The sequence below is a fragment of the Homo sapiens genome, chromosome 17, assembly GCF_000001405.40.
Source record: "Homo sapiens chromosome 17, GRCh38.p14 Primary Assembly".
Taxonomy (NCBI): Eukaryota; Metazoa; Chordata; class Mammalia; order Primates; family Hominidae; genus Homo; species Homo sapiens.
The window spans coordinates 44,754,468-44,959,033 of record NC_000017.11 but is presented as its reverse complement, the minus strand read 5'-3'; the positions used below and the strand labels follow the sequence as shown (position 1 = coordinate 44,959,033).

Genomic DNA, 204,566 nt, shown 5'->3' with positions numbered 1-204,566 from the left:
AGAAAGGAACATCCTTTGGACTAAAGGCTGGTTAACCTAGGTCTACGCACTTGACCTCTGTGCCTCGGTTTCCTCATCAATAAACGTAGGAGACCTACCTCACTTGATTGAGGATTCGTGAGGTTTATTGTTATGTGCTCAGTAAACATAGCTTTTATTATTTATCTATAACTTGCAAAATGCTTCCAAGTATGTCATCTCAAGTTTTCCAAACAGCCCTGGAAGGTTGGACCTAGATTTTATTCTTGCAGGGAGGTTAAATATCTTGCTTACATAGTTTCTAAGTTCTGTGATTGCACTTGAAAATCCAAGACATGGCCACGCACGGTGGCTCACACTTGTAATCCCAGCACTTTGGGAGGCCGAGGTGGGAGGATCACCCAAGGTCAGGAGTTTGAGACCAGCCTAGCCAACATGGTGAAACCCTGTCTCTACTAAAAATACAAAAATTAGTTAGGCGTGGTGGCAGGCACCTGTAATCCCAGCTACTTGGGAGGCTGAGGCAGGAGAATAACTGGAATCCTGGAGGTGGAGGCTGCAGTGAGCTGAGATCACGCCATTGCACTCCAGCCTAGGCAACAGAGCAAGACTCCATCTCAAAAAAAGGAAAAAAGAAAGAAAGAAAATCCAAGACATACCAAGTCCCCTTACTCCACCACTGCCATCCTCACTTCCTATAACTGGAGGCCATGTCACACAGGGCATTTCTAGATAACAATAGCTAATATTGAGAGAGCACCCATTATATGTCAGGTACTACGTAAGAACTTTATAAATATTATCTCATGGATATGTGTGCAGGGGTGGGCAGTAGATCTACAGGAAATTATCTCATGCCCTTTAAAATTATGCTGTTATTTTATCCATTTTAGGTGAGGAAACTGAGGCTCAGAGAGGTTAAGCAACTTGCCAAGATCACAGAGCTAAAAACAGGCAAATGCCAGTATTTGAACCAAAGATAATGCTCTTACCTGGTACACCATATTTCAGAGTTGGGATCTCCAAAGCAGATCTGAGGATGGCACCGGGGCAGCCTGAGCCCAGCCCTTCCACTTCCACCCCAACCCTGCAGACGCCTGATGTATTTACAAGCATCTGCCCTGGGCGGCAGCCATGGAGTGAGCCTCTTGGAGAATCCCAAGGCTCTACATTGAGGAAAGGTCCCATCTGGCTTCCCCTCCCCAGTCTAGCTCAGCTGGAGAGACAGGAAGGAGGGGTGGCCTCCCTCCTGGCCAGGCCTCATGTATAGACCCTTGTCATGGCTGGCAGACTTGAATGACTTTCTTTATCCTCCCTTCTCTTCCCTACTTCCCCCACTGCCAGCTGTGGCCATTTAATAAAATTAGCTTAATGCTTGTTCCTTCCCTGTGGGGTCTGGAGATTGAAATCTGCGGGTCCCCACAAACCCAATAAAACCCCTGGCAGGTCTGGCTAGAATGAGAGTCTTGGTGGGAAGAGTGATTAGATTAGAAGGCACTCCTCTGGCCCCCCAGTGCTGCCCACAGCCCCGGGTTCTCTAATGGCCATTTGGGCCTGGAATTATCCAGCCACCACACCTGAGGGCCTCCCCACCTTTCCCAGAGGCCACTGGGACTGATCTATGACCTCTGTTACAAGAAAAGCCATGTTAATCTTTTCTGTAGTGCGTGCAGGCTGACTGGCTGGCTGGCCTGGTTTCTTTTCTTTCTGGTAACTTGACAATCCTCATGTCATTCTGAGAGATGGGGCTAACATCTCCATTTTGTAGGTGAAGAAATCAGTCTGAAGAAGATTCGTGACTTGCCCACGGTCATGCAGTAACGCTGTGGCACAGCTGGGGCTGGACTGAAGCCAAGGACTTTTTTGACCTTTGAAGGGCACCAGGAGTGTCCTGCAGTGCCAGCTTGCCTGCTGCTTGTCACTCAAGCCACATCCTAGTTGCAGGGGAACCTTCTAGGGAAATGCTCCCCATCAAACAGGGGCTCCTCAAGGGCAAATCTATTTTTTTCCTCAGACTTGGGACACCTGAGGGCAAAGACTATGTCTCCATCATCAGGTTGGGAAGCTTCCTAAAGGTAAGAGGCATATCTTCTCCATCAGACTAGGGGGCCTCAAAGACAAAGATTGTGTTTTCTCTTCAAATCGTCAGCTCCTTGAGGGTGGGGTGTGTATCTCCACCCAGACCAGGGATCTGGGGATTCCTAGATGCAAAGACCGGCTTCCACGAGTGGTTCTGAGGGGTAGATACTGTGCTTTTCCTTTTCTTTCTTTCTTTTTTTTTTTTTTTTTGATAGAGTCTTGCTCTGTCACCCAGGCTGGAGTGCAGTGGCACGATCTCGGCCCACTGCAACCTCCACCTCCAGGGTTCAAGCGATTCTCCTGCCTTAACCTCCCAAGTAGCTGGGACTACATGCATGCACCACCATGCCTGGCTAATTCTTGTATTTTTAGTAGAGACAAGATATCATCATGTTGGCCAGGCTGGTCTCGAACTCTTGGCCTCAAGTGAGCTGCCCATCTCGGCCTCCCAAAGTGCTGGGATTACAGGCATGAGCCACTGCGCCTGGCCGATACTATGCTTCTTCTATTAAACTAGGACTTTCTGAGAAAGGGACAGTCTCCACCCCCGGACTGGGGGCTGCCTGAAGGAGAGATTGTCTTCTTACCTAACTGTGAGCTCTCTGAGAGCAGAGGCTGTGTCTGTTTTTTCTACTGGGGCTCCCTGAAAGCAGGGCATTTGTCTCCCCCTTCCTCGGTCAGGGTTCTTTTCTGGCACAAGAACATTCCAGGGGGCAGGGCTGTGTGGGTGGTGGGAAGGAGCTGGACAGGCAGAACGGCATGTCCACTCTGGAGGAGAAGCAACAAATCTCCCCAGGCTGCCTCCCCTTTAGGAAGATGTGTGATTAATTAATGAATAATGTCCCTGCCAGGAGGGTTGTAAGGATGGAGGTGCCCCTGGAGCTCTCCCACACGAGAAATGGCAGGCCATCCTGTGTGGAGGCAGCCACCAGCCCTAGGAGCTGGTGCTGCCCTGGTTTCTAAGGTTATGGGGACCAGAGGGGGCAGCGGGCCCACTGCTGGGGGCTGCCCTAATTGGATGACTTTGCAGGAAGGCCAGGCAGGTGTGCCCGGCTCTCCATTTCAGCTTGCTATAGACACATCTGCCATGGTGAGGTCTAAGGGTTAATTGCCTCCCGCGTCACTCCTGGTAACCAATATTTCATTTACTGCTTGGAGGGGAGCTGCCCAGAGAATCAATCCTGGACAAGCATCCAGGAGACAGGGGAACTGGGGAGACCCAGGAGCTGTTTCCTAGAGGAGCTCTGAGCATCAGAGGAGGAGGCAGGAGGTGGAGACCCAGAGAAGGCGGCCAATTGCTCAAAGCTGCTCTGGGTCTCATCTGAGTTCTGCTGACCCTGACAATAGTTCCAGGACCCCCAAGGGCTAGAAGAAAGTTCCAGAGGTCCAGAGGCCGCACTACCCCAGCTAGCTGTGTTGTTGCCCATGCCCTGGTTCCTTCTGCATTTATTTATGTGGATGCCCCCCAGACAAAACTGTAGCAGGTTAGATGCTGTTAATAAGGTTATTTTCACACATGATGACAGTATATTTGAAAAGTGGAACTGAAGGTGTGAGTTCCTCACTCCCTTCTAGGTAATAAACCTTAAAATCCTACTAATGAGGTGATAATAAAGTGGAAGTGAAAAGTCTACACATGTTTGGAACTGGAAGGGATTGGAAGGGATACTGAGAGGGGGCAGCTGGGGGCTGGAGAAAGGGGCCAGAGGGCTACCTACCCCATGCTCTCCATTCATTTGTGCCATCTGCCAAAATTGAGAATCAATGCCACAGAATGGCCACTCCCGTTATGCAGCTCAGAAACACTAAGACCCAGAGAGGAAGCCAAAGTTGACTGGGTTGGTTCAGGGCAGAGCTAGAAAAGGAGACAGCAGGACCCAGTGGACACGCAGGAAATGAAGACAGAAGAACTGGGTTCGGCCGGGTGCAGTGGCTCACGCCTGTAATCCCAGCACTTTGGGAGGCCAAGGCGGGTGGATCACTTGAGGTCAGGAGTTCGAGACAAGCCTGGCCAACATGGTGAAACCCTGTCTCTACTAAAAATACATAAATTAGCTGGGCGTGGTGGTGCACACCTGTAATTCCAGCTACTCCGGAGGCTGAGGCAGAGGAATTGCTTGAACCCGGAGTGGGGTGGTGGTTGCAGTGAGCCAAGTTCATGCCACTGTACTCCAGCCTGGGCAACAGAGCAAAAAAAAAAAAAAAAAAAAAAAAAAAAAAAAAAAGGCAGGGCACACAGTGGCTTGCACCTGTAATCCCAGCACTTTGGGAGGCCGAGAAGGGTGGATCACCTGAGGTCAGGAGTTCAAGACTAGCCTGGCCAACATGGTGAAACCCCGTCTCTACTAAAAATACGAAAAATTAGCCGGGCATGGTGATGGTTGCCTGTAATCCCAGCTACTTGGGAGGCTGAGGCAGGAGAATTGTTTGAACCTGGGAGACAGAGATTGCAGTGAGCCGAGATCGTGCCATTGCACTCCAGCCTGGGCAACAAGAGCGAAACTCTGTCTCAAAAAAAAAAGAAAAAGAAAGAAAAGAAAAGAAAAAGAAAGAAAAGAAAGAATAAGAAATGAAGAAAGAAATAACCCAGATTGGGAATGATTATATGTGGGATTTTAGAAAGAAAGAAAGCTAAGTGTGGTGGCTCACGCCTGTAATTCCAGCACTTCATGAGACTCAGGCAGGAGGATCACTTAAAGCCAGGAATTTGAGACCAGCCTGGGTGGCAAAGCAAGACCTTGTCTCTACAAAAAAGTTATTTAAATTAGCGGCATGGTGGCGCAAGCCTGTATTCTCAGCTCCTCAGGAGTCTGAGGTGAGAGGATCACTAGAGTCCAGGAGTTCGAGGCTGCAGTGAGCTATGATAGTGCCGTTGCACCCCAACCTGGATGACAGCTAGACTCTGTTTAAAATAAAAATAAAAAAGAAAGAAAGAAACTACCCAGAGAGCAGCTTCTTCAGGGGATGGGGCTCCTGCCTATTCCCAGATGATGAAAGTAAAATTTGAGGGCTCCTTCCCAGGCCTTCAAGGCACAGGCCTTTGCTCCTTCAGTGGTAAGCACTGGCCTGGACTAGGAAAACTGCCTGGGCTAGGATAGTTACAGACCTCTCCCTGCCTCACCAGAGCCAGATATGTGTCTGCTAGGCCCTTGCCTACTCTGTTGCCTGCAGAATGCCTGCTCATTCTTTTTGTTGTTGTTGTTGTTGTTGTTGTTGTTGAGATGGAGTCTCGCTCTGTCACCCAGGCTGGAGTGCAATGGCGCAATCTCAGCTCACTGCAACCTCCACCTCCTGGGATCAAGTGATTCTCCTGCCTCAGCCTCATGAGTAGCTGGGATTACAGGTGCCTGCCACCACGCCCAGCTAATTTTTATATTTTTAGTAGAGACGGGGTTTCACCAGGTTAGCCAGGCTGGTCTCAAACTCCTGACCTCAGATAATCCACCCGCCTCGGCCTCCCAAAGTGCGCCACCGTGCCCGGCCATGCTTGCTCATTCTTTAAAGCCCAGGCAGATTGGCTGCTCTTTCATGAAGCTTTTCTGCACTCCCGCAGCAGGTCTCTCTCCAAAGGCTCCAAAGCCTCCAAGGCTGGACTGAGCATCTTCCAAGTAGGGCTGTCTCACTCAGTACTGTAACACTGTGCCAGCCGCATAATAGCCATTCTACCGTAAGAGCAGTTGTTTCACCATCTCTCACTCTCCTTAAACTTTCACCTTTCTCTGCTGTGATGGATGCTGCGGTGCACTGCCCAGGTCTCCTTCAGAACTGAAGGATCTTGTCCCCGAACTCCAGAGACTGCTGCCAGCAGATGGCTCTTAGCTACCAGCCCCCTTTCAGGATTTCCCCTGCTGATGTGAGCTGCCTTCCTCAATGTCCTGCCCCTTTCTCAGAGCAGCCTGCTTCCCATAACTGATCAGCATGGGTTTTATCTGCCTGGCCCTCCACCCCCTACTCAGGGCAGCTCTGAAGTGTCTTCCCCGCTTCAGAGTTCCCAGTTCAACTTCTCCCTCTGCCCAATCCTGTTTCCTTCTCTTCCACAGGTATTAATTTGGCCAGGTGCAGTGGCTCATGCCTGTAATCTCAACTTTGGGAGGCCAAGGTGGGAGGATTGCTTGAGCCCAGGAGTTTGAGACCAGCCTCTGAGACATAGTGAGACCCCTGTCTCAAAACAAAACAAAACAAAACAAAACAAAACAAAAACTAGCCAGGCATGATGGTGTGTGCCTGTGGTCCCAGCTATTCAGGAGGCTGAGATGGGAGGATCACTTGGGCCTGGGAGTTCAAGGCTACAGTGAGCAATTGCCACTGCACTCCAGTCTGGGCGACAGAGCAAGACCCTGGCACAAAACAAAACACAGGTGTTAATTCCAAGAGCACGCTCCAATAAACTTCCTGCACCCTGATCTCTGTCCCAGGGTCTCTCTACAGAGGACTCAACCTGTGAGACCTACCCCAGTCTCATTCATTCACTGATTCTTTTAGCCAATATCTATTGAGTACCTGCAGATAGATAGATCTGCAGGCCCAGCAGCAAGGGCAGGAGATAGAGTGTAAAAGGTGCCTACCCAATGGGTGATCACATGTCCTACCCCACAGAGAAGCCAGAAGTCACAAGAGACAGCCTCACCCCATCAACTTTCCACCATAAAATCACAAACTTCCCTGAACCTGCGCCCTTCCTCTTCACCTTTCTTGCTTTCATGGAAGATGCTCTGTCTGCATCCTATGCCCTCCCACCGGCGTGACCAGCTTGTCCTTGTTTGTCCAGGACTGTCCCAGTTTAAAACTGAAAGTCCTATGAAACCCCTAAGTCCCAGCCAGATGAATTGGGATGGTTGAAAAAGATTGGCAAAAGTCTCCAGCCTTTTTCAGGACTTCACTTAATTGATAACCACACCTCTTGATATATATATACACACACACATATATACATATATACATATATATACGTATATATACATATATACATATATACGTATATATACATATATACATATATATACGTATATATACATATATACATATATATATATATATATATATATATAGAGAGAGAGAGAGAGAGAGAGAGAGAGAGAGAGAGAGAGACATGGTATTGTTCTGTTGCCCAGGCTGGAGTGCAGTGGCATGATTATAGCTTACTGAACCCTCCAATTCCTGGGCTCAGATGATCCTCCTGCCTCAGCCTCCCAAGTAGCTGGGACTGCAGGGCATGTGCCACCACACTAGGCTAATTTTTCTTCTTTTTTTTAATTTCTTTTTTAGAGATAGGGGTCTCACTATATTGCCTAGGCTGGTCTCTGTCTCCTGGCCTCAAGCAAGCCTCCTGCCTTGGCCTCCCAAAGTGCTGGAATTATAGCCATGAACCACCACACTCAGCCCAGCTGCTCATTGTATATTGGCTCCTTCCCATCATCATTTAAAACTCTACTATCCTTAAAACTCCTCCCTTGAGGCCGGGCGCAGTGGCTCACACCTGTAATCCCAGCACTCTGGGAGGCCAAGGTGGGTGGATCACCTGAGGTCAGAAGTTCAAGACCAGCCTGACCAACATGGAGAAAACCCCGTCTCTACTAAAAATACAAAATTAGCCGGGCAGGATGGTGCATGCCTGTAATCCCAGCTACTCAGGAGGCTGAGGCAGGAGAATCGCTTGAACCCGGGAGGCAGAGGTTGCAGCAAGCCGAGATCATGCCATTGCACTCCAGCCTAGGCAACAAGAGCGAAACTCTGTCTCAAAAAAAAAAAAAAAAAAAAATCCTCCCTTGACCCTACACCCCTCTTACAGCTACTACATTTCTCTGCTCCCCTTGATAGCTAAATTACCTTAAAAGTTGTTACAAAGTCCTCATATCCCACTGTCATCTGGCTGTTGTCACTCCTCTGAAGCTGCTCCTGTCAAGGGCACCCTAGGCCAGGCATAGTGGCTCATGTCTGTAATCCCAGCACTTTGGGAGGCAGAGGTGGGCATATGGCTTGCACTCAGGAGTTTAAGACCAGCCTGGGCAACATGGTGAAACCCCCATCTTTCAAAAAAAAAAAAAAATTAGCCGGGAATGGTGGTGTGCACCTATGGTCCCAGCTACTTGGGAAGCTCAAGTGGGAGAATCACTTGAGTCCAGGAGGTGGAGATTGCAGTGAGCTGAGATCATACCACTGCACTCTAGCCTGGGTGACAGAGCAAGACCCTGTCTCAAAAAAAAAAAAAAAAAGGCCACCCATGACCTCTTGTTAAACCAAGTGGATACTTGATTCAAGGACCTTCTAAAACTGGCCTATATCCAAAGTAGACCAGGCGCGGTGGCTCATGTCTGTAATCCCAGCACTTTGGGAGGCTGAGGCGGGCAGATCACGAGGTCAGGAGTTCAAGACCACCCTGGCCAATATGGTGAAACCCCGTCTCTGCTAAAACTACAAAAATTAGCAGGGCATGGTGGTCTGTACCTGTAGTCTCACCTATTTGGGAGGCTGAGGCAGGAGAATCGCTTGAACTCAGGAGGCGGAGGTTGCAGTGAGCTGAAATCGCGCCACTGCACTCCAGCTTGGATGAAAGGGCGAGACTCCGTTTCAAAACAAAACAAACCAAAACGGGCCAGGTGCAGTGGCTCACGCCTGTAATCCCGGCACTTTGGGAGGCCGAAGCGGGCAGATCAGGAGGTCAGGAGATTGAGACCATCCTGGCTAACACAGTGAAACCCCGCCTCTACTAAAAATACAAAAAATTAGCCGGGCGTGGTGGCACACGCCTGTAGTCCCAGCTACTCAGGAGGCTGAGGCAGGAGAACAGGAGAATCGCTTGAACCTGGGAGGTAGATGTTGCAGTGAGTCGAGATCACACCACTGCACTCCAGCCTGGGCGACAGAGCGAGACTCTGTCTAAAAAAAAAAAAAATTAATTAAAAAAAAAAAAGTAGCTAATGCCACACCGTGGTGCAAAGGCTCTGCAATGATAAGGGTACAGCAAAGGCTCTGCAATGATAAGGGTACAGGTGGGAGGATGGGAGGATGTGCCTTTCCTCTGCTTCCTTTGAGCACCTGGGGTCGGTGGTCTCAGAAGTCACAGGTAGTGAGATGTCCACACACTTCCTAAGAAGACAGAGCCTGCTGCCTTTCACACCCCAATCACATCAGCCTAGAATCACCTTCTGCCTCCACACAAGAAAAAAATTTTGCACCCAGTCCTCAGGTTAGGGTTCTAGGCCTTGAAATTCTTGTTGGGCTAATTCCAAACCAATCTCATCCCTTATCAGCATCTGCAGTGTAGGGCCCGGAAAATTTCCATTTGTGTTCACTAAGGTGGGCCTGGTCAGGCCCTACCAAGACCTCTCAGCACTATTCGCCAAGGTTGACCCTCTCACCTGTGAGATTGTCTTCCCTTGTCTTCTGAGATCCAAGGAACAGCCTCACCTGCCAGGCAAGCTCCCAATCTCCCTACAGCCCTCAGCTAGCATGCCACTCCCCAGCCCTGCTTCCCCCTGCATGTTCTCATTATAGTCTATGTCTCACATCATTGTTCCTACTTAATTGTCTAATTTCTCCCATAGGCTGCAAGCTCCACGAGGCTAGGAGGAGGGTGTTGATTACTGAGCAGCCTATTCTCTGAGCCCACCTGTCTCATATTAGTAAGTAGTTGTTAAATAAATGAATATGAGAACACCCATTACCATTTTATTGAATGTCAGCAAGGGGCTTTACCTACTTTTTTTCTAATCTTTGTAACAAGCTAAGTATTCTTTCATTCCCTGTTTTATAACTCCAAAAACTGAGGCTCTGAGAGACTTGGTGACTTACCCAAGATTATCCAGCAAGTAAGTGTCCCCTGTCCCCTGCCTGCAGCAGGGCTGGACTCTGCCCCTTGCCTTGTCCTGGCTCACCTAACCTCCAGTTAATTGTGTGGACCAGAAGAGGACCAGGGCAAGACCTGGCTTATAGGACACAAGAGGCTCCCCTGATGGCTCTTGGGGAGCCAAAACCTCTGTTAAAATACACATCCCAGTAAGGGAGGAAGAGACCCTTATGCTGTAAGCCATCCTTCATTTTTTGTTTTTATTTATCATGAGTTGTGGAGATGGCAAGAGTACTCCAAATTTCTTGTAGTTTTACAATGACCAGCACCTCCACATAATTTTCTGGTTTTAACCTCACCAAACCAGCAATGCTATTCTATTGTATAGGGGTCAGTTGGGGTCCAGGGAGGTGAATGAGTTTGGGCCAAGTCAACTAGGTATTAAATAGTAACCCTTATCCTGATGGCAAGTCTGATGAGGGAGTTTTGCCTCACCCTTCTCTTACATGCCGCAAACCTGCTCATAGTCCCAGTGTGGGAACAGATGTACTGAAGATTTCCTAAAAGTAATGAGCACCTGGCTCTTTGCAGCCTTCACCTATTTGGTTCTAATTAAATGTATAAAGGTTATCCCTTACATATGCTGGGGACGTTGGAAGGCTTTCATACCTACGCTCTCCTAGGTGAGTAGGAAGGGCAGGATATCGGCCCCATTTTATAGATGAGGAAACTGACACTCAGAGAGCTGAAGTGCCTCGCAGTCTCAGCACTAGTTAGTGACTGAGCCACAACTGGAAACTCTTCAACTCCCACAACCTCAGGTGTTGGAAATCAGCATGAGGTGGGCCCACCAGAATCCAAGCAGCGGGCAGCGGTGTACTATGGAGGCAGTGCACCCCACCGCTGCCGCAAGGGGCCGACCCTCATGCGCAATCGTCAGGCATCATGCTTCTGACACTGTCAAAGCCAAGCGGATGGAATTGCCATTCTTGGCGTCCGCCGGCTTTGCCACATCAAGGCTGTCCTTTAAGTTCATCTTGGGATGGTCCTGCAGCGGAAAGAGACGCTGGACAGAGGTTGACAATCCCCTCTTGACAAACGGATGTGAATTTAGCCTACAGAAAAAACAGGTTTAAACACCTGTTGGATGTCTGGTTGCTGTAACTGGTGCTAAGCCTAGACCCGGGGACCACAGAGACTGGCTGTGGCCCCACGTATCCCAACCCTGCGTTGGCTTCTGCCCGCTACTCTCGTGTGCCCAACCCCGGAGACACCGCCTGGGAAACTGCAGCCGACAGGAAGAGGAAGTGAGCAAGCCCACTGTGAACGGCTCTCGCAACACTTTGTTACTTAGGAAACAGCCAATCAGCGATACGGACGCTGACCAATAGGAAGCACGGTCCGGCCCGCCCGGCTAATTTGAACGCAAGGCGCCGGGTGGAGGTTGGCGCGGGTAGGGGAGGGTGTGGGGCGCTCTCTCCCGGTGTGGGTACTGCTGTCTGTGGTGTGGCTGTGGGACCCGTGAGCAAGCAGCGACGCCAGCGGCGGAGAACCGACGAAAGGTAAGTCCTGGCCCACGGCGGAACCGACCGCGCGAACGCCTGCTCTCAGGTCTCGGACGCGCAGACCCAGCTGCTCCGGGCGGGAGGCCTGTGCCAGGCCTCTTTTGTGCTGGACGTCAAGGTGCGGCGCGGAGAACGAGCTTTGCTGCCGCCCCGGCAGGCTCTGTCTGCATGGACCCCTTTAAACTGGGCGGGAAGCGGAGCGCTTCCTTACACACCCGTACGGGTGGTCAGGACCCCTCCGCTCATCTATGCTGGACCTAGACTGGGCCTGCACATCTGCCACCGGGGCCTGGCCCTCTGTACGTCGGCCCCGTGAAAGGTCCTCCTGCTCGCGAGTGAGGAAGAATTGGGCTCTTCTGCACGCTACAACTAAAGGCCTGGGACTCCCTGCATGTCAGTGAGGAGTATGTAAGCCCCCCTCCACCCATCTACTGAACTGATTGCAGAGCTGCACGTGCCGGTGGCTCTGGCACGCAGTAAAATTTTTTTTTTTTTTTTTTTTTTTTTTTTTGGAGATGGAGTCTCTCTCTCTCTGTCTCCCAGGCTGGAGTGCAATGGCGCGATCTTGGCTCACTGCAACCTCCGCCTCCCGGGTTCAAGCGATTCTCCTACCTCAGCCTTCCGAGTAGCTGGGATTAAAGGCGCCCACCACCACATTCAGCTAATTTTTGTATTTTTAGTAGAGACAGGGTTGGCCGGGCTGGTCTCGAACTTCTGACTCAGGCGATCCGCCGCTTCGGCCTCCCAAAGTGCTGGGATTACAGATGTGAGCCACTGCGCCTGGCCAAATGTTTGATTGAATGAAGGAACAAGTGAAAGAACATTTATATGACAGAAGACCAGGCCTTTGTTACTGCTCCTAGGATGCATCTCCCCTTAGCTTTGACCTTTTAGGGAACTGAAGTGACATGGAAAAGATTAAGCCTGGTCTGTGCCACAGAACTTAAGGGATTTTACTGAAGACACTGGTTCCTCCATCGTCATGGGAAAATGCCATATGTCATATAATTCTAACAGTGATACTAATATCTATTGAGCACTTACCGGGTTTGAATGAACTCATTTAATCTTCACAAATATATGGGGTAGATACTAATATTATTTACAATGTACAGGTTGGAAAACTGAGGCTCAGAGAAGTTAAGCCTAGTTTAGAGGAGAACATCTCAATGTTATATTGCTTTCTCCAATCTTCTCCCTATTCTATTTCTTCCCCAGTCACTGCATCCCATGCTTCAAGTACAAAGGTATCCAGTCATTCTCTGCCCATTTCATTATTGAATTTCCCTACCTCTAGAGAGTTATTTTAAGATGTTGGTCTTTATATTATCTAACCGAATTCCATTTATACCTTTTTAAAAAAGTATACATGTATACTGTTGCAAAAAAATAAAATAGAAGTTAAAAAAAGTATCCATGTAGCATATTTTATAAATTTATAAATTGTTTTTCTACCTGGCCACAAAACAAATCTAAACAATTATCAGAGTATTGTATAAAACATAATCTTTTTACATAAGCAATTACGTTATAAATACCACATTTACAATTTTTTTTTTTTTTTGGAAGTAGAGACAAGTTCTCCCTATGTTGCCCAGGCTGGTCTTGAACTCCTGACCTCAAGCTATTCTCCTACCTCAGCTTCCCAAAGCCCTAGAATTACAGGCATGAGCCACTGTGCCCAGCCCATGTTTGGATTTTTTTTTTTTTTTTTTTTTCTGAGACAGAATTTCCCTCGTTGCCCAGGCTGGAGTGCAATGGTACCACCTCAGCTCCCTGCAACCTCCGCCTCCAAGATTCAAGCGATTCTCCTGCCTCAGCCTCCGGAGTAGCTGGCATTACAGGCACCCGCCACCACACCCGGCTAATTTTTTGTATTTTTAGTCGGGATGGGGTTTCACCGTGTTGGCCAGGCTGGTCTCAAACTCCTGACGTCAGGTGATCCACCCACCTCGGTCTCCCAAAGTACTGAGATTACAGGCGTGAGCCACCATGCCCGGCCTGAAATTTTTTAAAAATACACTTAAGTAGGTCAAATAGGAAATCATAATTGTAATTAAAAGATAATTAACATGAAGCGATTATAAAAATACTATTTATAAAACTTGTGGGATGCAGTTAAAGCGATACTTAGAGGGCAACTTATAGTCTTAAATGCTTATATTAGAACATTTTGTTTAAGAAGCTGAAAGTTAATGAGGCAAATATCCAACTTTAATAAGACAGAACAGCAGAGAACATATGTAGAATATAAAAGAAGATAAGACTGGGCATGGTGGCTCACGCCTGTAATCCCAGCAGTTTGGGAAACCAAGGCGGGTGGACAGCTTGAGCCCAGGAGTTCAAGACCAGCCTGGGCAATATGGTGAAACCCCATCTCTATAAAAAAATTTAAAATTGGGGGGTGTGGTGGCGTGTGCCTGTGATTCCCAGCTACTCAGGAGACTGAGGTGGGAGGATCTTTTGAGCCTTAGGAGGTTGAGGCTGCAGTGACCCATGATCGCGCCACTGCACTCTACCCTAGGCATCAGAGTGAAACTGTCTCAATAAATAAATAAGCTAAAAGCAGAATCAATGAAATAGAGTTTTATCATATAATAGGATTATTTTAGTCAAATGCTGTATCTTAGAAAAGAATAATAATTTTAAAAACCTCTGGCAATATTGATGGAGAAATAAATAAAACATACAAAAAAGACCTTAGGAGCAAAAATAGGGACATACTTCAGTTACAGAGATTAAAAGAAAGAGAAACGGCAATGGAACATTCTTTTTGACAATGCCCTTGGAAAATTTTCTAGGAAAAAACAACTTGCCAAAACTGACTCAAGAAGTTATGGAAATTTTGACTAGATCTAGGACTATTCCATTGAGGAATTCAATTTTCCATAGAGGAAACTGAGTTAGTTTAAAATGTATCTTCACAGGCATGAAAAACCTATACCAAATTCCACCAGAAACTTACAGGCAATTGAAAAAGATGATTCTACTTTACACAAACCGTCCCTATAAAAAAGAGAAAACATATTGGGTCTATTTTACGATATCAAAAATAACACAAAGAAAATTACAAGTCGGGCCAAGCGCGGTGGCTCACGCCTGTAATCCCAGCACCAGCACTTTGGGAGGCCAAGGCAGTAGATCACCTGAGGTCATGAGTATGAGACCAGCCTGACCGACATGGTGAAACCCCATCTCTACTAAAAATACAAAAAATAGCCGGGCATGGTGGCAGGCACCTGTAGTCCCAGCTACTCAGGAGACTGAGGCAGGAGAATCGCTTGGACCGGGGACTCGGAGGTTGCAGTGAGCTGAGACCACGCCATTGCACTCCAGGCTGCTGGGCAACAAGAGCAAAACTCCATCTCAAAAAAGAAAAAAAAAAAATTACAAGTCAATCTGTTTCGTTAATGTAGTTGCAAAGATCTTACTAAAATATTAGCAATCAGAAACCAGTTATGTATTTAAAAACTAGATTATGACCAAGTTGAATTTATCCCAAGAATGCAAGAATGGTTTAACATTGGAAAATCTATTAATATAATTTACACATTTAGAGATTTAAAGAGCAAACATATCCCATTAGGCACAGAAATACAATTCAATAGGAGCCGGTGTGGTGGCTCACTCCTACAATCCCAGCACTTTGGGAGGCTGAGGTGGGAGGATCACTTGAGCCCAGGAGTTGGAGATCTGCCTGGGCGGCATAGTGAGACATCATTTCTACAAAAAAATTAAAAATTAGCCAGGGATGGTGGCACACCTGTGGTCCCAGCTACTGGGGAGGTAGGTGACATGATGAAGTGGGAAGATGGCTCGAGCCCAGGAGTTCGAGGCTGCTGTGAGTGGTGATCCCACCACTGCATTCCAGCCTGGGCAACAACATGAGACCTGGTCTAAAAAAATAAAAAAGGAAAAGGAAAAGAAAATAGAATTCAATAAAGTTCAATATCCATTCATGACTTTTAAATATATATAGGTAAACTAGAAATGGAGACAAATTTCCTTAAACCAACAAAGTGTGAAATAGTAGAAGGATTCTTTATAAAATCAGGAAAGGGGCAAGGATACTCACTATTACTGCTTTTATTCAATATTGTGCTGGAGGTCCTAACCAGAAATGTAAGACAAGAAAAATAAATAAAAATAAAATAAGATTAGAAAGAAACTAACAACGCTATCATCAATTACAGCCTTATGATTGTCTATTTAAAAAAACAAAAGAGGCCAGGCGCGGTGGCTCACACCTGTAATCCCAGCACTTTGGGAGGCCGAGGCGGGTGGATCACAAAGTCAGGAGATCGAGACCATCCTGGCTAACACGGTGAAACCCCGCCTCTACTAAAAAATACAAAAAATTAGTCGGGCGTGGTGGCGGGCGCCTGTAGTCCCAGCTACTTGGGAGGCTGAGGCAGGAGAATGGCATGAACCCAGGAGGCGGAGCTTGCAGTGAGCCGAGATGGCGCCACTGCACTCCAGCCTGGTCGACAGAGCGAGACTCTCCCTCAAAAAAAAAACAAAAAAAACACAATTTCTTCCTCTGCATGACCACAACATGTAGGAAGAACCAGTGGATCGGGGGTGCTGTTCTTTTGTGGGTACCAAGGTGAGGGGGAGATGGGAGCTACCCAAGCCCAATTGCAGGGCAGAACAGCCTAAGGATGGGGTAGTGCCCCTGGTGACAGAAGGTCAAGTTCTAGCCTTGCTACTTCACATTTGGGAGACAAGTTCCTGTGCCTCCTGTTCCTTTTGTACAGTAGGGATATGACAATTGTTGTGAAAGTTAAACACCATTTGTAAAGCACTTAGCATAGTGTCTAATTCATAGTAAGCACTAAGTAAATGTTAGCTGTAATAATAATTATTTTTAGATTTTTGGATTCAGACTCTGCTCTTCTCTGGCCCTTATTTATTCATAGGACAAATTCAGCATCTGCTGCATGCTGGGCCGGGTGCCCAGGCACCTGGGGTACACAGACTATGTCAGAAGAAGGTCCTCCTCTTGGAGTTTAAGGACAAAAAAACAAGTGTATTAGGGTTGTGAAGGAGAGATGAAGGGGGCTACAGCATCGCCTGTAAAAATAGGACGTCCAGGGGCTGGGCTTCTTCCCCTACCCCCTCACCCCTACTACGTTCCTCAGCTTCCAGAGTCTGCAGGTAGATTCCCTCAAGTCCTCTGAAATTCTTCTCCAGGGACTTGTGAGGAGCTTGGGCTCACTGGACCTGTCTCTACTAGGGTGGGCAGAGCAGGCTCTCCCCAAAACAACAGAATCTTGGCTTCCCAGCCCCAGCCTGGCAGAGCACTAGCCTCTGGGTTTTAATGAGCTGCCCTGGGTTAGAAACAGGACGTGACTGTGGCTGGCTGAGAATCCTGAAGATCTTATTAAAGAATCATCTCCCTTGTACTTTGGGCTGAAATGCTCTTTCCAACCAAGGATCAAAGCAAACTTGACACACATTCTCTCATTAATCTCCCCATCCCCTGGGGCGGGAGCAGATCGGTAGCTGTTTTCTCTGGTTCTCAAAGAGGGAAGCTGATGCGACATTGACCTGGTGTGGCTTGTGGAAAGACCTCCCCCTTGGTCAGATGCTGAACAGGGACCAGGACCCAGGCATCCTAGCGGCGGCTATGCCAAGTGTCATCCACACTTTGTGCCCCACGCCCCCAGCACCATCTCAGCAAGAAGGAAAACATCTCATTAGGCAAACAGACTCAGCCACACTGGCCCTCAGGAGGCGGGAGGAGAGAACTGTAAAGGTTATGAGCACTCCTTTGCCAGTGCCCTTTTTAATTTCCTGCTTAGAATGTTAGGCTGCTCTGTGGCTCCTCCTCAGCTAAAGCCCTCCCCATGGGGAGCAGGGACTGCTGGGAAATGTGGACCCAGGCACCCTCTGCCTTCCCTTCCCCGGGTGCCAAAGTGGGGTTTCCTGGGGGTAGGTCTGCAAGAGTAGGAGACAGGAACCCTCTCTGTTGAAAATTAGGTACAGCTGGGTGCAGTGGCTCACGCCTGTAATCCCAGCACTTTGGGAGGCCAAGGCAGGCGGATCACCTGAGGTCAGGGGTGCGAGACCAGCCTGGCCAACATGGTGAAACCTCATCTCTACTAAAAATACAAAAATTACCTGGCCGTAATGGTGGGCGCCTGTAATCCCAGCTACTGGGGAGGCTGAGGCAGAAGAATTCCTTGAACCTGGGAGGCCGAGGTTGCAGTGAGCCAAGATCGTGCCACTGCACTCTAGTCTGGGCGACAGAGCGAGACTCTGTCTCAAAAAAAAAAAAAAAAGAAAAAGAAAATTAGGTACAGTCCATATATTTGAAAGTGTAGAATACAGAACGCTAATTCCATAAAAGGAATTATAATTATTATACAAACATAAGGGACTATTACAATGATGTGATCATTGTAGCATAATATATAATATCACTATAAGGCAGTATAGCCCGATGTGTAGTCAGACTGCCTGGATTGGAATGGGGCTCCATCACTCACTAGCATTGAGACCTTGGGCAAATTGCTTAACCCTCTCTGTCTCAATTTCTTCATTGAAAAATGAGTATAATAATAGTATCCATCTTGTGAGATTGCAATGGGGATAAAAGGAGATGATATGCATAAGGTGCTTTGAACAGTTCCTGATGCAGTGAGCACTTAGCTAATATGCTTACTATGGCAATCTGATTGCTGGGACAGGAATAGAATTACATACATGTAAAAGGATTATGGTTGGTTGATATCTTTTTCTTGTTTTATATGGGGACGAAGTTAAGAAGTTTAGGGATGAGGGGACAGGAGTTTCAAATCAGCTCAGTTCTGTCTCATTCCCCAAGGAAAACCTTAGCTGTTTGCTAGAGTGTCAGGTAGAAACCCCACTTTTCTTTGCTGAATGACCTTGGCATTTGTGACCCACCAGTGGAAGCTAGTCTTTACCTGGAAGGCATCCATCTATTCATAACGCCCAGGAACAGCCCCTGTTCCTCACCCCTGTCAATATATCCCCAGAGTTGGGCTGAACTTTTCCAGGCTGCATTCCAAAATTCCATCCCTACCCTTGGTACGCTGCATTCCAAAAATTCCATCCCTACCTTTGGTACGCTGTTTCGAAAGAGAAATGAAAAACCAGGGAGAGAGGTCTGGGGATGATATAAGAGTGAATGAGTAAATATATGTTTGGAATTATTACCAGGTCAACATTAGGAAATCTGTTGAGTCACCCTCTACATTAATAGATTAAAGGAGAAATATGTGTGATCACTTCAACAAGTGCCAAAAAGCATTTGATAAAATTCAACACCCATTCCTACCTTCCTAATGGGCAGTGGAGGTGGGGAGCTAAACATAGAAGAGCTAAAAATAGAAAGTAACTCTCATTATTTGCAAACGATATCATCATTTAATTGAAAGACTTAAGATAATCAATGACAATCTATTAGAACCAATAAGGGAGTTCAGCAATGTGGCCAGATACAAGATCTGCATGCAGAAATCAGTAGCTTTCCTATCTTCTGGAAAGAAGGAGTTTGAAAATGTGATTTTAAAAGGAGTGGGTGGGCGCAGTGGCTCACGCCTGTAATCCCAACACTTTGGGAGGCCAAGGCGGGTGGATCGCTTGAGGTCAGGAGTTGGAGACCCCACCTCTACTAAAAATACAAAAATTAGCTGGGCGTGGTGGCACACGCCTGTAATCCCAGCTGCTCAGGAGGCTGAGGCAAGAGAACCTGGGAGGCGGAGGTTGCAGTGAGCCAAGATCGTGCCACTGCACTCCAGCCTGGGCGATAGCGAGACTCAGTCTAAAAAAAAAATAAAAATAAAATAAGGAGCCTATTCATAATATAGCAAAGATCATGTAATAACTAGTAATAAACCTATCAAGAAATATATAATACCCATGTGAAGAAAATTATAAAATTTTACTAAAGACTGTAAAGGTGTGAATAAATGGAAAGAGATATCAGTTCCTAGGTGGGAACACTTGATATTGTAAAGATGCCAATTTTCCTCATATTAATCTATAAATTCAAAATAATCCAAATTAAAATCTTAGCAGGATTTTTCATAGAAGTTCATAAGCTGATTCTAAAATCATATGTAAGACAAGATACCTAAAAATAGCCAAGAAAAAGAGCAATGAGGTGATATATGATAAAACCACAGTAATTACAACAGTGAGGTACTGGAAAAGGAATGGACATAACGAAACAGAAGAGAAAGTCCAGAAACAAATTCATGTTTCTTTTTTTTTTTTTTTTTTTTTTTTTTGAGATGGAGTCTCTGTCACCCAGGCTGGAGTACAATGGTGCGATCTCAGCTCACTGCAACCTCCGCCTCCCAAGTTCAAGCGGTTCTCCTACCTCAGCCTTCCGAGTAGCTGCGATTACAGGCGCCCGCCACCGTGCCCGACTAATTTTTGTATTTTTAGTAGAGACAGGGTTTCACCATGTTGGCCAGGCTGGTCTCAAACTCCTGACCTCAGGTGATCTGCCCACCTCGGCCTCCCAAAGTGCTAGGATTACAGGCATGAGCCACCGCACCCGGCACAAATTCATGTTCCTTTTTTTTTAATTAATTAATTTTTTTTTTTGAGATGGAGTTTCACTCTTGTTGCCCAGGCTGGAGTGCAGTGGTACGATCTCAGCTCACCGCAACCTCTACCTCCCAGGTTCAAGCCATTCTCCTGCCTCAGCCTCCCAAGTAGCTGGGACTACAGGCACGTGCCACCACACCCGCCTAATTTTGTATTTTCAGTAGAGACGGGGTTTCTTCATGTTAGTCAAGCTGGTCTCGAACTGCCAACCTCAGATGATCCGCCCACCTTGGTCTCCCAAAGTGCTGGGATTACAGGCATGAGCCACCACACCCAGCCACAAATTCATGTTTCTATGAGACTTTAGTTATGTTAAATTTGGCATTTCAAATTGGTGGAGGAAGAATGCACTATTCGATAAATGACCTTGGGGATAATTGCTTACCAATTAGAAAGAAAAGATATTTAGAAACTTCCTCACACAGTTCACACACACAAAAAAAATTCCATCTCCATGACAACCTAAATGTAAGAAAGAAAAAATATTAGATAGAAATATAAGAAGAGGATTTATTACCTTGGAGAAGAAATGTCTTCTTAAGTATGACATAAAAGCTATAAAAGAAAAGATTGACATGTCTGACTATTTAAGTGTTAAAAACTTCACTATGGCCAGGGTAGAATTTTTTCCAGGAATGCATGGTTGGTTTGATATCAGGAATAATATCTAATAAATTACCATAGCAACAAAATAAGGGAGAAAAAAGCACATAAATATATTGGGAGGGCCAGGTGCAGTGGCTCACACCTGTAATCCTAGCACTTTGGGAGGCCAAGGTGGGCAGATCACCTGAGGTCAGGAGTTTGAGACCAGCCTGGCCAACATGGCAAAACCCCGTCTCTACTAAAAACACAAAAATTAGCTGGGCGCACCGGCGGGCACCTGTAATCCCAGCTACTGGGGAGGCTGAGGCAGGAGAATTGCTTGAACCTGGGAGGCAGAGGTTGTAGTGAGCTGAGATCGCACCATTGCACTCCAGCCTAGGCAACAAGAGTGAAACTCCATCTCAAAAAAAATATATATGTGTGTGTGTGTGTGTGTGTGTGTGTGTGTGTGTGTGTGTATGGAGATGCTGAAAGAGCATTGATAAAATTCTAGACTTTCCTAACAATAACCCCAAGTAAAACAAGAATAGAAGAAATTGCTAATGTTATAAAGACTACTTGTATAAAACTAATGTCTAAATAGGGAAGCACTAAAGCCATTTCCTTTAGAATCAGAAACAAAACAAGAATGCACATTATCATCATTATTATTCAACATTGTTTTAGAAATTCTAGAGACTGCAATAGACAAGAAATGAAATATTGGGTATGAATATGGAGAAGAAAAGGTAAAAATTTTTTCCTCTTCTGATACATAATTGTATACTTAGAAAACCCAATAAGTTCTAATAAAAATAAATGAAATTAATAAGAGAGTTTGGGGATGGTAGATATCGTGTGAATATCTAAAATTAGTTGTGTTCCTCCATACTAGTAATTATCAGCTGGAAATGTAAATGGGGAAAAGTGTTCCATCCACGGGAGCAATTAAGTACATAAAATACCTGAGAAATATATTAAAAGGACAATTACAGAACTAACTGAAGAGATAGAAAACTATAAAATCTTATTGAGGGACATAAAAAATATCTGAACAAAAAGAAAGGCAGTAGCCACAATCTTGCCTGAAAGAGTTTAATACACTTGGCTGCTAAAGGCTTATGTAAAGTAAAAAAATAAAATAAAAGGCTCAGTATAATAAATACGTAAATGTAATACAATTCAAACTGTAGCCCCAGTAGGGTTTTTGAGGGAGGAGAGGGCTCTAGGTTGGGGGTAGAATTGATAAAATTTTCTTAAAATCAAGTAGCACAATAAATGCCTGAAAATAGCCAAGAAAGCTATAGAAAAGAAAGAGTAATGAAGAGGTTCTTGCCTTACTAGCTGGAAAGCATACTGTAAAGTAATATGGAAACAGTGTGGCACTGGCCCAAGAATAGACAGAGATACATGAGGGTTATGAAAGGTAAGAAAAAAAAAAAAAGAATAGACAAATGGATTTGTGGAACATACTAGAAAGCCCAGTAAGAGGCCTCTAACAATATAGTCATTTGAGGCCTGGCGCGGTGGCTCATGCCTGTAATCCCAACACTTTGGGAGGCTGAGGTGGGCGAATCATGAGGTCAGGAGTTCGAGACCAGCCTGACCAACATGGTGAAACCCCATCTCTACTAAAAATACAAAAAAAAATTAGCCAGGCATGGTGGCACACACCTGTAATCCCAGCTACTCAGGAGGCTGAGGCAGGGGAATCGCTTGAACCTGGGAGGTGGAGGTTGCAATGAGCCGAGATCATGCCATTGCACTCTAGCCTGGGCGACAGAGCAAGAGTCCGTCTCAAAAAAAAAAAAAAAAAAAAAAAAAAAAAAAAATATATATATATATATATATATATATAGAGAGAGAGAGAGAGAGAGAGAGAGAGAGAGAGAGAGAGAGAGTCATTTGAGTATGACAAAGATGGTATTTCAAGTGAGAAAGAGATATAATTGGTTTCAGCACCAATATTTTTACTCTCTTGAGGCATAAAACAGAGACCAGTCATTGGGAGTGGGTGGAGGGGACCTTGGAGTACTGAGGGGGCACCTGGTCAGGCCTGGGGTGGGATTGGTCCTCAGCTCCACCATGTCTCACCCAGGTGTCACCACAGTGATGGCAGTGGAGGACAGCACGCTGCAAGTAGTGGTACGGGTGCGGCCCCCCACCCCTCGGGAGCTGGACAGTCAGCGGCGGCCAGTGGTTCAGGTGGTGGACGAGCGGGTGCTGGTGTTTAACCCTGAGGAGCCCGATGGAGGGTTCCCTGGCCTGAAATGGGGTGGCACCCATGATGGCCCCAAGAAGAAGGGCAAAGACCTGACGTTTGTCTTTGACCGGGTCTTTGGCGAGGCGGCCACCCAACAGGACGTGTTCCAGCACACCACGCACAGCGTCCTGGACAGCTTCCTCCAGGGCTACAACTGCTCAGGTGAGAACCTCAGCCCTGCCTGGCAGTGGCCTGGCCTCCCTGCCTCCTCCTAAGGGAAGGGTTTCATGTGTCTTCTGGCATGTGCCCGCCTCCCCCAAGCTGGGCACGATTTACTAAGGAGTTTTGTACAATGTCCCATCATGCTCTGTGGGACACTCATTCATTCATTCAGTCTATGGGGGAGGCACTCTACTGGGCCCAGGACTGCAACAGCAAATCAGACAGGACAGTTCCTGTCCACTTGGTGCTTACAGTCTAGAGGGGAGAAGACACCACTCACAGATCACACCCACAGTGTGTGGGGATAAACCAGGGTAAGTGGTAAGAGGGAGATAACTGTGAGCCTTCAACACCAAAAGCTGCCTCACCTACAGAAGGAAGGCATAGCCCGCACCCATAGTGGAGATCAGGTCATCCCAAATCCACTGGCCTATGGGGGAACAGAACAAACACACAGAGAACTCCAGCCCTGCAGCGGGAACATGGAGGGTGTGATTAGTGGGATTAATGGACCAGGGAACACAGGAGGAAAAGGAAAGGGGCTTGAGGGAGGAGGGAAGGGCTGAGCTGGGTGGCAAGGCACTGGGGTCCTCCTCCTTACTATGTCCTCTGCAGTGTTTGCCTACGGGGCCACCGGGGCTGGGAAGACACACACCATGCTGGGAAGGGAGGGGGACCCCGGCATCATGTACCTGACCACCGTGGAACTGTACAGGCGCCTGGAGGCCCGCCAGCAGGAGAAGCACTTCGAGGTGCTCATCAGCTACCAGGAGGTCGGCTGCCCCTGCCCTGGGCCTTGTTCTCACAACCACCCGGGGGGAAGTGAGCCCATGGGGTGGAGTGAGCTGGTGTGGGACAGGGTGGCAGGAAATGGAGAGCTGGCACCCCTCAAGGAGATAGATACTGCTCAGTGAGATGCTGCACTAGAGACACCCGCCTGTTCACCCTGCTGTGGTCATGTAACACAGTCCTGGGAAGCGCCACTTCTGTGGGTGTCTCAGATACATCCCGGCCTCAGCTCCCCTGTCCAGCCGCTAGGGAGAGGTTTCCTGATGGGCCGCTCTCCCTCAGGCCTCTTCCTTTCTTCCTTTCTCAGGTGTATAATGAACAGATCCATGACCTCCTGGAGCCCAAGGGGCCCCTTGCCATCCGCGAGGACCCCGACAAGGGGGTGGTGGTGCAAGGACTTTCTTTCCACCAGGTGTGGGATTGGGCTCGGGTAGGATGATCGGCCCCATGGGTCCTTGGGGTTCCCTCACAAAACTGTTTGGGGATGCCCTGGGTCCTGTGATGGTGGTAGCAGTGGTGGTGGTAGCAAGGGGGTGATGTAGATTCTGAAGAGCAGCCCTTCCTGTTAGGGGAAAAGTCCTGATCCGGGAACCCACAGCCCCGTTCCTGGGCTTCTCCTCTGTAGCCAGCCTCAGCCGAGCAGCTGCTGGAGATACTGACCAGGGGGAACCGTAACCGCACGCAGCACCCCACTGATGCCAACGCGACTTCCTCCCGCTCCCATGCCATCTTCCAGGTGAGGTCATGGGTCAGAGCCTGAAACCAGTGCCCCTGATGCCCATCTCCCCCTCACCCCTGCCATCTGCCTTCAGATCTTTGTGAAGCAGCAGGACCGGGTTCCAGGACTGACCCAGGCTGTCCAGGTGGCCAAGATGAGCCTGATTGACCTGGCTGGCTCAGAGCGGGCATCCAGCACCCATGCGAAGGGGGAGCGGCTGCGGGAGGGGGCCAACATCAACCGCTCTCTGCTGGCGCTCATCAACGTCCTCAATGCCTTGGCCGATGCAAAGGTAAAGCAGCACAGGCCAGTATTCTCCCCAGGATAGCAACTGAGCACCTGAACCCAGGGCCAAAGGCCACAGGGCCCCATCCTGGGTCAGTGCCATCAGTCGCCTCACCCCACACCTGCTTACTGCCCCCCAGGGCCGCAAGACCCATGTGCCCTACCGGGACAGCAAACTGACCCGCCTGCTCAAAGACTCCCTCGGGGGCAACTGCCGCACAGTGATGATCGCTGCCATCAGCCCCTCCAGCCTGACCTACGAGGACACGTACAACACCCTCAAATATGCCGACCGGGCCAAGGAGATCAGGCTCTCGGTGCGTGCCAGCCAGGGCCGGCTTGGGCGTGGGGCAGCTCCAGCCGGGGAGCAGGAAAGGGTGGGACCCAGGCAGCTCCAATAGATCCCTGGGCCAAGTGTCCCCAAGGCAGAGGAAGGAAGTTCCTCTGGCCTGGACATGGTGGCTCATGCCTGTAATCCCAGCACTTTGGGAGACCAAGGTGGGCAGATCACCAGAGGTCAGGAGTTCGAGACCAGCCTGGGCAGCATGATGAAACCCCATCTCTACTAAAAATACAAAAATCTGCTGGGCATGGTGGTGGGCACCTGTAATCCCAGCTACTCTGGAGGCTGAGGCAGAAGAATCGCTTGAACCCAGGAGATGAAGGTTGCAGTGAGCTGAGATAATGCCACTGCACTCCAGCCTGGGCGACAGAGCTAGACTCTGTCTCAAAAAAAAAAAAAAGAAGTTCCTCTGTCTTCAGAGAGTCTTTGTGATAGAAGCGACACAGTCCCCATCCCTGGGTGGGAAGCCACCAGCTGAGAGGGGCAAGATGTTCTCCAAAACCAAGGGAGACGGCAGGAGGGTGGCCTCTCATTGGCCAGTGGTCTAGTTCAGACTTGTTTTTAGCAGTGGGAGCATATTTTCAGCAAAACATAAACACCAATATATGCTTTCTGCCACATCTGCTTGACCCCTCTCTTCCTCCCTCCCCCCAGGGAGCCCTGGCTCTCCTGGGACCACTGCAAGAACACCCTAACCCTGGCAAGAAGGTCTTAGTCGTGGAGTCAGGGGTCTTCTGCCCCTCGCTGTGGTCTCAGGCATGATACTGACCTTCTCTGCTGTGTCTCCCCACTTGCGAGGGTGGGTCATGGGGACGTGGGAGAGACCTAGTGCAGTGCCTGGCCATCGGCGGTGGCTGATAAAAGCTGCTTTGAATGAACAAATAAATCTCTCTCCTGTTCCCCATCTCAGCTGAAGAGCAATGTGACCAGCCTGGACTGTCACATCAGCCAGTATGCTACCATCTGCCAACAGCTCCAGGCTGAGGTGAGGAGCCCGCCTTGGGGGCAGGCTGGAGGGCCGACAGCCAGAGGCAGGAGCTTGAGGGTGTGGCGGGGGCTCTGTCTGCCCCTCCCCTCCTGTGCTTAGCTGGGGCTCTCAGGGGCTGGGCTGCTTCTGTTCCAGGTAGCCGCTCTGAGGAAGAAGCTCCAAGTGTATGAGGGGGGAGGCCAGCCCCCACCACAGGACCTCCCAGGATCTCCCAAGTCGGGACCACCACCAGAACAGTGAGTTCCACTGCCCATTCCCGCCCCCACCCTGCAGCTCAGCCAGGATGGGGAGCCAGGCCCTCTTCTCCAGTTTCTGGAGGACTAGGACTCCTTGCTTCTGCTCCAATCCCTAGGGTTAAGGGTTTGCACCCAGTGCCTGCCCAGCAACTGACTGTCACCTAGAGTGCTGTGTCCAATGAGTAAATGGCACCCCAGCCCGTAAGAGCAGGGCCTACTATTCGAGAGAAGGTGAACTTAGGGGTGTGTGTCATTGTCTCTCAAACCAGAAAATCCCTGACTCCTCCTACCCTCAGCTACTGCCCATTTGTCACCTAAGCATCTGTCCCTTATGGACTCTATACGACCTGGGTGCCACAGAGATCCCACCCGCTCCCTGCTCTCCCACCTGGCCCACATCCTGCCTCTCAAACCCTCCTTTCCCGCTTAGCCTTCCCAGCTCCCCCTTGCCACCCCACCCTCCCAGCCAGCCCTGCACCCCAGAGCTCCCTGCAGGGCCTAGAGCCCTTCAAGAGGAGAGTCTGGGGATGGAGGCCCAGGTGGAGAGGGCCATGGAAGGGAACTCTTCAGACCAGGAGCAGTCCCCAGAGGATGAGGATGAAGGCCCAGCTGAGGAGGTAGGACTTGGGGGTGTGAGGCCTGGGTATCGGGAGGGCTTGGAGCTGGTGGGATATTGGAAAAATTGCCTCTCCCTGACTCAGAGTCCCTTTAGTCCCGTCTCTATGTGGATGTCTTGCACCTTAGTCATTAGGAGGATTTCAGATTCTGTGCAGGAAGAAGAAATACTCTTATCAGATCCTTGTGTGTTTGGAAGTGACCAGGACCTGGTCATTCTAGGAGCTGTCATTTCCACTCTTGTAGGAGGGAAGGATTTTAGAAGCTGTTTATAAAGATGAGGAGGCCATCCTGGCCCCTCTACCTGTGCCTTTTCCTTCCTCTTTAGGTTCCAACCCAGATGCCAGAGCAGAACCCCACACATGCACTGCCAGAGTCCCCTCGCCTGACCCTGCAGCCCAAGCCAGTCGTGGGCCACTTCTCAGCACGGGAACTGGATGGGGACCGTTCTAAGCAGTAGGTATCTTCTTGCTGTATTCTGGAATCAAGGTGGGAAGCAATGGGCTCAGCCTCCCTGGGTGTGGGAATTGGTGTTAAGCACATCACAAAAGCCCTGTCTCTTCATCAGCACTGTCCTTTACCTGGTTTCACCTCCTTGTTGTTATCGTCACCTACTTGATTAACTTATCACCTCTATGTATTCCTCTACATAGCTGGCTGCCTAGCAGGAGAGGGAAGCAAAATGCCAGAGTACATCCAGGCAGCCAGCAGACCCTGGGTCAGGGCAGGGCGGCTGGGGCTTACGCTTTGCTTTCCAGTCTGAGGCCAGGCTGCCCCTCCACAGCAAGGAGGGGACAGCCAAGGGAAGCTGAACGTCAGGCTGGGGAAGGGACAGCCTTCCTGAGCCAGTGTTTTTCATGTATCTTCATCAACAGATTGATTGCGGCTATTTTTTCTCAGAAGTAAATACAAACCACTAATCAAAGCCAAAGAAAAATGGATTTTGGACCATTCTTTCTATGCTTCATAGAAAGATGCTGCTAATATTTTTCTCCTTGGCCCCTAGTTCCTAAATCCCCTGCCACTTAGCTCTGTTACTGCCATCCCGCTCTTCCCTCCCCAGCACGCTTCATGCTAGGCAGTGTATTTAAAGCTTCTGGACAGAAGGGCCTGTTTAATTTTATTTCTTGTTGGGGAGTGTCTGTTCCCGACTCAGCAAAAATGCTGCAGTCTGAATAATCGGCAGCTCATTATCTGTCTCCTGCTTATCAGGTCCTGCCCAGGGCCCTGGAGAGGCAAGGATGCTCTGGTGCGACATCCCCCTGATCTCCCAGGGAACAACCATGAGCTCCTACCGATGACCCAGGGCCCCTCTGCTAGGGGTCCCCTGTTATAAGGAGAGAGGACACCAGGGTCCTTATTTCTGCCCTGGCTTTGTGGTCTCCAACAAATTGCTTCAACCTTGGCCTTGACTGGGGATCATAGCCCCCGGTCTCCCTACTTCTTGGGGATGAAGTACTAATAAAATGTGACAAATCTCCATGTTTGGAAACGTCCTAACAGCCAGATCGTTGAAAATAATTTCCCTTTGATTTTAGAATTTAGAATCTTGGACCACTAGGTACTGAGTAGATCTTAGATTTTCCAGTTCAGTGGTTTTTCAGATTTTTTTTTATTGTTTTTAGCTACAAAATACTTTCTTCAAATGAAATCTTATGCTGAAGTCTAATGCATAGAACAGTCAAAACAGAGTTACTCTGTCTGATGGGTTTTTGAAACCTAATTTGAAAACTCCAGATTTAGACCAGCTCCCCATTTGTCAGATGGGGCACTGAAGCCTTTGTCCAGGCTCACATAGCAAGAGGGACGGGGCCAGAGCCTGGATATTTCCCCCAAACGCCCATGCTTCGCAATTGTCTAATCTTCCTTGTAATGTGTGGCCCGTGCAGATATAGAATGAGTTTCCTCTGTGTCCATTTTAATTTATATCCTGCCTTTTTTCAAAAAGGCCTTGAGGCTGCTTTATAAAATGAGTTTGTGTTCCCTCAGCACACCCTGACTGAGGGCAGTGGAGGGGGCTTCAGAGATGTCCAGGCCAGTAGAACTACCTGAGGATAAACCATTTTCCATGGATAATTCCCACTGAGATAATTGTGTTTATTCTTTTATCATAGGTGTGCCTTACAGAAAGAAAATATGCTTTATTAGAATCTAAATTTACAACATCAATAATCTCATTACCTTCATCATTTCCTTCAAGTAGCCCCCCAGTGCCTGTGAAATACGCCTTGATTCACACATACTTTTTCAGGATCCCAGTCATTAAATAGAAAGCATAGACGGAATGCGTTTTTGAGGGCCTTCTTAGAACCACAATGAACATAGCCTATCTTACATAATCTCCTCTTATCCTAACCAGCAAGATGGTATTATTTCCATTTTACAGGAAACAATAGTTAGCTAGACCTACAGTGCTTATTACATGTCAGGTATTCTTTAAACATTTTGTCTGTAAAGTAACTCATTCAGTCTTTCCAATAACCCTATGAGGTGGGGGCATTTGTTATCCCCATTCTAAGGTTGTGGAGACTGAGGTTAACCAGTGCATCCAAGATCACACAGCTGGGAGGTATTGGAGCCAGGATGTGAGTGGGAAACTGGCAGTCTGACTTGAGCTGGGCTCTTAACTGCCCCTTTGCACTGCCCTTAGGGTAGATGAACTCATGATTGCAGCTCTAGTAGGTGGCAGAGCCAAGAGAAGACTCAGACCTTCTGAGTCCAGGGCCACCTAGTGCCATTTCCCTACTTCTCAGATCACTGTCTTTGTCATGGGGCGTGTTTAGTGGGTGACACCTCCCACCATTACCCGTGGCCATCCTGGTCGGCCTTGGCCTTCAGCAATAGCAGAGCAGGAGCTGTGGCTGAGAGGGTGGTGAGTCTGGCTAGCCTGTCTGGGGTGAGGCAGGAGGGAGCCAGGGGACCAGTTCAGACTCCTCAACCACAGCTGGAGTGATGAGGACAGGTGCATGGCATAGAGGCTCCTGGTCAGGCTGAGTCTGAGCAGGGCTGGGAATCCCCTTTCTTCTGTTCCAGGTTGGCCCTAAAGGTGCTGTGCGTTGCCCAGCGGCAGTACTCCCTGCTCCAAGCAGCCAACCTCCTGACGCCCGACATGATCACAGAGTTTGAGACCCTACAGCAGCTGGTGCAAGAGGAAAAAATTGAGCCTGGGGCAGAGGCCTTGAGGACTTCAGGCCTGGCCAGGGGGGCACCTCTGGCTCAGGAGCTGTGTTCAGAGTCAAGTGAGTCTCATCCTGCTCTCCCCTGCCTGTCTTCAAGGTGCTGTCTTCAAGGCCCCACTGGGGCCAAGGGGTGTCCAGGGGCCTCAGTTGCTGGGTTTTGCTGCTGTAGGAGGCTGGGCCCCTGGGATCCTAGACTTCTGCACACAGAGAGGCCCCAGGAGACCTGAGGGGTTATGGGCTCCTTCATGTCTCCAGTGTCTGGCTCCCCAAGTTCTACAAACTCTCCTTCCTTCTGTGCAGTCCCTGTGCCGTCTCCTCTCTGCCCAGAGCCTCCAGGATACACTGGCCCTGTGACCCGGACTATGGCGAGGCGACTGAGTGGCCCCCTGCACACCCTGGGAATCCCGCCTGGACCCAACTGCACCCCAGCCCAGGGGTCCCGATGGCCCATGGAGAAGAAGAGGAGGAGACCAAGCGCCTTGGAGGCAGACAGTCCCATGGCCCCAAAGCGGGGCACCAAGCGCCAGCGCCAGTCCTTCCTGCCCTGCCTAAGGAGAGGGTCTCTGCCTGACACCCAACCTTCACAGGGGCCCAGCACCCCCAAAGGAGAAAGGGCCTCCTCCCCCTGCCATTCCCCTCGCGTTTGCCCAGCCACAGTCATCAAAAGCCGGGTGCCCCTGGGCCCTTCCGCCATGCAGAACTGCTCCACCCCGCTGGCTCTGCCCACTCGAGACCTCAATGCCACCTTTGATCTCTCTGAGGAGCCTCCCTCAAAGCCCAGTTTCCATGAATGCATTGGCTGGGACAAAATACCCCAGGAGCTGAGCAGGCTGGACCAGCCCTTCATCCCCAGGTGGGTCTCCCAGTCTCGCTCCACCCCTCCTGTCAGTGGTCAGTGGTCAGCAAGGGACTTCTTGGTGCTGCTGAGAAGTATGGAGGACAGCCTTGGAGCTGGGACGGTTCCTATCTGTTCCACTTTGGTTGTGATCCGCTTTGCTCCCCAGGCCCAACAGCTGCCAGGGAGGTGTCACTTCTCCTGGGGCCCCTGCCTGGTCTGTCCATGCTGCAAAGCCACCCACTCTGTGCTGGTTTGTAGCATGCTCATGAGTAGCTAATGGGACCCCAACTTGGAAAGAGTCAGCAGGGAACAAGAATGTACTAGGGGAACCCAACACTTCTGTTCCTCTCTTTACTTGGGCTCTTTGGCCTGGGCTGCATTCTATGTTCCACTGGGAAATACCTCTTTCTGCCACTTCTACTCCAGATTTTGGCCTCCGGCCCAGCATCTGGAACAGGAAAGGGGGTCCTTAGAAAACTCAGTTCAGTATTTTCCAGTGAGAAGACGAAGCTGTCACTCCCCCTTTCCACACACATGGCAGAGGAGGGGAACAGCAGCCTGCTCAAGACAGTCCAAGGCCAAGAACCAGTGGCAGACTGACCTGCACCTGTGGGGCAGAGGCTGGCAGGCTCTGCCCACCCACGCACCCGCCCATTCCATAGCCCGAGAAGCAGCTCTCGGTAACAAGCGCAGAGCTGGGCAGGTGGAAGGGTGAAATTGTTTGAACTCCAGTTCCCCGGGTGCACCAGAAACTGGCATCTGGATGTCCTCCCAGAGCAGGCCTGTCACTCAGCTGTCAGCCAGGCAGAGAGAGGAATCCACCTCTTTGTAGAAGAAACCTCAGAGGTCATCTTGTCCAACCACCCTCCCCCATGCCCGAGCTGGGGGCTGGAGGGAGGAAGTGGCTGGCCTTGCTTCCGGTTCCCTGCTGATCAGCCTCCTTCCCTGTCCTCCCTCCCCAGGGCACCTGTGCCCCTGTTCACCATGAAGGGCCCCAAGCCAACATCTTCCCTCCCTGGGACCTCTGCCTGCAAGAAGAAGCGCGTTGCGAGGTGAGGTTTGGGAGGTGTCAGCTGTCTGGGAGAAGGAGCTCGCTCTCACCAGGGCAGTAGACACCTGGGCCGACTCTGGGCCCCCAGTGTCTCTGTCTCTACACCCCCGGAGCAAGCAGCTGAGGTCCTGTGAGCAGGGCCCGCATCTAGTTCTCCTATTGAGGTTTCCTTGGCCCTTGCTATCCCAGGATCACCCCAGAGCTGATCCATGAGGGAGGCTCTCAGCACCCATTTATCCATGAGGGAGATGTTGCACACCATTAATCCAGCAAAGGGACTCTCCATCCTCACTGCTACTTCCCTCTTGTGTCCCCAACCCTACACACTGCCTCTCCCACCCTTAGATCCAGCTCTGGAAGCTCCTGCTGGTGCCCAGCAGCCTTTGCTCTCAGGGCTTAGTGTCAAGTACTTATATGCCCCACTTCAATGCACACCCATAGTCCAGAGACAGGGCCGTAACCTTCCACCTTCCCTCCTTTCCTCCCTCAGTTCCTCAGTCTCCCATGGCCGCAGCCGCATCGCCCGCCTCCCCAGCAGCACTTTGAAGAGGCCAGCTGGGCCCCTTGTACTCCCAGGTGACTGGCACTAGGGACAGGGATAGCCTGGGCCATGGAGGCCGATGAAGACAAGAAGGAGGAGGGGACGGGGAGCTGAGACCCAGAAGAAAGGAGGGCCTAGGGTATTGCCAAGCATCTCAGGGATGCTGCTGATGAGACAGGTGGGAGGTGGGCTGGAGGACGGGGACAGAGCGTCACTTTCCTTCCTCGCTGCACTCCCCGCCACCCATCCAACTGGCCTGCAGAGCTGCCCTTGAGTCCCCTGTGCCCTAGCAACCGGAGGAATGGAAAGGACCTCATCAGGGTGGGGAGAGCACTCTCAGCAGGGAACGGCGTCACCAAGGTGTCCTGACCGCCAGAATGTCCTGACCACCAAGGTGTCCTAACCTACCGGCCCCTCTGCTGGATACCCCTCTTGGACCTGTAGCCACCTGCACCAGGAGCTGGACCTGCCTTCCTTACCTGGGAGCAATTAGTGCCAACACACCTTTGCTGTATTAACATCCCTCCCCAGACATCCATCCTGCTACTCACCCTCTGTTAATCTCCTGTTACACTCAGCTTCTTGGCATGTACATATTCATTTGTGAGTGTTAATGTGCTGCTGTTTTTTGTTTTTTGGTGGTTTTTGTTTTTTGTTTTTTTTGTTTTGAGATGGAGTCTTACTCTGTCGCCCAGGCTGGAGTGCAGTGGTACGATCTTGGCTCACTGCAACCTCCGCCTCCTGGGTTCAAGTAATTCTCCTGCCTCAGCTTTCCAAGTAGCTGGGATTACAGGCACCCATCACCACACCCAGCTAATTTTCGTCTTTTTAATAGAGAGGGGGTTTTTCCATGTTGGCCAGGCTGGTCTTGAACTCCTGACCTCAGGTGATCCGCCTGCCTCAGCTTCCCAAAGTGCTGAGATTACAGGCATGAGCTACCACGCCTGGCCCGTGTTGCTGTTTTAAAGGTGCTGCCATGTTCCCCCATCTTTTTTTTTTTTGAGATGGAGTCTCGCTCTGTCGCCCAGGCTGGAGTGCAGTGGTGGCGATCTTGGCTCACTGCAAGCTCCGCCTCCCAGGTTCACACCATTCTCCTGCCTCAGCCTCCCAAGTAGCTGGGACTACAGGCGCCCACCACCACGCCTGGCTAATTTTTTGTATTTTTAGTAGAGATGGGGTTTCACCGTGTTAGCCAGGCTGGTCTCGATCTGACCTCATGATCCACCCGCCTCGGCCTCCCAAAGTGCTGGGATTACAGGCGTGAGCCACTGCGCCCGGCCTCCCCTCTCATTTATGATGCCCTCTGTGCAGGCAGACGGCTCTTGGGCTCTTTTCCCCACCTGTCTCTAACACAGGCCCCACGGTGATGGCCACAGGCAGTAGAGGAGGAATGAGGATGGGTTGGGGAGCGGGGAGTCGCGGCTTGGCTCTTCCTGGTTTCTGAGAGGGACATCTTCATCCCTACTCCCCTTGGTCCCCAACCACAGTCCTGGTGAAGATGTGGATGATAATGGTGCCTTGATTTCCAAATGAAGACAGCTTTATTGCTTAACTCTATTGTACATAGGATACACGTTCAGTGTAAAATAAAGTGTAAAGGGGAATTCAGGCTTAATGCTGCACCTAGATATAAATGCTAATGATACTTGGGTTTATAGCCTTCTGATCCTTTATTTCTGCATATATATATAGATATATACATATATTTTTGGTATAACAATAAACCGTCTCCATCCTTGGTGTGTGTGTCTCTCTGTACACCTAGATAGGATAGCAACACCTTCCCTTTCTCACCTTGCTACTCTTAAGACCTCAGGAAACTTCTGAGTATATACAGAAAACAGTTCTCACTCTGCCTCCTCCTGGAGCCTGAGGTCTGAGCCCGGCTCTTCACTTCACAGCCCAATACGCCCTAAAGGGCCTCCTCTTCTCCGTGGGTTTGGGAGTAATTGCACCTGGAGGTCTGTTCCACCCTTCTACGGCCTTGGCGGTGGGTTGCTAGGAGTTCTGCCTTCTTAGTGGCCCCCAGGTCTTAGGTGAGGCTCCAAGCTAATCCCCACAGGCTTAAGTCCAGTGCAGTCTGCTGCCAACACCCGTCCACCTGGCTCGTGACTTCCATCTCCACTTCCTTGGATTGGGCGACAGTGCCACATAAGTTTCCCTCCGTTCTCCCCATGAAGACATGGTTGGCTGAATGAATTAATAGTGTAAACAAAATTACAGGAGTCTGTGTTTAACCTGCTTCTGAAAACAAACATGTTAAAGGTATTTAGAGCATTGTGAGTAGCATGTAAATAAATGCTGCTAATTTCAAGTGAGTCCTGGCTGTTCTCGGGGAGCAGCCTCTACCGGGTCAGCCCCTCAGCTCTGAGCCCTTTTTGTTTTGGTTTTGTTTTGTTTTGAGACAGAGTCTCACTGCAACTCCCAGGCTGTAGTGCAATGGTGCAATCTTGGCTCACTGCAAGCTCTGCTTCCTGGGTTCAAGCGATTCTCCTGCCTCAGCCTCCCAAAATGCCGGGACTACAGATCTGGGCCACCACACCTGGCTAATTTTTGTATTTTTAGTAGAGACAGTGTTTCACCATGTTGGTCAGGCTGGTCTCGAATTCCTGACCTAAAGTGATCCACCCACCTTGGCCTCCCAAGATGCTAGGACTACAGGCGTGAGCCACCGTGCCTGGCCTCTGAGCCCTTTTTGGAGTAGAGGAAAGAACAGCCAGAAGCATCGAGCACCCACTGGCTGCCAGGCCCTTCACTGAGCTGCGCCACCTCATAAGGGAGATAATGATAGGCTCCGAAAGGGTCACAAAACTTGCCCAGAGTTAGATTCAAGCGTTCTGGATCTGAGGTCTGCTTCTCTGCATCACACCAAGCTGCTTTCCTCCAGAAGTGAACAATGTCTGTTCACTTCCAGAGGGAAGTGAAAAGGACAGACATTTCATGTGCTTGGGGTTCCCTCCTTTCCAATTAGTCTTAATGAAGTTTTCCCCCACTGTGTACCATGATTTCCAGAGAGGCAGTCACAGATTCACATCATCGTAGCCCCCAGTGCCCTGGCATGGTGCCTTGACCTCAGGAGGCCTCACTGAGTGTTGGTTGGATTCAAATTGAATAACATCCCCCATTTCCTGGGGCCTTCACATATATTATCTTATTTGATCATCACCATCACCCCTGCAAGTGCAGAGGCAGCAGGCACAGGGCAAGGCAGCTGGTAATGAGGGCCAGGAGGGCAACCTTCACCCAATAGGGTCCGTTGCATGAGGGAGAATTTTGCCTGGGCCGGGGGCAGCTCAAGTGGAAGAGGTCACTCTTGACAAGAATGTTCTACAGCCGGTCATTCACTCGGCAAACACTTGTGGCTCCGTGGTGCAAAATGTGCTCCCAGGTAACCCATTAAATTCACAACGACTCTGTGCCGATGGAGTCAAACACATGGGGCTCCTGCCCTCAATCACAGGAGGTCGGGCTGAGAGTGCTCACTCGCGGTGTGGTGTCCCCACGCCAGGAGGCAATTTGTCTGGTCTGAGCTTTGAGCTTCGCAGGGAGCTGGCAGGGGATCCAGGGGGCAGCAAGCTGACAGCCAGCTCCCAGCTGACCTCCGTGGGTGGCAATGAGACTCAGATTGGATTGTTCTTACATAAACAGAGTCATCCACGAAACGCGGCGATCGATGGCTCCCCATCTGCTGAGGGCCCAGCCTGGTCTAACGCCCCCCGCTCCCTGCCTCATCCTGCCTCTTCCACCTCAAAGGCCTGGAAAAGCCTCTCACTCCACCTCTATGAGTTTAGAAATCCTCATGCCCCAGGCCTTTTATGCCCACCTCCTTGCTTGACTCAGTACCCACAGCTCACGCCTGGGCCCCCACCCTGGGGTACAAATCCTGCCCAGTTCAGAGAATCAGGCTCAGTGCCAGGGGCTGAAAACAGAACAAGACATGGTCCCTCCATGCACGGAATCAGGATGGCACCTGTTCCTATCACCTGAGTGTAAGTCCAAATCTCCATCGGTGTTGGTATCTGCCAAGGAGAAGGGGTTGGGTTTTCTCTCTGGGTACCCCTTACACACGGTCATCAGCTTGGCCCACAAAGGGGACTTCGTCACCACCTGGGGAGCCTCCGTGGTGGCTACTAACTCAGGAGTCCTGCCTCCCAGACCCCCAGATTCTCCCAGGAATGTCCCCTTGGCTCTTGGTCATGTCTGGGGGATCCTGGCTCCCAGCTAGAATTTGGTTCACGGTCATCTTCCCTTCTTCCATGGTTCTTTGTGAAGAAGGATCCAGGAGGGCTTGAGATAAAGAATGTGAGGGCCAGCGTGGTGGCTCACACCTGTAATCCCAGCACTTTGAGAGGCTGAGGCGGGCGGATCACCTGAGGTCAGGAGCTCAAGACCAGCCTAGCCAACATGGTAAAACCCCATCTCTACTAAAAATACAAAAATTTAGCTGGGCATGGTGTAATCCCCGCTACTCGGGAGGCTGAGGCAGGAGAATCACTTGAACCCGGGAGGCAGAAGCTGCAGTGAGCTGAGATCATGCCACTGCACTCCAACCTGGGCGACGGAGTGAGACTCCGTCTCAAAAAAAAAAACAAAAACAAAAACAAAAAGAATGTGGGGCAGGGGAATCACCCCAGGGGCCTAGAGATGGTGGCTGTGTTTTCCAGCTCACCCTGAGGGCTTCCCACAGCTCGCATGCAGCCCTCCTGCCTCCGTTCTCCGGTTCATCCTGTCCATTTGGAGGACTAATAGGCTGGAAATAACAGGCCACCCGCCAGTCCGCTCCTCCCACCAGGGCCACATCTGGTCCTCGCCTTTCACCCTCCAGAGGGAGCCAATCAGGGAGGCAGAGGGGAGTGGGGAACAGAGCAGATCAGGGAAAGCAATTAAAAAGCTGCTCTCGGGGTTACAGGCTGGGACGCGGGGGGCAGGCTACAGTGGGCCCTGGCTGGGGTGGGGAGAAGCAAGGAAGAACGGGCCTGAGCTTATTAACCCCAGTGCAGCAGCCTGGGGTCTGTGAAGGTTAGTGAACCAATGCTGAGAAGGCCAGGGAAGAGCAAGGGGAAGGGACTTGGGGTTCAGCCAGGAACCTTTCTGCAGCCACAGGAGTCAGTTCTAGACAGCAGAGCCTGGCTGGGCACAGGCTGAGGATGGGGGTAAGGAATGGGCCCTACTCTGAGGCAACCCCCTCTCCAATGGAATGGGAGACAGTTCCTGCCCTCAAGGAGCTCCCATCTGACAATGAGCCATGGGTTCTAGCATTGGGGAGCCCCTATCCAAGGGAAGAGGATGACTCCTGTCCTGTGGGTGCTTTAGCCTGGGGTTGGGGGAAACACTGTCCTTAGAGAGACCCCAGTTTGCTGGGAAGACATAGGTCCTAGCATCAGGAAGTCCCCATCTGTTGGGGGAAAGGCATGGCCCCTCTCCTTGTAAAGCTTCAGGCTGAGATGCAAATGAGACCCACACCCAAGCAGGGGTGACACACAGAGCTTTTCAAACGGGATAGAGTTGTGGGGCTCAAGTCTAGGGATGGGGAGGGGTGAGGATGGAGAAAACAGCACCCACTGGGGGAGTCAGAGAGCCAAGAAAGCAGGTGGGAAAGCAGTCTCAGTACTCTGAGTCTCCAGGGCCGGCGGAGATAACTTGCCTGTGTCCCCTGGGAGATGAAGCCACCAACAACTCGTGGTCTGAGGGTAGACAGTGCTGGCTCTCCCCCATGCTTCACTAGCTGCTGCTCTCTGTCCTGTCCACACTGCCAAGTAACTGCCCTTGGGGGAGGGATGTCCACATACTCCCAAAGGAGTTAACAGGATACAGAAGCCCTTTCAGAGGTCCCAGCTCCTGCCCCTCCGCCAACCCCATCGCAGATCCGCTAACATGTCGATAGGTAAAGCTCCTGGTAGGTGTTATGAAATGGAAGCTCTAATTTGTCAAGCACCTGCTGTGTTCAGCTTTCACTGATTTTATTCTTACAACTACCTGGGGAGCAGGCATGGTTGAATCCCCATTTTACAGACGTGGAAATGAAGACTCAGGCAAGGTTCTTAAAGTCATCAAAGACTGCACAGCTACTGAGTGGCCAAGGCTTTGCTCCCTCTCCTTGAGGACAGTGCTATAGCAGTCAGAGTCAAGTCTAGAGAACAAAGCGGGTGATGCCCCTGGGTGAAACAAATTTGGGTTTTAGAAAACTCCGCCTACAGCTTTCTCCCTGCCTCTAAACTGCGGTGGCTGTGGCGGCTCACACCTGACCAGCTGAGCACCACCATCTAGTGGCCACCAGGCTCAGTTCCCTTCCTCGGGACAGGCCATGGATGAACAGACTTGCTGGTCACCAAGGCTCAGCCAGAGAGACTGTGTTCTCTTCACCCAGCTTGCTGACCACCACGCTGTGCCAGGCACTGGGCCAGGGCCAAGGGCCCAAGCAGAACCAGCGGGCAGCAGTCATGTGGCAAAACTGCCGTTTGAATTAGAGGCTGGCCTATTTGGCAAACACCAGGCACCCTGTGTGTGGGTTGATGCCACATGTGGGGCTGGTCTGTCCCAGGAGGCATCTGGGCTTTACCCTGTAAGCAGAAGGTCATCTAGCAGATTCTGATGTGAGGGAGGGGCTCAGGAAGGTCATCTTGTCCTCACCTCAGCTTGAAGCAGGCACAGCTTGGCTGTAGGCTCCTTGAAAGGGCATCCAGACTTCTCTCTCCATGGCTGGTATTATCCTGCTGTGCAGTCTAGAAGGCAGTCTAGGGTTTGGCCAGAGGCTTTAGAAGTTGGGGCCTTCCATTTGGGGAAGCAGGAGAGGAGGCACCCCAGAGAATGGGGCCTGAGCCAGGCTAGGAGGATGGGGGGTTTGGGTGGAGGCTGGACGGGCTGAGGGCCTACCCTTCTCTGTTTGCTGTGTCTGCCTGCAGCAGATGCAAATCAGAGTGTGGTTTAGAACAGAGAGAGGACAGTCACAGCGGCTCACATCTGTAATCCTAGCACTTTGGGAGGCTGAGGCCAGAGGATCACTTGAGGCCAGGAGTTCAAGACCAGCCTGGGCAACATAACAAGACTTGGTCTCTGAAAAAAAAAATTATCTGGGCACACTGTCATGTGCCTGTAGTCCCAGCTCCTTGGCAGGCTGTGGCAGGAGGATTGCTTGAGCTCAGAAGTCTGAGGCTGCAGTGGGCTATGATGGTGCCACTGCACTCTGGCCCTGGGTGGCAAAGTGAGACTTTGTCTCTAAAAAAAAAAAAAGAGAGAGAGAGAACATACTGTCATACTGTCCACCACTAGGGCTTGGTACATGAATGCATATAGTGGAAAATCATGCAGCTGTTAAATGATGATGCAGACAAATATTTATTGATGTGGAAAGATGTTCACAACATATTGTTGAGTGAGAAAAGCAAATTACAAAATAATTTGTACGGCATGAGCCCATTTTGAAAAAAATGATTATATATGTGTGGAAAAAATCTGGTAGTGTTTATCTCCAGGTGGCAAAATGATGGCTAATTACATTTTTTTGTATTGCTTATCTATAGTTTCTGACCTTTCTACAATGAATATTTAATTAAAAAGATAATGAAAGTTTGGAACACAACCACGACCAAATCTGTCTGTATCTTTGGTTCTCTGTGCAGACACCTTTAGATAGTTAAGGGTTGGCCAGGCGTGATCTATATGTACCGGTTGTATAGGTCATGCCTGTAATCCCAGCACTTTGGGAGGAAGAGGTGGGAGGGTCACTTGAGCCCAACAGTTCGAGACCAGCCTGGGCAACATGGCGAAACCTTGTCTCTAGTAAAATACAAAAATGAGCTGGGCATGGTGGTGTATCTCTGTGGTCCCAGCTACTAGAGAGGCTGAGGTGGGTGGATCGCTTGAGCCAGGGAGATTGAGGCTGTAGTGAGCTGTGATAGCACCACTTCACTCTAGCCTGGGCAACAGAGCAAGACCCTGTCTCAAAAAACAAAAACAAGATAGTTAAGGGTTGAGTGTGAGGAAAGGTCTGAGGGTTGAGAAGGGGTGGAGGATGCACCTGGGCCTATGACAGGGGTCCACGGAGGTGGCTGATGGCAAAAGCTGGGGGACTCCAACTGCTGATGCTGAAACAAGCTTGTGTCTCACATACACAGGGACAGTTCACTGAGCTTCAATGACAGGCACCTCCTGCTCATCACATCTTTTCTCTCTAGGACAGCTTTGCCCTTATTTTAACTAGACTTCCCTTGAACCAAAAGGGAAGGCTACATGCTGTGACTTGCTGGGCAGCCTGGAAAGGCGGGCCACTCCTAGCCACAGAGATGAGACAGAGTTCAGACAAGAGCTTATCCCCAGTCTTCCTTTTCTATTTTGTTTATTTTATTTTATTTTTTTATTTATTGAGACAGAGTCTCTGTCACCCAGGCTGGGGTGCAGTGATGCGACATTGGCTTACTGCAGTCTCCACCTCCTGGGCTCAGGTGATCCTCCCACCTCAGCCTCCCGAATAGCTGGGATCACAGTAGTGCACCACCATACCTGGCTAATTTTTTTGTATTTTTTGTACAGACAAAATTTCACCACATTGCCCAGGCTGGTCTCGAACTCCTGGACTCAAGCGATCCGCCCACCTCAGCCTCCCAAAGTGCTCGGATTACAGGCATGAGCCACTATGCCCAGCCTTGCTCTTCCTTTAAAGCCTCCTGTCCTTCCCCAGGTCCCCAGTTCATAGCAGGATCAAAGGTCACTGGGCGCTCACCCCGTCTTCAAGATGCTCTTTCCTATGTCACTGCTTACGCCCAGGTCAGATGTGACTAGAGCCTAAGGAGCTCCCACCTCCCTCTCTGTGCTGGGACTCACAGAGGGAGACCTCAGGAGGCAGTCTGTCCATCACATGTCCAAATGCAGAGCATACCCTGGGCTGGGCGCAGTGGCGCACAACTGTAATTCCAGCACTTTGGGAGGCTGATGTGGAAGGATCACTTGAGCCCAGAAGTTCTAGACCAGCCTGGGCAACATGGCAAGACCCTATCTCTACAAAAAAAGTTAAAAAATCAGCCACGTGTGGTGACACACACCTGTAGTCCCAGCTATTCAGGAGGCTGAGGTGAGGGGATCACTTAAGGCTGGGAGGTTGAGGCTGCAGTGAGTCGTGGTTGCGCCACTGCACTCCAGCCTGGGCAACAGTGAGACCCTGTCTCAAAAGACAAAAAAAAAAAAAAAAAAAAAAAGAACATATCCTGGTGTGGAGTAGGGGACGCTGCTCTGACAGAGGCTCGGGGGCCTGAGCTGGCTCTGTGAGCTGGGGAGGAGGCAGACAGCCAGGCCTTGTCTGCAAGCAGACCTGGCAGCATTGGGCTGGCCGCCCCCCAGGGCCTCCTCTTCATGCCCAGTGAATGACTCACCTTGGCACAGACACAATGTTCGGGGTGGGCACAGTGCCTGCTTCCCGCCGCACCCCAGCCCCCCTCAAATGCCTTCCGAGAAGCCCATTGAGCAGGGGGCTTGCATTGCACCCCAGCCTGACAGCCTGGCATCTTGGGATAAAAGCAGCACAGCCCCCTAGGGGCTGCCCTTGCTGTGTGGCGCCACCGGCGGTGGAGAACAAGGCTCTATTCAGCCTGTGCCCAGGAAAGGGGATCAGGGGATGCCCAGGCATGGACAGTGGGTGGCAGGGGGGGAGAGGAGGGCTGTCTGCTTCCCAGAAGTCCAAGGACACAAATGGGTGAGGGGACTGGGCAGGGTTCTGACCCTGTGGGACCAGAGTGGAGGGCGTAGATGGACCTGAAGTCTCCAGGGACAACAGGGCCCAGGTCTCAGGCTCCTAGTTGGGCCCAGTGGCTCCAGCGTTTCCAAACCCATCCATCCCCAGAGGTTCTTCCCATCTCTCCAGGCTGATGTGTGGGAACTCGAGGAAATAAATCTCCAGTGGGAGACGGAGGGGTGGCCAGGGAAACGGGGCGCTGCAGGAATAAAGACGAGCCAGCACAGCCAGCTCATGTGTAACGGCTTTGTGGAGCTGTCAAGGCCTGGTCTCTGGGAGAGAGGCACAGGGAGGCCAGACAAGGAAGGGGTGACCTGGAGGGACAGATCCAGGGGCTAAAGTCCTGATAAGGCAAGAGAGTGCCGGCCCCCTCTTGCCCTATCAGGACCTCCACTGCCACATAGAGGCCATGATTGACCCTTAGACAAAGGGCTGGTGTCCAATCCCAGCCCCCAGCCCCAGAACTCCAGGGAATGAATGGGCAGAGAGCAGGAATGTGGGACATCTGTGTTCAAGGGAAGGACTCCAGGAGTCTGCTGGGAATGAGGCCTAGTAGGAAATGAGGTGGCCCTTGAGGGTACAGAACAGGTTCATTCTTCGCCAAATTCCCAGCACCTTGCAGGCACTTACAGCTGAGTGAGATAATGCCTGGGTTATGAAATCAAAAAGTTGGAAAGCAGGTCAGAGGTCATCTGGTACAGCCCTTCCTTCCCTTTTTTTTTTTTTTTTTTGTGAGACAAGGTCTCTCTCTGTTGCCCAGGCTGGAGTGGCGCAAACACAGCTCACTGCAGCCTCAACCTACTGGGCTCAAGCAATCCTCCAGCCTCAGCCTCCCAAAGTGCTGGGATTACAAGCATGAGCCACCCCACTCAGCCCTTTCCTTCCTTTTTAATTGATGCATAATAATTGTAAGTATTCATCATGGTCCAACCAACCCTTTCTTGACCCACCTTCCTAGAGAGAGGGTCCTCTTGCTTCAGCGGTCAGGGCCCCAGACCCATGGTCTGGCTCCAGGTACCACCTGCCTCATGCAGGAGTTGGCGTGCCCAGGAAGCTCTGCCTCTGGGCACAGTGACCTCAGTGGGGTGAGGGGAGCTCTCCCCATAGCTGGGCTGCGGCCCAACCCCACCCCCTCAGGCTATGCCAGGGGGTGTTGCCAGGGGCACCCGGGCATCGCCAGTCTAGCCCACTCCTTCATAAAGCCCTCGCATCCCAGGAGCGAGCAGAGCCAGAGCAGGATGGAGAGGAGACGCATCACCTCCGCTGCTCGCCGCTCCTACGTCTCCTCAGGGGAGATGATGGTGGGGGGCCTGGCTCCTGGCCGCCGTCTGGGTCCTGGCACCCGCCTCTCCCTGGCTCGAATGCCCCCTCCACTCCCGACCCGGGTGGATTTCTCCCTGGCTGGGGCACTCAATGCTGGCTTCAAGGAGACCCGGGCCAGTGAGCGGGCAGAGATGATGGAGCTCAATGACCGCTTTGCCAGCTACATCGAGAAGGTTCGCTTCCTGGAACAGCAAAACAAGGCGCTGGCTGCTGAGCTGAACCAGCTGCGGGCCAAGGAGCCCACCAAGCTGGCAGACGTCTACCAGGCTGAGCTGCGAGAGCTGCGGCTGCGGCTCGATCAACTCACCGCCAACAGCGCCCGGCTGGAGGTTGAGAGGGACAATCTGGCACAGGACCTGGCCACTGTGAGGCAGAAGTGAGGAGGGGATGGGGAAGGGGGGCCTTGTGAGCAGAAGGGGCTGAATCCCCAAGAAGGAGTGCCCGAGAAGTCTCAGGGAGGGGCCGAACCTCCCTGCTCCCTGGGCCTCCCTACCTCTTGATGGGGCACTATCCTTGCCCCCCAACATGATGGGAGGGACCAGAAACAGGCCCAGGGCCCCGGGGATCTGATGCCCGCATGCCTTCTGCCAGGAGTCCAGGGTCCCCTCAGCACCTCCCTACTGGGGAAAGCAGTGCAGGAGCAGCGGGGCCCCTGTGTTTCATTCATGGCTGGGCTTTGTGACTGTGGGCAGCGAGCTCACCTATTCTGAGCCTGTGTCCATATAAAGGAGGAGTTGGAAGCGGAGAAGGTTGATGTCCATGAGGGAGATTGGATTCTGGGGTGAAGAAAGTGAGGGAAAGAGCAGGCAGGTCTGGGCGCAAAGCACAGGTGACTGCCTGCCACCAGCTTGTGACCCCCATCAAGTTACTTTGACTTGCACAGCTGTGAAGCGGTGGTCATAATAAAATTCATTTCAAAAGGTGGTTACCTGGGATCAGAGGAATCCCCAGGGGCATGGCGCTTCACTGAGCTGACAGGACATGCATGTGTGCCTTCAAGTGCAGGAGGACATGTGCGTGTGTGTGTGTGTGTGTGCAACAGTGAGTGTATGCTTGTGGATGCGCCTGTGTGAGCAGAAGCAGGTGCACCAACCCTGATAAGGCACCTTAGTAATGAGTTAAGGCAAAAGCCCACATCTGCTCATCCTCCAGACAAGTCCTCTGTCTAAGGCCCCCCAACCCTTAATCCTCCTGCTGCTCTACTGGTCCTGGGTGGGGGTGGTCTCTGTGACAGCTGCCTCAAGGGAGACTGAGGCAGGTATTCAAGTGTCCTCAGAAGAGCCTGGACCCAGGAATGTGTCCCCCCACTCCAGGCTCCAGGATGAAACCAACCTGAGGCTGGAAGCCGAGAACAACCTGGCTGCCTATAGACAGGTCAGGGAGGTGGAGGGGAGGGGCAGGGGAGGGAGGAAAGGATTGATGGCCACCCACCCAAACACAGCCCCCAAGCTCAGCCCGCCAGAGCAATGTGCTGCTCCCCACTGCCCCAGAAGGAGGGGTAAGGCAAGGCTGAGGAATGGGGAGAAGGAGCCTGGGGCCCCAGTGGCCCTCTACTCCTCACCCCTCCTGCCACTCCAGGAAGCAGATGAAGCCACCCTGGCCCGTCTGGATCTGGAGAGGAAGATTGAGTCGCTGGAGGAGGAGATCCGGTTCTTGAGGAAGATCCACGAGGAGGTGAGGCCAGGGCAGAGGGAGGAAAGCTCAACACAGAGATTGCAACTGAGAGAGGGAGAGACAGAGACAGAGAAGCTGAGACTGAGAGAGACACTCAGAGAGAGGAGAGAAACAGAGATTGGCAGGTAGAGACAGGAAATGAAAGACAAACAGAAAGACACTAAGGGAGACGGAAAGAGACAAGAGAGCATTCGAACTCCTGGCCGAGGGGCAGGCAGAAGAGGACACAATGGCGTGGGGAACCCCAGCTGTGGCCTGTACCCTGAGCCCTGGTACCGCTTCTCTCACCCTGGTCAGGAGGTTCGGGAACTCCAGGAGCAGCTGGCCCGACAGCAGGTCCATGTGGAGCTTGACGTGGCCAAGCCAGACCTCACCGCAGCCCTGAAAGAGATCCGCACGCAGTATGAGGCAATGGCGTCCAGCAACATGCATGAAGCCGAAGAGTGGTACCGCTCCAAGGTAGCCCTGCCTGTGGGCCAGCCTGCCTCCTCCAGGCAGCCCTTCTTGCTCTGTACAAGAGAATGGGGGAAGGAGGGTGGAGGAAGCTGGGAGAATATCCTCTCCAGGTGACTGACTTTCACCAGAGAAGTGAGATGGCTTGCCCAGGGTCACACAGGCACTATTGCTTTCAAAAGTACCCATTATTATTACTGCTACTATTGCTATTATTAGTAGTAGCTGATACTGTTCTGTTCTAAGCCCTGTGCTTTTCATGGATTACCTTACTATGAAGTAGGTGCTGTTCTTTGACAGATGAGAGAGCCGAAGTCCAGAGAGGTTAACTAATTTGCTCAAAGTCACACAGCTCCTAAGTGGTAGAGTTGGATTTCCAACTCTAGCACATCTCACTTGGGAGCCTGCATTCCATGCCTCTGCCAGTCTGTTTTGGGTTACTGAGCCTCTACCATATGCCAGGCACCCCCCAGGACACAGAGAGGTGTCTGACCTGGAAGGTGTGATATTGACGTGCACCCAAACATAGTGCCCGTAGAGAACACCACAGCTCAGAGCTTATATGTAGTGTGGGAGCCAGGAAAGACACTGTAGAGGGGGCATTTGGGCTAGGCAGGACAGGCACGCTGTGGACAGGAAGAGAAGAAGGGAGGGCCATTCCTAGTGGAGGACAGAGCCTGGAGGCAGAAAAGCACAGAGAGGCAGGGCCCCAAGATGCTAGCCTAGCCAGGGCACCTAGCTGAGGAGTGTGAGTGGCAGAAGCCACTGGTGTCTGAGCAGGGTGAGGGCCCGATGGGGCTGGGAGGACCTCCCTGCAGGCAGGGGAGAAAGGGCTATTAGAACCCAGGGTGAGGCCAGGCGAGGTGGCTCACACCTGTAATCCCAGCACTTTGGGAGGCCGAGGCATGCGGATCACCTGAGGTCAGCAGTTCAAGACTAGCCTGGTCAACATGGTGAAACCCCGTCTCTACTAAAAATACAAAATCAGCCGGGTGTAGTGGCGCATGCCTGTAATCCCAGCTACTCAGGTGGCTGGGGCAGGAGAATTGCTTGAACCTGGGAGGCAGAGGTTGCAGTGACCCGGGATTGTGCCACTGACTTCCAACCTGGGCGACAAGAGCAAGACTCTGTCTCAAAATAAAACAAAAAAAACAAAAAAACAAAAACACACAAAACACCCAGGCCTCCGCTCGCCTAAGACGACAGCGTTCAGTCCCGCAGATGCAGCTGTCAGTGTGGAAGGTTCTGGATTCTGTGGCACTGTTCATTCATTCGCTTGCTGACCAGGTGTTGTGCTAGGTGCTGAGGTCTGGCAGCCCGCTACCCTGCCCGCATCCATGGGTCACAGTTGTTGGGAAAAGTCCCAGCCAGGGCCAACGTCCTGGGGTTAACTGGGGTGCTGCTCACCTCCCTGATTTCCCAGAGCCCGTGCCTGCCCATGGGCCCACACAGCCCCCCATATGTGTCCCCCACCTAGTTTGCAGACCTGACAGACGCTGCTGCCCGCAACGCGGAGCTGCTCCGCCAGGCCAAGCACGAAGCCAACGACTACCGGCGCCAGTTGCAGTCCTTGACCTGCGACCTGGAGTCTCTGCGCGGCACGGTGAGCGCGGCCAGGGCAGGACGGGGACGGGCGGAGCAGGGACGGCCACCCCAGGAGATGCCAGGGGAGAAGGGCCAGGGACGAGGACCTGGGTCGAGGGCGGGGCCTGAACGTTACCCCCGGGCTAGAGGCGGGGCCTGGGGCCGGGGGCCGGGCCTCGAAACCTCCCCAAGTCGGGTCGGGGCTCCGCGGGACCGGCCGGCTCCATCCCACAGAACGAGTCCCTGGAGAGGCAGATGCGCGAGCAGGAGGAGCGGCACGTGCGGGAGGCGGCCAGTTATCAGGAGGCGCTGGCGCGGCTGGAGGAAGAGGGGCAGAGCCTCAAGGACGAGATGGCCCGCCACTTGCAGGAGTACCAGGACCTGCTCAATGTCAAGCTGGCCCTGGACATCGAGATCGCCACCTACAGGAAGCTGCTAGAGGGCGAGGAGAACCGGTGAGCCCTCATCACAGCCCCTGGGGAAGTCTCCCTGCTGCCTCACGGTAGAGCTCATCTTGCTCCCTTCAGGGACTGAGTCTTTTTCAGCCTTGTGTGCAGATCCCTTCCCACCTCAATGCCCAGCACAGTGCCTGCCTCACACATAGCAGGCAGTCACTAGATGTTTGATGACTGAATGGATGGATGGATTCAACCAATATTGATTAGGCCTCAAGGCCAAGGACTTGGGTCACCCTCCAAACTAAGAGGCATACTCCCCATCTTCCCAGCCAAGATTGGACTCCTCACCTCACCCATCTCTTCTGCCTCCTTGGAACTTTCTTCACCACTTTCCCCTCCCTTTTCCATCTTCCTTCAGATAGACATGCGCCCCTCCCAGATAACACTCAAGCCCCTTGCAGACGTTTGGAACTCCAGATAGCACGTTGGCTGCTGGGGAAAAAGCTAGGAGATGGAGTTAGACTTTCCTGGCAAGGAAAAGGGCGTTCAAGTTGTCATGATGGCCCCGCACCAAGACCCAGCCTAGGGGTGTCCCAGGCAGCCCGGGCAGCCCTCTCCCTCTGCTTTCTTTCAGGATCACCATTCCCGTGCAGACCTTCTCCAACCTGCAGATTCGAGGTCAGTACAGCAGGGCCTCGTGGGAAGGGCACTGGAGTCCTGCCCCCTCCTCCAGGGCCTGTAGGTTGCTCCAGACTGGGACTGAGGATCAGGGCAAAGGGATCCAGCTCTCCCTGGGGGCCTTCGTGACACTGCAGCGCTCCTAGCCAGAGCCTATCATACCAGGGTACTTCTAGGTGGGGCTTGCAGCTGCCCCTGTCCTGCTAGGCCCTGGTCCCTCTTCCCCTCCCTGCACCCCATTCGACAGCAGAACTGGGTGAGAGCTTGACATCTGCCCTGTCTGCAGATCCCTGAGCAAGCACTGCCCTTCTGAGTGTTTTCTGTTTTTGTTTTTTTAACTGCTTGTCACTACAGGGGGCAAAAGCACCAAAGACGGGGAAAATCACAAGGTCACAAGATATCTCAAAAGCCTCACAATACGAGTTATACCAATACAGGCTCACCAGATTGTAAATGGAACGCCGCCGGCTCGCGGTTAGCTGCCTGCCTCTCAGACACGGCGCTTTGCCCAGCTTGACAGGGAGTGAGCCTCACCCACCCCATCCTCCCAATCCCCCTGAGTTCCCTCTTCCCAGGCTTCCCCTAAAGGGCCTGGACTGCGTCATTTTCCCAGGAACTGCAGTGCCCAGCCCAGGACGTGGTACAGAGTAACTGTACATTAAACTGGCAGAGCTTGTTAGTGGTAAAGGTGGTGAGTCCTTGGGTGCGCAGTGGAGCTGCTCTGGGGCCTCTGAGCAAGCAGCAGCCTCTGTCTCACCTCTTCCTGTCACTGGGAGGGCCCCTTGGGTCTCGCTGTGCCTGGACGCCAGGCTCTCTGCTTTATTCTTTCATCCCTGAGGCTCCATCGCTCAGCTCAGTGCTGACTCAGTTCAGAGGATTCTTCCCTCAGGACCGCAGCTCTTGCAGTGAATAAAGTTTTATGTTCCCTGCTCTTAATGTTAAATATTAGTGAATGTGACGTGTTATATTTTTCTCTCTCGGGCGGGGCGGGGGGAGGGGGGAGCTAAATTACTTTTTACTTGCATTGGCCCTGAAATGATTCTTAGCTAAGGAACAAAATTCCTCTTCTTCTGGACTAGAATATTTAGGACCACTAGATATGCATGTCTCAGGACTTAATTCAGCATCAGAAAGGCTAACCAGGCTGACTAGTAGAGGTAATACTGCCAAATCCTAGATAGTCACAGGTCACTAAAGCACAGATAAATGGCAGAGAGAAGTAGGAAAGAGGAAAGGGGACAGGAAAGGGACCTATGTGTATTGAGCACTAATATGTGCCACATGTTTAACAGCCTTTATTTTAGTTAATTGTCTCCTCTCTCCCACCTAGAGAAGTAGGCCCCATCATCCTTATTTTACAGATGAGGAAACTGAGGCTGGGAGAGGTCAATTAACTTGCCCAGAGTCATGTGGCTGGTTGGTGGCTAAGTTGGGACTTCTTGAGCTCTGGTCTCCTGATCCTTCCTTCCTTCCTTCCTTCTTTTCTTCCTTCCTTCCTTCTTTCCTTCCTTCCTTCGGCAGAGCGTCCCTCTGTCACTCAGGCTGGAATGCAGTAGTGCAATCTTGGCTCACTGCAACCTCCACCTCCCAGGTTCAAGCAATTCTCGTGCCTCAGACTCCCGAGTAAGGGGATTACAGGTGCGAGCCACCACACCTGGCTAATCTTTCTTTTTCTTTCTTTCTTTCTTTCTTCCTTCCTTCCTTCCTTCCTTCCTTTCTCTTTCCTGCTTGCTTGCTTGCTTGCTTGCCTGCTTTCGACGGAGTCTTACTCTGTTGCTCAGGCTGGAGTGCAGTGGCACGATCGCAGCTTACTGCAACCTCCGCCTCCCAGGTTCAAGTGATTCTCCTCTCTCAGCCTCCTGAGTAGCTGGGACTACAGGCACCTGTCACCATGCCTGACTAATTTTTGTATTTTTAGTAGAGACAGGGTTTCACCATATTAGTCAGGCTGGTCTCAAACTCCTGACCTCAGGCGATCCACCTGCCTCGGCCTCCCAAAGTGCTGGGATTACAGGTGTGAGCCACCATGCCTGGCCTATTTTTTGTATTTTTAGTAGAGGTTTCACTATGTTGGCCAGGCTGGTCTCGAACTCCTGGCGTCAGGTGATCCACCTGCCTCAGCCTCCCAAAATGATGGCATTATAGGTGTGAGCCACCGCACCCCTCCTGGTCTCCTGATTTCAATACCGTGCTGGGTTTTCAGAAAGCCAGGTGCCAGGCCAGGGCTTGCAGAGGGGCTGAAATGAAGCCAGGCCAGAAGACAGAGCAGCCAGGACTCTGGCAGCAGCACTATTGGGATTTGGGGGCTCTCCAGCCCGTTTGGAAGAGCCTAGGCTCTCTCTGCTCGGTTGCATAGGTTCTCATACTCATGATGGGGAGGGGGGTGCGATGGGGAAGCCGGGCATGGGAGAGGATGGCTCATGCCCTGAAAGTCCATGAGAGGCCTCCTCTCCCCACATCTGCAGAAACCAGCCTGGACACCAAGTCTGTGTCAGAAGGCCACCTCAAGAGGAACATCGTGGTGAAGACCGTGGAGATGCGGGATGGAGAGGTAAGGAGGGATTTGGGCCCAGTCAGGCTCTGGCTGGCCCCAGGGATTCTCAAGGCCAGGCCATGGAGGAAAGCCTGGGGCTGGCACATAGAAGGTTCCCAGCAACTCCCAGTAGCTCCCCAGGGAATTCTGGAGGAGAGCAAGGAAACTGAATGTAATTCCGTTTCCTCAGTCCCTCCATAGGCTGTTCTAAGGGGAGCCTTGGTACCAAAGCCACTAGATGGGATCCTAATACACACTCTCTCTTTCTCACCCTCAAACTCGGGGGCCTTGCTTGCCAGGGAGAGAAAGAGAATTAAAGTTAGTAGCTTTCACTTCCAACTCTAGCAGACACAGTTGGGGATGGGGAGGGCTTTCCATTTCCAGCTTGGTAAAAGGAAACTACCAGGGGAATGGGAAGAGGGGATTTGGCGTATCCGCCACGCCACTCCAACCACAGTGGGAGCTCATCTTACTCCAGCAGCTTACCACTCGCCAGGCATGACGCTAAATGCTTTCCCAGTGTTATCTCACCACCCCCTCTGTCCACCACGCAAGGCAGCTGTGGTTACTATCAAGAAAAGTAAGACCTGGGAAGTCGGGGACTTCCCAAGGTTACACAGCCTCGTGGTGGTGGACCTGGGGTCTGTGTGAACTCCTAACTGTTGCACTGTGCACGTTCCCTGTCCCCTGCAGGTCATTAAGGAGTCCAAGCAGGAGCACAAGGATGTGATGTGAGGCAGGACCCACCTGGTGGCCTCTGCCCCGTCTCATGAGGGGCCCGAGCAGAAGCAGGATAGTTGCTCCGCCTCTGCTGGCACATTTCCCCAGACCTGAGCTCCCCACCACCCCAGCTGCTCCCCTCCCTCCTCTGTCCCTAGGTCAGCTTGCTGCCCTAGGCTCCGTCAGTATCAGGCCTGCCAGACGGCACCCACCCAGCACCCAGCAACTCCAACTAACAAGAAACTCACCCCCAAGGGGCAGTCTGGAGGGGCATGGCCAGCAGCTTGCGTTAGAATGAGGAGGAAGGAGAGAAGGGGAGGAGGGCGGGGGGCACCTACTACATCGCCCTCCACATCCCTGATTCCTGTTGTTATGGAAACTGTTGCCAGAGATGGAGGTTCTCTCGGAGTATCTGGGAACTGTGCCTTTGAGTTTCCTCAGGCTGCTGGAGGAAAACTGAGACTCAGACAGGAAAGGGAAGGCCCCACAGACAAGGTAGCCCTGGCCAGAGGCTTGTTTTGTCTTTTGGTTTTTATGAGGTGGGATATCCCTATGCTGCCTAGGCTGACCTTGAACTCCTGGGCTCAAGCAGTCTACCCACCTCAGCCTCCTGTGTAGCTGGGATTATAGATTGGAGCCACCATGCCCAGCTCAGAGGGTTGTTCTCCTAGACTGACCCTGATCAGTCTAAGATGGGTGGGGACGTCCTGCCACCTGGGGCAGTCACCTGCCCAGATCCCAGAAGGACCTCCTGAGCGATGACTCAAGTGTCTCAGTCCACCTGAGCTGCCATCCAGGGATGCCATCTGTGGGCACGCTGTGGGCAGGTGGGAGCTTGATTCTCAGCACTTGGGGGATCTGTTGTGTACGTGGAGAGGGATGAGGTGCTGGGAGGGATAGAGGGGGGCTGCCTGGCCCCCAGCTGTGGGTACAGAGAGGTCAAGCCCAGGAGGACTGCCCCGTGCAGACTGGAGGGGACGCTGGTAGAGATGGAGGAGGAGGCAATTGGGATGGCGCTAGGCATACAAGTAGGGGTTGTGGGTGACCAGTTGCACTTGGCCTCTGGATTGTGGGAATTAAGGAAGTGACTCATCCTCTTGAAGATGCTGAAACAGGAGAGAAAGGGGATGTATCCATGGGGGCAGGGCATGACTTTGTCCCATTTCTAAAGGCCTCTTCCTTGCTGTGTCATACCAGGCCGCCCCAGCCTCTGAGCCCCTGGGACTGCTGCTTCTTAACCCCAGTAAGCCACTGCCACACGTCTGACCCTCTCCACCCCATAGTGACCGGCTGCTTTTCCCTAAGCCAAGGGCCTCTTGCGGTCCCTTCTTACTCACACACAAAATGTACCCAGTATTCTAGGTAGTGCCCTATTTTACAATTGTAAAACTGAGGCACGAGCAAAGTGAAGACACTGGCTCATATTCCTGCAGCCTGGAGGCCGGGTGCTCAGGGCTGACACGTCCACCCCAGTGCACCCACTCTGCTTTGACTGAGCAGACTGGTGAGCAGACTGGTGGGATCTGTGCCCAGAGATGGGACTGGGAGGGCCCACTTCAGGGTTCTCCTCTCCCCTCTAAGGCCGAAGAAGGGTCCTTCCCTCTCCCCAAGACTTGGTGTCCTTTCCCTCCACTCCTTCCTGCCACCTGCTGCTGCTGCTGCTGCTAATCTTCAGGGCACTGCTGCTGCCTTTAGTCGCTGAGGAAAAATAAAGACAAATGCTGCGCCCTTCCCCAGAGTGGACTCTGATCTGTTCATGAGAGGGCGGGACTGGGGCCAAGATGTAGCCTTTGACAAGACCAACTCATTTCTTATTACTGATCATCTCTGGGGCCCATGCCCTCACCAAATTCCACCCGCAGCCAAAGAGGACATACACCAGCTCCCTCCACTCTTTTCTTCCTTCCTCTCCCTGCTACCTGCAACTCAACCAGCACAATCTTCATAGGCAAGAAAGCAAAGCAGCTCAAACATGATTCAACACTGATCAGTGTTTACCACTGGATAAATCTGAGTTCACACTTTCCTTCTCTGACCTAAATGTGAAGTCAGGAAACACATGTGCCCTACTTCCATCCTGAGCTCAGTCCCCAATCTCCCACCAGCCTCAGGCCCCTCCACTTCTCAGATCAGGTCCCAGACCTGCCCATGAAAATGGGGAGCAGGCTGTAACAGATTTGTCCACATGTTCCTACCACCTGTCCCAACCCAGGGTACCCACCCAGAGACATCTGGTATCATTTAACAAACACATTGAAGGACAACTGGTCTTCAGAGCTGAAGAGAGCTCCTAGGGGGAGAAGCTGGGACAACAGTGAAATAAGTAGCAGCAGCAACGACAGAAGTGAATGGTGACAAAGACTGCTGTGATGAGCAGGTAGCCTATCAGGGTGAGCTCCACAGCCGAGCGAGTCTCAGGATCTGAGAACGAGGCTGGGTAGTGCCCATGAGATGTCACACCCAGCCGGAAGCCAGCAACTAGCACACCCTGCCTCCAGCAATAGTAGATGCCCCGGTCATCCAGCTGGGTGAAGCGGATGTGGAGCTGGTTGCCGTGGTCAATGAACACCCTCATGGACCTGTTGACACCCTTCAGGTACTGTGTGCGGTAGAGGTGCTGGCGGTCTTTGTCCCAGGCCACTGCATGCTCTGGCCGGGCCCCAGGACAGGAGATGATGAGTCCATGGCCCAGTCTCTGCTGGTGGAACTGAATGGGCACCTGGGGCACCCAGGGCCGGCTGCCCACTTTGGACACATAGTTAATGATGGCCAGCACGCCCTCCCGGATGGTCTTTGTCTTCTCACAGGGTACTAAGCAGCTCCGAACCAGCACCTCAGGCGTGTGGTCCCTGGCCTTGGTCCGCAGCTTCCTTGGCACAGCCCTTGAGCCACAAGACACCACATCGGGCACGGCCTTGAGGTAGCGTGGGGAGAGGTCTGGGCTCTGCAGGTAGCAGAGGCCGATGCGCCACTGCTCCCCACGCACTCCGCAGCGGTCACAGGGGGTCCATTCCCAGAAGGTGGTGAAGACATGGAGGTGCCCATAGTATTCATCTGCAAAGGGCTCCTGGCCCTTGTCCTGGAAAGTGGCCACCATTCCCTCACTGTTCTGGATGTCCACATCGTAGGCGTAAAAGTAGTCCCCCTTGCGGGTGCCGCAGAAGTACAGGCCTGAGTCCTCAGACTGAGCCCTGAAAACCAACAAGCTGAACATGCGGATGCTGAAGCGGGTCAGCATGTCGCTGCCCACACGTACCTGGGCTGCCTCCGTCAGCACCCGCCCATCAAAGTCCGTCAGCACTTTGGTGTGGCTGCTACCTAGGTGCTTTTGGTAGAACCAGACTACAGCTGGCACCTCTTCGGGTTTGCAGTGACAGGGAAGCTCAAAGCTCATGTCGGCCAGGTAGGCTGCATTTTCAAACATCAGGAAAGCAGGGCAGGGGGTCCTCTGAAAAATGTTTTCCTTCTCCACAATTTCAAAGGCCTGGAGCCCCCATGCCCACAGGAGCACAGTGGTGAGGGCCAGGTGCATACCTGAAGGAGGCAGGGGTCAGAGGGGCAGGGCAAAACCAGGGCATTAAAGGCTCATAGGGCTCCTAGAAAGCTCTGCTAAGCGGAAGCCTCTAGATGAGGAAAGGATTATGCAGCCAGGAAAAGCAGCAACAATCTGCAGAGGAAGCCGCCAAGTGCAAGGCAATTTATTCCCAGTGGATGTACAAGATGCCCTTCTAACATTCCAGACCTGATCTCAGGGTGGGGGGGGAAAGCCATTCTAGAACCTGGCCTTTACTCCCCTTTCTAGAACACTGGCGCTCACCCAAGAATGGGTCAAAGGAAACCGGAATGAGAAGGGCGGGCCGAGGTGCTCGGGCAGGGAGATCTCTGCCTCAGTGCTCCAGGCCCTGCCCTGCCAGCCTGGTGGAAAAGTCTTTCATCAACCTGGGGGATGAAGGAAACCCACCCTCCTGCATATCTGGCCATCCGGGAGGCTGGCTGGACCTGAGCTGATGGCTTGGGACTTTCCCAGGCCCAACCTGCACAAGAACTGAGTCTCTAGGGGAAAATTCAACACCTCAAATGATGTAGTATTTGATCATTTGTTGATTACATGTCCATTCATTGGTTTGGGGCTATAAACATTCTTGTTAAGAGCTGTGGAGATCAGTGTTTGTTTACCATAAAGATTTTGCTTTTTCCCTTTTATGAGTGGAGGCTGTAACTGGTATAGCCAGCATTTGGTTGGGCACACACTCATCTCTCAAGGCCAGTGGGCTAGAGGCTTGGCAGACTCTAAGGGTGGGAAACAAAACCGCTCTCAACTTCCTGAGCTCTTGACTGTCCATGGATACACACAGTTCAAAACAGCGAGACACTGAGGGACTGGAGAAGTGGGGAAGACTTGATTCCTGTTTTTGCTCTGAAAATTCCAAGTTGAGAAGGGAACCAGGTGTGGGTTTCTTATTATGGTCCTGCAGAACCCCCAAGACAACAACCAAAAAACTGCCTCCAGTGACCACTGGGACCTCTGAGGGTAGCTTGCCGCATCAGTCAACCTGGTACAGCTCCAGCAGCTCCTGCAGGAGCCTCTCCTCCTCCTGGAGCCCACCAGACTGCTCCTCCAGACCCTGCTCCTCCCAGCTGAGCCCCTCCTTCACGGATCTGGGGTTGCCCATGGCTTGCAGCTTCTGAAACAAGCCCTTGCAGCTCTCTCTCTCTGCCCGGCTCAGCAGGCTTAGGTTCAGGGTGAAGCGCCCAGTGCTCGCCAGGCTGCATAGGATCCCCAGCACCGCTGCCCGGTCAGCCGGCCCCACGTGATCAGCCAGTGCCACCAGCAGCTCCCCAAGAAGTCCAAATCCCACATCTGTCTGGAAGAGGCAGCCGAGCCTTGGACCCCCAAGCTGCAGTAGAGCCTGGTAGCGCTCTGGCCCACTTGGCAAGTGTCGTCGCCAATCACGATAGAAGTCAGCAGACGTCTCGGGCTGGAGGGGGGCTTTCTCCTGGACCACAAAGGAAGGAAAGGGAGTCAGGAGCTCTTCCAGCTGTTCTGCAACAGTGACAGGGAGGGGAGCCTGTAGCTCTTCATCTTACTGTCTTCATCTCACTACTGTCTGAGCACTGGGAAAGCTGTGGTCCTTGGCGGCCTCATTTTCAGATGAGGAAACTGGGGATGAAACAGGGAGGGCCCCAAGGAATCCACGCCATGATTTGAGATTCTCATTTATACTGGAATTTTCCTACTCATGAATGGAGACATAGCTCTGGTCTTCAAGAGTAAGTCAGGGTTTACTGTAAGTCGGGTGGATGGGTTGATTGGAAATCTCAGGAAGAGAGAAAGGAACTCAAGGATCTGAATGTTGGGGTCTCTCTCTCAACACTGCCACAGGATCATTACACTAGACACCATACAACCCAGAGGCAGAGCATCCCAATTCTGATCTGAGAATGAAAGTCAAAGGACTAAGGGAAGCCGACCTTCCTAGCCCAACTTTCTGACTCATTCTGCCCACTTCAACTCAGCTTTGCCATCTGCTGTTTGTTTTTCTTTCTGGGATTGGAGGCAGAAACCTATCTCTGTTGGTTTAACATGACAAATAAAGAAGAGGTATGTGTGGTTAAAAAAACAAAACAAAACAAAACAAAATGAAAAAACAGGATTGAAGCTTTAGGGCAGAGAATCCTGCTGGACTAAAGGGGCAGGGCCTCACCTACCGGGGAGATTTCAGTGGCCACATCCTGGAAGGTCCTTCCCTGAATAGTGTGACAGTTCCAGGGCACAGTTCTCTTTCCTCCCATCTTATCCTTCCGCTCCAGTGGCTTCAGATGTGATGCAAGGACAATACCCCTGTAGGCAAAGGACAGAAATTAGGCAATGGACTTAATGCTGTGTCTGTGGGTGTGAGGCAGCTAGACTTTGCATGGTATAGGATAAACCTGTTACGGACCAATATGACCATAATAATAACAACAGCGATAGCTGACTGCTTTCAAGCACCTCACATGTGTCAGACACTTGCTCAGTCTTATGTGCAAGAACTCATTTAATTATAACAGTTACTGTTCTACAGATAAATAATTGAGACTCAGAGAAGTTAAGGAAATTGCATAAGATCAAACAGTAGACGGTGGGGCCAGGACTGAAGCCCAGAATGGTTTGATTTCAGAGTTAACTACTATAATCCACCATAACAGGAGGGCCTGAGAAAAATGGCAGTGAGCCAACCTGAACTCCTCATAGGAAGCCACCCTCTGTTCCACTGCCCGTAACTTGGCAGCATTCTCCCGTTTGTACTTCTCATCAGCAGTGAGTGCAGCCTGCAGCTCTTTCTCCAAAGCCTTGAAGTTGATGATGTCATTCCTTTCCATGGCCTGTGCCTGGGAAGGCAAAGGGAATACATGTCAGTGGACAGTCAATATCAGGGGAAAGAGGGTACCTCTGAATTATTCACCAGAACACAAAATGACCCCAAAGCACTCTGGACATCATGTCACTCAGATTGGGAGGTGTTACAAAAATCTGGTTTTCTATTTTACAAAGACAAGTTGAATTTCACAGTGAGGACTTACACAAGACTTGTCCCTGAAAATAGAATACAGAGTCCTGACTTTCAATTTGGAGTTCTGTCTTAATTTTGCTCTTTGCCTCTAAAAATATTTTTAATTTTGGTGCTTCAGTCGAGGAGGCATTGGGATCTCAGAATTCAGTTTCTTCACTCTTCCCCCATAGGATTGTTCTACAGCAAGTCGTTTCGACAGGGGACCTCACACAAAGGCAGAACTCTTGTTAGTTACCCTTGAGCTCGGGGATAAAGTTTCATTCTTCATTGAATGTCTTTAATGAGGAAGGAGACTTTCACCCAAACCAGATGCAATGACTGAGCAGGAAATCAAGTAGAAGGGGCAAAGGAAGGAGCTCAATGACCCCATCCCCAAATCCCTCTGTCCAGCCCAGGGCTGGAACAGAGGTCCCTAGGTACCTGGGCAATGCCTTTAGTTCTATCACTGTACTTCTGTAGTTTCTGCATATCTGAGGCTGACTGATCATTTCTACAGAGATATTCTTTTCTTTTTTTTTTTTTCTGGCTCTGTTGCCCAGGCTGGAGTGCAGTGGCGCGATCTTGGCTCATTGCAACCTCTGCCTCCGGGGTTCAAGCAATTTTCGATCCTGACCTCAAGTAATCCGCGCGCCTCGGCCTCCCAAAGTGCTGGGATTACAGGCGTGAGCCACTGCAGAGAGATTCTCTACGTGGGTTCTAGTCGTGGCTCTGGCATTTACTTGTGGGACCTCTCTGAACTGCAAACTCCTAGTGAGTTGAGCTAGATTTTGTGGCGGGGTCATCACCAACAGCCCTAGCGCAAGGAAGCAGGAAGTCCCCAACCAATCCCATAGCCACCCTACCCCAACGTAGGGAATCTGAACGCCAAGAAGGGGCTGGGGTGGCCAGTAACCGAAATCAGGTGTCCAGTTCTCAGCCCTCCCCAGGCATTTAATACATAGAACTAACCCTTCCGTCCCCTTACTCAGCCTCCCGGACCTTCACCCCAGCAGTCCCGGCCTTGGTCCCCTTGCTTTCTTTGGGGATCCCCTGATAAACCAGAACAGGAGGGCAACCCCGCGCAGACCACGCCCGCAGCTGTGGTTGCCTAGCAACTGCGCTAACAGCCTGACCACGTGATCTGCCCGAAGGCCCCTCCCCCCATTTTCAGGGTGGTCCCGAGGCGCCTGATCAGATTCGTTCATCCTCAGCTCTCACCCTCTTTGGAGCAGCCCACGTCTTGGGCTACTCGTCTTGGGGACCCGCTACTCCGCCTTGCCAGTCCGCGGCGGGCATACCTCGGAACTGGTCCTCAGGCAGAGGGTTGTCCTCCCGGGCAGAAAGGCGACAGCGGCGTCTGCGGGGTCCTTCCTGGCGGCGGGCGCAGGCGTTTCCTCGGCGTGGGGCGGAAGCACGATCTCCGGCAGCGGCCTGGGAACTCTTAGCTGAGCAGGCGAGAGGTAAGTTGAAGCGGGTCAGCGGCACGGAAGGGTTGCTCCAGGTGGGATAGGAAATTAAAAAGCGTCAGATCTGGAAGGGGCCTTATATGCTATTGGCCCCTTTCGCTTTACGGATCGGTAAATTGAGGCCTGGAGCGGGAAAAAGAATGGAAGACCCTGTCGTCCTCGTGCCTTCCCAAGGCTTCCGAAGCGCGCACACACGCACACACCTCGATTTCGGGGCTGCCTCTATAGCCTCAGTCCGTAAAATCGTATCGCTAGGTAGGAGTGGTGCTCTAACTGTCCAGTCCCCTCGCTCACTTCCTCTTCTATCCGTGCCGCTTTCAGCCGTTCTTTGCCAAGTTCCCTCCGAAGTCCTCTGAGCTCCTGCATTGTAGCGGGAAGCGGCAGTGAGGTTTGTTACCATGAGTCGCTAGTTTTGTGTAACTGTGGGCAAATCAGCTATATTCTGTGTACCTTGTTAGAGTCATTCATTAGTTCAGTAAATACTTATTGAGGGCTTAGTCTATGCTAGGCACAGTACTAAGTGAACAAAGTCTTTGCTTCAATTGTAGTTGGGGAAATGAACAGTAAACAACTAGATACAAGTCAGCTAGTGATAAATGTATAACATTTGTGAATAGCAATAAAACAGTGAAAGTGGGAAGTTGGAGAGTATGTATGGGGGACTTTTTAGAGTGACAGAGAAGATGACATTTTAGTGGAGACTTGATTGAAATAAAGGAACAAGGTGAAAAATATCAAAGGGGAGAGCGTTTTGGACAAAGAGAAAGGCAAGTGCAGTGGCCCTGAGGCAGAAATGAGCTTGGCTTGTTCCATGAACAGCTTTCTATAACAGTTTCTTCAATCGGCCGGGCGCGGTGGCTCACGCCTGTAATCCCAGCACTTTGGGAGAAAGACGCGGGCGGATCACCTGAGGTCAGGAGTTCGAGACCAGCCTGGCCAACATGGTGAAAACCCATCTCTACTAAGAATACAAAAAAATTAGCCAGGCGTAGTGGTGCACTCCTGTAGTCCCAACTACTCGGGAGGCTGAGGCAGGAGAATCGCTTGAAACCAGGAGGCGGAGGTTGCAGTGAACTGAGATCGTGCCGTTGTACTCCAGCCTGGGCAACAAGAGCAAAACTCTGTCTCAAAAAATATATATAAAATAAATAAATAATTTCTTCAATCCCTTGACTGGGGTCTTGGGAGAATGAGATAAGCATAAATGCGATAGTAGCTTTTTAGAAGTAAAAAGAATATGCATGTGAAAGTTTCCATAATAATTTACATTTAATTATTGGTCCTTGGAGCTCCAATTCTCTCTCTACATTCAGCACCCAGCAGGTGGCATTGAGGGAGTTGGAGGTATCAGTCTAATCCAAGAAATATCAGCATCTTAAAATTAAACATCCCATTCAGTTAACATTTATCCAGTTCCTACTTATGCAAGGTGCTGTCTTGGCTATTGGCTGTGTTAGCATTGGTACTTTTTTCTCAATTATTTAAAAATGTAAAATGTGGCCGGGTGCGGTGGCTCACACCTGTAATCTCAGCACTTTGGGAGGCCGAGGTGGGCTAATCACCTGAGGTCAAGAGTTCGAGACTGCCTGGCCAACATGGTTGAAACCCCGTCTCTACTAAAAATACAAAAATTAGCCAAGTGTGATGGCGGGTGCCTGTAATCCCAGCTACTTGGGAGGTTGAGGCAGGAGAATCGCTTGAACCTGTGAGGCGGAGGTTGCAGTGAGTCGAGATCGTGCCACTGCACTCCAGCCTAGGCAACAGAGCGGGACTCCGTCTCAAAAAAATAAAAAAATAAAAATGTAAAATGCATTCTTAGCTGGAGGACCATGCAAAAACAGTTGGAGGGGCCAGATTTGGCCACAGGTCAGAGTTTGTCAACTCTTGCTCTAAAGTATTAGGAGGTGAAGAGGCATTGTGTCAGCAGCATACTGTCAAATATTTGGGGAAAAGAAAGTTATTTGTACTGTTCTTGCCACTTTTTGGTATTATTTTAAAATTAAATTTAGTATCATAAAAGAAGTGAAGAGAAGAAGCAGGTGCATGGAACACAGGGTTCTCATGATCAAGGATGGCAAAAAATAATGCTAGCTAACGTTTATTGAGCCTAGGACTCTGGTAAATTCTTTTTTTTTTTTTTTTTTTTTGAGACGGAGTCTCTCTCTGTCACCCAGGCTGGAGTGCAGTGGCGCTGTCTCCGCTCACTGCAAGCTCCGCCTCCTGGGTTCACACCATTCTCCTGCCTCAGCCTCCCCAGTAGCTGGGACTACGGGCGCCCACCACCACACTTGGCTAATTTTTTGTATTTTTAGTAGAGACAGGGTTTCACCGTGTTAGCCAGGATGGTCTCGATCTCCTGACCTCGTGATCCACCCACCTCAGCCTCCCAAAGTGCTGGGATTACAGGCGTGAGCCACTGCACCCAGCTGGACTCTGGTAAATTCTTTACACAGGGTGTTTTATTTAATCCTCATAACCATTTATTCAGTGAGGATTATTCATTCCATTTTCCAGTTGAAGAATAGGAATCAGGTTGGAAGAGATGAAGTAACTTACCTCAAGTTACATAGTTGTTGGTGACAAAGTTGGGATTTGAATCTAAGTCTTCCAACTCCAGAGCCCTGATGCTCTAGTCTGTTATTTATTGCTTATAAACTATAGTTGGTGATGGTAATTAGTAACTACTATTTGTTTATTTATTTTGTTTATTTTTTTCGAGACGGAGTCTCACTCTGTCAGCCAGGCTGAAGTGCAGTGGTGCGATCTCAGCTCACTGCAACCTCTGCCTCCTGGATTCAAGTGATTCTCCTGCCTCAGCCTGCTGAGTAGCTGGGACTACAGGTGTGTGCCACCACACCTGGCTAATTTTTTGTATTTTTAGTAGAGACGGGGTTTCACTGTGTTAGCCAGGATGGTCTCTATCTCCTGACCTCATGATCCGCCCATCTTGGCCTGCCAAAGTGCTGGGATTACAGGCATGAGCCACTGTGCCCAGCCAGTTAACTACTATTTAAGACAAAATTAAATACTGATAAAGGTGCAAAAAGCTCTAGTAGGATAGAGGAATGAGAAATTGAGGAGCTAGGAAAGCTTGAAGGAGGTGGTGGCATTTGAACTGTTTCTTTGAATAGAATTTCAGTAATTGAAGTGGAGAAAACCCACAAAACACTACTTAATTACAAAGGGAAAATGAGTAACTTTACAATGGAGAGGCCTGGCAAACATCACCTTAATGAAGTGATCAAAGTTAACGTTACCACTAATGGGGCAAATTGAAATCATGTATCACCTGATACGAAATGCATTGAGAAGAACACAGCATCACTTCTATGATATTCCTGCCCAAAACGCATAACCTGAATATTATCATAAGGTAACATCAGACAACCTCAAATCAAGGGACATCCTTAAGGATTTCATGACAGTCCTTGGAAGGAAAGACTGAAGATTGTAGATCCAAAGACTGAAGATTGTAGATCCAAAGAGACTAGAGACATGACAACCAAATGCAAACATGATCCTGGATTGGATCCTTAGGTGTGTAAGGTATTATTGGAACAATCTGTGAAACTTGAATGGGATCTGTAAAGAAGGTGGTAGTAATGTGTGAATATCAATTTTCTGATTTTGATGGTTGTATTGTGGTTATGTAGGAGAATGTTCTTGTTTGTAGGAATTACACATGGTGAGGGAGAGGTTGGCAAACTTTTTCTATTAAGGACTGGATAATATTTTAGGCTTTGTGAGCCATATGGTTTCAGTCTCAACTATTCAACTCTGCTATTACAGTGTGAAGGCAACTGTAAATGATGCAAATGAATATGCATGGCTGTTTTCCAGTGAAACTTTTTTTTTTTTTTTTTTTTTGAGATGGAGTCTTGTTCTGTCTCCCAGGCTGGAGTGCAGTGGTGCCATCTCGCCTCACTGCAACCTCCACCCCCTGGGTTCAAGGGATTCTCCTATATCAGCCTCCTGAGTAGCTGGGATTACAGGTGTGAGCCACCGTACCCAGCTAATTTTTGTATTTTTAGTAGAGACAGCGTTTTGCCATGTTGGCCAGGCTGGTCTCGAACTCCTGACCTCAGGTCATCTGCCTGCCTTGGCCTCCCAAAGTGCTGGTATTACAGGCATGCGCCACCGCGCCCGGCCTCCCAATGAAACTTTTTTAATAGACACTGACATTTGAATTCCTTATAATTAATTTTCATGTATCATGAAATATTTTTCTTTTGACTTTTTCCCTGGCAATTTACAAATGTGAAAAAGCATTCTTAGCTTGAGGGCCATGTAAAAACAGCTGGAGGGGCCAGATTTGGCCACAGGCCAGAGTTTGCCCACCCTTACACTAAAGTATTAGGAGGTGATGAGCCATTGTGTCAACAGCTCACTTTCAAATAATTTAGGAAAAAGTAAGTTATTTGTACTGTTCTTGCCATTTTTTGATACTGAGTTGTTTTAAAATTAAATTTAGTATTAAAAAAGTGGAGGGAGGGGGACCTCCTCTTTTGGCTTTGGAGCGCCCCCCACGCCCCATCTCTGTACGGCGGAGCTTCTTCCTTCTGTCTTCTTTCTTCCTTCTTGCCTATTCAACTCTCTGCTCCTTAAAACCCAAAACAAGAAAAGTGGAGGGAAGACTACATAAATAGAGACAAGTAAGGCAGAGACTTGGGGAAAGTACTGGGCTTTGGGAGGAGCATTCAGTAGGTTGATGTCACTGGAGAGGAGGCATGTGAAAGGGGTATGGCCAACCATAAGACTAAGACTAGACAGGTGGAGCCACCACATGAAGGCCTTGATTACCTTGTCAGAATCTAACTCTTCTCTCCTTGAATTTTAGCATCATGGATACCGACTTATATGATGAGTTTGGGAATTATATTGGACCAGAGCTTGATTCTGATGAAGATGATGATGAATTGGGTAGAGAGACCAAAGATCTTGATGAGGTAAAACAAATATATTGCTCTTTTATCTCACTCTTATTTATTTTATTTAAGACAAGATCTCACTCTCTTGCCAGGTTGGAGTGCAGTGGCGCAATCTCAGCTCACTGCAACCTCCACCTCCTGGGCTTAAGTGATCCTCCCACCTTGGCCTCCCAAGTAGCTGGGACTACAGGTATGCACCACCATGCCCAGCTAATTTTTTTTTATTTTTCGTGGAGATGAAACATTGCCCAGGCTGGTCTTGAACTCCTGAGCTCGAGCAGTCCACCTGCCTTGGCCTCCCAAACTGCTAGGATTACAGGCATGAGCCACCATGCCCAGCCCCCTCTTTTTTCTTTTTTTTTTTTTTGAGACAGTCTCACCCTGTTGCCCAGGCAGGAGCGCAGTGGCACCATCTTGGCTCACTGCAGCCTCTGCCTCCCAGGTCCAAGCAATTCTCAATGCCTCAGCCTCCTGAGTAGCTGGGATTACAGGTGTGTGCCACCATGCCCGGCTAATGTTTTTTGTATTTTTAGTAGAGACAGGGTTTCACTATGTTGTCCAGGCTGGTCTTGAAGTCCTGACTTCAAGCAATCCACCTGCCTTGGCCTCCCAAAGAGCTGGGATTATAGGCATGAGCCACCATGCCTGCCCCCCCACCCCCCCCCCCACCTTTTTTTAAAAAACAATGAAATTTTGAATCCTCTGTGTTCCAGTGATACCCTGGGTACGTCTCTTGAGATTGTCCTTTTTATAACATGACTTAGTGGGATCTCATACTGCTCCAGCAAAGCTTCGCTACTAAGGTTCCAAAAGGGAATATGTAGTTTCATTGATGAGATGGTTTTGTAATCTGAGCTCTAGTTGATCATTAGTTCTTCCATTTCCCTGAAGTGTCTTTTAACAGTCATGAATAATTCCCACTTGGAAAAGATACTCAACTCTTCCAGCTACAGCTGCACTGGGAGCTCCCTCACAAGCTCAGATTTTCAGAGATGCATAAAAGCAATAGAAAGGGCCCGGGCGTGGTGGCTCATGCCTGTAATCCCAGCACCTTGGGAGGCCAAGGTGGTCAGATCACACGGTCAGGAGTTCAAGACTAACCTGACCAATACGGTGAAACCCCGTCTCTACTAAAAATACAAATATTAGCCAGGCTTGTTGGCGCGTGCCTGTAGTCCCAGCTGCTTGGAAGGCCGAGGCAGGAAAATCACTTGAACACGGGAGGCGGAGGTTGCAGTGAGCCAAGATTGTGCCACTGTACTCCAGCCTGGGCAACAAGAGTGAGACTCGGTCTCAAACAAAAAAAAAAAAAAATGACTGTTGAGTACTTAGGAAGCTAGCATGAGTTTTATAAAAATAATTTTCTCTTGATAGGATTACTAGGTTGAGCCACAGGTCAGGGGCATGCTGTGGACATGATGTATCTTGATTTGGGCAAGACATTTGAAGTTTTTTATTGATGTCTTATAAACCAGCATTTTTTTTTCTTTTTGAAAATAAGGTTTACAGTCAGGTGTGGTGGCTTACGCCTGTAATTCCAGCATTTTGGGAGGCTGAGGCGCTTGAGCCCAGGAGTTTGAGACCAGCCTGGCCAACATGGTGAAACCCCGTCTCTACTAAAATACAAAAATTAGCTGGGTGTGGTGGTACATGCCTGTAATCCCAGCTACTCAGGAGGCTGAGGCAGGAGAATTGCTTGAACCCGGGAGGTAGACGTTGCAGTGAGCTGAGATCGAGCCACTGCTCTCCAGCCTGGGTGACACAGCGAGACTCCATCTCAAAAAAAAAAAAAAAAAAAAAAAAGGTTTTACAGTGTGTTTTTCTTTAATTATATAGGTAATTCATGAATACATTCTCATTCAAACCATGTTGATAGAAAGGTTTCCTTTGTTCTCATTCCATTCACTCTTCTTCCCCAGTTAACCTCTGTAACTCATGATGTCCTAGTGAAAAGAACATGGGCTGCATCATAATACAATTAGAGGAGGTCACAGCTGGTTGAACAGTGGGACACAAAGATTTTTGATTAATGGGTCACCAGCAGAGCTCTTGTGACATGTCCTAGGCATCTGTGTTTGGTCTTGTCCTTTTCAACTTAAAATATATTTAAATAGAGACAAGGTTTCACTATGTTGCTCAGGCTGGTGTTGAACTCCTGGGCTCAAGCAATCTGCCTGCCTTGGCCTCCCAAAATGCTGAGATTACATAGGGGAACCATTGTGCCCCGTCATTCAGCCTATTAGTGACTTGGGTAAAGATAGAGAACAGAGGTTTATCTAATTTGCACATGACATAAAACTAATGTATTGGATAACAGAATCTAAATTCAAAGTGATCCCAACATACATGAATTTGGGACTAAAAACCCAGTAATAGGCCAGGCGTGGTGGCTCACACATGTAATCCCAGCACTTTGGGAGGCTGAAGCGGGCAGATCACTTGAGGTCAGGAGTTCGAGACCAGCCTGGCCAACGTGGTGTGAAACCGTCTCTACTAAAAATACAAAAAATTAGTTGGGTGTGCTGGTGCGCGCCTGTAATCCCAGCTACTCGGGAGGCTGAGGCAGGATTTTTTTGTTGGGAGTGAGGGCAGGTGGAATTGGTAAGTAACAGAGTTTCTTTTTAGGGTGATGAAAATGATCTAAAATTGATCGTGGTGATGGTTGCACAATTCTGTGAATATACTAAAAACTATTATGCACTTAAAATGGATAGATTGTATGGAATGTGAATTATATCTCTATAAAGCTATTAACAAAAAAATTTTTAAAATAAAGAATAATGGGCTAAACACTTAGTGGCTCACACCTATAACCCCAGCACTTTGGAAGGTCAAGGCAGGAGGATCACTTGAACCGAGGAGTTTGAGACCAGCTTGGGCAATGTAGTGAGACCCCATTTCTACAAAAAATTTAAAAATTAGCCAAGCATGGTGGTACATGCCAGTAGTCACAGCTACTCAGGAGACTGAGGCAGGAGGATGGCTTGAGCCCAGGAATTTGAGGTAGTGGTGAGCTATGGTCATGCCACTGCACTCTAGCGTGGGCAACAGAGTGAGACCCTATGAAGGTTTTTACCTCAGTACAAACAGTTGAGTCACTCATACTCTTTAGTTCTTACTCCTCAGTGTCATTGCTGTGAGAGCTCTGCTGTTATTTAATTAATTTGTTAATTCCCATTTATCTCATTCCCATACCTGCCACCACAGTTCTTTGTAATTTATGTATGTTTCTTTTTCTATGAGTTGCATAGTGTGTGTGTATTTTAAGTAAATGGTATCATTGTCTGCATTGTTCTGTTTCTTTTCCCACTCAGCATCATGATGAGTGGTGCATTTTAGGGTTTCTCCCTGTTGCTGTGTGTACATCTAGTCTGTGGGAACTGACTGCTACTCGGTTTGCCCTGGTGACATTCCTCTCTTAGTGATAGACACCAAGGTTACCTGTCACCAGCCTTCCCTCGCCGTAATTAATAATCCAGTGTACATTCTCATATGTGTCCCTTTATGCAATGTGGAAAAATTTCTTTGGGTTATATTCCCAAGAGCAGAGTTGCTGGTTGTAGGATATTATATCTCTATCTACATATGCTTATTGTATTTATACTTAGTTAATATGTTTATACTAAGTACTGTCAGATTGCCCTTTAAAATGGCTGTACTGGTCTACCCTCTTTCCAGCAGAATGAGGGTTATAGCCTCCTAGTCCACAAGATGCATAGATTTATTATTATTGTTATTTTTTGAGATGGAGTTTCGCTCTTGTTGCCCAGGCTGGAGTGCAATGGCATGATCTCGGCTCACTGTAACCTCCACCTCCCGGGTTCAAGCGATTCTCCTGCCTCAGCCTCCCGAGTAGCTGGGATTACAGGCATGTGCGTCCACGCCCGGCTAGTTTTGTATTTTTAGTAGAGATGGGGTTTCTCCGTGTTGGTCAGACTGGTCTCGAACTCCCAACCTTAGGTGATCTGCCCGCCTCAGCCTCTCAAAGTGCTGGGATTACAGGTGTGAGCCACCGCACCTGGACAGATTTTTTTTTTTAATTATATTGAGGTATATAACAGTAGAGATGCATAGATTTTGGTAATGGGGACAGGAAAGAAAGATGTCCCTTCTAAGGCTGGGTGCGTTGGCTCATGCCTGTAATCCCAGCACTTTGGGAGGCTGAGGTGGGCAGATGACCTGAGGTCAAGAGTTCGAGACCAGTCTGGCCAACGTGATGAAACCCTGTCTCTATTAAAAATACAAAAATACAAAAATACAAAAATTAGCTGGGCGTGGTGGCATGCGCCTGGGTGGCATGCCCAGAGGCTAAGGCAGGAGAATCTCTTGAACCCAGGAGGCAGAGGTTGCAGTGAGCTGAGATCGCGCCACTGCACTCCAGCCCCGGCAAACAAGAGTGAAACTCCATCTCAAAAAAATAAAAAAATTAAAAATTAGAAAAAGCAATGATAAAAGAATATTTGTTTAGTTTTATTTGTTTAGACTTGTTGAGCTACTGTAGACTCGGATAGAGATAATTACAGGCAGTCAGAAATTATTATATAAAATCCTGCAGTTAGATTCATAATATATTCAGCAGTATGGGGCAGGAGAAAACTGGCTTGATAGCTATTTGGAGCCACCACCAGTAGGATATATGTGGCTGCCAAAAGAGCTAATGTAATCTTAGGCCACTTTAGTAGAAGTAGAGTGTAAGATGGTAGGAGGTAGCCGGTCTCACCACTGGAGGGTTTTGTGTTCTTAAGGAAGAGGTTGGCATGCTGGAATTTGTGTGAAGGAAAACAAGCACCCAGCAGTCCCTCTACCCACCTGCCTACATCTGTACTCATATACGATGCCTTCCCTTCCGTTCTTACGAATGATTTGTTCATGTTTCTGTCTACTAGAAACTAATCCCATCCCTTCTCACCACTCAAGACCTTTGGCAATTCTGCCCTCTCTCTCCTGTGCCATCAGTTTTCCCTGTCTACAGGATCATCCCCATCAGCATACACAGATAAAATGTCATTTCATCCTAAAACTCTCTCTTGACCCCATATCCCCCTTCATTTACCTCCAGATTTTCCCTGCTTTCCAATGCAGCACATCCCGAATTAGGTGGTCATGGTTGCTGTCTCCAGATCCTCTCCTCCCATTTTCCTTCAAACCCACTTCCATCCTTTTGCCTCTCGCATTCCACAGACTGCTCTTGTCAAGGTCACCACTGACCTCTGCCTTGCGAAATCCCAAGGTCAGTTCCCAGTCCTCAGCCCACATGACCTGCCTGCATCCGTCTGTCCCAGCCGATCATTCCCTCCTCTTTAAAATACTCTCTTCCTTTGGCTTTCAGAGAACCCCTGGTTTTCCTCCGCACTGACCATCCCTTCTCAGCCTTTGCTGCTGCTTCCTCATTATCTCCCTGACCTCCAAATGTCAGCAGGCCCGGGGCTCCATTCCTCAGACGTCTTCTCTGTCTACACTCACTCCTCTGGGGATCTCATCCAGTCTATCAAATAACTTTATGACGACTCAGATTTGTATCTCCAATCTGGACTTTTCCCTTGAATGGCATGTTTGTATGTCCACCTTCCTACATGGCATCTCTACTTAATGTCTAACAGGGAATCTCAAGCCTGGCGTTAACTCACACCTAAGTACTGAGCTTTCCCCGCCCTGCTCCCCCAACCTGCTCTTACAGTCTTTCTTCCTCATCTCAATAAAGGCAAGGCTGTTTTCCGGTGCTCAGATCAAAAACCTTACTGCTTCTCTTTTTTCTCACACCTCCTTTCAATTCATTAGAAAACAGTTTTGACTCTACCTTTGTAATGTATCCAGAATTCAGCCTCTTCTCACCACCTTCCCAGTTCCCACTCTGTCTACTCCAAGCCACCACCACTGTTATTTCTTTCCTGAATCACTGCAGTAGCCCCCTAACTAATCTTCTTGCTTCTAGTGTATTCTCAGCATAGGGGCTGGAGTGGTTCTTTTAAAACAGAAGTCTGATCATATCACTTCTCTGCTCCAAACCCCTGGTGCAGAGTTTCTTCATCTCAGCACTGTTGACATTGGGGCCAGATAATTCTTTCTGTGAGGACTCTGTGTGTTGTAGGATGTTTAGCAGCATCCATGGCCTCTACCCACTGGATGCTAATGGCACCTCCCCGCCTACTTTTGCTCTAGAGTAAAAGTAAAGTCCAAATTCTTAGAGCGGTCCAGAAGATCCTGTCTGTTTGCCTCCCATGTGATCGCAGCTTCCTGTTCCCCCATCCTTCGCTCCATTCTCACCATATTGGCTTCCTTGCTAAACCTCAAAGTTGCCACATGCTCTTGGCTCTGGGCCTTTGCATTCGCTGTTTCACCAGCCGACTAGAATGCTCTTCCCCAGGTACCTGTAGAGCTTATTCTCTGTCTGCAGATTTTTTGCTTCAGTAGCACCTCTTTTTCCTTGATTGCTTTATTACTAACACCTGGAACAGTGCTTAGCACATATTAAGTGCTCAGTAAGTGTTTTAGGACTTAAAGGGTGATCTGGTGGCCACCTTAGATTATTTGGAAGACTTTTTAGCAGAAGTGAGAATGGCTTCGTTAATGTTGCATATGACTATGGGTTAATTTGTAAGGAGGCAGATTTGAAGTTATTTAATTGTAAAGTGTACAATTTAATGGCTTTTAGAGTATTCACAGAGTCATGCAACTGTCATCACAATCAATTTTAGAACATTTCCATTATCTCAGAAAAAAACTCCACACCCCTTACCCATTGTCCTCCCACCCACACCTACCCTGCCAGCCCTGGGCAATCTGCTTTCTGTCTATATAGATTCGCCTATTCTGAATATTTTCATATAAATGGAATCATATAATATGCAGCTTTTTCAGTCTGGCCTCTTTACTCAGCATCATGTTTTCAAGGCTTATCTACGCTGTAGCATGTATATACCTATAGCAAGTATAGGTATTTTGTTTGTTTTTGTTGCCAAATAATCTTTTGTATGGATGTACCACATTTCATTTATCCAGTCATCAGTTGATCGACATTTGGTTGTTCCCACTTTTTGGCTATTATAAATAATGCCACTATGAACATTGATTTCTAAGTTTTTGTGTGGCCATAAGTTTTCATTTGTCTTGGGTATATACTTAGGAGTGGACTTGCTGGGTCATATGTAACTCTGTGTTGAACATTTTGAGGAACTACCAAAATATTTTCCAAAGCAGCTGCACCTTTTTCCCATCAGCAGTGTGGGAGGTTTCAGTTTCTCCACATCCTTGCCAGCACCTGTTATTATCTATCACAAAGTTATTTTCCAAAAACAATTCTGTGGATATAAGTGAAAATTTTAAAGGTATGGGCTTATCTTCAGTTTTTACCTCTGGCTTTTGGTTTCTGCCTTTGGAGAAAGTTGCTTTTTTCCCCGTAAAGGGCTGTGCTGTGATTTGTTTTCTCCAGTCTCAACCCACTTGTGACCAGTGGCCCACATTCAGAAAGGGGCAAGTTTGAACCAGGAGCACTGTCCATGGCCTCGGCTTAGAGTCTTCTCTTTGTGAAGGGTCTCAAAGGAGTGGAACCTCCCCCACTGGCATAGAACTCAGAATAAGAAGCTGGCCAGCATGTACAGTCAGTGCTGTCACTCACGGAGGTAGTCAGATATCAAACAGGAAAAGCGTGTGCCTCTTCGATTCTCCCTCTCCCTCTTGCTTTCAGATGGATGATGATGACGACGACGATGACGTAGGAGATCATGACGATGACCACCCTGGGATGGAGGTGGTGCTGCATGAGGACAAGAAGTACTACCCAACAGCCGAGGAGGTGTATGGTCCTGAGGTGGAGACCATAGTTCAAGAGGAAGACACTCAGCCTCTCACAGGTACATCAGGAGGACATGGGCTGTGCGGAGTGAAATTGAAACCTGGAAACTTCATAGCTCTCAGCAAACCTTAAAAGTTCAGTGAATGAATTGATCAGTTTTTCTTTACTACCTTCAGGTACTGTTTCTGGTTTAAGATTTAGTTAATCCTTTTTTAATATTCAGTAAAGTTCTTAACTAGTTTCTAAGCAAATAAGAGTTATTTCTTATTTATCTGCTATCAGTTTAGGTGCATGAAGACTGTCGTTAAGTTTATTTACCCTGTGGCCTGATATGTTTTTCCATCCAAATAACTCCAACCCTTTTAACCAGTTCTCATAATATGTATTGTCCATTTCTTTTTCTTTTTTTGAGACGAAGTCTTGCTCTGTCGCCCATGCTGGATTACGGTGGCACAATCTTGGCTCACTGCAACCTCCGCCTCCCTGATTCAAGCAATTCTGCTTCAGCCTCCCTAGTAGCTGGGATTATAGGTGTCTGCCACCATGCCTGGCTAATTTTTGTATTTTTAGTAGAAACGGGGTTTCACCATGTTGGCCTGGCTGGTCTTGAACTCCTGACCTCAAGTGATCTCTCTGCCCTGTCCTCCCAAAGAGCTGGGATTACAGGCGTGAGCCACTGCAACCAGCCTTATTGTCCATTTAATAGTTTTCATAGGCTGGAAGCGGTGGCTCATGCCTGTAATCCCAGTACTTTGGGAGGCCAGAGCAGGAGGATCGCTTGAACCCAGCAGTTCGAGACCAACCTGGGCAACATGGTGAAACCCCATCTCTACAAAAAAAGTACAAAAATTAGCTGGGCATGGTGGTAGATGCCTCCTGGCAACTCGGGAGACTGAGGCAGGAGGATCACTTGATCACGCCATTTGTACGCTTCAGCCTGGGTAACAGTGAAACCCTGTCTCCCAAAAAAAAAAGTTTTCATTGATCTTTTGGAAAGTGATTGCATCTTATAAATGCAAGGAAAGATCCTGAACTGACATTGACCTCAACCTACATCCATTCCCCCTCCCTCCCTCCCACTGTCCCTCAAAATGAAGCCCAGACTCCTCTTTCCACAATTCAAGGTCCTTCACTGTCTCATGCCAAACAGCATTTCCAAAACTTTCTCAACATATGAGTGATCCTTGAGAGTAAAATAAATTGATGTCATACATCATACATTCTGAAAGGTCAGTCTAATGGAATAGTGTTCCGTATTTTTATGTTTTATGCCCACCTACACATCACTACCTTTTTTTTTTCTTCTAGAACCCATTATTAAGCCAGTGAAAACCAAGAAATTCACTCTGATGGAGCAGACATTACCTGTTACGGTGTATGAGATGGAGTAAGTTACAAGGTTTCTCAGCTTCTCTGCAGGAATGCTGTGGGTTCATGTTTTTGTAGAGATAAGAGGTGGCTTTTGGCTGAAATAGCTAGTAAATTGTGGCCGTACATAGCTCTCAAATTCTCCTTCAGCTTGTGTGGCTGCTGGGATATTTGGGGTCAATCTTAACTTTTCTCTTGGTGTTCATCCAAATGTTAGCTGTTTCCTCTTCCAGATCTTTAGTTTGATGTTGAAAGCCAGCCTTCAAGAGAGATCTGGGTATTGCAGTTATCACTGTTGGATCCACCAGAGCCTGTTTGGACTCAATAAGACTGCTGAGTATTTTAGGAATATATTAGCTCTTTATTTTGTTTTTGTTGTTGTTATTTTGAGACAAGGTCTCGTTTTGTTGCTCAGGCTGTAGTGCAGTGGCACAATCATGGCTCATTGCAGCCTTGACCTCCCAGGCTCAATAGATGTGTCTGCCTCAGCCTCCTGAGCAGCTGGAACTACAGGAACACACCACCACGCCTGGCTAATTTTTGTGTTTTTTGTACTGTTTCACTATGTTGCCCAAGCTGGTCTCAAACTCCTGGGCTCAAATGATTCTCCTGCCTTAGTTTCCCAAAGTGCTGAGATTACAGGCGTGAGCTACCATGCCCGGCCCTCAACTCTTTATTTTGAAAAGGAGAGCAAAAGGAGGTAGATATATGTGTAGGATCATTTAGGTGCTCTCTCTCTCTCTTTTTTTTTTTTTCGATGCGGGGTCTCACTCTGTTGCCCAGGCTGGAGTGCAGTGGCATGATCTCAGCTCTCTACAACCTCCACCTTCCAGGTTCAAGTGATTCTCCCGCCTCAGCCTCCTGAGTAGCTGGGATTACAGGCGCATGTCACCACGTTCAGCTAATTTTTATATTGTTAGTAGAGATGGGGTTTCACCATGTTGGAAGTCCTGGCTGGGTGTGGTGGCTCACGCTTGTAATGCCAGCACTTTGGGAGGCCAGGGCAGGTGGATCACCTGAGGTCAGGAGTTCGAGACCTGCCTGACCAACATGGTGAAACCCCGTCTCTGCTGAAAATGCAAAAATTAGCTGGTCGTGGTGGCCTCGGCCTCCCAAAGTGTTGGGATTACAGGCGTGAGCCTCTGCTCCCGGCCTAATTTTTGTATTTTTAGTAGAGACAGGGTTTTACCATGTTGGCCAGGCTGGTCTTGAACTCCTGACCTCAGGTAATCCACCCACCTCGGCCTCCCAAAGTGCTGGGATCACAGGCATGAGCCACCATGCCCAGCCTCTTCTTCCTTTTTTAGTCTTGCTGTTTTACTATTGAAATCCCCGTGATAGTCCATTCACAGATTGTGTTACCTCTTGGATAAGTTTCTTGCATTCCCAAAGCCAGAGCTATGTAAGTATAGACATTCACATCTGCCTGAGCACTCTCCAGTTGGTCTGAAAGTTGTTCCTGGCCAAAAAATACCTGAAACACCTTTACACCACTCCTCATTTGGAAACGTTTGCCAATCTCTCTTTTCTCTTTTCCTTTGTCCTTTCAGTTTCTTGGCGGATCTGATGGATAACTCAGAGCTCATCAGAAATGTGACCCTTTGTGGACATCTCCACCATGGCAAGGTAAGACGGAACTTTCAGCTACTTGGAACAGGATTTCTCTTTTGTACCTGCTCATGTTTTAGCCCTTAGAGTCACAGCGGTTGAGGTTTGAGGTCACAAGGCTCAACCTCCTGACTAGGGGTGCTGCATGCCTGTTACGAAGTCATACTGTGAAATTCTGGCTTTTCCCAAGCAGCAGGTGGAGCCTGTTCCTAAGCCACTTGCATGCCTGAGCCTTATGTCTACATCTGGACAGAAGATGGGAAATTGAGCCTTACTCTGATTTTTATAAGTTTTCATTTCCTGAGGGATGCCTGTCTAAGAAAGATTTCATCTTTTATTTGAAAATAATCCTGTGGCTTCAGTGTTAATTATTTGCTGTCCCATAACCCTCCTTGCTCTCCTTTTTCTCTCCTTATCCCTAAATTATGTGGTGTATTGGGAGCTGGGGGAAGGGCACAGTAAATTTTCCTCTGTGGTCGGCAGATGTTAACTGTTTCTTCCCTTTTAGACATGTTTTGTGGATTGTTTAATTGAACAGACTCACCCGGAAATCAGAAAGCGCTATGACCAAGATGTAAGTAGAACTTCTGTTGAGGGTTTAGGATGAACCATTCAGAACAGATAGAGATGTCTCTCTCCTCCTTCCTTCACCCTTCCTGTTCTCTATAAATAATGACGCCTCCAAAGTGCAGCTTTATAATTGTGATCTCTATTAATAGGCTGTAAGAAAATAATTTCAACTTTCTCGGGAGCATAGAGAATATTGAGCTGCAGTATTTTTGGATGATCCATTTTGCACTTGGGATCCCTCCTCTGTTATGATATATCCTGACTTTTATAGTCTATTCTTTCCTGTTATAGTATTAATAGCCTGCTCTATAAATATGGTACAATTGTACCTGGTTTTCATGGTAAATTTAAATGCCTGTGAATGAGGCCAACTGTGTCTGCAAGTCTCAGTGCAATAAATGTTCAAACCCTGCCAGATTGATTGTTTTAACACTTTAGCATTAAGGCTGACATGTGTCTCCCTTTACCACACTAAGAATTCTGTGCATTTGATATAAATTATCTCTCAGCTATACCTGGTCTTTAGTGACCTCCCCCAACTCAAAAAGAGTGGTGGCTCATGCCTATAATCCCAGTACTTTGGGAGGCCAGGACAGGAGCATCACTTGAGGTCAGGAGTTTGAGACCAGCCTGGCCAACATGGCGAAACTCTATCTCTACTAAAAATGCAAAATGTAGCTGGGTGGGCACGGTGGTGCACACCTGTAGTCCCAGCTACTCAAGGGGCTGAGGCAGGAGAATCGCTTGAACCTGGGTGGTAGAGGTTGCAGTGAGCCAAGATTATGCCACCACACTCTAGTCTGGGCGACTGAGTGAGACTCCATCTCAAAAAAAGACAAAATCACAACCAAAAAGAAAAACCCAGCCATGTGTGGTGGCTCACGCCTGTAATCCCAGCACTTTGGGAGGCTGAGCCGGGGGGATCACATGAGGTCAGGAGTTCGAGACCAGCCTGACCAACATGATGAAACCCTGTGTCTACCGAAAATACAAAATTAGCTGAGCATGGTGGCGCACGTCTGCAATCCCTGCTACTTGGGAGGCTGAGGCAGGAGAATCTCTTAAACCCTGGAGGCAAAGGAGGTTGCAGTAAGCTGAGATCGCGCCATTGCACTCCAGCCTGGGCTACAAGAGCAAAACTCTGTCTCCAAAAAAGTAAAAATAAAAAAATCCCTCCACACACCCAGGAGCATTTCCAGCTGGGAGGGCACTGGTCTCATTGTCTGTAATTGCTGTGGGGACACCCTGCTCTCTCTCTCTCTTTAATCTCAAAGAAACCCTTGAGCTGGGAGGTAGTGAGGGAAAGTGATTGATGGTTCGTTTGTGGGAGAGCAGTCTCAACTCAGGTGGTAACAACAGTTAATTTTTTTTCAGCTGTGCTATACTGACATCCTCTTCACAGAGCAAGAGGTAAGCATGCCTTGGGGAATCTGATTGTCACCTACACCAGACCCACCAGTAATAGTTTTGTAGGGAATGTAGAGGAGCCTTTATGATAGCATTTTAGTTCATATCCTACTCCTCTCTCTCCACTTCTCACATCCCATCTCCTTCTTCCCCCAGTTACTCCAGGGTTATAACTTGAAAAAGAACTGGGTAGGCAAGCTGTAGGTTAGGAGGGGAACCCTCCTGTTCTTGACTAGATTAAATTTGGCCTAATATAGGAGAAGTACTAAGAGGCGATGTCTGCATTTGTGCTATAAGTTACGCAGAAGCTCAACATGATTTTTTTAAAATGACATCATCCTTTAAAAATCCGCAGGATGAGTCCATCCATATGATGACCTCTTTCTAGGAGTAGCTTCTCTTTGAAAATGGGTTCCTATATCTTTGTGTTTCTCTTTTTGTCTTTCCTTCCGGATCTTTCTCTCTAATCTCTGACCCCTTCTGTTTCCCTCCTCTTATTTCTGTCTCTTTTTCCTAATGGAAGTTTTAAGTATAATAAGTATGGTTAACTAAAGGCACTTGGAATTAGTAAAGATAGATAGGCAATCAATGTTAGCTGTTATTATTTTATAATGTATTTATGTATTTGTTTGGAGTTTTAAAAAAAATGTTTATTTCTGTCATAGCTTTTATATTTCTTTTTTAAAAAAAAACTAAAATACCCCAGATTGTTTCTTTTTACTTTCAAGGTGCTCAGCTATTGTTTTTGTTTCTAATGTATAAAGAGGATGAGATTCTAGGACCCTGGATTCTCTGATAAGGCTTAATACTGTTTTGTTTGCAGTAATTCATTTTCATCTTTTCACATTTGAAACAAGTCCCCCAAAAATGGTGTCTAACACCAAGATATTTTATCTTCAAGGTCATGCTGGCTAGAGGCCTAGATAAAAATCACCCACTATAAGGAGAGGCATCAGTGTAATTTACTAGCAACTGGGGAGCCCCAAAAACAAAATGAACCCCTCTTGCATAGGAAGAGGTCTTGACCACTCTTTGTTCCTTTCAGAGAGGTGTAGGCATCAAAAGCACTCCTGTGACAGTGGTCTTGCCAGACACCAAAGGAAAATCTTATCTCTTCAATATCATGGACACTCCAGGTAGGACATCCTTTGGCTTTTGATTATTAGAACCTTGTCTTGGTTTTGCGTGTGTCCTCTCACTTTTCGGAGCAGAACGGAGCAGTGCATCTTTGTTTTTACATTCCCTCACCTTCATTGAAACCATTTTCCATTTTGACTCTCTCCTTTGTTTCTGACTTGTTAATTTAGCAAGCATCATACTCCAGGCCTTCTATTCATGTCTTTACTCTTTCGAATATTTAAAAATGTTAGGGAATTGTATTCATTTATTCATTTCAGCCTGTCAGGCCCCATGCTATCTGCTGGGGAGCTAAAGGTGAGTCAGAGCCAGTCCCTGGCCTTGAGTACTCTCAGTCTTTTGAAGGAGACTGGTGAACATCCTGATGACCTTGGGAGCAGCGCACCTTGGCTGACTCTTCCTCCTATGGAAAGGACCAACTGGGGCAGAGTTTTTAAAAACTGGAAGGTTTTAGGTTTTGGCTGATTTGCTTTCTTGGCACCATCTGATGCCCAGTGTCCTGATACCTCTCAGCCCCTGCCCCCATAGCACCTTGCCAGGAACTGCCTTCCTCGAGCAGCACACTGTGCTCCAGGCCCTGCTTTGCCCTTTCTCCTGCCTCCAGATTGTCTTGAATCCCACAGAACTCTACTTACTGCTGATTAGGCTAAGCTGGTCTGTGTGTGTGGACTCATGCTCTCCTGGGCATGAGTCCCAGGAGTCCCTCTTTTTATGTAGGGAGCCTCCCGTAGGAAAGCTTAATGCAAGGATATGACACTAATGGGGGATATTTTTACCCTGTGGGGGGTTATGGCGAGGAGGAAAGGGGATATTCGGAGGTTCACGGGCTTTGAAGTGCCCCCTCAGTTCACCCTACCAGTTAATTGTGCTTTATCCTGCACCAAGTGATGACTTACTTAGTATTTGCTTTTCAGGACATGTGAATTTCTCTGATGAGGTCACAGCTGGCTTGCGCATCTCAGATGGAGTGGTCCTTTTCATTGATGCTGCTGAGGGGGTGAGTCAGACTCAGCTCCCAGAATCTCATCCACCTGTTATGTTTGCCCCCACCCCGCAACAATACCCAGAGCACTGAGTGAGCTGGGAGCCAGAGAACTTGAAACTCTCTGGGATTAAGGCTCAAATTTGCTCTAAAATTAAAGCAGCAAATGTTTCAAAATTAATTCTTACCGGGTGTGGTTGCTCACACCTGTAATCCCAGCACTTTGGGAGGCTGAGGTGGGTGGATCACCTGAGGTCAGGAGTTCGAGACCAGCCTGGCCAACGTGGCGAAACCCCGTCTCTACCAAAAATACAAAAATTAGCCAGGTGTGGTGACCCATGCCTGTAATCCCAGCTACTCATTAGGCTGAAACAGGAGAATCACTTGAGCCTGGGAGTTGGAGGTTGCAGTGAGCCGAGATTGCGCCACTTCACTCCAGCCTGGGTGCTAGAGTGAGACATTCTCTCAAAAAACGAAGAAAAAAATTATCAATGTGGGTGCCCTTGCTTCCTGCTCAGTGAAGCTCAAAATGATAAGACTCATTGCTATTCAGAAAACACAAAGATAAAATGACAAATGTAAATAAAAGGAAGGGAGGAGTGTATGTTCTTGTAAGTGGATTTTTAATATTAGTTGTGTTTTTCCAAGAGATTGGAGTTAAAATACCAGGGTGTCTTCTGTATTCCTCAATTGAGAGATGGAACACTTTGGCTAACCTTATTCGTGTTATCATTGGTGAGACAGCCAGCAGAGGGAGCCAGAATTGTCTTTTTTTAAACTGACTTTTCATTTTGGAATAGCAGCAAACTGAAAAGCTTCAAGAATTGTTCAAAGAACCCACCCTCATTTACTTCGTAATTCTCTCTCTGTACACGTTCAGACACACACAGAGAGACAGGTGTGTACATTTTCCCCTTGAACTGTTTGAAAGTAAAATATTTCAGAATGTATTTTCTAAGAATAAGGACATTCACCTATGTAACCACAGTACAGTTGCCAAAATCAGAAAATTTGACATTGATACAGTCCTGTTGTACAGATCTTTTTTTGCAGACCTTATTCAGTTTTATTAATCATACCAACAATTTCCGTTATAGAATTTTTTCCCCTAATCCAGAGTGATGCATAACATTTAGTTTTCATGATTTTCAAGTCTCTCTGAATTGAAGCTGTTCTTTAGCCTCTCTTGGTCTTTTATGACATTGACACTTTTGAAGAGTACAGGGCACTTATTTTGTAGAATGTCTTTCAATTTGGGTTTGTCTAATACTTCCTCGTGATTAAGCTCTGGTTATTAGAATCTGGTTATTCTTCTCCTTATCAAACTTTATCTACTAGTTTTGTCATCTATTGATGATTCTTGGCTTGTTCCTACAATAGTTGCAAATAGTGAGTCTTCTAACTCTTCTTATTCCTTCTGTTTTGTTTTGGTTTTGAGATGGAGTCTTGCTCTGTTGCCCAGGCTGGAGTGAAGTGGTGCGATCTCAGTTTACTGCAACCTCTGCCTTTTGGGTTCAAGCAATTCTCCTGTCTCAGCCTCCCAAATAGCTGAGATTACAGGTGCACGCCACCACACCTGGATAATTTTTGTATTTTTAGTAGAGACAGGGTTTCATTCACCATGTTGGCCAGGCTGGTCTCGAACTCCTGACCTCAAGTGATCTGCCCACCTAGGCCTCCCAAAGTGTGGAGATTACAGGCGTGAGCCACCGCTTCCAGCCATTGTTGTTTGTTGTTGTTGTTGTTGTTGTTGTTTTGTTTTTTTGAGATGGAGTCTTGCTCTTCCGCCCAGGCTGGAGTGCAGTGGCGCAATCTTGGCTCACTGCAACCTCTGCCTCCCAGGTTCAAGTGATTCTCCTGCCTCAGCCTCCCAGGCAGCTGGGACTACAGGCGCCTGCCACCACACCTGGCTAATTTTTGAATTTTTTGTAGAAATGGGGTTTCACCATGTCGGTCAGGCTGGTCTTGAACTCCTGACCTCAAGTAGTCCACCTGCCTCGGCCTCCCAAAGTGCTGGGATTACAGGCATGAGCCACTGCGCCTGGCCTATTGGTTGGAATTATGTTGTAAAGAAGTGCTTTTGTTTCTCCCCCATTTGCTTATTATCACTGTGGATATTTGGGTTTGCATTTTATTCAGTGAGTTATAATCTGTTACTGTCCTTATGGATTCCGGTGCTCTAGTGCTCTTGTCCCAGATTTGGCTACTGAGAGCTCCTTCAGGCTGATTCCATCATCTTTTTCACGCCTCATCGTTTTTTGAGCACTTCCTTACTTTCAAGCACAAAAAGATGTTCTAGACGTTATCTTTCCTTGTCCCAATCCTGGACTCAGCCATTTCTTCAAGGAGCTCTGGCTTTTTTTTTTTCCTTCAAAGAGATGGCATCTTGCCCTCTGGCCCAGGCTGGAGTGCAATGGTACAATTATACCTCACAGCAGCCTCGAGCTCCTGGGCTCAAGTGATTCACTCACTTCAGCCTCCCAAATAGCTGGGACTACAGGTATGTGCCAACATGCCCAGCTTATTTTTAAATATTTTTTTGAGAGATGGGGTCTCGCTCTGTTGCCGGGGATGGTCTTGAACTTCTGGCTTCAAGCAATCCTCCTGCCTTGGCCTCCCCAAAATGCTGGGATTACAGGTGTGAGTGACTGCACCTAGCCTAGCAGCTCTGGCTCATAGTGGGGAGTAGTTTTTTTTTTTTTTTTTTTTTTTTTTGAGACGGAGTCTCACTCTGTCGCCCAGCAGGCTGGAGTGCAGTGGTGCGATCTTGGCTCACTGCAAGCTCTGCCTCCCGGGTTCACGCCATTCTCCTGCCTCAGCCTCCCAAGTAGCTGGGACTACAGGTGCCTGCCACCACGCCCAGCTCATCTTTTTGTATTTTTAGTCGAGACAGGGTTTCACCGTGTTAGCCAGGATGGTCTCGATCTCCTGACCTCGTGATTCGCCCACCTCAGCCTCCCAAAGTGCTGGAATTACAGGCATGAGCCACTGTGCCCGGCCAGTGGGGATTAGTATTTAGAAACAAAGGTTTGGATGTGCTCATTGCTACTGGGGTACATTGCTTCTAGGCCCTCTCACTGAGCACAGCTAGGTTATATACACTCATACATATCTATAACTATTTCTACACACATATATTAAAAATCATGCATTAATCCTAATACCCCCAATTCCATTTCAGCACCACTGGCTCTTCCCAGCCTTCTTAGTTCCTTCTTTAGCACTGAGAAACCTGGCTCCCAACATCATTGTTCATGGGTTTATTCATTTCTCAATCCTGCAAGGTGCCCTCTTAAAGTTCCTGTGTCTATCTTCGGGCAGGATGCTCTCTGCTTCCACCCAGTAATATTTCCCGAGGTCTTTTTTTCTCCCCAGGCTTCATGGTTTGAAATAGTGCCTTCTTTGGTTCTGCTTTGAACTTTCTGCCCTCCTTGTTCTTCTTACCACCTTCTGAGCCTTGTTTTTCTCAGGTGATGCTGAACACAGAGCGGCTGATCAAGCATGCGGTGCAGGAGAGGCTGGCAGTCACTGTGTGCATCAACAAGATTGACCGGCTGATCCTGGAGCTGAAGCTGCCTCCAACTGATGCTTATTACAAGCTGCGCCACATTGTGGATGAGGTCAATGGATTAATAAGGTAGAAAACCCCTGGGAGTGGATTTCCTGTCCTCGGAGGCTCTGGGTTTTAACCCTGAATACCTCTGGGAACAACTGTGATTTATTTCTAAGCGTGTGTTGATGAGTTTGTTGGGCAAAACTAGAGGCACATCCTGGGACTCTGCAGGGGTTGACTTCATACTTTAACACATCTTCATTTTACTATTATGATCAGTACTTGGGCTGTATTAATTTCTTCTCTTTTTAGAGATAGGATCTCTGTTACCCAAGCTAGAGTGCAGTGTCACAATCACAGCTCACTGCAGCCTCGAACTTCTGGGCTCAAGCAATCCTCCCACCTCAGTCTCCTGATAGCTGGGACCACAGGCATGTGCCACCATACCTGGCTATATATTTTTTAAATTAATTAATTTATTTTTTTTTGAGACGGAGTCTCGCTCTGTCGCCCAGGCTGGAGTGCAGTGGCATGATCTCGGCTCACTGCAAGCTCCGCCTCCCGGGTTCATGCCATTCTCCTGCCTCAGCCTCTCAAGTAGCCGGGACTACAGGCACCCGTCACCACGCCCGGCTAATTTTTTGTATTTTTAGTAGAGACAGGGTTTCACTGTGTTAGCCAGGTTGGTCTTGACCTTCTGAGCTCGTGATCCGCCCACCTCGGCCTCCCAAAGTGCTGGGATTACAGGCGTGAACCACCACCCCCGGCCAATTTTTTTTAATTTTAATTTTTATTTTTTATTTATTTATATTTTTTTTGTAGAGATGGAGTCTTGCTATGTTGCCCAGGCTGGTCTTAAACTGGCCTCAAGCAATTCTTCCACCTTGGCCTTCCAAAGTGCTAGCATTACAGATTTGAGCCGCTGCACCCAGCCTGGGCTCTAGAATCAGCCTCCTCTTCACCACATACCAACCATGTAAAGTTGGGCAGATTACTTAAGTTCAGTTTCTGCTTCAGTAAAAAAGGAATAATATTTGCCTAACAGCAATAGTAGCAAATATTATTAGGCATTTATAGTATAAGTTAACATAACTTACAAGGGATGTTATAAGAAATTAAATAGATATTTGATGGAACACAGCACAGTGCTTGCAATGTAGCAGCTGATGTGCTGAATAATGTTAGCTGCTATTATCTTATAATTAACACAGTCTAAATAAATTAAGAACTGTTTGCTGTGTTTCTGTGGATATACCTGCTTCTCAACAAGATGGATTTAGGGCTTGCATTGATACATATGAGTGATGGTTATGATACCTTAGAATATAATATCAAAGGGCCTTTGAAACAGAGGTTAAATATATCTTAAAGACAGTCTTACTACAGGCTGAAAGATGTGCTAGATGACTTCCTGCAGCCCCTCAAATGGGCCTGTGAGGAGGCCGTCCTACTGAAAGAATGCCTCTCCAACTGAAAGAATGCCTCTCCATTTAAGGATTGGGGATGGAACCTGTGTGGCTAGAGACAGATACCTTCAGGAGCCTTCCCAGTGTGTAGCACTACTTTTCAAAAGGAATATCTTCACCCCATCTCTGCAAGGACTGAGAATGACTAGAGCCCAGTGTGACATCATGAGTCCAAAGGATGAAATGACAAATATATTTTAATAAGAAGGCCAAGCGTGATAGCTTATGCCTGTAATCCCAGCACTTTGAGAGGTCAAGGCAGGAGGATCCCTTGGGGCTAGGAGTTCAAGGCCAGCCTGGGCAACATAGCTAGACTCTGTGTCTACAAAAAATAATTTTGAAATTAGCTTGGCGTGCTGGCATGTGTTTGTAGTCTTAGCTACTCGGGAGGCAGAGGCAAGAGGATCACTTGAGCCAAGGAGTTCAGGGTTATAGTGAGCTATGATTGTGCTGTTGTACTCCAATGTGGGTGACAGAGTGAGATCCTGTCTCTTAAAAAAAAAAAAAAAAAAAAAAGAGGCCGGGCACGGTGGCTCACGCCTGTAATCTCAGCACTTTGGGAGGCCGAGGCGGGCGGATCATGAGGTCAGGAGATCGAGACCATCCTGGCTAACACGGTGAAACCCCATCTCTACTAAAAAATACAAAAAAAATTAGCCGGGCTTGGTGGCGGGCGCCTGTAATCCCAGCTACTGAGGAGGCTGAGGCAGGAGAATGGCGTGAACCCGGGAGACGGAGCTTGCAGTGAGCTGAGATTGCACCACGGCACTCCAGCCTGGGCAACAGAGCAAGACTCCATCTCAAAAAAAAAAAAAAAAAGTAGGAAGTGGGATAGAGCTGAACTTAACCTGATTTACTAAAATAGGAAGTCAAGAGGTCATGTTTCAAACCTCTAAACAAGAGGCCAGGCACAGTGGCTTATACCTAGAATCCCAGCACTTTGGGAGGCCAAGCAGGATATTGCTTGAGCCCAAGAGTTCAAGGTTCAAGCCTGGGCAACATGGCTTTTGTATCTCATCTCTACAAAAATTAGCCAGGCTTGGTGGTTCATGCCTGCAGTCCCAGCTACTTGGGATGCTGAGGAGGGAGGATTGCGTGAGCTTGAGAGATCGAGGCTACAGTGAATGGTGATTGTACCACTGTGCTCCAGCCTGGGCAACAAGGCAAGACCCTGTCTCAAAAGCAAAAGAACCTCTAAGCAAGAAAAAGTAACATAAACATATTACTTAGAAACCTGAAGGTAAATACTCTAAAAGCAGCTTTAAAAGTGTTGAAAGCAGTTGCCTCTAGGGAGCATAACTTGGGGGTAGAGTGCAATGGGGTAGAGGGCTGTTCTTTATAAGCCATACCTTTATTTCTATATTGGGACATTCCATAAGATAATGTGCCAGTAAGGCTAGGGTTGTGGATTTGATCCCCTTGTACAACTCGTTTTCTTATAAATGTTAGTGAACTCAGATGCTCGTGGTTTCTGCATGGCTTTTAAGATTGAAAGTTTTAACACTGTAAAAGCCAAACACAAAAGAATAAAGAGTATGGCAGTGAGGGTAAAGAGCAGAGTTGCTTTTCTTCATTTCCTTTCTTTTCTCTTTTTTAAATGATGTTTATGTCTGCTTGTATTTGTGAAATTGAGGTTTTTCGTCAAATGTATTTCTGTCTTATCACATTAGATTCATTTCCTGTGTTCTAAGGTTTTTGTCTCTGTCCTGTAGGTTTCCCCTTGTCTGTCTGGTGCAGTTAACTTTTCCAAGATTGTGCAGAATGTTCCCAGCTCTGGGAAATCAACTTGTTATTGGGAATTAGGGGAACAGCTCCATCATGTCACTTTCTTGGACCAGGCTGTTGGCAAAACTGAGTGTCTTGCACAAGTCCCTTCCGAGGGCTGGAGAGTGGCTGTGATACCGAGTTCCTGCCCTTCCCCTTGGCAGTGCGTCCGGGCTGCTGCAGCCTGGCACTGTGTTCACCACTGTCTCTGTTTCAGCATGTATTCCACTGATGAGAACCTGATCCTTTCCCCACTCCTGGGTAACGTCTGCTTCTCCAGCTCCCAGTACAGCATCTGCTTCACGCTGGGCTCCTTTGCCAAGATCTATGCCGACACCTTTGGTAAGCGCTGGCTGGCAGTCTGTCTCACCAGCTTCCCCTGAGTCCTGTGTGCCTTTCCTGCTGAATGACTCAGAAATTGGCTTCGTATCAGCACCCTGCTGGGGGAACATTTTATCACCTGTTATTATCACATTTGGGGGTCTTTGTGGCCTTGAGACCCTTTCTTCAGGCTAAGTGGTTTCTAAATAATAGAAAAATAAAAGTGAATAGGAGGACATGGGAGAAGAAGGAGGTCATTTTAGGAATAAAAGTCTCTCCTAGAGTGAGACAGGTTTTGTAAAACAGGAATCATCCATGCCCACAGGCACTTTCAGACCTTCTCACAGGTGGCATCTCCCTCACTGTTAGTGCTTCTAGCCAGCCGTATGGAGGCAGACATCAATTTCATGGGTCTAATTGAGAACTCATGGTGACCTTGCAGCCAGCATCTACAGGCCTCTGCTAACATGCCCAGCCGCATGATATCATGGGTTCCTGGAGCCTCAACACCAGATCCTTGAGACCAGATTCCCACTGTGAGAGACTCCCTGGCTCTTCATCTTTGCACTTCCCCAGTTACCTCAGATTCCAATAGGAATCGTGCACTGAGAGTCTTTTCTGTGTTCAATGTTGCAGTTCCTTAGAGGGAAGTCACTGTTACCCCGTTCTTAGAGTCGAGCAGACAGGCTCCGTGAGATGTCTCATGACCAGTAGGCGGTGGAGCATCAGCGTTTCTATTCTTGCCAGTCAGTTGTCCTGCCGCACTCTTAGCATGGAGCCCTTTGCTCTTGTGAAAAAAAAATGAGGGATTAAAGTTCAGTCTTTTTTGGCCAGGCGCGGTGGCTCACGCCTGTAATCCCAGCACTCTGGGAGGCTGAGGCAGGCAGATCACGAGGTCGGGAGATCAAGACCATCCTGGCTAACACGGTGAAATCCCGTCTCTACTAAAAATGCAAAAAAATTAGCCAGGCGTGGTGGCGGGCACGTGTAGTCCCAGCTACTGGGAGTCTGAGGCAGGAAAATGGCGTGAACCCAGGAGGCAGAGCTTGCAGTGAGCTGAGATCACGCCACTGCACTCCAGCCTGGGCGACAGAGCAAGACTCCATCTCAAAAAAAAAAAAAATTGAAGTTCAGTCTTTTTTGACCAGGTGCAGTGGCTCACGCCTGTAATCCCAGGACTTTGGGAAGCTGAGGCAGGCGGATCACTTGAGCCCAGTAGTTTGAGACCAGCCTGGGCAACATGGCGAAACCCCATCTCTACAAAAAAATACAAAAAATTAGGTGGGCATGATGGCACTGGCCTGTAGTCTGAGCTCGGGAGGATCACTTGAGCCCGGGAGGTTGAGGCTACAGTGAGCCGTGATTGCACCATTGCACTCCAGCCCGGGCAACAGAGCAAGACCCTGTCTCAAAAAACAAGAAAAATTTGGTTCTTTTTCTTTTTTTTTTGAGACATAATCTCACTCTGTTGCCTAGGCTGGAGTGTAATGGCACGATCTCGGCTCACTGCAACCTCCACCTCCTGGGTTTAAGTGATTCTCCTGCCTCAGCCTCCTGAGTAGCTGGGATTACAGGTACATGCCACCATGCCCAGCTAATTTTTGTATTTTTAGTAGAGATGGGGTTTCACCATGTTGGTCAGGCTGGTCTCGAACTCCTGACCTCGTGATCCGCCCACCTCGGCCTCTCAAAGTGCTGGGATTACAGGCATGAGCCACTGTGCCTGGCCTGTGTACTATGTTCTCATAATAAAGTAAGCTGGAGAAAAGAAGATGTTACAAAGAAAATCATGAGAAAAAACACATTTACTGTTCATTAAGTGGAAGTGGATCATCATAAAGGTCTTCATCTTCGTCATCTTCACATTGAGCAGGCTAAGGAAGAGAAAGCATTGGTCTTGGTGTCTCAGGTGGCAGAGGCAGGAGAAAAATCCATGTATAATTGGAACCGAGACATTCAAACCATGTTATTCAAGGGTCAACTGTATACATATGTAATCTGTGTTTTTCACACAGCATTGGGCCATTGACCATTTTCTTGTTATTAGATGTATATATCAGTTATTTCCAGATGGCTCTTTTTTAAAAATGGGTAGCTAAACAATAAATGAAATTAAACTGAACAGGGTTCCAGTAGAAGTTTGTGTTTCTAAATGTCCATTGTATGAGCATGTGAAGCAAAATCCAAAACCCTTTTGTAATTATAATGCAGAGATGATTCCAATTTTGATTGAAAATGATCCTCAGCCTTGGGCGAGATTGTTGTTCATCCTTTGAACCCACTGTTAGTTTATGCCAGAGCTAGCTATGGGCTGGGCTGCAGCAGCGTTATCATGGAAAGCCATGTGTAGACTTCTGTAAAGTCAGCACTGAAGGGAATATTGAAGAGATCATTGAGTCGTCCTCTTCATTTTACATGAGGGGAAACTATGCCCATGGTCACAGAAATTACTAATAGAGTAGGAACTAGAATCCATTTACACCTTACTACCAAAACTGATACCATGTGCTCTCGCTAGGAATATAATACAATAAGGCATCATGAACAACTTCGGACTTCTATAAACTTCATCCAGTGGACGAACAGAATCCCACAGAGTGATGAATGGCAATGTGAGGTGATAGTGTGAGCTGAGTGCTGTAGGCAGATACAGCTGAGAGAATTTAGGGGTGGGGTAGGGCTCAGCCTCAATGGCTTGGAGTCAGGTAAAGCCGAGGGAAAGAGATGGGGCTTGGGCAAATAAAGAGTAGAAAGCCAAGAATTCCAGACTTGCAGGGCTGGAGAAAGAGGCATAGAGGCAGGTGGTGTTAGTCATGGCCTGTTCAGGTAACAGTGGAATGTTTAACCAAGGAGAAGAGTTCAAGTTCAGGCTAGGTCCAGTGGCTCATGCCTGTAATCCGAGCACTTGGGGAGGCCAAAGTAGAGGATCACTTGAGGCCAGGAGTTCAAAACCAGCCTAGGCAACATGGCAAGACCTCGTCTCTACAAAAAATTTTAAAAATTAGCTGGCCGTGATGGCGCACACCTGTAGTCCCAGCTACTCGGGAGGCAGAGGTGGGGGGATTGCATGAGCCAGGAAGGTCGAGGCTGCAGGGAGCCAAGGTTATGCCACTGCACTCCAGTGTGGATGACAAAGCAAGACCCCATCTCAAAGAAAAAAAGTTCAGTGATTATACTGCATGGTAAGTGCATTAACAGAGGGCATAAACATTCAGTGGTTCAGAGGAAGGAAAGTTTCAGTAACTAACAATGTGGGAAAGAAGGGGAGAATTTGGTAATTAACAGAGTAGGGAAGAAAAAGATTTTGAGTTTAGCTGAAAATTTGGTGGTAACCTTACTGATGGAGACAGAGAAGTCTGAAGGGGAATGTGACTTTCGGGAAAAGCCAGTGCATTCCCTTTATCCCATACAAGGTGAGGGGACAGTCTGACATCTGGGTAGAAATATCCAGGAGGTGGTTGGTGCTATCAGTTATCTAATTGGATGTCACCCAACGTCTTGACTTTTAAAAGCTATGGTTGTTTGGTACAGTCTGACCAGGATTAGCAGTTATAGTCAAACTAAAAATATTAATTGGTGAAAGATGAGCCAAAGGTTGGCTTTGGTGTTTTCTCTCGAGAGGGCTGAGTAATTGCTTACCTGAGGCCTAGGGCTAGCCAGAACCTTATGGTGACACTGCAGTTGGAAGGTGGCCCACACTGGCAGCAGAGTCGAGCTTGTCTACATCAGGAAAGGGTGAAAGAACCATTAAATTCCCCTTCCAGAAGGGACAGGGTTTAGATGCAGATAGAGGATGCCACACAGTAGGTGACCCTGTTCCATCGAAGGAAAACATGTAACCCATGCTCTTGTCCATAGTTCAATCCTAGTGCTTGGTGGAGATGGAGAGGCTTGGGTTCTCATTTTGGCTCCAGCACAGCCTTGTCAACTTTGGACCAGTCTTGTCCTTCTTTGTGCCTCAGTGTCCTCGTTTTCCTCTCTGGTTAGAAGGAACTGCCTGGACCCTGGAAAGGAAAGTGCTAGAAGTTCTCAGCTATGAACCACCTGTGGCACCTGAAACAGAATTTTGAACGACACTTTGCTAGGTAGATTATAATTGTGTGGCTTCTCCCATAGGTGACATTAATTACCAAGAATTTGCTAAAAGACTCTGGGGTGACATCTACTTCAACCCTAAGACGTAAGTAGAGTATGGGACGTGACTTTCCAGAGGGGTGATCATTTACCCAGTAAGTGAGGACAGTGAAATTCTCTGAGTTCAAAGATTAAATACCTACTTTTTTTTTTTTTTTTAATGTAAACTACCGTCTTTCCTCCCCTAAATGGGTTGGCTTCCTAAGCTCTGATCTGGTGAGAAGCTGTTTCTCCTGAAGTCTTTACAGCCCAGCTCAGGCATCCAGGAGGGTCATAACCATGTATCCTTCCAGGAATCTGTCTCTGGAAACTTTACAGTCACACACACATTCCTCCCCTGGGCTGTTGTTCAGATTCAGCACTTAGACAATGCCTCTTGGGATCAGTGATAGTGCCTTTTCCCCTGGGTCACTCAGAACTTATTTTTCCTTTTAGGCGAAAGTTCACCAAAAAGGCCCCAACTAGCAGCTCCCAGAGAAGTTTCGTGGAGTTTATCTTGGAGCCTCTTTATAAGATCCTCGCCCAGGTGAGTGTGTCAGGTCACACTGGGCAGATCTGCTCTTATAAGCACAGTGTGGAAGAGCTGGTGAACTCACACTTCCCTCTGTCCCTAAACCTGCTCAGTTTTATGTCAAGTATAAGGGTGGTTGTTGGTCACTAATTGTTCCAGAAGTAATCTTCTGGATCCAGAACACTACATTACTCTAAGTGTTATTAAAATCAAAGGAAAGGGGCCCGGGCATGGTGGCTCATGCCTGTAATCCTAGCACTTTGGGAGGCCGAGGTGGGCAGATTGCCTGAGCTCAGGAGCTTGAGACCAGCCTAGGCAACACGATGAAACCCCGTCTCCACCAAAATACAAAAAATTAGCTGGGCATGGTGGCGGGCGCCTGTAGTCCCAGCTACTCGGGAGGCTAAGGCAAGAGAATTGCTTGAACTCAGGAGGCAGAGGTTGCAGTGAGCCGAGATTGCACCACTGCACTCCAGCCTGGGCGACAGAGCGAGACTCTGTCACCAAAAAAAAAAAAAAAAAAATCAAAGGAAAGGGAAAAGGTATGAAAGAAAAGACTTCTCCTAGAGCAGGTTTATGAACAGATCTTGACTATTGAGAAGAATGTGACACTTAGAACTAATCATTTCAGTTACGGAAATTTAACTTACAGATATAATTGTGAAAGTCCTCCTGCTTATTCATATAAGTCAAAGTGTTTATTATAGCATTTTTAGAGATAGGGTCCCACTCTGTCGCCCAGGTGGGAGTGCAATAGCACGATCATAGCTCACTGCAGCTTCAAACTCCTAGGTTTGAGCAATCCTCCCACCTCAGCCTCCTGAGAAGCTGGGACTGCAGGTGCAAGCTACCATGCCTGGCTAACTTTTAAAAAATTTTGTGTAGAGACAGGGTCTTGCCATTATCCCCAAGCTGGTCTCAAACTTGTAGCCTCAAGTGATCCTCCTGCCTTGGCCTCCCAAAGTGCTGGGCTTACAGGCAGGAGTCCACCACCTCAGCTTATAGCATTGTTTGTAACATCAGGAAAAGGGAAAAAACTGGAAATAAGTTAAATGTTTGTCAGTTATGCTCATTAATCTGATTAAATGAGTGATGGTACATCCCATAAAATGAACCGCTTTGCAACCACTTAAAGTATGTCTGAGCTGGGCACAGTGGCTCAGGCCTGTAATCCAGACGCTTTGGGAGGCCAAGGCGGGAGGATCACTTGAGTCCAGGAGTTCAAGACCAGCCTGGGCAACATGGCAAGACCCCATTTCTACTAAAAATACAAAAATTAGCCAGGCGTGGTGGCTCATGCTTGTAATCCCAGCTACTCTTGAGGCAGAGGCTGCAGTGAGCTGAGATTGTGCCACTGCACTCCAGCCTGGGTGACAGAGCAAGACTCCGTCTCAAAAAAAATAAAATAAATCAACTGGGACTGGTGGTGTGCACTTGTGGTCCCAGCTACTCAGGAGGCTGAGGCCAGAGGATTGCTTGAACCCTGGTGGTCAAAGCTGCAGTGATCCATGATCACACACCACTGCATTCCAGCCTGAGTGATGGAGTGAGACCCTGTCTCAGAAAAAAACAAAACAAAGCATGTTCGTATGAACTTTGCTTTCTTAACTGTTTGCACAATATGTGATGCTTGTCAGATTGAAATCATTTGTCAGGAGATGGTAAGGATTTAATTAAGCATGTGGAATGCTGAGAAGCAAAGAATATAACGTGGCCGGATGTGGTTGCTCACGCCTGTAATTCCAGCACTTTGGGAGGTCCCAGTGGGCAGATCGCTTGAGATCAGGAGTTCAAGACCAGCTTGGACAACATGGCTAAACCCTTTATCTCCGCACAAAATAGAATTAGCTGTTGTAGTGGTGTGTGCCTGTGGTCCCAACTACTTGGGGGGCTGAGGCAGGAGGATCACTTGAGCCCAGGAGGTGGAGGTTGCAGTGAGCCGTGATCACACCACTGCACTCCAGGCTGGGTGACAGAGTGAGACCCTGTCTCTAAAAAAGGGAATATAGCATGACGTTTATATGAATTTGTACTCCCTAAAAGATGGGACTAAAAGGGTAAAAATTATAGGAATTTTCATACAGACCTTTCTCCCAAGGCAGTAATAAAATATGCAGGTATTTAATAAGCACAGTGGACACACACATACACAAAATGTGTGTGGCCATTCCGGTGGACAAAACAGCAAAACCTAGCAACAAGATAAAATAGCAATTAAAATTTATTAGTGCTGAAAAATACTTAGTATCTTATGTCAGACTGGAATGGATTAATAAAAAAAATTTATAGAGCCTGCCTCAGTAGAGACCTTGAGTCTACTGAGGGTGATTTAGCTTGGCCCTGCCCTGACAGGATCCACAGCAAGGTGACCTTTTTTGGTTCCTTCCAGTGCACAATGATCCTCTAAATCTGAGAAGTCTGTAAATAGACTTCTGTTTAATAGGTGAGGGAGTTTCTGAGTGGGAGGAGATGCTGCTTTTCAGACACCAGGGGGCAGCACTGGGAGTAATCAATCTGAGTGCTTGGTTTATTGGCTGGGATGGGGATGTAACCAAGTTGGCTTTGCCTGTGGTTTGAAGGGTAGGTAGCAGAGATGCCGCTGAAACCAAACTTTTGTCCTTGCCAAGAGCTTTGTCTCCATAGAAGAGAGCCTTGTGAAGGAGTTCTTCAGATATTTCTTTGGACTTCCCTTGTCTCCCTCTAGCACCATGCTCAGGCTCTCACTACAGCTGACATGGTGTCTTACACCCTCACAGGTTGTAGGTGACGTGGACACCAGCCTCCCACGGACCCTAGACGAGCTTGGCATCCACCTGACGAAGGAGGAGCTGAAGCTGAACATCCGCCCCTTGCTCAGGCTGGTCTGCAAAAAGTTCTTTGGCGAGTTCACAGGTAATAATGTGCTCGTGGCCCCTTAACTCTGTCATCCTCGTGCCCTGCCACAGGTATCACAGCAATTTTTTCTCACCCAGCGATGGAGGTCAGAAATCTGAGGATCTTTTCAACAAACCACAGATTCAGATGCAGAACACTGGTGTTTTTCCTAGCTGCTTTCCTTAGTGGATGATGGCACACATTCTATCTTGGGAACCAAAAGGAATTACATTTTCCTGCCAGGAGGAGTGTTCAAGTAAATGAGATGGGGAGGCAGGCTCTGTGGTTCTGGTATATTTTCCAGGGGGCAGCCGGGAAGGTGGATGCTTGGGTAGTGTGAAATAGTGCAAAAAGCACTAGGCTAGGACTTGGGAGACTTGGTTAGTTACACAGAAGGCACGTGATACAGCAGAAAGACACTGGACTGGTTGAAAAAACCACCTGAGTCTGTCTCGATCCTGCCCTGGCCATTCCATGAGATGACCCTGGGCCAGCCACCTAATTCTTCATGACTCTGATTTGTTATCTGTAAAATCAGGGAAGTGGAAAGGGTGATGGCTGAGGGTCTTCTCAGCAGTCTCTGATTCTAAGTCCGGTGGGAATTAGGTGTCTGGGCCCCCAAGGTGCGTAGTTTTAATAGCTTATTTTGGTCTGCCCATCAATCTGACACACCAGATACCATTGAAGGCACACAGGCCTATCCCAGTGTGCTCATGGGGGTTCCCTCTTATGTGGTTTATTAATGTGTTCAGAAAACGGGGTAACTTATTGAATAGAGATGCATGCAGTGTTTCTCAAGGGGAGTCAGGTTGGGAATTGTTTTAAGTAGATGTTAGATGGGGTGCTTATTTTGTTCCACGTAAATGCGTATAGCCAATAAAAGTTCATAGATCGATGTACTTTAAACTTTTTGTCAGCTGAGTTCCAAGGAACCATGTACCACTGATACCTGCTGCTTGCTCTTTTCTGGCATCAGGGTGACTCCAAATCTTCTAGCAGCACATTCCCAGGAAGCAGGCTATCACTATCTATAGTGCCAGAGCTTTTAGAGCTAACAATCAGTCCCCGCACTTTGAGCTTTTTGACCATTGTGAATGGCTCAGTAACTCCTGCTCGTGCTCCCTGGGAAGGCATGTATTAATGGCTTTCTCTTCTCCATCCACAGGCTTTGTGGACATGTGTGTGCAGCATATCCCTTCTCCAAAGGTGGGCGCCAAGCCCAAGATTGAGCACACCTACACCGGTGGTGTGGACTCCGACCTCGGCGAGGCTATGAGTGACTGTGACCCTGATGTAAGGGCATGTGGCTCCCCGGTTCTCTGGTCTTTTTTTCCCCTTCCTGTGTGGGGATACTGATTTCTGGTCACAGGAGTAATGCCCACTTTCCCACCCTTGCCTCCCCATCCCCATGAGCACAGTCAGGCCTGAATGCAAAGCCTGATGTTGCCACCGCTAGTGCTATGACCTTGGGAACATTACTCACATTTCCTGAGCCTCAAGGCCTTGGTCTATAACACGAGCATAATAAAATGTGAGCGGTTGTTATGAGATTTAAATAAGATTAAGGAAGTGTTACGGTTGTGTTCAGCATGTTGCCTGGCAGATACTAAAGATTCAACAAATGGTAGCTAATCTTGTCAGTCCTGGCTTTTAAAAACATCTTTCCCAGCCATTTCTTAGGCTGTCTAGTTTCTTATCATAAATACACAGCCAGTTGAGAATTGAGTTACATCTTAAGAGGAAATTTGGGACAGTAAGTAATCTTGCCAATAGTGCCTCTCTGCTATCTTAAATCTGTGTCTCTTCCTCAATGCCCTTATCCTCCCAAAAAAAAAAAAAGAGGAGAATATTTTTGCTCTGCCATGTCTCCTATTCATCCTTCTCAGAGGGATGGGGTAGAACATGGTTTGGAGATGAGACTACCTCATCTTTCTCTAGCTCCTCATAGAGCTCATGTCCTTGCTGTCAAGGAAGATGGCGGGGAGTAGTACTTCCCCGGAGCATAGATGTGGTTGAAGCTGCACCCTGTCCCCTCTTCCAGGGCCCCCTGATGTGCCACACTACTAAGATGTACAGCACAGATGATGGAGTCCAGTTTCACGCCTTTGGCCGGGTGCTGAGTGGCACCATTCATGCTGGGCAGCCTGTGAAGGTACTGGGGGAGAACTACACCCTGGAGGATGAGGAAGACTCCCAGATATGCACCGTGGGCCGCCTTTGGATCTCTGTGGCCAGGTACTGCCAACCAGAGCCCCAGGAGTATGCCTTGGTGTCTATCCAGGGGCTGCCCCCAAGGAGCTGGAAGGAGTGATCCTCCTTGGAAGTAGTTGCAAGGCTCTGTGCAAGAGGGGATAAAGTGGCTCTCCCTCCGCAGGGCTATTGACTTCAAGTTCTTCCTGTCCCAGGTTTGCTGGGGCCAAAGGCAGCTACTGTTGGAACAGTGCCAGAAGCTTCGCCTTTGCACTTTGGGTGGCTCGTGTGAACTTTTTTTTTTAGCCCTATTTGTTTGTTTTGAGACAGGGTCTCACTCTGTCTCCTAGGCCAGAGTGCAGTGGCACAATCTCAGCTCACTGCGACCTCCGCCTCCTGGGCTCAAGCAGTCCTTCCACCTCAGCCTCCTGAGTAGCTGGAACTACAAGCACACACCACTATGTCTGGCTAATTTTTAAATTTTTTGTAGAGACAATGTCTCACTATATTGCCCAGGCTGGTCTCCAACTCCTGGGCTCAAGTGATCCTCCCACCTCAGCCTCTCAAAAGTGTTGGATTACAGGTGTGAGCCACCACACACCATCTTAAAGCCCTTTTGAAAGCATGAAGCTTGTATGAACTTTTGTAGGAGGATTTCCATTGTTACTCATCTTAATCCTCTTTTCATTTCCTCTCCTGTGTTCCTTAAGTCATAATCTTTGTGTTTCTTCCCAAAAGAAATTGTTCCCCAACTCCACTGTCTACTCTTTGACCAAGAGAGAAGGCTTCGCTGGATCCCTTGTAGCATCCCAATCTGCAGTCAAACTTAGCTTGGGCCTCTGGGCTACTTGTCAGTTTATGAATTTGGTTTCCCAGTTGACAAGTTAAACCAAAGCATTCGTGTTCCCTAAGGTGGCTACCCTGCCTCAATGGTGGTCCCTTTTGTTAAATCCACCCTAAATGCCAAAAGGTGGAATATTGAAGAGCTGGGAAAGTGGAAGTTTTCTGTGATGCTTTTTTTTTTGAGATGGAGTCTCACTCTGTCGCCCAACCTGGAGTGCAGTGCCTGTGATCTCGGCTTACTGCAAGCTCCACCTCCTGGGTTCATGCCATTCTGCTGCCTCAGCCTCCCAAGTAGCTGGGACTACAGGCGCCCGCCACCATGCCCAGCTAATTTTTTTGTATTTTTAGTAGAGACAGGTTTCACCGTATTAGCCAGAATGGTCTCGATCTCCTGACCTCATGATCCACCTGCCTCAGCCTCCCAAAGTGCTGGGATTATAGGTGTGAGCCACCGCTCCCAGCCTTTTTTTTTTTTTTTTTTTCTCTCTGTCAGCCAGGCTGGAGTGCAATGGCGTGATTGCGGCTCACTGCAACCTCTGCCTCCCGGGTTCAAGCGATTCTCCTGCCTCAGCCTCCCAAGTAGCCAGGGTTATAGGTGTGCACCACCATGTCTGGCTAATTTTTTGTATTTTTAGTAGAGATAGTTTTCACCATGTTGGCCAGGCTGGTCTCAAACTCCTGACCTCAGGTGATCCAGCCACCCACCTCAGCCTCCCAAAGCACTGGGATTATAAGCGTGAGCCGCCACACCCGGCCTTCTTTGATGCTTTTGCTAGCCCCTTACAGTCGACACCTTGGGCAGCTTTTTACCATGAGCCTGCAATTGGAATAAGATTTTCCTCTTATGTCCTCACAGAAATACCTTGTACTTTTCTTTCATAATGCCCATCAGTTTGTAACCACATACATGTGTGGATAATGATTGTTTACTGTATCTCTCCCCTGCTAGAATGTATCTGTTTTGCTCACCCCTGCTCTTGGCACGCAGCAAGTACTCAGTAAATTTTTGTGGAATAGGCTGGATGTGGTGGCTCACACCTGTAATCCTAGCACTTTGGAAGGCTGAGGCAGGAGGATTGCTTGAGCTCAGGAGTTCAAGACCAGCCTAGACAACATGAAAAAACCCCGTCTCTACAAAAATACAAAAATTAGTTGGGCATGTTAGTGTGTGCCTGTAGTCCCAGCTACTTGGGGGGCTGACGCAGAAGGATCACTGGAACCTTGGAAGTTCGAGGCTGCAGTGAGCCAAGATTGTGCCACTGCACTCCAGCCTGGTAACAAAGTGAGATCCTGTCTCAAAAAAAAAAAAAAAAAAAAAATTAGGGAATGCTCTGCCTAAGTTTCACTGCTGCTTATTGGACATTGCTTCAGGTACCACATCGAGGTGAACCGTGTTCCTGCTGGCAACTGGGTTCTGATTGAAGGTGTTGATCAACCAATTGTGAAGACAGCAACCATAACCGAACCCCGAGGCAATGAGGAGGTAGAGTTTCTGAAGAGACCAACTGGGTTGGCTTAAGCTAGATGGTCCCAGGGACACACATGAGCACAAACGGGACTAATCCACAGTCATTGCCATGTCCTGGTTTCAGGCTTAGCCTTCTAGATATGACCCTGCTGGATTCTCCCTGTACTCAGTTCAGATGCGAGGAATTAGGACGGGTGCCTTTTATTATTTTCCTCCTCTCTTTGTTCTGCCAGAATACCTGGGAAGAAATGGCCCTTCAGGTTACCCCCACTCAGCACCAGGCTCCTGGTTGGGGAATACATAGTCTGATCCTAAGCAAGTCCTCTTCTCTTCTCATACCTCTGCACTTTCTGTGCCTGCTCATGCCAGTTGCCCTCAGTCCTTTGTGCTTTGGATCTCAGGCTCAGATTTTCCGACCCTTGAAGTTCAATACCACATCTGTTATCAAGATTGCTGTGGAGCCAGTCAACCCCTCAGAGCTGCCCAAGATGCTTGATGGCCTGCGCAAGGTCAACAAGAGCTATCCATCCCTCACCACCAAGGTATGCCCATGGCCTGCAGCAGCCGCCAAGCCCCACTATCCCCAGCTGAATGGGCAGAGCTGCACACCGCTTCCCATCCATCAGGTGTTCATGATCTGCTGCTTACAGGAAGCTGTGTCAGGAGCAAGCCCAGCCTATGGCTGTCATGTCAAGGCAGGACAAGACACGTGTGTGTGTGTATGTGTGTGTGTTAAAACAAGACCTGTGTAGGAGGGGGCAGTGATGGGGGGTATAGGACAAGGTTGTGTGTGTGTGTGTGTGTGCGTATTTGTGTTCCGCAGATGTCTTTATCTAGACAAAAATACATTTCTTAATGAGTATACTTTGAATTGATTTTCTCGAGAAGAGAAGGAAAAGTGAGTTGTTACTCTGATCCTTGTACACTATGAGCCTGCCAGTGTACCTTTCCAGGTAGCAGGCCAGGAGGGCTAAAGGGCTAGCTTATGTCCATGGGTATAGGGTAGAGTTTGACCTAAATCATTAAGATGGGAATTAAATCATTGACTTCACACCTAGTATCACCATGCTGAGTGGTCCTGGTGTCTTGAGGACCCACTCATAGGCAGATGCTCCTCACTGAACCTTCTTGAAGAGGCTGGAACAGATGCTAAGTAGTAGCTGTTTCTGATAGGCAACTTCTTGTCTGCTCTGGCCTTGATTTTGTTTGTGTGTGCCTTTGCTGGCATAAGAGAATCCAGGCTGTGACTGCCTGTTGTGTTTCAGGTGGAGGAGTCTGGCGAGCATGTGATCCTGGGCACTGGGGAGCTCTACCTGGACTGTGTGATGCATGATTTGCGGAAGATGTACTCAGAGATAGACATCAAGGTACAGCAGTATCTGCCGGGAGCTGGGTTCACGGTCCAGACTTTTCACAAGTGACCAAATCCTTGAATTCCTGGGAAGCTCCAAGGGAAGAGAGAGTACATGTGTTTGTGAAAACCATGATCTGTTGCTCCTTATATGGGAAGGTTTTTGAGAACTGGTTTGCCCCCTTCTGCTGTGTCATACGTTTAAAATCAAGGCTCAGCCGTGCTTGGTGGCTCACTCCCAGCACTTTGGGAGGCCGAGGTGGGAGGATTGCTTGTAGCCAGGAATTCAAGACCAACCTGAGCAACAAAGTGAGACACTGCCTCTACAAAAATTAAAATAAAAAAAATAGCCAGGCCGGGCATGGTGGTCCGTTGCTGTAATTGCAGCACTTTGGGAGACTGAGGTGAGAGGATTGCTTGAGCCCAGTTTGAGACCAATCTGGGCAACATAGTGAAACCTCGTCTCTACAAACCAGCCCAGTGCAGTGGCATGTACCTGTAGTCCAGCTACTGGGGGGCTTAGGTGGGAGGATCACCTGAACCTAGACTGTCAAGGCTGCAATGAACTGTGATTGTGCCATTGCTCTCCAACCTGAGCCTAGGAGGTCATGGCTGCAATGAGCAATCATTGTGCCATTGCTCTCCTTTTTGAGATGGAGTCATACCCTGTCTCAAAAAACTAAAAAATAAAAATTAGTCAGGTGTGGTGGCTTGCACCTATAGTCCCAGCTACTCCGCAGGCTGAAGCAGGAGGATTGCTTGAGCCCAGCAGTTCGAGGCTGCAGTGAGCTACGATCATGCCACTGCACCCTAGCATGGGTGACAGAGCAAGACCCTGTCTCAAAAAATAAATGCATTGAAAAATAATAAAACAGGCCGAGCACGGTGGCTCACGCCTGTAACCCCAACACTTTGAAAGTCCAAGGCGGTTGGATTGCTTGAGGTCAGGAGTTCAAGACCAGCCTGACCAACATGGTGAAACTCTGTCTCTACTAAAAATACAAAAATTAGCCAGACATGGTGGCGGGCACCTGTAATCCCAGCTACTCAGGAGGCTGAGACAGGATAATTGTTTGAAACCGGGTGGCAGAGGTTGCAGTGAGCCAAGATCGCACCATTGCACTCCAGCCTGGGTGATAGGGCGAGACTCTGTCTCAAAAAAAAAAAAAAAAAAAGGAAAAAGAAAATAAAGGCTCCCAAGCCAAAGTTATTCTTGGTCCTTTGTTAGGGAAATAATTGCACAATTAAACAATTAACCCATGGGTGGTGATTAGGTCTCAGAGTGGGTGGTTTCAAGGAGAGGGTGGGGACTGTCTCTCCCAGATTCTTTGTCAAGCCTTGATGTAGCCCCTCAAACCATGTGTTGCTTGGCCTCCTTGTCCTAGTTGAGTCGTATTTTCTCCAAGGCCCTGTGGAGGACCCTCAATACCCCTCTTAGACTCCTCTACTGATGTATCTAGGAAGGAGGAAGGATTGGTGTCATAGAAAACACTGGGTTTCCTGGGCAGCAGACCATGTTGGGGCTTCAGGGCAGAGCTTCACTCAGATGCTGTGGGTTGAGAATGACATGGGTGCACGCCAGTGGGTCTCAGCACCAGCTCTGTCAGACCCATGGGGGTTGTTCAGTGAATGGTGGTAGATGGCTGAATGGATGCTGAGAGCTACCTTTGAAGACTAGAATTAAGGCCCTAGTTTGATACCCCACTTACTCTTGGCTCAGGAATCTAATTTCTTTACTACAGTAAGTTTTCTTGGGCTTTTTGGTGATGATTTGGACAGCTCTTTTAACCTGCTGTTGTACTTATCACTTGTGCTGATTAAGGCAGTTGGGGTTTTCACAGAGGTAGTGTCAAGGGAGCTTCTGAATTCCCTTAGGTAAATGGTTGCCCTTCCAACAAAATTAGACCTCGCTTCAGTAATTTATTTTCTGTTTCCCAGGTGGCTGACCCAGTTGTCACGTTTTGTGAGACGGTGGTGGAAACATCCTCCCTCAAGTGCTTTGCTGAAACGCCTAATAAGAAGTAAGCTGGGAGCACAGTGTCCCTGGGACTGCAGCCTCCTGGACACTCTCTCTCCTTTATCTTCCACCTCTACCCCCACCATGAGCACTATGCACATAGAGACCTCTACAGCTCAGAATAGGGGGTGCTTACAATACTTGAGTTTCACTCCAGCCCTCTCAGCCCTTCTGCCTTTGAACACAATGACATGGGATTATTCGCCTTGGGTATTCCCAAGAGGAGTTTCATAACTGCCACTTTGTCTCTATAAAATGACTATCTTAAAAGTTTACTCCAAATCTTACTCACTTTTTGTTTTTTTGTTTTTTTTTTTTTTGACACAGGCTGGAGTGCAGCCTCAACTTTCTGGGCTTAAGCAATCCTCCCAAGCAGCTAGGACTATGGGCACACACCAGGCCATCTGTTAATTTTTTTATTTTTTGTTGTCCAGACTGGTCTTGGACTTTTGGGCTCAAGTGTTCCTCCCATCTTGGCCTCCCAAATTGTTGGGATTACAGGTGTGAGCCACCATGCCCAGCTTAAACCTTACTTTTTTTTTCTTTTTTTTAAGACAGTCTCGCTCTGTCGCCCAGGCTGGAGTACAGTGGCACGATCTCGCCTCACTGTAGCCCCTGCCTCCCAGGTTCAAGCAATTCTTGTGCCTCAGCTTCCCCAGTAGCAGGGATTACATGCACGCACCACCACACCTGGCTAATTTTTTGTATTTTTAGTAGAGGTGGGGTTTCGCCATGTTGCCCAGGCTGGTCTCGAACCCCTGACCTCAGGCAGTCCGCCCGCCTCGGCCTCCCAAAATGCTGGGATTACAGGCATGAGCCACCACGCCCAGCTTAAACCTTACTTTCATAAAGACCAGTAGATTGAAATGAAAGAAAGATGAGCCCTTTGCCCTTTTTGCTCCACCTTGCCCCTGATACTGTGGCTTTTTTTTTTTTTTTTTTTTTTTTGAGACAGGGTCTCACTTCGTCACCCAGGCTGGAGTACAGTGGTGCCACCATGGGTCACTGCAGCCTCAACCTTCCGAGCTCAAGCGATCCTCCTACCTTAGTTAGCCTCCCAAGTAGCTGGGACTACAGGTGTGCTAACCACACCTGGGTTTGTTTTTCTTTTTTTTTTTTTCTTTTGAGACATAGAGTCTCACTCTGTAGCCCAGGCTGGAGTGCAGTGGCTCGATCTCAGCTCACTGGAACCTCTGCCTCCCGGGTCCAAGCAATTCCCCTGCCTCAGCCTCCCGAGTAGCTAGGACTACAGGGAGTGAGTGTCACCACACCCAGCTAATTTTTGTATTTTTAGTAGAGATGGGGTTTCACTGTGTTGGCCAGGCTGGTCTCGAACTCCTGATCTCATGATCTGCCTGCCTCAGCCTCCCAAAGTGTTGGGATTACAGGCATGAGCCATCGCACCCGGCTGGCTAATTTTTTATAGAGATGGGGTCTCTTGCTTTGTTGCCCAGGTTCTGTTTGTTTGTTTGTTTGTTTGTCTGGGGTTTTTTTTTGTTCTGTTTTGTTTTTGAGACAGAGTCTTGCACGGTCGCCAGGCTGGAGTGCAGTGGCACAATCTCGGCTCACTGCAACCTCCGCCTTCTGGGTTCAAGTGATTCCCCTGCCTCAACCTGAGTAGTTGTGATTACAGGCATGTGCCAGCGCACGCCACCACGCCCAGCTAATTTTTTGTATTTTAGTAGAGATGGGGTTTCACCATGTTGGCCAGGGTAGGCTCGATCTTCTGACCTTGTGATCCGCCCACCTCGGCCTCCCAAAATGCCGGGATTACAGGGGTGAGCCACCGCGCCTGGCTGTTTGTTTTTAAGAGGCAGTATGTTGCTGTATCACCCAGACTGGAGTGCAGTGGTGTGAGCCATAGCTCACTGCAGCCTCAAATTCCTGGGTTTCAGTGATCCTCCTGCCTTGGCCTCTCAAAGTGCTGGGATTACAGGTCTGAACCACCACGCTTGGCCCCTGTGGCTTTCACTGATGTCACTTCCTCAGCTGTCCGTCTTGTTACCCTTTTCTTAGTAATGCCTCTTCTGCTGTTCTGTTAGCCGTCCTTACCACCCATTTCCATTCTGACCAGGAACAAGATCACCATGATTGCTGAGCCTCTTGAGAAGGGCCTGGCAGAGGACATAGAGAATGAGGTGGTCCAGATTACGTGGAACAGGTGAGAACAGGGCTCTGACGCCAGGGTCGAAAGGAGGCAGGGATGCCACAGTTTAACTGCCGGGTCTCTAAGAGCACACATCTTTCTGGGGAGCATTTATGTCTTTGCCTTTGCTCTTGTTCTGGGCACAGTGGGTAGGATGAAGTGACTGTCTTCCAGGAAGGGAGGGTCTGTGGCTCCAGGACCAGCAATCACAGAGCTGGCTGACAGCTCCATTGTCTCCTCCCTTCCCCAGGAAGAAGCTGGGAGAGTTCTTCCAGACCAAGTACGATTGGGATCTGCTGGCTGCCCGTTCCATCTGGGCTTTTGGCCCTGATGCGACTGGCCCCAACATTCTGGTGGATGATACTCTGCCCTCTGAGGTACAGCAGAACTGATGGGAACTGGGTGGCGGTCTCTTACCTCTGGAGTGGAAGAAACTACAAAGTGTTCTTTTCCCAAAAGTATCTTGTGTCCTCTGGTGAAGGACAGTATCCCCTTACAGGCACATCTGTCTTCTCCCTCTAAATGCTTCAGCCGTTGCCAGGGCGACTGCTAAGGAGGCCTCATGTTTCTCTATAGGTGGACAAGGCTCTTCTTGGTTCAGTGAAGGACAGCATCGTTCAAGGTTTCCAGTGGGGAACCAGGGAGGGCCCCCTCTGTGATGAATGTAAGTCCACCAGCACTCCCCCACCCCAGTCCTCGAGGGTCCTTGCAGCCAGGCATATGAGTGGGATGGGCTCACCATCTTTAGGATTCGGCAGGAGAAGCAGCTTGGGGTACACAGGACCATCCCAAGTCCTGGGCCAGCTTCTTCCCTTTTCCTTCCTTATCCTGGTGGTGTAGCCTGGAAATGGAAATTTAAGTCATTTCTAAACTGTCATTTGCTCCTCATTTCTGAGAAGGGTTTGGCGTTGGACGTATTTGAGAAGAGATATCAAGAGGATGATGAGATTGGAATGGTTTATAGACCCTGATTGGGCTTCATGGACCAAATGTACAATTCTGGAATTTATTCTACATCCACAAAAATGTAAATATGTGCAGAAGAAGGAAATAAACTTCTAGGAAAGCTCTAAGTCTGAGCATGGCCTGAAGCAAACACTAAGAACATATGCTTAACTTCTGACCTCTGCCATGGGCCTTGCTTATTCAGTTAGAACGCCCACCTCCCATTTGATTTCTGTACCATGTCTTTCATGACTGCAAGACAGCTGCAGTGTTGCAGGAGACTGCTACTCTGCCATGGCCCCATGACAGGCCCAGAACCTCTCCCCAGTCACTCCCTCCACCTCCTTTACAGTGATTCGGAATGTCAAGTTTAAGATCCTGGATGCGGTGGTTGCCCAGGAGCCCCTGCACCGGGGCGGGGGCCAGATCATCCCCACAGCCAGGAGAGTCGTCTACTCTGCCTTCCTCATGGTAAGAGAATGGGGCGGTAGGGGACCATCTGCTTCACTGGACAGGGGACTAAGTGAAGGAGCAAGTGGGACTATAGGCCCCCAGCCTTCCCCAAGCTGAGGGGCCTTTCTTCTTGCTCTGCTGCAGGCTACTCCTCGTCTGATGGAGCCTTACTACTTTGTAGAGGTCCAGGCCCCTGCAGATTGCGTCTCTGCAGTTTATACCGTCCTGGCCAGGCGCAGGTGAGCGGCCCCAGGCGTATTAGGGAGAGTGCTGAGAGCAAGAGCAGAACAAGAGTCACCTCGGCTCCTACAGGGAAGAGAGGTTGGCCTTCTCTACCCTCCTCTCTCTGGAAACCCCGAGAGCTGATTTTCCAGAAAGAAGTAGGAGCGGAGGGAGGCAAGCCCCCGCTTTTCTGCAGATTAAAATTTGACATTTCTCCATCCTGGCTAACACAGTGAAACCCCGTCTCTACTAAAAATACAAAAAATTAGCTGGGCGTGGTGGCGGGTGCCTGTAGTCCCAGCTACTTGGGAGGCTGAGTCAGGAGAATGGCGTGAACCCAGGAGGCGGAGCTTGCAGTGAGCCGAGATGGCGCCACTGCATTCCAGCCTGGGCGACAGAGCAAGGCTCTGTCTCAAAAAAAAAAAATTGACATTTCTTTTGGGATCCCCTCCTCACAGAGCTGTTGGAGGCAGTGCTGAGGCAAGTCAGTGATGGGAATGTCTTTGGGCCCTTGTCCCTTCACCATCCCACTCCTGTCCTCTGCCCAGAGGTTGCTGCCACTTTGACTTCCACAGGGAATTATACTGAGAGCCCTGAGCCTTTTCTGCTTTTTGTAGAACATTCTTGGTTACTCTTTCTTTGATGGTAACTCTGGGCTGGAATGCATTTGGGGGACAGCAAATGCTGGATTGCTTCTTGGCTTTTGGCCTATGTTTGACTAGAGGCTCAGCCTTTGTTTTTCTGTCTCAGGGGGCACGTGACTCAGGATGCACCCATCCCAGGCTCCCCTCTGTACACCATCAAAGCTTTTATCCCGGCCATCGACTCTTTTGGCTTTGAGACTGATCTCCGGACTCACACCCAGGGACAAGCCTTTTCTCTGTCTGTCTTCCACCACTGGCAGGTGAGAAAGCAATGCAGGCTGGCGGACTTGGCTTCCCACCTCTGCAAGCCTCATCCCCTTCTGTCCTGATCCCTCTCCAAGCCCTAAGTGAGGTGTACAGCATCCTGGAGAAGAGTCCTCCTCTGGGGAGCATATATTCAGGGCAACTTGAATCTGTGTCTCTCAGTTTAAAAAAAAAAAAAGAAATAATAGGGCCGGCTATGGTGGTTCACACCTGTAATCCCAGCACTTTGGGAGGCTGAGGCGGGCAGGTCACCTGAGGTCAGGAGTTCGAGACCAGCTTGACCAACATGCAGAAACCCCATCTGTACTAAAAATATAAAATTAGCTAGGCGTGGTGGTGCATGCCTGTAATCCCAGCTACTTGGGAGGCTGAGGTAGGAGAATCGCTTGAACCCGGGAGGCGGAGGTTGCATTGAGCCGAGATCATGCCATTGTACTCCAGCCTGGGAGACAAGAGCGAAACTCCATCTCAAAAAAATAATAATAAGTAATAAATTTAGGAATAAAATAAATAAGAAGAGTCCTGCTTCTGGGCCTGAATCTTCTGGGAATTCTGCCTGGGCCATCTGAAATTCCTTTGCCTTTTAGATTGTGCCTGGTGATCCCCTGGACAAGAGCATTGTCATCCGCCCCTTGGAGCCACAGCCAGCTCCTCACCTGGCCCGGGAATTCATGATCAAAACCCGCCGTAGGAAGGTATGTCTCCCTTGGGCCTGTTGCCATCCCTCAACCCCCCAGGACTCTCAGAAGCAGGATCTCTCTCTCTTTCTTTTGGCCCCTTTTCCTAAGGGACACTTTTCCAATGTAGAGATATGATCTGTATACTCCTTAGGCAACCAAACCTGGGCCCCAGTCTCGTTGGGAAAGGAGAGCCTTATCCTCCCATGTGATAGTACCCTAAAGGCAGGGCTCCTGAAACACCACCACCTACATTCCAGCCACCACTAGCCTCCCCACTGAACACAGGTCTTGGATAGTCTCCTTGCTTAGTCTGCGACCACCTCGGGCTTTCTTATATTTGCCCCATTCCCTGCAGGGCCTCAGTGAAGATGTGAGCATCAGCAAATTCTTCGATGATCCTATGTTGCTGGAACTTGCCAAACAGGATGTTGTGCTCAATTACCCCATGTGAGTGCGTGGACTCCTGGGAGCTCCTGCTCCCTACAGTGGGCTGCAACTCCTGTACTTGAAGCTGAGACCTCATATGACGTGGCCTTCGTGTTGTCAGAGAGTGTCTGGAAGCTGCTGTTGCCATCTTGAACAACTCACCAACCTCCAACCCAGAGCCCCAGTGAGAGAGGAGCATTTGGCCTCCTGCTTCCTTCTGTGGCCTCTGCCGGGCTCCATTCCCAAGGAAAAGAGAGGAGCTTGGGCTCACAGAAAGAGAAGGGGATGAAACCCCAAGGGGCCCTATCTTTGGGATTTACATGGAATTTTATTTTCTACAAGTTTGACCTTAGCCATGGTTTGCAAGTGAACAGAACATTCTGACCTCTGTCTTGCTCTGCTCCTTTCATCCTCGTCTCCCCTGCCCCGTCTGGTGCTTACATTCTGAATATATGTCATCTCCCAAGAGGCTTCACTGCCTCTGCTTCCAGCTGCAGCCTCCTTCCTGCCTGGGTCCCCAGGGAAGCCGCCTGCCTTTTAATTCAGTGTTCCCATGAGCGCCAAGGCCCCATTATTGCCCCCTTGCTCCCACTCCATGCTGCTTCTGGGTGGAACCTAAGATGGCTTGGGAGTTGTTGGGTTCCTGCGATCAGAAGTCTACCCCACCACCTCCTCAGGAAACTGCTGCCTCCCCTAAGAATCTTCCTTGCCCTGGAGTAGGGGGCCAGAGCACTTTGATTTCCAGCCATTTACTCCAAGTCCTCTCCCCAGCTACCACCAGTCCCTTACTCTGTTCTCCCCCAGTGAAAAAGAGTCTGTTGATTTTCCTCAAAACTGCTTTATTAGGAATGTACCAGGGATTGAGTTAGGGGAGTTGGACAGCCCCGGCTCCTATAGGAGTCCTACTTCTCTCCAGCATCCTGTGCCATCCTCTTGACGTAATCGCTGTACATTGTGTACACAGCACCTGTGTGAGAGAAAAGAAATAATGCCCCTTGGCATCAAACCCTTCACCCGTCCTCTGGCTCTCAGGCGTCCTAGGGGTTCACCTCTAGCTGCTCCCTTGAGAGTCCAGCTTCCCGCTCATCTTTCTGCCCCAGGTCCCAACAGCTGCTTCAAGCATCTGACCACACAACCTGGGGAAACCACTTATCTGACAGTTCACGAAACACTTTCACATGTATTGTGTATCTGAGAAACCTCACAGCAGCCTGCAAGGTAGGCAGGCCAGGGGTGGTTATTGTCATGTTACACATCAGGAAACTGAGGCTCAGTGAGAAAGATTTGTCCACTGTCACACAGTTAGCAAGTGGCTGTCTGCTTTTTAATCTCAAGAGGAAGAGAAATTCAACATCTGTTCTGTTGCATGATTTTTCTCACCCCTAGGGCAAACTGTCATGAGACACTGTCCCCACAGGCCTGGGACAGGAGCCTAAACAGGGAAGATGGCTCAGTATAGGGGCTTCACCAAGCATGTGATGTGGAGCCCAGAACAGGAGAACTTAATTCACAGTCCTTTTTTTTTTTTTTTTTTTTTTTTGAGACAGAGTCTCACTCTGTCACCCGGGCTGGAGTGCAGTGGCGGATCTCAGCCCACTGTAGCCTCCGCCTCCCAGGTTCAAGCAATTCTCCTGCCGAAGCCTCCAGAGTAGCTGGGACTAAAGGCACCTGCCGCCACGCCCAGCTAATTTTTGTATTTTTAGTAGATATGGGGTTTCACCATGTTGGCCAGGATGGTCTCTCTCTCCAGACCTCATGATCTGCCCGCCTTGGCCTCCCAAAGTGTTGAGATTACAGGCGTGAACCACCGCGCCCAGCCAAGCACAGTCCTTTTAATTGTTGGGACTTAAAGACCTACAAACTGCATAATCGGTTTTGCCCTCATTCTGCGACCCCACAAAGCTACTCACCTAGCATGATTGCACCCACTGCACAGGCCTGCGCTGCCACTCGGGTGTGAATCAGGTGTATGGACATCTTGGTGGAACCACGAGACCTCAGCCGGTAAATCCTGTATGCTGCTACCACCAAGCAGCCTCCTAAGCCTGTGGGCAGAGAACACAGCCCCTGGGCCACAGCCACAATGCACAGCACTCCCCTGATGAGAGATACCTTACCAGGCAGGCTGGGCATCTGGATAAACAGCTGGTTTTATGCAGCATCTGGTGGCGGGGGGTGGGCGTTGCGGGGGACCTAGGGGGATCATTAGAATATTGAGTTGTTGCCGGGGCATGGTGGCTCACGCCTGTAATCCCAGCACTTTTGGGAGACTGAGGCAGGTGGATCACCTGAAGTTGGGAGTTTGAGACCAGCCTGACCAAAATGGAGAAACCCAGTCTCTACTAAAAGTACAAAATTAGCCGGGCGTGGTGGTGCATGCCTATAATCCCAACTACTCAGGAGGCTGATGCAGGAGAACCACTTGAACCCAGGAGGCAGGGGTTGTGGTGAACCGAGACTGTGCCATTGCACTCCAGCCTGGGCAACGAGTGAAACTCCATCTCAAAAATATATATATATATATTGAGTTGTTGCCCTTCAATGGCATTTTCAAAGTGGCTGCCTCCCTCCCGTGACACCCCTCCCCCATATACAAATAGCTGATCACCACCAGTGATGCCCCTCCCCCAGATACAAATAGCTGATCACCACGACACAGCCCCTCCCCACCAATTTGCTCCGCCCTGGGCCCTTGAGCCACACTGCTGGCTCCCACCTCCTGGTACAGCTGTTTTCCTACTCTACCAGGGCCATAAGGAAGGAAGCCCTGGGGGACCCCAAGGTGTTCTTCTGACCCTTCCCACTTTGGTGTTGGTGCTCCAGGTTCCTCATATCCCATGTACTCAGTTGGCTGCCACCTCCACCCATCCAGACGTCCTGATTTCATTGTAAGGGTTTGCCCCTTGGCACCTTTGCTGTTGTTTCCCTTGTTCCGTGAGTAGGACCACTTGAGTTTTCTGACCTCTGCTTCATTCTCTTTGGAGGGTACCAGGAGACATGACAGAGAAGGCCTCCTACTCGGCACCCCATTCCTTTCTTCACTTACCTATAGGCACCAGTGGAGATTCCCGAGTCTTCCTCAGGAGCTTCTCAGACACACAGTCTTCGTCGTCAGGTGGTACCCACCAGCGTCTGTTAGCAGACATAATCCTGGACCTGGATGTAAGCAGCTGAGACTCCTATGCTGCAGCCCCGTCCTAGAGAGAGGCACTCCACAATCAGAACTCTGATTCCTCAGTCTGGAGAGGAAAGGAAGGTTACCTGCTAAGACCCTCTCTCACCATGCCCCAACACAGCCTCTACTTGAAAAGATGTCCCTCCCAGGTATCCCATCTCAGGTGGCTGGGCCATTAGTGCCATTTCTCCGTCTCCATTTCCTACCATCTGCCTCTTCCCCAGCTCATTCTGTCTTCACTGCTTTCTCAGCTTCCCCTTCCCCCATCTGCATCCCTATGGGTGTGATCCTTGGGCCAAGAAAAACAGCTGGAAAAGTCCACAGATGGTGGTGGGAGAAACAGTCCTTGAGTGCTGGGGCCCCCGCTGGCCTTTGGTCTGTGATGGTTTCTCCTGTGGGAGCTACAGAGCAGGATCTGGCCCCAGGGAGCCAGAAATGTCCTAGACCAGATAGTGTAACAGCATTAGTTACCAAATTGCCAGAGATTATAATGATTGGACATTGATTTGCATGTAATTTAGCATATATTTTGCACATGAGTACTAAGGAACACATTCTGGTTCCTGAGCTGCTCCTGTTTTTCCAGGTCCATCTCTTTCCAGGCAGGTTCTTCACAATTACCAACTGGCTACCTTCATCCCTGGGCTGGAAACAAGGGTTCTGCCAATGGGATGCCTTCTTTTTGAGACGGAGTCTCGCTCTGTCGCCCAGGCCGGACTGCGGACTGCAGTGGCGCAATCTCGGCTCACTGCAAGCTCCGCTTCCCGGGTTCACGCCATTCTCCTGCCTCAGCCTCCCGAGTAGCTGGGACTACAGGCGCCCGCCACCGCGCCCGGCTAATTTTTTGTATTTTTAGTAGAGACGGGGTTTCACCTTGTTAGCCAGGATGGTCTCGATCTCCTGACCTCATGATCCACCTGCCTCGGCCTCCCAAAGTGCTGGGATTACAGGCGTGAGCCACCGCGCCCGGCCCTTTTTTGTTTTTTTGAGACGGAGTTTCGCTCTGTAGCCCAGGCTGGAGTGCAGTGGTGCCATCTCGGCTCACTGCAACCTCCGCCTCCCAGGTCCTGGTTGAAGCAATTCTGCCTCAGCCTCCCAAGTAGCTGGGATTACAGGTGTGTACCATGCCCAGCTAATTTTTTGTATTTTTTTAGTAGAGACGGGGTCTTACCCTGATAGCCAGGCTGGTCTTGAACTCCTGACCTCTTGATCCGCCCACCTCGGCTTCCCAAAGTGCAGGGATTACAGGTATGAGCCACCGTGCCCTGTCCAATGGGATACCTTCTAAGCCTAACCATACGGCAAACTCTCTTTTCTTTTTCTTCTTTTTTTTTTTTTTTAGGCAGGGTCTCACTTTGTCACTCAGGCTGGAGTGCAGTGTCAATCCCTGCAAGCTTGACCCTCCAGACTCAAGCAGTCCTTCCACCTCAGCCTCTCAAGTAGCTGGGACTACAGGTGCATGCTACCACGCTCAGCTAATTTTTGTATTTTTTGTAGAGACAGTTTTGCCATGTCGCCCAGCCAATCTTGAACTCCTGGTCTCAGGCGATCTGCCCACCTCAGCCTCCCAAAGTTCTGGGATTACAGGCATGAACCACTGTGCCTGCCCTTGAGTCAGCTTCTATCCTAGTTAGCCCTCCTCTCCTGGAGGAGCAAGGACTGGTGGCCCCCCAGGTCGTTGGCATGCTGGTGCTTACCCTAAGAGATGGCTAGAACGAGGAGAACGGGCGGCCAGGCCAGGGCTCAGCGTCTGCTGTTTTGAACCGACCAAAAGCTGAGATGGAGCTGCCACTATGGGGTCAGGGAAGCAGTGACTTGGGCTTTATGAAAACTTTGAAGTCAGGGATGGAGAGGGGAGGGGAAAGGACAGGGGATCGGTCTTAACCCCCAGTCTGCTGAGTCCCAAGCCAAAGCTCCAGGCACTGGAAAGTAAGGAAAGACCAAATGGAGGGGAGCCCCTAACTAGATTCAGTCTTTTAATTCCCATGGAATTAAGTGGCTGGATCAGAGACAGGCTTGATGAGGAGAACGGAGATGGAGATACAGGAACAAGGATGAGTAGAAAGCCTGGGTCCCCCAAGTTACACTCCCTCGGATACTCTTATGAACAATGTGGGATGTAAATAAAATACCCTAGTTGTGAGAGACAGACTCTCTAGGCTGTCTTTTGGTTTGGGATTTTTTTTTTTTTCCGAGATGGAGTCTTGCTCTGTCACCTAGGCTGGAGTGCAGTGGCACGATCTCGGCTCACTGTAACCTCCGCTCCCAGGTTCAAGTGATTCTCCTGCCTCAGCCTCCCGAGTAGCTGGGATTACAGGCATGTGCCACCATACCCAGCTAATTTTTTTATTTTTAGTAGAGGCGGGGTTTCACCATGTTGGCCGGGCTGGTCTCGAAATCCTGACCTTGTGATCCACCCGGCTCAGCCTCCCAAAGTGCTGGGATTACAAGCATGAGCCACCACACCCAGCTAGTTTTTGGGGTTTTTTGTTTTGTTTTGTTTTTGAGATGGGGTCTCCCTCTGTCACCCAGGCTGTGTGATCTTGGCTCACTGCAGCCTCATACTCCCAGGCTCAAGCAACCCTCCCATCTCAGCCTCCTAAATAGCTGGGACCACGGGCACATACCACCACACTTGGCTCATTTTTGTATTTTTGGTAGAGACAGTTTTACCATGTTACCCTGGCTGGTCTCAGAACTGGCCTCCCAAAGTACTGGGATTAAAGGTGGAAGCTACAGGGCCCAGCTTCCAGAACTCTTTATACTACCTATGGGGTGATGCTCACTCAGGTTGCAGGGATGACAGTGATCAGGATTAGGGCTCTTCTGTACTCAGTATATTTCTTTCTTTTTTTTTTTTTTTTTGAGACGGAGTTTCACTCTTGTTGCCCAGGCTGGAGTGCAATGGCATGATCTCAGCTCACTGCAATCTCTGCCTCCCGGGTTCAAGTGATTGTCCTGCTTCAGCCTCCCGAGTAGCTGGGATTACAGGCGCCTGCCACCATGCCCAGCTAATTTTTGTGTTTTTAGTAGAGATGGGGTTTCATCATGTTGGCCAGGCTGGTCTCCAACTCCTGACCTCAGGTGATCCGCCCACCTCGGCCTCCCAAAGTGCTGGGATTACAGGCATAAGCCACTGTGCCCAGCCCTGTACTCAGCATATTTCAAAACTCTCAGCTATTCTATATGGTAAGTAGCAGTTTGTTCACAAAGGAATGGAGCTTCAGAGAGGCTTAATGACTTACCTGAGGATACACAGCTAGTACATGGCAGTTTTGTCATCTGAACCCAGGTCAGGCTGGCTCAAGTGTTTGCACTCCTAACTGCAATACTAACCTCCAGGGGGCTGGTTAAACGGAAGCCCTTTCCAGATGAATACTGAAGCTTAGGAATGCTAGTATATCCTGGCACCCTTGTTTAGGAGAAGAAAAAGTATGTGCTAAGCAAATGGAAAAAGATAGGGTGTGCTAGGGAGATCCCACTCTATCCCAGGCCTTTGTTTCTTCCCTAGATTACTCAGCCCTGTGTGTTTATCCTAAAGGGGCTCTGCAGCACTGGAAATTTGTTTGGCAGATGATGTCCTTTTTTCTCCCCAGCATTCACTGCTCTAGGCAGAGACCCAGGGTCACAGCAACTCCCCAGGGCCTTCACATGTCCCCAGTGTCCATGGGAACTCTCCTCCCAGCCTTTCACACACACCCTCCTTTGCTGCCTCTCCAGGTTCCAGCAGTGGCCTGAATTCTCAGGAGATGGATGGTATATTCCCTTACTGGTCTAGGCCAGAAAAAGGGGGATGAAAATGTCTGGATAAGACAGGGCAGGAAACAGGATCAACTCCAAGTCCTTTGAAGAACAGGAGCCAAACCACGGATAGTGAAGTTCAGCTTCTCCCTACTGAAATGATGGTGATGTTCCCACAGCATCTCAGCTGTGGGAATAATAATAATTCCCACAGCTGAGAAATAATAATAATTGCTGTGATTTACTGAGCACCTTCTATGGGCCAAGCAGTGTGCTAATTGCTTTGTTTTTGTTTTGTTTTGTTTTGAGACAGAGTCTCACTCTGTCACCCAGGCTGGAGTGTGGTGGTAATCAAAGCACACTGCAGCCTTGAACTCTTGGGCTCAAGGGATCCTCCAGCCTCAGCTTCCTGAGTAGCTGGGATTACAGGCACATGCCACCACGCCTGGCTAATTTTTGTATTTTTAGTAAAGATGGGGTTTCACCCTGTTGGCTAGGCTGGTGTCGAACTCCTGGCCTCAAAGTGATCCACCCACCTCGGCCTCCCAAAGTGCTGGGAATATAGGCGTGAGCCACCATGCCCGGCCTCCTTTGTGTAGATTAATTCTCACGATAGCAATGAGGTAGGTGCTATTATTATCCGCACTTCACAGGCAAAAAACTGGGGCTCCATTAAGCGTTTTGCCCAACAGTAAGTGACAGAAAAAAGACCAGACTTCTAACTCACTACTCAGGACTAACTTGAGAGAATGTAAAGTGGAGGGCAAATCTTGAAATAGAAGAAGTAAAATTGCTTTGTATTTCAAAAACTTCTGAGAACATACAGTAACTAAAAAAAACTTCAAGGAACAGATTTTTGTAGAGTCCTGCTTTAGTAAACAGATAAGATAAAATTATGATAGCATCATTTTTGTGAACATGCCGAGTCTTTAATGTTTTCCATTTATGCATTGCTACATTAGTAATTTGTTTAGGAGACCTCTTTTTCTTCCAAATCAGGTCACATCAATAGAAATTCTGATTTAGAGGGGCCTAAATCAATGATGCGGACAGACTTAGCATAGGCAAAAGTCAGACGTGGGATCAGTTAGCCCACAGACCAACCACTCTAAATATTGGGTTATGCCATTTAATCTCTTAGAGTCTTTGGCTTCATTGGTAAAATCAAGATAGCACCTGCCCATAGGATGATCGCAAGGGTTAAAAGAGAATTGTTAGAATTCTGCTAACTCCTGCTGCTCCTCTTCCTCCAGGAGCAAGTGGCAGGGAATGGGTAGCAGGCTGGGGGAAAAGCGGAGAGTCCCTGACAACAGATGGCAAAGTTACCATATTCTGTGTGGTTCCGAATTCAGCACAGCTTTTCTCATTCCCTTCCCCCGGACCCCCTCCTTCTTGGGCTTGCCCACCCTAACTGGAAGCTTTAGGCTTGTTCTCCCTGTTGTGTTAAAGGGGAAGGGATGGGGGGAAGGGGGACTAAGTCTTAAAGCTCTCAACACGATCTAAGGCACAGCTATGCTATTTATAGCCCAAGGGAGCGAGTGACTGGGAGGGGAGGGACAAGCAGCTTTTGCCTTGAGCTAATGGGAGCTGTAAGTGAGGGCATGATGGAGAATAGACTAGGGGACAGAGGATGCTCCTAGTTGGGGTTGGAATGGGAAGAAATGGGGTTGAAAGGCTGGGAGAATCAGAGGGGAGAAAACATTAGGGGATATAGTTGTGTCTGGGGCACTTGAAGGGTAAGGAGTGGAGTAACAGGAACAGGCAGTGGAAGTTTCTAGATAATATGGCTAGGCTGAGGCCGCTTCCTGGTGGAGGCTGTCTGTAACACCCCCACCCCCCACCCCCCACCCTTTTATAAACAGGCATTGAGTTCCAAGGACCTCCTAGCATTTGTCCAAGGACAGCCCCAAGGGCCACAGGCCTGAAGCCAGAAAGTACCTTTGGTATCCAATAATCTTTCTGAGAAGACTTCACATATTTTTTAATTTAATTTTTTTTTTTTTCTGAGACAGAGTCTCACTCTGTCGCCCAGGCTGGAGTGCAGTGGTGCTCACTGCAACCTCCACCTCCCGGCTTCAAGCAATTCTCCTGCCTCAGCCTCCCGAGTAGCTGGGACTACCCAGCTAGTTTTTGTCTTTTTGGGTAGAGACGGTCACCATGTTGGCCAGTGTGGTCTTGAACTCCTGATCTCAGGTGATCCACCCGGCTTGGCCTCCCAAAGTGCTGGGATTACAGGCATGAGCCACCACACCTGGCCAAAAGAACTTTTTTGACAACAAAAAAATCTGGTTCAGTCAACATCCCTGTGGGCAGGGGCAGGGAGAAGCAGTATAATGTGTCCCACAGGTTAACTGAAACTGCTGGGATTAGTGGAGAGGGAGGGTGGTGTTTCCCACTAATACCTCTCTCCCATTAGCAGGAGTAATCAATAACTTCTCTCTCTTTTTTTTTTTTTTTTTTTTTTGAGATAGAGTCTCACACTGTCACCCAGGCGGGAGTGCAGTGGCGTGATCTCAGCTCACTGCAACCTCCGCCTCCTGGGTTCACGTGATTCTCCTGCTTCAGCCTTCCAAGTAGCTGGGATTACAGGTGCATACCACCACACCCAGCTAATTTTTTTCAATTTTTAGCAGAGATGGGGTTTCACTATATTGGACAGACTGGTCTCGAACTCCTGACCTCGTGATCCACCAACCTCCGCCTCCCAGAGTGCTGGGATTACAGGCATGAGGCACCGCGCCTGGCAAGACTAATCAATAACTTCTTTAACAGTTCTTACTATCCAGCCAGTCTGGGGCAGGCAGGACTCCCCTGTTCCCAACAAGCAGCATTCTCAAAACTTTTTCTGGGCCGGGCTCAGTGGCTCATGAGCGCCTGTTATCCTAGCACTTTGGGAAGCTGAGGCGGGTGGATTGCCTGAGCTCAGGAGTTCGAGACCAGCCTGGAGAACAGTGAAACCCCATCTCTACTAAAAATACAAAAAATTAGCCAAGCGTGGCAGTGTGCGCCTGTAATCCCAGCTACTCAGGAGTCTGAGGCAGGAGAATCGCTTGAACCCAGGAGGCAGAGGTTGCAGTGAGCCGAGATCCACCATTGCACTCCAGACTGGGTGACACAGTGAGACTCCATCTCAAAAAAAAAAAAAAATTTACCTCTCTGGGCCTCTTTCCATCTTTCAAGACAGAAGAATCTGCTCTGAGTTTACCAGCCAAGTGGGGACCCTGGAAAGTGTGTAATGGAAATAGTGACACATTGCAGCCTTCAGATTGACCCTACTGTTCCCAAACCACAGAGCCCCAGGGCGACTCTCAAGTTCTCAAATTGGGTTTTGATCCTTTCCTGCCTGAGCCCCATGTGGATTAAAAGTGATGTGGTTCTCATAGCACCCAGCTGTACCACTCTCTGCCAAAGGCTGGAAATGAGATCCATTTCCCTGTTTGAAACTTACAGCTTTTTTCCCCTTCCCTCCAGCAGTGGTCTTTCTTCTTCTAGGGATGGTGAGCCTTCATTCACTTATTCACTCAGCATATACTTCCTAAGTACCTACAATTTGCTGGCCTCTGTTCCAGGAGCTGGGACACAGTGCCCCTGCCTTCGGGGAGCTCACGTTGTAGCAGACACCCTGGTTTGCTCCATATCCTGGCGAATGCCTGGGCCCAAGAGCCTCTACCCTGGAATTCTGACCTCAGTTTCCCCACCAGTAATGGGATTAAAGGAAATCACTAGCTGCCAAGGTGGTAGAGGAGAGAAAGAAGTCTTGACTAGAAGACAAGAGCCTTAGGTTATATTTTAGGTTTTGGGGTTTTTTGGGGGTTTTTTGTTTGTTTGTTTGTTTGTTTTTGAGACAGGGCCTTGCTCTGCTCTGTTGCCTAGGCTAGAGTACAGCCCCAGGCTAGAGTGCAGCCTCAACTTCCTGTGCTCAAACGATCCTCCCAAGTAGTTGGGACTACAGGTGCAGGCCACAAAACCTGTTCATTTTTACATTTTTTGTAGAGACAGGGTTTCACTAAGTTGCCCAGGCTGGTCTCAAACTCCTGGGCTTAAGCAATCCTCCCACTTTGGCCTCCCGAAGTGCTGAGATTATAAGCGTGAGCCACCGTGGCCAGCCTACTTGTTTTTTAAAGTATCTACAAGTGGCCGGACATGGTGGCTCACGCCTGTAATCCCAACACTTTGGGAGGCTGAGGCGGGTGGATCACCTGAGGTCAGGAGTTCGAAACCAGCCTGGCCAACATGGCGAAATCCTGTCTCTACTAAAAATACAAAATTAGTGGGCGTGGTGGCTCGTGCCTGTAATCCCAGATGTTAGGGAGGCTGAGGCAGGAGAATCGCTTAAACCCAGAAGGTGGAGGTTGCAGTGAGCTGCGATCACGCTATTGCACTCCAGCCTGGGCAACAAGAGCAAAACTCCGTCTCAAAACAAAAAAAGAAACGTTGCTCTATCAGAAGGGAGACAGAGCTGCAGGCTTGGTGGCTTGGTAATAAGGTAACAAATTAGAAAGTAGATGTATTGCCCGGTGCGGTGGCTCACGCCTGTAATCCCAGCAATTTGGGAGGCCAAGGTGGGCGGATCATGAGGTCAGGAGATCGAGACCATCCTGGCTAACACGGTGAAACCCCATCTCTACTAAAAATACAAAAAATTAGCCAGGCATGGTGGCGGGCACCTGTAGTCCCAGCTACTCCCGAGGCTGAGGCAGGAGAATGGCATGAACCCGGGAGACGGAGCTTGCAATGAGCCGAGATCGCGCCACTGCACTCCAGCCTGGGCAAGAGAGTGAGACTCCGTCTCAAAAAAAAAAAAAAAAGGAAAGTAAATGAATGTATTGTTCCCAATCTCTAGGAAGAAAGAATACGCAATGCATTTTGGGAGGGGGAGGCAGGAGGATTGACTGAGCTCAGGAGTTCGAGACCAGCCTGGGCAACATAGGGATACCTTGTCTCTACTAAAAATAAAAAAAATTAGCCCGGCATGGTGGCGCATGCCTGTAGTTCCAGCTACTCGGAAGGCTGAGGTGGGAGGATCATTTGAGCCTAGGCAGTTGAGGCTGTGGTGAGCTGTGATCACGCTGCTGCAACCAGCCTGGGCAACAGAGTGAGACCCTGTCTCAAAGAAAACAAAAAGTAAAAGAAAAAAAAAATAGGCAACAATAAAAGATGGGGAGTTTTCCCTTCCAGATTCATTCATGAATCTATGGGAAAATAATACCTAATGAACATTTGTATATATAAAAATACATTTATATATTTATAGTTTTATATATATATATATACACACACACACACACACACATATATATATATAATCAAATGTTTTAATACCATTTTAAAGGTTTTTTTTGAGACAGTCTCCCTCTCTTGCCAGGCTAGAGTGCAGTGGTGTGATCTCGGCTCGCTGCAACCAACCTCTGCCTCCTGGGTTCAAGCCATTTTCCTGCCTCAGCCTCCCAAGTAGCTGAGACTACAGGCATGCACCACCATGCCTGACTAACTTTTTTGTATTTTTAGTAGACAGGGTTTTGCTGTGTTGGCCAGGCTGGTCTTGAACTCCTGAGCTCATGTGATACACCCGCCTTGGCCTCCCAAAGTGCTGGGATTATAGGCATGAGCCACTGTGCCTGACCTTAAAGGTTTTTTTTTTATTGAGACGGAGTCTCGCTCTGCCACCCAGGCTGGCTCACTGCAAGCTCCACCTCCCGGGTTCACGCCATTCTCTTGCCTCAGCCTCCCCAGTAGCTGGGACTACAGGCGTCCGCCACCACACTCGGCTAATTTTTTTTGTATTTTTAGTAGAGACAGGGTTTCACCGTGTTAGCCAGGATGGTCTCAATCTCCTGACCTTGTGATCTGCCTACCTCGGCCTCCCAAAGTGCTGGGATTACAGTCATGAGCCACCACGTCCGGCCTAAAGGTTTTCATTTGTCTTAATATGCCACAGAAAAGCACACCATCAAAAGTATGCAGCTCAGCCAGGCGTGGTGGCTCATGCGTGTGATCCCAGCACTTTGGGAGGGGGGGCAGCGGTGGGGCAGGGGGAAGATCACTTCTGGCCAACATGGTGAAACCCTGTATTTACTAAAAATACAAAAATTAGCCGGGTGTGGTGGCACACACCTGTAATCAAGCTACTCAGGAGGCTAAGACAGGAGAATCAGTTGAACCCGGGAGATGGAGGTTGCAGTGATCCGAGATGGTGCCACTGCACTCCAGCCTGGGTGACAGAGTGAGACTCTGTCTCAAGAAAACAAACAGGCCAGGCTCGGTGGCTCATGCCTGTAATCCCATCACTCTGAGAGGCTGAGGCAGGTGGATCACCTGAGGTCAGGAGTTTGAGACCATCCTGGCCAACATGGTGAAACCTCGTCTACTAACAATACAAAAATTAGTCAGGTGTGGTGGTGCGCACCTGTAGCCCCCAGCTACTCAGGAGCCCGAAGCAGGATAATAGCTTGAACCTGGGAGGCGGAGGTTGCAGTGAGCTGAGATTGCGCCATTGCACTCCAACCTGGGCGATAGAATGAGAATCCATCTCAAAAAAAAAAAAAAAAAAAAGAAGAAGAAAAAGAAAACAAATCAACCAAGTATGCAGGTCAGTGTACTAACTGAACACACCTGTGTATTCAGCGCCCAGCTCAAGAACAGTGAACTGCCTGAAGAGTTCATCTTGCCCGCTACCCAGAAAAGCTGATGCACTGCAAACAGCAGGTTTTCCCAATAGAGAAAGAGTTTAATGAATGTAGAGGTGGCTACATGAGAGACTAGAGTTTATTACTCAAATCAGTCTCCCCCAAAATTCAGAGACTAGGGTTTTTTAAGGATAATTTGGCGGGCAGGGGGCTAGGGAGTGGGGAATGCTGATGGTTGGGTTGGGGATGAAATCATAGGGGGTTGAAGCTGTCTTCCATTCCTGGGTGGCATCCAGAACTAGTTGAGCCAGTTTACTGATCTGGGTGGCACCAGCTGGTGCCTCAGAATGCAGGATCTGAAAAAATATCTCATACCAATCTCAGGATTTTTTTTTTTTTGAGACAGGCTGTCACTCTATCACCCAGGCTGGAGTACAGTGTGTGATCATGGCTCACTGCAGCCTCAGCCTCCCTGGGCTTAGGAGATCCTCCCTGCTCTGCCTCCCAAGTATCTGGGACTACAGATGTGTGCCACCACGCCCAGCTACATCTTTTTTTTTTTTTTTTTTAGTAAAAACAGGGTTTCACCATATTGCCCAAGCTGGTCTCGAACTCCTGGGCCCATGTGCTCCACTCACCCTACCCTCTCAAAGCGTTGGGATTACAGTCGTGAGCCACCATGCTGGCCAATATCGGGTTTTATAATAGTAATGTCATCCATAGGAGCAAAGGAGCAATTGGAGAGGTTAGGAATCTTTTTTTTTTTTTTTTTGAGACAGAGTCTCACTCTGTCACCCAGGCTGGAGTGCAGTGGCGCCATCTTGGCTCACTGCAAGCTCCACCTCCCGGGTTCACGCCATTCTCCTGCCTCAGCCTCCCGAGTAGCTGGGACCACAAGCGCCCGCCACCACGCCCGGCTAATTTTTTGTATTTTTAGTAGAGACGGGGTTTCACCTTGTTAGTCAGGATGGTCTCGATCTCCTGACCTCGTGATCCACCCACCTCGGCCTCCCAAAGTTCTGGGATTACAGGCGTGAGCCACCGTGCCCGGCTGAGGTTAGGAATCTCATGGCCTCTGGCTGCATGACTCCTGAGCCCTAATTTCTAATTTTTTTTTTTTGTTTTGAGATGGAGTTTCACTCTTGTTGCCCAGGCTGGAGTGCAACGGTGCGGTCTCGGCTCACCGCAACCTCTGCCTCCCGGGTTCAATCGATTCTCCTGCCTCAGCCTCCCGGGTAGCTGGGATTATAGGCATGCGCCACCACGCCCAGCTAATTTTTTTGTATTTTCAGTAGAGGCAGGGTTTCTCCATGTTGGTCAGGCTGGTCTTGAACTCCTGACCTCAGGTGATCCGCCTGCCTCGGCCTCCCAAAGTGCTCCGATTACAGGTGTGAGCCACCGGCCTGGCCCCTAATTTCTAATCTTATAGCTGATTTGCTAGTTCTACAAAGGCAGTCTGGTCCCCAGGCAGAAGGGATTTATTTTGGGAAGGGACTCTTATCGTCTTTGTTTCCAAATTAAATTATAAAGTCAATTCCTCCCATGGAGAACTCAGCCTATTCCCAGGAATGAACAAGGGCAGCTTGGAGGTTAAAAGTAAGATGGAGTCGGTTAGGTCAGATCTCTTTCACTGTTGTAATTTTCCTGTGTCAGATTTTTCTTTTTGTTGTTGTTTTTTGAGACAGTCTCTCTCTGTTGCCCAGGCTAGAGTGCAGTGGCGAGATCTTTGCTTACTGCAACCTCCGCCTCCTGGGTTCAAGCAATTCTCGTGCCAAGTAGCTGGGATTGCAGGCATGTGCAACCACTCCCGGCTACTTCTTTTGTATTTTATTTTATTTTATTTTATTTATGTATTTATTTATTTAAGACAGAGTCTTGCTCTGTCACCCAGGCTGGAGTGCAATGGCGCAATCTTGGCTCACTGCAACCTCCACCTCCTGGGTTCAAGCAGTTCTCCTGCCTCAGCCTCCCGAGTAGCTGAGATTACAGGCATCCACCACCACGCCCGGCTAATTTTTTGTATTTTTAGTAGAGATGGGGTTTCACCATGTTGTCCAGGCTGGTCTCGAACTCCTGACCTTAGGTGATCCACCACCTCAGCCTCCCAAAATGCTTGGGATTACAGGCATGAGCCACCGTCCCCAGCCTGTGTCAGATTTTTCTCACTGTCATGATTTTTGCAAAGGCAGTTTCAACAGAACAAGGCCAGCCCCCCAAAAACCCCTCATGCTCCTTTCCAGTAACTATCCTGCCTGCCAAGTAACCACTATCCTTCCTTACTTCTCTCTTTCTTTTTTTTTTTTTTTTGAGACAGAGTCTTACTCTGTCACCCAGGCTGGAGTACAGTGGCGGGAGCTTGGCTCACTGCAACCTCTGCCTCCTGGGTTCAAGCAGTTCTCACAGACGCATGCCACCACACCCAGCTAATTTTTGTATTTTTAGTAGAGACAGAGTTTCACCATATTGGTCAGGCTGGTCTCGAACTCCTGACCTCAGGTGATCCACCTGCCTCATCCTCCCAAAATGCTGGGATTACAGGTGTGAGGCACTGTGCCCAGCCCACTATCCTTCTAATTTTTTTTTTGAGACCAAGTCTTGCTCTGTCCCCAGGCTGGAGTGCAGTGGCGCAATCTCGGCTCACTGCAACCTCCAACTCAGCCTCCCAAGTAGCAGGGATTACAGGCTCACACCACCACGCCCAGCTAATTTTTTGTATTTTTAGTAGAAATGGGGTTTCACCATGTTAGCCAGGCTGGTCTCAAACTTCTGACCTCAGGTGATCCACCTGCCTCACCCTCCCAAAGTGCTGGGATCATAGGCGTGAGCCACTGTGCCCAGCCCACTGGCCTTACTTCTTCTTTTTTTGAGACGGAGCCTTGCTCTATACCCAGGCTGGAGTGCAGTGGCACAATCTCCACTCACTGTAACCTCCAACTCCCTGGTTCAAGCAATTCTCGTCTCAGCCTCCGGAGTAGCTGGGATTACAGGCATGCGCCACCACGCCCAGCTAATTTTTGTATTTTTAGTAGAGACGGGGTTTAGTGCTGGGATTACAGGCGTGAGCCACTGCACCTTACTACTTCTTTTTTTTTTTTTTTTGAGTTTTGCTCTTGTTGCCCCAAGCTGCAGTGCAATGGCATGATCTCAGCTCACTGCAACCTCTGCCTCCCAGGTTCAAGCAATTCTCCTGCCTCAGCCTCCTGAGTAGCTGGGATTACAGGCATGCGCCACCACACCCATCTAATTTTTTGTATTTTTAGTAGAAATGGGTTTTCACCATGTTAGCCAGGCTGGTCTTGAACTCCTGACCTTAGGTGATCTGCTCCCCTCGGCCTCCCAGAGTGCTGGGATTACAGGCGTGAGCCACCGCGCCTGGCCAACTGTCCCTACTTCTAACGGCATGGATTAGTTTTGCTTGTTTTTTTTTTTTGTTGTTGTTGTTTTGTTTTTTTTTAAACGCGGTCTTGCTCTGTAACCCAGGCTGGAGTGCAGTGGTGCAGTGGTTCAGTGGCACAATCACAGCTCACTGCAGCCTCAACTTCCCCAGCTCAAGTGATCTTCCCACCTCACCACCTCAGCCTCTGGAGTAGCTGAGACTCCAGGCACATGCAACCATGCCTGGCTAATTTTTGTATTTTTTGTAGAGGTAAGGTTTTGCCATGTTGCTAAGGCTGGTCTTGAACTACTGAGCTCAAGTGATCCGCCCACCTTGGCCTCCCTAAGCGCTGGGATAACAGGCATGAGCCACAGCACCTGGCCAGTTTTGTCTGTTTTTGAAGTTTTTGTAAATGAAAACTTTTGTGAGATCCATCTTATGTGTAAATGTAGATTGTTCATTTTCATTGCAGCATAATGTACGTAACACAATTTAGCCATTCTACGGTTGACAGGCATTTTGGGTAGTTTCTAGTTTTTTGACTTATTATAAATAGTGCTGCTATGAATACTCTAGTACAAGTATTTTGGTGAACATTTGTACACATTTTCGTGGAATTGCCATGGAATTCCAAAGGCATAGTGTATTCATAGGTTCAGCTTTAGTAGTGTAGTGGCGGAAAGGTGTGACACCTTTCCTCATCCATCATAAGGATCACAGCTGACACTCCTATAACAAAACCCAGATTAACAAGAGAAGGGCATAACCAAGTTATTTAACCAAAGTTTTATGTAACACAAGAGACTTCGGAAATTAAGACCTCAAAGGGCCGAGTGCGGTGGCTCACACCTGTAATCCCAGCACTTTGGGAGGCCTAGGCGGGTGGATCACGAGGTCAGGAGTTCAAGACCAGCCTCACCAACATAGTGAAAACCAGTCTCTACTAAAAATACAAAAAAAATTAGCCGGGCGTGGTGGTGTGCGCCTGTAGTCCCAGCTGCTTGGGAGGCTGAGGCATGAGAATCAGTTGAACCTGGGAGGCGGAGGTTGCAGTGAGCCGAGATCATGCCACTGCACTCCAGCCTGGGTGATGGAGAGAGACCCGGTCTCTCTCTCTCTCTCTCTCACACACACACACACACACACACACACACACCCTCAATACCCTAGAACAATTGTTTTTATGCTTAGGTTCAATGCAGAATGGACAAGCAGAATGTGATCAGACAAAAGGGGTATGATCTAATTTAACAGACTGAGCGGGGAACCCAACAAGGCTTGTCGGTTCAAATTCTTCTTGGCTTCCCAGTGTAACATTCCTTCCTCCAGGGTATTCCTTCCTGGTTCCTCTGGAATGAGGGTCTTCAAGGGGGAGGAGAGAAGGGGGAGAGTGACCTTTCTGGTTTTATGGCTTGCTTTGGGGGAGAGGGGTTCTAGTTTCTATGACCCGCCTTGGGGAAGAGGAATTTTTATTTCTATGACTCGCTTCAGGGGAGAAAGGGGCGGGAGACAGGAGGGCAGGAGAAGGTCAGAGAGAGACTTTGCTTCTGAGGCCTTCCAATCTCCTTTAGTTCAAAGCACTCAGCACGCCAAAGCTCCATACTTTGGGATATTGTTTTCTTTCTTTCTTTTTTAAAGAGATGGGGTCTCGCTCTGTCTTCCAGGCTGGAGTGTAGTGGCATAATCATAGCCCACTGCAGTTTCCTGAGTAGCTGGGACTACAGCCACCACGCCCTGGGAAATCATTTTCTGAGCCTCAACAGTAGATATTGCCAGTTTTGCAAAGTCCGCTGGGCACGGTGGCTCATGTCTGTAATCCCAGCTCTTTGGGAGGCCAAGGCGGGCAGATCACTTGAGGTCAGGATTTGAGACCAGCCTGGCCAACATGGTGAAACCCCCTTTCTACTAAAAATACAAAAATTAGCCAGGCATGATGGCGGGCACCTGTATTCCCAGCTACTCCGGAGGCTGAGGTAGTAGAATCTTTTGAACCTGGGAGGCGGACATCGCAGTGAGCCGAGATCACCCCACTGCACTCCAGCGTGGGCGACAGAGTGAGACTCTGTTGCAAAAACAACAACAAAGTGATTTAGGCCAGGCACGGTGGCTCATGCCTGTAATCCCAGCACTTTGGGAGGCCGAGGCAGGCGGATCACAAGGTCAGGAGATCGAGACCATCCTGGCCAACATGGTGAAACCCTGTCTCTACTAAAAATACAAAAATTAGTTGGGCGTGGTTGCGTGCGCCTGTAGTCCCAGCTACTCGGGAGGCTGAGGCAGGAGAATTGCTTGAACCGGGGAGGTGGAGCTTGCAGTGAGCCTAGATGGCGCCCACTGCACTCCAGCCTGGCGACAGAGTGAGACTCTCCCTCAAAACAAAACAAAACAAAAAAGTTATTTGTACTAGTTTACAGTTGCAGGCTGTGAGAATTTTAATATTTTATTCAACAGGTACAATGATGTTGTTTCCTGTGTTATTTTAGTTACATGCTATTTATTATTTCCAGGTATTTTCAGAGTTTTCACCCTGGTCATTTTATTTTTTTCACTTATTTTTTTGAGACAGGGTCTCACTCTGTCGCTCAGGCTGGAGTGCAGTGGCGCTATCTCAGCTTACTGCAGCCTTGACCTCCCGGGCTCAAGCGATCCTCCCACCTCATGCTTGGAGTAGCTAGGATCACAGGTGCGCGTCACCACACCCGGCTAATTTTTGTATTTTTTGTAGAGATGGGGGTTTTGCCATATTGTCCAGGCTGGTCTGGAACCCCAGGGCTCAAGCAATCCGCCTGCCTAGGCCTCCCAAAGTGCTGGAATTACAGGCGTGAGCCACCGCGCCCATCCCACACTTGTCATTTTAAATACATCTGTAGAGAGGCAATGTGATAAGGCGTGGGGACAGACTACAGCAATCACAGGGAGAAGTACTTAAATGCTCCGAGGCCAAGCAGGTCATGAAATGATTTAAGCAGCTGAGTGGGGACATTGCCTACCCGGACAAGGTGACTCAAGAGGAGCTGCCATGTGAAAAGAGAAGCTCAAAGTAAGCAGCTTTTGACTTTTTAGGGAGGCCAGAAATCTGGATTTTAATATTTTGGTAACTAATTCATATTTTTGGAAAACATACTGGCCACACAAAACTGGTCAGTGCATTAGATGCCTAGCCTTCAAGATTTCCACTCTGGGGCTACCCCTTAGGGCTTGGCTTTGGGTGGGGGAGTTTGACTTGCAGCAAGTAACCTCACTTGTTAGCGCTTAATTTCCCCTCTGGTCAAAAGGGCAAAATAATAAAAGCCTGTCCATCGGCATTCTGATGCTCAGATGAGATCATTCCAGAGGTCGCCCATCTCTTTACTGAGCCTTCCTTTATTACCCAAAGTCTTACTCTACTTAAAGCATTTGGAGAATTTTCGGTTTCCTACTGGGCATTTTAAAACTGGGGATTCCTATGCATGAAAATTTTTCCCAAGTCCTCTGAATGGGATCCTGCTGGGATGCAAAGAGTTAAGAGGAAATAGCCTATTAGGGTCTTGCTAATCCGAGAAGTTCAGGACCTGAAAAGTATCTAGAGCACTGCTAAGAGCCCCGACTCTAGCTAGATCCACGCAGGGCCCGCCAGATCCTCGAGGAATTGTAGAGCAGAACCTGGGAGGAGACATTAGCATCCCGTGCTACAATGGACCAAGGCCTCGGCGGAGCGCGCAGAAGACAACTCTGGGCCCGCTAAACCAACCCAGGATACCCAGGTAAGGCGAGAACCCACGGCGCCGTTAGCGGCCCGCTCAAACTGAGGCGCGGCTGGCGGGGGACTCTCGCCCGAAAATCAGCTTGGAAGAATGAACTGTCCGGAGCGAAGTCTGCGCCCACCCGGGGTCCAGACTCCACGCGGGTGACTCCCACGCGCGCCGCGCCTCCGCCGCGTCCCGGACTATCCGAGAGAGCGGCGAGGACTCGACCGCGGAAAGTTGGCGCTCGCGTCGCTTCCCGCGCGTTCTGGGGCGCCCCCCTCCCACTCGAGCGCCACGTGCCGCGCGCCCCCCGCTCCCGGGCCGCGGCGGGACGCCCCCGCCCCCACCGCAGCGCGCAGTGCGCAGGCGCCTTCCCGCGGGTCGCGGCGGCGGGAGCGGGAGGCGGCGGCGGCGGCGGCAGCGGCGGGAGCGGCTTCTGCCTCGGCTGGAGACTGAGGCGAAGGCGGCAGCGGCGGAGGAGGTGGAGGAGAGGCGAGGGTGAAGGCGATGGCGACGCGGGGCACATGAGGCCGCGACCGGCGGGACGGGCCGAGGCCCGGCGGAGGAGGCGGCTCCGGGGGAACCCGCCGCCGGGTGAGGGGCGGCCGCAGGGCCGGCTGAGGAGAAGCGGGCCAGGGGCGGGGTCCCAGGGGGAGGCGGGAGAACTCTTGGGGAGCCCGGGGAGGGGCCGAGGAGAACCTCCGGAGGTCCGGGGAGGAGCGCGGCCAGAGCGGGAGAAGGAGGGGGGCGCCGCCGAGGGGTTCCCGCCGAGTCCGGAGGGGCGTCGCCGGCCCGCGTCCTGCCACTGTCCCCGGCGCACCCTCCCTCTTTGTCCCCAGGCGCGCGGCTCCCAAATCGGGAGGGAAACGGCTCGGGGGTGTCCTGGGCCGCGGAGGTGTCGGGCGACGGTCGGGGAGCCCGGACAGAAGCGGCGCGCACTCGGCGGCGCCCCGGCGGTGCCGACAACTACCCGGGCGGTTAGGGGCGCAGGGCGGAGCCGGGCCGCCCCTCGCCGCCCGGGCTCTTCGCGGGCTGCTCTTTGTCTCCCCGACCTCGATCCCTGCGTCTCCGGCGGCGTGCGGGCTCGTCTGAGGCTTCCCGCATCTCCCCGCTGGAACTCCTGCCTCCCGGGGGTTAGAGGAGGGTTCGTTCGAGGGCTGGAAGCGGGAAAGCGGGGCGGAAGGACTGGGCTCATCGCCTCCTGATTAACTCGTTGTCTTTACTTAAAATGACTTTTCCCCCACTTTGTCAAACTTGAGAACTGTTTTGTGTGTGTGTGTGTTTCCTTAAGTCTCTAGCTTCAAAATTAAGAGTAGGCGCTACCGCTGTGATTGTGGGCAGTTGTGTGGTTGGCGGCTGCGTTTGGAGCTCTGAGTTGAAAAGATGTACGTGAATGTATGGTTTAGATTTTGTTCTTTTTTTTGCGATTGTCTGATTGGGAGTACTTTTCCTTTGCGAAATGGGCGAATTTGGTTTTCTTTTTGTTCATTGAGAACTGGCAGTGATACCGATTTCATTATGCTCATGCTTAATTTTGTTAGCATCAAGACGATGTGAAATCGAGTAAGTTAAGTTTGAATAAGTTCAGGCTGAGGGTCATCTTGTATGCCTGATAAGTCTAAATTTGTTATATGTTTGTGTCGTGTATACGTTCAAGTGAATATATGTGAAAGCGCTATAAAAAATCAAACTACATAAATGAAAGGGATTTTAATTTCCTGATAAGCAGGAAACAGCATATCTCCAGTACTTTAATATCTGTAGAAAAATGCGTTAATAATGTCATTTAGGAATAAAATATTTCTCTCCCTAGAGAGGGTTTAGGTATTATTCAGAGTAAAAGAGCAAAAAAATTTCAACCTCAGAGGGTATGGAAAAAAACAGAAAAATACCCTTACTTCCAGAGCTCCTGATTAAAATATTGTGAGTTGTGGGTTAAGTTTACTGATTTAAAAAAAACTTAGCATAGAGTTGTATCACTGCAGTTGCTTTGAATGTCTTAAGTACTGTGTAATGTCAGAATTAAACACGAACTAACTTTTCTGGGTAGAAGGTAAAAAGCTCCAATAAACAGATCTTAGTTTTCCCCAGATTTTTGTGCCCAGAGTGCTGTAGGCAAAGGGCATATTGAAGAGATACATAGAAGTTGTATGGAAGGTCTGTTAATATTTGTCCTGATTTGTAATGGCTTAATATTATTTACTACTTAAACTGTTGTGCATTTTTCCAAAGCATTTCAAACAACCTCTTCAAAAGCCAGCACTTTTAACTTTTGAGGTTGTGTGACTTAAGAATTGTTTTCTACCAGAAACAGTTCTCTTAAAAAGTTCTACCACAGTTCTCTTAAAAAGGAGCAAAGGACCTGGTAATTTTCTCTGTAATCAATTCATGCAGGTAAAATTGAGTTTTAGCCTTTAATCCAGAGGACTTAATTAACATATCTCCAGCATAACAATCTTACTTATAAATGCTGTTATCCTTTGTCAATTAAATTTTATTCTTATATTTGTATAAGTCAGCCAAAGGGAAGGAATGCAGGGTTGTGTTTCTGATTAGTCCACTTCCCCCCAGGTCCAGGCTTGCCTATCAATTGAGTAATGAGGATCTTAGAATACAGGATATATAATTTAAATCCAGAGCATCGTTCTCTTAACAAATGCTTAGTGTTTGTTCCATGCCTAATTCAATGCAAAGTGATGAGTTCCAAAAAATATTGCTTTATTTGTTGTATGTTCACATTTCAAAATTGGTGAGGTGTGTTCTTTTTTCTTTTTCCTTTTCCTTTTTTTTTTGAGATGGAGTCTTGCTCTGTCGCCCAGGCTAGAGTGCAGTGGCTGGGACTACAGGTACCCGCCACCACGCCTGGCTAATTTTTTTTTGTAGTTTTAGCAGAGATGGGGTTTCACCATGTTAGCCATGATGGTCCCGATCTCCTGACCTTGTGATCCTCCCGCCTCGGCCTCCCAGAGTGCTGGGATTACAGGCGTGAGCCACCGTGCCCGGCCATCCTTTTTTTTTTCAAAGACATTGCTATGATGCCCAGGCTGTCATAGTACACTGCAGCCTCAAATTCCTGGGCTCAAGCCATCCTCCTGCCTCAGCCTCCTGAGTATACCCAGCTAATTTCTTTTTTCTCCTCCTTTCCTGTCCTGTCCTGTCCTTCCTTCCTATAGTTAAGTTTGACTAGGGGGTATGATTACTTATTTCTGAACTTATGCTTTTCTTGTAGTGTAGAAATACATGTGGCTTCTGTTCAAAATATTTGATAAAAATTTAGGCAAAGAAAAAGCAGGAATTTTTTTTTTTTGTTTGTTTGTTTTTGAGACGGAGTTTAGCTCTTATTGCCCAGGCTGGAGTGCAATGGTGCTATCTTGTCTCACTGCAACGGTGCTATCTTGTCTCACTGCAACCTCCGCCTCCCGAGTTCAAGTGATTCTCATGCCTCAGCCTCCCAAGTAGCTGGGATTACAGGAATGCCCCACCATGCCCAGCTAATTTTGTATTTTTTAGTAGAGACGGGGTTTCACCATGTTGGTCAGGCTGGTCTCCAACTCTTGACATTAGGTGATCCGCCTGCCTCTGCCTTCCAGAGTGCTGGGATTACAGGTGTGAGCCACCGCACTCGACCAGATTATTAGTTTTGTAAGACCGTTCCTTTGAGAATAGGTATGAGAAGATAGATTTTGGCTGATATCGTTAACCTGAAATTTAGACATAGAAAACAGTTCTGAGCTGTTAATATCAGCTGAATGGCAACAGTTGTTTTTCAACATACTGCTACAGCTGATGAGTTCAGTTTGTGTTGAAATAAGAACCTAGTAAAATGTATTTTTAAAAATATTTTTTAAGATTTAAATACAAATAATTTTAAATACAAAAAACTAGCTGGGCGTTTGAGCATTGCTATTTACTGCAACTCTAAAGAGTGAATGACCTGTTAGTCAGTACTGGCTGGCATACAGTTATACATTCTTGAATTTTACAAGTACTGTAGTTGGCTGAGAGCAGTCCTTGGCAATAAAGGTTTATCTTTCAGACCTGTGGAATATATTGCCCAAAGAGTTTTCCTAAAACAAGGATATGATGATCTCTTTGCAGATAGCATTTTACTTTTTTTTTTTTTTTTTAGACGGAGTCTCGCTCCATTGCCCAGGCTGGAGTGCAGTGGCGTGATCTCTGCTCACCACAAGCTCCACCTCCCGAGTTCATGCCATTCTCCTGCCTCAGCCTCCTGTGTAGCTGGGACTACAGGCGTCCACCACCATGCCCGGCTAATTTTTTGTATTTTTAGTAGAGACTGTTTCATCGTGTTAACCAGGATGGTCTCGATCTCCTGATCTCATGATCCGGCCACCTCGGCCTCCCAAAATGCTGGGGTTACAGTCGTGAGCCACCGTGCCCGGCCAGCATTTTACTTCTAAAGAAATGAAATGGGGCCAGGAGTGGTGGCTGATGCTTATAATCCCAGCACTTTGGGAGGCCAAGGCGGGTGGATCACCTGAGGTCAGGAGTTCAAGACCAGCCTAGCCAACATGGTGAAATCCCATTTCTACTAAAAGTACAAAAAATTACCTGGGCGTGGTGGCAGTCATCTGTAATCCCAGCTACTCGGGAGGCTGAGGCAGGCAAATGGCTTGAACCTGGGAGGTGGAGGTTGCAGTTAGCCGAGATCGCATCACTGCTCTCCAGCCTGGGCGACAGAGCGAGACTCTGTCTCAAAATAAAAAGAAAGAAATGAAGTATTCTGGTAAATGAATTCTTCTCCAGCTCTCAGTTGAAGCTTTGTTCTTTGAGGCTATAATGCTTGTAATACAAGCACAATTTGGACAAAAGCATTCTGGTGCCCATTAAGTCATTCAACTTTTTTTTTTTTTTTCTTTTGAGACTGAGTCTCACTCTTTCACCCAGGGTGGAGTGCAGTGGCACGATCTTGGCTCACTGCAACCTCCGTCTCCCAGGTTCAAGGAATTCTCTTGCCTCAGCCTTGCGAGAAGCTGGGATTATAGGTGTCCACCACCACGCCCAGCTAATTTTTGTATTTTTAGTAGAGAAAGGGTTTCACCATGTTGGCTAGGCTGGTCTCGAACTCCTGACCTCAGGTTGCCTCAGCCTCTCAAAGTGCTGGGATTACAGACGCGAACCACTGTGTCTGGCCCTTTTTATTTTTTTGAGACGGAGTTTTGCTCTTGTTGCCTAGGCTGGAGTGCAGTCGCGCAATCTCGGCTCACCGCAACCTCTGCCCCCTGGGCAAGATTCTCTTGCCTCAGCCTCCCAAGTAGCTGGGATTACAGGCATGCACCACCATGCCCAGCTAATTTTGTATTGGTAGAGACAGGGTTTCTCCATGTTGGTCAGGCTGGTCTCCTGACCTCAGGTGATCCACCTGCCTCGGTCTCCCAAAGTGCTGGGATTACAGGCATGAGCCACTGCGCCCAGCCTTTTTTTTTTTTTTTTTTTTTTTTTTTTTGTAATTGAGACAGAGTCTTGTTCTGTAGCCCAGGCTAAAGTGTAGTGGTGCTCTCAAGCGATCCTTCCACCACAGCATCCCTAGTAGCTGGGACCACAGGCCCACACCGCCACCACGCCCAGTTAATTTTAAAATTTTTTTTGGAAGAGACAGGGTCTTGTTTTGTTGCCCAGGCTGGTCTTGAACTCCTGGGCTCAAGCAGTCCTCTTGGCCTCTCAAATATGGGGATTACAGGCCAAGGCACCTGGATCCCAACGTTTTTTTTTTTTTTTTCTTCCCCAAAACATATAAGCACTTGATTAAAAAAAAAAAATAGTTGGACTCTTTCTTTCCCCCCCTTCTCACTATTGCACTTGACTAATTTTTTTTTTTTTTTTTTTAAGACAGTCTTGTTCTGTCATCCAGGCTGGAGTTGCAGTGGTGCGATCTCGGCTCGCTGCAACCTCTGCCTCCCAGGTTCAAGCAATTCTCCTGCCTCAGCCTCCCAAGTAATTGGGACTACTGGCGCATGCTGCCACGCCTGGCTAATTTGACTGATTTTATTTTATTTATTTTATTTTTGAGACAGAGCCTCACTGTGTCACCCAGTCTGGAGTGCAGTGGCACACATGTACTCCCAGCACTTTCGGAGGCTGAGGCTAGAGGATACCTTGAGCCCAGGAGTTTGAGACCACCCTGGGCAACATAGTGAGGGCCCTGTCTCTGCAAAAAGTAATTTGAAAATTAGCTGGATGTGGTGGCATACACCTGTGGTTTCAGCTACTCAGGAGGATGAGGCAGGAGGATTTTTTGAGCCCAGAAGTTGAAGGCTACAGTGAGTTGTGATCACACCATGCACTCCACCCTGGTCAACAGAGTGGGACAGTCTCTATTTGAAAAAAGAGGCCGGGTGCGGTGGCTCACACCTGTAATCCCAGCACTTTGGTAGGCCGAGGCAGGCAGGTCACAAGGTCAGGAGTTCGAGACCATCCTGGCCAACATGGTGAAACCCTATCTCTACTAAAATACAAAAAATTAGCCGGGCATGGTGGCGCGCGCCTGTAATCCCAACTACTCTGGAGGCTGAGGCAGGGGAATCGCTTGAACCCGGGAGGTGGAGGTTGCAGTGAGCTGAGATTGTGCCGCTGCACTCCAGCCTGGCAACAGAGCAAGACTCCATCTCAAAAAACGAAAAGAGGGCCAGGCACAGTGACTCACGCCTTGTAATCCCATCACTTTGGGAGGCCGAGGTGGGCAGGTCATGAGATCAGGAGATCGAGACCATCCTGGCTAACACCGTGAAACCCCGTCTCTACTAAAAATACAAAAAATTAGCCAGGTGTGGTGGCACACGCCAGTAGTCCCAGCTACTTAGGAGGCTGCGGCAGGAGAATCGCTTGAACCTGGGAGGCAGAGGTTGCAGTGAGCTAAGATTGTGCCACTGCACTCCAGGCTAGGCGACAGAACAAGACTCCATCTCAAAAAAAAAAAAAGGAAAGGAAAGAAAGGCCAGGCATGGTGCCTCACACCAGTAATCACAGCTCTTCTGGAGGTCATGGCAGGAGGATTGCTTGAGTCCAGGAGTTCAAGACCAACCTGGGCAATATGATGAGACCCTGTCTCTACAAAAATAAGAAATTTTAAAAAAAAGGAGGAAAGAGGCTAGGTACGGTGGCTCACGCCTGTAATCTCAGCACTTTGGGAGGCCGAGGCGGGGGGATCATGAGGTCAAGAGATCAAGACCATCCTGGCCAACATGGTGAAACCCCGTCTCTACTAAAAATACAAAAATTAGCTGGGCCTGGTGGCACACACCTGTAGTCCCAGCTACTTGCGAGACTGAGACAGGAGAATCACTTGAACCCGGGAGGCGGAGTTTGCAGTGAGCTGAGATCACACCACTGCACTGAAGCCTGGTGACAGAGCAACACTCCGTCTTAAAAAAAAAAAAAAAAAAAAAACAGGAAAGAAATGCATAGGGTTTCAGAGTAAGTTTTGATGTTTTTCCTCTATATAAATCGGATAAACTTCACACACCCCTATTCTTATCCTCTAATCTCTAAACTATATTCAACTCCCAATAGTTATAGAGATTATTTTCATTCACATGTTTGTAGTATTTATCAGTTTTGGCTTAATTTATTATTACTTAACTAATGAGTTATAACATTCCTTTTGGGAACGTTCAAATTAGAGCTGGACTCTATTTTAGGAATTCCCCTTGAGTCATTCTTGGACTTGGAATTCCTAATTGCCCATCCAGAGTAGATGTTTATTTGGATTCAAAATTTTCCTTCCTGAAATTATCCATTCTGTGGCTTCGGTTACCATATATATTTTGAATACTGCCACATTTTTATCTGTAGCCAGACCTCTTTTTTTATCCTGGCTGCCTGTTCAACATCTCCACAGAGATACTCAGAGGAGGTAATTTGAATTGTGTTGTCCAAAGTGAGCTCTTCATCTTGGCCCCACACCTAGACTTTCTTCAGTGTACTCTATTTTATTAAGTGGCTCTATCACACAATTTACTGAGGCTGGACTCTTTTTTTTTTTTTTTTTTTTTGAGATGGAGTTTCGCTCTTGTTGCTCAGGCGGGAGTGCAATGGCATGATCTTGGTTCACTGCAACCTCTGCCTCCCGGTTTCAGGCGATTCTCCTGCCTCAGCCTCCCGAGTAGCTGAGATTACAGGCGCCTGCCACCACGCCCAGCTAATTTTTTATATTTTTAGTAGAGATAGGGTTTCACCATGTTGGCCAGGTTGGTCTCGAACTCCTGACCTCAGGTGATCCACCCGCCTCGGCCTCCCAAAGTGCTGGGATTATAGGCATGAGCCAACACACCCTAATTTTAGAATATTTTAGATTGTTTTTATTCCGTCAAAAAGAAACCTGATACCCGTTAGCAGTTACTCCCTCCTTATTCCCCCCATAATGGTTGTACAATATTCCATTATGGAGGTTATACCATAAATTATATATGTTTCTTTTTTTTTTTTTTTTTTTTTTTTTTGAGACGGAGTCTCGATCTGTCTCCCAGGCTGGAGTGCAGTGGCACGATCTTGGCTCACTGCAAGCTCCGCCTCCCAGGTTCACACCATTCTCCTGCCTCAGCCTCCCAAGTAGCTGGGACTACAGGCGCCCGCCACCATGCCCGGCTAATTTTTTGTATTTTTAGCAGAGACAGGATTTCACAGTGTTAGCCAGGATGGTCTTGATCTCCTGACCTTGTGATCCACCTGCCTCGGCCTCCCAAAGTGCTAGGATTACAGGTGTTAGCCACCGCACCCAACCTAATTATATGTGTTTCTTATAATAAATGCCCTGTATTTGTTTAGGGTAAATTACTAAATGTGGAATTATTGATCAAAGGATATAAGCACTTTAAAGTTCTTGATAACTGTTGCCAAGATGCCTTCCAGAAAAGTTGTACCAGATGACACCATTGGTGTATGATGGTATGGGTGTTGGTGTTTTTTTGTTGTTTTTTTTTTTTTTTTTTTTTTTTTTTTGAGACGGAGTTTCCCTCTTGTTGCCCAGGCTGGAGTGCAATGGCGCGATCTTGGCTCACTGCAGCCTCCACCTCCCAAGTTCAAGTGATTCTCCTGCATCAGCCTCCCAAGTAGCTGAGATTACAGGCGTGTGCCACCACGCCCGCTAATTTTGTATTTTTAGTAGAGACAGGATTTCGCCAATATTGGTCAGGCTGGTCTCGAACTCCTGACCTCAGGTGATCCGCCTGCCTCAGCCTCCCAAAGTGCTGGGATTACAGGCATGAGCCACCGCACCCAGCCGATGGTATGGGTTGGGTTTTTTTAAAGAAATTTTGTATCATAAACGTAGTCATATTGGAAAATCATACATTTATTTTTGTCTTAGACATGTTCGTTTTTCTAGACTGAGCATTGTTCAGAACAGTTGGTTTGACCTAATCTTAGGCTGTTTTGGACAAATGTTCCAATATTGTCCTGTTTGCATGAAGACAGTTCCACTTAGGATATGTTGTGAATGAATATATTATCCCTATCCCAGGTTCCTCATACTTCTCCAGCTGGTTCCTGAAGGTTCTTACATTCAAATAGAATGGCTTTTTGCCAGCGAAAATTGGCACTTCAACCCACAATGGTGCTTTTTGTTTCCTCATTGGTTGATACAGCCAAGATCTCAAACTACTCACTCTCCATGAGATTTTATAATTTGATTCGCCACAAATTATATTTTAGGTTTTTCAAATATTCATAGCCAAGAGCTCTTTTGAAAACAAGTTGTTTTCATGTTTGTAGCACATAGATTACTATGTGCTACTTAGCTGCTGTAATGCTTTTGCTTAGAAATTGTCACGAGCTAGTTATTAAACATCTATTATCACTCATGTGGAATTAACTTCCACTTAAAACGTTCCAGTTAAACAACACTTCATTGTAAACCCTTTAATTGATTCCTGGTCTCTGCACATAAAGCAGTCGCGTTCAGGGGTATGAGTCACTAGCACGATTCTTAGTGGATTGCTCAGCTCATGAGCTGGGATGCCTAGATTGTTAATACCTACTTTGGAATTACAGTGAGTCAATATTGAAATTTTTAAATTTAGTCCAACCGCAAATTTTCTGAAATGATCGTTTGGGAAGTGCCTTTTTAAAATTTTGACATCTTGTTATATTGTTTAATTTTACTGCTATTACTTTACTTTTCTCCTATCCCTAGACTTTTGAGTTCCACATAATTTGTCAGTTTGGTGAATTTTACTCTGAGATAGTTTTCATCAAATGTTAAATGGAAGAGATTTTAGAAATCATCTAACTTGATATTCTTCATTTATTTCAGAAATTAGGATATGGAAAGAACTTATTCCTGAAGTGCATGGATTATATTCTGGGATTAGAATCTCTTGCCTTCTAGTCCATTGCTTGCTTAGTTTCACAAAATTCAAGGTTAAGAATCACTTTTCGCCCAGGAGCCGTGGCTCACGCCTGTAATCCCAGCACTTTGGGAGGCTGAGGCAGACGGATAACCTGAGGTCAGGAGTTTGAGACCAGCCTGGCCAACAAAGTGAAACCCTGTTTCTACTAAAAATGTAAAAAAATTAGCCACTGTGGAAAACAAGATAATGTTCCTCAACCAATTAAAAATTACCATATGATAGAGCAATTCCACTTCTGGATATTAAAACAAAAGAACTGAATGATTAGCCAGGTGTGGTGGCACACGCCTGTAATCCTGGCTACTTGGGAGGCTGAGGCAGGAGAATCACTTGAACCTGGGAGGCAGAGGTTGCATTGAGCCGAGATCATGCCACTGCACTACAGCCTGGGTGACGAGGCAAGATTCTGCCTCAAAAAAAAGAATTGAATGATTTGTACACCCACGTTCATAACAGCATTATTCACAGTGGCCAAAGTTGTAGACAACCCAGGTGTCTGTCAACAGATGAATGGATAAAAAAAACGTGGTATGTACATACTATGGAATATATTATTCAGCCTTAAAAAGGAAGGAAATTCTTTTTATTTATTTATTTATTTATTTATTTATTTATTTATTTATTTATTTTTGAGACGGAGTCTCGCTCTGTCGCCCAGGCTGGAGTGCAGTGGCGTGATCTCGGCTCACTGCAAGCTCTGCCTCCTGGGTTCACGCTGTTCTCCTGCCTCAGCCTCCTGAGTAGCTGGGACTACAGGCGCCTGCCACCACACCCGACTAATTTTTTGTATTTTTAGTAGAGAGGGGGTTTCACAGTGTTAGCCAGGATGGTCTCGATCTCCTGACCTCATGATCTACCCGCCTCGGCCTCCCAAAGTGCTGGGATTACAGGCGTGAGCCACCGCGCCTGGCCAAAGGAAGGAAATTCTGACACATGGTATAACGTGGATAAACCTTGAACACATTATGCTGAGTGAAATAAGCCAGACACAAAAAGACAAATATATAATTCCATTTATATGAGATAATTAGGTAGTCACAACCATAGAGAAAGTAGAATGGTGATTGCCAGGGGCTGGGAGAAGGGGAAATGGGGAGTTACTGTTTCTGGGTCTAGAGTTTCAGTTTTACAAGATGAAAAAAATTCTGGAGGTAGTGGTGATGGTTGATAATGCTATGAATGTGTTTAATACTTGAACTGTACACTTAAGATAGTACATTTTATGTCTATTCTACCACAGTAAAATAATAAAAATAATTTAACAGGACACAAGTTAATGAGGGGGGTTTTTAGTGCTTGATTTGAAAAACTTGAGAGGTTTTGTTTTTTGTTTTCTTTTTTTAAATAGAGACGGGGTCTCGCCATGTTGTCTAGGATGGTCTTGAACTCCTGAGCTGAAGTGTTCTGCCCATCTCAGCCTCCCAAAGTGCTGGTATTACAGGAGTCAGCCACCACGCCCAGCCAGCTTCTTCCCGCCCCACACCCCCAGATGGAGTTTTGCTCTTTTGCTCTCTTGCCCAGGCTGGAGTGCAGTGGTACAATCTCGGCTCACTGCAACCTCTGCCTTCCGGGTTGAAGCAATTCTCCTGCCTCAGCCTCCTGAGTAGCTGGGATTACAGTAGCCCAGGCCTGGCTAATTTTTGTATTTTTAGTAGAGACTGGGTTTCACCATGTTGGCCAGGCTGGTCTTGAACTGACCTTGGGATCCGCCCGCCTCAGCCTCCCAAAGTGCTAGGATTACAGATGTGAGCCACCATGCCTGGCCTTTTTTTTTTTTTTTAACATGAGACTATTAGAGACTTTTCCAAAGATATATGTGGAAGTGATTTCTTGGGTTAATAGTTGTTTTGTGGTCTCCCTATTCTCAATGCCCAAATAAATTGTCCTCCTTAAATAAATAAATCATTTTTGTCAAAGATACCGTTTATTCCTTCCTCCCCAGCTACCAAGAAAGCTTGTTCTGTTTTATTTTACTTTTAAACTTTCATTCCATTTTACATTTTAAGATCTTAAACTCTGAAATGTATTTTCTTTCTGGTGTTTGTGCATTTTTTTGTTTGTTTGTTTGTTTTTTTGAGACAGAGTTTCGCTCTTGTCGCCCAGGCTGGAGTGCAATGGCGCAATCTCAGCTCACTGCAACCTCTGCCTCCTGGGTTCAAGTGATTCTCCAGTCTCAGCCTCCCGAGTAGCTGGGATTACAGGTGCCCACCACCACGCCTGGCTAATTTTTCTATTTTTAGTAGAGATGGGGTTTCACCATGGTGGCCAGGCTGGTCTCAAACTCCTGATTTTAGCTGATCCGCCCACCTCGGCCTCCCAAAGTGCTGGGATTACAGGCATGAGCCACCGCGCCTGGCCTTGTGCTTTTTCTTTTGTTGTTCTGATCCTGAAGATTGGGATTAGGGTCACATAGAACCTGTACATAATTCCATTGGTAATGTAATTCTTTACTAGCGAGTGGTCAAGAAAGAGCCCAAACTCCAGTGCAAGACTGCCTGACTTCAAATTCTGGCTTTGCTACTTAATAAGTAGATGATTTTAGGCAAATAATAAAGTTTTTTGGTTTTTGGGTTTTTTTGAGATGGAGTTTCACTCTTGTTGCCCAGGCTGGAGTGCAATGGCACAATCTCAGCTCACCACAACCTCCCCCTCCTGAGTTCAAGCGATTCTCCTGCCTCAGCCTCCTGAGTAACTAGGATTACAGGCATGCACCATCACGCCTGGCTAATATTGTATTTTTAGTAGAGACAGGGTTTCTCCATCTTGGTCAGGCTGGTCTCGAACTCCTGACTTCAGGTGATCCGCCCGCCTCAGCCTCCCAAAGTGCTGGGATTACAGGCATGAGCCACCGTGCCTGGCCTTGTGCTTTTCTTTTGCAGTTCTGATCCTAAAGACTGGGATTAGGGTCACATAGAACCTGTACATAATTCCATCTGTAATGTAATTCTTTACTAGCGAGTGGTCAAGAAAGAGTCCAAACTCTAGTGCAAGACTGCCTGACTTCAAATTCTGGCTTCACTACTTAATAAGTAGATGATTTTAGGCAAATAATAAAGTTATTTGTTTTTTGTGGGTTTTTTTTGAGACAGACTTTTGCTCTTGTTGCCCAGGCTGGAGTGCAATGGCACGATCTCAGCTCACTGCAACCACCGCCTCCTGGGTTCAAGCAATTCTGTCTCAGCCTCCTGAGTAGCTGGGATTACAGGCATGCACCACCACGCCTGGCTAATTTTGTATTTTTAGTAGAGGCAGGTTTCTCCATCTTGGTCAGGCTGGTCTCGAACTCCTGACTTCAGGTGATCCGCCCGCCTTGGCCTCCCAAAGTGCTGGGATTACAGACGTGAACCACTGCGCCTGGCAGGCAAATTATAAATTTTTAAACCTGATTTCCTCATCTTTAAAATGAGTTTAATATTAGAATCTACCTGCTGAAATAATTCAAATAATGTTCATTACATTTGATCTTCAAAAATCCTATTAATTCGGCTGGGCGCGGTAGCTCACACCTGTAATCCCAGCACGTTGGGAGGCCGAGGCAGAGGGATCAGTTAAGTCAGGAGTTCGAGACCAGCCTGGATAACAAGGTGAAACCTCATCTCTACTAAAAATAGAAAAATTAGCCAGGCCTGGTGGCGAGTGCCTGTAATCCCAGCTACTCGAGAAGCTGACTGAGGCAGGAGAATTGCTTGAACCCCGGAGGCAGAGGTTGCAGTGAGCTGAGACTTCGCCATTGCACTCCAGCCTGGGCGACAGAGCGACACTCTGTCTCAGAAAACCAAAAACAAAACAAAACAAACTGAATTATGTTTTACAGAAAAACAGTGTTAATTTGAGTCTGTTTGGATATAACCTATAGAAAACTCTTGAGATAAGAATTTGAGAGAGAATTACATAATTTATTACCATGTTGATGCCAGCTAATTTTTTTAAATTCTGTTTTCTAGTGTAAGACAAGGTAGATTTGTGTCTAAGTTATTTGGAAAATAGACTAAAAATAGCACATTTGGTTTCTGTCTAATAAATGTTATATAAGCAAACTTGATTTTCTTCAGTATTTGGGTTTTCTTTGTGTGAGTGAATCCTTTTGAATTATGGGCTACCATGAATTGCAGTATCTTTTAAAATAGAAGCCGTTCTAGAAAAAAGCAACTTTTTTTTTTTTTTTTTTTTTTTTTTGAGACGGAGTGTCGCTCTGTCACCCAGGCTGGAGTGCAGTGGCACGATCTCGGCTCACTGCAAGCTCCGCCTCCCGGGTTCACACCATTCTCCTGCCTCAGCCTCCCGAGTAGCTGGGATTACAGGCACCCGCCACCACGTCTGGCTAATTTTTTGTATTTTTAGTAGAGATGGGGTTTCACCTTGTTAGCCAGGATGGTCTCGATCTCCTGACCTCATGATCCGCCCACCTCGGCCTCCCAAAATGCTGGGATTACAGTCGTGAGCCACCGCGCCCCAAGTTTTTCAACCTTTTAATTTTTTAAAGAATTGATACGATTCTATAAAAATAATAAAATTTGAAGGAAGTCAGTAAAATAAACTGAGATGTTTATATTAAATGTCAATTAATCAATGTCTATACTATATCAAGATTACCTTTTATAGACAAATAGGTAAAAGGATGGAAATAACCCACAAAGGGGTTGGATATATGAGGGGGAACGTATCCTACTGTCTTAGAAACATGAAAATTGACATGATTTTGAAATGCCATTTTGCATCTAGTAAAGGAGCATAATGACAGTGCTGAAGAGGTGGAGGTGAAGTTGTTTTAAGTATACATTCATTGCCAGGCACTGTAAATTACTAGTGCCTTTTTTGAAAACCAAATGACAGTACAAAGCAAAAACCATGCAGATTTACATTGCCTGTGATCTAATAATACCACCTCCTAGAATTTATAGATATAAACTCAAGGCATTTAGGATATATTCACGAAGATATTAAGTATAAAAGTACATATAAATCAGTTGGACCCCAGCTATTCAGGAGGCTGAGGTGGGAGAATCACTTGAACCCAAGAGATGGAGGTTGCAGTGAGCTGAGATCATGCCACTGCACTCCAGCCTGGGTGACAGCAAGACCCAGCCTCAAAAAAATAATAAAAAATTGGTGCTTTACTAATTAGCAAAAGACATTGAGGTATTTGGCCTCCACCCATCTCCACCACTTGACATGTGCTTCCATGTCATTTTCTATTTGTAGATGGAGTATAGACATGATTTTTTATTCATGAGAGCCATTCACAGCTGAATCTCAGACTTTCAGCCCCTACACTATAACCAAGTTTGTTTTCAGAAGCAGGGAAGCCAGAGAAGACTTATGTCCTGAAATTTTTTTTTTTTTTCCTAAGACTGAGTCTTGCTCTTTCACCCATGCTTGAGTGAAGTGGTGCCTTCTCGTCTCACTGCAACCTCCGCCCCCCGGGTTCAAGTGGTTCTCCTGCCTCAGCCTCCAAGTAGCTGGGATTACAGGCGCATGCCACCACGCCCAGCTAATTTTTGTATTTTTAGTAGAGATGGGGTTTCGCCATGTTGGCCAGGCTGGTCTTGAACTCCTGACCTTAGGTGATCCACCTGCCTTGGCCTCCCAAAGTGCTAGGATTACAGGCGTGAGCCATCGCTCCGGCCCTATGTCCTGAATTTTAGGCACCTTTTCAGGTCCCTTATGTAGACCATTTCCTCACATGTGCACTGATCAGTTCTGAAGACTGAGGGGCCCCTCTGCAGATCTCCAGGGTTTTTTGTGTGTGAGTGAGTGAATCCTTTTGAATTATGTGCTTCCGTGAATTGCAGCATTCTTTAAAAAAAAATTTAAGAAGCCATTCAAGAAAAAATAGATAAAATGTTCAGGGCTGGGTGTGGTGGCTCACGCCTGTAATCCCAGCACTTTGGGAGGCTGAGGTGGGTGGATCACGAGGTCAGGAGATCAAGACCATCCTGGCTAACATGGTGAAACCCCATCTCTACTAAAAATGAAAAAAATTAGCCGGGCGTGGTGGCGGGCACCTGTAGTCCCAGCTTCTCGGGAGGCTGAGGCGGGAGAATGGCATGAACCTGGGAGGTGGAGCTTGTAGTGAGCCAAGATCAGGCCACTGCACTCCAGCCTGGGCGACGGAGCAAGACTCTGTCTCAAAAAATAATAATAATGGTTCAGGGGAAAGGAAACTTCAGTGGAGCAAGAACCCACTTTTCTCCACAGTGAGACCACAATTGGCAGTGACATATTCTGCTTAGAAATGTTAATTCCAGAACCTGCCTTCTACTCATTCTACTTCTTGAAATGATCTTAATTTCTCTGGAGGAGTATTGTACTCTGTAACATTGTAAGCCAATCCTTAATGCTTTGTTAATACATAGCTGCCAGGGAGGGGGCTTGCCTAGAGAATGAGTGACCCATTACAGAAATGAGGACTAATGTTTTCAAAATGTTCCCCAGACTGCACTCATCTCCCAGGAATTATTTGACATTTCACTGAGAGTAAGAATGGGTAACTTGTGGCCGGGCGTGGTGACTCACGCCTGTAATCTTAGCACTTTGGGAGGCCGAGGTGAGCAGATCACCTGAGGTCAGGTGTTGGAGACCAGCCTGGCCAACATGGTGAAACGCTGTCTCTCCTAAAAATACAAAAATTAGTTGGGCGTGGTGGTGTGTGCCTGTAGTCCCAGCTACTCAGGATGCTAAGGCAGGAGAATTGCTTGAACCCGGGAGATGGAGGCTGCAGTAAGTTGAGATCGTGGTACTGCACTCCAGCCTGGGCGACAGAGAGAGACTCTTGTCTCAAAAAAAAAAAAAAAAAAAAAAAAAGTAACTTGGAAGGAGAGGAAAGGGAAGAGTATCCAAGAAAAACTTACTGACTCAATAGGTAAAAACATTGGTGATACTGCCATTCATTTTAGGAAACTCATGGTTCTTTATTTTAGAAAGAAGATTGCAGCTGGGTGCGGTGGCTCACACCTGTAATCCCAGCATTTGGGAAGCCGAAGGGTGAATCTCCTGAGGTCAGGAGTTCGAGACCAGACTGGCCAACGGGGCGAAACCCCATCTCTACTAAAAATTAGTTGGACGTGGTGGTGTGCGCCTGTAGTCCAGCTACTCGGGAGGCTAAGGCAGGAGAATTGCTTGGACCCAGGAGACGGAGGCTACAGTCAGCTGAGATTGCGGTACTGTGCTCCAGCCTGGGTGACAGAGACTCTTGTCTCAAAGAAAAAAAAGAGAAAGGGAGGAAAGGAGAAGGAAGGAAGGTTAGTTGCTCGTCACCCATTTTGTGAGATGTTGGAGTTAAGTTGATAAACACATTTACACAAAAAGAAATGCAAATAGTAAACAAGTATAAGAGAAGTTTGGCCGGGCGTGGTGGCTCACGTCTGTAATCCCAGCACTTTGGGAGGCCGAGGTGGGCAGAACATGAGGTCAGGAGATGGAGACCATCCCGGTTAATGTGGTGAAACCCTGTCTCTACTAAAAATACAAAAAATTAGCCGGGCATGGTGGCACGGGCCTGTAGTCCCAGCTATTCGGGAGGCTGAGGCAGGAGAATCGCTTGAACCCGGGAGGTGGAGGTTGCAGAGAGCCGAGATTGTGCCACTGCACTCCAGCCTGGGCGACAGTGAGACTCTGTCTCAATTAAAAAAAAAAAAGTTCATTTTTACTACTAGATCCCTTAGTAAATTAGTGTTATTTGGAAAGAGTATTCATTTAGATAAAGACTAGAAGGACATAAGGAAAACCAAAACATTTGTAAGTAGCTGTGATTATGGGTTTTTTTGTGTGTGTTTGTTTGTTTTAACCCATTTATGCCTGAGATTGCAATTTTTTGAATTTGAAAAAATCAGACCTTGGCAATGATCTTGAACAGTAGGATATAAATAACTCCCACATGCGTAGCGTTCCAGTAATGGAACAATAGGCATAAATGGGTTTTAATGTTATGGGTTTTTTGTTTTGTTTTGTTTTGATTTGATTTTTGAGACAGAGTCTTGCTCTGTTGCCAGGCTGGAGTACAGTGGCGCAATCTCGACTCACTGCAGCCTCTGCCTCCCTGGTTCAAGCCATTCTCCTGCCTCAGCCTCAGCTTGTAGTCCTGAGTAGCTGGGACTACAAGCGTGTACCACCACACCCGGCTAATTTTTTTGTGTTTTTAGTAGGGGCGGGTTTCATCATGTTGGCCAGGATGGTCTCAATCTCCTGACCTCGTGATCCATCCGCCTTGGGCTCCCAAAGTGCTGGCATTACAGGCATGAGCCACTGCTCCCAGCTGGGTTTTTTTGTTTTTTGTTTTTTGTTTTTTTTTTTTAGAGTTTTGTTCTTGCCCAGGCCGGAGTGCAATGGGACGATCTCGGCTCACTGCAACCTCTGCCTCCCAGATTTAAGCCATTCTCCTGCCTCAGCCTCCCAAGTAGCTGGGATTATGGGCACGTGCCACCATGCCCGGCTAATTTTGTATTTTTAGTAGAGACGGGGTTTCACCATGTTAGCTAGGCCAGTCTCGAACTCCCGACCTCAGGTGATCCACTTGTCTCAGCCTCCCAAAGTGCTGGGATTACAGGCGTGAGCCACCGCGCCGGCCTATTTTTTTTCCCACAGAATTATATTAAGAGAAAGAGGCCAGGCATAGTGGCTCATGCTTGTAATCCTAGTACTTTGGAAGGCCGAGGCAGGCAGATCACTTGAGCCCAGGAGTTCAGGACCAGCCTGGGCAACATGGCAAAACCTCTTCTCTGCAAAAAATACAAAAATTAGCCAGGCATGGTGGCGTGCAACTGTAGTCTCAGGTATTTGGGAGGCTGAGGTGAGAGGATCACCTGAACCTGGGGAGGCTGAGGCTACAGTGAGCCCAGGTGCCGCTGCACTCCAGCCTGGATAACAAAGAGAGACTTTGTCTCAAAAAAAAAAAAAAAAAAGAAAAAAGGCCAGGTGCAGTGGCTCACGCCTGTAATCCCAGCACTTTGGGAGGCCGAGGTGGGTGGATCACCTGAGGGTCAGGAGTTGGAGACCAGCCTGACCAACATGGTGAAACCCTGTCTCTACTAAAAATACAAAATTAGCTGGGTGTGGTGGCACATGTCTGTAATCCCAGCTACTTGGGGGGCTGAGGCAGGAGAATCGCTTGAACCCAGGAGGCGGAGGTTGCAGTGAGCTGAGATCGTGCCATTGCACTCCCTCCAGCTTGGGCAACAAAAGCGAAACTCCATCTCAAAAAAAAAAAGAAAGAAATTATATTGGCTGCGTGTGGTGGCTCACACCTGTAATCCCAACACTTTGGGAGGCTGAGGTGGGCAGATCACTTGAGCTCTGGGGTACAAGACCAGCCTGGGCAATATGACGAAACCTCATCTATACAGAAATTAGCCAGGCATGGTAGTGTTCCTTCACCTGTAGTCCCAGCTACTGCAGGGGGCTAAGGTGGGAAGATTGCTTGACACAAGAGGTTGAGGCTGCAGTGACTTAGGTCTGCACCACTGCACTCCAGTGTGGGCAACAGAGCGAGACCCTGTTTAAAAAAAAAAAATGAATTAATTGATGTCCATCCAGTATAGAGAGGATCAGGTATCCAGATCCCCGCTCCTCCCCACACATGCACTGATCAGAGCTGAAGACCTGGGGTATGGAGGGGAGTCCGTCTGCAGATCTCCAGCGAGTTTTGTGGAGAAAACCCCTGGTTGTTGTGGATCTTCTCAACATTTTGTGGTCAAGAGCATAGACCGTAGCGATACTCATTCCGAAGACTTCAGAGTGTGGGTATAGAGTACCCATACTCTGTGGCTCTTAGGATTGTCTATGGAAAACCAGACTGTAAGGGTTCAGCATTTTCCACGTCTGCAGCTTAATCAGTACACAATACTTACTAATGGATGTGTTAAAATGGCTGCTTTAGAACTTACATAAGCTCTGAAGGATTTATCACCAATTCTTCCCCCCAAGAAAATTTTATTGAAAAGCTCAACTGTTGAGAAATTCTTTCATAACAATAATTACTTAAAAGATACACATTTGGCCGGGCGCGATGGCTCATGCCTGTAATCCCAGCACTTTGGGAGGCTGAGGCAGGCGGATTACCTGAGGTCAGGAGTTCAAGACCAGCCTGGCCAACATGGTGATAACCTCGTCTCTACTAAAAATACAAAATTAGCTGGGCGTGGTGGCTCACGCTTGTAATCCCAGGATTTTGGGAGGCCGAGGCGGGTGGATCACGAGGTCAGGAGATCGAGACCATCTTGGCTAACATGGTGAAACCCAGTCTCTACAAAAAAATACAAAAAAAAAATAGCCAAGCGTGGTGGCAGGTGCCTGTTGTCCCAGCTGCTCGGGAGGCTGAGGCAGGAGAATGGTGTGAACCTGGGAGGCGGAGCTTGCAGTGAGCCGAGATCATGCCACTGCACTCCAGCTTGGCCAAAAAAGCGAGACTGTCTGGAAAAAAAAAAAGGCTGGGCGTGGTGGCTCACGCCTGTAATCCCAGCACTTCGGGAGGCCGAGGCAGGCGGATCACCTGAGGTCAGGAGTTCAAGACCAGCCTCAACATGGAGAAACCCCGTCTCTACTAAAAATACAAAATTACCCAGGCGTGGTGGTGCATACCTGTAATCCCAGCTACTCGGGAGGCTGAGGCAGGAGAATTGCTTGAACCTGGGAGGTGGAGGTTGTGGCGAGCCAAGATCGCGCCATTGCACTCCAGCCTGGACAACAAGAGTGAAACTCCGTCTCAAAAAAAAAAAAAAAAGATACACATTTATCTTTGTGGATGGAGATATAACAGATGAGTTAGTTCTAACTAATTGTATTTTCATAATTTTGGCTTATTGGAACAAATAGAAATTTCAGGCTTTGGGGAAAATCTGAGCCTGCAGAGAATTTGTGGATGAGAATCATGGAGTTCTATGTTGGAAACCTGGCTTACATCACCATTTAAAGATTTTATATTATTTACTTCTTGTTTTGAGGTTTTATAACTTGTATATTCAATGAGAAAAGAGGTGGTGAGCTCAGTTGGAAAACAGGGCTAGAAATGGGAGCTGTACTGGAAATTTTATTGTGTTAGAGTCTCCCTCTCTCGCCCAGGCAGGAGTGCAGTGGTATGATCATAGCTCATTGCAGTCTCAAGCTCCCAAGTTCAAGTGATCCTCCTCCTTCAGCCTTCCAAAGTGCTGAGATTACAGGTGTGAGCCACCATGCCCAGCTGGATTCTTTTGTTTGTTTGTTTTGTTTTGTTTTGAGATGGAGTTTTGCTCTTGTTGCCCAGGCTAGAGTGCAATGGCACAATCTCAGCTCACCGCAACCTCCACCTCCCCCTCCCAGGTTCAAGCAATTCTCCTGCCTCAGCCTCCCAAATAGCTGGGATTACAGGCATGCACCACCACACCTGGCTAATTTTGTATTTTTAGTTAGTTGGTCAGTCCATGTTGGTCTGGCTGGTCTCAAACTCCCGACTGCTGGTGATCCACCCACCTCGGCTTCCCAAAGTGCTGGAATTACAGGCATGAGCCACCGTGCTTGGCCGGGATTCTTCATATGTAAATCTTTTTGCTTCTTTATTTTTTGAGGTTTCGCTGTCACCTAGGCTGGAGTGCAGTGGCACGATCACAACTCACTGCAACCTCTACCTCCCGGGCTCAAGTGATTCTTTCACCTGAGCCTCCCAAGTAGCTGGGACCACAGGTGTGCGTCACCATGCTAATTTTGGGGGTGTGTGTTGTTGTTGTTGTTTGGTGAAGACTAGGTTTCACATGTTGCCCAGGCTGGTCTCAAACTCCTGAACTCATGTGATCCCCCCACCTTGGCCTCCCGAAGTGCTGGGATTACAGGCGTGAGCCAGAGCCACTGTGCTGGGCCGTGTGTGTGTGTGTGTGTGTGTGTGTGTGTGTGTAAGAGACAGGGTGTTGTTCTATCTACCAGGTTGGACTGCAGTGGCCACCACTGCCACCACACCTGGCTAATTTTTTTAAAATTTGGAAAGATAGGGTCTCACTATATTGCCCAGGCTTATGTGCAAATCTTTATGCGGCTTCATGCCTTCACTTTTTTTTTTTCCATTGTTCCTTTGGAAATTGTTCCAGTTTTTTTTTTCCTGTATCTTTAAACAACAACACAAAGCACCCTTTTAATTAAGTTACTATAAACACATAACATTCAGGAATTGTTTTAAATTTATTTGCTAAATGTGGGCGCCTTATGGATGACATTTGGCCAGAGCTATGCAGAGTTGCCAGAGCTTAATAATGAGCAATAATTCATCTTGGAAACTTTTCTGTTTTGCTGTTTAATCCAGTACAGATGCAGGTGTTTTCTTTCTGTGACTTTTTGTGAGTAGTTGTATCTGTAAATCACCTCCCATGGAGACGGGTGTTCCTGTGACTGAGAGCCAGCTGTTGGGTGTTTTAGCTAAACAGCTTGCTCCTAGTTAGCTGCTCAAATCCCCCTGAGAGGTGTATCGGCTGCTTCAGGGAATAGAGCAGATGGGGTGAAGGTTTTTGCAAGGCCTTTAGTGACCTGCTTTCAATTTGCTGCAATTCTTCTGCTTTGGCTTTTTCCTATAGGTGCCAGAGTTCATCTGCTTCATATTTTTACTACTGACGCATCTTCCTGTCGTATATTCTTAGACTGTGGTGACTTAAGAATCTTTGGGTCACCTGTTACATGGTTTCTCCTGCCACCTGTATGGGGAGGAGAAGACTGGTATTCAAACTCAAGCCTGTTTCTATCTTATTCTCATTGATTTTTATGATACATAGAAAACTTTGTTTCTTTCTGAAAATGGCATTTTAGTGATTCATTGTTTTCTGTGGGAGAAAGCTTATGACCTGCTCTTTTCTTTTTCCCTTCCAGAGGGAATCTGGAAAAATTGCAATCAAAACATCATTTCTCTAAGAAAATTTTGGGTAACCGAAGTTCTGGACAACAGGTAAAGTGTGTTTAAACTTTGGTGGTGCTGACAAATCATCTGTAATCTGCAGAAGTAAACTGGGAGAGGGAGGAGGACAAGTTAAAAATTAAGTCTACTTTGTGTCGGGGCTTTATTGGGGATTTCCCATATATTACCTCATTTAGGTGGTTTTTACCTGGATCCTGGATGTAGATCTGGGAATCTCAGAAAGAATCTGTCCTTTAAAATGCTGTTTTAAATGGATTTGCTGTTGATTGGATTTAATGTCCTCACAGTTCAGTTTAGCAATCATTTTTTAATGTCTACCATAAATAAGGTACAGAAGTATAATTTGTAGATTCTGTTATATAGTAAAGGGGTACAATATTTATTGCAAGACCATTTACTGGGCTTCTAAGTAAAACCAAAATCTGGTATGCGATGCAGCCTAGCTAGGGAAGATCTTCCTAGTTCCCTTCTGTCTTTTGTTTTAGTTCTTAATGATTGCCAGCAGTTTGTAGCTGTACCATCTTCTTAATCCCTTTTAGCACTTGTCTAAAATTTAAGTTTCCTAATAAATCACCCCTTCACAGTGGAGTCCAACCGAGGTGTCCCCTTTATGTTCTCAGTGGTGGTTTTTCTGTGATTGGACCGAATAACTATACCTGTGTGTTTTTTAAATTTCTATCTCACAAAATTCTGAAGGTCTCATGAAATAATAGTATGTGTAAAGAACCTAGGTCTGGCCAGGCATGGTGGTTCACGCCTGTAATCCCAGCACTTTGAGAGGCCAAGGCAGGCGGATCACCTGAGGTCAGGAGTTCGAGACCAGCCTGGCCAACATGGTGAAACCCCATCTCTACTAAAAATACAAAAATGATGGTGCATGACTGTAATCCCAGATACTCGGGAGGCTGAGGCACAAGAATCACTTGAACCTGGGAGGCGGAGGTTGCAGTGAGCCAAGATCACGCCACTGCACTGCAGCCTGAGCGAAAGAGGGAAACTGTCTCAAAAAAAAAAAAAAAAAACAAACAGAAGAACCAAGGTCTGAGAAATATCTCAGTAAATAGTAGCTACAAGTTTACCTTTTAAACCAGAGGAGATATGAAAGCAATCCATACTTTCTGGGACCTTGTGGGGCCAACAGGTGTTGACTGAGGTGAATTGACCTTCTTGAAGATAGTAGAGAGTGAGATGCTGTTTATTCTTTTTTTTTGAGATGGAGTCTTGCTCTGTTCAAGCAATTCTCCTGTCTCAGCCTCCTGAGCTGCTGGGATTACAGGTGCACACCACCGTGCCCGGGTAATTTTTGTATTTTTGTAGAGACGGAGTTTCACCATGTTGACCAGGCTGGTCTTTAACTCCTGACCTCAACTAATCTGCCCGCCTTGGCCTCCCAAAGTGCTGGGATTACAGGCGTGAGCCACCCTACCCAACTGAGATGCTGTTTATTCTAACATTTGTTCCACTGTGAACCTTGAGGTTAGATTTCAAGTATTCAAAGCAGTAGTTCCTAGAGATATCATAATTAGTAATTAAATTAAGATTTAATATTTGTTGATTTTATTTTGGTATTTTTCCACTTTTATCAGGGCATACCAATTCAATCACCATGAGTTGGAGCTTCCTGACTCGCCTGCTAGAGGAGATTCACAACCATTCCACATTTGTGGGGAAGATCTGGCTCACTGTTCTGATTGTCTTCCGGATCGTCCTTACAGCTGTAGGAGGAGAATCCATCTATTACGATGAGCAAAGCAAATTTGTGTGCAACACAGAACAGCCGGGCTGTGAGAATGTCTGTTATGATGCGTTTGCACCTCTCTCCCATGTACGCTTCTGGGTGTTCCAGATCATCCTGGTGGCAACTCCCTCTGTGATGTACCTGGGCTATGCTATCCACAAGATTGCCAAAATGGAGCACGGTGAAGCAGACAAGAAGGCAGCTCGGAGCAAGCCCTATGCAATGCGCTGGAAACAACACCGGGCTCTGGAAGAAACGGAGGAGGACAACGAAGAGGATCCTATGATGTATCCAGAGATGGAGTTAGAAAGTGATAAGGAAAATAAAGAGCAGAGCCAACCCAAACCTAAGCATGATGGCCGACGACGGATTCGGGAAGATGGGCTCATGAAAATCTATGTGCTGCAGTTGCTGGCAAGGACCGTGTTTGAGGTGGGTTTTCTGATAGGGCAGTATTTTCTGTATGGCTTCCAAGTCCACCCGTTTTATGTGTGCAGCAGACTTCCTTGTCCTCATAAGATAGACTGCTTTATTTCTAGACCCACTGAAAAGACCATCTTCCTTCTGATAATGTATGGTGTTACAGGCCTTTGCCTCTTGCTTAACATTTGGGAGATGCTTCATTTAGGGTTTGGGACCATTCGAGACTCACTAAACAGTAAAAGGAGGGAACTTGAGGATCCGGGTGCTTATAATTATCCTTTCACTTGGAATACACCATCTGCTCCCCCTGGCTATAACATTGCTGTCAAACCAGATCAAATCCAGTACACCGAACTGTCCAATGCTAAGATCGCCTACAAGCAAAACAAGGCCAACACAGCCCAGGAACAGCAGTATGGCAGCCATGAGGAGAACCTCCCAGCTGACCTGGAGGCTCTGCAGCGGGAGATCAGGATGGCTCAGGAACGCTTGGATCTGGCAGTTCAGGCCTACAGTCACCAAAACAACCCTCATGGTCCCCGGGAGAAGAAGGCCAAAGTGGGGTCCAAAGCTGGGTCCAACAAAAGCACTGCCAGTAGCAAATCAGGGGATGGGAAGACCTCCGTCTGGATTTAATCCTGGCGGGCTTAAAACCTGTGCTTTTCATAGTTTATGGTAAGCAGCAGCTCACTGAATAATGACTTCCATTGAGTAAACATTTGGCTCTGGTTATCTTCAGGGATGCTGTTGGCTCATGATCCAAGCTCAGGGGACTCTGGAGGCGGGGCTGGGCTGAGGGAGAGAAAGGGAAACACAGTGTTCCCAGGCACATGTTCTTAGCAATAATACAGTTGCAGAACTTTACATTTGTGTCTTCCAGATCTGGAGAAGAACAGACATATTTAAATCATTCTTGTTGAACAGTTTTTGTATGTACAGTATTATGGTACTTTTTTTTTTTTAGTATGAGAACTTTTTTTGTATTTGTACATTGAACTGCTGTAGTTATACTTTTATATTAAAGGGGAAAAAGTCCTTATAAATAATGCCTATTAGGCTAGTGCTATTACTTTGTTCAGCAAATTCTACCCTGGCTTTAGAGTTTTTAATAGATGCTACACCTAATAAAAGTGCCTCTCATATTGCAGGAACGATTTCAGATGTGTAAGGAGACTGAAGAGGAGATACCAGTTTTTAGTCTTGGAAAGCAAGTTCACAGTAGAAGGAGGTTGAGATCTTTCTTTTATGTGAGAAATCTTTGAATCTCATTCATGCGATCAGAGTTGTAGCCAATTTTTGAAAACCTTATTTTCAAAGGAAATAAATGATTCACTGTAGGATTCCTTTAAATATCAAGCATCACCAGTATATGCTTTGATGGTATATGTATATAACTTAAAGTTCTTTCAAAAGCCTGATACAGAAACGTGTCCCCAGTTTGGTAGCAATGTGGAAAACCTGGCTAGAGATGATATGGAGCTGTCCCTCAGAAAGCAAAGCCATGCCTGGAATCCCTAATAGGCTGCTTAGTTGTGAACCTGTTTGATTTGCCTTAAGCCTCTATCCAGAAACCTGCCCGCTTCCGTCTGGTTAAGAAGCCAGTGGTGGATATTTTCTTTGTTAACATTAGAAATGCAAACATTCCCTTGTCAACCAAGAATACTCAAAGCTACTTGTATTGGAAATGGCAGAAGGCCTAAATCCAAATTTCTTATTTTTTATAATTTACCATAGAAGTTTTGTGATTAAATTCTTACTTCTGCCAGTGGAGGTTTATGCCTGAAAGGTCATGGGGTCCTGTCTGTAAATAGACCTAAAGAGAAGTGCAGTATTTATTCTTTGTAGGCATAATGTGTTTGTCACTGACAAGCATTCATGTTCATCCCACTAGTCTTTTATTGCAGTCTTTTATTGTCATTTTCAGCCTTATGTTGGAGAGCTTTGCTTTCTCATCATGTTCACATTGTCTTAAGTTTTGTGAGCTTCTGAGAAAGAGCTTGGTAAAGGTTTAAAGGGGACTTTGTTCCACCAGGGAGCATTTTATTTGGGCGTCTCACCCTTTTCTAATGAAAGCTGTTGTAAGCCACCTCTGACTTGGAAATTCTGAAAGTATGAATATTTTTTATATCTTAATTGTAAAATGCCAGTTCTCCATTATTTAGATGAATAGTAGAACACTGCACCCTTTGTGCAGTGTTTTTGTTTCTCTACTGCATTCCTACCCCCACCAAAAAAAAGAAACTTAAGGAAATTTTTTTTTGAGACAGGGTCTCCCTCTTTCACCCAGGCTGGAGTGCAGCAGCATGATCTCAGCTCACTGCAGCCTCTGCCTCCCAGGCTCAAGCAATCATTCCACCTCAGCCTCTTGATTAGCTGGGACTACAGGCATGTGCCACCATACTCGGCTAATTCTGTTTTAAAAATTTTTTTTGTAGAGATGAGGTCTCACTATGTTACCCAGGCTGGTCTCGAACTTTTGGGTTCAAGTGATCCTCCCGCCTCAGCCTCTCAAAGTGTTAGTATTATAGGTGTGAGCCACCATGCCCAGCCTAGAAAATTTAACCTTATCTTTTAGCCATTCATTTACTTTTATTTGCTTTTTTAAAAAAAAATCTTTAAATTTTAGCCTAGAGAAGCACCTCAGGAACTCTAAACATCTTAGGCAAAAATTAAACTCAGGTGAGACTGAAGGAGAAATTTCAGAAATACACATGTACCTCATGGGTAATTAATAGACATGCACAGTTTCCTTCAAATCAAATGTTTAATAAGGAAATTCATATAATTCCAAGAAAACAGGCAAAATTTGGAATACATAAGCCTAGCTAAGATAAAGAACTACCAGTTAATTCTTAACATCACTGGAGCTTCCAGCAGGTTTTTTAATTGAAGGACAAAAAGTGTCCATACATTTGTGTTATCTCTTCAGAGCCTGAGGGAGAAGAGAGTGGCTTTGCCCAGTGGAAAGGCTGGGGATTTGAGAATGATACAGGGGGAAGGAGTCAAGCAGAAATGCCAGGAAGAACCAGGCAAAGACATTTGGCGCCAGAAGCATCCACTTAATTTCTGTGAAGAGTGCCCCTGGTGTTTCATCTTGGCCTGTTTTGATGAGAATGTTATCTTTTGTGTCTGGATAACGCGTCAGCTTCTTAAAGTACATATAAAGATATTCTGTCACCTCCCCACATGCACACACTTTTAAAATCTATTTTTATTCTCTTGCTAAAGTTGTAATTATGTCAAGAATTTTCCAGCTCTAACTGCCTTCTTAGTACATGTCTTTCTGCCTTTGAAGCATATGAGTTTGCCAAAGTCATTCTCCCCTAATGACATATTGTGGACTTACATTAAGAAAATGGGCCAGGCGCGGTGGCTCACACCTGTAATCCCAGCACTTTAGGAGGCCCAGGCGGGTGGATTACCTGAGGTCAGGAGTTCAAGACCAGACTGGTCAACATGGTGAAACTCCATCTCTACTAAAAATACAGAAATTAGCCAGGAGTGCTGGGTGGACGCCTGCAATCCCAGCTACTTGGGAGGTTGAGGCAGGAGAATTGCTTGAACCCAGGAGGCAGAGGTTGCAGTGAGCTGAGATCATACCATTGCACTCCAGCCTGCAAGACAGAGTGAAACTCTTGTCTCAAAAAAAAAAAAAGAAAAAAAGAAAGTGAGCCTGTTGATGTCTAGCTAACCCATTGGTGGAGTCTGCATTGAATCTGTAAGAATATTGTTCTGGATCATGCAGGTGGGATTTGTATAAAAAGCCTGTCCAACATTTAGTTCTCACTCGCATCAGAATCATACTGTTTTGAATTGCCATATAAGACATGCTCCATCATGACACTTGCTTCTCCTCCAAATACAAGTTGAGTGCTTAGTCCTTCACCTGCTAGAATCAGGATACAATCAACATGATTATGTTCCTTAACACACTTGGATTTATGCAGATGTGGTGTGTCCTTTGCTCTTTTTTTTCTTAAGACAGAGTCTTGCTCTTGTCGCTCAGGCTGGAGTGCAGTGGTGTGATTTCGGCTCACTGCAACCTCCGCCTCCTGGGTTCAAGCGATTCTCCTGCCTCAGCCTCCCGAGTAGCTGGGATTACAGGCACCACCACCATACCAGGCTGATTTTTTTTGTATTTTTAATATAGACAGGGCTTCATCATGTTGGCCAGGCTGGCAGGCTGGTCTCGAACTCCTCACCTCGTGATCCGCCCACCTCAGCTTCCCAAAGTGCTGTGATTACAGGCGTGAGCCACCGCGCCTGGCCTGCTCTTAAAACCCGTTATTCAGAAGATTTGTAAAAGAAATAGGCTTTTTTTTTTTTTTTGGTTAATTCAAACGAGGGGAAAATTAGATAGCATTTTCCCCTAAAGAAATGTTAATGTTCATTTTGTGGCTTTGTTTTCAAGTTTCAGGAGCCATGTACATCTCAGAAGTGTTACGAAGTGATTAGAAAAGGCCTCTGGTAAAAGACCTTCAAGGACCAACCATTATTATTGGTCACTTGTTTGAACTTGGCGCTTAAAAAAAAAGTTGGACTGTGATGCTTTGGTGCTCTTTATCACAGACATCAGTGATGGTCTGAAACACTCTCTAGCAGTTTATACGAAGAATGGACTTACATGTTATCAGTTACACTCATGATTTACTCGTTCAGCTTCTACAAGTCCATACTTTATGCTGTCTCATTTAAGAGACAGTCCACTTCTGAAAATAAAATCGATAGTTGATGATACATTTTTGGCTAGCCAGCTTTCTGTAAAAGGCAAGTATGTTAGACATGCACAGTTTCCTTCAAATCAAATGTTTAATAAGGTACTTCAAGAAACGCCTTTTTAAAAATCAAAGGTTTTGGCCAGGCATGGTGGCTCACGCCTGTAATCCCAGCACTTTGGGAGGCCAAGGTGGGCGAATCACAAGGTCAGGAGTTTGAGACCAGCCTGGCCAACATGGTGAAACCCCGTCTCTACTAAAAATACCAAAAATTAGCCGGGCGTGGTGGTGGGTACCTGTAATCCCAGCTACTCAGGAGGCTGAGATGAGAATCACTTGATCCCAGGAGGTAGAGGTTGCAGTGAGCCGAGATTGCGCCATTGCACTTCAGCCTGGGCAACGAGTGAAACTCTCAAAAAAAAATTCATAGTAATAATAAAGTCCCTGCATGCAGTTTGGAAATAAAATTTAAACTCATTTATGTGTAATAAATATGTAATAATTCACAGTCACCATCAAATGTTGGAATCATTGAATTGCATACTTGTACTCATTCCGGCCACATCATGAAGTGTTTAAAGATTTGTATTTGCTGTTGTCCCTATGTAGTTCTATTGATGTTTGGTTTTGTTTTTTGGGGTTTGTTTTGAGCCCAGGCTAGAGTGCAATGGCACAATCTCAACTCACTACAGCCTGGACCTCCTTGGCTCAAGCAGTCCTCCCACTTCAGCCTCCCAAGTAGCTGGTCTGCAAGTGCTCACCACCACACCTGGCTAATTTTTGTATTTTTTGTAGAGACAGAGCTCTCACTATGTTGCCTAGACTGGTCTCAAACTCCTGGGCCCAAGCAATCCTCCCATCACAGCCTCCGAAGGTGCTGGGATTACAGGCATAAGCCACTGTGCCCAGCCTGTTTTTAATAATGATATTAAGTGGGTTTGGTTCATGTGTTATTAATCAGTGTTAATAATCGTACTTTTTTTTTTTTTTAAAAGAAACCATGGTATTCTAAAATCAGGAGTCCAAATAAAAGAAAGTTCTCGGCTGTGCATGGTGGCTAACACCTGTAATCCCAGCACTTTGGGAGGCTGAGGTGGGTGGATCACTAGAGGTCAGGAGTTTGAAACAAGCCTGGCCAACATGGTAAAACCCCCTCTCTACTAAAAATACAAAAATTAGCCGGGCATGGTGGTGCACACCTGTAATCCCAGCTACTCGGGATGTTGAGGCATGAGATTTCCTTGAACCTGGAAGGCAGAGGTTGCTGTGAGCCGAGATCGCGCCACTGCACTCCAGCCTGGGTGACAGAGTAAGACTGTCGCCAAAAAAGAGGAAAAAAGTTATCCAGTGCAGTTTCTACAGAGATAAAAGAAGTAATAGTTCTGGCTGGGTGTGGTGGCTTATGCCTGTAATCCCAACACTTTGGGAGGCCAAGGCAGGTGGATCACATGAGGTCAGGAGTTCGAGACCAGCCTGGCCAACATGGCAAAACTGTCTCTACTAAAAATATAAAAATTAGGTATGGTGGCACGTGCCTGTACTTACAGCTACTTGGGAGGCTGAGGCATGAGATGACAATCTCTTGAACCCAGGAGGCGGAGGTTGCAGTGAGCTGAGATTGCACCACTGCACTCCAGCTTGGGTGATGGAGTGAGACTCAAATAAAAAAGGTACTAGTTCTGCATTTCAGAGTTGGCTTGTTGAACCAGGCTATATGCTTCCAAGATTTAAATGTTTTTCTGTATTATACTCTCAATTGTGTTTTAAAAAAATCTCTTACAGAAATCTCTACCTCAGGCACTAAGTGTTATGACATGGGTAGCATATTGATATTGAAAACTTAGCTAGGACTTCCAGCCTTTTAAGATAATTTAAATGTAAAATTAAATGGTTAACCAGCAATCTAATGTCATGTGGTGTGCAGTTTGGATATTGCATGAACAGCTAAGGAATCACCTGTTCTAGTGCCAAAGATCACTCATTGCTAATTTTGTTCTGTACAGCTTATGTAATATTTTCATGGTGGAGACGGACTCTGTGTGCTCAGGGCCTTGTCTCTAGGAAGATTTTGTCAATTCCAAATACAGTTTTGAAGATTCATTTGTGGTTTGTGTTTCCTTTCTCAGAATTCGAAACCAACTGAAAATCAGCTGCCAGGTAATGTCATATTGAGGATTTTACCCTATTTATATAAGATAATACCCAAGAGCTTAGTGATATACACAGAAAAGCTAATACGAAAATCTCTTCCTCATACATTTCACCTGTAAGTTGATCTTGGTGGGAATACTTGAGCAGAGAAATTTCCAACTAAAGGTTTGGGCTTAAAAGATGCCTTTTTTCATAGCTGATTTGAAGCTCTTCTGGGACTACTGTGGCTAAATAGGTCAGCATATTCGTGGCGTCGCAATCTGGGGAATATAGGTAGCCTGGCGGGGGAGGCTGGGGTCTAAGCTCAAAAGCTGGGAATGCACCCTTGACTTCCCTCGGTTCTGGAGGCCTTTCCTGGAGTGCCTTCTGCAAGGGACCCTTTGCGGCAGCAGAGTCAGCAGTGTCGTTGAAAAGCCTAATCCACCTCCTGAGAAGGGAGCAGCAATGCCCTCTTGTTCCCTCAGACACGGGATAGCCGACTGGTAGGTCACGAACAGCTCACCCTCAGCAGCACAGATTGTAAACTGGTCAGCCAACCATATTTGGTAATGAATTTGTGAGCTATTTGAACGCTATTGGAGCAGTTAAATCACTCTGGATCTGTTAGTTTTGAAAGTAGATTCTTTGGCAGATTTGCCATCAGAACGGAGACTAATACCTGTGGCATCAAATCTGTTTTCTTTGCTACACAGAGTTTGAAAACTGTTTTTAAGGTTTTAAGGGCTTATATGATACTTTTAGGGTTTGTTTCCTTTAGATATCTCCCATTGGAAGCAGGTTGCACAACGGCATGAAGAATATGGAAGCAGAGGCAAATTTGGGAACAGAATCCAGGTCTGTACAATCCAGTATCCTTTGTTCTTGCAAGAGGAGGGTCCAGAAGCAGCTGTTAGCGGGTGCTCACAAGGGTTTAGGGGCATCTTTGCTGGGTGGACCTTGCATCTGTCTATTATAATACTTTTTCAAAATGTAACCATTGGACCATTGGACTACTTGTTAGAAGTAACAGGAATGCTATTAACATACAGATTCCTAGGCCAAGGCGGGCGGATCACGAAGTCAGGAGATTGAGTCCATTCTGGCTAACATGGTGAAACCCCATCTCTACTAAAAATACAAAAAAATTAGCCGGCCATGGTGGCGGGCACCTGTAGTCCCAGCTACTCAGGAGGCTGAGGCAGGAGAATGGCGTGAACCCGGGAGGCGAAGCTTGCAGTGAGCCAAGATTGTGCCACTGCACTCCAGCCTGGGCAACAGAGCTAGGCTCTGTCTCAAAAAAAATAATAATTAAAAAATATATATAACAGAGAGAGATAGCGATATATAGATTCCTAGTCTGGGCAACATAGTGAGACCCTGTCTCTACAAAAAATAAGCAAAAAATTAGCTAGGCATGGTAGTACTCACCTGTAGTCCGAGCTCCTTGGGAGGCTGAGGCAGGAAGATCGGTTGACCGCCAAGGTGGAGGCTACAGTGAGCCGTGGTTGCGCCACTGCACGCCACCCTGGATGACAGAGCAAGAGCGAGACCCTGTCTGTCTGTCTCTCTATATATATACGTGTGTGTGTGTGTATGTGTGTGTGTGTGTGTGTATTTTAGATCCATTGCAGACCTACATAATCAGAACTAACAAGTTCTCTGGGGGATTCATTTTTTTAAATCTTTTATTAAGATATAATTTACATGGAGTAAAACTGTTGCATAGTTAGAAATGCATACAGTTAAGTAACCACACTAGAAAGATGCATAATAGTTGCATTACCCCCAAATTACCTGGTGATTCTTATGTACATTATAGTTTGAAAACCACTCATTTTTAAAAAATTGTTTGAAGTAGCCAAAATAAAAGGGGAAAGAGAATTGTTTTGAATTACCTCCTCTGTTCAAGAAGGTTTAGACCTGGCATAGCACATGAGTTTCATCTCATCAGTCAGCTCAGAATGACTGCTGGCTCCCTGGAGGGGAGACCTACATAGAGGATCCAGGGACTCCTCTGGGTTCAGCCAAATAATCTATCAGTGATTTTGAGGTTGGGGCAGGGTTGATGGAAGAGTGTGCCATCCTTGACTAGATGTTAAGCATGTTTCAAAATATCATTGATATGGGAGTGCTGGGAAGGGAAGAGGTGGTCCCTTTAAATGATATGGAAGGGGGGAAGGGAAGTGCTGCATAGAGGATGGCATGGTTCCTGGCTAGGGCTCCACCCCCACGGACCTAGGTGAGGACTGGCATTTCCTGCCCAAATGCTTCGCCCCCATTCCCTAGACCCTAGTAGGCAGATGCAGGTGGCTGGATGTCCGGAGGAACACTGACAGGCACCGGTGCGCTGGCAGGCCACCGACCTGCAGAAGCAGAATGACATGGAGTTTGGCCTGGGCAGTCAGAGGAGAGCCCGGGCCGCCAAGCGGCCGGACTCCAGGGGAAAAGCATCTCCCTTCTGGCTCCCCCATCTGCTGAGAGCTACTTCCACTCAATAAAACCTTGCACTCATTCTCCAAGCCCACGTGCGATCCGATTCTTCCAGTACATTAAGGCAAGAACCTCGGGATACAGAAAGCCCTCTGTCCTTGCAATGAGGCAGAGGTCTAATTGAACTAACACAAGCCGCCTATAGACGGCTAAACTAAAAGAGCAAAACTAAAAGCACACACTGTAACATACGCCCACTGGGGCTTCAGCTGTAAACATTCACCCCTGGACACTGTCTTGGGGTCAGAGCCCCACAGCCTGCCCATCTGTATGCTCACCTAGAAGTTTGAGGTTTGAGCAGCAGGGCACTGAAGAAGTGAGCCACTCTCCCATTGCACACCCTGCAAGGGGACAAGGGAACTTTTCCTGTTTCATCATGAAATAATGGATTTAGTGGCCGGGAGGGGTGGCTCGCGCCAGTAATCCCAGCACTTTAGGAGGCTGAGTCGGGTGGATCACGAGGTCAGGAGTTCCAAGACCAGCCTGGCCAAGATGGTGAAACCCCGTCTCTACTAAAAATACAAAAATTAGCTGGGCGCAGTGGAAGGCGCCTGTAATCCCAGCTACTCGGGAGGCTGAGGCAAGAGAATTGTTTGAATCTGGGGCAGGAGGGCAGAGGTTGCAGTGAGTCAAGATCGCACCACTGCACTCCAGCCTGGGTAACAGAGTGAGACTCCATCTCAAAATAAATAAATAAAATACGCATTTAGCACTTCGGGATCATGACTATGACTAGGCCCATGTGAAAAGAATCATCTCACCTTGTATGTAAGCAAGAGTTGGTGTCATTACTTAGATATTTCTCCTTCCTACAGTTAATGACATCTTGGAGGAACTTAGAAACAGGAAGTGACTCAGGATTGGGAAGCACCAGAAAAAGAGCTGCTGACATGACATGGTGACAAGCATTCTTTGTCAATTGACTTTTTCTCCCGCCCCCTGGATCCTAAGGAAACGGCACAGCATTTCCTTGCCCTGCCCTTGACGTGCTATGCCTACTCTAAGCTAGATAGGGGCTTCTGAAAGAAAAACCTAAGGAAGCCCCCTGCTCATGCCTGGAGGAAAGAACTGCCGACTTTGTCTTTGCCCTCAGCCAAACCGCCACAAGTATCTTTGTCTGCCTGGCTCTCCTGGGGCCATCACAGAGGGCTGGGGATGCTGACAGCCGTAAACTCCAGGCGAGGCAGAACCAAGCAGCTGTTCATAAGCGATTTCAGTGCATGTCCAGTGACCCGAATGGGACCCGACCATGGGGAAAATGATACAGAACTAGATCGCTTTCTTTAAATTTTATTTTTAGTTTGTGTACTCCTATGGAAGTGTAATTTTATCTTTGTGCTGGGAACACTGAAAAGCACTGACGGGGAGCTCCTTTGGCCTGGCCCATTTTTCTGAAAGCACGTTGCAGCTGTGGCTTCTGCCCAGCAGGCAGAGACTGATGTTAGATCCTGTACCCAGCTGCTGCTGGGAGAAGGGACAGACTCAGCTTCTGACTGCAGGGGCATCTGCAGGAAGATCGGGGAAACTGAAGACACTTTTAACTGCAAAAGCCCTAGAAACAGTAAGTGCAAATTGTTCCGTGGATTGTTGACTTCACATTCAAACCATCGGGAAGTGATCGAGACTGGAAGCGTCGACAAGGATCCGCAGGGTCTGGGACCAGAGACCAGCTTGTGATCCTGCTGTGGAGTGCTAGGGGTCTGCTCTGGGGAGGGGGCTTTGGCCTAGAAGAGACATGGTACAGGGTGGGAACTGTTACAGTCATGCAACACTTAACATCAGGTGATTCTGTCATTGTACAAATATAGAAAGAACTCACACTAACCCATACAGCGTAGCCTACTACACACGCAGGCTCTATAGCCTATTGCTCCTAGGCTACAAACACATCCAGTGTGTGTCTATACTGAATGCTGTAGACAATGGCAACACAATGGTATTTATATATCTAGACATATCTAAACAAAAGGTACAGTGAAAGATAAAATATATACAGTATAAAAGATTTTTTTAAAAAGCTGGGTGTGGTGGCACACTCCTGTAATCCCAGCACTTTGGGAGTCCTGAGGTGGGAGGATCACTTCATCCCAGGAGTTCGAGACGAGCCTGGGCAACATGGCGAAAACCCATCTTGACAAAAAATACAAAAATTAGCCGGGTGTGGTGGTGGGCGCCTGTAATCCCAGCTATTCAGGAGACTGAGGCGTGAGAATCGCTTGAACCCGGGGGGCGGAGGTTGCAGTGAGCCAAGATCATGCCACTGCACTCTAGCCTGAGTGACAGAGTGAGACATTCTGTCTTTTTTTTTTTTTTTTTGAGACGGAGTTTCGCTCTTGTTGCCCAGGCTGGAGTGCAATGACGCGATCTCAGCTCACCTCAACCTCCGCCTCCCGGGTTCAAGCAATTCTCCTGCCTCAGCTTCCCGAGTAGCTGAGATTACAGGCACGCGCCACCACACCCAGCTAATTTTGTATTTTTAGTAGAGACGGGATTTCTCCATGTTGGTCAGGCTGGTCTCGAACTCCCGACCACAGTTGATCCGCCTGCCTGGGCCTCTCAAAATCCTGGAATTACAGGCTTGAGCCACTGTACCCGGCAACATTCTGTCTTAAAAAAAAAAAACACGGGCCGGGCTCAGTGGCTCACGCCTGTCATCCCAGCACTTTGGGAGGCCGAGGCAGGCGAATCACGAGACAGATCACCTGGGCAAGAGAGGGAGACTCCATCTCAAAAAAAGAAAAAAAGAAAATTAAGTCCCCCCCATGCTCCCGAGTCTTCTTACTCCTCATAGGTGACCACTGTTCAGTCTACCGTTTCTTCCCAGAAATATGTGCACATACAAGCATATACATATGTCTACTCTTTGCTTAGCAAACCATTTATTCAGCCAAATTACAATTGTTGTCTTTGATAAAGCAGGCTACAGACCTCCAGATCCTAAATTGGTGGCACCAAAATTAGAGAACTTACTTTGTCTTGAAGAGAACACTTGCAAATTGACCAGGAACCCCTACTGCCAGTGTACATGAATTAGACTTCCATAAAGATTATAACTTAGGTGCCAGAATACACATTTTGAAATGAATGTAGGCCATCTAAAGGCATTTTTAGCTTCTAAACATTAACTTTATGGGGGCATAATTTACAGACAATAAATATACCTGCTTACAGTACATAGAGTTCAATTAGTTTTTGTTTTGTTTTGTTTTGTTTTGTTTTGTTTTGTTTTGAGAAAGGGTCTTGCTCTGTTACTCAGGCAGAAGTGCAGTAGCATGATCATAGCTCACTGCAGCCTGGATCTCCTGGGCTCAAGTGATCCTCCCACCTCAGCCTCCCAAGCAGCTAGGACTACAGGCACATGCCACTACATCCGGCTAATTTTTAAATTTTTCTGTGGATATGGGGTTCTCACTGTGTTGCCCAGGCTGGTCTTGAATTCCTGGGTTCAAGTGATTCTCTTGTCTCAGCATCCCAAAGTGTTGAGATTACAAGTGTGAGTCACTGCACCCAGCTGACTTTTTTTTTTCCCACTGTAAATACCATTGCCTTCTTTTGAGGGGGTTATTCTGAGTTTTAATTACTTATTGTTTTCTGGTTATGAAGATACTACAAGTTCCTTATTTTAAAATAGAGACAATTCAGAAAATAAAGAGAAACCAAAAGACATCAATAATTGCTCCATCCCTCAAAAAAAAAAAAATTTGGCATTATTAGCATTGTCTTTTTAAAAGCATATATGTGGCCGGGCATGGCGGCTCATGCTTATAATCCTAACATTTTGGGAGGCCAAGGCAGGAGGATAGTTTAAGGCCGGGAGTTCAAGACCAGCCTGGGCAACACAGCAATTCTCCCATTTCCACACACACACACAGTTTAGGCCGGGCCGGGCGTGGTGGCTCATGCCTGTAATCCCAGCACTTTGGGAGGCCAAGACGGGCGGGTCACGGGGTCAGGAGATTGAGACCATCCTGGCTAACACGGTGAGACCCCGTCTCTACTAAAAATACAAAAAAAAAAAAAAAATTAACCAGGTGTGGTGGTGGGTGCTTGTAGTCCCAGCTGCTCGGGAGGCTGAGGCAGGAGAATGGCGTGCACCCGGGAGGCAGAGCTTGCCGTGAGCCAAGATCGCGCCACTGCACTCCAGCCTGGGTGACAGAGCAAGACTTCACCTCCAAAAAAAAAAAAAAAATTTAGGCCGGGCATGGTGGCTCATGCCTATAATCTCAGCACTTTGGGAGGCTGAGGCGGGTGAATCACCTAAGTTCAGGAATTCAAGACCAGCCTGGCCAACATGGCGAAACCCCATCTCTACTAAAAATACAAAAATTGGCTGGGCGTGGTGGCACACACCTGTGATCCCGGCTACTCGGGAGGCTGAGACAGCAGAATTGCTTGAACCCAGGAAACAGGTTGCAGTGAGCCAAGACTACGCCACTGCACTCCAGCCTGGGCAATAAAGCAAGACCTTGTCACATACACACAAAAAATTGGCCAGGTGCGGTGGCTCATGCCTGTAATCCCAGCACTTTGGGGGGCTGAGGCAGGCGGATCACGAGGTCAGGAGATCAAGACCATCCTGGCTAACATGGTGAAACCCCATCTCTACCAAAAATACAAAAAAATTAGCTGGGCGTGGTGGCGGGCGCCTGTAGTCCCAGCTACTCGGGAGGCTGAGGCAGGAGAATGGCGTGAACCCGGGAGGCGGAGCTGGCAGTGAGCCGAGATCGCACCACTGCACTCCAGCCTGGGCGACAGAGCAAGACTCCATCTCAAAAAAAAAAAAAAAAAAATTGGCTGGATGCGGTGGCTCATGCCTGTAATCCCAGCACTTTGGGAGGCTGAGGCGGGTGGATCACCTGAGTTCGAGAGTTCACGACCAGCCTGACCAATGTGGAGAAATCCCCATCTCTACTGAAAATACAAAAAATTAGCCGAGTGTGGTGGCACATTCCTGTAATCCCAGCTACTCGGGAGGCTGAAGCAGGAGGACTGCTTGAGCCCAGGAGGTCAGGCTGCAGTGAGCTATGATCACGCCAACGCACTTCAGCCTCGGCAACAGAGTGGGATCTTGTGTCTAAAAAATAAAAACGAAAAATAAATGCACACATGCACTTACTCATCTGTAAACACGGATAGTAATTTCAAGTGTCCTTATATAGTAATTCTCTGAACAAGGATTGGTATGTGGTTTTTAATTTCAGAAAAACTGAAAGCCATATTAAATTTAGTTACCCAGGCTGGAGTGCAGTGGTGTGAGCTCAGCTCACTGCAGGCTCGACCTCCTGGGCTCAAGTGATCCTCCCACTTCAGCTTCCCAAGTAACTGGGACCACAAGTGCGCACCACCACAGCCAGTTAATTTTTTATATTTTATGTGGAGATGAGGTCTTGCCATGTTACCCATACTCATCTCAAACTCTGTGCTCAAGCAATCTTCCCACCTTGGCCTCCCAAAGTGCTGGGATTACAGGCGTGAGCCACCGCGTCTGGCTCCAGCCTCTTTTCAACAACACTGGTCATTAGGCTTGGTTTTCTTTTTCTTTTTTTTTTTTTTTTTTGAGACGAGTCTTGCTCTGTTGCCCAGGCTAGTATAGTGGTGCAATCTCAGCTCACTGCAACCTGAGCCTCTGGGGTTCAATCAATTCTCCTGCCTCAGCCTCTCAAGTAGCTGGGATTACAAGCCTATGCCACCACGCCTGGCTAATTTTTGTACTTTTAGTAGAGACGGGGTTTTACCATTTTGGCCAGGCTGCTTTCAAACTCCTGACCTCGTGATCCACCCATCTCAGCCTCCCAGAATGCTGGGATTACAGGCATGAGCCACTGCGCCCGGCCAGAAAAGACATTTCTACATTGTGCATGTGCCATGGGGTATGTCTCAAATGAAACTGTCTTGCCTCCACATCCCAAAGATAACTGAAATTTCAGTTTAAACTCCAGTTAAGCAGAATAGTTGTCAGCCAAGCACGGTGGCTCATACTTGTAATCCCAGCATTTTGGTAGGCCAAGGAGGGAGGATTGCTTAAGCCCAGGAGTTCAAGACCAGCCTGGGCAAATATTGAGACCCTGTCTCCACAAAAATTAAAATTAAAATTAACTGGGGCTGGGCATGGTGGCTCACGCCTGTAATCCCAGCACTTTGGGAGGCCAAGGCATGCGGATTGCCTGAGGTCGGGAGTTCGAGAAACCCCATCTCTACTAAAAATATAAAAATTAGGTGGGTGTGGTGGCACACACCTGTAATCCCAGCTATTCAAGAGGCTGAGGCAGGAGAATTGCTTAAACCCGGGAGATGGAGGTTGCAGTGAGCCAAGATTGCCCCACTGCACTCCAGCCTGGGCGACAGAATGAGACTCTGTCTCAAAAAAAATAAAAATAGGCCTTGTGCAGTGGCTTACGCTTGTAATCCCAGCACTTTGGGAGGCCGAGGCAGGCGAATCACAAGGTCAGAAGTTCGAGACCAGCCTGGCCAACATGGAGAAACCCCATCTCTACTAAAAATACAAAATTAGCCGGACGTTGTGGTGCATGCCTGTAATCCTGGCTACTCAGGAGGCTGAGGCAGGAGAATCGCTTGAACCCGGGAGTCAGAGGTTGCGGTGAGCCAAGATTGTGCCATTGCACTCCAGCCTGGGCAATAAGAGCGAAATTCCGTCTCAAAAAAATAATAAAATAAAATAAAATAGGGGCTAGGAGCAGTGGCTTGCGCCTGTAATCCCAGCACATTGGGAGGCCGAGGCAGGTGGATCACCTGAGTCAGGAGTTCAAGACCATCCAGGCCAACATGGTGAAACCCTGCTGTCTCTACTAAAAATACAAAAATTACCTGGGCGTGGTGACTCACACCTGTAGTCCCAGCTACTCGGGAGGCTGAGGCAGGAGAATTGCTTGAACCCAAGAGGTGGAGGTTGCAGTGAGCTGAGATCACACCACTGCACTCCAGCCTGGTGATAGAGCGAGACTCCGTCTTTAAATAAATAAAATAAAATAAAATAAAATAAAATAAAATAAAATAAAATAAAATAGATAAACAAATAACTAAAATTAACTGGGTATGGTGGCACGCCTATAGTCGTAGCTACTCAGGAAGCTGAGGTGGAAGGATCACTTGAGCCTGGGAGGTCGAGGCTGCAGTGAGCCATGATGGAGCCACTGCATGGCCAACAGAGCAAGACCCTATCTCAAAAATAAATGAATAAATAAATAAATAAAAATAAAAGAACCAATAAAAGTAAAAACAGTTGTGAGCCAGTCTGGATTTTCTGGTCCCATTTTACATTTGCCCATTTGTTCTAGTCTCGTGTAGCACTGAGCAGTTCACTCCACAAGCATTTATTAAGCACCACTCATGTTGCAGGCACCAGATTCCATCCTGGAACTATGACACTGTAACAGGCAGACCCCGTCCCACTCTTCAAGGGGCCGACGCTGCTGAGGGGGATGGACAGGCTGTCAGGGCTCAGGGTGCTGCGTGCTTGGACCCAGGGAACTGATCAGAAAGTGCGCCAGGAGCACAGGGCAGAGGCATCTCACCCAGGCTGGCTTTCTGGAGCAGTGATGGATAAATTGCCACCTAACAGATGAGTAGGAGTTAGTCATATAAAGTGGGCTGGAGGCCAGAAGTGGTGGTTCACCCCTGTAATCCAGCACTTTGGGAGGCTGAATTGCTTGAATGTAGGAGTTCAAGACCAGCCTGGGCAACATGGCAAAACCCCATCTCTACAAAAAATACAAAAATTAGCCAGGTGTGGTGGCACACGCCTGTAGTCTCAATTACTCGGGGGACATGAGGCGGGAGAATCACTTGAGCCTGGGGGGGTGAAGGCTGCAGTGAGACGAGATTGTGCCAAAGCACTACAGCCTAGGTGACAGAGTGAGACTCCATCTCAAAAATAAATAAAAATAAATGAAATGGGAGGAAATCATAAATGCGGGGGAAGGTCCAAGGGTGACAGCTTTCAAGGAACAGGAACAGAAAGAAATTCCCAAGGCAGGAGCCTAGCGGGGAAGATGGGCTGAAACGGGCTGGAGAGGCGAGCAGGGAAGGGGCAGGTGAGCCAGAGCTCTGGCCACAGCCACGCTGGGAGGAGGGTCTGTGGTGCTCAGCCTGTAAGACTGGAGCAGGTGGTGGCATGAGCAGGAGGCCGGTTTGGAGTTGGCAGCCCGCATTGTTTGCCCCAAGGACCGGACAGCAGTGGGAACTGTGGCAGTGGGAGCGGCGGCAGTGGGAGCGGCAGTGCCAGGGTGCAGTGGGGCTGCGGAGGCGCTGGGGCTGGGGGTGGTTGGGGTGGTGGTTTGTGTTTAAGGGTGAAAAGGGCTGGGTTATGGGAAGGAGCAGGAAACATGGGGGAGAGGATTGGTAAATGGCAGAACCATGGCCTGAAGTGGTACGAGGGGCAGGGGCTCGAAGCAAAGTGGGAGGGATTAGCCCTTGGGGAAGAGCCTGAAGGTGCTGGGAAGAAGCAAGCTGGGAGCTTGGGAGCTGGCCTTTCTCCTAGGAGCATGAGGGAAGAGGCCATCAGGGAGAAAAGGGGTGGGACAGGGTGAGTTCTGAAGAGAGCAGAGGAGGAGAAATTAAATGGCAGGAAGAGGGGAGGGAACCCCGGGCACTGTGGGTGTGAAGGCCACACAGTGCCCCACTGAGGCTGGAGATGCTGGTTTTGCAGAGACACCTGTCTGAGCCATCCTGGAACCCCCATACCCCTTAGAGCAGCCCTACGCCTCTACCCCACTCCTGCACTTATATCCTCCACCCAGAAATGATGGGAGAAGTGACAGGTGCCCCACAATAAAATGGAGTTTTCTGCAGCAAAGTCCCTACAATGGAGTCGTAGAACGTGTTCCTCGCAGGGGCCGCTGAGATGACGGCGACATGGTGCTTTCGGGGGCGGCTGGGATCCAGCTCCACATGGAAGAAGTGCCTGGGATTCTGCTGGAGGAAAGGCAGATAGCGAGTTTATTTTTAAACCCAAGTGGGCACCGCGGCTGCCAGAGAGAAGCAGACGGCTCTTGGGGAGAGTGGAGATTGGCAGCCGGTCAGACACTTGTCAGGAAGCCTGAGGCTGCCAAGCGGGCAGGGGTTCAGGTGGCGGAGGGCCAGGGCTGAACAGAGGGGTCTGTGGGGGTGAGGGCAGCAGCAATTAACCCTTCGGGGTCCAACACCAGCGTGGCCTAAGGAGGTAGCCAGGCCTGGAGGACTGAGTGTAGCGAGTGGAGACCTCAGGCTGGGCTGCCCCTGGGGCCACATGGAGCCAGTGTAAGTGATAACTGTCCTAGCCCCTGCACCCAGTGGTGGCCCAGGCTTGGTCTCCTCCTGTAGTCAGATGGGCCACGTGAATAGCCTTGTGCAAAGCAAAGGTGTCTCTTGGGGACCCCTTGCTGCTCTCCACGCTCTGAAGGCCCCTGGGCCTCTTGCATTGGGGTGTTCTTTTTTTTGAGACAGAGCCTCCCTCTGTCACCCAGGCTGGAGTGCAGCGGCATGATCTTGGCTCACTGCAACCTCCCCTTCCCAGGTTTAAGCAATCCCCTTGTCTCAGCCTCCCGAGTAGCTGGGATTACAGGCACCAGCCACCACGCACAGCTAAATTTTGTATTTTTAGTAGAGACGGGGTTTTACCATGTTGGCCAGGCTGTTCTCTAGCTCCTGAGCTCAAGTGAGCCACCTGCCTCCGCCTCCCAAAGTGCTGGAATTACAGGTGTGAGCCACTGTGCCTGGCCACACTGTCAGCATTCTGAGGAGCCAAGTGGCACTTAGTCCTGATAGCTGACTTGGAATGCCGCCTGTGACTGAGGTGGAGGGCATGGCTTCATGGCCTCATCAACCTCATGGGGACTTGGCGAAGTCTCGGTGGTGAACAGGCCTCCTAAGGACTCCTGCGCATGGCAAGGGCTGTCAGGGCACATTTCAGGAGCTGTCGCCAGGGGTGGTCTCCAGGTTGTAACGGCTTTGGCCTCTTAGAGGACATGATCCACTGACTGGTGTTTATTTCCCACCTTTGCTTTCAACACCAAAGGCCTGAAGAGCCTAGGCCGCAGGCACTGGGTTTCTGGGCTCAGCTGAAAGTCTTCAAGAATCTTCCTCAGCATGAAGCCTTGGGCTGGAGCTGCTTCTCTCTCCTGCTGATCTTCTGGAAAGATTGACAGAAATCTTCTTTTGCCTAAAGCAAGTTCCTGGGAGCCAGAGCCCCTTTCAGGGCAGGATAAATCTAGGTCTCTCACTCTAGATTAAGTTAAAATTCCTTGATCCTGCCAACATCAGCCTGACTTGTCTCTTGCCTTCTTCTTCTTCTTCTTTTTTTTTTTTGGAGATGGAGTCTTGCTCTGTCACCCAGGCTGGAGTACAATGGACCATCTCGGCTCACTGCAACCCCTGCCTCCTGGGTTCAAGCGATTCTTCTGCCTCAGCCGCCAGAGTAGCTGGGATTACAGGTGCGCACCGCCACGCCTGGCTAATTTTTTTGTATTTTTAGTAGAGACGGGGTTTCGCCATGTTGGCCATGCTGGTTTCCATCTCCTGACCTCGTGATCTGCCCACCTCAGCCTCCCAAAGTGCTGGGATTACAGGCATGAGCCACTGCGCCCGGCCATCTCTTGCCTTCTAGAAAGGACTATACACAAAGGTTCCCTCTGACCTTTAAGGAGGCAGTGTCTGCTGCTCCTGACCTAAGTCTTTCACACATAGTTGTCTGTTTTCTCTTCTGTCCTTTCCTTCTTTCAAAGCTTCCTGGATGTAAATGTTGCTTCTTAACAGTATCTGTAATAGCCACATGTAGCTGCTGAGTTTGAAATTGGGCACAATGCATCCCTGATTTCAAAGGCTTTGTACAAAAAAAAAAAGGATGTACCATCTCAATAATTATTTTATGTTGATTATATGTTGGTATGAGAATATTTTGGATGTATTAGATTTATTTATTTAGTTAGTTTTAGTTTTTTGAGATGGAGTCTCGCTCTGTAGCCCAGGCTGGAGTGCACTGGCACAATCTCGGCTCACTGCAACCTCCGCCTCCCAGGTTCAAGCAATCCTCCTGCCTGGGATTACAGCTGGGATTACGGATTACAGGCACCCGCCACCACATCGCTAATTTTTGTATTTTTAGTAGAGATGGGGTTTCACCATGTTGGCCAGGCTGGTCTCGAACTCCTGACCTCATGATCCACCCTCCCCAGCCTCCCAAAGTGCTGGGATTATAGGCTGAGCCACTGCACCCAGCCCCTGTGCAAAAAAAATTGGCCAGGCATTAGCCAGGCGTGGTGGCACGCACCTGTAATCCCAGCTACGTGGGAGGCTGAGGTGAAAAGATCCCTGGAACCCTGGAGGTGGAGGTTGCAGTGAGCCAAGATGGCACCACTCCACTAGGGTGACAGAGCAAGCTCAGTCTAAAAAAAAAAAAAAAAGAAAAAAAAGAAGAAAATTAACCAGGCATGATGGCCAGCACCTGTGGTCCCAACTACTTAGGAGGCTGATGTGGGAAGATTATTTGAGCCCCAGTGTTCAATGCTGCAGTGAGCTATGATGCATTACTACACTCCAGACTGGGCGACAGACAAAAAAGAAAAAAAAAAGTGAGGGGTGAGGGGGATGATTCGGAGGCAACCTGGAATGGTGATTTTATCCAAAGATTTTCTTTTTCCTTCCTTTTTTTTTTTTTTTTGAGACAGAGTCTTGCTCTGTGTTAGCCTCCCATGTAGCTGGGACTACAGGCCCACACCACCATGCTTAGCGAATTTTTTTTTTTTTTTTGAGACAGAGTCTCGCTCTGTCACCCAGGCTGGAGTGCAGTGGCACCATCTCGGCTCACTGCAACCACCACCTCCCAGTTCAAGCAATTCTCCTGCCTCAGCCTCCCGAGTAGCTGGGACTACAGGCATGCACCACCACGCCCAGCTAATTTTTGTATTTTTAGTAGAGATTTGATTTCACCATATTGGCCAGGCTGGTCTCAAACTCCTGACCTCGTGATCCCACCCGCCTCGGCCTCCCAAAGTGTTGGAATTACAGGTGTGAGCCACTGCGCCCGGCCGGTTAATTTTTAAAAAGTTTTTTGTAGAGACAAGGTCTCACTATATTGCTCAGGCAGGTCTTGAACTCCTGGGCTCACTCAAGTGATCCTCCCACCTCAGCCTCCCAAAGTAATAAAATTATAGGCATAAGCCACTGCTCCTGGCCAAAGGAATTTCTACTTTTGAAAAATAAGGGTTCCTGGGAATTCCTTGCAATAGGTGGCCTTCACTGCAAATTTCAAATTCCTGGTTCCACCCATGTTGTTTAGGAATCACTCCATCAGAGCTGCCGATAACCAGTTCTGAAACCAAAGTCAGTCTTTTCAGATGTTCTGTTTGGGCCAGATCTGATTCTCCACTCCAACCTGTGGAGCTTTATTTCCTCCTGGCCAGTTGGGAAAAGGTGAACTGGCATCCCTAGGCAGGCAAGACAAAGGCAGAGAGTTCGGTGCCTCTCTGACATCCGCTTGCCTACCCACGCAGGGGACACTTAGGGCTCCAGGGTTTGGTCCGAGGCTGAGAGGCATCTGGTGACTCTGCACTGACCATTTTTTTTTTTTCTTGAGACAGAGCCTTGCTCTGTCGCCAAGGCTGGAGTGCAGTGGTGTGACCTCAGCTCACTGCAACCTCTGCCTCCCGGGTTCAAGCAATTCTCTCTCTCAGCCTCCCAAGTAGTTGGGACTGCAGGCAAGCGCCACCACACCTGGCTAATTTTTGTATCTTTAGTAGAGACAGGGTTTCACCATGTTGGCCAGGCTGGTCTCGAACTCCTGACTTCAAGTGATCCACCTGCCTTGGCCTCCCAAGTGTTGGGATTACAGGCGTGAGCCACCACGCTCGGCCTACACTGACCTTTGAGAGTCACAAAGGCTGAGCCTCACCTGTGCCCTCTCTGCCTTCCTGCCATTCATCTGCCAGAAGCCACCCTTTCCCTATCTGGAGGGTCAGCTGAACCACACATCAGACCCGGATAGACTGGGAACTGGGAACTGAGAAAGGGTTAAGCATGGGCATGGAGGAGTTGAGAGGCAGAAGCAAAAAGAAAGTTAAAAATAATGTTATTCAGCCTAGAGCAAGGAAGACAAGGGCACAGCTAGACTTCAGTTTGTGACTGATCGGTTTGAGAATGATTCTTGCTTTTTTCCCCCTGCACTCTGAATAGGAAGAAGCTGACCTTCTGCTGCAGGAGAGACTGGAGTTAGATGTTACCCAGTGTCCTGCGGCGACCAGATGCCAGAGTAGGAATCTAAGCTGAACGTGGCCCTGGGTCCTACTCTTTCGGCATGTGATCCGAGGTGGCCTTGGGAACCCTACCTGTTCAGGAATGGGGGGCTATGATCCCAAAGCTTCTAGCTGCCAATTCTTCCCAGGCCCCTGCTTGGTGCTGCTATTTCTTTCTCCATCTTTTTCTAGCCTTTCATTTGTTTCCCTGCCCCCAACTGCTTCTTTTATCTTTTCCCTTAACAAGCGGGACTTCCAGAGCCCGATGGATCCTCCCCCAGTTCTTCCTCCCGGCCCCCCAAGTCTGCGAATACCTCCAGGCCCAAGCACTCTGCAGGGGAAGACAGGAATAATCATTACAGGCTCCTGGCTCAGACGCAGCCCCAGCCAGGGGAGGGACTCCCAGCACTAGCCTTGCTCAGTCCCCTCCTGCCCCAGGCTCGGCCAGAGAGCACAGGGGTGGGAAAAGAGCCCAGGAACACGGTGCCCTGGGACCAGACAGGCTAATGGTTTTGTCCAGCGTTCTGGAATCTTTTGGGAGGTGAGGAGAGGCTTCTTTGGCTTCAGCCATAAAAGGGAAGTTGGGTCTCCAGACTTTTGGGAAAATGCTTTCCTACTCGCCTGGCCTCCTGCTTTGCTGGAGCCAGAGGAGGGGCACAACTGTCTTTGTTGGAAGAGCCGAGGAAGCGAGGAAGCGGAAGCGGGAGGGCCAGGCCTCCACCCTGTTTCCTCACCATGAATGGAGCTGGTCCTGGGCGCTCCCTTCCCGCCTCCAGCACCCCAGTTATCATGCTCCCTCCTGAGCCAGAGGGGACAAGTCACAGCATGGCCATTCACAGACAGGAGAGAAACGCAAGGTTGGTGTGAGCTCCCTGGAAGCCCCAGGATGTGATCTTTAATCGATGCTCCTGGCCCTGCCTCCCCACCCCCAGCCCAGGTGGCGTATGTACAGGATGCTGTGTGGAGGCCCAGGCAGAGGCAGCCTCCACTCCTCCCTGGGTTCTGCCAGGGTAGGCACTCGCCAGGGCGGGGCAGGAGGATACAGACAGCTGGGAGCCAGGGTGGACTGGTCACAGGAAGTCTCATGTTCCCCACCCCATATACACGAGCACACACAGATACGCCCATATGTGCAGAGGTATTCACACTTGTGCAGAGGTGTGGATCCAAAAGCTGTGCCCAGATGCACTGTACCTGTGTGCACGGGTGCACCACCAGAGGACAGATGCCTTAAGGCAGCGCAGCAATAGTGCAACACCCAGCCCTTCCCCCGCCCTGCATCAGCTTGCAGGGCTGGTGGAGCAGAGCTGGCCGGAGGGGCCCCTCCACTCAGCCCTTGAGTGGGCAGTGCCAGCTGGAGCTCAGTGTGTGGACCCCACTGCTGTCGGGTGCATCCAGCTACCCAAAATGGTGTCAGCGGGTCCCAGGCCTGTTTGCCCCTGAGGGTGTTGTGAATAAACAGGGGGCGATGCCCTCCACAACGCCTCCTCGAAGGTGCCCCAGAAACAGGGGCTCAAGCAGGTAGCTCACGGGCCCTGGGGTGTCAGAACTCCCTGCCGAGTGAGGGCAGGGCAACCCTGGTGACAAGAACTGTATTCACTTGTGGCTTTCATCCATTAGGTAGCTGGCCCCCATCTTGCCCCTGCCAGCTACCTTTTAGGGTCAAGGAGCCAGTGCTCCACCCTCCCAAGCAAGGGTCATGAGGGAAGGCCACCGGCAGGACTGTGTGAGAAGACTGAGGAGCTGTGCCTGGCTCTACCTGGCTCTCAGGCTCGCTGCAGCAGGGATGGGTGGGGGTACGTAATGGGGGAAACATCTGTAAACTTACTACTCGGCTCTGGAATGGGGGTAGGGAGTGGAATGGACTAGATGGGGCCTTAAGGACTTCTAGCAGCCTAGGATCATCCATGAGACCTCCCTTTCCTACTTCCTCTTGCATATCCCAGGCAGAGACCCTAACCCTCCAGGCACTGGGCCACCTCTGGCCTTCCCTACCTGGGAGAGTCCTCCCCAGAAAGATGGCCCAGGTGGGGACATCTAGGCCACACCAGGGGGCACCTAAACCCTGAGTCGGCCCCAGAATCACCCTTCTTGAAAGGGGGAAGGTGCCATTTTATTATAGGAACTATATTTTCTAGAACCCCCCCCGCCCTGCCAAAATCCATGTGTCCTGACAGGGACAGCAGGACGGTTGTTTTCGAATTGGAGACGATCTGGGACATGTGGTTGCCGTACCCATAACCTAGGCCTTGGGCATGGCACAGGCAGCTTTGGTTTGAATCAGCACTCATACTTCCTCCAAGCTCAGCGGGGCTAAGCGGGGGCAAGCTGGGATGCCCAGCCCCTGACTGTGCTCAGTGACAGGACTTCGGGTGTGGTCATCCTTGGGGAGGGTCTAGGGCATGGCCATACCTCAGTTTCTCCGGGCCCTCCTGTAAATGTCAAAACATCCCCACATCTGCCCTGGCCCCAGCACCCCCGAGTTTACATTCATCGATTAAGATTCAGTTTTAAAAAATGTAGATGTCAGCCCCGTCCCCCTAGGTCCCAGAGAGGTAAGACCCTGGTCTCAGCTGCCTGGTTGCAAGGAGGGGCCATCCAGGCTAGGTCCACTGGTGGCTGCCTGGGGGCATCCCTCCAGGCGCCCCCGAGTTGAGCTGTGGCAATCCATGAGGTGGAAGCTACATTCACACGGGGCAGTGGGTGTGCAAGGCTGAGCCGCAGGAGGTGGGTGGGGGACTGTGGAGGAAGTGCCCTCCAGGCCTGGTCCACCCTGGTGGTGCCAAGGGCAGGGCCACAGCCCCCACCCAAACCCCTGCGGAGCCAGGAGTTGAAGGGTTTGGACCTGGAAGACATTTGCATGGTGCCTCCCTCCGTGGCTGGATGGGGGCAGCCTCGTGGTTCAGGGCCGAGACGGTGGGTGCCAGGCTTGGAGGGAGGAGGGTGGCACTTAGGCCCCTCCGGACCTGGAACGGAGAGGGGGCATCAGGGGAGGACGTGAGCAGGGGCCACGGGGAGAGCCCCCCAGCAGGGCCCCGGAGCTCAGTGCTGGGCCCTGGAGGCAGGCGGCAAGTCACAGGCTGGCCAGGGAAGGGATCTGCGGGAGGTCAGACAGTGGTGATATGGAAGACAAAACAGATGGGACGCACAGGGAGGGCCCTCCCGGGGATGGGGACTGCCAGGGGCGCAGCTCCAGTTCCACCTGGTGGCAGGGGAGGGCCTGGCCGCAGCAGGGCAGTCGAGAAGGACGTGGCCTGAGCGGGCGAGGGCGAGGGCAGCTGGGACCTTCTTCCCTGAGCGAGGCTCTCCCACCCCTGCCGGGACAGCCTGGCAGCAGGGGTGGGGGAATCAGCCCCCGCTCCCCATCAACAGAACGCGGGGTGACGAATGAGATGGAGGAGACAAGGACAGCGGGAGGGATGACGTGGCCGGCATCACACTGCCCCCTGCTGGGTCGGGTCGTACCTTCCTCGGCGAATGTTTCTGCAGGGGGAGGATGGTGGAAGGGGAGAGGAAAAGGAGACATCTGACCTTTTGCTTCTCTCAGGGAGGGGCCTTTGGCTGCCATGCGACCCCTTGCCCCAGAGCGGGGCCGGGGTCCCCGGGGCCTGGACACTAATGTAAGGGCCAGGGAGAATTACCCAGGGCACCCACAAAAATGCGTCCCGGTTCCAGCTCTGACTCTGCTACTAACTCAATCATGTGACCTTGGGCCATGGGTTCCTCCTCTGCACATTAAGGGGGTTAGACCAGCACAAGGACCCCAAACTTAGACACGCACAAAGCATTATAGGCTGGGTGGGGACTGGAGACTGGAGGACACATGCCTGGCTTGGGTGGCCCCTGCCCAGCTCCACTCTGTGGCTATTTGGGGATGCTTAGAGGCACGCTGGGGCTCAACCTTTTCATGTTTCCAGAGCTGGAAATCCGAATTGCTAGTGTAAAATCTCCTGATTTCTTTTCTCTTTTCTTTTCTTTCTCTCTTTCTTTCTTTTTTTTTTTTTTTTTTTTTTTTTGACGCAGTCTTGCTCTGTCACCCAGGCTGGAGTGCAATGGTGCGATCTCAGCTCACTGCAACCTCCACCTCCCCGGTTCAAGCAATTCTCTGCCTCAGCCTCGCAAGTAGCTGGGATTACAGGTGCGCACCACCATGGCTGGCTAATTTTTGTATTTTTAATAGAGACGGGGTTTCACCATGTTGGCCAGACTGGTCTTGAATTCCTGACCTCAGGTGATCCGCCTGCCTTGGCCTCCCAAAGTGCTGGGATTACAGGCGTGAGCCACCTCATCTAGCCTAAAATCTCCTAGTTTCTAAATGTTAAGCCCTGCAGGCTACTTGGACCTATGACGTGTGAGCTCTGGTTCAGTTGGGCTTTCAGGGAGGGCCCCCTCAGCTCCACCAGTAGGGATTCTGATCCCCCCTCAAGGATGCCAGGGGGCACAGGGTGTGTGTGTCTCTTACTTAAATCCCCAGCCCGTGCCGCCCAGGACGATGGCTGCAACCAGGACAGCCCCAGCAATGGAGCCAATGATGATGTTGGTGCCGCTGGGACCTGGGGAGGATGGCAGGGCTTAGCTGGCAAGGACAGGCATAGAGAGCAGGACAGACAGACCCCCCTCGGCCAGCTCCAGCCTCACCTTTATATCTCTCCGTCTCCCCCGTGGGTGGGGACGTGGGCAGGGGGTTATGGATACTGCAGTCTTTGCCTGTCCAGTCTGGCTGACAGATGCACTTCCCTTCATTGCTGCAGACCTAGAGGCAGGGCAGGGCCAGGAGAGGTGAGCAGGGGCCTGTCCCCTCTTGTAAGCTTCTCCCGCCATCCCAGGCTCCAGGCAGTCACCCCGTGGTGGGAGCAAATCCGGCGCTCCCCACTGCCGGGGCAGGTGCTGAAGTTGAAGGCAGAAGCTGGCAGGCAGCGATGGTCCAGGCACAACATGTTAGGCCCGCAGGCTGTGCCATCCTCCACATAGCTCAGGTCAGAGCCGTCCGCCAGCTGCACGTGGCCTCCCCTGGGGAAGTGACACAGCCAGCCTCAGCCCCCTGTCTCCTAACCCCCAGCACAGCTGCAACCTCCCCTCCCTAGTCTTGGTCCTGGCCAGCACCTGCAGTCCAGCTCCTTGCCCTGGTGGTAGAAGGTGACACTACTGATGTCTCCCACCAGGTCCCCTAGCCGAGGAGCTCCAGAGATGTTGACACAGAGGAGGAAGCCACACAGCACGTCCCTGTTGGGGCATATAGAGACAGTGAGCCCCAAGTTTGACCTCAGACTCAACTACTGAACTCTAATCTGCCCTCACCCTGCACCCTGCCACCTCATTTGCCACGTGCCCGCCCATTGGGACTGACAGGCTCCTCCTGGGAGAACCTGCTGCCCCATCTCTGAAAAGTCTCACACCTGCCCTGGAGCTGAGAGGCCCTCTGGGAGCCTCAGTACTCACTGCTTACTGCACTGGACCCAGCCAGATCCCTTGCGCCCACAGCTCCCACGCTCCGTCCCCTCCACATTCAGCTTCTCGTAGCAGAAGCGATCAGCAGCCGCTGTGGGGAGAGGATGCCAAGTGACCCCACGCGCCCCAGGACCCACCCCAAGACCTCAGGCCTGCATCTCCCACACTCTGCCTGGGTCCCTGAGATCCTGGGGAGCTACACACTTGGGGGCCTGTTCAGCTGGAACCCACTCTCCCCAGCTTCTCAGCTCTGGGTCCTCCGGAGTCCCCACTCCCAGCCCTAGCCAGACTCACCATGGCCCCAAAGAACCTGGCACTGCCGGTCCCGGGTTTTGCAGCGACCTCCGTAGCAGCGGCCCTGAGAGTCCAAGAATTAAGAGGCAAGGGATGGAGATGCTGAGTGGTCAGAGTGGAGACAAGAGACTGCCCTGAATCCCAGGCTCAGGGGGCAGCCATCATACCTGCTCATGGTCACAGTAGTAACCGTCCAGCTTGTGCAGGTTAGGCGGGCACTGTGGAGAGAGGGGTGGGGTTGAGCGGAGCAGTCCCAGGACTGGAGCTGAGGGCTGCCCCAGGGAGGAATGCTGGGGTACCAAGTGCCCCCCATTGGGGGCTCATGCCACAGGGCTCTTCCACGCCTAGGACAAGCGATCTGTCTGGTTCTGGACCCAGACCACACGGATTTGCAAGCCCCAGAGCCGCTCCAGCCTCCCTCCCTCGTAGGGCTGGGAGATAAATGCCTGGCATGTAATTAGGTTGTAATAGATGTTAACTAATATTATCGTCTACTCTGATCCCTAACCTACACCAGGCACCGGGCCAGGCGCTGGGAATACCAGCCAGACGATACATTCTGGTTTAATGATTGAAGGAACAAGGCCAGGAGCATGAAGAACCCCTTTCTCAGATAAGAAAACAGTCTGATCAGTGGAGGTCGATGCCAGCTGTGGAGAGGAGGGGAGTGCTGAGCACTCGTCCGGGAAAACCAAATCGACAAGGGTAGGGGTTGCCTCGCCCAGGGCTCCACAAGACGGCGGGGCCGGGCGGACCTGGCTAGAGTCCCCGGTGCAGGTCTCCGCGATGTCGCACTCGTTCACGGCCTCTCGGCAGGACACACCCCGTGGTTCGTACTAGGGAAGAGACGCGCTCCTCGAGTCAGGCAGGATGGATGCCTCGGCCCTGCCCTCCCCAGGCCCCTCGCTCTCTGGACCCCCACATCCCCGGGCCCTCCAGCTCCCCAGGGCCCCGTTTCAGGCCTGTTCTTATTTCCCTGCTCCCACCACCTCTTGAACGCTCCCCACCTCGCTCCCAGCGCACTCAGCACCGCCCCCAAGCCCGCCCACCTTCCCGCCCCTCCTTGATTCTGGGCAGCCTTCCCTTCCCGCTCCTCGTAGCCCCGCCTTCAACATCCTTCAGCCCCGCCCCTTGCTCCCCATTGGCGCTGTCTTCGCATCAAGCCCTGCCCCAGAGGCCTTCGTCCCCGAAGGCTCCGCTTCCCTCCCTAGCTCCCACCCCTTATATGAAGGCCTCCAATCGCTCCTCCTGCGTCCTGGCCCCGCCTCCCGGCCGGTCCTGCTTACCTTGCAGCGGCGACAGCAGAGCCCGTCGCTGCACATGGCGTCGTGAGTCAGGGTGCATTTCTTGCAGCAGTTGCCACCTGCGCGGCTGCACTCCTGAGGGACGCGGGAGGAGGGGAAGGAGGCGGGCGAGCCCTAATCCTCCCACTCAGACGCTCCCTCGTGCCCACCCCCGCATCCCGGTTCCCCACCTGGCGCCCGCACCACCGCTCACCTGCACCGAGCCGCAGTCGCACTCCTCCCCTGCCTCCACGAAGCCGTTCCCGCACTCTGGGGGGTCCAGGAGCTGGACCGGGAGGACAGGTCGGGAGTCTGGCCCGGACCCCGCCCAGGGCCCGCTCCCATGCTCCCCGCCGCGGGGCTGGTACCTTGAGGGGCTTGTTGAAGAGGCAGCTGCCACCACCCTCCTGCAGAAACTGGTTGTACTCGTCGATGCTACAGCGCGAGAACTTGCGGGGCAGGTAGAACCTGGATAGGGCGAGGGGAGGTGCTGCTGGCTGCTCCCCTCCAACCCACCCTCACCCCTCTCAAGGCTGGGGAGGGGGTACACTGGGGGACTTCGTCACCATCGCGAGGAGGCGGAGGATCTGCCCCGGGATTGCACCAGAATCCTCCCGCCTGTCCCTGTCGCTCCCATCCCCTCCGCTGAACCTGGGGACTCGCAGCCGCGCTGGAGGGAAGGTGTCTCCATGCGAGGCTTGGGCGGCGCCCAGTGGCCACGATGCGCACTGCAGCCTGGCCGGTTTTGGTGTCCCAGCAGGGAAATCTGGGTCTCCCGGGGCAGTGTTTGCGGAAAACTGGGCTTCTTGGGATCCTGAGTGGTTCTGTGAGCTGGGCCTCTTGAGCCCCCTGGTCCAGACTGCCAAACAATGCTCGCTCTAAGACTCCCCTCGCCCAAGACCTTCCCCCGGTTTGTCCCCAAGAACTCACCCAGTGTCCTCCATGATGCAGCCCAGCCAGATGTCTGGACACTTGCAGTCCCCTGAGGGGTGAGCCAGGCGGATATGAGGGAGGCCAAGGACCACCCCTCCCACTGTCACCCTCCCGTTCCAGAGCTGCTGGGCGTGGGCCACACGGGGGCCTCTGGGGGAGGATACCTGCCGAGCTCCGGTGTTTGTTCCACATCATGCCCAGGTTCTGTCCCAGCGTCTGGGCAAGGGTCACGGCCATCGCCCCCATGTTGCCGTACTGGGGGTGGGGAAGATGGGGCACAGATGTCTACATCTTCCAACAGGCACGTCGTGCCCCTGAAGCCCCTTTCCCTCAGCCGCCACCCCAGCCATGTCCCCCCACTGCTCACCTCGTTCACACCCCCGCCGTGGGACAGGGAGCATATGCCCCCCACGTAGGCTGCCCCGCTGCTCGTGCTCTGGAAGGTCCTGCCCCTGGAAGGGAGTGCGCTGTCAGGATGGCCTCCTGCCCTCCCCTGTGGCTCCCCGGGTGGTGGTGGGGCCTTGGGGAGCCCCTCACACTAGAGTCCTTCCTCAGGAGGTGAGCCTGGCCCTTTACATCAGCCTTGGTGACCCCAGGCAAGACCCTTCCCCCCCTCCTTGGGTTCTTTTTTTTCTTTCTTTTTCTTTTTTCTTTTGAGACAGAGTTTCACTCTTGTGGTCCAGGTTGGAGTGCAGTGGCACCATCTCAGCTCACTGCAATCTCCACCTCCTGGGTTCAAACGATTCTCCTGCCTCAGCCTCCCGAGTAGCTGGGACTACAGGTGCACACCACCACGCCTGGCTAATTTTTGTATTTTGAGATGGGGTTTCACCATGTTGGCCAGGCTGGTCTTAAACTCGTAACCTGAAATGATCTACCCGCCTTGGCCTCCCAAAGTGCTGAGATTACAGGCATGAGCCACCACGCCTGGCCCCTCCTTGGGTTCTTTTGCCCATAAGGCAAAGGAGAGGCTCCCAGTAGACCATCTCTAGTTGCAAGGCCCTTTTATTAGATTTTTTTCCCTACTAGGGCACTGGGTCCCTGAGGAAGGGATGCTGGGACAGTTTGAAAGGGGAAAGACAGAACTAAGGGGAGGTGAGAGGCAGAAGAGGACCACCAGGGCTAAGACAAGGGCATCAACCTCAGATTCAGGGGATGATGCCCAGCTGTTGCATGTGGCTGGGGGTAGGTGGCAGGTGCAAGGTGAGCCCAGTCCCCAGACTCTGAGAGGAGCAGCCAGCACAGGGCAGGTGTTAAGTAATCCCAAGCACTGTAGCAACTAGCAGAGGCTGGCAGGAGGTGCAGGGTGGGGGACTCACGAGAAGAGGTGGGTGGCATCACTGGGCTCAGGCAGACCCTCCCGTCGGTAGACCATGAGCCGGGCCAGGGTCTCCAGGAGGTCATCCTGCACCTGGATCTTGTCCCCATCTGCCCATGTTTCCATGGCAACCAGGACGATGCGAGTGTTGAGCTGCTCCTTGTATATCTGGGGAGAAGATGAGGGGGCTGGAGGGTGGGAGTGGGTGTTGGGGCCAGGGCTGGAGGAGGGCCTGTCTGTTCTCTCCAGGAAGTGGGAGCCAGGGGCTGACAGTGCCCCCTAATGTGTGTGGTGGGGTGGGGGGCATGAGGAGGAGGGAAGGGAGGGAGGGAGAGCTGCTTACCACATCGGCCAGGTTCACCACGGACTTGGCAAAGTTGCTGGTGAGGACCACCGACTGTCGCATCTGCTCGAACTGGGAGAGAGAAGAATGGGAGGAGGGCCAGGCTCCTCAGGGGCCTCCCAGTGTCACGCCCTGTCCCTGCCCTGGCACTCACCAGCTGGTGGTCGTTGATCACAATTAGCTCCACATACTTGGTTTCACTGTGCACTGTAGGGTGGCCCCGGCGGACCTGGGGGGTGGGTGGGCACTTGGAATCAGTCCCTTCCATGTCTGACTGATCTCATGGCCAAGCCAGGAACAGACTCGGTGGGGATGGGGGGGTCTGGACTCCAGCCAGGGACAGTGCCAGCTCCCCACTGGCAGAGGGTCCTGTCCTTCCTCAGCTTTGGAATGAGGGCAGGCAGCCTCGGTTTGCCCAGGATGGGGCCTCTGTAGATGCCAGCATTAGGGAAGGGGTGGGGGCTTCTCCCAGACACGGTCCCTGGCCCCCAGCCACATCCATCTGAGCCTTCCTTCGCCCCAGCCATAGATGAGGGTGCCCTCCTGCTCTGGGCCACGGCCTGAGGTCTCTCTGCAGCCCGAGGTCTCTGCAGCCCGAGGTCTGTGCGGGCCCCCGTACCTGCCTTTTCCTTCTCAGCCTCGGCCGGTTTGGAGGAGCCGACTGGGCAGGCACAGCAAACAGGCAGCCTGTGGGGAGGGGCAGGTGAGGGGGGCACAGCCGGCCCCTCCCCACCCCCCCTTCCCTCCCTTACCTGGTTCCCTGCATCCGAGGGGATCTGGGAGGAGAGGGGTCCGGTAAATGAGGTGGGGAAGGGGTCCCTGCAATGAGGGGAAATTAGTTCTTGGGGTGCCAACTGGGCCTGCTCCAGGCCCACTTGGCGGGGGCCAGATCCAGCCCTCGCCTCCACCCCACCCTGGGGTGACCCAGAACTGGCCACAGCTCCCATGTCGGATCTGATCTCCCAGATGCTCAGATTCCGGGGTCAAGACCTGGGGGCACCCTGAGAGACAGGGGCAAAGGACATTGGAGCCCAATGGGAGGTCACTTATGGGACAGATGGGACATTGGAGCTGGGGGCACAGGGGGAGCTGGGGCACAGGAGGGAGGGAACCAGAGCTGGGGTCACTGAAGAGGGCAGTGAGGCTGGGGTTACTGAGGGAGGAGCCGGAGGAGGAAGAGGTGGCAGCAACAGCTGTTGGGACAAGCTTGGCAGGGCCACCAGAGAGGATGGCAAGGGGTTGTGTGGGGCTTACCTGAGGGGCTCCCCAAGGTCCAGCCACCTCTTGGGGCTCCACGATGTAAGTCAAGTTCCCATCAGAGAAGACCCCACTGTGGAGAGAGAGGCGCAGCTCCCCTCCGTCCCCAGGCCTGGGCCAGAGGCTTCTCCCAGCTGCCCGGCCCCTCCCCATACTCACTGCAGCCCCTGGCAGGTGGAGAGGGCGGCGAAGGAGTGCGGGTTCCCCCGGAGCTTCCCCTGGTAGTAGCAGTGGTCTCCAGCCCCCTGAAGGAGCAGAACAGTGAGCAGAACGCTGGCATGAGGCCGGGGGCAGCCAATGGGCCTCAAGGCTTTTTGGGGGACACTGAAGCTGCCCTGTGTGCAGGTGGCCACAATCCCTGGGTATGCCTGGGGCTCTGGAGCCTGTTTCTAGATGGCTGGTGCTCCTAATTTGCCGTGCCACCCTGGGCAAGTTCCTAGCCCTCTGGGGTTAGGAACCTCTGGGCCTCCTTCACGTCATCTATAAAATGAGGAAGCTGGACTGTAGCAATGGTTTTTTTTTTTTTTTTTTGAGACAGGGTCTTGCTGTCGCTCAAGCTGGAGTGCAGTGGTGTGATCTTGGCTCACTGCACCCTCTGCCTCCTGGGTTCAAGCCATTCTCATGCCTTAGCCTCAGCCTCCCGAGTAGCTGGGATTACAGGCATGTGCCACCACACATAGCTAATTTTTGTATTTATTTATTTATTTATTTTTTGAGACGGAGTTTCGCTCTTGTTGCCCAGGCTGGAGAGCAATGGCATGATCTCAGCTCACTGCAACCTCCGCCTCCCGGGTTCAAACAATTCTTCTGCCTCAGCCTCCCAAGTAGCTGGGATTACAGGCATGCACCACCATGCCTGGTTAATTTTGTATTTTTAGTAGAGATGGTGTTTCACCATGTTGGCCAGGCTGATCTCAAACTCCTGACCTCACGTGATCCGCCCACCTCAGCCTCCCAGTGATGGGATTATAGGAGCCCAGCGTACAGCAAGGGTTCTTAGCCATTTGCTGGGGCTGGGGAAGGGATCAGACTCCTTTGAGAATAACAGGCAACATTTATTTAGCACCTACCATGTACCCAGCACTGCTCTGGCACTAACCATATATTACCTCATTTAATCATGTACTCGCCCCTAACATCACACACAACCTCATGCACTGCCTCCCAGGACACCCCTGGGCCTGTGGTTGGCTGAGGAGTGATGGGCAGCATGTGTCCTCCTGGCCAGACTCATGGGTTGGGGCTGGGGGGACCAGTGGCACCCTCCCGCTCCAGCTCTGCCTCCTGCAGAATTACTTGTGCTCCAGTTACTGAACAGGCAGTGGGGGCGGGGGGGGGGGAGACAGGCTATTTATAGACACTCATTCATTTTCAGGCTCTAGAGCCTTCAGGGCTGGGACCCTAGTGTCCCAGGCAGCTGGGATTTTCGGGGCCTTGATATTGAGTAAGAAGGGCCTTTCCTCAGCTGTCCCTCTCAGAAGAGTCTGGAGAGGGGGATTCCTGGCAGCCTGCTCGGAACGAGTGTCCCTGTAGGCCCCACGTGGGCTGGCTGGGGGTCAGAGCTCTGGGGCCAAGTGAGGGGACTTCAGGGCCCTATGCACTCAAGCTGCCCACTGTCCACCCTCAGAGCCTCCTGGGTCGGGAGAGAGGGAAGGTGCTGAGGGGCCAGGCCCAGGACCCCATCTCCAGTGGCCACCTGTCCCTACACCTGTGACCACAGAACCACAGAAACAGCACCTCCCTTCCATCCCCGGCCCCGGTCCCCTGCAGTGGCACTCACGGTGCTGTGCTGGGTTGTCCCCTCCCGGCTGAAGTGGCGCTCCACGTATTGCGAGGAGAGGAGGTGGCTGAGACAGAGGGGGCAGCAGGAAGGGGGGTCACGGGCGAGGTGAGGTCGGGCTTGAGGCTCGCCTCAGGTCAGGACCCAGGTCCCCTCTGCCCAGGCCCAACCCCCAGACCCCCAGCAGCCAGGCCCTAGCCATGTCTCCCCCGCCCCACCACTGCCCTTCCTCTTGGGCTCAAGGCCACACTCACTGGTTCAGCTCCAGGTCCAGGGTGAAGTTTGAGTTGAAGGCTGGGATGACGAAACTCACCTGGGCCAGATGGACAGGCTGGGTGGGGGGAGGGCAGAGGGGGAGTCAACCCAGGGAGGCCTGAAGGTGGGAGTCGGGGGGATCCCGGGAGCAACAGTAGCCCTGGGGAAGGGGTGGCCAGCCCTAGCAGCTGAGGGGACCATTGATTTGGGGGCAAGATGCTTTGTCCAAGCTCCTCTTCCTCCACGACCCTGCTCCTTTACTAGTGGGCAGAGGCAGGAGTGCTCAGCCCTGGGCACAGCCCCCTTTCTGCCCTCTGGGCCCGGGCACCTGTGCATCCTCTCTGGGGCTGGGCTGCAGGTGCAGCTGGGATGGAGAGGGGCAGCCCGGCCAGCCCTCTGCCTCATTATGCCCTCCTGGCTGGTGAGGGGCACCCCACCATCAGGCAGAGTAACGGGAGGGCCCCAGGAGTATCATGGGAAAGGGACAAACAGGAAATGGGAGGCAGGACCCTCGCTGCCTGTCCCCCTACCCCGGCCCCAGCCTCCATCTACATAGGAGGCCTCGGACAGGGGCGAATGGGTGGGAATGGATGGCTAGGCCCCTGGAAACTGGGCGACGGGCAGGTGCCATCCTGTTGGGAGTAAGGACTTGGCTCCTCTACCCCCAAATCCATTGCCCTCTGCCTCACCCAAAGCAGCTCATCTTTAATATTTCAATCCCATGGTTAATTTTTAAACATGGAAGTTTTCCTGATAAATTTTTCAGAGTGCAGTGGGGCTGGAGGCTCCAGGTTGCCACAGCAACACACCACGCCAGAGCAAGATGGCGGCCCCCCAGGCCTGGGCGCTTGAGGACGCCTGGATCACAGCAACCGCAGGGCCCAGGAAGGGCTGAGAGGACTCAGGGCTGGGGCCTTCTCCACACCCCTTGTTCATTCCAGAAGACTGACTCCAGACCCCAACATGAGGGTCACCCACTCTGCCCTGCAAATGGGAGGCTTTTGTTCGCTGCCTGGCCTTTGTGGTGGGGACGGCAGGTTGCAGGAAGGAAGAGAGCCCCAAGGTTGTGGTCATGAAATCCATAGCCTGTGCCTTGTCGGCTTCCTCCTCAACCACCTCATCACTGCTAATCTTTACCGAGCACTTCTTGTGTGCCGGGCCCTGGTCTAAACACTAAGAGTATTGCCCTGTTTGATCTTCGCAGCAACCCTATGGGATAGATTACTGCCATTCCCATCTGAAAGGAGACAGGCACAGTGGGGCTGACTAACTTGCCCAAGGTCACACAGCTAAAAAGTGGTGAAGCTAGGGAGTCTGCTTCTAGGGCTGTCTCACCCCAAAGGTGGAGTAAAATGGAAGAGGGCCCAGTGTCCATGAGAGGTCCTGGGAGAGGAGCAAGGGGGGCACCAACGGCCAGGGCCTGGGTGGGCTGACCTTTGCGCCCCAAGGACACCGACTCACCCTATTCCAGGCTGACCAAGGCTCCCAATTCCATCCTGAGCCCCTAGAGCATTGATCAGCCCGAAATAGAAAGTCAAGGACAAGGAGTCGCCACATCCTCTTCCCGGCCCATGGCCTGAACCATCCTGGCCTTCCCCTGCCCCTGGGACTGTTCCTGCTTGTTCTATCTGCCTCCCACCAACAAGCCCCTATGCCAGCCCCCTCCACAGCTGCCTAGAGGAGCAGCCTGCCAGACCCCTTGCCCCAATGCTGCTCTCTGACCGTGCAGCCCCAGGGATGACCCAGCAACCTCTCTGTGCCTCAGATTTTCCCACTGAAAATGGTCAGATGAGCCCAGATGCGAGGCCAGGAGGTTGGCTACGTATTGGTACCATCCTGGGCCTGGAGATTCCAGCAGAGTCTGCCCTGGCACCAACAGAATCTCCCTCACTCAGGAGGTCTGCGAGCCACCCCATCAAGCCTGCTTCCTCTCTGCAGAGGCCAAGCCAGTCCCCACTCTGGGGAAAGCCCCAGCTGATGGGGGATGAAGGCCAGATACCTTAAGAGCCTCCTTGTCCACCACCTCCTGCCACCTGCTGAGCTCTCACCACTTCCCCATCTGGTGCAGCTGAGCCCAGCAGGACACAGGGCTCAGACCAGATAAGCCCCTGGGGCAGTGCCGGGGCAGCTGGGGCTGGGGGCTGGGCCTGGCTGGAGGTGGCCCAGGAGGGGGCTGGGAGAGCCCCCAAAGGCGGTAGGAGAAAGAAAGAGACCACATACCAAGGGGTGTTTGCCTGGCCTGGCCCCATGCGGGGACACAACCCTGTCCCTGGTCTGAGGGAAGAGATGGGTCACACAAACCTATCTCAGTCCCCAGAATCTCTGTGGCCCTGGCACCTGGGGAGTGGGGAGGGGACTCCTGCTGGCACAGAGTCCCAAGACCGCCCCAAGCCCGCCCAGCATTAGGCCAATGTTCTTTTTTTTTTTTTTTTTTTTTTTGAGATGGAGTCTCACTCTATCACCCAGGCTGTAGTGCAGTGGTGCAATCTCAGCTCACTGCAACCTCTGCCTCCTGAGTTCAAGCAATTCTCTGCCTCAGCCTCCCGAGGAGCTGGGATTGTAGGTGCCTACCACCACGCCCGGCTAATTTTTTTGTATTTTTAGTAGAGACAGGGTTTCACCATCTTGGCCAGGCTTGTCTTGAACTCCTGACCTTGTGATCCACCCTTGGCATCCCAAAGTGCTGGGATTGCAAATGTGAGCCACCATGCCCAGCGAATGTTCTTTTTTTAAAATTAATTAATTAATTTTTTAAGAGATGGGATCTCACTGTGTTGCCCAGGCTGATCTTGAACTCCTGGGCTCAGACCATCCTCCCGCCTCAGCCTCCCAAAGTGCTAGGATTACAGACTTGAGCCTCCATGTCCAGCCTAAGCCAGTGCTCTATCAAAGCCAAACTGTGCTCCCTGCCTGGCCCTGCTTTCTGCCCCTGCCCTGCCTCTGACCTCATCCCATTGTCCCTCCATCCCTGGTGGGAGGGGCCTTTGGTCTTGAGGTCATGCCAGCCCTCAGCTGACCCTGTGCCCTGCACTTGTCTCTTGCTCCCCCGGCTGCCCAGGCTCTCACATGCTCCAGCTCATTTGATCTCAACGTGCCCAGGCTGTCTGGTCCTCATTTTACAAATGCCAGGATGAGGCTCAGGGAGACACCTGGAGGTGACTGGCCCAGGGTCATGGCTGGGTGGCTGGGGAGGTGTGGGGCTGGATCTCACCCTGGGGCTGGAGTTCGTGTCGCCACAGCAGCTGTGACTGCCTGGCAGGGGTGACCACCCCTTCCACCCGAGGCTCCTCTCTGGCTGGCCCACCCACTCTCCTAGACATCTGCTTCAGAGCGACTGTGCCTTGTCCTCTCTGTACCAGATGCGGGGTGCAGACAGAAAAAGGCAAAGATTCTGCCAAAGACCCAGAAGCACAAATACAGGTGCCTGGGCTCTGCCCCAGACCTACAGACACACAGTCTTAGGAAGGGAGAGACTAAGGAGCCTTAGGATTCTCAAATTCTCCAGGAAATTCGAGAAGGGAGACCATTGCTCCCCACCACTTCCAGACACGGCCCTTCACACGCTGACCCGGAACTCCTGCCCGGACCTCCCTCTCCTCCCCACCCTCATCTGCACAGCCTGCACCTGCCAACCCATGCAGGGCTCTGGCGCCCTCCACCTCTGGGCCTTTAAGCACACAGTAGACATACACTTCTTTGATCACTGATTTGGCTTTTCAGGTGGGCGACCTTTAGTTCCCTGGAGCAAGGGCGATGCCTGCTTTTTTTCCCTGCCCACGAGCTCAACACTCACGTTGAATGGAAATGTATCGCAAGGCCTGAGATAAGCTGCTTCATGCCCCCGGCCTCAGTTTTCCCCTCGGTAAAACAGAATTGTTGGGCCAGGAGCAGTGGCTTACGCCTGTAATCCTAGGAGGCCAAGGTGGGCGGATTGCCTGAGCTCAGGAGTTTGAGACCAGCCTGGGTAACATGGTGAAACCCTGTCTCTACTCAAACAAAAAAGAAATTAGCCGGGTGTGGTGGCATGTGCCTGTAATCCCAGTTACTCGAGAGGCTGAGGCAGGGGAATTGCTTGAACCCGGGAGGCGGAGGTTGCAGTGAGCCAAGATCGTGCCACTGCACTCCAGCCTGGGCAACACAGCAAAACACTCTGTCTCTACAAAAAAAAAAAAAAAAAAAAAAAGAGAAAAGAAAAGAAAAACCAGGATTGCTGTGAGGATTAAATAAAAGCCCTTTTAAATGTGGTATCATAAGGGTCAATAATAATAATAACGAGAAGGAAGTGTAAATGTTCCAGCTGAACAGGGCTTTGAGGAACTGCATAAACGACTCCTTTGGATCACCTACTGTGACAGGGACATGCCAGAATGGTAGCCTTATGCTCCAGATCTGGGTGGATGGTGTGATTTACCTGTCAGGTGTCTCACCTGAGGACATCTTTCTGGAATCCCCTCCCGCAAGGAGACACCACCACCTTGTGGGCCAGGTGGCTGCAGAGTGGGGAGGAGCCAGAGAGGCAGGAGCTCCACCTGGGAGTATGTCCCAGCTGGGAGAAACCCCCCACCCACCCACCCACCTGCCAGCTCCCCCCACCCACCCCCGGCAATGTGTTGGGTGCTCCATTTATCAAGAGGGCAGCGGGATTCCCAGGCAATGAGAACAGCCAGACAAATTTCCAATGATGGGATTTGACCTACATTTTTGAGAACAGAGCCACCTCCTTTTACAGGGTCATCAGTCCCTCTGGGGACAGACTCTGGACAGCTGGGTTCCTCTAGGCAGCCAGGAGGTTGCTTGGGTGAGGCCAAGCCCACAGGCCAGAGTCCTGCTCATGTGGTTTCTCCCCTGGACCCCACCCCGAGCCTGACAAGTAACCCCTAAATATCCTGGCTCCTGTTTCTGACACCCAGCCCTCATGCCAGCACCAGGGCCCAGCACCCTGTCCGGACACTCAGAGATGTTGACCATCGGCTCTTCTGCCAGATCTTGGGCTGGACACCTGACATTCATCATCTCAAGTCCTCGCAGCAGCCTGAGAGGTGGAGACTATGAGCATCCCCATTTTATGAATGAGGAAGGTGGTGTTCAGGGGGCTGCATGACTGGCTCAGGTCACACAGTCAGAAGCAGGGGAGCAGGACCTGCACTAAGGCTGTGCCACCTCAAAGCCACAGCGTGCAGCCTCTCACACCAAAACTAAGCCTGCTGAACTCTCTGGCATGGCAGAGCTCAGTTCATGCCCCCACCTCACCCCTGGGAACAAGCTGGGCCCAGCAAAATCCTAGCCCTGGCTTCTAGCCATCTGCCCCAACCCAGGAGAGAGCCGCAACTTCAGCCACACAGACTATAGCATGGCCTTGGCTCTAGTGGGGTACCAGGGCCCCAGGCACAGACCCTGGCCCCCCTGTGGCACCATGTCCATGACTCCCATCTTCAAGAGCTGGGGGTGAGCCTTACTCAACTGCCCTCCGCCTTTCTGCAGGACGAAAACACAAACACTGTTGCAGCACACACCCACCGTGGAGGGCTTCTGGGGTGGTGCTTCCAGTAAATGCTGGCCTGGGCATCTCTCACAAGAGCTTAGCCCAGAGACTGAGGCACCCCTCCCCTAGCTGGCTCAGATGAGCTTCTATGTACCAGGTCTGCGACCTCCTCACCCCTGACCCTAGTCACCTCCCCATGTCCTGCCCTCTCCTTGTTCCCAAGGAGTCTGGGTCTCCCCAGGGGCAGGCATAACCCATACAGCAGCTTGGTGCAAATTAGAAAAAGGGGTCCCAAGACCGGGTGAGGTGGCTCACACCTGTAATTCCAGCACTTTGGGAGGCCAAGGCGGGTGGATCACTTGAGATCAGGAGTTCGAGACCAGTTTGGCCAGCATGGTGAAACCCCATCTCTACTAAAAATACAAAAATTAGCTGGAAGTGGTGGTGCACGCCTGTAATCCCAGCTACTCGGGAGGCTGAGGCACAAGAATCACTTGAACCCGGGAGGCAGAGGCTGCAGTGAGCCGAGATCATGCTGCTGCACTCCAGCCTGGGTGACAGAGTGAGACTCTGTCTTAAAAAAAAAAAAAGAAAGAAAACAAGATCCCCCTGCAAGTCAGAACGCATGTGGCCCCATAAGCCCACAGATTGCATTCAGCTCACTTACTGCTTGCCCAGTCACCCTAGTGGAGTGAACAACCAGCCCAACTGGACACGGTAGTCTTGCCTGACCTGCACCACCCCTCGGCTGCAGGCTCCCTGGAACCACAGGTTTCTGCACTCCCAGAAGCTCCCTCACTTCTCTGGGCCTCAGGCCTAGCCTGCTTCCAGGCTGGACAGAAGTGAGGGGGTTGAGTGCAGTAGCAAAGAGAGGGCAAGGGTGCATCTGTGTCTCTTTTCCCTTCAGCCCTGAGCAAGAGGTGGCAGCGTGCTGGGTGAGAGCCCTGCTTTGAGGATCAGTCTTGACTCTGTGCTCAAGTGCTGTGTCACTTGGGGCAGTTACGTTGCCTCTCTGTGCCTGTTTCTCCATCTGCGAGATGGGAATAACAGCCCCACCTCTGGGAGCTGTGATGAAGATTAAATAATTCCACGTAAAGGAGTGCCTGCCCCAAAAAGGCCTAGTAAATAATTGTAATTTCTCTACCTTGTTCTTTTGTTGTTGTTGTTGTATTGTGTGAGACAGGATCTCACTCTGTAGCCTAGGTTGGAGTGCAGTGGTGCAACCATAGCTCACTGCAGCCTTGAACTCTTGGACTCAAGCGATCCTGCAGCCTCAGCCTCCCAAGTAGCTGGGACTACAGGTGCGCAGCACCATGCTTGGGTAATTTTTTTTTTTTTTTTTGGTAGAGACGGGAGTCTCACTATGGTGCCCAGGCTAGTCTCAAACTCCTGGTCTCAAGCAATCCCCTGACCTTGGCCACTGTGAGCCAATGCACCCAGTCTAATTTCTCCAGCTTCTAATTCCTTCTTGGCCGCTATATCTCTTCCCCTGTCCCAGTCGCACCCCCACCCTTGCCCCTGTCAAGCCAGGAATCCTCAGCACGTAAAGCTCTTTCCCATCACCACCTCCTGGTAGTAGGTGGGACTGAGATATGTTACCATCCTGATTTTAGGGAACAGGAAACTGGGGCTCAGAAAAGTCAAACGACCTGCCCAAAGCCACAGCAGCTCAGCGCCCCAGGCCCTGCCAGCCAGCATGTGCCCCTGGACTCGACACATGACCAGAGATCTTGCTGCCAGCTCCACACCGGCTAGGCTTGAAGTTCCAAACCAGGGCAGTAAGTTAAGGCAAAAACCAAGCAATGCCCAGCTGGGGTACTTCTGGCTAGGACACACACGGGCTCAAGTCCACACTGGATCCACCATCAGACCCCATGGCTCTGAGGCCAAAAGCGCTCTAACCCCAGGGAGAAATGCCAGGCAGGAGATTGAGGGTTTGCCATATCTCCTTACCGTTGGGGAAAATATTCTGGATGTGTCTTTTTGTCTCCTTGCTCTGGGCAGAGTTGGGAGACTGCCTCCTGGACCCAAATCCAGAGAGCCCTGGAGGCAGAACTGGGAAGTGCCCTGGTGTGGAGAAAACTCCCACCTCCACTGCTTAAGATCTGATTGACTTTGGGCAATTTACGTCATCCCTCTGAGCCTCAGTTTGCTCATCTGTAAAATGGGGCTGACAAAAGTTACAAGCTGCCAGGCGCAGTGGCTCACGCTTGTAATCCCAGCACTTTGGGAGGCCGAGGTGGGCAGATCACCTGAGGTCGGAAGTTCGAGACCAGCCTGAGCAACATGGAGAAACCCCATCTCTACTAAAAATACAAAAAATTAGCCAGGCATGGTGGCGCACGTCTGTAATCCCAGCTACTCGGGAGGCTGAGGCAGTAGAATTGCTTGAACCCGGGAGGTGGAGGTTAGGGTGAGCAGAGATCACGCCATTGCACTCCAGCCTGGGCAACAAGAGCAAAACTCCATCACACACACACATAAACACACAAAAGTTACAAGCCTTACAGAGTTGTGAGAAATAAGTGATGTAGAGTGCATACAAAGCTTGGCAGAGTGGCCCATAGAAGTCCACAGCTTTGGTACCTCAGGGGAAACTGAGGCACAGATAAGAGAGGGCCCCAAACAAGTCCCTTGAGGAGGTCGCCATGAGGGCCCTAGGAAGTCTCAGTCTCAGAGAGACCCCAAAATTGGAGATAATCACTGCCCGGCAGATCCATGGAACTCCATTCCCTCCCCGCAGGCTCTCAGACACCCCTCAGAAGTATCTGGAATCGGTGGATCACATACACACCTCACATGCACTCACTCACCTGCAGAACAACACAGAGACCCCCAACCCAAGCAGTTCAACTGCACCCATCCTGACCTTCCCACGCAGCTGCAGACACCACCACAGCCCAGAACCTCCTACCCTTTGCCACCTCTGTCTCTGTTCGGAAAGGGTCAGGCTGAAGGAGCAACCTGCCCAGTTGGAATACCTGACTTTTCATCCCTACCTGACTCCAGGCTTTTCCTCAACTCTGTCCCCTTTCCCTGCGGTGACATCCCTCCATGACTCAATCTGCACATCCCTTAAAGCATAAGCCAGAGTCCCAGCAGTCGGGCAGACCATCAGTTCCCCCACAGTGTAACCACGGGGTGCACAGTTCACAGGTAGGGAGTGACACCAGGCAAGACAGCCAGACTCAGCGGCCAGGACACCCCATCCCCGGCCCTAGGACTGCACACCTCCCAGGGAGCCTGGGCAGTTGCTGAAGGCAGCTTCCACCCCCCACCCCACCCCCAGTGACTGCGGGCCTTGGACCATTAGCCCCCTCCCCCTGCCCCTCTGCACGGCCCTGAGTGATGGTCCATCTATTATGCATGCTCCCTTCCTGCTCCATCCATTTCATCAGTATTCTCCACCCCTGCACCACCCCGCATCCCCCTCTGCTCCCCTCCCTTAAGGGCTTTTAACCAAGTACATTAGGCAGGGCCAGATGCCAGTCTGACAGATGTCCGTAATGTTAGCCTCCGTTTCCCTCCTTCCTCCCTCTGCCCAGCCCAATTTACCTCCCACCACTCCCCGCTGCCAAAACTTCCCAGGCCTCAGTTGTACCCCTCTTCTGGGTCTCCCCCCTATACCTCCTGTTTGTGCCGGGCCTTTGCCAGCCAACCTGCCCTCTGCTGCCCTGTTGGCCTGGCTCACTTTCAGCTCCAGCTCTTGGAGCGCTGGGGTGTGCTGAATGAATATTCCATCTGGGTGATTATTATTCACATGATATTAATTAATTATTAATTGCAATTAATCTCCTTCATGCCTAACCTTCCTCTGGGAGGCAGGAGGGGCCTGGCAGCTGAAAGGGACAGTGGGCAGGCAGGTAGAGCTGGCTTGGGGCCTCAAGTTATTTTCCAAGGCCCCACCTTCAGCCAGGACAGGAAGAACAACAAGCCTATCTGGGCACTGTGTGGAAACTGAGGCAGGAGCAAGCACTAAGTTGTTCCAAGAAAGCCCACTAAGGTGGCTGTGGTGAGAACCTGAGAGCCCTAATCCCTGACTGGAATCTGGGCTGCCTCTCCCTGCCCCCAACTTGCCCCATCCAAGCCCTGTTTTGAACAGAACAACTAGCTTTGGCCAGAGCAGAGCAGGGGGCCATTGGAAGGCTGACCCAAAGCAGACCTGAGACCTAGGCATTAGTGGTCCCTGTACACTGAGGGCAGGGGACCCTACAATAATGGAAGGGGGCCCTGGGGCTGGGCAGGCCTGGTGCTCCCCACCAGTGGGCTCCAGCACCCACCGGATAGCCCACTGTACAGAAGGGGACCCTGCGGGGCAGCTGCTGAGGGGGACTCCAACCCTGGTTACCCCGTGGGCTTCCTGGGGCTCTGAGGCCTGCTTCAGCCCCTGGCCTCACCACCCAGCCCCACTCACCGGGCCCCCTGGTGGCTCCTGGCGGACCCTTGTGTCCAGCTGCTGCTTTCGGACCTCTCCCCCGGAGCTCTCCCTAACCAGACGGCTGGGTTCCGTGACCTCAGGGGCTCCTGGGCCTCCCAGCTGGGGTAAGCCCCCCCATCGCAGAGCTCCAGCAGGACCTTGGGTCCCAAGACCTGGGGAAACAAGGCCATGGCTGCAGGCAGCTGCCCACCCTGGGGCAGAAGACTTGGGAATGGGGTGGGCATGCCTCATCCCCCACTCTGGTGTGGCCCCTGGAGCCCTAGGGCGATCCGGGTGGGAGGATCTGGCTGCCCTGCAGAGGCAAGAGCCCGCGGGGAGGGGGCCAGGAGCTTCACTCCCGCCCAACCGTCACGACTGCCCCCCCATCCGCCCAAACCCGCAGAGACCTGCAGAGCTGGCCGGTCGGCGGCAGGGGCAGGGACGCGGTGGGCCCGGCCAGCTGGGGACAGGTGGGTGGACGCACCTTCCCTCCTCTCCCGCTCCCCTACCCTCCCGCGCTCCGGACCGGCTGTCACCCCGAGCACTGCAGGAAAAGGTGGCTGCAGCAGCAAGCGCCGCACATCCCGGGGCGGGGGCAGGGAGGGGGCGCCGGGGCCGGGCGGGGGTCACTCACCGGGCGTGGGGAGCAGCGACAGCAGCAGAGCCGCGAACGCCCAGCGCCGCAGCAGCCTCATGGCTCGCTCATTCCTCCCGGTCCGGGGGCTGCGGCTGCCAGCGGCGCGGGGAGGGCGGGAGCAGGGACGGGGGTGGGGAGGCGCCAGCTGCGGAGCCGGGGCGGGGGCGCGGGGCCGGGCGGGGGTCGCGGAGAGGTGGGGGCGGCAGGGACGGCGCCGGGGCTCAGCGCGCTCCGGCCGCGGCCATCCCGGCGGGGCGGCGGGGCCGGGTTAAGAGCTGAGCAGCGAGCACGTGAGCCCAGGGCCCGCCCTCCGCTCTCCCGCCGCCCCCCGGCCCCCCCAGCCCCGCAGGGCCCGGGCCGCCGCCGCGGCAGGACAAAAGAGGCGCCGCCCCGGGGTCCCTCCTCGCACCTCGAAGTCTCCTCGGCAGGTGCGGGGCGGTGGCGCTCCGCGTACTTATCCCGCGGCCTCTCCTCGGCCACCTCTGCCTGAGCATCTCCGAGGACTCGTAGATTTGTAGGGGAGGGAAGCAGGGGACGGGGTACCCCCGGGGTCGACCCGGCGACTGCCTGTCTGGGGCCCGGGGGCAGGGGCGTGGCTGCGGCGCCCACGTTCGCCCCTCTGTCGTGGTACCCCAGAGAGGCTGCCCCAGCCCCAGCTTGGAGCGCCCCGCTTGACCCCAGGCTGTGGAAGCTGGGGTTGGGGTGGGCAAAGGCTCTTGGCGAACGCCGGGCTCTACGCCTCTGGGATTTCTTGCACCTTCGCTACGGGTCGTGTCACTGCGGAGTCCTCTCACGCCCGCGGTACAGACCCCTTCCCATCGGCTCCTTCTCCCCGCCAAAGATGCCCCGGCCTCCAGGAGGGCTTCAGGGATCGCTGTCACTCCAACCATCAGGAAGGGCTGGCATGTCCGTCTGGGTTCCTGAGTCTCTCACAGGCGTCCTGTCCTTCCTCCTAGATAAAATATAAACTAGCCAGGTCACTTATATGCTGCTAGCATGCCCCATGGCTCCCCCTCCCTTGCTAGTCCCAATCCTTAGGAGCAGAAGACACCTCTGGAGCCCCCCAGCATTCCCTCTCTGGTCAGACTAGGCTGCCCTGTCTGCAAAATACTTGACCTCCCAACCTACATTCCCAGCTGTGCCCTCCACCCAGCTCCTGGGGATGTTGGGTCCCAATACCAGGGCTGGGACCTCAGACTTCTGCTAGGGGTGCTGAAGGCCAGATACCTGAGATGGTGTGGGGTGTGGTAGGGCATGGTGGGTGGGCCGCTGAGTCCCCACCCTGACCTTTTTGGTACCCATGCTAGGGGACCACAGGTTGCTGAAGAACAAGATTGGAGGCAGGAAACCCCTTCCTGGGTCCTCTGCTTCCGCAAGGACCCAGGGCCTCTGCTGGGGATGAGGGAACTGCCTCTAGCTTGTGACACCCCCACCCCCCGCTCTATTTTAGGCCCAGGAGAGGTGAGAAGGCGATTTCCCAGGAGGCGCTGACATCAATGTAGGGAACCAAGTGACTCCCCCCACCCCCAACCACCTGCCATGCCAGGCCCAGATGCTCAGTAAGGCTGAGCCAATTCTTCCTTCGCTCTGGAGACATCTTGAGAACCTCCTCCAAGATGTAGGCATGAGGAGGCTCCTGGGAATGAGGGCCTACTAGGTGGTATTCCTGGAAACTCATCATGAGCCCAGAGGGAGAGATTGTGCTCCCCATTTTACAGATGGGGAAACTGAGGCTCTGAGAGGTTATGTGAGCTTCTCAAAGTCACACAGCTGGTGAAAGGCACATCCCATACTCCATGGCCCCACTCCTCTTAGCCACCCCTAGTCCTACTTCCATCTCTGCCCTCCATTTGGGACCAGAGGGGACTGGTATATCTGGTCCCATGCACCCTCACCACACACCCCAGACACGAAGGTGGCTGTCCTGCTCCAGCCTGCCCATGTCCCAGGGCCACATCAGCAAGTCCCGATCAGGAGTGCCCCCCAGTAGGCTGGGTGAGGTTTGTCATTTCACAGTGCGAGCCCGGGGCTGGGAGAGTCTGGGTCCTCCAACATGTTCAAGACCACAGAGCAAGCCCAATCTGTGGTCCAGGCCTCTTCACCAGAGGCATGTTCCTACCACATCGGTGGCCCTGGGACCCTAGACTTCCTGTTGGGGAGACCTGATGAGCCCTAAGAGTGACTCTCCCTGGTGGCACCCTGGGCTAGTTCCAGTGGAGACTCGGTCATATGGCTCCCTGGCCCCCATAGCCACTTATATTCCTGGGTTCCCCGGCTCCCAGCAGATCTGGCTAGAACTTACTTTTTTTTTTTTTTTTTTTTTGAGACAGAGTCTGGCTCTGTCGCCCAGGCTGGAGTGCAGTGGCACGATCTCGGCTCACTGCAAGCTCCGCCTCCCGGGTTCACGCCATTCTCCTGCCTCAGCCTCCTGAATAGTTGGGACTACAGGTGCTCGCCACCACGCCCAGCTATTTTTTTTTTTTTTTTGTATTTTTAGTAGCGACGGGGTTTCACATGTTAGCCAGCATGGTCTCGATCTCCTGGCCTCGTGATCCACCCGCCTCGGCCTCCCAAAGTGCTGAGATTACAGGCGTGAGCCACCGCACCCGGCTAGAACTTACTATTTTTTTTTTTTCTTTTGGAGAGTCTCGCTCTGTCACCCAGGCTGGAGTAAAGTGGCAAGATCGCGGCTCACTTCAACCTCCACCTCTGGGGTCAAGTGATTCTCTTGCCTCAGCCTCCCGAGCAGCTAGGACAACAGGCATGTGTCACCATACCTGGCTAATTTTTTGTATTTTTAGTAGAGATGGGATCTCACCATGTTGCCCGGGCTGTTCTCACCCTCCTAAATTCACCATGTTGTCCAGGCTGTCCTCAACCTCCTAAATTCAGGCAATCTGCCTGCCTCCCAAAGTGCTAGGATTACAGGTGTGAGCCACCATGCCTGGCCTAGAACTTTCTTTTTTTTTTTTTTTGAGATTGAGTTTCGCTCTTTTTTTTTTTTTGAGATGGAGTCTCGCTGTGTCACCCAGGCTGGAGTGCAGTGGCGCCATCTCGGCTCACTGCAAGCTCCGCCTCCCGGGTTCATGCCATTCTCCTGCCTCAGTCTCCCGAGTAGCTGGGACTACAGGTGCCCAACACCATGCCCAGCTAATTTTTTTGTGTTTTTAGTAGAGACGGGGTTTCACTGTGTTAGCCAGGATAGTCTCGATCTCCTGACCTCGTGATCCACCCGCCTCGGCCTCCCAGGGTGCTGGTGGGATTACAGGGTGAGCCACCACCCCCAGCTGGAGTTTCGCTCTTGTTGCAATGGCATGATCTCGGCTCACCGCAACCTCCACCTCCCAGGTTCAAGCAATTCTCCTGCCTCAGCCTCCCGAGTAGCTGGGATTACAGACATGTGCCACCATGCCCAGCTAATTTTGTATTTTTAGTAGAGATGTGGTTTCTCCATGTTGGTCAGGCTGGTCTCGAACTCCTGACTTCAGGTGATCCACCCACCTCGGCCTCCTAAAGTGCTGGGATTACAGGCGTGAGCCCACCGCACCCAGCCGATCTTTTTTTTTTTTTTTTTTTTTTTTTTTGAGATGGGAGTCTCACTCTGTTGCTTAGGCTGGAGTGCAGTGGCATGATCTCGGCTCACTGCAATCTCCTTCTCCTGGGTTCAAGTGACTCTCCTGCCTCAGCCTCCCAAGTAGCTGGGATTACAGGTGTGCACCACCACGCCTGGCTAATTTTTGTATTATTAGTAGAGATGGGGTTTCGCCATGTTGGTCAGGCTGTTCTCAAACTCCTGGCCTCAAGCAATCTGCCTGCTTCAGCCTCCCAAAGTGCTGGGATTGCAGGCAATAGACCTTATTTTTTAATTTTTTGAGGGTCTCGCTCTGTTGCCCAGGCTGGAGAACAGTGGCACAATCATAGCTTCCTGTAACCTTGACCTCTTGGGCTCAAGTCATCTCCTGCCTCAGCCTCCTGAGTAGCAGGGACTACAGGTGGCGTCACCAAGCTTGGCTTTTTTTTTTTTTTTTTTTTTCAGACGGAGTCTTGTTCTGTTGCCCAGGCTGGAGTGCAATGGTATGACCTCGGCTCACTGCAACCTCCTCCTCCCACCGGGTTCCAGCAATTCTCCTGCCTCAGCCTCTCAAGTAGCTGGGATTACAGGTGTGCTCCACCATGTCTGGCTAATTTTTGTATTTTTAGTAGAGATGGGGTTTCACCATGTTGGCCAGGCTGGTCTTGAACTCCTGACCTCAAGTGATCTGCCCACCTTGGCCTCCCAAAGTGCTGGGATTACAGGTGTGAGCCACCGTGCCCAGCACTTTTGTATTTTTTGTAGAGATTGGGTTTCATCATGTTGTCCTGGCTGTTCTCAACACCTGGACTCAAGAGCCATTCAAGGCCAGGCGTGGTGGCTCAAGCTTGTAATCCCAGCACTTTGGGATGCTGAGGCGGGTGGATCACGAGGTCAGGAGATCGAGACCATCCTGGCTAACACGGTGAAACCCTGTCTCAACTAAAAATACAAAAAATTAGCCAGGCGTGGTGGTGGGCGCCTGTAGTCCCAGCTACTCGGGAGGCTGAGGCAGGAGAATGGGGTGAACCTGGGAGGCAGAGCAGCCTCCCAAAGTGCTGGGATTACCAGGCATGAGGCCGATGCTTGGCTAACAAAATTTCTTTTTGTAGAGACGGGGGTCTTTTTATGTTGCCCAGGCCAGTCTCGAACTCTTGAACTCAAGTGATCCTCCAGCCTCAGCCTCCCAAAGTGCTGGGATTAGATTACATCTGTGAAC

The 204,566-nt window shown here is 49.7% G+C and overlaps 8 protein-coding genes, 1 long non-coding RNA gene, 1 other non-coding gene and 1 pseudogene across 51 annotated transcripts, besides 17 other annotated features; 5 read left to right on the top strand and 6 right to left on the bottom strand.

Annotated features, from left to right (window-relative positions):
* Positions 5,099-5,364: a silencer, noted in NCBI's record as "fragment chr17:43031038-43031303 (GRCh37/hg19 assembly coordinates)". NCBI's record gives its function as "represses an EF-1alpha promoter that drives an FKBP-Casp9 reporter gene in an ReSE screen in HepG2 liver carcinoma cells {active_cell/tissue: HepG2}" and the evidence as "EXISTENCE:reporter gene assay evidence [ECO:0000049][PMID:32094911]".
* Positions 10,772-11,291: an enhancer, noted in NCBI's record as "H3K27ac-H3K4me1 hESC enhancer chr17:43025111-43025630 (GRCh37/hg19 assembly coordinates)". NCBI's record gives its function as "activates a minimal SCP1, AML or CMV promoter by ChIP-STARR-seq in naive H9 embryonic stem cells {active_cell/tissue: H9 hESC(naive)}" and the evidence as "EXISTENCE:reporter gene assay evidence [ECO:0000049][PMID:30033119]".
* Positions 11,261-34,323, top strand: KIF18B (kinesin family member 18B). 10 transcript variants are annotated; one of them, NM_001265577.2, is made up of 16 exons: positions 11,261-11,406; positions 22,676-23,002; positions 23,618-23,775; positions 24,099-24,203; positions 24,417-24,527; positions 24,604-24,801; positions 24,935-25,111; positions 26,048-26,122; positions 26,261-26,361; positions 26,828-26,978; positions 27,305-27,432; positions 30,010-30,215; positions 30,456-31,008; positions 31,956-32,045; positions 32,535-32,620; positions 32,848-34,323. In NM_001265577.2, the coding sequence occupies exons 2-16, from the start codon at positions 22,690-22,692 to the stop codon at positions 32,952-32,954; spliced, it is 2,559 nt and encodes an 852-aa protein (NP_001252506.1). In that variant the 5' UTR covers positions 11,261-11,406; positions 22,676-22,689; the 3' UTR covers positions 32,955-34,323. The 10 variants fall into 10 exon arrangements, with proteins under 10 accessions (NP_001252506.1, XP_011522688.1, XP_011522689.1 ...); XM_011524386.3 differs by having other exon boundaries at positions 26,792-26,978; XM_011524387.3 differs by having other exon boundaries at positions 11,261-11,813; positions 26,792-26,978; positions 30,483-31,008.
* Positions 11,484-11,543: an enhancer, noted in NCBI's record as "active region_12267". NCBI's record gives its function as "activates an Ori minimal core promoter by ATAC-STARR-seq in GM12878 lymphoblastoid cells {active_cell/tissue: GM12878}" and the evidence as "EXISTENCE:reporter gene assay evidence [ECO:0000049][PMID:35858748]".
* On the top strand, positions 24,353-24,416 carry MIR6783 (microRNA 6783). Its single transcript, NR_106841.1, has one exon. It is a non-coding gene; the product is annotated as a microRNA 6783 (primary transcript).
* On the bottom strand, positions 34,237-40,315 carry LOC105371793 (uncharacterized). Its single transcript, XR_934781.3, has 2 exons — positions 39,216-40,315; positions 34,237-34,775 (listed from the first exon to the last, which is right to left on the bottom strand). It is a non-coding gene; the product is annotated as an uncharacterized LOC105371793 (long non-coding RNA).
* Positions 38,502-39,001: an enhancer, noted in NCBI's record as "H3K4me1 hESC enhancer chr17:42997401-42997900 (GRCh37/hg19 assembly coordinates)". NCBI's record gives its function as "activates a minimal SCP1, AML or CMV promoter by ChIP-STARR-seq in naive H9 embryonic stem cells {active_cell/tissue: H9 hESC(naive)}" and the evidence as "EXISTENCE:reporter gene assay evidence [ECO:0000049][PMID:30033119]".
* Positions 43,534-55,875, top strand: GFAP (glial fibrillary acidic protein). 4 transcript variants are annotated; one of them, NM_001363846.2, is made up of 10 exons: positions 43,534-44,008; positions 44,946-45,006; positions 45,211-45,306; positions 45,604-45,765; positions 47,237-47,362; positions 47,578-47,798; positions 48,376-48,419; positions 48,774-48,893; positions 50,885-50,970; positions 51,646-53,408. In NM_001363846.2, exons 1-10 carry the CDS (start codon positions 43,548-43,550, stop codon positions 51,685-51,687), a joined length of 1,419 nt encoding a protein of 472 aa, NP_001350775.1. In that variant the 5' UTR covers positions 43,534-43,547; the 3' UTR covers positions 51,688-53,408. The 4 variants fall into 4 exon arrangements, with proteins under 4 accessions (NP_001350775.1, NP_002046.1, NP_001124491.1 ...); NM_002055.5 differs by lacking the exon at positions 48,774-48,893 and having other exon boundaries at positions 51,646-55,875; NM_001131019.3 differs by lacking the exons at positions 50,885-50,970; positions 51,646-53,408 and having other exon boundaries at positions 48,774-49,362.
* Positions 47,459-47,528: a silencer, noted in NCBI's record as "silent region_8603". NCBI's record gives its function as "represses an Ori minimal core promoter by ATAC-STARR-seq in GM12878 lymphoblastoid cells {active_cell/tissue: GM12878}" and the evidence as "EXISTENCE:reporter gene assay evidence [ECO:0000049][PMID:35858748]".
* Positions 47,739-47,848: an enhancer, noted in NCBI's record as "active region_12266". NCBI's record gives its function as "activates an Ori minimal core promoter by ATAC-STARR-seq in GM12878 lymphoblastoid cells {active_cell/tissue: GM12878}" and the evidence as "EXISTENCE:reporter gene assay evidence [ECO:0000049][PMID:35858748]".
* Positions 53,644-55,601, bottom strand: FAM187A (family with sequence similarity 187 member A). The gene has a single exon (NM_001258400.2). The coding sequence runs from the start codon at positions 55,202-55,204 to the stop codon at positions 53,963-53,965; it is 1,242 nt and encodes a 413-aa protein (NP_001245329.1). The 5' UTR covers positions 55,205-55,601; the 3' UTR covers positions 53,644-53,962.
* On the bottom strand, positions 53,644-59,305 carry DNAAF19 (dynein axonemal assembly factor 19). 6 transcript variants are annotated; one of them, NM_001258399.2, is made up of 4 exons: positions 59,175-59,305; positions 57,893-58,044; positions 57,378-57,514; positions 53,644-56,669 (listed from the first exon to the last, which is right to left on the bottom strand). In NM_001258399.2, exons 2-4 carry the CDS (start codon positions 58,033-58,035, stop codon positions 56,635-56,637), a joined length of 315 nt encoding a protein of 104 aa, NP_001245328.1. In that variant the 5' UTR covers positions 58,036-58,044; positions 59,175-59,305; the 3' UTR covers positions 53,644-56,634. The 6 variants fall into 6 exon arrangements, with proteins under 6 accessions (NP_001245328.1, NP_001245326.1, NP_998772.1 ...); NM_001258397.3 differs by having other exon boundaries at positions 53,644-56,716; positions 57,382-57,514; NM_213607.3 differs by having other exon boundaries at positions 57,382-57,514.
* On the top strand, positions 59,589-109,086 carry EFTUD2 (elongation factor Tu GTP binding domain containing 2). 5 transcript variants are annotated; one of them, NM_001258354.2, is made up of 28 exons: positions 59,589-59,665; positions 64,509-64,617; positions 72,284-72,449; positions 73,700-73,778; positions 75,310-75,385; positions 75,906-75,941; positions 77,312-77,347; positions 78,390-78,480; positions 79,396-79,478; positions 82,934-83,100; positions 86,464-86,588; positions 90,684-90,747; positions 91,137-91,227; positions 93,969-94,104; positions 95,252-95,379; positions 96,128-96,321; positions 98,491-98,602; positions 98,989-99,129; positions 99,853-99,954; positions 101,877-101,959; positions 104,030-104,116; positions 104,352-104,478; positions 104,678-104,765; positions 105,399-105,517; positions 105,644-105,738; positions 106,472-106,625; positions 107,217-107,324; positions 107,665-109,086. In NM_001258354.2, the coding sequence occupies exons 2-28, from the start codon at positions 64,513-64,515 to the stop codon at positions 107,758-107,760; spliced, it is 2,889 nt and encodes a 962-aa protein (NP_001245283.1). In that variant the 5' UTR covers positions 59,589-59,665; positions 64,509-64,512; the 3' UTR covers positions 107,761-109,086. The 5 variants fall into 5 exon arrangements, with proteins under 5 accessions (NP_001245283.1, NP_004238.3, NP_001136077.1 ...); NM_004247.4 differs by having other exon boundaries at positions 75,876-75,941; NM_001258353.2 differs by lacking the exon at positions 59,589-59,665 and adding an exon at positions 59,666-60,059 and having other exon boundaries at positions 75,876-75,941.
* Positions 66,321-66,863: an enhancer, noted in NCBI's record as "OCT4-NANOG hESC enhancer chr17:42969539-42970081 (GRCh37/hg19 assembly coordinates)". NCBI's record gives its function as "activates a minimal SCP1, AML or CMV promoter by ChIP-STARR-seq in naive H9 embryonic stem cells {active_cell/tissue: H9 hESC(naive)}" and the evidence as "EXISTENCE:reporter gene assay evidence [ECO:0000049][PMID:30033119]".
* On the bottom strand, positions 74,760-75,048 carry RN7SL405P (RNA, 7SL, cytoplasmic 405, pseudogene; annotated as a pseudogene).
* Positions 92,290-92,471: a silencer, noted in NCBI's record as "fragment chr17:42943931-42944112 (GRCh37/hg19 assembly coordinates)". NCBI's record gives its function as "represses an EF-1alpha promoter that drives an FKBP-Casp9 reporter gene in an ReSE screen in HepG2 liver carcinoma cells {active_cell/tissue: HepG2}" and the evidence as "EXISTENCE:reporter gene assay evidence [ECO:0000049][PMID:32094911]".
* HIGD1B (HIG1 hypoxia inducible domain family member 1B) lies at positions 108,558-114,174 on the bottom strand. Of its 9 annotated transcripts, none has more exons than XM_011524891.3 (4): positions 114,156-114,174; positions 110,782-110,932; positions 109,646-109,780; positions 108,558-108,702 (listed from the first exon to the last, which is right to left on the bottom strand). In XM_011524891.3, exons 2-4 carry the CDS (start codon positions 110,879-110,881, stop codon positions 108,638-108,640), a joined length of 300 nt encoding a protein of 99 aa, XP_011523193.1. In that variant the 5' UTR covers positions 110,882-110,932; positions 114,156-114,174; the 3' UTR covers positions 108,558-108,637. The 9 variants fall into 9 exon arrangements, 8 of the variants coding, with proteins under 8 accessions (XP_011523193.1, XP_016880232.1, NP_001258809.1 ...); XM_017024743.2 differs by having other exon boundaries at positions 110,782-110,974; positions 114,156-114,171; NM_001271880.2 differs by lacking the exon at positions 114,156-114,174 and adding an exon at positions 112,608-112,705 and having other exon boundaries at positions 110,782-110,974.
* Positions 127,142-128,115: an enhancer, noted in NCBI's record as "OCT4-NANOG-H3K27ac-H3K4me1 hESC enhancer chr17:42908287-42909260 (GRCh37/hg19 assembly coordinates)". NCBI's record gives its function as "activates a minimal SCP1, AML or CMV promoter by ChIP-STARR-seq in primed H9 embryonic stem cells {active_cell/tissue: H9 hESC(primed)}" and the evidence as "EXISTENCE:reporter gene assay evidence [ECO:0000049][PMID:30033119]".
* Positions 127,670-164,930, top strand: GJC1 (gap junction protein gamma 1). 10 transcript variants are annotated; one of them, XR_934346.4, is made up of 6 exons: positions 128,200-128,396; positions 151,565-151,640; positions 153,197-154,446; positions 160,613-160,643; positions 161,395-161,471; positions 163,922-164,930. XR_934346.4 is itself a non-coding variant. In XM_024450527.2 (4 exons), the coding sequence occupies exon 3, from the start codon at positions 153,217-153,219 to the stop codon at positions 154,405-154,407; it is 1,191 nt and encodes a 396-aa protein (XP_024306295.1). In that variant the 5' UTR covers positions 128,200-128,396; positions 151,565-151,640; positions 153,197-153,216; the 3' UTR covers positions 154,408-154,446; positions 154,920-160,586. The 10 variants fall into 10 exon arrangements, 8 of the variants coding, with proteins under 8 accessions (XP_024306294.1, XP_024306295.1, NP_001073852.1 ...); XR_007065255.1 differs by lacking the exon at positions 128,200-128,396 and adding an exon at positions 129,210-129,511; XM_024450527.2 differs by lacking the exons at positions 160,613-160,643; positions 161,395-161,471; positions 163,922-164,930 and adding an exon at positions 154,920-160,586.
* Positions 128,116-129,089: an enhancer, noted in NCBI's record as "OCT4-NANOG-H3K27ac hESC enhancer chr17:42907313-42908286 (GRCh37/hg19 assembly coordinates)". NCBI's record gives its function as "activates a minimal SCP1, AML or CMV promoter by ChIP-STARR-seq in naive and primed H9 embryonic stem cells {active_cell/tissue: H9 hESC(naive and primed)}" and the evidence as "EXISTENCE:reporter gene assay evidence [ECO:0000049][PMID:30033119]".
* Positions 129,145-129,434: a silencer, noted in NCBI's record as "silent region_8602". NCBI's record gives its function as "represses an Ori minimal core promoter by ATAC-STARR-seq in GM12878 lymphoblastoid cells {active_cell/tissue: GM12878}" and the evidence as "EXISTENCE:reporter gene assay evidence [ECO:0000049][PMID:35858748]".
* Positions 164,931-177,187: 12,257 nt separating the features above from the next.
* ADAM11 (ADAM metallopeptidase domain 11) lies at positions 177,188-200,046 on the bottom strand. 4 transcript variants are annotated; one of them, NM_002390.6, is made up of 27 exons: positions 199,774-200,046; positions 199,137-199,312; positions 189,240-189,316; positions 188,986-189,052; positions 187,365-187,450; positions 187,203-187,278; positions 186,701-186,767; positions 186,568-186,635; positions 186,103-186,177; positions 185,949-186,020; positions 185,607-185,773; positions 184,655-184,739; positions 184,452-184,542; positions 184,285-184,336; positions 183,723-183,822; positions 183,569-183,640; positions 183,358-183,450; positions 182,827-182,907; positions 182,239-182,289; positions 182,072-182,135; positions 181,769-181,868; positions 181,433-181,552; positions 181,171-181,339; positions 180,968-181,082; positions 180,792-180,882; positions 179,795-179,812; positions 177,188-179,295 (listed from the first exon to the last, which is right to left on the bottom strand). In NM_002390.6, the coding sequence occupies exons 1-27, from the start codon at positions 199,832-199,834 to the stop codon at positions 179,280-179,282; spliced, it is 2,310 nt and encodes a 769-aa protein (NP_002381.2). In that variant the 5' UTR covers positions 199,835-200,046; the 3' UTR covers positions 177,188-179,279. The 4 variants fall into 4 exon arrangements, with proteins under 4 accessions (NP_002381.2, NP_001305862.1, XP_005257430.1 ...); NM_001318933.2 differs by having other exon boundaries at positions 186,572-186,635; XM_005257373.5 differs by having other exon boundaries at positions 177,188-179,812.
* Positions 179,427-179,566: a silencer, noted in NCBI's record as "silent region_8601". NCBI's record gives its function as "represses an Ori minimal core promoter by ATAC-STARR-seq in GM12878 lymphoblastoid cells {active_cell/tissue: GM12878}" and the evidence as "EXISTENCE:reporter gene assay evidence [ECO:0000049][PMID:35858748]".
* Positions 179,550-180,391: an enhancer, noted in NCBI's record as "H3K27ac-H3K4me1 hESC enhancer chr17:42856011-42856852 (GRCh37/hg19 assembly coordinates)". NCBI's record gives its function as "activates a minimal SCP1, AML or CMV promoter by ChIP-STARR-seq in naive H9 embryonic stem cells {active_cell/tissue: H9 hESC(naive)}" and the evidence as "EXISTENCE:reporter gene assay evidence [ECO:0000049][PMID:30033119]".
* Positions 182,486-182,986: an enhancer, noted in NCBI's record as "H3K4me1 hESC enhancer chr17:42853416-42853916 (GRCh37/hg19 assembly coordinates)". NCBI's record gives its function as "activates a minimal SCP1, AML or CMV promoter by ChIP-STARR-seq in naive H9 embryonic stem cells {active_cell/tissue: H9 hESC(naive)}" and the evidence as "EXISTENCE:reporter gene assay evidence [ECO:0000049][PMID:30033119]".
* Positions 182,486-183,143: a biological region, named in NCBI's record as "H3K4me1 hESC enhancer GRCh37_chr17:42853416-42853916".
* Positions 182,824-183,143: a silencer, noted in NCBI's record as "silent region_8600". NCBI's record gives its function as "represses an Ori minimal core promoter by ATAC-STARR-seq in GM12878 lymphoblastoid cells {active_cell/tissue: GM12878}" and the evidence as "EXISTENCE:reporter gene assay evidence [ECO:0000049][PMID:35858748]".
* Positions 199,854-200,405: an enhancer, noted in NCBI's record as "H3K27ac-H3K4me1 hESC enhancer chr17:42835997-42836548 (GRCh37/hg19 assembly coordinates)". NCBI's record gives its function as "activates a minimal SCP1, AML or CMV promoter by ChIP-STARR-seq in naive H9 embryonic stem cells {active_cell/tissue: H9 hESC(naive)}" and the evidence as "EXISTENCE:reporter gene assay evidence [ECO:0000049][PMID:30033119]".

Excerpts from the sequence above, each read along its gene's own strand:
- KIF18B (XM_011524385.3), top strand. Across the intron at positions 24,528-24,603 it reads GCTCCCATGCCATCTTCCAG|ATCTTTGTGAAGCAGCAGGA; the intron begins GTGAGGTCATGG and ends ATCTGCCTTCAG. Across the intron at positions 30,216-30,455 it reads GGAGCTGTGTTCAGAGTCAA|TCCCTGTGCCGTCTCCTCTC; the intron begins GTGAGTCTCATC and ends CCTTCTGTGCAG.
- GFAP (NM_001363846.2), top strand. The coding sequence starts at position 43,548 with ATGGAGAGGAGACGCATCACCTCCGCTGCTCGCCGCTCCTACGTCTCC. Across the intron at positions 45,307-45,603 it reads TGAGGAAGATCCACGAGGAG|GAGGTTCGGGAACTCCAGGA; the intron begins GTGAGGCCAGGG and ends CACCCTGGTCAG. Across the intron at positions 48,894-50,884 it reads TGGAACGCCGCCGGCTCGCG|AAACCAGCCTGGACACCAAG; the intron begins GTTAGCTGCCTG and ends CCACATCTGCAG.
- FAM187A (NM_001258400.2), bottom strand. The coding sequence starts at position 55,204 with ATGCACCTGGCCCTCACCACTGTGCTCCTGTGGGCATGGGGGCTCCAG.
- DNAAF19 (NM_213607.3), bottom strand. The coding sequence starts at position 58,035 with ATGGAAAGGAATGACATCATCAACTTCAAGGCTTTGGAGAAAGAGCTG. Across the intron at positions 57,515-57,892 it reads GCTTCCTATGAGGAGTTCAG|GGGTATTGTCCTTGCATCAC; the intron begins GTTGGCTCACTG and ends CTTTGCCTACAG. Across the intron at positions 56,670-57,381 it reads TGGCCACTGAAATCTCCCCG|GAGAAAGCCCCCCTCCAGCC; the intron begins GTAGGTGAGGCC and ends TTTGTGGTCCAG.
- EFTUD2 (NM_004247.4), top strand. The coding sequence starts at position 64,513 with ATGGATACCGACTTATATGATGAGTTTGGGAATTATATTGGACCAGAG. Across the intron at positions 77,348-78,389 it reads TCCTCTTCACAGAGCAAGAG|AGAGGTGTAGGCATCAAAAG; the intron begins GTAAGCATGCCT and ends TGTTCCTTTCAG. Across the intron at positions 106,626-107,216 it reads CTGTCTTCCACCACTGGCAG|ATTGTGCCTGGTGATCCCCT; the intron begins GTGAGAAAGCAA and ends TTTGCCTTTTAG.
- HIGD1B (XM_011524891.3), bottom strand. The coding sequence starts at position 110,881 with ATGTCTGCTAACAGACGCTGGTGGGTACCACCTGACGACGAAGACTGT. Across the intron at positions 109,781-110,781 it reads ATCTCCACTGGTGCCTATAG|GCTTAGGAGGCTGCTTGGTG; the intron begins GTAAGTGAAGAA and ends CTCTGCCCACAG. Across the intron at positions 108,703-109,645 it reads AGTGGGTGCAATCATGCTAG|GTGCTGTGTACACAATGTAC; the intron begins GTGAGTAGCTTT and ends TCTCTCACACAG.
- GJC1 (XM_024450526.1), top strand. The coding sequence starts at position 153,217 with ATGAGTTGGAGCTTCCTGACTCGCCTGCTAGAGGAGATTCACAACCAT.
- ADAM11 (XM_005257373.5), bottom strand. The coding sequence starts at position 199,834 with ATGAGGCTGCTGCGGCGCTGGGCGTTCGCGGCTCTGCTGCTGTCGCTG. Across the intron at positions 186,768-187,202 it reads GACCTTGGGGAGCCCCTCAG|GGACCCCTTCCCCACCTCAT; the intron begins GTAAGCCCCACA and ends CCCTCATTGCAG. Across the intron at positions 183,823-184,284 it reads TGCATCATGGAGGACACTGG|GTTCTACCTGCCCCGCAAGT; the intron begins GTGAGTTCTTGG and ends CGCCCTATCCAG.